At 47.8% G+C, this 280,000-nt stretch overlaps 2 protein-coding genes, 1 long non-coding RNA gene and 1 pseudogene across 3 annotated transcripts; 1 reads left to right on the top strand and 3 right to left on the bottom strand.

Moving 5' to 3' along the window:
- Positions 1-46,884: 46,884 nt before the first annotated feature.
- LOC144759581 (uncharacterized) lies at positions 46,885-103,972 on the bottom strand (annotated as a pseudogene).
- Positions 103,973-105,100: 1,128 nt separating this feature from the next.
- LOC144759565 (uncharacterized) lies at positions 105,101-106,610 on the bottom strand. The gene is made up of 2 exons (XM_078646490.1): positions 106,588-106,610; positions 105,101-106,143 (listed from the first exon to the last, which is right to left on the bottom strand). Exons 1-2 carry the CDS (start codon positions 106,608-106,610, stop codon positions 105,381-105,383), a joined length of 786 nt encoding a protein of 261 aa, XP_078502616.1. The 3' UTR covers positions 105,101-105,380.
- Positions 106,611-107,146: 536 nt separating this feature from the next.
- Positions 107,147-143,378, bottom strand: LOC144768132 (uncharacterized). Its single transcript, XR_013598480.1, has 3 exons — positions 143,254-143,378; positions 119,391-119,460; positions 107,147-107,449 (listed from the first exon to the last, which is right to left on the bottom strand). It is a non-coding gene; the product is annotated as an uncharacterized LOC144768132 (long non-coding RNA).
- An 832-nt stretch (positions 143,379-144,210) lies between these two features.
- LOC144759549 (uncharacterized) lies at positions 144,211-202,962 on the top strand. Its single transcript, XM_078646489.1, has 6 exons — positions 144,211-144,507; positions 149,444-149,492; positions 150,785-150,903; positions 164,278-164,448; positions 164,699-166,911; positions 202,550-202,962. The coding sequence occupies exons 5-6, from the start codon at positions 165,684-165,686 to the stop codon at positions 202,960-202,962; spliced, it is 1,641 nt and encodes a 546-aa protein (XP_078502615.1). The 5' UTR covers positions 144,211-144,507; positions 149,444-149,492; positions 150,785-150,903; positions 164,278-164,448; positions 164,699-165,683.
- Positions 202,963-280,000: the final 77,038 nt, after the last annotated feature.

Raw genomic sequence — 280,000 nt, 5'->3', positions numbered from 1 at the left:
GGCAATAGATAGACAGAGTGAGGGAGATAGATAGATAGAGTGATGGTGATAAATAGATAGAGTGAGGGCGATAGATAGATAGAGTCGGGGTGATAGATAGATAGATAGATAGATAGATAGATAGATAGATAGATAGATAGATAGATAGATAGATAGATAGATAGATAGATAGAGTGAGGGAGATAGATAGATAGATAGATAGATAGATAGATAGATAGATAGATAGATAGATAGATAGATAGATAGATAGATAGAGTGAGGACGATAGAGTGAGGGCAATAGATAGATAGAGTGAGGGCGATAGATAGATAGGGTGAGGGCGATAGATAGATAGAGTGAGGACGATAGATAGATAGATAGATAGATAGAGTGAGGGCAATAGATAGACAGAGTGAGGGAGATAGATAGATAGAGTGATGGTGATAAATAGATAGAGTGAGGGCGATAGATAGATAGAGTCGGGGTGATAGATAGATAGATAGATAGATAGATAGATAGATAGATAGATAGATAGATAGAGTGAGGGTGATAGATAAATAGATAGAGTGAGTGCGATAGCTAGATAGAGTGAGGGTGATAGATAGATAGATAGAGTGAGGGAGATAGATAGATAGATAGAGTGAGGGAGATAGATAGATAGATAGATAGATAGATAGATAGATAGATAGATAGATAGACAGAGTGAGGGCGATAGATAGAGTGAGGGTGATAGATAGAGTGAGGGCGGTAGATAGATAGATAGAGTGAGGGCGATAGATAGAGTGAGGGAGATAGATAGATAGATAGATAGATAGATAGATAGATAGATAGATAGAGTGAGGAGAGATCAGATAGTAAAAAAGCAAGACTTCTGGTGACCAAACAGGAGCTTGAATGTCATATTTCTGGCTGTAGCACTTAAATTAAAATGCAGGTCATTCAACTAAGATAACCCCTTACTAGAAGGTGAGTGCCCTGCTGTGGCGTTTTACTGGGTTCCAAATATAATGTAAGCATGCAAAAATATTGAAGAGGCCTTCAGCGTGGCAAATACTAATTGCAAAGCATGTGGTACTCCTTCAAAAACCATATGATTAATGTGGTTGTAGGTGGCCAAATTTCATCTTGTAAATTACTCTTATTTAAGAGTAGAGCAGTCTCTTTGGCACCAGAAGCAAGGTAGATAGATAGATAGATAGATAGATAGATAGATAGATAGATAGATAGATAGATAGATAGATAGATAGATAGATAGAGAGAGTGAGGGCGATAGATAGATAGATAGATAGATAGATAGATAGATAGATAGATAGATAGATAGATAGATAGATATATAGATAGATAGATAGATAGATAGATAGATAGATAGATAGAGTGAGGGCGATAGATAGAGTGAGGGCGATAGATAGACAGATAGAGTGAAGGCGATAGATAGATAGACAGATAGATAGAGTGAGGGCGATAGATAGATAGAGTGAGGGCGATAGATAGATAGATAGATAGATAGATAGATAGATAGATAGATAGATAGATAGATAGATAGATAGATAGATAGATAGCTAGAGTGAGGGCGATAGATAGAGTGAGGGAGATAGATAGATAGATAGATAGATAGATAGATAGATAGATAGATAGATAGATAGATAGATAGATAGATAGATAGATAGATAGATAGATAGATAGATAGATAGATAGATAGATAGATAGATAGATAGATAGATAGATAGATAGAGTGAGGGCGATAGATAGATACAGTGAGGTTTTACAGATAGCTACTCCTGAGGCGGAAGCCGGGAGCGACGATCCTCATTTTTTAACAATTTCCACTTTGCACGTTTGTTGATTTTAATAACATTCTGCGCTCACCTAGCTGCTTAGTTGATCCTTAGTTGTTTCAGGGTCTTGGGGGATACTCTCGCGCAGCGGATCCAGCGCTGTCGCGGGGAGGGCAAAAACATCGCCGCCATCGCCCACGAGACACCAGGCCACGCCCCTAAAACTAAGCCACGCCCCCTTTCCGAACTATAAATTGCCGCGCTGAAATACAAGCTGGCGTTTCCAGATAGCTACTCCTGAGGCGGAAGCCGGGAGCGACGATCCTCATTTTTTAACAATTTCCACTTTGCACGTTTGTTGATTTTAATAACATTCTGCGCTCACCTAGCTGCTTAGTTGATCCTTAGTTGTTTCAGGGTCTTGGGAGATACTCTCGCGCAGCGGATCCAGCGCTGTCGCGGGCAGGGCAAAAACATCGCCGCCATCGCCCACGAGACACTAGGCCACGTCCCCTAAAACTAAGCCACGCCCCTCCTCTCCCCATAATCAATGTTCATTTCTCGGAAGCGCAGCGGACGAGCGCAGCGGGCGTGCCTAAGGCAAGCCCGTCTGCGCCCGTCCGCGCCCAGGTCGCATCTAGCGCCGGCCACTCTGCTCAAAGTATTGCGTGCACGGTTGCAGCTCCTCCACTATACTCCCGGGAGACTCTGCTCAACTTGGGTGAGTACGCGCATGAGGGCCACCTCTCGTTCGCAGACACTGCTCTCCCTTTGAAAGACTTTGTGATTAGGGGTCTTCTATCGTGCGGACTTCTTAACGTCAGATCATTGCCCAAGCATGCCGAAGAAATCCAATTTCTGGTGGATACTTATCAGTTAGACGCCCTGTTCCTCACTGAGACTTGGACCCACCTCGATTGCGAAATCGAGCTGGGCTGGGCCTGCCCGCAGGAATATAAAATCCTGCACCTCCCCAGACCAAAAGGACAAGGTGGTGGGGTGGGAGTGATCTACAGAGCCTCTTGGCACATCAAGATTCTAGATATGGACTCAGTCGTTGGGACTGAGTTGCTTGGCCTCTCTATTAACAGTCACACTGGGGCTACTTTTACGGTGGTCATCTGTTATAGACCACCGGGGGCCTTCAGCACCCAGCAACAAAAATCACTACTCGATACCTTTTCCAACATGGCAACATCCCACAATAAACTGATTATCTTAGGCGATTTTAATCTATGGCCCAATGGCACCTTAGATACTGGGCTGCATAATCTCTTGCTTTCCTGTGAAAGTGTGGGTCTCCATCAATTAGTTAGGGAATCCACTCATAGAGCAGGGCATCAGCTTGACCTTATCTTCTCTGTCCCACAGCTAGTACACCTGGATGAAATCTTGCCCATGGGCTGGACTGATCATTCCCTTCTTAAATTCTATATTAACAGCAAGGGGGTTAGTACGCCGTCACATGGCACTTCCTCTGAATTTAAGTACAGAGACTGGAGAGCGCTCGAGAGGCTAAGAACTACGGATGCTGTGTTCAAGGTGGATGACAGCTTCTCCCCGAACCGTCTAGTCGATGAGAACTACGAGGCTCTATGTCTCAGGATTACCACGAGGGTTGACTCTATTGCTCCACTAAAAACACGCAAGCATAAGGGCAGAGTGTCGTCTCCGTGGTTTAATGACTCTCTAAAGGCTCTCAAGCTTGCCTGTAAACAAGCAGAAAGGAAATGGAGGCAGGGTTATTCCGATGCCAGCAGACTGCTCTGGAAAACTAAACTCTCCGAATATAAAGCCTTGATTCAGAAATCTAAATCTGATTATTTCTGTTCCACAATCTGTACTGCTGCAAATAGCTCCAAAAGCATTTTTCAGATTCTGAACAATCTTACTCACCCTGACTGCTCAAAAAAATCGACCCTTCCCACACAGGCCCTTTGCGATAATCTTGCTCTGTTTTTCAAAGAAAAAATAGAAGTCATCATTCGCAACTTGAGCACCACCCCTACTCTGTTCTGCCCCCCTTGTTCTGGGGAAGGAGATATAGACATCGGTGCGGGGAACACCGGATGGCAACCTGCGGACTGTCTGCTGGAGCTTCCCCCTATTAATGAGGCGGATTCGACAGAATGGCTCGCGGTATCTCATCTGGATCGCCTCTGGACCCTATCCCCCATAAAATCTGGAAAGCTTCCGGAGAGGAACTCTTCCCTACTCTACGCAGGATTTGTAATCAATCCCTGCTTAGTGGCACAGTTCCTGCTTCTTGGAAACAGGCTTTTGTTTCTCCACTGCTAAAAAAAACTTCCTTAAACCCAGAGTGCCTACAGAACTATAGACCCATCTCCTTGCTACCGTCCCCTGCAAAAATTGCGGAACGTTGGGTGAGCTCATGCCTCTCCAAACATTTGGAGCAGCATCGATTTCTGGATGAAATACAATTCGGCTTCCGCCCAGCCCACGGTACCGAAACTGCCCTACTTACTGCTATGGAGGACCTTCAAATGCGTGCAGACAGGGGTCAGGCAGTAGCTCTGATTCTGCTGGACCTGTCTGCCGCATTTGATACGGTAAATCATGGGATTCTATTGGAGAGACTGAGGGAGGCCGGGGTGGGGGGCACTGCCTAGCACTGGTTTTGCTCCTTCCTGCGGAATAGGAAGCAGGCTGTATCCCTTCCTCCGTTTCAATCTGCCTGCTCCCCGGTGTCTCATGGGGTGCCTCAAGGCTCGTCCATCAGCCCGATTTTATTTAACGTATATCTAAAACCATTGATCACGTTGATAAAGTCTCACAGGCTAAAGGCCATCAATTACGCAGACGACACTCAACTCATCCTATCCTGGGAGGGTGAGGAATCGATTCCTTTGGAATCCTTTCATGAGTGTCTACGAGACACGGCTGGCTGGTTTCATAACAACTCACTACAGTTTAACGCCTCCAAAACTGAGGTTATGTTCTGTGCCGGAAGTCGGATCCCTCGCCCTTTCCCAGTGGATTTTTGGCCCCCAGAATCCTCGGATAAATCTCAGCCGGTTATCACTGTTCGCAATCTGGGTGTTATGATGGACAACAAACTGAGCATGGAAGCCCAGGTTGCGAAAACAGTGTTCACCTGTTCGGCCCTCATTCGGTCCTTACGTAAGATCTTGCCACTACTTCCCTTACTGGCCCGGGCTTTAATAGTCAGGTGCTCTATTCTAAGTTGCCTCGACTACTGTAATGCGCTGCTACTCGAGTCCCCAGTCCTGCTGTTAGACAGACTCCAAAGAGTACAATCTGCCGCTGCTAAACTGGCGCTTGGCTGGCCTAGGAGATCTTCGGCCACAGCGGCGATGGCCGAACTCCATTGGTTCCCGTTGAAACAACGAGTGGCATTTAAATCCCTCTGCCTCATCTTCAAAGCTCTGCATGGATCTGGGCCCAGCTCTCTGCAAGCCATGTTTGACTGGTACACCCCAACCAGAGCACTTCGTTCTACAACGGCTTGTCTTGTAAGAGTGCCGAGATTTTAAAAAGTTAGGACCGGAGGCTGATCTTTCGGAGTTGCGACCGCTAAACTCTGGAACAGTATGCCCCTAGATATCCGTCAAACGAAAGAACTTCTTCCTTTTAGGAAACGGGTCAAAACTTGGCTGTTTCCAAAGTGTTAACTTGATGGTCAATGTACTGCTTGCTCTTCCCCGTGCTTCCCCCCCTCTGGTGATATCTCAGCGCCAGGATGCCTGTAAGGCGACAGCTGCGCTATACAAATGTTTTAAATAAATAATAAAAATAAATAAATAAAATAGAGTGATGGCGATAGATGGATAGAGTGAGGGAGATAGATAGATAGAGTGAGGGCAATAGATAGATAGAGTGAGTGTGATAGATAGATAGATAGATAGATAGATAGATAGATAGATAGATAGATAGATAGATAGATAGATAGATAGATAGATAGATAGATAGATAGATAGATAGATAGATAGATAGATAGATAGATAGATAGACAGATAGAGTGAGGGCGATAGATAGATAGATAGAGTGAGGGCGATAGATAGATAGAGTGAGGGAGATAGATAGATAGATAGATAGATAGATAGATAGATAGATAGATAGATAGATAGATAGATAGATAGAGTGAGGAGAGATCAGATAGTAAAAAAGCAAGACTTCTGGTGACCTAACAGGAGCTTGAATGTCATATTTCTGGCTGTAGCACTTAAATTAAAATGCAGTTCATTCAACTAAGATTACCCCTTACTAGAAGGTAAGTGCCCTGCTGTGGCGTTTTACTGGGTTCCAAATATAATGTAAGCATGCAAAAATATTGAAGAGGCCTTCAGTGTGGCAAATACTAATTGCAAAGCATGTGGTACTCCTTCAAAAACCATATGATTAATGTGGTTGTAGGTGGCCAAACTTCATCTTGTAAATTACTCTTCTTTTAGAATAGAGCAGTCTCTTTGGCACCATAAGCCTTTCAGACACCCCTATGGGGAACTGAACTATAATGTAAGAGAAGCACAAACTATTTCATGCATCACTGAGTGTGATCTCCTGTGTCCCTTCCATAACGTCTTGGGGTGTGCTGGAAGCGAACTCTGTGAATCCAACATGACAATCAACAGCCGCAATGGCTTTACAATAAGTACTTATTGTGAATTACGCTGTGGTTACTAAAGAGGTTTGGTAACTCCCTGCACCCGTGTGTGGCCACCTCATAAAAATATCACTGGAACACCTGATCCCACTACAGAGAGGGGAGGGGCAAAAGGAAGGACGGCTGCAAGATTGGCGGACAAGAAGCAGGCCTCCATGTGGCTGCAGAGGAGCATACTGAGGGGATGGAAGAAGTAACAAGCACTGTCAAAGTAAACACGAGCCAAAAGGGCACTCACCCAAGAATCCTCCCTGCTCCGTGCAGCTCTAGTCAGATCTCTTGGCTGTCAAATAAAGCGGCTGCATGGAAAGTGGGCAGAGTGCCAGGATCTAAACCCCGCAGGCACTTCTAGGAAGTACTCAGCTTGTGAGCATCTGCCGCAGCAACAGATCCACAATCCGGTCCCCTCTGGCTCACCCACCGGAGCGCAGGCAGTTTGCAGATGCACAGAAGATGTTTTCAGCAGACATCTTGACAAAGACACGTCCTCTCAAAAACCTGGATGATTTTAGATATCCCCGTCGTGAAACAAATGAGAGGCTTGTAGGCAGAAAGGGAGGTTTCAGTTTATTCAAGTTCAAAAAGAAGCTAAGTGACAAAATGCCAGTTTTATTGAAAACGTGTCAGTGTCTGAATGAGTAAATGCCACAGGACACTCGTCTACTCGTACGTGGAACGGTGGAGGGGAAATCGGAGAGAGGTGGAAGTGGAAGGAGAATGAGAAAGGTAAAACCCAGCAGGGCAAGTAATCTTGAGACATTATTAGGAAAGCAGAGAAAGCAGCACTAGCGCGAGTTGGCTAAGGAAAATGTAATTGCAATAATGCCGGAAAACCGCCCAAGTCCTAAACAAGCCCTGGCATTGAGCAGAGGGGGGCGTGGGAGCAGATTCCTTTGAAGTCTGAAGCTCACTGGCTGCAAAATAGTGTGCGATGTGCACGCGCCGAAACACATGCACTGTATAGATATCCCTGTCCTGAAACAAATGAGATGCACTTTTAAAAGTACCGCTTGTAGGCAAAAAGGGAGGTTTCAGTTATATTCAAGTTCAAAAAGAAGCTAAGTGACAAAATGCCAGTTTCAATGAAAACGTGTCAATGTCTGAATGTGGAAATGCAACAGGACACTCGTCTACTTGTACGTGGAGCTGTAGAGGGGAAATCGGAGAGAGGTGGAAGAGTAAGGAGAATGAGAAATGTAAAACCCAGCAGGGCAAGTAATCTTGAGACATTATTTGGAAAGCAGAGAAAGCAGCACTAGCGCGAGTCGGCTAAGGAAAATGTAATTGCAATAAGGCCGGAAACAGCCCAAGTCCTAAACAATCTCTGGCATTGCACGGAGGGGGCGGGGGAGCAGATTCCTTTGAAGTCTTTGAAGTCTGAAGCTCACAGGCTGCCAAATGGTGTGCGATGTGCACGCACCCAAACACATGCACTGTAGGCAATCTGCCTGGAAAAGCATTTGGGAGCATTTTTGAAAGTCCCTACTTTATATCTCGCCAAAGCATTGCTAACGCAATGGCTCAGGCGAGACCTAAAACATGGGTGGCACATCCTTCTCTGTTCAAGTAGCCAAACTATGGAACTCTTTTTCCCCCAACATAAGATCCACTGACAACCACCTTATCTTCAGAAAACTACTCAAGAATTGGCTCTTCCTCACAAAAGCAGCATACTGTATGTAAGCATTTATTTCACCATAGATATGTACCTATCTTTATGTATTGCTTTGTATAAACATGCACAATAATTATGTTGTTAATAATAAAAAAATAAATAAATCATCTTTGGCCTACATGTACTTGCTTCCATTGTGCATCTATGTATCTTCCATGTACTTGGATCTGTGTGTCAGTTACTTTTCTCCTGAAAAAGCATATCCAATGCACTACCCTATTTCTCATCCTGTACCTCTATCAATATCTTTAATCTACATATACTTACCTCCTTTATGCATTTATAAACTTTCAATGTACTTATGGATCTATACATTTATCACTTTCTTCTAATTTAGCATTTCCAATGTACTACCATATTTCTCAGCCTTTACCTCTCTCAATATATATTCTAGCCCAACTATCTGTCTCATCTCTACTACTCTTTCCAATGCACTACCCTATCTCTCACCCTATACAGCTATCAATATATGCTCTACGTCCACTCTCTCATTGATCCCAAACCCATACCACTACTATGATCCCCAAAATAACCCTTTCTAGACTCTCTCCTACTCTACCCCTCCTTGCATCATCTGACATATTTTACTATACCGATCCCCAAACCAAACCTTTCTAAACTCTTCTCTCTGACTCTTCCCCTCCAAAACCCCTTTTACTCATCCAAAAACCTCCTCCTACTGCTATAACCTCACAAAAAAAACCTCGACTATCCCACCACTATCCTTTTCAATCTAAATAACAGTCTAACATGTTCACTTCTCAAGTTATATATTCCACTATACTAATTTAACACTAATCCTTTATGGGTTCCAGAGTAGCGTACTACTTGCCAATGAAGCGTTTCAACACCCCATCAGGGTTAGAAGCGATATATAATTACAAACCTCTTTCCCACTTCTATCCTGCTGCCTACCCTTCTCTATCCAAATAAATGACTGACATATCCACTACTCAAAATAATGTCATGTTTCCCCATACTAATTCAATGCTAATCCTTATGAGTTCCACAGATGCGTGCTACTTGCCAAAAAAGCGATTTAAAACCCCATTAGGGATAGCAAGAGCTATATAAATACAAACCTCTTTCCCTCTTCTATCCCACCACCTACCCTCCTCTATCCAAATAACTGAATAACATATGCACCACTCAAATTACTTCATATTTCACTATACTAATTTTGAACACTAATGCTTCATGGGTTCCGGAGTAGCATGCTACACGCCAGAAAAGCACATCAACACCCATCAGGGGTAACAGGCGCTATTTGAATGCAAACCTTTCTTCCCCTTCTATCCCTCCACTATCCTTCTCACTCCAAATAACTGACTAATATCCACCACTCAAATTACTTTCATATTTCACCATACTAATTCACCACTAATCTTTTATGGGTTTCTGGAGAAGCGTGCTTCAACACCCCATCAGGGGTGACAAGCTCTATATAAATACAAACCTTTATTTCCCTCCTCTATTCTTCTACTATCCTTCCGAATCCAAATAACTGACTACCCTATCCACTACTTAAAATGTACTTGCATGTTTCACTATACTAATTCAACATTAATCCTCTATGGGTCCTGGAGTAGCGTGCTACTCGTCGAAAAAGCGATTTGACACCTCGTCGGGGTAGTAAGCGCTATATAAATGCAATTACAATGCAAAACAATGAAAGTGAACGGGGATCCCATTGTGGCTCTGTTGGACACCGACTGTCATCAGAGTGTCATCACTGGAGGGGCTCCTGAAGTGGAAGATGCCGCCTATATTGATGACACTGTTATATACAATCCCTCGTGGTACACACATCTACAACACGTATGCAATGGTAACTGCCTTAACATCGCGGTCTGAGACAGGCATGTCGTTTACCTGCAAGCGAAACCATGCTTACCTTAACCACGTATATGCATGTTTAAGGCAGTGCGCGGTCTGAATGTTGGATAGGCCGGGAGATGAACAGGAAGCGTTAAGAAAGAAAGGTCAACGCGGACATCATCTGACATCTTTTACTATACCGATCCCCAAAGCAAACCTTTCTAAACTCTTCTCTCTGACTCTTCCCCACCAAAACCCCTTTTACTCATCCAAAAGCCTCCTCCTACTGCTATAACCTCACAAAAAAAACCTTGACTATCCCACCACTATCCTTTCCAATCCAAATAACAGTCTAACATGTTCACTTCTCAAATTCCATATTCCACTATACTAATTCAACACTAATCCTTTATGGGTTCCAGAGTACACATCTACAACACGTATACAATGGTAACTGCCTTAACAACGCGGTCTGAGACAGGCATGTCGTTTACCTGCAAGCGGAACCATGCTTACCTTAACCACACATATGCATGTTTAAGGCAGTGCGCAGCCTGAATGTTGGATAGGCAGGGAGATGAACGGGAAGCTTTAAGAAAGAAAGGTCAACGCGGACAGGTAGAGGGGCTGAGGTCGGGTTTGGGGGTGGAGTAGTTGGTTTTGGGGGGGTGGTCAGGGTAGTTTTTAGGGCTTAAGGTTAGATTGGGTTAGGGCTCCTTGAGTTAGGACTCAGGGGCCATTTCAGTTTTGCACATATAGGAGTTAGCAAGGTTTAGCTGAAATTTGGTTTTTGACTTGTTTTGGCTGAATTTTGCATGTTTTTGAATGGGTGCAGGTGGTTTTTTTTAGGTCAAAAGTCATACCCATTCCTGTACATAGATCGGATGCAGCTTGGTAGGTATTTGAGGACATGTGGGACTTGTGTCCCTCCAAGTTTGCAAAGGATCGAACAAGTGGAACTAGTAGAAAAGCAATTATTTCTGAGATGCTGGTGTCCAATTTTACCCAATGGGCCCATTTTGGAGGTTCTTGAGAAATACTTTTGGGGTGGTTTCAGTTGCTCCAGGTGAATGCGGCTTCTGATGGTTGGGGATGCCTGCTGTGTGTATGTTTGGGGAAAATCGATCCACAGTAAGGGTGGTTTTGGACCTAGTTTAAAAATAGCAAATCGCCTGCATTGGGGCCTATGGGATTGCATCTTGTGTTTCTGAGTGGAGCTAGTTGGATTTGCTGGTTTTGAAATTACCACACATATTCATTTAGCAGTCAAACCTTTGCAACAAAAATCGTTGTAAAGTCATACATAGTAAACAAATTCATGGTTAAGTCGCATTTGAGGTTGGAACTGCGTTGTAGAGGCATGCGTGGTTCAGCCATGACTGCCTCTCTCATACAACCTTATGTAATGTTTTAGACTCATTAGGCTCGGTGGGTCTCAAGGTCAATCTCGTAAAAATCCACTTAGCCACTAGAAAATGCGTTGCAGGGATTCTGCTCCTACACAGAACTGTGCACAGAGACCAAGGACCTCAGTGAATTGTGGTGTACCAAAAAACTCACCTCAGTGCCTAGAAACCCTAACCAGCTAGCATCAGTGTCACATTAGCTCTTCATCCTATAGCAAAGGAACCAATGATTAGACAACCCAGAACATGCGACTTAGGTTAAACTCAGGAATGGTGGGAAGCAAGTTCACTCTTTCGTTATACTCTCATACTAGTCCAGAACATGAGTAAAAAGAGACAGGGGCAAAGTTAAAATATTTATTTTAACGACGTGCTCTAAGATGCAGTATTTTTGCTAACATAAGCAGACATAAAATCAGAAATAATATGGTCAGCATTGTTACAGTTCCATAAAACACAAAAGGAGAAATCATATTACAATGATGGTGAAAACTGGTCTTATAGTGCCTAGTATAACACCCTCCCTAGATAGGAACTATGTTTTATGAAATATAGAAGGTCTCTTAGGCTTCTGCGGGGGACCCCATACCTCTAGGATCAGCAGGAATGTATCACATCAGGATCTGCAAGAGCTCTCTGTCTCTCTGGAAAAACGGGAGTCTTCCAAGGGCCTGAAATCATGCATGAAGTGCATTATTAAAGGCACCAGAATCACATTGGCGGCAGCTGCATGTATGTTATGGCTAAAACATGAGCCGATCAGCCCGAAGAACAGCTTCTTTATTATGATAACCTTGGAAGCTTTAGAACACTATTTGCAGACTAAAGTCTCAATGTAAGTCTCAGGATGCTAAAAACAAGCCATTCTCATGTGAAGCATTTCACGCAGCCTAACTTACAACAACATTTATGTGTAGTGTCGTGTGCAAAAGCAGCGAAAAGGTAAAATGGCGTTTAAACTTCTAATAAGCCTATGCTAAAATAGCAATGCACGCAACAAGGCCCAGCCCTCACTACACCCTCCCTTGATCGGAGAACGCACAATAGCGGGGGCAATTTCTAGAACTCAGGGTTCAAGTTCGAATGAGAGAGAACCCAGTTCAAAATTTCCCCAACTGAATAATTTGGAGTAAAATCCGAATTAGTAACATGAAAAATTACAAAACCCATCAGGGGTGCATGTTGTTAACACACCTACAAAGAGTAAAGAAGAAAAAAAAATTAATGAAAAAATCACGAGTCCACTCAGGACAGTTAAATGGCTAAACATGTTGTGGTGATCTGGCTGCATTACATCATTACTCATGTCATGAGGATCTAGAATATATTATGCTTTCCCTGACTGAAGCATTCTATGTGAGACAGTCTCCCAGTCTCCTCGTCAGGCAACCCCCCAGGAGGTGCTATTCCCCCTCCCAGCAACGCAGGACTTAGATTCCCCTCATCCACTATCCCCAACCAGGGAATCACCTAGCAGGACCCCGTCTTCTTCACACCCTCCTTGGTCAGCTTGTTCAATACAAAGGACAAATGGCGTCCAGGCTTCCCCATCCGAACCAGGCATTGATTCAACTCCATCAGCCTGACAGCTATTGTTACAAACAATGGACACAATCGCCAAAGCAATGTCTTACCATGCTGACAAGCTGGATACCCAAGTGGATCTTCTAAACATCCTAGCAATTCATGTTCAGGGGGTAGAACAAAAACTGCAAAGTTTCAACAAGATGGTCTCGAGGGTACAGCGAGACCAGGAAACCACACATCAAACGTGTAACTGCCATTGCACCCAAATAATAGACAAACTAGCGGAGGTCCCCACCATCCTTTTAGATCTACTCGCCTCATCCAGGGAAGACACAGAAAAGGACGCCCCGCATACAGTGAAAGATAACAAAGCACCAAGGGAGACTGACCCCGAATCACCCAATCATGTGGGCAAACAGATACAAAGTGGCGCAGTTCCCTTTTCAAATCAATATCAGTCAGACCTTTCAGCACCTAGTTCAGCAACTCCTGTCACTAACCCAAATACCTCAGTCTTACAACCAACAGAAAAGGTGGAGCAACCACTATCTGGGCCAATCACACCAATCAAGTTACTAACTAAGCGTGAGAGAAAACGCCTAAGAAAAACAAGAAAAAAAAGGCAATCAAGACAGGCAATCAATCCATTTCCTGTGCAAACTAATCAGGATCTGAACCAGAGTGACAATGAAGAAGCCCCCACTCCTTCCGATACAACCCCACACAATAATCAATCGAATCACCGACCCATGCAACTTACCTACGCAAACCATCCAACTAACATTAAAAGGGAATTACTGCAGTCTGAGAAAGTATATAGCATTTTTAAGCCACCAACGAAAACTAAACACCTTAAATCCACCAAGGAAACTTATTCAGTGAACTCACTAAACAAACCAAAGAAATCCATGACAGATACAACCACACTAGGGGCCAGATGTAGGTAAATTTTATTTTACCACCTCTTAAATACCGCATCATACCGACTCGGTATTTAAGAAGTGGTAAAATAAAAGTACCGAGATGTAGGTAAATACAGATGTGCATTTACCGATTCGGAAACAATCGGTATTTACCGATGCGGTAAATACCGACCGGTAAATGCCCATTCATTCCTATGGGCTTTGAGCCCATATCAATGAATGGGCATTTACCGGTCGGTATTTACCGCATCGGTAAATACCGATTGACACAAGGGTGCAGGGGGTGTCACTTTGACACCCTCTGGCACCCCCAAAAGAGGCTCGGGTGCCATGTGGCAGGCATACCTGCCCTAAGGGCAGGTCTGCCTGTCATATGGCATAGGTGTGCATGCACACATGTGCAAGCACACCAGAATCGGTATTTTACCATCAAATAGTATTTGATGGTAAAATACCGATTTTTTAATGCTTGTGGGACTCAGAAGAGTCCCACCTACATATCAATTTTCCCGATTCCGTAAAAATACCGACTCGGTATTTTACATAATCGGTCTGTAAAATACAGGGCCCTACATCTCAAATTGCATTTACCGGTCGGTAACGGCCGAATTCGGCCGTTACCGACCGGTAAATGCCTACCTACATCTGGCCCTAAGTCCACGCAATGCACTCTTAGTTACAGCAAATCCAGGGGACCATATCTGTCAAACCGACACAGCTAATAATTCTAATGTGGGAAGCACTCAAGCAACCCGAACAATTGTCCATAAATATTCAACCGAAAACAACGCTGAGGCAACCTTGACCACTTCTCTGAGACAACTGCGCCACCACTGCCCGATAATGTCTCGGGAAGGGCAGTACACCCAGCATCGCAGCAGGCTTTCTCTTCAAATTCCACCAAACTAGACTTCATTCCCCACTACGTATCTAGGGGAAATCATGACTTTTTAAACAGAAGCATTTTACTTAAACTCTTTAAAGCACTGCCCTCCCTGAGCCACATAAATACCAGCGACATTTTTAGTATAGCATTCAAAGAGAATACGTTCTTCAAGGGACAGGAAATCACCACAGCCTCGTTCTCAGCCACCTCCTTCAGTGAACAAATTTGGCAGCAGAGGGAACAATTTGCAACATGGGGTATTGAGTTAAAAAAGTTTGATCCCCCCAGCTACCCCAACCTGCTCCTACCAGTCCACCCATCAGTGGGTCTGCTAAAAGGGGCAAAAGGCTCGGACCATCAAACTTTTCAAAAAAGAAACGAGTGCATGTCCAAGAACATTACCATCACTTTTGCTAACCCAGAATCCATTAAGCCCTTGGACCGAACCACAGCCGGACCATCTCAAGATATGGCATGAATCAACACTCATGCAGCTTCTAATCGTCTCCAAGGCTGCAACATCTGCTCCTGGAATGTGTTCGGGCTTAACGCAAAACTTGAAGATCCAGGCTTCATGGAATTTATTTCAAAGTATCAAATTCTTCTCTTCCAGGAAACTTGGATGATTAATCCCACTCCCATAACAGGATACAAGGAATTTCAGCGCCCCGCCGAAAAGGCAGGAAAACTAGGGAGAGCCAAAGGAGGGCTTTCAACGTTTGTCTCAACCGATATTCCATGGCAAGTATCAACAATAGAACTCGAGTTTTCTTGGCTGCAATGTGTCAAACTTGAAGCCCCGTCTCTAATCTGTTTGCTGATACTCAACATCTACACTCACCCATCGTTCAGTCGGAAAAAGATATGCGTAGACCATCTATTAGCAACAATGACAACCTTAAAACTTGCCTACCGGGAAGCTAATATCATCCTGTCTGGGGACTTTAATATGAACCTACTTAAAGCCATTGACGAGCGCTCACACGCACGGAAACAACGAGAGTCGCTCGGGAAGAGATCTGCGGCCAGCCTGTCGGACCTTTCAATGCGAATGCTAAATGGGAACAGCCGGACAGACTATCCAGCCGCACACACAAGGATTACCCATAAATCTGCCTCAACAATAGACTACACTTTCACGGATCAAGAGCTTTCCCCCTTCATCACAAATTTCCAAATATCGGATAGGACTGAAAGCGACCACCAACCGCAAACATTCACGTTACTAATTAATACAGACCATGCAGAGCCACCTAAAGTACTATCACACCAAACGCAATGCTTTAACCTAAAACGTCTGGTCTGGAAACCAGATTCGATAAATGACATCATGGGGACATGCACTAATCTCTTAGAAAGACTCCAAATTGAACCCATAAACATAAGGGAATGCTTTACCCTAGAACTAAATAAAAAAATTTGCAAGCAGGCCATAGGGAAAAAAGCCAAAAGTCATCAAGGGGCTGAATGGTTCACAAAATCCCTCAGGAAGCAAAAACAACAATTGAACAAACACCTCAGGAGATTACGCACCCAGTGCTCTGCCCCCTCCCAGGACCTCCTGCAACTCTCCAAAGCTAGAAAAGACCTAAAAAAAGACATCAAGGCAGCAAAAAAAGCATTCCAAGAACAACTATGGGCCAAACTCCACCATTCCACCAAACAAAGGGACTCAAGGCAGTTCTGGTCAATAATTAACCAGTTAGAAAATGGCAGGAACCGGCACCACAATTCTGACATCACGGAGGACTCCTGGAGTGCCCACATCGATTATCTATACAACGACACGTCAATGGTCTGCCCCGTAACTCACGGCCTGGATTTGGGGGAGAAGCTAACTGTTGTAGATCATACCAGAACCACCCCCAAATCCGAAGCACTTGAATACTCTCTGCAAATCCGAAAGGAGCAAGTATTAATAATCATAAAAAAACTAAGACCTGAGGGAGCCCCAGGACCCAACGGGTTGCCAAACGCCTTGTTTCGGCACAACCCTCTACTCTGGTCTGATGTCCTCACGCCACTTTTTTCTTCAATCATAGTTACTTCTACCATCCCAGACTCTTGGAGGGGCAGTATTTTAAATCCAATATACAAGTCGGGTCCTCGCTCCGACCCCTCCAACTACCGTTTGATAGCCTTAATTGATGTGGAGGCCAAAATGTACGCTTCAAACTTGCTGGCTGACCTGGAGGATTGGGTCGGAAGCAGTCACCTCATCCCCTATACCCAAACAGGATTCAGGGCAGGGATGGGTACACTACACTCACGAACATCTCTGCGGTTACCCTGCTAGCCAACCAAGCTCTCGCAAAATCTAGGCCTTTGTACGCTTGCTTCGTAGACCTGAAAGCAGCCTTCGACAAAGTCCCAAGAGCCAAGTTATGGGTAAAAATGCGCAACTGGGGTGTTCCAACCAAACTCCTGGATGCCATTATCAACTTGTATTCCCGGACATGGGTTCAGGTCAGGAAAGGCGACGGGCACAGCATCACCAAAAAGATTCAAACCCTAAACGGGCTAAAACAAGGGTGTGTGCTGGCACCCTGCCCCTTCAACATCTGTATCGCCGACCTAGATAACCAACTACGGTCACCTCCATCAGACCCTCCAAAACTGGGTAACGTCCCTATACCCAGTCTTCAATATGCGGACGACATCGTGCTCCTCGCTCTAACACCAGTAGGCCTGCAGCGACTCATCACCAAATTAGGAGCTTATACCATCAATGCCCAATTAACTATCAACCATCAAAAAACAAAAGTGATGTGTTTCGCCAGAAGAGTTAAATCTAAGGCTCATCGCAAATCTACCTGGCACCTAGACGGGCAACCCCTGTCCCCAGTAGACTCCTACAAATATCTAGGTTTCACTATTGACCGTAACCTCAACTTTAATTTACAACTGGGGCAAGGCCGTATCAGAGCCAAACAACTGCAGTTCGCCTTCAGTGTCCTAAAGAAAAAACTTACGGGGTGCTCTACAGGCCACTTGCTTAAAGCCATTTCAGCAAAATTTTTACCCTCAATTTCATACGGCTCGGATATTCTAAACACGAAAGACGTTATCTCCTTAAACTCTGCTCAATCAACTCTCTTCAAGGCCCTGTTCTCAATCCCCCGACACATTTCACCATCCCAAATTCGTCTTGAGTACGGCCTGAGAAACCAGACCCCCGACAGACAAGGGGCATTAGTAAAATACTACTGGAGAATGAGGGACGCAGAGGATAACACCTTAGCACACTACTGCTGGAAGGAAATTGAAACCCAATCCAGGCTAAGTAATTCAACGTTCAGCGTTCTGAAAGTCTCTCTCGCGGCACTGCAAGTCGAGGAGGCCTGGCTCACCCTCCCCACTTACTCCAGTTTCAAAATCGCAGTGAATAACGCAATTAAAAGGACCTCCCTATTAATGGACAAAACAACTGTCTCAAAAAAAAAACACGCTTGGACCGTGATTCAAGGCTATCAGCGGCTGAAACCTCAACCATACTTACTTGATCATTTCTCCCAGGAGAGAAAACAGTACTTAACGTTATTACGGCTGGGGTCATTTCCATCAAAAGATATGATACCAAAATGGAAACACCTCTGGCAATCCAAGGAATGTCGCTTATGCGGAGGTCGGGAAGAGTCCCTTTTACACCTGCTATGCATATGCCCCTCCCTAGCAGCCACCCGAAGAACGGTCCTTCGGGAAGCCTTAAGGAAGGAAGAAATACGGACATGTAGAGCAGCTGTCATCCAATGCCTTGGAGGGTCATCAATCCAACTGTCCTGTAGGGCAATAACATTCCTCAAAATGGCAGCAAGAGAGCTGGATAAAAAGGAAACCATTCACTAATTTAAATAGTTTCAGCATACCCATCAATGGCATAGCCTTAATGTTTTAAATTCCTCTGTTTTAAAATTTAAAATGTATTTTTATTTGAGGTGGTTTCCCACCCTTTTATGATTTTTTTATTGAAATCAAATAAAAGTATTCATGACTGACTTTGTGAGACAGTTACTATTTTTCTCGTTCACCAATAAGTTTTACAGATTTTCAAGAAAATGGTGATGAATATGATGAAGAATGTTTGCTTGCAAGTGTTGACATTTGTCATGACACTACTTTCAGTGAACAGGTGTGGTTTTCAGAATCCTTGAAAGATAAAGAATTGGAAAATGTAAGAGAGTATGTTATGACTGGTTGGTCAAAAGAAAGAACACTCCCACAAAATGTACAACCTTATTTCAAGATAGCTGATGAATTGTTTATTGAAGGTAAAGGGATGCCAGTTCGCGGAGATAAGTTAATTCCACCTGTTTCGTTGAGGGGAAAATTATCATGTATGGCCATGAAGGACATTTGGGTCAAACCATAACTAAGAGAAAAATCAGGGATAGTTATTGGTGGCCCAGAATGGATTCCGATATTGTTGCTTGTGTCCGTAGTTGTGTCGTTTGTGCAACAAGTGACAAAAGTTTAAAAACTGAAGCAATTCCTTTACAGCCCGTTGACCTACCAAGTACAGTTTGATCGAAGTTGGCTATAGATTTCATTGGGCCTTTTGGCACACTTCCAAGGAAATTGAGATTCGCTATAGTTGTGGTTGATTATTACAGCAAATGGTGGGAGGTAAAGTTTGTGGAAGAACCCAATACTCTCAACGTCATTAAGTTTTTGAAAAACCTATTCATAAGAGAAGGATTTCCTAAAGAGATTGTTTAGGACAATGGTGTCCAGTTTACTTCTAAAGAGATGAGAAGTTTTCTTGACAATAATGCGATCAAACATAGGTGTGTGGCTTTATATCACCCTCAGGCCAATGACCTGGTAGAAAAAATGAATCGCACATTAGTAGAATGTATTCAATGGGGAATCCAAAATAAGTTTGATATTTGCAAGGCTGTTGAAGAAATGTTGTGGTCTCATAGATGCTGTCCAAATGTTGTTTCTGGTATTTCACCATTCGAGGTCTTACGAGGACGGCCACCTGCCTCAAGACTATGTCCTGCTTGGTTGAGAGAATTTCAACACAAAAATGATCATAAGTTAAATATGGACAAAGTTGTGAGACCCAAGGTGGAAGAATATCAAAGCAAAATGAAAAATCATTATGATGCTATTCACAGGGTAAAACCTGTAGAAAACAAACTTAAGGTAGGTGACTGGGTCCGTATTAAGGATCCTAATCATGTTCCTAAAGGGTTGTCGAAATTCAAACCTCCGGTCAAGATTGAGGTGGTGACTAAAAATGCAGTGAGAACTAGTAGTAATGAATGGTGGAATAAGGGAAGAGTTGTCAAGGTGCATTTGCATGATGTTCTTTCTCAGGATCATAATATTCCTTCCAATGTTTCATCAAAGACATCTTTCCATACTGTTCCTTCTACAGTTTCCTCTCCTGATATCCATGTTGCTGAACCAAAGTGTAATTCCTATCCGTTATCTGTACGTAGGACCAGTAGGAGAAATATAGTCAAACCCTCAAGGTTTCGTGATTAATGTCTTACATTAACTACATGTTTTTAACTACAATTTCTTTCATGTTATGTAATATTTCATTGTCTTAATTACAATTTATTTTCTTTAGCTTTAGTTTTTTCATGTCATGTAATATGTCATGATTATTATGTTAATCTTCATTCTAATTATTTTGTTTAGGTTATTTACTTGTGTATAAAGAAGGGAGATGTTGTGGTGATCTGGCTGCATTACATCATTACTCATGTCATGAGGATCTAGAATGTATTATGCTTTGCCCGACTGAAGCATTCTATGTGAGACAGTTACTGGGGATCTGCAACAGCTGTGGCTAATAAACATTCATCTTGAAGTATCTATGTCTGCTGGCATTTCCTATGATATACTTCATTACCCATGTTTTGCTGATATTTCTTCCAACAAAGAACCCACCCCTTTCAGACCGTGGATGTTCACAACAACACAATCCCCTTTGCATGATTTTTTCATTCTACCCACCCAGCTCACTCTTCTTAACATAATTATTTCCTGGGAGAGAGTACTTGTACTACAATGAGAATTTGTGGAAAACCAATGTGCAACTCCATTCTTTAAAGACCCCTTAGATTCTATGGAATTGAGAATCAATTTCTGGACTTTTTTAGAACAACAAAATAGGGGGTCGGCTGGGGGGTAGATTGAGAGAAACCTCGCCAGGCCTCATGGACCGCTGAAGTCCTTCAGTTTCTGGATAATGTTTATTCTGTAAAGTATTTTGTGGGTTATTATCCCTTAGTTTTGCGACAGAATGTGCTCAGGGTGCTTCCTCTGTATGGCTCACCAGTGTTGGTTTATATTTCCGTAATGGGAATATGACCAATTTGTATTCTATCATCCGAGTTGCTACTAGGCATTACCTTGTGGGATGTCTTTGGTGACAGTAACTTTGTAACAAGTTTAGTTAGATCAGAAATGTCTTTTTGTACTAATTTGATTTCTGGCATGACTCGTCTTTCAGTTTATCAGTTTTTCCATGTAGTTTTTAAAACAAAGTATCAATGCCTTGCATATAGTTTGTCGATTCTCCTGCCCCCATTCCTTTTACATCCGGTTTAGCTTTTTTCCTTTTTTTGCTTAGTTTTCTGATTTGCATTTTGGGAGCTTACTTTCATATTTGCTGGGTGCTGTTTACTCTTTTTTGCTGGTGGAGAAATCAATTCAAAATTATCTGATAGAATTGATATGTCAAGCGGGAGTAATCATGCACCAGGGCCCAATCTTGTGGGGCAGGCTAAATTACTTATATTGGATCTGTTGGCCTCCTTACTTTTACTTTTGCTTTTACTTGTGTCCTGAACTCCAGATTGAGAGGCAGGTTCCGCAGGGTCTTCCAAGGCTGTCTTTGACTCCTTTTGGGCTGCATTCAGCGCCATTTTTGTAGCTGCCAATCACTCCTCCACTTGTACTATCTCATTATTAATAAGTCCCATGGCACTTCAAAAAAATTATAATTGGCACATTTTTGCCCACAGAATTCCCTTTACCTGGTGTCAGTTTTCTTTTGCCCCTTCTCTCAAGAATGCTTCAGTGATTGTTGTATAATAATATAACAGGTCCCTTAATGGTTATCCAGTTTCCGAATCATAGGACTAAGAGATGTGGCCCAGCCCGGCCACCTTTGGTTTCGTACGGGCACGGCCCGGTCACAACGGTTTGCGTCCCACGCTGTGGGAGTCCTGGCCGATATTTAGGCACCTCCGGGCGTGTAGGGTGACGTTGGCGGCGAGTGCACCGCTTGGCAGATTGAGAACTGTAGTCCCTGTGGTCCCTCTCCTTGTGGGACGAAACTGACAGAAGAACGGGCCGGCGGCAACAGGTAACAGTATGAGTTGAGCACCCGCGCTGCTGGAACCCTGGCCGGTATTTTGGCGCCTCCCAGCGCATAGGATGACTTTGGCGGCGAACGCGCCGCTTGGGAACTGTAGTCTCTGTGGTCCCTCTCCCCCGCTGGGAGAAACTGACAGGAGAACGGGCCAGCTCAACAGGTAACAGGCTCCCGCTCGTACTCAACTCATCCCTCACCATGAACTGACAGGTCTACGCCGTCACCTCCAGCTGCTTCAATACCCTCCGCATCCTACGCAAGACCTTCAAATGGATCCCCCCCGGACTCAAAAAAGCCAGTTACCAACACACTCATAACCAGCAGACTGGACTATGGAAATGCACTCTACTCTGGCATTGACAGGTCCCTACTCTGCAACCTCCAGACATTACAGAACACCGCTGCCAGACTTGTCCTCTGCATCCCTGGCACAAACACATGAGCCAACACTTACGAACACTCCACTGACTCCTCATGGAGAAAAGAGTCACCTTCTAAGTCCTCACTCATGCTGACAAATGCCTACACAACAACGGACCCAAATACCTCAACGACAGAATCAACTTCCATGTACGCAAAAGAATCCTCTGATCTTCCAAACTCGCACTGGCCGAAACCCTGCGCATCCACAGAGCTTGAGCAGGAGAAGATCCTTCTCCCACAATGCAGCCAAGACCTGGAACGAGCTACCAGCAGACATCAGATGTGCCCCCTCCCTGATACCTGCAGGAAGACACTCAAGACATGGCTCTTTGGCTAACAGATCTGCAGACTCCCCCCCCCCATTGCGCATTGAGACCCTCATGGGTGAGTAGCATGCTTACAATTCCGTGATTGATTGATTGAGTTATCTTCATGTGATGATTGTTACTCTTCTGCAATGCTTGAGGCTGTGGGGCAACGCTCTTCTGCCTCTACCATTAACAGCTCCAAGGGTCGCAAGGCGGTCTTCTCACACAGGTTAGCAACGTGTCTCCATGCAACCTGCCAGACTTCACCACCAGGTACGGGCGATCGTGGCGCCTCAATGTCTGCCGCCACAGCTCCTCCACATCCCACTTCAGGCTCCAGACGCAGGTCCAGCAAGGAAACCAGGCATCAGACGCAGGTCCAGCGAAGCATCCTGGCTCCAGGTGAAGGTCCAGCGAGGCATCCAGGCTCCAGATGCGGGTCCAGTGAGGCATCCAGGTGCAGGTCCAGCAAGGCATCCAGGCTTCAGATGCAGGTCCAGCGAGGCAGTCAGGCTTCAAACGCAGGTCCAGCGAGGCATGCAGGCTCCAGACGCAGGTCCAGCGAGGCACCCAGCCTCCAGATGCAGGTCCAGCGAGGCATCCTGGCTCTAGGCGCAGGTCAAGCGAGGCATTGATGCTCCAGACACAAGTCCAGCGATCCATCCAGGCTCCAGGCGCAGGTCCAGTGAGGCATTCTGGCTCCAGACGCAGGTCCAGCGAGGCATCCAGGCTTCAGATGCAGGTCCAGCGAGGCAACAAGGCTCTCATCCTGGTCATCCTGGATGCTGGCTGGCTTGCAGGGGTTGTTGATATGTGCTGCACTTGGCCCTGGCTGCGCTATTCTGTATTTTATTGGTTGTTATGCCTATTTAGGTCTCGCACTGCGAACCGATCGCGAAGTGATCGGCGCTGCCAGACTCTATTGCAATCGTTTCTGCTTTCAAGGAGTCAAGGGAGACAGGAGACAAGTGATGTGCATGCACAAAATAGGATCAGGTCGCGCGCGCGTTCACTATCGCCTGTCTCCTTAGCTCCTTGGAAGCAGACACACACACTGAGTCACACACACGAGCGCACATACACGCAAGTACACATAGAGACACCCCCCCACCCCCTGCCGGCGCGCGCACATACACACACAGACATACGTACGCACACACACACAGACGCACACATACACACACGCGCACAGCCCCACCCCCCCACACTCACCGTGCTCTTTTTGCGTGTTCCGTGTCCCTCTCTCCCTTGTCAGCCAGTGGGTCAGTCTCGAACTCTCTCCGCAGCGCTGTTCTTCACCCGGGCCCCCTCCTGACACCGGGACTTCAGCTGCCGGACTTCGTTCACCATAACAAGGAGCGGGCATGCGCGGCCAGCCCCCGCCCTCTCACTCTCAGCCCTGCCTGCTTTCGGTTTCGCTGTTTTGTTGAAGCGCTATAACGAGAGTGGCGGCAGTGAATCGCCAGAGAGTAGCGGCGTCGCCTCAGGGTAGATGAGAGTGTCCCAGAGAGCAGGCGCGCTGTCCAGGGAGCCGTTGCCTCCGAGGGAATCGGTGAGAGCTGTGCCGGCGCTTCCGGCGGCTGTAGAGGTAGAGTCCAGCGACGACAGTACCCAGTCTGTAGTGTTCTCAATAAAGAAATAATTAAATGATGAAGTATGATTGTCCAGTAAGCTTTATTCGCCTCATCCAGCAACAGTCCCCGGTCGTAACTGACCTAGAACTTCTTAGTATTTACATTCTAAGAACTAAGAACCCTCTTCTACATGAAGTATTCCAAGAAGGGAATGTCAGAGCCTTAAAGAGAAAGAGGCATTTAAAGCCAACATTACACATCTCCCTTCTTTACATAAACTTAAGAATAAAACTTTAGGTTAAATGAAAATGCAAAATCTAAACATAATAAAGAATATACAACTTACTTGTATTTTTTTTAAATATAAAGAAAAACAATATACATTGCTTACACATAATCCTTCATATACATTGGAGCACTACGTAATCTCTGACTTCTCCCGCGATTACTGGCAGAGAAATTAGAGCAGGACGGAGAAGGATTAATTGTACCTAAAAGATTAGAGTCAGAATCATAGTCAGAATGAGCAATGTTTTTTGACTTGACAACCACGACACGACTTTTGTTCCAAATTCTTCCATCTTGTGTTTTGATCGCATTACCAAAAACTTTAATTACGGGTCTGACATTGGTGTACTTTGACCAGGACCTTCTCCCCACAGGTGCCTTTATTTTTACAAGATCACCCACTTTTACTTCATGAAACTTAACACATTTAATTTTGTCAAAGTAAGTTTTTCTACAGGTTTGTTTTTCAATCTCTCTCTCTCTCCAAGCACCAACCTGATTATCAACAAACCCTTTTTTTAAATTCATCCATCCTGGACACCACATTGTGTTTGGAACCCTTCCCTTGAACAGTTCAAAAGGGGATTTTCCAGTGGTCAAGTGAGGAGAGCAACGGTAAGCATCAATTCTTTCCTTTAGCGCTTCCTTCCAACTTAACCCACTTGCTCTAGCTAACTGAATACATTCTTTTAATGTACGGTTGACCCTCTCAACAGCACCATTCGTTTCGGGATGATACAATGATGAACGTTTATGCACTATACCACATTTGCTGAGATAATCATTAAAGGTGGAAGAACAAAATTGCGGACCATTATCCGATAAGATGCTATTAGGAAAGCTCTCTCTCATAAATATATCAGATAAAAATTTTATGATTGAATTTGAGGTTATATCATTAACAGCACATACCTCTATCCAGCCTGAATATAAATCAATTAAAACTATAAGATAAGGTGTATCAGATACTCCTGTGAGAGGACCTAAAATGTCAATAGCTAACTCATCCCATGGATGATTGGGTAAATCTCTGCAAACCATTGGCATTTGTCTGACCTTTAAAATTTTATCACTTGCACAACACTCTACACAATCCCTGACCATGCGTTCTATTTCCAGATCCATACCAGGCCACCAGAATTGTGTACGTATCATTTCCTTGGTTTTTACAATGCCCAAATGACCAGAGTGAGCATGTAATAATAATCTTTTTCTCAAAGAGGTAGGAGGTACTAGCCTTAAACCACGAGTTAACATACCATCAGAAATGGATAACTCTTGGGAGACCAGAGACCATGGTTTGTCTAGACGTTTATTATCCTTTAACAAGGTTATCACCTTACACAACTCCTCCTCTTTGATAACTCTTCTTTCCACTCTTCTTTTCCTATGACTCCCTCTGTAACCTCACAAACATTGAGATAGTCATCATCATCTATATGTTCCTCACCACAACATATATTATCTCCTTTTACCAACCTTGAAAAACAATCTGCAGCCTTGTTTGACACACCAGGTAAGTATTGTACTTCAAAATCAAATTCCTGTAAAGATATTATCCACCTCCTAATCCTTGAAGAGATGGAATCTAAACCCTTCTTACAAAACACTTCCTTTAAAGGTTTGTGATCAGATTTGACAACAAATTTAGTTCCCCATATCAAATTCTTGAATTTCTTGAGTGCCCAGAATATTGCTAAGGATTCTTTTTCGATAACTGAATAGTTCAGTTCTGGACCACGAAGACACCTAGATGCACAGGCAATTAGCGAATCATGACCATGTTTGTTTTGAACCAGCACTGCACCTAAACCTTTATCACTTGCATCCGTGAATATATATGTAGGTAAACCCGGGACAAATGCTTGTAGACATGGAACTTTCTTTAATTCTCCTTTTATCCCCTCAAATTCTCTTTTACACTCCTCTGACCAGTCAAACACTACGCTTTTACCAGTGAGTCTCCTCATGTTCTTTGTCTTATCCGCAAAGTGTATTATGAATTTCCCATAAAATTCTACCATACCGAGAAACGATAATAATTCATCCCTACTGATGGGTTCAGCCATGTTATCAATAGAAGTAATCAAATCTAACTTAGGAAAAACTCCTTCACTCCTGATACAATGACCAAGATAATTCACCTCTTGTAATCCAAACTTGCATTTCTCCTTTTTAAGAGATAAACCAGAGTCAGACAACCTTTTTAACACATCACACACACGCTCATTGTGTTCTTTTATATTTGATCCAAATATCAAAAGATCATCTTGGTAACATTTTACCCCTTGAAGACCTTTAAGTATATGGGTCATGATTCTCTGAAATACAGAGGCTGCTGATATTAATCCAAAAGGCATTCTTTTAAATTTGAAAGTACCCATGGGTGTTATAAATGCAGTTAAATCTTGACAAGAAGTATCTAATTCTACCTGGTGGTAGGCAGATGCCAGATCTAGAGTGGTAAAGTACTTTGCACCCTCTAACGTACCTACAATCTCATCAATATTAGGTAGTGGGAATCTGTCTACCACTACCTCCTTATTTAAAGCTCTTAAGTCAATACATAAACGAATATCTCCAGTTGGCTTCTTAGCTACCACAATAGGTGCCAACCATTCTGTTGCCTCTACTGGTTCAATTATATTATTTGCTACTAACTTTTCAATTTCTTTTTGAACTTTTATCTGTTCAGCCAGTGGAATCCTTCTTACCTTTGCAACTATTGGAATCGCATTCTTTTTTAGTTTTATGCAATGTTTGTAGTTTTTTAAACAACCTAATTCCTCTTTAAATACTGCCGGAAACTTTTCCGCAAACATATCAGACAGGTTTTCTACCTCTAGTATTTGTACCTGAGGTGAGGCATTCGGATTCAATGTAACACCTAGATCACGTTGGTCTCTCCAGCTAATTAATGCATCCCCAAAATTGGTAACATAAATTTTCCCTGGAATAATTCTGCAACCCAATTCCATAGTGGCCATAAAATATCCCAATATCTTAATCGGTTTGTTGCCATACCCTAATGGTAAAATATCACTTTTGAATAATTTTATATCTTTACCAAAAGTTTTATGTAGGAGGTTTTCATCAATCATAGTGATTTGTGAACATGAATCAAACTTGAACTCGATCATAGCATCATCCACTTTAACTACATGTGTGGGATGCTCTAATGGCCCACTATTAATCTGGAAAGTCACAGTTTTCACTTGTGGTTGAGACCATCTCTTATTAGTATTATCTCTTTTGCCTCCCTTTGTTCTACAATATTTTGCAAAATGACCCCTTCTCCCACAGTCATTACAAGTTGATTTCAAAGCAGGACAGCTAGGTGAATTAGCTAAATGGCCACTGCTGCCACATCTGAAACAAGAAAATTTGTTCGACATATTATAATTCGAATTAAATCTACTCGTTCCATTGTCATTTTTCCCAGTGTCCACCTTATTTTCTTTCTTGACTTGACAAACTACTTCCTCAACCTTTGTTTAAATTTTTTTTCCGGTTCAACCAATTTCTCTTTTTCTCCTTTGAGCTCATCCACACACTTCGTCATGTGTTCTACTTGCTTTGCTATTACTAGTACTTCTTCTAAAGGCGGTTCATCCTTCAGCCAAAGTTCTTTTCGAATACTGTCATGAGCACATTTTAATACAAATTGATCCCTTATTCTTTCCTCCAAAGTTTGGCCAAACTTACATGAAGAGGCTAATTTTCTTAGTGCCGATACATAGTCTTCAACTGACTCATCCCTTTTTTGACCTCTCAGACCAAAATGGTATCTTTCCATTATTGTGCTCAATCTTGGAAGATAATGACGATCTAGTTGTTCTATGGCTACTTCGTATTCATTCAAGTTCCTTTGTTCCGAAGCTGTAAGTTCTGGCAAATGCTCTAGCACATCTTGACCTTCTCCACCTAAACAGTGCAACAATAATGAGTGTTTTCTTTCTGCACTTAAGTTGGTTCCACATACTCTAGCATAATTTGCAAATTTTTTTTTCCATTTTTGCCACTTTACATTTGGTTCTCCAGGACTTATAAAAAAAAACGCAGGTTGAGTTACGTTTTGCATATTTTCAACTATTACTTTTGAATTGTAATGTAGACTGTGTTCTTCTTTAACTGTGTTCTTTTTTTTTTTTTTTTAACTTGTACTTTCCAGAAATTTATTTATACCTTGTATTTCTTTTTTTTTTTTTTTTTTTTATTATCAAATTATTTCTCTTTCAAAATAAACTTTATTTATCAATGGTGACTTCTCTGCTTCAACTTTGCATGTGTTTATTCTGTAATAATGAAAATGTTCTTTCCTTACAATACCAAAGAACGTTCATATGATCTTTGCTTCTGTTTCTTTGAACAAAGCTTCATTCCTCTCCTGGAATTATCATGTAGAGTGTAATAATGGTCATTCTTTAGAGTGTTGGAATAATGGTCGTTCTATTCCTTTCCCGACCTCTTGTATTTTTCATTGAAGCGCACGTGTGCGCAGCGCGTCACTGACACGCAGAGAGGCTTCTCCTGGAACGCACCGCGTTTCCTGCTCGTGCTCAATCACGCGAGCAGCGCGAGCACCTTCAAGTTGAAACGCGAGCAGCGCGAGCCTTGTCAACCGACACTCTAACGCGGAGCGCGTTATTTTCCCATTTATTGCTAAGGACCCTTTTTTTTTAAATTTATTTATCCTCCCGCCGTGCTCCTCACCGTTTTATACAGTCGAGGCACGTCTCTTGTCACGATCAAACAGCCGCTGGGAAGACACCGCTTCCTTTGTTGATTTAAACAGCCGCTGGGGAGGAAATTCGATCCTTGAAGACTGCGTGTTGAGGCTTTCACGGAGGTAGGATCGTCGCCAATAAAATGTAGTGTTCTCAATAAAGAAATAATTAAATGATGAAGTATGATTGTCCAGTAAGCTTTATTCGCCTCATCCAGCAACAGTCCCCGGTCGTAACTGACCTAGAACTTCTTAGTATTTACATTCTAAGAACTAAGAACCCTCTTCTACATGAAGTATTCCAAGAAGGGAATGTCAGAGCCTTAAAGAGAAAGAGGCATTTAAAGCCAACATTACACAGTCCTCACTCACTGTGACAAGAACAGAGGCGTGGGCTTAGTGCGCGCAGTTCGCATTGGGATGTCCGAAAGCTGCACAGCGCTGACTAAATAAGGGGGCGGGCCTGCGAGAGGGGTGAGGGTCCTGCACTTTAAAATGTGAGACCCGGAACTGGCTTGAAACAAAACCTTTCATCTGCTCGTTGCTCCATCTCTCTCTCTTTTGCCAGTGTATGCTTCTCCCTCCCTCTGTTTTCGTGCCCTCCGCCTTCCCCCGCCCTCCCGCACCGTACCGCATGTGCGCGAGTCCCCTACTTTCTTTAACCTCTTGTTTGATGTGATACAGTGGGGGTCTTGTTCCCGGTAGGTAGAGGAGGTGGTGAGATATTATGCTAATGGCGCAGAGTCCGCCTCCCCTGCCCGGGGCAGCAGATGCACAGGGCAGGCAGCAGGCAGCGACGGGGACTGAGGTGCATAAGGAGCCGGGGCGGGCAGGCACAGAGCTCAGAGGAGCAGGGGGGCACGGGGAGGACAAGGGGTGCCCAGACAGACTCTGCCTGCACTGCTAATAGTAGAAACAGAGGACCAAGTATCCGCGTACCGGGCAGAGCTCCGCAGATCCCTCCAAGGCTCACTACACCCGACCCCCGACGCTCCACGGACTGCGCGTGATGTAACCTGGGAAAGGGACACTGGACCTGCAGAAAGAAAACACTGTGTGCACCGACTGCCTGCTTTTCATAGCTTCTCTCGTCAGCCTGTCTCCGCATTTGTCAGAACTAGAGGACTCTGGTATCCGAGGGGACCATAGCCAGAGGGGGCTGTTCCCGGACGCCCTCCGCCTCAGCAGGGGTAAAAGACCCCTAGCTAGGCTGCCTGATGGCGCCCCGGAGCCCGCGCAGGTTCACCCTGCTGCTACTGGCCGTCGCCTGGCTGGGAGACGCCAAGGGCACCTACTACCACCGCCCGCTGACCTACGGCAGCCGCTACAAGCTGTACACATCGGGCAGCAGCCCGCAGCACTACCCGGGCAGACCCATGGGCAAGCACAAGTAAGACGGCTCTTTACTCCTGCGCCTGCTACGCGTCCTTGCGCCGGTGCCTGCACCCCTGCGCGCGCACGGCTTCATGCCCAAAGAGCAGAGACACTGGAATTATGCTGCAGGGGGGAAATATCAAATTATGCGGCATGGCTGACTAATGAGATACATTTTGTGAAAGTTCTGCCTTGTTGAATTGTGTGTATACGTTAATACTGTCAGGGCAAATATTTCAGTTCATTAGTATTATTTAGACACCAAAATACATAGATAACCTACAGAAAGAGGACCAGACAGCCCTTTCAAAGGGGCCTCCACCGCTCAGCAACACGCGTCTCGGGGTTTGAGTAACTTTTCATCTGTTTGAGCTCGAAACCTTTTTTTATCTGTAGATTATGCAGGAGATTATCGACTATGCGGCAAATGGGGCGAATCCTTATGTATGCGGAAAACTCAGTGACCACAAAAACTCCAGCGGCCCTACTTAACAGTTAGGTATAGTTCTGGGTAAAATAGGTCTGTCATGGGTATTAGATCTTAACATGCATCGGGGGCAGTAGCACCGGGTCCAGAGGCTTCGGGGGCCCAATACGCCTGTTTACATCCCACACGGCAGGCAGAGGCAGCAGGGGCACATTATCTGTGCTTGCATTAGGACCCCTGGCACCCTTGCTCTCTGCTGAGGTCCCTGTGGGGACCATTGCCAACCAGTAACAACCACGAGGGACAGGATGGGGACTGAAGCAGGCACGTGCAAAAGAGTGTGATACACATTAAAAACTAGCATTTTGTCTCAGCTGGTTTTGGCCTCGACTGAAGAACAGTGGATTTGGAGGGCGACACAATTGAAATCAATTAACAGGACTATGTTATGGCGGGTGGGGAAGGATTTCACGGTGAGTGACCCCACTAAAGTTTAGGGAAGTGTCCCACTCATTTAAGAGAGTTAAAACGAGTATACGGTGAATGACACCTTTAAATTGAGGGAGAGTTGAGAGGGGCATGAAGTTGTATGAAAGAAACTGGACTGGAACCAGCTATAGCACATTGCACAAGATTGTGCCCGGCGCATCTGTGTAGCGTGCAGCCTCGCCGCGTGGCCGCCGGTAGGAGAGCGTGGGAATAGGATAGTGCGCTGGCTTCGGTCACTTGGGTAGATAGTGCCTAGAGGCCCGAATACGTGTTGCTGTAGGCGCTGAACTCGCACATGTGCAGAATGGTCCCTAATGGTGCAAGCAGAACCCAGTCAATAGTGATGTCTCGTGCGTCTTGTGCTGAGTTCTTGGAAGGCACATGTTCCCACTTCCAATCTGAGAGAATCGATTCATCAGCCTTCTAGGGTGGACGCAATAATTACCAAGTCTTGCGGGTCAAAACTTTTGCTTGGGGTTATCTTTGGGGGAAGCAAGTCTGAATAACGGGAGTCCACCCCTCCGAGTAGTTTCTACATACATGCACAGACCTGATGTACAGTGTACTGTAGAAAGAAACGCACAGGGACTACCGTAGCCAAGGCGCCAAGTGCATGGCTCTAGCTCCAGAGACCACGCTGCCGAAATGTTCCATAAAAAGGAAGCGTTTTTCTCAGAATAAAAAGCATCAAACGATTATTAACGCTCTCTGCACCCCACCCCCTAGCCCTGCTCCGGCCGAGGTGTCCTGGAGACCGGCGGCGTTAATATCTGGAGCGCGCGGCGCACTCGGCTGCTCTTCATTAATTAGCCTCCCTGCAGCCTGTCATTAATCATATTTCCATCCTCCGGTGTCACTAGGGGTCCCTGCAGTAACAACTTGCAGTAATTAATAACACACAAAGGCTCTTTTAACAAAGAAATGAGGTGTGAAAGGTGATTCCATGGAACACGCCCCCTGACGATCTTTTCGTGGACGTATGATTTAATCACACACCTCCCCATCCCGCTCACACAATGGGCGCAGTATCAGCAACGAAAACCAACTGTGTATGTTCTATTCTGAACCAGGATTTTTAGGTCTCGTGGCGATTACAGCGCAACCTGTAGACTAACGATTATGCTTTTTTAATTTTTTTTTAAGTTTCTCTGGTTTGTAACCGAGTCCAGTGGATCAAAAACGAATGAAAGTGGTACCCAGGGCAGCATAGTGGGGCCTGAGGCCCTGGATAATTAAACCAATTAAAACCACCTCCCTCTCTAGACAACCAAAAATAGCGCCTTTAATGTCGCAACACTAACCTTATCGAGAAATTTCTTTCGAGCAAAAGGCCAACACTGCTTTGTCGTGTTGTATTGCATGCGTGTGAATGAAATATGAAAAAGGTGGGAGCTGCTGCTGTACTGAGCTTTCGGAGTGCCCATCATCAACACTACCTGAGCTGTGGAAGTGTGCACCACCGCTTGCAGCTCTGGATTGCTCGAGGACCAGTCACAAAAGCAAGGTACACTTCGTTGTGTGCATGTGAAATTATTCTATTAGCTGTGCACGCATGTGGTTGGTTATTCAGAATATGCCTATACAAATAGGGTTGGAATTGTGGATGGACGGACTTGTATAGGGCAGTGAAGAGTGGTGTAGTGGTTGTGGTTGATTGTCAGCTGAACCCATTCACCGCAGTGATAGTTTGAAACATGGAGGTCAGTGGTTTTGTTTTGCTATTTTCTTGAATGTAAAAGAAGATTAACAGTGTGCGTTAGATCCAAAATATTTAATTCTAGCCCCTCATTCTCATGTGCGTATGGCAGGGGCAGCACATGGAATGATATGCAATATTATGTGCATATCCCTCACGTCAGCACATAGGTAGAGTTCACTGATACGATATGCACATGATAGGTAGACTGTGATCCTTCAAACGCCTTCATCTGGCCTGCATAAAGTCAGTCCATGGCAAGACGGGGATAATAGGGAAGGGTGTGAATTTGATAATTCTGTGTGCTCTGAAACAGCAGGACTAGCCAGTTGACTTTACAAAGCCATTAGATATGGGATAGGCTACCATCCTTGTGGCTTTGCCAATGCTTTTGTGTCGAGTTGGCAGACTCAGCTGAGAGGCCAACAACTGAATGGGTGCGTGCGAAGAGTCAGGTAGCCTGTACTTCTGCCACTACACCAATTCAAAGTTTAATTTTTTTCTGGGATGCAACGCATTGTCATATACAATGCCAAAAACTCAAAATGCTGCGAGACCTATTGCATTGTAAATGCTTGTTTATATTGGAGGTTGACTGATAGGCTATTTTTTGCATTAGAGGCAAAAAAACTCGCGTTGGGCTGACTAACGTGAGTGATTTTGCTGCTAATGGGCTATCGATGGTTATCGCCCGCTAACACCGGATTTCCTATCACCATCGTGATGATGTAAAAGGCAGTTTTTACCGCCGTTCCCTGTTACTATCGCCATGTAGCGACGGCTTGTTAATACACCGCTAACATGGCGATAGTTTTCATTGTTAGGCGGTGATAAAAAAACTGCCACAAACTGGCGTTTCCGATTTCAATCGCCGGTCCTTGAGAATATCCCCCTCAACGTGTAAACCAATGACACAATCTTTTTTAAGTTTCTAACAAGTATTTTTGTACGTTTCTGCTTTCTGTTACAATCTTTTTGTCTTTGAGTGTATTCATAACTCTTGAGGGTCGAGCAGAAAACAAGCATTTTTATCACAGCTTTTAATTTTGAGTAGCACACATCCTCTGTGGGTCAGCGGAGAGGGAGACTTCATTCTGACCTTATTTGTTTTGCATGTTTGGCGTTTCCCTGCTGTTGTCTGTTCTCTAAAGCATATCTCTACCTCAGTATATTTTTCTGCTATACAACTGGAATAAAGACTCATTCTCAATGTTTACATGCATGCTCAGATGGGAAAACTACTGCTAAAAGAAGCGATGATGCATTCAATGCCTATAGGCAGTTTACACGTATAATAATATTTATTTTTCTACAAGAAAAGATAATCCTTTGTTAAAAATGGTGCAAAATTGTTTGTCTTATTTAATCTGCTTACTTGATTGAAAAGAAAAATACTGATGCTTTCTCTCAATTTCTAATGCAGTAAATGCAGCAAAAATAGTTCAAAATCATTAGGCACCATTTATTTTTACTCTGATGCAGTCCTTTACTGCGAGGCAAATCCGGTTTGCCCCATTTCATATCACATAATTAGCAACAAGCATGTGCAATGCAATAGGTCTCGCATTAATTAGTTAATGGAGAGTTATTGGTTTTGTAAATGGAAAAGAAATGTGGTGTCTGCCTGTCTTTATTTTGTTATTTATTGACTTTTGTAGCAATGGTGGCATGCCGCGCGCTTTAGATTTAGACGTTTAAAGCTCAAGCGGGGCGTGCCGACACTCCAACAAACATCAATAAAAATGTTGTCTGCTGCTGTCTTTTTTCGTATTTATTTACTATTGTTCCAATCCCAGCAAACTACGCTCAGCTTAATATGTGTATAAGTAAAGTGTGGTGTACTGCGACTGCTAAAAAAGCAAAAAATGGAAAAGAAATAATTTCACATCAGCAAGTTAAGTGTCTCGACTTCTTCTGATCCTATTAAAATCTTTGCATCACTTCACATTTCCTAATCACAAACAATTGTGCTTCATTTGTACTTTCCTAACAGCTGATATAATTTGAAATATTTGTACATTTCATTTACAGGCATTTAAATGTTGTTAGTTTGAAAAAATGACATCCTACAGGCTATTTATGCACACTCCCTCCACATAAGGAAAATTGTCAGATATTTCACATCACAAATAGCCCCAAAAGAATGACCTCACTGTCAGTTTACTTCACCATTGAGCACTGACTGTGATGTCAGTTTAAGTTAGGCTCCAGGTGTGTCTGCCCGGGGGTGTGCCTCTACAACACTAGCCTCATCATAGCAGTGCGCGCAGATCTGCGAGCTCCTCTTAGCCTCTGGTTGCTGGGGGCAGCGTGCACTGCGCTCACAGCCACTGCATGCAGCTCGTGGATCATGTGCATTATAGCGGTGCTTCATGTGGCATCTGAGGAGGCGCTATAATGCGTGACTTTGCATTTCAGTGCAGTGATGCGCACCACCACACTGAAATGCGTTGGACAAATGAGTGCGAGCCACTGGGCAGAGCTCCAGGCTCTTATAATTTATTTAGGAAAATTAATGTTGTGCACACGTTTAAATAGTCTCCTCTCTAGTTACACTAATGAAAAACGTACCTCGCTTTGTGTACACAGGGGGGTCGAGTTATAAACCAGTGTAAACAACGAAGCCATAGTTGTTCTACATGTAGCAAACAACCACTGTCAAAGCCAATCGTCCTGGCTTGTTGTAGATGTAATGTCACTTGTTGTGTCATCTATCTGGATGCAATGACAAAGACAGCAAAATACCAGGCGGTCGGCACACTAGGCTAAGCACAGGTTTATAGCTTGGGTGCTTTTAAGCCACCACTTAATTACATCTGCCTTCTCGACATGCCAGCGTGCAGCGTTTTCATCGAAGGCATCTGAGCAGGGCAGGATTGGCCATAGCGGGCACCGGGCATTTCCCTGGTGGCCCGCCAGGGTGGGGGATGGTTTTTGGTCGCTGAGGGGCTGTTTTTGTTACCGGGGGTCGGCAATATCTGCCTCCTGTAACAAAATTGGCAAAAACCGGCCCTAGCAAACAGCACAGCCGCGCCCCCCTCCCCTCCCAGGAGGGCCGGTCCAAAAGTTTGCCAGTGCTGGTTTCTGTTCCCAGTCCTGGCTTACATATGGAACTAAAGTACATAGACCCCAATTAGACAATCCCAATATAAGCAGCCATTAATTGGTATGACATATAAGAGATTTAAAAATTAAAAAAAGCAAGGCCAGAGTGGAACAGAATACAATACATTCGTGGTGAGGATGCAAAGGGGGCGGACTCAGAGCTTGCTGGGTCTGGGCTCCAACGTTCTCAGACAGGCTTTATTCTGTAGCACTCTGATACGGATGAATGCTCCCTTTACACAGCTGATAGAGTGCTGCCGGAGCACTACTGGGGGAAGGTATGTGAACCTGGAAGTGGGATTGCCGGTGAAATCGGAAGTGGGATTAGGGAAAGGTTAAGGAAGCACGTCCAGGAAAAGCAATATTTACATAAGTGTACCAAACCACTACTTTGTGCGATTCATGCATACCCACAATCCTTTGTACTATACAGCATACTTGTTTTATGTTCCTGTGCGTCTATCGGTGACCCGCCACTCTGATAAATACAGCCTACAATTTTTTAAACAAGGAGTCCCTAAACATGACATACCAACAGCTCCAGAGGAATGAAACTGTAGTTGGTTGGTGCTGCTTCTGATAAAAACGGAAGTGATGCATTGGACCAGCAACCAATAGGGAGGCCGGAAATCGTAAATAAGCCAATTGCAATCAGCAGGCAATCAGCAGGCGAGATTACCCTCGCTATACAGATTACTAGATGTCTCGAAGAGACAGCACATGCGCCCTGCCTACATGAGACCTAAAAATGGACTAAATTGATTCAGTCCCCCATTTTGCCCTGTATAGAAGTTTTATTTAATTTAGCAAATAAGTTCTTATCTGCGGAACTGTGTATTTTAATCTGCTTCAATCATTTTACACCGTTGTGTGGTCCTTGTAGAATCACTTCCACTTTTTGTGCCTCTCCATTTTCCTAAATTAGTAGTGATAAATAAGATAAGCTACAACATGATGTAGTAAAATAAAAGAACATATTGTGACTGCAGGTAGTATAGTGAGGGCTGTGCATTATTTGCACACATTGCTATGTTAGCATAGGCTTATTAGAAGTTTAAACGCCATTTTACCTTTTGCTGCTTTTGCACACGACGCACCATATAGCTGTTGTTGTAAGTTAGGCTGCGTGAATTGATTCACATTAGAATGACTTGTTTTCTGCATCCCTAGACTTACATCGTGATCTTAGTCGGCACAGTGAGTGCTAAAGCCTCCAAGGTTATCATAACACTGTAGCTGTTGTTCGGGCTGATCTGCTCCCGTTTTAAACATAACATACAGGCAGCCGCAACCAACTGAGATTCCGGCGCCTTTAATATTACATTGTAGGCTGGATTTCCACCACTTGGAAGAAATCCGATTCCAAGAGAGAAAGAGCTGTTGCAGATCCTGATGTGATTCATTCCTGCTGATCTTGGAGGTATGGGGTCCCCTATTCAAGCCTAAGAGACCTTCCATAGTTTATAAAACATAGTTCCTAGCTAGGGAGGGTGGAATACTAGGCATTATAAAACCTGTTTCCATTATCATTATAATATGATTTCTCCTTTTGTGTTTTATGGAATTGAAACAATGCTGATCATATTATTTCTAATCATATGTTTGCTTGTGTTAGCAAAAATACTGCATCTTAGAGTACGTCGTTAAAATAAATATTTAAAACTTTCTCGTGTCTCTTTTTATTGTGGACTGGTATCAGAATAAAACGAAAGAGTGTTCTTGATTCCCACCATTCCTGAGAGTAACCTAAGTCGCATGTTCTGGGTTGTCTAATCATTGGTTCCTTTGCTATAGGACGAAGAGCTAATGTGACACTGATGCTAGTCGGTTAGGGGTTCTAGGTACTGAGGTGAGTTTTTTGGTACACCACAATTCACTGAGGTCTTGGGTCTCTGTGCACAGTTCTGTGTATGAGCAGAATCCCTGCAACAAGATCACGTTGATGGGACCAACTTATGAGCGAGTCACGCTTCATCGAGACATAGATTTTACCAGGGATGACTCTCCCTTTAAAGTCAATTGTGCCCCAGAAATAAGCCAGTAACTCAATAGTCACTCCACCATAACCTTTTGGTCTAATGTCTTGCTTCAACAGGGTGAGTTTGCCCAGTAGATTATGCTCATAAAATATTTGGGGGACTAGCGTTACCTTGGCCCCAGAGTAAAAGAGAATTGGGTGGTTGCATTGATCAAAACTAGCTCCTGAGGGCCATCACTAGCATTCTCCTTTTTATCACCTGAACTGTCTTGGCGTATAATATCAACACACGCTTTTGAATGCTCGTAACTTTTGGCTATGGTCGGCACTTCTTGAAGCGATGGCGTGTCTTTTTTTGCCACAGGGCGTCTCTCGTTTTGTCGAGGGTGCATCCCAACATTCAAACAATCAATCAATCAAGAAATTTGTAAAGCGCACTACTCACCCGTGAGGGTCTCAAGGCACTGGGGGGGAGGGGTGATGCTACTGCTCAAAAAGCCAGGTCTTGAGTAGCCTCCTGAAAGTTAGTAGGTCCTAGGTCTGCCGTAGGAGGATGGGGAGGGTGTTCCAGGTCTTGGCGGTGAGGTGGGAGAACAATCTGATGCAGGTGGTCACTCTTCGGATGCGAGGGATGGTGGCGAGGGCGGTGGAGCGGAGCTGGCGTTTCGGGGTGTAGAAGGTGAGTTGTCTGTTGAGGTATGCTAGTCCAGTTTTGCAGAGTGCGTGTGTGGGTGAGGACCTTGAAGGTGCTCCTCTTGTTGACAGGAAGCCAGTGCAAGTCTGTCAGGTAGGGTGTGATGTGGCTGCGGCAGGAGATGTCGAGGATCAGGCGTGCAGAGGCGTTCTGTATGCGTTGTAGACGTTTCAGGAGTATGACCGAGGATCCTGATTAGAGGGCGTTTCCGTAGTCCAGCATGCTGCTGACGAGGGCCTGGGTGACCGTTCTTCTTGTTTTGGTTGGGATTCACCTGTAGATCTTGCGGAGCATGCGGAGGGTGTTGAAGTAGGAAGATGAGACAGCGTTGACTTGCTTGGTCATGGAGAGTATTGAGTTGAGGATAAACCCTTGGCTGCGTGCGTGGTCAGTGGGTGTTGGTGCTGCTCCCAGTACGGTCAGCCACCAGGAGTCATCCCAGGCTGAGGTGGTGGGGCCGAGGATGAGGACCTCCGTTTTGTCCGAGTTCAGCTTCAGACGGCTGCTCTTTATCCACTCAGCGACGACTTTCATTCTTTCGTGGAGGTTAGTTTTGGTGGTGAGGGGTCCGCGGTGAGGGAGAGGATCAGCTGGGTGTCGACTTAGGAGATAATGTTGAGGTTGTGCAGTCGGGTGACGTGGACGAGCAGAGCCATGTAGACGTTAAACAATGTTGGGCTGAGGGATGAGCCTTGGGGTATGCCGCAGATGATCTCGGAGGCTTTGGAATGGAAAGGGGGAGACGGACGCCCTGGGTTCTGCTGGAGACGAAGGAGGTGGTTCATTCCAGAGCCTTGTATCGGATCCCTGCGTTGTGGAGGCGTGTGCGTAGGGTGCGGTGGTAGACAGTGTCGAAGGCGGCTGTTAGGTCCAGGAGGATGAGACGGATCCAAGATGTTGTTCTCCTTGAGGTAGTGGGTCAGCTGTCTGTTGACGGTTTTCTCGATGACCTTCGCCGGAAATGGAGCAGGGAGATGGGCCAGAAGTTCTTGAGGTCCCTCAGATCCGCCATGGGTTTCTTTAGTAAGGCATTTATCTCAGCGTGCTTCCAGCTCTCAGGGAAGGTTTCGGTTTCAAAGGAGATGTTGATGGCCTTGCGAAGATGGGGTGCGATGGTGGCGCTAGCTTGGTTGAAGATGTGGTGCAGGCATGGGTCTGACGGAGAGCCGGAGTGGATGGTGTTCATGATTTTGATGGTGTCGTCATTGTTTATGTCGGTCCAGGTGAGCAGGGTGTTGATGTGGGTGGTGGCTGTGGGGTCTGAGGTGTCGGGCGGTCATGTTGTTGAAGCTGTCATGGATGTCTGCGATCTTGCGATGGAAGAAGGTGGAAAGGGAGTCGCACAGGTCTTGCGATGGTGGGATGCCGTTGGTGTTGGAGCTGGGGTTGGAGAGTTCCTTCACGATGTTCAAGAGCTCTTTGCTGTTGTGTGCATTGTTGTCAAGGCGGGCCTTGAAGTAGGCCATTTCTTCTCTAGTTTCCGGCAGGTTTGCTTGGAGGCCTGGAGTTCCGCGGTGAACCAGCTGGCTTTCTTGTTAGTGCGTCTGTTGGAGTGTTTCTTGATCGGGGCGAGAGTGTTGGCGCAGTCATCGATCCAGCACCTGAGGTTCCAGATGTTGGTGTTGGTGGGGTCGGCGGGCAGGGCTTCAGGCGAGGGTGGTGTTTAGCTGGTCTTCGGTGATTTTGTTCCAGCTGCGAGGGGGGATCTGTTGAGTGCGGTGGTGCATGGTGGGTTCCTGGAAGGTGAAGTGGATGCATCAATGGTAGGCCCGGTGGAGTTCAGTGGTGTGGCTGAAGGAGACATGGAGGCTTGCAGAGAAGATGGAGTCAAGCGTGTGTCCGGCGGAGTGGGTGGGTGTTGTGAAGAGCTGTCTGAGACCGGAGTTGGCGAGGTTGTCAATCAGGGTGGTGGAGTTGGTGTCGTTATTCTCGAGGTGGAAGTTCAGATCTCCGAGGAGGATGTAGTCTGTGGAGCCGAGGGCATGCGGGCTGACGAAGTCGGCGATGGAGTTGCTGAACTGAGGCAGGGGTCTGGAGGGTCTGTAGACAAGAGTTCCTCTGAAGGTGGTGTTGGGATCAGTGTGGATCTGGAAGTGCAGGTGTTCGGCGGTACTGAGGGTGTCTTCGGTGCTGGTCGAGACCCTGAGGGAGTTCTTGTGGATGATGGCGATTCCACCTCCCACTCTGTTGGTGCGGTCCCTGTGGGTGATCTTGTAGCCGTCTGGGATGGCTACGGTGATGTCGGGTGCCAAGGAGGTGTTCATCCAGGTCAGGAAGGCGACATCCGGGGAGGATGTGTCGAACAGGTCCCAGAGTTTAACGGCGTGTTTATGTGCGGAGCGGGTGTTCAGTAGTATGCATCTGAGGTGGTTGCGTCCTGTCGCAGTGGGCGGTTTGGCGGCTCGGAGGCTGGTGAAGCTGCAGCTCCGGCAGGAGAAGGGTCCTTTGGTGTGCTTCAGGGAGGCCAGGAAGCAGGTGTGCTGTTGTCCGGTGTTGAGTGCGTGGAGGGTGCTGGCGGTGTGGTGGAGGCGTTCAGTGTGGCATCCACGGGTACCAGGGGGTCTGGCGCTGGGCGCAGTCCAGGCATGGATGGGTGCAGATGGGCTTGAGCGCCTTTAGCACGCCAGCTGCGGTACCACACAGCGGACGCCATATCAGGGGATATGGGAGGGAGGAGCAGCTGGGAGGCGGGAGCAGGGGGGAGAATGGGCGAGCAGGCGGCGGGGCCGCAGGGGATGCAGCAGCCGGAAAACGAGAGGGTAGAGCAGGTGGAGGATACAGAAGGCAAACAACGGGCACAATAACACTACAACAGTACAAAAAAGGAATAAGGTGAAATAAAATTAATTACACTAGGGGAGCAGAAAAACAATCACAACAGGGCCAACAACAATAAAGGGCAGAGCGAGCGCAAGAGCTTATGGCCTACCACTGGCCACCAGGGATGAGACACAGTGCCTGCGGGTGGAGGAGGGCCTTGAACTTCACCACTTCAGCAAGCTGCAGCAGCGGGGAACACGGTCACACGATGTGCAGCGTGGGGAGCGACCTGCTTAAAACAGGGTCAAGGGTCGCTCTCCTCACCGCGCAGCGGCCACCAACATGAACTGATCTCTTAAGCGCTCCTCTAAAGCTGCACCAAAATTGCACGTGGAAGCCAGTTTGCGCAAGGTAGTTATGTACTATTCGATCGACTCATCCTGCCTTTGCATCCACCTCCCAAAGTGACATTGTTCAAGGACAATACTCACTATGGGAAGGTAGTGCAAGTTCAACTTTTTGATGCGTATTTCGTATTCATTAAGAGTGGAAGAGTCACTATCAGAGAGTTCAGGAAGGTGTTCAAAGAATTCTTGTCCCTCAGAGCCCAAACAATGCATTAACAATGAGGCTTTCCTCTCTGTGCTTAAGGAAGTAACACAGACATGAGCATAATGTGGGAAAACCTTGTTCCACTTCAGCCACGAGAGAGGAGGTACTCCTGGAGATATAAAAGAAGGGAGGAGAAATTACATTTTGCATGATGTACCTACTATGTTTTGACCTAGTTACTACTTAACGGTGAACTTCAGTGATCTGCTTACCGTGTGCAATATCCACAAACCTTATAAGCTGTGCATATCGGCGAAACTGTGTGAAACTTCAGCAATTAAAATGTAGGCCAATGTGTGCAATCCCAGAATCTTTATTTGCTGTGCGCATCAGCAGAACCATCAGCCCGATTACTGATGGCACATATTTATATAGGGAGGAGTCACTTTAGTCTGGTGCTCAATTACATGTGTAGAAGTGAGTCTGGTGGTGCCTGATAACTGAAAGGCACATATTTGTTTAGATACAATTTCAAATATGTCTGATTTATTATTCCTATTACATTGCCTTCTACCTTGAGAAGGCCCACCCCAGACCAGTGCGTGAACAAAACACATGCCAACTAATCGAGGACAAAGGGATTGAGACATGGTCTAGGAACTCTAACAACAAATCCTACATCAAACCACACGTTTGACTGATGGAGTGCAAAGAGCGATATAAAGCGATATACTGAGAAAAAGTAACTTACAGAATTCATACAAATTAAAGTAAATTAAAGAAACTAATAAAGAACTACATAACCACAGCTGTGAGCTCTAGAAGCCGATTATTTCTCAATATAGCCCTTCTTTGCGATTACCTTACAGTGCTCACATTATCATCCGTGCTAGAAGAGATTGGAGCCTGGCGTGCCCGGTTACAGAAGCTCATTTACATAGAAAGGGGGTGACAGCCTGTTCATAACGCACAGCACAACTTGTTTACGTAAAATGTTTGTACACAGAACAGGATAAAGTCTTGTGTCTCTTTTTTTTCATTTTCTTTAATCTATCCTTAACCTCGCTCTCTTCTTCGCTTTCTCTCATTTCAATTCATCGTACATTACTCAAATTCACTATTGATTTATCAGCAAGGCACAAGTCGGGGGTCGACACAGTTTGATGGGGTCCCCCCACTATTATCTAGAAAAGGGACTCAGTTTCACCTTACTCTTTAGGCTGCTACTGGGAATTGTTACTTTGTGCTCCAGCACTGCAGTTTCTTGCATCTGCAGACACAGGCCTCAGAGTGTTTGTAACTATCTGTCCCACTAGCAGCGTTCCCTTTATTTATTTGTGTGATTGGCGCAAGCGCAGAACCGAGAACGAGACAAAATTAGCCCTTCTATTGCTTAATACACTGTAAATGTGAAACACTTTGGGGCGTAGGGTTTGGATAAAGAACAACGTTAGGAAACAAATGCTTATTAAAAGCACATTTTATATATTCGCTTAAAACAGTTTAAAAATGAAATCTCCAATTTCCACATATCTGTTTACACTTTCAGTAATTTCTGAGTTTAGTTACAAACTGATAGTGGAAAAAACACATGATGTATAAAAACTGATACCAAAAACTTCTTTTTACATTATTTTTTGTGTCTTGTTTTTAAAACAGGCCGTCAACATTTCATGTGAAAATTAATATAAGGGCCTGACATCACTTCTTGTGTAGTCGCTACATGTGACGTCATTGTGATTTGCATATGATAATGGGCTCCTTCACTATTTTCCTTACTTGTGCCCTGTTTATTGGCATAGTTATGGACAACAGGGGCAACCCTGACAAACCTGAACCAGGGGCAAATACTGAAATCCTAACAAAGTTTCAAGGTAACAATACATAAATCATAGAACAAAATATACATTAGACTACAAAAAATGTCAATTTAAAGGGTCAGTGAAGAGAAAAAGGAAGGGAAAAAAGGGAGAGAGAGAAGAAAAGGAGAAAACCTATGTACAACAAAATTAAATTCGTAGAAAATGTATTAGCAAACTTCTTAAAATACAAAAACATGTAAGACAATGGCGCTCAACACGGTACACAAACAATGAAAATATTCAACAATACAATGTGTAATTGAACAAGTGGCTGAGGGAAGGGATTATTCATGGATAGGGAGTTCAGGGCAAAGCTGCTACAACACAAAACATCAGATTGCGTCCCTCATTAATTGCGGCCACATAAATGCATCAACGACGTTTCGCCGTTGTAGACATTCACAGTCATCATCAGGACAGAAAAATAACTAAAGTTCCAATTCACATCCGATGATAGAAGAAGAAAAAAAAGAACTTCGGGATTTGAATTGGAATTGTAGAGCCCGGTGGACATGCAGGAATTTTTTGCATATGTCTAACACGACTTATCTTGACTGCGCCTAACGAATTGAATGCGCTACACAGACATAACTAAATGGTCACTAACTTTAAGACGATAACCACTTGCAGGATCAGCTCACTGCCAATTGTATTGGCTTTTTTCAATTCCTTGAATTTGTGGTTGGTCCCTTAAAACCCTCTCGTTTGGGCTTATTGATTTTATGTCCTATATATGACGATGGGATGATATCTTCGCTATTTGGCTTCTGAATAATTTTTTCTCCAGCCTATTTCTTGGTGTCTTTCAAATCATTGCCGAAATACCGGTTGGACCTTCTTCCCCGTTTGAATAGATGTCTTTTCTAACTGTTCTGGACGCTCAGATAGTTTTTTTTCTGTCCTGATGATGACCATGAATGTCTACAATGGTCAAAACGTCGTTGACGCATATATGTGGCTGCAATTAATGAAGGACGCGTTTTGTGTTGTTTCAGTTATGCCCTGAACTCCCTATCCATGTATAATCCCTTCCCTCAGCCACTTGTTCAATTACACATTGTTTTGTTGATTATTTTCATTGTTTGTGTACCGTGTTTAGCGCCATTGTCTTACATTTTTTAGTATTTTAAGAAGTTTGCTAATACATTTTCTATGAATTTAATTTTGTTGTACATAGGTTTCCTTCTTTTCTTCTCGATCTTGCTTTTTTCCCCTCATTTCTTCTACTCTTCACTGACCCATTAAATTGACATTTTTTGTAGTCTAATGTATATTTTGTTCTTTGATGTATGTATTGTTACCTTGAACCTTTGTTATGATTCCTGTTCATTGGCATGAGATGGGTCTATAGGTATTAAAAATATATAAATTCACAGACATTCAGCCCGTTTCTCTGGTGATGTCACACATTGACCTGTATTCGGCTGCTTCTTCTATTTTTAGGTGAATACAAATCACCTGCCGTTCCCCCTACTTCCATTTCTCTTTCTTTTTCTCCCCTTTTCTTTGTCTCTCTTTATCTCTCCCCCTCTCTATCTCCCATACACTCCTGTTAGCTTTAGCTTCATGAATGTCACTGCCACTTCTGGCATTCATACGACAAATCCTTCAGAACATTTGAGACCAAGGGACAATCAGTGTGGAAGACGAGTTGCTGGGAGTGCAACGGATTGTCCTGACACATATATGCTTTTGATGTGGGATTTCGCTATTTCACCACATTCTTCAAACAGAGTCTGCTGCTTACAGTGGCTCAATTCTGGTAAAAAGTAGAGTTTGGCAAGTAAAAAAATGAATAGGGAGAGGCAAGTCGGAGAGGAGCCACGGGTCACCCTTAGTTGTAAGGCCCGAGGCACAAGCTGATCCATCAACTGATAACAGTGTGTAAAAGGTGCAGCAAACATTACTTAAAAACAAGGTATATGCTCTTTTATGTCTAAAAATAAGTTATTTGTTGAACACCTGTGCTTCGCTTTAGTTCATTACATATGCTGCGTGGCATTTGTTAATAGTAATACATACATTTTGCCAATGAAGTTTCCCATCTCCAGAGCTCTGACAACATGTCCACTCTGGGTGTGTTTGGTTTGTAGGTTTTATCACTAATCCGACAAGTTAGCTGAAAATACCATTGTTAGTCCCAGGATTGCTCAGTGTTGCTTTTACAGGTAGCTTGAGCAGGCGCGATTGAATGTTTTTCTTTGTATCTCTTCTTCACCAAATTAAAATCAACAAAGTTTCTTTTCTTTTAGTCCACAATGTGCTCGCCTCCCACTGTGTATCCTGGTGCATCATGTCACCTTGCTATGTGTACGGAAGTGAACAATCACTGGAAACAAACAGCTTTATAATTCTGCAAATACTGTTATCTGTTTTTTTTCTTTACTGCTAGTCGGGTCTTCAATCATCTGGTATTTCAATGTCCCACATAATAAGAATTTTATCTTTTTCCATAATTCATTCCTCTCACAATAACTGCACTGTTCTGCTCTTGTCTATGTCCTCAAATGGGTCAATAATATTTTTGATGTTCTTAAGACCTTTCCGGAGTCTCTGCATCTCTAGGATTATTTCCATGTGAGTTAAATGAAGGAGTTTATTCACTGAGGGCTATGTGGGATCGAAAATTGACAAAAGCCCTTCACACTTTCGGTGCCCTTATATGTTTTCTCCCGTGTGTGTTCGCTGAGGACTTTGAAGGTCTGATAATCGACTAAAGCTTTTCCAACATTCATTACACTTAAATGACTTTTGTCCTGTGTGAGTTCGCTGATGACTTTGAAGGTTTGATAACTGACTAAAGCATTTTGCACATTCACTGCACTTGAATGGTTTTTCCCCCCGTGTGTGTTCGCTGATGACTTCGAAGGCTTGATAACTCACTAAAGCACTTTGCACATTCAGTGCACTTGAATGGCTTTTCTCCCGTGTGTGTTCGCTGATGACTTTGAAGTTGTGATAACTGACTAAAGCACTTTGCACATTCACAGCATTTGAATGGTTTTTCTCCCGTTTGTGCTCGCTGATGACTTCGAAGGCTTGATAACTCACTAAAGCACTTTGCACATTCAGTGCACTTGAATGGATTTTCTCCTGTGTGTGTTCGCTGATGACTTTTAAGGCGTGATAACTCACTAAAGCACTTTGCACATTCAGTGCACTTAAATGGCTTTTCTTTCGTGTGTGTTCGCTGATGACCTTGAAGGTGTGATAACTGACTAAAGCACTTTGCACATTCACAGCACTTGAATGGTTTTTCTCCTGTGTATGTTCGCTGATGTCTTTGTAGGCCTGATAACCGACTAAAGCTCTTCACACATTCACTGCAGTTGAATGGCTTTTCCCCTGGGTGTGTTTGATTATGACTTTGAAGACTTGATAACTGACTAAAGCACTTTGCACATTCACTGCACTTGAATGGTTTTTCTCCTGTGTGTATTCGCTGATGTGTTTGGAGGTTTGATAAGTGCCTAAAGCACTTTGCACATTCACTGCACTTGAATGGCTTTTCCCCTGTGTGTGTTCGGTGGTATCTTTGTAGATCAGATAACCTACTAAAGCTCTTTACACATTCACTGCACTTGAAAGGTTTTTGTCCTGTGTACGTGTGCTGATGAAGCATGAGTTGTGATGACAAACTAAAGCTCTTGCTGCATGTGTATGATTCTTCTTTCTTGGTCAGTGTCTGTGGGTTGGGTATATATTTGTCTACATCCCATGACTGTATTTCCTGATGGGCCAACATGGCTGATAAAGCAATTGTGTTTTTCTCACACACTTTATATTTGTGCTGTATTTTGCATGTATGATTTCTGTTTTAACAATAAAATGCAATAGCCACCAAGTATTTGCCACACTCCTAATACGTAGAAGGTGTCTTGGTAGATGATTGTGCCTTTAGATTGGATTATGGCTATGCACGCTTGCGGGTAAAGATGTATTTTCCTTCTGGCCGGTGCAAATTGGGACAGTCTGTTGTATTGCAGATAGAAGAACTCCTCTTTCCTTTACCCGTCAGTTGTCCGGCTCCGCTCTGTTGTGCTTTTCTCTGGTTACTGTGGTTTGGCCAGAAAGTGTTTACTATTCTCCTAGAGCACGGAATGATGGCTCGTAAGCATCTTAGAAAACAGAGCACTGCGGTAATCACATCATACCGATCCCATGATTAAAGTTGGTATTTGACACTTTTTTATACAGGAGGCGGTTTGTTATTGTTGTTGCCTTAATTTTCCTAAGGTCATTTATTCGTCTTTTGGCGTGGAGGTGCACAACTCAGACTCTTACAATCACTGAACTGCCCTTGATGCTTCATCCGGGATCTGTCAGTTTGTGTGCAGGTTCCTCTGTCGTCGACTGCGCTGATGTTTTCCTGAATACTGTAGCTCATTATTTCTGCTATTATTGAAGATTTACAGCATTCGCTTCATTATTGATGGTCATTTCATACATTCAAGGCTTGTTGTCTGTTGGATGTAAAGATATAGGGTTTATACAGGAAAGACACACTTCTTATACAAAATACCATGCCTAGACATGAGGGAAACCTTTTCCCACTTTGTATGCATGTTGCACAGTGCAGCACGCATGCAAAGTCAGAAAAGGAAGGAGAAATTAAAGAATTTCTCCTTCCTTGCGCCTAGTTTAGAAGGGTGCAGTTTTCTCATGCTAAACCCAATCTACTGTATTTGGTAAATTGGGCTTAGCGTGAGAAACCTTGGGTGGTTGCACGGGAACGCCCATGCACCACCCTTGGCAAGCCCCCATGGTGCAAGGTAATGCGAAGCAGTGCTATGCAATGCTTCATATTACTTTTACGTTATTTGCTGGAAAGAAAATTAGGAAAAAACAGATTTTGCACTGTTTTGTGCCACTTTTGTGACACAAACACGGTGCAAAATCTTAGTAAATCGCCCCTTCTTCTTTTCCGCCTTTGAAACTTAGCAAGGAATATTTCATCACACACAGATATTTAACTAAAAGTTCGGTTGATCAGGTGACATCTTATTACATTTACAGAGTAAGGGCGCTCACGGAGCACGCAAGTGCTTGAGGTTTTGCTTAAGATAGACGCATATGGTCAAGACTTCATTCAAATAACAACAGAAGGTAGAAAAAGAGATGGATCAGGCAGGGCTGCGAAATTTCCAGTAACTCTTTGCGAAGTATATAACAAAAGTAACTCCATTCACTCACTTCTTCTCGTTTCTTTCCTATTCACTTAAGATCATCTCAAATACCAACTCCTGTCTTTACTCACTTTTCATAAGTCACCTTTGACACTGTCAATAGATCCCTTGGTTTAAGCATTTCTGGTTTCTTCTAACCGGGAAGATTGGAACATTATTGTGGGTTGAGGGGGGTTTCCTATCGCCATACCATCTGTCCATCTCCCTGAAACTAGTGCAGCTTACTGCACCTGGTTCTGGCCCTGAAAGACAACTTTCAAAAGCAAGTCTTAAGTTTTTCCTACAGTAGATAAGGATAAGATGCAGCTCCTTCGGGGGCTTTTTGTAAAACAGAACGAGGGGTTCACTGTAAGGCCCGTCCTTTATTTTATACGCGCAGATAAGGCAAACAAACGTTGATTCATATCATTTAATATTCAACAATATCTGTCATTTAGTACTTATAGAGAATCCTTCACAACTAACCCTGGGCGAAGTATTACGCTACGCTCGTGTAGTTTGCGAAGTTTGCGGTACTTCGACCTACGCGAATTGCATGTAGAAAGTACAAACATGCATAGCGTAGTGCAGCAGTGATTTTTTGCTTGCTCGCAGTCCTCAACGTCAAGTTGGTGACTGCGCAAAAATGACATTCCGGCGAGACTTTTTCCTCGTTCGCGATCAGCAACATCAAGTTGCCGATCGCAAGCGTGGAAAATAAACCTCCAGGTGAGATTCTCAATGCGGGGAGGTGAGGTTTCTCATTGCGAGTGGGTGCATATGCTCGCGACCGCTCGCGATGCGAAACTACCAGTTTGCGTTGAGAAAGCTGCTGCTCGAGTAGAAATCGAGCGCCAGAAAACAACCGCTTGCACTGTGCAAGATGCGGTTTGCACTGATTGCACAGTGCCGGCAAGCATCCAGCACTGTGCAATAAGAGCGAACAGCATTTTGCACTACGCAGTTCACCAAGCTACGCATAGCTCGCGTAGTACAAAGTACACTTCGCGTAGCCACGCGTAGCACTACTGCGTGACCTACGCCCAGGGTTAATCACAACCAATAACTTACCTGACATATCCACGCAACAGATGTGTGCATATTACTCTTTTTCCCCTCTTTTCCACCATTACATGGTATCTGGCATGATGTTGTCCGTTTGGGGCCCAGGATGCCACTTAGTGACTGAATAGGCATTTGGCAGAGAGGGAGGAGGTGTCAGTTATCCACAGGTGATGTGGCATTTGTACCTTTCCATATTTCTCATTTTCAAGTTTACCTCATTTCCTGTCCTTTGGCCCCCCACTGCCCTCTGGCTGCGCACTCACTCTGTGGGTGTGACAAGGAGAGTCGGCTCGGAATAGAGAAAGGGAAAACGCTGACATTGGAACCTACCGGTAGATCTCTCTCGCCTCTCTTTCCCCAGCAGCCGGAGAACTGGATCAGGGCCATAACACCACTCTTGCCCCCCGGATGGGAACCCTGTTTCTTTAACTTGGCCGAGTTTTCAAGAAGCCCGGCCCCCTTTGATGACGCCATGGCAGCTGACCCGGTAAATCCAGGAAGCGAGGAAAGGGAGGTGTGTCTTACACCCGAAGGAGGCGAGTACGGAGCGTCGGCCGAGTCGAGTGAGCAGAGGAAGAAGGACGAAGACCTCAGAGAAGACCCAGCCCGAAGTCTACCGGAGCCAGGAGGCCAACGACACGGCGCACCGCCCAGCCACACTTCAGGAGAAGTGTGGCTATCTCAGGGACGTTCGCGTTTCGCGGGCTGGGCAGGGAGGAAGGGTTTTAAACCACCGTGACCACCCCAGAGAAAACCCACTCACTTCCCTTCCTGAGCACTAATGGCACCCCTCACAGCGTTACTGCACTGTGTGACTCCTCACCCCTTTCCCTGTGCACTGTATATATTGTGGCCACCCGACTGAAAACAGTCTGTTTATTTCTTTACATACTCCGATTGGCGACCGGGCTTGGGAGCACCCTGGACAGGCGACAGCGAGGAAAAGGAGGACTGAGAGGGAGCGTATCCCCAGAGAAAGAGCAGGAAGCGTCCCTTCCCTATTACAGACCTAGCCCACGAAGGAAAAAACTGTTAAAGCCAATAAAACCACACTTACCTCACCTAAACGTCTCCGCTATTTCCTCGGTCCCGCTTACAGTGGGGTTCATCAGAAGTCAGATAACGGCCTGATAGTCATAAGGTCATGGTTCTCACTTTTTCTACAACACTGATGGCAGACATGGGGCCTAGTTTAGAGTTTATCCAACAGATTATTGCCTCAAAACCAGGGGTGGGTGAAGAATTCAGCTGTGCCGGCGGAGCTTGCTTAAAAAAACGCCACGAAGTGATGCACAACTGAGTTTTTTTTCTCAAGCGGTTCACCAACTGTAAGGTGGCAAGCGCTTGTGAGAATAAAATAACGTGCCAGACCTCCTCCTGGTGAGATTTCTCATTGCGGGAGGTCGCGGCAGGTTGCGACCACTTAAGTGTAGAAATCTGCCATTCTCGTTGATGAAGCTGCCACTTGAGTAGAATGTCAATTTGAGTGGCAGAAAGCAGCATCGCCCTCTGTCGCGACGCGTAGTGCCATTCGTGCTGATTTTACAGTGTGGGACAAACTCCTGGAACAAAAAATCAATGCGAACAGCGCAACTTAACAAACTCTGCCACTTGCGGAAGTCAGCAGACTACTGCAGAGTTTTTCTGGCACTTTGTGGAGTTCCGCTGAGTAAAACTCTGCAAACTACACCAAGGCCTAATCAAAATGTGACAGATATCCTGTCTGCCTTATTTTAATTGCCACAGGATGTAATGCATTTTTAATGGGTCGGGCAAGACACCCGTCACATTCGTGATGGAATAAACCATTTGCTGAAAGCTAAATCAGTTGGTGTACATTGTGTTCAGTGTGGCTAGCTGGGCTTCAAGGATCTTGTGGTTTGTGGGGTCTCTCACTGCTTTGAGGTCACTGCCAGGCAGAACTTCTGTCAGCCGTGCCTTTTGCAGATCTTCCTTTCTAGGCAGGACTTCCGTCAGCTGTGCCTTGTGCAGATCTACCTTCCAGGCAGGACTTCTGTCCCTTGTGCAGAACTTCCTTCCAGGAAGGACTTCTGTCAGCTTTTGCTTGTGCAGATCTTCATTCCAGGCAGGACTTCTTGCAGCTTTTGCTTGTGCAGATCTTCATTCCAGGCAGGACTTCTGTCAGCTGCGCTTTGTACCGATCTTCCTTCCAGGCAGGACTTCTGTCAGCTGCGCTTTGTACCAATCTTCCTTCCAGGAAGGACTTCTGTCAGCTTTTGCTTGTGCAGATCTTCATTCCAGGCAGGACTTCTTGCAGCTTTTGCTTGTGTAGATCTTCATTCCAGGCAGGACTTCTGTCAGCTGCGCTTTGTACCGATCTTCCTTCCAGGCAGGACTTCTGTCAGCTCCGCTTTGTACCAATCTTCCTTCCAGGAAGGACTTCTGTCAGCTTTTGCTTGTGCAGATCTTCATTCCAGGCAGGACGTCTGTCAGCTGCGCCTTGTGCAGATCTTCCTTTCTAGGCAGCGCTTCTGTCAGCTGTGCTTTGTGCAGATCTTCCTTCCAAGGTGGACTTCTGTCAGCTGAGCCTTGTGCACATCTTCCTTCATGGGTGGACTTCAGTCAGCTGTATCTTGTGTAGATCTGCTTTCCAGACAAGGGCTTCTTTCCTCATTGATGAGTTCAAAAGTCGGGAGAGGTAGAACTGGTCTAGGTCATCTTTTCTATTGGAGTTTAACTGGTCAAGCGACAGAGCTCGAGCTCTGAGATGAAGGAGAGTCTGGATTTTCTGAGCTCCGTAGAGCATTGGGACAGTCCTACCGCATCCACCACACACTACAATACTCCAAGAGTCATCGCTACAAGTGCTGCTCCAAGGTTTATTTCAACGACTGTATCTGAACATCCCCTGGCAAATGCCAAATAGAGAATAAACATCCTGCCTGCACCAGCAGAGTGAAGAAAGCTTTTCAAAAACCTCGAGGTACATGGACTTTCTCTGTCTGTTGTAACTGAAGATGTTAAACCTTGGTAACATCAATTCCCTTTGGACAAGGTCCTCCATTTTGCTCTCAGAATGTAACTCATCCTGCGCAGACACAAACCCTCTAGTCCGTATTGCATGAAGCTGGGTGGTTCTCATTCAAAAGAAGGCCCTCCACAAATTGCTGACATTTTCTTACATCCCCTGGACAGCCGTGGCAACACACAGATCAACTACACCCCCTCAGGGATCACCCGTCCATCTGCCAGGATCAAGACTCAGATCTTTCAACCTTCTCTGTTACTGTCTTTGGAACGGCCCAACTCTGAGGTTCGAGGAAGCTCCACACTCAGTAAGCTCAGAGTTGCCTTGTAAAACCATCTCTTGAGAGTGGAAGAAAGGAACAATAAGTGACATGCACTGCGGAGAAGTGTAAATAAATCTACCAGTATGAATTTTGTACCATTGTCATACAGCTGTTCTTTCGATATGGATGTTTTGCCGTCTATTACAGCACCTTCTTCGTTTAAAATCGTACTCAACAGACTGTTTTCAATCATACCTACTTACCTATGTACTGTTTCTGACCCTACAACATCTGTGGCAGACATGTTGTGATGTATGTTGCTACATAAATGGGAAGTAGGCTGTTACTGCAGGATGAGTGCAGTGTCCTTGCAGTCAGATGCACTTGATTGAGGAAAAAGGTACCATCTTTGTTAGAAAAGCTGCAACTATTAGAATAATGACATACCAAAAGCCGCTCAAGCAATGCAATAACACAGACCAGGTACTAGAAAAACGTGATGCAAGCAATGCAATAAAACAGGCTGGACACTAGGAAAATGTGACGCAAACAATGTCATAACACAGGCCAGGCATTTGAAGAATCTGACAAAAACAATGCAATAACACAGGCCAGGCAAGAGGAGAATCTGACGTAAACAATACAATAACACAGACCAGGCACTTGAATTGAAGCAAATAATACAATAACGTAGGCCAGGTACCAGAAGAATCTGACGCAAACAATGCAATAACATGGGCCAGGCACTAGGAGAATCTGATGCAAACAATGCAATAACACAGGCCAGGCACTATGAGAATCTGATGCTTTTAATGCAATAACACAGGCCAGGCACTAGAAGAATCTAATGCAAATAATGTATTACCATAGGCCAGGCAAAAGAAGGATCTAATGCAAACAAGGCAATAACACGAGCCAGGCGCTAGGAGAATGTGACGCAAACAAGGTAATGGCACAGGCTAGGCACTAAGAGAATCTGATGCAAACAATGCAATAACACAGGCCAGGCACTAGGAGAATCCGACGCAAACAAGGCAATAACACAGGTCAGGCACTAGGTGAATCTGATGCAAACAATGCAACTACACAGGCCAGGCAATAGGAGAATCTGATGCAAACAAGGCAATAACACAGGCCAGGAACTAGGAGAATCTAATACAAACAAGGCAATAACACAGGCCAGGCAGTAGGAGTATCTGAGGCAAACAATGCAATAACACAGGCCAGGCACTAGGAGAATCCGACGCAAACAAGGCAATAACACAGGTCAGGCACTAGGAGAATCTGATACAAACAAGGCAATAACACAGGCCAGGCAGTAGAAGAATATGACGCAAACAATGCAATAACAGAGGTCAGGAACTAGGAGAATCTAATATAAACAAGGCAATAACACAGGCCAGGCACTAGGAGAATCCGACGCAAACAAGGCAATAACACAGGTCAGGCACTAGGAGAATCTGATACAAACAAGGCAATAACACAGGCCAGGCAGTAGAAGAATATGACGCAAACAATGCAATAACAGAGGTCAGGAACTAGGAGAATCTAATACAAACAAGGCAATAACACAGGCCAGGCAGTAGGAAAATCTGACCAAACAAGGCAATAACACTAGTCAGGCAATAGGAGTATCTGATGCAAACAAGGCAATAACACAGGCCAGGCACTAGGAGAATCTGATACAAACAAGGCAATAACACAGGCCAGGCAGTAGAAGAATATGACGCAAACAATGCAATAACAGAGGTCAGGCAGTAGGAAAATCTGATACAAACAATGCAATAACACAAGCCAGGCACTAGGAGAATCTGACGCAAACAATTCAATAACACAGGTTAGCCACTAACGTTGATGCAAACAATGCAATAACACAGGCCAGGCACTAGGAGAATCTGACTCAAAAAATGCAATTGGGGGTCGGTTGGCAGGCTTCCTCGACGCCTGGAGAGCCATCACAAACAATGCTTGGGTCCTGCAAACCGTTCAGGGTTTCCACATCGAATTTTATGATTCACCCCGTCAAGCAGGCTTCCCTCATCCTATCAGTTTTGCCGTGGCCGATGCGTGTCTCGTCGACGAGGATATTTCCGAGCTGCTCCGCCAAGGGGCGGTGTGTCGGTCGTCCCTGCATCTCCAGGGTTTTCTGAGCAATATCTTCCTGGTGGAGAAAACGGCCGGGAGGCGTCGGCCGGTCATCAACTTGAAGGAGTTCATTTCTGGCCGGCCGCCGACAAACGGTCTGGGCCTCACCCAGCTCCGCCGTGATGCCGCCTTTGGGAGTCGGAGTTCCGCAGGGCTCTGTGTTGAGCCCGACGCTTTTTAACATCTTTATGACCCCTCTGGCGGCATTGGCGGAGTCTTATGGGGCCCAGATCGTATCCTATGCCGACGATACCCAGCTCCTCTTTACGTGCAGGAAAGGAGAAGATTTTGATGGAGAGAGTATCCGTGAGTGCCTTGGGGCTGTTTTTAAATGGTTCCAGCTTAACAGCCTCAAGTGCAACTCAGATAAATCTGAGGTACTCTTCTTCGGCTGCCCACACGACCCAGTTTGGCAGGAATGGTGGCCTGTTAATATGTTTCCTCCAGCGCACTCGTCCCAGCTAGCTAAGAATCTGGGGATCAAGATGGATAATGGCCTGACGTTAAGATCTCAGATCCTTGGTCTTACGGGTACTTGTTTTGGCCTCCTCAGGATGCTGCGCAAGTTTCTTCCTTTGTTATCAGAAGATCATAGGAAGATGACGGTGCAGGCCTTAATTGGCTCAAGATTGGACTACTCCAACGTCCTGTATCTTGGCCTGCCGGATTATCTTCTGCAACGCCTGCAGGTGGTCCAGAACTCGGCCGCGCGGGCCATTTACGGCCTGTACAGGCGTGCCAGAGTTTCGGGACTCCTGCAGTCGCTCCATTGGCTGCCTATCCGGAAGCGGATAGTTTTCAAGGCCTTGACCTTGGCCCACAAGGCTCTCCATGCTTCGGGGGCAAAATATCTCCAAAGGTGGCTTGCCTTCTACCATCCGACCCGATCTTTGAGATCTGAATCATTGTTCCTTGCGGTGGTCCCTCGAGTAGAAAGGGCCCGTATTGGGGGCCGCTCTTTCGGGTTGCTGGCACCACAGATTTGGAACACGTTGCCTTTGGCACTATGCAGCACCTCTAATTTGCTGACTTTTAGGAAGGGCCTCAAAACTTGGCTTTTCGCCCAGTAGTTCGCTTCTTTTGATTGTTGCTGATCCATTTTGCTTCATTGTGTTGTGTTACTCTGCTATTGGTTTTGAACAAAAGCGCCGGGACACTCTATGGAGTAGCCGTGCGCTATAAAAGAAAAAACTAACATAACATAACATAACAATGGTTGGTTGATGTACTGTCATTTCAAAATGGAGAGGATACACCTCCTTCGGATGTTCTCCTCCCAAATGACTGGATTGTGCGGTTGGATCTCAAGGACGCATATTTGGGGGTCCCGATCCATCCTCCCCATTGCCATTTTTTGCAGTTCCATTGGAGGCAACAGGTGTACGAGTTTACTGTCCTTCTGTTGAGGTTATCCTCGGCTCCATGGTGTTTCATAAAGGTTCTACACCCGGCACTCCCATATGGACGCCTGGAATGACAGGGCCATTTTCGGGACCGCTCCCGACATTGTGATAGCGTCTGACGCCAGCAGGTCGGGGTGGGGTGCTCGCTGTGGCACTTTTTCTACCGGCAGCGCTTGGTCGTTAATCAAACAAGCACTTCAAATGAATTGTTTGGAGCTTCTTGCGGGGTCCTTCGCGGACCGGTGCTGGACCAGGGACAGAGTTCGCTACTGTGTCCTTTTGAAGATGTAGTACAAAAGGGGGTGGTGATGGACGGAGCATCTGAATCAATCAAACACTCACACCCAGTCAAAAGATCTGGGTTTAATCCATCACCGTTCTTTAGCCCACTCTGCCACCCCAGTTCAGACATGGCTATATGCAAATCAGTCTGACCCTGTGCCTCATGGGAACAGTCCAGCCCGAACTGCCAAGCCATGTCTTCCGTGGACCGGAAACAAGCTTCCGAGGAGCGGTTTCTGGCATTCCAGCCGTCTTCAGCCCGGCTTGCTTGAATCCAGTGGCAAAGTGAGCAAGGGACTCACGTCTGAGCATACCCTGCCACACTTATGGCGGCCAAAAGCGAAACAAAAGGGGGTGGTGATGGACGGAGCATCTGAATCAATCAAACTCTCACACCCAGTCAAAAGATCTGGGTTTAATCCATCACCGTTCTTTAGCTCACTCTGCCACCCCAGTTCAGACATGGCTATATGCAAATCAGTCTGACCCTGTGCCTCATGGGAACAGTCCAGCCCGAACTGCCAAGCCATGTCTTCCCTGGACCGGAAACAAGCTTCCGAGGACCGGTTTCTGGCATTCCAGCCGTCTTCAGCCCGGCTTGCTTGAATCCAGTGGCAAAGTGAGCAAGGGACTCACGTCTGAGCGTACCCTGCCACACTTATGGCGGCCAAAAGCGGTATAAAAGGGGGTGGTGATGGACGGAGCATCTGAATCAATCAAACACTCACACCCAGTCAAAAGATCTGGGTTTAATCCATCACCGTTCTTTAGCCCACTCTGCCCCCCCAGTTCAGACATGGCTATATGCAAATCAGTCTGACCCTGTGCCTCATGGGAACAGTCCAGCCCGAACTGCCAAGCCATGTCTTCCCTGGACCGGAAACAAGCTTCCGAGGACCGGTTTCTGGCATTCCAGCCGTCTTCAGCCCGGCTTGCTTTAATCCAGTGGCAAAGTGAGCAAGGGACCCACGTCTGAGCATACCCTGCCACACTTATGGCGGCCAAAAGCGGTACAAAAGGGGGTGGTGATGGACGGAGCATCTGAATCAATCAAACACTCACACCCAGTCAAAAGAACTGGGTTTAATCCATCACCGTTCTTTAGCCCACTCTGCCACCCCAGTTCAGACATGGCTATATGCAAATCAGTCTGACCCTGTGCCTCATGGGAACAGTCCACCCCGAACTGCCAAGCCTTTTGATGATGGACAATATCTAAGCGGTGCGTTACATCAACCACCAGGGAGGCCCTCGGTCTCAGACTCTAGCCAACTTGGCGAAGTAGTTTTGGGGGTTTTGCCTCGAACATCACATATCGGTGACAGCAGAGTATTTTCCGGTCCAGGCCAATCAAGTTGCAGATTGGCATTCCCTTTATTTGCGAGATTCCAGCCAATGGAAGTTAGACGTTCAGGTTTTTCAGAGGTTGGACCCCCTGTGGGGTCAGTTCTCGATGAATCTGTTTGCGTCCCGTTTGGACCACCAGCTCCCGAGGTTTTTCAGATGGAGGCCGGACCCTCTGGTGCAGGCTACGGATGCCTTTTTGCAAGAGTGGGGGAAGGAACGGAATTATGCGTTCCCTCCGTTCTCCATGATAGTGAGGTTGGCGGCCCAGGTTCGCCCTCAGAAGGCAGAGTTGGTAGTAGTGACGCCGGTTTGAAGGTACCATGTATAGTTTCCAGTTCTTCTGTAACTTTCTTGGGATTTTCCAATCCAACTACCCCGATTTCCTCATCTTCTTCTGAATCCGGACGGTGAGCAGCATCGCCTGATCGCCCAGGGCTCTCTCCATCTCATGGCTTGGCGGCTTTCTGGCGACGCTGGTCGCTCCCACGCCTTTTGGAATCAGCTGAATCCCTATCATCTAAGGCCTGGGCCTCAAGCACCTGCAAACGCTATTGATCCGCCTAGACGAAGTGGGTTTGTTGATGTCTTTGACGTGGCTTGGATCCCGTGGTCACAGGCGTCATTCCCATACCACATTTTTTGGTGGAACTGGCGACAGATGGACTAGCGTATCGAACCATTAATGCTATGCGTTCGGCTATCTCGGCGGCCCACTGTCCGGTGGATGGTTCCCCGGTTGGCGAGCATCCTTTCATTTGCCGGCTCTTGAGGGGTATTAGTTTGTCCTTGCCCCCGGAGCCCCGGTATTCGGTCTTGTGGGTCGTTAATGTGGTTCTCAATTTGTTCTTGTCCTGGCCACCGAATAAATATCTTTCCTTGAAGTTACTTTCGGCCAAGTTGGCCATGTTGCTATGTCTCGTTTCTTGTCGCAGGGTTTCGGAAGTGCGTGCACTGGACATTACTGCACAGGTATTTTCACCGGAGGGAGTGACATTTACGATTGGTCGCTGAACAAAATCGGCTTCGAGAACGATTTCCTACCCAGCTTTTGTGGATGTACCCAAACTATGTGTTATACAATGTCTGAAGGCTTACGAAGACTTAACCTCTGAGTCGCGCCCTCCGGGCAAGAGAAAATTTCTTATTGTATTACGGAAACCGCACAAAGCGGTCTCATCCCCCACCATTTCTAGGTGGGTGCGTTGGGTCATGCAGGAGGCGAGTATAGACACTAAACAGTTTGGTGCTCATTCCACTAGAGGAGCTATGGCCTCATAGGCATTTTCCCTGGGAGCTCGCTTGGAGGATCTGATGTGAGCCACAGACTGGTCTTCGGATTTCACCTTTAAGCGGTTTTACTTCAAACCAGTGGTGGATGTGGCGCGTTTAGTGGTAAGTAAGCTTTGAACTAGCATAATCGGAGCCTCCGGTACTGACATAGAATCAAAATTTGCCTAGGTTACTAACGGTAAGTTTCAATTCTGTTAAGGACACGGAGGCGAGGATTATCCCACCCTTTGCGCAGCTGGTGCAAACCCACCCGTATGTTAGCAAGTAAAGCGTTTGATTTTTTTTTTTACATGGCATCTGTATTGCTGCTTTTTGTCTCCTGTTTTGTACGTCTCTGATGGCACGGTGTGGAATTCTGATCGGATATGTTTTGTTTCAGGGAATGATGGTTCCAAATAAGACCAGTGATTTTTGAGGCGTACGCGCGAAGAAGGAGGAGGGACAACGGCTGCAAAGGACCTTATTGTAATGGACGGACGCTAAGGAAGGACTATGATCGAAGGGTCTCATTGACTTATGGCAGCTATAGTTTAATGCGATCTGTGGTTATTGTTTTTACTGGATTATCGTTTTTCCCTGTTCGGGATAAAGATGTTGTGTGACTTTTTTCTGATAGCAGCTGTGGAAAAATATTGTTATTAAAGAGAAGAAAGAAATAGCATAATCCTCGCCTCCGTGTCCTTAATAGAATTGAAAATTACCGTCAGTAACCTATGCATATTTCAATTCAACTGCGGTTGTCCGCTTTTCAAAGGACCTGAAAGTGTCCAGTCAGCTTGACATCAAGAGAGGGGTGCATTTTAGCAACCTTTCTTTTTAACCTATATATTAATTCCTTTGAGAAGGCCCTTATGGCCACAAATGTGGATTGTCCCCAGGTAGGCAAGCGTAGCCTGCCAGTCCTCCTATACGTGGACGACGCAGTCCTCTTGGAGAGGACAGATTCTTCTGAATTCTTTTGCCCTTTTTATGGAGGACTTAGACCTTTTGTTTAATCATGCCAAGTCGTTCATTATGCAGGTGGGACCTCGTACATCTAAGCAGTTCACTTTTAAACTCTGACTTTCATCAATACCGAAGACCAAAGTTTTCTCCTGTTTTGGAGTTGTGTTTGATGATTCCTTGAGTTGGTGCCCTTTGCTAACTTTGAAGAAAGGGGATCTAGTGAAAGCTTTTGCAGCTGATTTTAACTTTGCCAGCAGAGTGGGAGGGAAGCTAATAGGGGCTCTTTTGAAGACATATGAAGACAAATACATCTCAAAGGTTAGTTATGGGAGTGAGATTTTGGGCCACATTGGGGTAGGAGCAGTGCAAAGTGCTGAAAACTCTTTCCTGAGAAGAGCCCTTTCTGTCCCACAAAGCACTCCGTTTTATGTCGTGCACGAAGAGTTGGGAATAGCCTTCCTCTCAGATGTACTGGCATTCTGTCCCCTGGCTTTGTGGCTTAATATTTGGGCTAAGCAAGAAAATACACTCAGAAAAAGCTTCCTACAGGAATGCCTTTCACTTGACCGTGTCTCAAGCATCTGATGGCTCCAGTATATTAGAGTTGGCCTCTCCAGGGTAGGTAGGAATTATTCCCTAACCTTTTTTTTTTTTTTAAGTTGTTTATTGATTTTACCTAATACACAGTAATCAGCTTATTTCACATTGTAATTATACAGCATAGATCTATAGACAGCTGAATTGCGAAAGAAAGACAAACCAAACTTCCGGCACCGCCTCTAACTTCTCTGCATTATATCAATCTTCAGGGAGGGTATAGTAGCAATAAATCAGATTCATATGAAATAATCATTAAGAATTGAGGAATATAACATCAATACTCTTCATGCATAATGAATGACTCGGAATAGCAGGTTACAGACACATTACATAGACATTGGCATTGACACGACATCGTCACAGTTGGTACATGTCTTCAAAACCCCAGCCCCTAGCTCAGAAAGGAGAGGGGACAACCGACCAACCCTGTTATGCTATAGCTAGTCCGACCATCCAGCTGGTGCCGGATCCGTTGCAGTAGCCGGGGAGTGTGCCCTGCTGTTGGACCATTGTATAAAGAGCTCCCATATGTCTTTAGGTCGAGATGTTGGTGGCATGAGTTCCCAGTACACGCCTAGTTGGGTATGGCCGCATGTGACATCTGATATCCATTCAGTAAGGGTGGGTATTCTTTTCCTGCCCCACTTAAGTACAATCTGCCTACGCGCATATAGCAATAGGAGAGCAGGCAATTCGGGAGGTCGGGGTAATGTGTGCTGTACTAGACCTAGTAGACCCAGGTGTGGAGATGCCTCATCATTGCGCTCAACTATCTGGTTGACTGCCGTGAAAATGTCTGTCCAGTAATTTATTATCGACGGGCAGTCCCTTGCTATATGCAAGAAGGAAGCAGGTTCATGCCCGCATCTCCAACATCGTTCATCCTCGCGCAGCTTCATTCTGTAGAGACTAACAGGAGTTCTGTAATACTGATGTAAGAATTTGAAATGCATTAGTCGGTGTTTGTAATTGGGGGATAATTCTGACAATTGTTTGCAACAGTAATCCCATTGCTCCTCTGTCAGGTGAGGATCCGATTCAGCGTTCCAGAGCTGCAAGGATTTGGGATGTATAATGGGGGCCTGGTCCTGCATGGTGGTGTTTAACCTAGTAACTAGTTTACAAGGGGAAGCTTTGGCCAAGATGTTATCTAATGCGTTAAGTGTCAGAGGGCCTCTGGGAGTCCCTCCCACAGCGCGCGACAGGCAGCTTTCAATTTATGGTAGGTGAACCGTTCAGTGAAGGTCAATTCCTCATCAGCCGTGTCCATGGATAGGGGCCTGAAACTGCCTTCCGGATATAGATCTGCGAAGGTTAGCAGTTGCGTACCTCCTATCTCTACCACCTTCCCACCTTGTTCCAGACATGGTATTGTGGGGTTATCGCGCAGAGTCATGGAGGGCGCGTATAAAAGTGGGACATTAGCCCGCCTCTGAAGTTCCCTCCAAACCCACCTCAACATGTCAGCAATATAAATGTCCTGCCGGGGCCGTGGTGCTTTTTTTGTAGAGTGCTACTTTCAGAGGTGTGGGCGCAACTGCATCCATCTTGACCGCTACATGCGGTTGTTACGGAGTTGGATAGGCCCAGAAGTGAAGAAATTGTGCCTGTGCACAAAGCGCATATAGTGGCATGTCTGGAGCCCCAAGGCCACCCTGCTTAAAGGGAAGCGTCAGGGGATCCTATGATACTCGCCTGACCACTTGCCCACACCAATGATAGCAGCTGGGTTCAAAGGCTTTTATAAAACTGCTGCATAAGTGGGAGATGCAAACACAACAATGATGGACAGAATGTGGATCAATGTCACACATTCACCCCAGTCAAAAGATCTGGGCCCAAATCCATCGTTTTTCCACTCCACACCACCCTGGGTTAGACAATGGCGATATGCAAATCAGCGCTGACCCTGTTGCCCCATGGGAACAGTCCAGTCCGAACTACAAAAGCCATGTCCTTCCCAGAACGGAAACAAGCATCCGAGGACCGGCCCGGTTTCGAGGTAACACCTCTCATCAGCCCGGCTAGCTTGATTCCAGTGGTGTGGAGTGTCTGGGACTCACGTCTGAGCATCCCCAGTACACTTAGAGCGGTAACTGCAAACACAACAATGATGGACAGAATGTGGATCAATGTCACACATTCACCCCAGTCAAAAGATCTGGGCCCAAATCCATCGTTTTTCCACTCCACACCACCCTGGGTTAGACAATGGCGATATGCAAATCAGCGCTGACCCTGTTGCCCCATGGGAACAGTCCAGTCCGAACTACAAAAGCCATGTCCTTCCCAGAACGGAAACAAGCATCCGAGGACCGGCCCGGTTTCGAGGTAACACCTCTCATCAGCCCGGCTAGCTTGATTCCAGTGGTGTGGAGTGTCTGGGACTCACGTCTGAGCATCCCCAGTACACTTAGAGCGGTAACTGCAAACACAACAATGATGGACAGAATGTGGATCAATGTCACACATTCACCCCAGTCAAAAGATCTGGGCCCAAATCCATCGTTTTTCCACTCCACACCACCCTGGGTTAGACAATGGCGATATGCAAATCAGCGCTGACCCTGTTGCCCCATGGGAACAGTCCAGTCCGAACTACAAAAGCCATGTCCTTCCCAGAACGGAAACAAGCATCCGAGGACCGGCCCGGTTTCGAGGTAACACCTCTCATCAGCCCGGCTAGCTTGATTCCAGTGGTGTGGAGTGTCTGGGACTCACGTCTGAGCATCCCCAGTACACTTAGAGCGGTAACTGCAAACACAACAATGATGGACAGAATGTGGATCAATGTCACACATTCACCCCAGTCAAAAGATCTGGGCCCAAATCCATCGTTTTTCCACTCCACACCACCCTGGGTTAGACAATGGCGATATGCAAATCAGCGCTGACCCTGTTGCCCCATGGGAACAGTCCAGTCCGAACTACAAAAGCCATGTCCTTCCCAGAACGGAAACAAGCATCCGAGGACCGGCCCTGTTTCGAGGTAACACCTCTCATCAGCCCGGCTAGCTTGATTCCAGTGGTGTGGAGTGTCTGGGACTCACGTCTGAGCATCCCCAGTACACTTAGAGCGGTAACTGCAAACACAACAATGATGGACAGAATGTGGATCAATGTCACACATTCACCCCAGTCAAAAGATCTGGGCCCAAATCCATCGTTTTTCCACTCCACACCACCCTGGGTTAGACAATGGCGATATGCAAATCAGCGCTGACCCTGTTGCCCCATGGGAACAGTCCAGTCCGAACTACAAACGCCATGTCCTTCCCAGAACGGAAACAAGCATCCGAGGACCGGCCCGGTTTCGAGGTAACACCTCTCATCAGCCCGGCTAGCTTGATTCCAGTGGTGTGGAGTGTCTGGGACTCACGTCTGAGCATCCCCAGTACACTTAGAGCGGTAACTGCAAACACAACAATGATGGACAGAATGTGGATCAATGTCACACATTCACCCCAGTCAAAAGATCTGGGCCCAAATCCATCGTTTTTCCACTCCACACCACCCTGGGTTAGACAATGGCGATATGCAAATCAGCGCTGACCCTGTTGCCCCATGGGAACAGTCCAGTCCGAACTACAAAAGCCATGTCCTTCCCAGAACGGAAACAAGCATCCGAGGACCGGCCCGGTTTCGAGGTAACACCTCTCATCAGCCCGGCTAGCTTGATTCCAGTGGTGTGGAGTGTCTGGGACTCACGTCTGAGCATCCCCAGTACACTTAGAGCGGTAACTGCAAACACAACAATGATGGACAGAATGTGGATCAATGTCACACATTCACCCCAGTCAAAAGATCTGGGCCCAAATCCATCGTTTTTCCACTCCACACCACCCTGGGTTAGACAATGGCGATATGCAAATCAGCGCTGACCCTGTTGCCCCATGGGAACAGTCCAGTCCGAACTACAAAAGCCATGTCCTTCCCAGAACGGAAACAAGCATCCGAGGACCGGCCCGGTTTCGAGGTAACACCTCTCATCAGCCCGGCTAGCTTGATTCCAGTGGTGTGGAGTGTCTGGGACTCACGTCTGAGCATCCCCAGTACACTTAGAGCGGTAACTGCAAACACAACAATGATGGACAGAATGTGGATCAATGTCACACATTCACCCCAGTCAAAAGATCTGGGCCCAAATCCATCGTTTTTCCACTCCACACCACCCTGGGTTAGACAATGGCGATATGCAAATCAGCGCTGACCCTGTTGCCCCATGGGAACAGTCCAGTCCGAACTACAAAAGCCATGTCCTTCCCAGAACGGAAACAAGCATCCGAGGACCGGCCCGGTTTCGAGGTAACACCTCTCATCAGCCCGGCTAGCTTGATTCCAGTGGTGTGGAGTGTCTGGGACTCACGTCTGAGCATCCCCAGTACACTTAGAGCGGTAACTGCAAACACAACAATGATGGACAGAATGTGGATCAATGTCACACATTCACCCCAGTCAAAAGATCTGGGCCCAAATCCATCGTTTTTCCACTCCACACCACCCTGGGTTAGACAATGGCGATATGCAAATCAGCGCTGACCCTGTTGCCCCATGGGAACAGTCCAGTCCGAACTACAAAAGCCATGTCCTTCCCAGAACGGAAACAAGCATCCGAGGACCGGCCCGGTTTCGAGGTAACACCTCTCATCAGCCCGGCTAGCTTGATTCCAGTGGTGTGGAGTGTCTGGGACTCACGTCTGAGCATCCCCAGTACACTTAGAGCGGTAACTGCAAACACAACAATGATGGACAGAATGTGGATCAATGTCACACATTCACCCCAGTCAAAAGATCTGGGCCCAAATCCATCGTTTTTCCACTCCACACCACCCTGGGTTAGACAATGGCGATATGCAAATCAGCGCTGACCCTGTTGCCCCATGGGAACAGTCCAGTCCGAACTACAAAAGCCATGTCCTTCCCAGAACGGAAACAAGCATCCGAGGACCGGCCCGGTTTCGAGGTAACACCTCTCATCAGCCTGGCTAGCTTGATTCCAGTGGTGTGGAGTGTCTGGGACTCACGTCTGAGCATCCCCAGTACACTTAGAGCGGTAACTGCAAACACAACAATGATGGACAGAATGTGGATCAATGTCACACATTCACCCCAGTCAAAAGATCTGGGCCCAAATCCATCGTTTTTCCACTCCACACCACCCTGGGTTAGACAATGGCGATATGCAAATCAGCGCTGACCCTGTTGCCCCATGGGAACAGTCCAGTCCGAACTACAAAAGCCATGTCCTTCCCAGAACGGAAACAAGCATCCGAGGACCGGCCCGGTTTCGAGGTAACACCTCTCATCAGCCCGGCTAGCTTGATTCCAGTGGTGTGGAGTGTCTGGGACTCACGTCTGAGCATCCCCAGTACACTTAGAGCGGTAACTGCAAACACAACAATGATGGACAGAATGTGGATCAATGTCACACATTCACCCCAGTCAAAAGATCTGGGCCCAAATCCATCATTTTTCCACTCCACACCACCCTGGGTTAGACAATGGCGATATGCAAATCAGCGCTGACCCTGTTGCCCCATGGGAACAGTCCAGTCCGAACTACAAAAGCCATGTCCTTCCCAGAACGGAAACAAGCATCCGAGGACCGGCCCGGTTTCGAGGTAACACCTCTCATCAGCCCGGCTAGCTTGATTCCAGTGGTGTGGAGTGTCTGGGACTCACGTCTGAGCATCCCCAGTACACTTAGAGCGGTAACTGCAAACACAACAATGATGGACAGAATGTGGATCAATGTCACACATTCACCCCAGTCAAAAGATCTGGGCCCAAATCCATCGTTTTTCCACTCCACACCACCCTGGGTTAGACAATGGCGATATGCAAATCAGCGCTGACCCTGTTGCCCCATGGGAACAGTCCAGTCCGAACTACAAAAGCCATGTCCTTCCCAGAACGGAAACAAGCATCCGAGGACCGGCCCGGTTTCGAGGTAACACCTCTCATCAGCCCGGCTAGCTTGATTCCAGTCCACGTCTGAGCATCCCCAGTACACTTAGAGCGGTAATTGCAAACACAACAGTGATGGACAGAATGTGGATCAATGTCACACATTCACCCCAGTCCAAAGATCTGGGCCCAAATCCATCGTTTTTCCACTCCACACCACCCTGGGTTAGACAATGGCGATATGCAAATCAGCGCTGACCCTGTGCCCCATGGGAACAGTCCAGTCCGAACTACAAAAGCCATGTCCTTCCCAGAACGGAAACAAGCATCCGAGGACCGGCCCGGTTTCGAGGTAACACCTCTCATCAGCCCGGCTAGCTTGATTCCAGTGGTGTGGAGTGCCTGGGACTCACGTCTGAGCATCCCCAGTACACTTAGAGCGGTAATTGATCCACATTCTGTCCATCATTGTTGTGTTTGCAGTTACCGCTCTAAGTGTACTGGGGATGCTCAGACGTGAGTCCCAGGCACTCCACACCACTGGAATCAAGCTAGCCGGGCTGATGAGAGGTGTTACCTCGAAACCGGGCCGGTCCTCGGATGCTTGTTTCCGTTCTGGGAAGGACATGGCTTTTGTAGTTCGGACTGGACTGTTCCCATGGGGCACAGGGTCAGCGCTGATTTGCATATCGCCATTGTCTAACCCAGGGTGGTGTGGAGTGGAAAAACGATGGATTTGGGCCCAGATCTTTGGACTGGGGTGAATGTGTGACATTGATCCACATTCTGTCCATCACTGTTGTGTTTGCAATTACCGCTCTAAGTGTACTGGGGATGCTCAGACGTGAGTCCCAGGCACTCCACACCACTGGAATCAAGCTAGCCGGGCTGATGAGAGGTGTTACCTCGAAACCGGGCCGGTCCTCGGATGCTTGTTTCCGTTCTGGGAAGGACATGGCTTTTGTAGTTCGGACTGGACTGTTCCCATGGGGCACAGGGTCAGCGCTGATTTGCATATCGCCATTGTCTAACCCAGGGTGGTGTGGAGTGGAAAAACGATGGATTTGGGCCCAGATCTTTGGACTGGGGTGAATGTGTGACATTGATCCACATTCTGTCCATCACTGTTGTGTTTGCAATTACCGCTCTAAGTGTACTGGGGATGCTCAGACGTGAGTCCCAGGCACTCCACACCACTGGAATCAAGCTAGCCGGGCTGATGAGAGGTGTTACCTCGAAACCGGGCCGGTCCTCGGATGCTTGTTTCCGTTCTGGGAAGGACATGGCTTTTGTAGTTCGGACTGGACTGTTCCCATGGGGCACAGGGTCAGCGCTGATTTGCATATCGCCATTGTCTAACCCAGGGTGGTGTGGAGTGGAAAAACGATGGATTTGGGCCCAGATCTTTGGACTGGGGTGAATGTGTGACATTGATCCACATTCTGTCCATCACTGTTGTGTTTGCAATTACCGCTCTAAGTGTACTGGGGATGCTCAGACGTGAGTCCCAGGCACTCCACACCACTGGAATCAAGCTAGCCGGGCTGATGAGAGGTGTTACCTCGAAACCGGGCCGGTCCTCGGATGCTTGTTTCCGTTCTGGGAAGGACATGGCTTTTGTAGTTCGGACTGGACTGTTCCCATGGGGCACAGGGTCAGCGCTGATTTGCATATCGCCATTGTCTAACCCAGGGTGGTGTGGAGTGGAAAAACGATGGATTTGGGCCCAGATCTTTGGACTGGGGTGAATGTGTGACATTGATCCACATTCTGTCCATCACTGTTGTGTTTGCAATTACCGCTCTAAGTGTACTGGGGATGCTCAGACGTGAGTCCCAGGCACTCCACACCACTGGAATCAAGCTAGCCGGGCTGATGAGAGGTGTTACCTCGAAACCGGGCCGGTCCTCGGATGCTTGTTTCTGTTCTGGGAAGGACATGGCTTTTGTAGTTCGGACTGGACTGTTCCCATGGGGCACAGGGTCAGCGCTGATTTGCATATCGCCATTGTCTAACCCAGGGTGGTGTGGAGTGGAAAAACGATGGATTTGGGCCCAGATCTTTGGACTGGGGTGAATGTGTGACATTGATCCACATTCTGTCCATCACTGTTGTGTTTGCAATTACCGGCATAAGTGGGAGAGGCACATTTGTAAACAAATTTCGGCAGTATGACCATTTGATACTAGAGATACCGCCAAACTTAATGAATTCGCGGAGCACTGGATCTAGGTTTTCTGAGGAATTAAGGATGTACAAAGTAACATCATCTGCGTACATGGATATTAAGAGGCTTCTGGAGCTGAAGCCAATCCCCCGGGCCGTATGATGCTGCCGAATTCTGGCCGCAAGCGGTTCCATTGCGATAGCAAACAAGAGGGGCGAAAGGGGACAGCCTTGCCTCGTTCCCCTAGTGATGGCAAAGAAGTTAGATATCAATCCATTGACACGCACTGGAGCTTGGGGCTTTTCATAGAGTAACTTTATGCGGGCGATAAAAAGGGGGCTGAATCCTATGCGAACCAGAATTCTGAAGAGGTACGGCCATTCTAGCGAGTCAAACGCTTTTGTTGCGTCTAAAAAAATGGCAGCCGCCTTCGTGCTGGGTTGCAGATAATGTAGGACAAAGAAGAGCGTTCGCAAGTTGTGCGACGTTGCTCGCCCCGGAATAAACCCAACCTGGTCCGGGAGGGCCACCATCGGCAGGAGTGGCTGCAGACGATTGGCCAGGAGCTTGGCATAGATCGTCACATCTACATTTACTAATGATAGTGGGCGGTATGAATCAAGCTCTTTTTCATCTTTATCGGGTTTTAACAATGTCATTATTAGAGCCTCAAGCATGGAGGGAGGGAGAGTTCCAGATTCTAGCGCCTCGTTGTACACTGCCAGCAGTGTTGGAGCTAATTCTACACTATAGGCCATCGGGTCTGGGGGCTTTATTCAGTGGCAAGCTCTTGATCACCTGCTTGACTTCTTCTGCTGTTATAGGTAGGTCCATAAACCGTCTGTGCGTGTCATTAAACCAGACTAGTGCTATAGAGTCAAGGAATGCCTGCAAATTTTCTGATGGGGCCGATTGAGTAGCAGTGTATAGGGAAGAGTAGAATGCAGCAAATTCCTTCAAGACGTCCTCCAGCCCTGTGACCACATCCCCTTCAGGTGTGTTGATAGTGTGGATAAATGTAGTGGATTGGGATCGCCTGAGCATGCTTGCAAGCGTGCGGCCTGGTCTATCCACCTCCCCATAGCGCCTGGCCTCGATATGCTTCCTTAGAAACTTCAGCTCCCTTTGAGCCTCCTCAGCAAATTCCAAAAGTTTACTCTTCAATTCCGCTGCCAGTGCCGGGTTAGCCCCAGTGTAGAAACGGGACTCTAAGTCCCTTATCTGTTGTTCTATCCGTGCCAGTGTCCCCCGCAGTGCCCTCAGAACACCCGCCTGCCGGGCTATGCACTTCCCTCGGATTACCACCTTAAAGGCATCCCACAAAGGAGCCTCCGATGGGACCGTACCAGTATTAAGTTCAAAATATTCAATAACATATTTTCTGATTTCCTCCTTACATGTCTCGTCTAGCAATGCATGAGGTGGCAGCCGCCAACTAAAAGCATGTGGCGGGGCATCGGGAAGTGTCAGTGTAAGCAAGCAGGGTGCATGATCTGAGAGGGATCGTGCCAAATGTGAAGTGCCTACCACCCAGGATGCCACGTCCAAGGACACCAACCAGAAATCCAACCGTGACAACGCAGCATGCTGGGCCGATATACATGTCCCCTCCCATTGCAAGGGGTGTCTATCTCTCCAGATGTCCACTAATGCACCCTCAGAAATCAGGTCTCGTAACTCTGATCCCGCCTGCGGGTGTAGTGGGTGTGGCGAGCCCTGTCTGTCCAGGTGGTCATTTAGCACAGCGTTAAAATCACCTCCCCATATGATTGAGGTACATTGTGTAGCTACTATCCGGGACCAGACCTCCCTGAAGGACCCTGGGGAATCAACATTTGGCCCATACACGGCTGCCAATACCACCTGCTTGCCACCCAGGAAACCATGTAGGATAACATACCTCCCTTCCTGATCTATGTATATCGCAATTTCCTTCCAATCTAGAAAGATGGCAGAGTACATCGTCTTCCACCTTGTGTGCCTGAGTCTTGGGGATGCCGTAACATTCAGGTGGGTCTCTTGTAAAAAACATATGTCTATATTGTGCTGTGTCAGATATGCATGCATTAGTCTGGCTTTCCTGTTATCATTTAGACCTCTGAGTACCTCTTATTACACTAATCTTCACTTTCTGCATGTCAATAGTAACCCAGTTGTGACATCGCGTTCGCCCCACCACGAAACAGCACGGAGCTCCAAAGGTCACGTAAGAAACTACAGAGATCGTGCGGACCAGAACAACTGAACCAAACAAACCCACCCCACACCCCACCCACTCCAACCCCCCAATCAGGTTGTGTAAAATCCTCCCCCGATCCACTATAAACGTGGATGAACGTGAACAAAGGGAAACTACCCATGGGGGCGAGGACGCAAAGGCATACTCCCCCGTTTTCACTGGGTGGCTGAGAGCAAATGCAATCGCCCCCGCGGTAGTGCAGCCAAGCCACACTTGGCGCCCATCACCCACAGAAGCCCAAACCCTGGGCCCACAATTCCATAGATTATAGTGTAATGCAGAAAGTATACAGAATACTTGGCAGCAAAGTAGTAGTGGCAAACAGTGTTGACATCATGAGCAAGGTTAGCAAACCTACAGCACCAGCAAGACAACCAGAGGCAATAATACATACATCACGATGAGTGTCCCTCAGTCATTATCACTTAAGCGATCAGTTGCGAGATCCGTCCCTACACCATTCCTCTTCGATTTGGGTACACATATGTGTTTAGCAAATTTAAGTGCAGATTTAGCGTCAGTAAAGAAGTGGGATTTACCATCATGCGAGACCTTGAGCTTTGCTGGATAAAGTAAAGAGTACGGGATCTGTGCCTGCATCAGCAGCCGTATAGCTGGGAGAAATTCTCTGCTTGCAGCCTGCATCGCAGGGGTGAAGTCAGGATAGAATGATATAGTATTTCCTTTATGGGTGATTTGCCCCCGTTCTCTCGACAGCCGCAAAATAGTGTCTCTGTCTTGGTAGTTCAATATTTTGGCTAGGATGGGCCTTGGCGTGCCTCCAATCGGCGGTTTCTGGCCCAGCCCTCTATGTGCCCTTTCAACCGCGAACACCGGAGAGAGGTGAGGATCGAACAGCTCGTGGAGCAGGTCAGCCACGAAGACCTCCATCTTTGGCATAGCTGTGGTCTTCGGTATTCCGCTGACTCGAAGGTTATTTCTCCTCGAGCGCGCTTCAAGGTCATAATTTTTCGCCCTTATGACCATTAGAAGCTTATCCATATTCAAGAGTTGTTCCTTCGCTTCCTGTCAGAACTCGTGGAACTCAATTTACCTGTTTTCCAAGCTGTCCAGCCGTGTTTCATGCGTCGTTACTTGCGGGGTGTCTAGTTTTGCGTCTATGTTTCTCAGGCTGGATCGCATTTCTAGCATGAGCGACCTCAGATCCTCTCCGGGTTCCTCTGTTGTTACATCTCCACCCGCCGCACCCTTGGCATCATGGTCCTAGTCAGGTTGTTTGTTGCCTCTTTTGTTCTCAAAAGTTATTTTGGGCTGTTTTGCATCAGCCTTGCCTATGGTGAGCGTCCTGTGCCTCCTCGTCGACCACTACGTGAATGTCGCAACACCCTAGCTGGTACTTTCGCAGAGCTTAGGGGAACAGAGAAACCACCCCTGCGCACCAGGGAAGCGCTGAGAACAACAGTTCTTAGTGCGGCAGAGGTGCAAACAGCCAACTTTTTGTAATCTGGTGATCGCCTTCAAAACATGTGGATACCTTGGAACGGGCAAGGATCGCCAACTTGCCCCATGGTCTCGCCCCCTCGCCCCCAGTTGAGTCTTTCGCTGCTCCGGTGATCAGCACCGCTCAGCAGGGGTGTTGCAAGGCCCCCTTCCTAGTGTTGCAAGCAGCTCCATAGTCTCCGCGTGAAAGCTGATGTGTCACTGATAAGGGGCGCCACCCAGGTTTGTTTCAGTAGCTGCTCCGAGTACAAGATGGCAGCCACCCGCAGCACGGAAAGGTGCACGCAGAGTCACCACCACTGAGGATCTCAAGTGCCCAAGACTGTCTGCCACCTACATCGGACTCCACGAACTCTCAGCGCTGTGGCACCCACCCCGGCAAGCACTCCCGAACTGTACCAGCGTCCCAGCCACTTACCGCGTATGCCAGTAGGGAGCTCCGTTCACAGCTGCAGCACCGCAGTCGAGTGGATCACTTATAGTGCTTTAGCCCACACGTACACCAAATTGTCAGTAGTGGTGTATCTTAGGTGTTCGTGTACTAGGGGCGCAGTGTGCTGCACGCATCCCAAGGGTTGCAGCTCCGTTAGTAGCCGCGGTGTCCTGCTGCCTTAGCTCACTCCCATACAAAATGGCCACCAGCACGATCGCCACCTCTACCACTCTCACCTGTACCTGGGGGTCTGGACAGCACCGGAGCCACACACAGTCGTCCTCCGGCGCCTACACACCAGCCGCCATCCGCCTCAGCTCTCCTGTCAGGAAGCGCGCCGCGGCCTCCGGAGGTGTGCCGCCTCGGCCCTCCACAGCCTGCTCAGCACCGTGCTAAAGTTTGGCGCGACTCCGGGGTCCTGGTGCTCGCCTCTGGTTCGCTGCGAGGCCCTCGTACCGCTCCTTCTGTCCGCCTCTCCTGCCGATTTGCGGGATGAAAAGTAGATGGTTCTGTGTGCCAGGGTCACCCCGTGCAGCGCTGGTAGCCGCACCACCACAAGCGCGTTGTTTTCACAGGATTATGGAAGGATAAATATCTCAGCAGGCAGAGCTCGCTCAGGCAGCGGCCATTTCGCAGCCCTGCTAGTCACACCCCTCCATTATTCCCTAACCTTGAGCTCGTATGTAAGAGGGACCTTTCTCTGGTCAAAGAGTGTTTTTTAAGAATGAGCCACTGTGATAGAGAGGGAAATAAGATGTGTAAGCCTAGTGTGCGTAAGTACATCATGTTGAAAACTGTACCAACCACCGAACCTTATCTTCTAGGGCTTAAAAGCATCCATGATCATTTTCTATTGACCCGGTTTCGGCTCAACCTCTTCTATTCCCTCATGGCACACCCTTGCTGCTTCGACAGAGGCCAGTGCCTCATGCCCTGTGGCTGCAACAGTGAGTCTCCTCAGGACATGATGCACTTTTTAATGTTTTGTAGTTTTTATGCTGTCTCTAGAAAGTTATTTATTATTCCCATTCTCAAAAAAGCTGGTTTTAGGAGGGTGAGATCAGCTCTTATCTTTTTACAACTCCTCTCTAATGACACTGTTTTGCATACGCTTAACTTTTTACGGTTCAATGTTAGACTCAGGTCAAGCTGCGATTAACTTCTGTACTGTAATTCATGAATTTGTATCTTGTGTTTTGATTAACCTGGACATATTATATTTGTCAATCTGTAATTTGGAACAGGGGTGGGGGAATCATATCGCCCGACGCCCGAACCAAGTAGATTGTTATAATGGGCAAGAAGATTTATTGTCTAATTAGTCTGTTGGGCAAGTAGACATTAAATAACTATAAAAATACGAGCTGAGGCACTCTGGAGCTCACAGGCTGGAAGCCCGTGACTGGGCTCTAGCCAGTGATTGGTTGGGAGAGTCTTGAGCCAAACGTCAGTGATCTGCGTGAAAAGTGCGGGTTCCATACTGGTGCTGCCCACATGCTTAACACAGCTGCTGAAAATCCAAGGGTGGGCCAAGAGGTACGAAACACTTTTTCCGCTGCCTCTCTGCTGCCGAGTGACTTGATCCCCTGTTCAGTGCTATCCGTCCAAGGCAGGCCACTCTACTCATCTTTGGTGCACTTCCTGGAATCGGGAGCGGCAGTTTGCTGTCTCAGACACACTGTAATGGCCCCCCCACCCCCACCCCCACCCCACTGGTGTAACATTAGCCCCCACGGTGCGGGGGAGGGACTCTGGCAATTGTGAATGGGCAGTATGTCTTTTAATTACTTTTCACTACGCCACCGGATCCTTCGGCAGGTGAGTCATTCCGATAATGGTTTATGCAGCGGTCAAACCTTAAGAAAATGGTTTGAATTGTGATGCTGCATGTTATGGGCTTGGTTCAAGGAGCGTGGCGCAGGGTGAAAGGAATGTTTAACATAATTTACAATACGGTTGGTAGGAGCCTCTCCAGCAATGCCGGCAGATCAATGAGGCGCCTGTTGCAGTTTAACAATGGAATCAGTGCAGCGTTGATCATGAGTGAAACACGATGAAAGGAAGTTCGTCATAGAGAGATATTGACCTTAACTTTGTCTCTGCTTTTATGGACGAGGTCGCATTTGGGCCAAGAAGAAAACTGTCATACTTTAAACACCTGGGAGGATTTCAGAAAATGCCACCTTGCAAGATTATGCGTGCGCTGTAAATAGATTTCTTTTTTAATTGCATCTTTTTTCCTGGAGTTCTACTAATAACGTTATATTTGAATAAAAGAACAGCCACATAATGCAGCAGACAGAAAGTATCTTTGTGATCCAGGCAATGCTGTGTGTGCAGCATATTTCACACTGTTCACTCTTGGCATTGAAACGTTGCAACCCAAACGAGGCCTCCTTTACCAATACCCTCCCCCACAGTCTTGCCTTTTCCTTATTCCAATCCCCCACCTCTTCGCTCCACGTCTTCTCGCTTCATCAGTGCCCACACTTTACGTCCCAACCTTGCCTAATGTCCGTGTCAATTTTATAGGATTTAATCCTGTCAGAAACGGGTTATTGTCCACGTTTTGGGTTTGTTACTGTTATCGTGTACCTTTTATTTAGTTGCATTTTTAGTCTCCTATACCTATTGTAAAAAGCCCCCACCGTGCACAGCGCTCTGGCGGTTTGTGCTAAGTAAGCAGAGCCACTGTAATAAAGCGGCACGAAAGGTCTAATTATGCGGCAAAAACAAGTCCATATCAGATCCATGGAAAAGTGACTCTTCCACCTGTGTGAATTTTTGTCTTAAGTCGACATAACGGTTTGTTTTTCTATCCCTACATAATTTGCCACTGGATGTTTTTCCTGTGTTCCCGTCTTTGTGCCTTCTTTATGCATGTTCCCATTTTGAAATATCTAAGCACCACCCCTTAGAGTGACCATTGGAATGCTCAGCTTCTGAAATAAATAAACTGATTGAACAAGTTGCTGCAACATTAAAACTGTATATTTCACACGGCTTCCTACAACTCCCATGTTAACATCCAGCAACTGAATTGCACGATTTTCTTGAAGATAACAGACACACCTGGGTGGACAGTGGGGAGCTGGGGACATTGGAAAAAGAGCGACACGTGGCAGAGAACTCGGATTTTAAAGAAAAGAGTGACTACTTTGTAAAGCTCAGTGTGAGAAACTTGCACATCTATTGCTGAGCTGCACCTCTGTTAGGGAAGCGTAATCTGCTGGTGCCAAAACTATACCAGTACTTTGCACAAGAGAACCCTGTACTGCTACTGCCAGTGCTGCACATACTTCTTGTGTGAGAGAAGAATGTGGAGATCTAGCAGTGAATGCACAATAATATAATCGCACCACACCTGCCCAGCAGTGTAAAAGGAAAGATAGAGTTAATTGCCCATTACTTCCTCTTGTGTATTGTTTAGGTGTGGATACTGCCTCAGTGAATCACAGCACCTCTGCTATGTAATGTTTGCTCCATGAACAGTTCATAAGCTCTGCCAAGAAGCGCAGTTCTTTCCATCCACACGTTGATCAGACCACCACATGTGAGTATTTTTTAAACTAGAAATCTATGAGTTGGCACTAGTATGGAGAATACCCTTCTGTCCTATAGGTTCATATTTTAACACACACAGTCTGTGCCAAAGACTCATCAAGAAATGTAGTCAATTACCAGTCTGCACTCTGCCTTTAGGTACTATTTTTCTACATTTAAATATCTCACACATGCCAGTATGATAATTGGGGGCAGTGCACAATGATGCATCTACATGCATGCCGTACAACCAGCCCGTACAAAAGTTGCATTTAAGGGTGCATGACTGTGCACTGCATAATTGGACTTGCATTGGAAATATATATTGGACAGTATGTTGCACTGATTTCAGTGCTGGTTCTCTACATGCAAACCAACATTAGTGAGTTATGGAGTAGGTAGGGCAAGCAAATATCTTCCCAGGACAAGTAGATTTCTGTGACATTTTGTCCCTTGGCCAAGTAGATTTTTGAAAAATGTCCACACCCCTGAACTTGGAAGATTTTTTATCACTTTATGTATGACTTTTATGGTTTTCTTTTATAAAACCGAATAAAGTTTGTTGATAATAATCACTAGGGGATTCATTTACAGGGTAGCATAGTATCCCTCACAATAACTCCAGGAGTCTCAGTCCACACAATGTACATGTTTTGTTCCTCCTACTTCCAACCTTACATATACCCTTAATGACCTGCCCAAACCTCTCCCTGCTGATGCCAATGTGGTCCTCCGTCACCCCGCAGACCATATTTTTGGCCACTTTGAAACTACCCATACAATAAAAACGCTGCAGTTATTAATACATATCAACTACCATTTGTTGGTTTGAAACATTTTATTGAATAATAAAACCTAATAAACATAAGTTGATTATTAAAGCAAAACACAACATCAGTTGCTATACACATAAGAGACAAAAGTAGTACATAAAAATCAACATACTGTAACACAGCAAAGTTATGTAGAGCACAATTCCTAATTTCGGGCAATCTTTAAAGTTCAACAATAGAAACGTTCATAAAGGAAAGGAAAGAAAGAAGGTGAGATGCAGTGTAGTGCTTCCAACATATAGAAACACAAATCTAATTATTTTTCTTAAGCAATAAAGTCCGCATTCTAAAATACTACGAGAAATATATTGAACAATGAACATTTCATGTGTAATTAGAATTCAATTTGAATATTTTAACCTCCTCAGCATTATTTAACTCATGATTACAACCTGAATGCTTTCTGGAATGGAACCGCCTCATGGGGTTCAAAATCACATCTTTTCCATCAATAGGATTCAAATGATAAACTTGAATTTCAATTCAATGTATTTATTTAGGCCACTCTGGAGATCAACAATTTTAAATATATACAAAATCCATACACTTTTATACAATTGTCACCTAAACTTGAATTCAATCAAATTTTTGATTAAAAACTTCCCATTCCAGCAAGCATCACAAGACCACTTGTTACCTTACTTATTAGTGATAATGTTTCGGTTGGCAACAACAATAAATATGTTTAGAATTTTACCTCCGAAAGCAAAAACATTCCATTTCTGAATCATGGTGCCCAATAAAATGTAGGAACAGAAGGGCATCTTTTGGTGTAGCATTCATTTGGTTTGACAAGGTTTGAAACTAGAATTCCTGAACTTTTGGACATTTAAATGTCATATTTTCAAAGAGTTTCAATAGACCCAGCACGAGCTCCGTGAAAAATAGAAGATGACTGAAAATGTGCTGATAAGTAATCTATTGATGTAAAATACAGTGGTCAGGCAATGCTTGAGGATCTAATCTATTCAGATTTTAACTCCATAGTATGTTCAATAAATTGACTGAGCATGATACTTGAGGGTCCATCTCTCAGATCAGTTCTATTACAGTTTTAGTTGCGATAACACTAATACAGATCATTGATAAATAGATTTTAAAAGCCATGGGTGGAATTGATCCTTGGTCTAAATCTAGATTATTGTCTGCAATGGAAACCAGTACAAACAGATCAAATCTAAAATCATTGAATATGTTTATTATAGTGGTTTAGAGTAAACCCAGAAGACACACATTGTTCCTGAAACTCAGAAAATGTATCTAAAGATTATGATTACATCCTATTTTATGTCCAGAGACTGCTTTAGTAGCTTTCCTATTTAAGTGACAACATTTGCAAATATATTTAACAAAACATTAACGCTGGATGTCAGAAATTCTGTCTTTAAGTATTGTGTAAGAGTTATGTGTGATGGTTTTTATTTGATCTGAAGCAACACTAGCACTAAATAGGTACATGCACCGGTTATCATTCAACTAACAATATTAGCAAACTTAATTTGGAGGGAATTGAGAAAAATTGCCTCACGTTTTATTGTTAAAAAAATCTACTGGTTCAGTAATTCACAGAGTTTGCAAATGCTAAACCCCTTTTTGAAATGTACTAAGCCCATTTAACAATTCAGAGTTTGGAAGGGGAATGTTAATAGTTTCCCTTCTGAATATTTAATACATTGTTAAGGTATGTATTGAGCTTTGAAACCATATGTGGGCTGAAAAACAGTAACAGGAGGTTGTAACCCAAGGGGACATTTGTGAATCTGAAAGTAAAATGGGGTGCATTAAAAATGCCTTTATTTAAAAGCTATCACAGACAAAGTAGTGTGCTGACTCTACTTTTTACCAAATGGATTATTAGTACATGAGCCTCAGTATTTCCTATATTCCTGAAATTTAGTCTCTAATATTTTTGTAATGTTGTGTAAATATTTGTTACTGTTAGTTCAGAATTTCAATATTGTCATGAAATGTACCTATTCTTTTTGTCAAACATATTGAAATATCTTTATCACAATTTGTGGGGCATTCTAAAAAGTGTTTTCACTCTCTAGCTTGAAGCTTCCTAAGAAAAATACTGACGCCAGTTCCTGGTTTCTCCTAGATCATTTAGCTTTCTCACTAAAACAAGCACAATATTGATTTGAGAGAGGTGATTATTGTAGTCATACGCACTGGGGTTAGTTTAGAAAAGACCAATTCCTTAATCTTTCGAAATAATACTTGGAAAAGTTTATGTTCAATAATTTCAGATAACTTACTGATAAAGATATCAGATAAAGATCCCCAAATTTCTTATACCTTGTGGTATGAAAAATATGCTAGAATTAACATTCGAGTTATATTTGCTATGATCAACTTTCTGTTATTTTAACACATTTTGTCAGTGCACAGAGTATTTTCCCTACATAGATCACATTTCATGCAATGGTCTGTGCTTGAACGTACAATGAAGGGGTAAAAATGCATTTCTACCACAATCAAGAAACCCTTGGGTCTCTGAGGATTACTGTTGCAAATGAAGACATAGCTAAGATGAAATATCCCTTTAAAAGGACGATTTCCCTCGATGGGGCGTGGCCAAGCACGCGATGTAGAAAGACGTGCCCGGGCTGAGCTCTGAGCGAAGCTCCCCTGCCACGGGCTATTTATCCTGAATTCCTGGCGGAATCGAGCCCAAACTCGGACCGAGTGTGCCCGGACACCCGACCCACCTCCAGGGCGATTTTCGGGCGCATCGGAGCAACCGACCCTCAGACCGGCAGCGGCCCTGACGACTGGCCGCCTGGAGTGCACTTACGGCCGGCGGACCAACTACCTGAGACCGGGGATCCGGCCCTGCGGGGTAGGCCGCAAAACGAGTGCCCTGCAACACGCGGTCCGGCGGAGGAACAGGACCGCGTCCTACAAACCGGACACCCACCAGTGACCAGGCTCTGCAGGGGCCCCGGACACCAGCGGAAGATTCACCACCCAAGCCCACGGTAGGCCGCGAGACCAACGCGCCAACCCCGTCACCGCTGGGGGCATCCCGCCGAGCTCCGAGGCCACCAGGGGGTGAGTGCGCGAGCCTGGCTGGAAATTTACATTGGCGCCACTGCCCCAGGGCCCTGCCGGCCCACGACACACACAGGGAACCCGCGACGCGGTACCAGAAGTCCCCGGTGCCCCAGCCACTCGAGGGCCCTCGGCTCTCCGAACACCCACACAGAGCCGGCCCGTGGCGGTCTGTATCATCGCCCCTCCACACTCACTGGCGCTGGAGTCACCCGAACCGGCTGCACAGACACCAGTGAGCAGCCCAGCCGGGCCACCACGAGGCACACGCAGACACCGTCACCACCAAGCCCAGCGACCCACCGCCGGAGACTGCACGGCCCTATCCTGCCAGGCCTCTGCACCTGCCCATCACATAAAAGACGACACGGATCGGCACCGGACCCTCCTGGCGCCCAAACCCGCGCCACTCACGAACTGTGGCCACGTTGCACCGGCAATTGCAAAAACAACAAGTGATGGACTGAATGTGGATCAATGTCACACACTCCCCCAGTCAAAAGATCTGGGCCCAAATCCATCGTTTTTTTGCACTCCACACCACCCTGGGTTAGACAATGGCGATATGCAAATCAGCTCTGACCCTGTTGCCCCATGGGAACAGTCCAGTCCGAACTACAAAAGCCATGTCCTTCCCAGAACGGAACCAAGCATCCGAGGACCGGACCGGTTTCGAGGTAACACCTCTCTTCAGCCCGGCTAGCTTGATTCCAGTGGTGTGGAGTGCCTGGGACCCACGTCTGGGCATCCCCAGCGCACTTAGGGCGGCAATTGCAAAAACAACAAGTGATGGACTGAATGTGGATCAATGTCACACACTCCCCCAGTCAAAAGATCTGGGCCCAAATCCATCGTTTTTTTGCACTCCACACCACCCTGGGTTAGACAATGGCGATATGCAAATCAGCTCTGACCCTGTTGCCCCATGGGAACAGTCCAGTCCGAACTACAAAAGCCATGTCCTTCCCAGAACGGAACCAAGCATCCGAGGACCGGACCGGTTTCGAGGTAACACCTCTCTTCAGCCCGGCTAGCTTGATTCCAGTGGTGTGGAGTGCCTGGGACCCACGTCTGGGCATCCCCAGCGCACTTAGGGCGGCAATTGCAAAAACAACAAGTGATGGACTGAATGTGGATCAATGTCACACACTCCCCCAGTCAAAAGATCTGGGCCCAAATCCATCGTTTTTTTGCACTCCACACCACCCTGGGTTAGACAATGGCGATATGCAAATCAGCTCTGACCCTGTTGCCCCATGGGAACAGTCCAGTCCGAACTACAAAAGCCATGTCCTTCCCAGAACGGAACCAAGCATCCGAGGACCGGACCGGTTTCGAGGTAACACCTCTCTTCAGCCCGGCTAGCTTGATTCCAGTGGTGTGGAGTGCCTGGGACCCACGTCTGGGCATCCCCAGCGCACTTAGGGCGGCAATTGCAAAAACAACAAGTGATGGACTGAATGTGGATCAATGTCACACACTCCCCCAGTCACTTGTTGTTTTTGCACGTTGCACCGGCCCCGCTGATACCCAGCCCAACGCTGAGAGACTCTCCCGCCCTGGCGCCACGAAGCCTGCGCAGCTCGCACGCCCCACATCCACCGGATTTGTACCAGACGTGGTAAACCCACACGCGGCGCTTGGTGTCGCCTACCATCATCCGGCAGAGCGCGTCCTCCCAGGCTCAGCGGACGGACACATCGGGGGAGACCTACCACTCCGACCTGCCAGACCGCCGCGTGGCACGGACGGGAGGCGAACGGCATCCAGGACTTCCACGGTGCTGACCGCCACGATCGGAAGTCCTCACAACAGCCGCCATGCAAACACCCTGTCCTCCCTAGACGGCCACACAATACGGAACCCCGGAACCCAGCGGTGGGACGGTCCTCCCCCCCCGCCTGCGGCCGCGCGACATCCACAACAGGTAACACAGAGAACCTGACCGAGAGACTCACATGCTCTGGCCCCTCCGCCACGCATTGCGAGAATATACCCGCCCGCCTGACCGGCCGCGAAGGCCTCCCATATGTCAGGGGGGACCAGGGCAAAGACTGGCACAGGAGGAACCCTCGGCAAAGGGAAAATGGTGAAAAACGCAGAGGCTGACCAGACTGCCTCCAAGCTGGACACCATGCTGGCGGCCATGGAACGCCTGGAGGAATCCATGCAGCTGACCCGTACGTCGCTGGAGAACAGGATCGACAAGGTGGCCGTGGATCTGACACTCCTCCGGGCAGACCACAAGAAACTGTCTGACCGCACCACAACTCTGGAGCATACGATGGCGGAGGCCGCTCCTAAACTAACGCAGACGGACAAGCACGTCCAGGACCTGCTCAACCGGGTGGAGTTCCTTGAGGATAGGGCGGAGGACGCGGAGGGACGGGCCAGAAGGAACAACGTGCGCATAGTGGGCCTGCCGGAACGTTGGGAACGGAGAGAGACAGCGGAACACATGGAGACCTGGCTCAGAGAATTATTACCAGACGGCACACTGTCGCCACACTTTGTAGTGGAGCGGGCACACAGAGTACCAACCCGCCCGCCCCCGGAAGGTTTCAACCCAAGGCCGATGCTCATGCGGGTATTGAACTACCGCGACCGAGATGCCATCCTCCGCGAGACGCGGAAACTATCCAATATACAGATAAACAACGCCAAGGTGATGTTCTTCCCCGATTATACCATACAAGTTCAGCGAAGACGTCAATCCTTTCTCGAGGTGAAGCACCGACTCAGACGCTTGGCTCTCAAATTCTCGCTGTTGTTTCCGGCACGCCTCAGAGTGGTGGCATTAGACAAGACCCACTTCTTCTACACCCCAGAGGCGGCAATGGCCTGGTTGGATTCGGGAGTGGACACGAACCCCGAGCCCGCACCGAGAGAACAACGCCGGAACCGAGGCACTCGCAGACGGAGGCAGCGGCACGCCTCGAGGGCCGGGTGACCGACCGTGGAAACAGAAATCGGCCCCACCCCGGAGCAAATACAGAATGAACAATTGGAAGCCGTCCGCATAACAGCTGTGATCAGCGGGTCACAATCACCTCTACTGCTCTCCAATGCCAGCCCGCGTTCGCGCGGGAGCGAGGACGACGACTACATGTACGGTCTACCAGACGACTCGAACCCAGGGGGCCTGCCAGACGTCACCCCCCAAACATCGGATCTGATATCATAAGTGCTCCTCCCCAGCCCAGCCCTGGCTGGCCCAACGCGACTTGCACAGAGGAACAGTCAGCTCCTCCCCATCGATGGCCCGATCGGGGACTCACATGGATGCTCCTGGAGGCCCTGGCAGCCACGGGTGCCGCCTTCTCCGAGGCCTGTGCTTTGCTACCGAACCCCGCCTTCCGGATTGCCATGGAGCTACAGTGGCACCGGGTGAGGGGCCGGGGCTCTTCTGCAGGAACGTCACCAGGACCATGACTTTGGAGGGGTGGACGGACCCCTAGAGGTGAGTGCCCCTCCCCCGGGGGAATGAAAGATGGGGCCCCGCCGTGGGACCAATTGTCTGGGTCAAGTGACACTGGGAACCCTAATCTTGCCACAGACATTATCACTGACTCTTGGCGCTCTTCTGGCCCACTGCCCGTGGAGGGGAGCCGCTTCGGCTCTTTCGGCATAACGAACTACCTTGTTTCCTTTCAGTGCTGTACTTAGTCAACCCCCCATTGAACTCACGGATTGATTGAGCTCGATAGAGCGTTTGGGCGACGACTTGTTTTTGTTGTTGCCCTTTTGGCATTATGTTTATGTTCAAGTTCTTTCTCTTGAGACTAGTGTTGGTACTGACTTGCTATTGTGTGCATCCTTGGGTCTGTGGGGGGGACGTGAGGTAAAAATGTTCACTATTCGCCGCGGCTGTGTGGGTGTGGGCGGGGCGGGTGGGGGCCCGGGGGGGGGTGGTGGACACTTGGCCGCAATCAACACTGTGATGGCTACGTTTAAGTTTTGTACCTGGAATGTCAGGGGCATGCACACACCCTCACGTAGATACCAGGTATATTCCTATCTTAAAAGGCATCAGATCCAGATTGCACTACTACAGGAGACACACCTAGTTGCCACTGAGGTAGCCTCACTTCGACGTAAATGGAGGGGACAGATATTTGCCACAACCTTCTCAGCGTTTGCGAGGGGGACCCTGATCTGGGTCCGGCCCGGGGTCCCGTTTGCGCTAACACACAGCAATATTGACACTGAGGGACGCTACGTCTTCATACAGGGCAGACTTGACGGGCAGCAGATTGTCATAGCCTCCATATACGCACCTAATGTAGAACAGGGGAAATTCTTCACACGACTGTCGACAGCGATAGCGACATGGCCGGACGTACCCCTGATGGTGGGCGGGGATTATAATTGCGTGTTGAATGCCTCCCTTGACCGCTCGTCTCTCCCAGCGGCAATCGCCCCGGTACAGGCGACCTCCAAGGCCCTCCTTGATTGGGCAACGCAGTGGAACTTACAGGATGCCTGGCGCGTCAGAAACCCCACCGCCCGGGTGTATTCTTACTACTCGGGAGCCCACTCATTACATGTCAGGTTGGACAGATTCATGCTGTCCCGTGACCTGCTCCCCTCTGTGTCCGACACTGACTACCTGGGTCGGACCCACTCGGACCATAACCCGCACACACTGGTATATGGATGGAAGCGTCCACGCCCGCCCGTACCAACGTGGCGCCTGCAACCGGACCTCCTACTCGACACCCCATTCCGAGAGGAAATCTCCGGGAAGATTTTACAGTACTTCGAGGACAATGTAGACTCGACCTCCTCCCCGAGAATCGAGTGGGACGCCTTTAAGACGGCGACCCGGGGAAGTTGCCTCAGTGTACAAGCGGGCCTGCGTAGGCAAGTAGAGCGGGACCTGGTACGGGCGGAAAAGGCGCTGCTGGGTGGAGAGCGGGGGGCAATGGGGGGCGATGACTCCCAACTCATCTCGGCCAGGGCGGACCACGCTGCTTTGATGGAGCGCCTCAAGAATATCAACTTCGCTGCGCACTCCGCGCGCACCCATAGCACAGGAGATAGGCCTGGCAGGCTACTGTCATGGTTGGTGCGACAAGACACGCAATCCGCATCGGTCCTTTCCATCCGCACAGCCCAGGGCGTTGAGGTCTATACCCAGCAACAAATCCATGATGCGTTCACATCGCATTACAAATCCCTGTACAGCTCACGACTACGAGCCACGGTAGCGGAGATCACGGACTACCTGGCGGCACTACAGCTCCCGACCGCTACTGCTGCCCAACAAGCAGAGCTGGGAGCCACGCTCACTGGTGAGGAACTACGAGAGGTGATTTTCTCCCTCTCCAATTGCAAGGCGCCGGGCCCTGACGGGCTCCCGGCGGAGTTCTACAAGGCCTACTCTCTGGTGTTAATACCGGAACTGCTGAAAATGTACAAGGCAGCGCTGGAAGACACTGAACTCCCGGCGTCCCTGAACGAAGCCAACGTGGTCTCCCTGCTGAAACCAGGTAAAGAAGCGAACGAACTCGGCTCGTACCGGCCGTTAGCGCTCCTCAATACCGATTACAAGATACTTGCAGCAGCCCTGGCCCGGAGGCTTGCACCGCTGGTCCCCACTCTGGTGCACTCTGATCAGAAAGGCTTCGTACCCACACGGAGCACGTCCTACAACCTACGCCGGTTTTTCAGGGTCCAACGTTACGCGACCCCGACCTGGCCACGCTCGGGATGCATTGTACTTGACTTGGAAAAGGCATTCGACTCAGTGGAGTGGCCGTATCTCCTCCGGGTCCTTGAGAAGTACGAACTGGGAGACACCTACGTCCAGATGGTGGGGCTCCTCTATCAAGCACCCGAGGTCCGGGTCCGGACCGGGCGGTTGTTCTCGGACAGGATCCGTATTGGGAGAGGTGCCAGACAGGGCTGCCCCCTCTCCCCCATCTTATTCGCCTTGGCGATGGAGCCGTTGGCAGAGATGCTCCGCGCCTCCGGAGACACCTGGGGCATTCCGCTGGCGGACGGCATTCACTCGGTGTCTCTGTACGCCGACGATTTGTTATTATTTGTCAGAGACCTCACGCGCATACCAGCGGCGCTCTCGGACACCTTTCGGACGTTTGGAGACATGTCGGGGCTCCATGTCAACTGGGCCAAATCAGGGACCTACGCATTCGATGGCGAGTTGCCACAGTGCGATGTGCGTATGATGGGGGAGACACTCCGATGGCACCCGACGGTATTTAGGTACCTAGGGATCTTAATATGAGAGCCATCTCCTCGCTCACGGCCCAGGTCGCATTCTGGAACTCCCTCCCTTTAAATGTACCTGCCAGAGTGGCCCTGACCAAGATGATAATGCTACCCCGGCTTCTCTATTATTATACTAATTTGCCAGTGTATGTACCGGTGCGCATATTTAAGGAGCTGGACACCCTCACCAGACGCCTCATCTGGAATAAGGGGAGACCCCGGGTTGCGCTAAAGACCCTGTATGCACCCACAGACGCTGGAGGCCTAGCGGTTCCCAATCAGGAGCTTTATTACTTAGCAGCGCAGCTACAGTGGGTTGCTTATTGGCTGAGCGGTAAGAACCTAGCGGACACTGCCACGGCCGACACCATCCTATCCCCCGTACAGGCGCTCACACTCTTCCACCCACTGACGCTGGGCCGGCCCCCCACGCAGGTTCATGTAGCAGTGGCAAAGCGGTGCTTCACACGGAGCCTCCGGCTCACCAAACACACGGTGCCCTATGCTCCGAACCTACCCTTACTGGGGACACCTCTGGGCGCAGGCACACTGTCTACGGCCGAGCTGCGCAGCTGGACTGCAGCAGACCTGGATGATTTGGGCGGCCTGTACAGCAACGGTGAGCTGTTGCCCTTCGAGACCTTGGCCGCGGACACAGAGCTACCGGTGGGTCAATTCCTGACACACGCCAGACTCCTTCATGAGCTGGCGAGGGCGTGGGGTGACCTTAGCCACGAGCCGTCCACTCACCTACTCATCCAGTACCTACATGTGATGGGAGACGGGTCCCACATTGTGCACTGGCTCGCACAAGCCTTGCACAGCCATACGCAATCTTCTTCCCAGAAATTGAGGGAAAAATGGGCGACCGACCATGGCTCAGACTGGACGGACAAACAATGGAATGCTATTTTAGCTGGCGCGAGGGTCATTCCCCGTAACGCACGATTCAAGATTATCCAATACTACATCATCCACCGTGCATATCTGTCTCCGGACAAACTGAACCGCTACTTCGGGCTCACTTCATCGGCATGTCCCAGATGCGGCCTCCTGGACTCGGACTTCCTGCACGCACTCTGGAGCTGCGCTCATCTTACCTCGTACTGGTCTGCGATCACGGGGATGCTAACAGCGGCCACGGGCGGAACCCTCCCCACGACGTGGGAAGTATGCCTTTTGGGACTCTACCAGAGAACCAAGCAGACCAAGCTACGGGCACGCTTCTGGGACTTGGGCCTTATTACGGCCAAGCGTCTCATTACACGGCGATGGAAGAGTCCCACCCCGCCGCGCCCTGCAGACTGGCGTCGCTCTTTTGCCAACTGGGCCTGTGCGGAGAGTGTGTCGCTCCATAGAGAGGAAACCGCGGGCCTACGGAAATACCCGATCGCCCAAGACTGGGACGCTGCCCTGCTTACATATCACCGCGCGTGCACCCAGGCCGGCATAGAGTACCGACTTGACGCAGAACAGGGAGGGCCCACCTGATTGCTGTCCGCACCTGGCACAGACTCCACCATCCCTCTCCCCCCCCTTCCCCGCCCCTCCCGTCCTCCCCCCCGTCCCGCGCGCCTCCCTACCTCCCCTACCCCCCCCCGATGACAGGGGTCCTGCGCGATGGTGATGTCCCCTGCCGCTGTCGCCCCCCCCCGCCGCTCAGCCCCCCCCCTATTGCCTTACAGCCGCGGCGACGCCGCCTCCTCCATTGCCCCCCCCCTGCACGACCCACACAGGGTGCACCACACACAGTTAGAATCCCAGATGCACTACCACACACACGAATACTAGTCTAACGGTTATTGAAATGTTCCTTCCCCCCCCCCCCCTGTTTTCGACTACCCAGTTAATTCTTCTGGTTGCCACAGAGGCCGTTCATACTATGCTCTCGATAACACCCGACCGCCCTTCCTCGTCTACATCTCCTATAAAGCTGCTTAGATGAGCCCAGGGCTAGGAAGCGGGCACCCAGCGACCCACCAGACACCGGAGGGTATGATGCCGCCTCTATCCCCTGCTACATTGACCAGGGAACTCCATTTCAAACAATGACTGTTGGCTTTTCGTTTTGAACACGCTAGTTCCTTGTTGCAGTGCTATGGACCGTAGGCACTGCACCATGTGACATTTCCTGACACCGTCATTTATGGACTGATGCACTTTCACCAGCAACTGTTTGTTTTCGCTCATGTGTAACTGATGTGTAGACATGTACTATCTGCGGGGTTAATGTTTGTAGCAATAATCCGTTGTTCTGACACTGTATGTATAACTACTGGCTTATCTGTGAAACTGAATAAAGTTTGGGACCGTTGGTCTTAAAAAAAAAAAAAAAGGACGATTTCCCTCACCCACCATAGTTGGCATGCTTCCTTATTGGGAAACTCCTTGCATCGTGATACAACCCCCTCACTGAGAGGCAGGAGTTCAGGCATGTTTTGTTATAGAGAAAGGTATACTAAATACCACAATAATGAGCTCAGGGTAGTGGGGGCAGCCGAGTGAAAGTTAAAACTGGTATTTAGCCATGCAGATCCAGTAACAATGTGAAATCATTTCTATTTAAAAAAAGAAGACTATAAACTAACTAAGCTAGAAGTGACTTTATAACTGGTTAATCGAATGTTTCTGGAGGTTTATTATATATAAACAACTCCTTTTTTCTATGGTGTGTCATATAAAATTGATGCTCTAAATTTTGGTAAGAGTACACAATGTCAAAAAATTCAATACTGCCTTTATATCAATTTACTGAAGTGAAATATCATTTGTTTATGTGTAGGCGCTAATGACTATATCCGAATGACAATGTAATTAGCATTTTTTGTATAAGATGTGTTAGAAGTATGGGTAGGGAAATGGCTATTTTGGCCAAAGGCTCCCCTTTCTTTATGCATGCTAGTTTTAATGTGTACATAGAATCACAATTTGTTATGTGGTACATTGTAATGTTAGATGAATCGGTTTTACCCTGCTGATAAGCAAGGGATGACGATGAACCGTTTTTTTGTCCCTGGTGTTAAATGGATTAAGGTTGGAACAGTCAAGGTGTTTGTTGACTTTCCCTCACAAAATGATTGTTTCCCGCATGCAGCTTTCATGCGACTTAAATCCCTTCAGTGGAAGAGGCGGCTGCATGCCTGCAGATATGGCCACATCAGTACTTGGCTGTTTTGGTTCTCTAGCGGCGCTAGAATATAAGCTGTTAAGGGCAGGGGCTTAGCTTCCCATTTGTGCAGCAAAGGCAGTGGCACTAGGTCCCAGATGCCTTAAAGGCCCACTGAACCCTGATGACTGCTGTTTGTCACAGTTTAAACAGAGGCCTCAGGGGCCCACAAAACAATGATTATTGCTGTTTTCCACAGTCCAAACAGAGGGCAGGGGTCACATTTCCTTTCTTGCCTTGGGGCCCAGGGCACACTGGCTAGGCCACTGATTAAGGATGCAGCAGGGAAGAGGTGGCGAGACAGGTGAATTATATAAACAGCTTGACGATGACTTCATGCCTGGGTATTAAAGTAGTACAAAAGGGGGTGGTGATGGACGGAGCATCTGAATCAATCAAACACTCACACCCAGTCAAAAGATCTGGGTTTAATCCATCACCGTTCTTTAGCCCACTCTGCCACCCCAGTTCAGACATGGCTATATGCAAATCAGTCTGACTCTGTGCCTCATGGGAACAGTCCATCCCGAACTGCCCAGCCATGTCTTCCCTGGACCGGAAACAAGCTTCCGAGGACCGGTTTCTGGCATTCCAGCCGTCTTCAGTCCGGCTTGCTTGAATCCAGTGGCAAAGTGAAAAAGGGACTCACGTCTGAGCATACCCTGCCACACTTATGGCGGCCAAAAGCGGTACAAAAGGGGGTGGTGATGGACGGAGCATCTGAATCAATCAAACACTCACACCCAGTCAAAAGATCTGGGTTTAATCCATCACCGTTCTTTAGCCCACTCTGCCACCCCAGTTCAGACACGGCTATATGCAAATCAGTCTGACCCTGTGCCTCATGGGAACAGTCCAGCCCGAACTGCCAAGCCATGTCTTCCCTTGCTCACTCTGCTACTGGATTCAAGCAAGCCGGGCTGAAGACGGCTGGAATGCCAGAAACCGGTCCTCAGTAACTTGTTTCCGGTCCAGGGAAGGCATGGCTTACCTCAATTAAATAGGCACACAAAATAGTACCGTATTTAAAGGCCCAGTTCTGAATTACATGGAAGGTGCACTGTCCAGACTACATAATGGTGCAGTTTTCAGTGGGTGCTATCATCCCACACAGGGGGAGTACACCAGATTATGCTGGAAAAACATGTGGTGCCCCAACGTCTGCTTACATAGTAGTGGGTCTGGCAGCTATTAAATGAGGTGGCTCGTTTCCCCTGCAGGTGGTTGGGGTCTGTCACCATCCTGTCAGGTGGGGGGTATACAATCAGTGCACCTCCTGACCTCTTGTTTGCCTTTCCGCTTTTGTCAACACTACAGTGCAGTCCTTGGAGGAGTAGTCAATTTGTATTCATGAAAGACCCTTGTGATTCTCGGATGTGTAATCCCCAGATGATGCCTGAACTGTTCCCCAACGGGCTAGTTGTACATGGTATTGAATTGTATGGTATTATGAGCAATGCTAATAATAAAATAGTTCCACAAAAAAATAATACAGTGCAGTCCCAAGACAAAAGTTTTTCCCACATTTGAACGTGGCCATGCCCAATACAAAGGAAAGCATGCACGCTTAGAATCTCTCCTACGTGATCCACACTACATCAAGGGCTATGGAAGTGTCTGCAGCCTCTTCGTTAGAACAAAAGCCAAAATACCCATAGGACGCAAAAAGAGGGTGCACCCCGATGCCTCATTATGTACGAGGGCCTGTGGTGTTCGTCTGTACTAAGAGAGTGACAGAGTTAGTGGAGTGTTTATTGCTCTCTATGTCACTCTACTTCTGAGCACCTAATACAGCTTGTACAGTGGTTACTGTCATCTGCTCACCTACATTATGCTTAATATAAATAGTGCACAATTTAGGTGTTTGTGTCTGCCTACAACGTGGACCTGATACAAATAGCAGTACCTACAAGGTGGATGGTACAATTCAACAAGAGTCTAAGATACTTCAGCACAATTGACTTTGCATCAACATTACAGGGCATCAGTCTTGATGGAAAGCCAACTTAAAACTTATCAGTATTGTATACATTATTATCAGAGACTATACTTGCCTCTTGGATACAACTTTACAACGGAATTTTATTAATTTTCGTACGTTTGTGTGTGTATAATGAAACAACCTACCCACCATAAATGATCTATCTATTCATCTTTTTGGATTCTGGAGTAGCATGCTACACGCCAAAAGTGCTTCAACACTTCATCAGGGGTAGCAAGCGCTATATAAATGCAAAGCCTTCCCTCTTCTATCCCTCCACTATCTTTTTTAACCCAACTAACAGACCAACATGTCCAGCTCTCAAATTAATTTGATATTTCCTTATACTATTTCATCACTAACCATTTTTGGATCCTGGAGTAGCGTGCTACTTGCCGAAAAAGCGCCTCAATGTTCGTCAGGGGTAGCAAGCGTTATATAAATGCCAATACATTACAATTTCTGTTTACATTGGGCTGCACTAAAATGAGGATAGAAGTAGAGGGGCTTAGAGTTGATCTGCCCAGAAAGTAGCATACAACAGAAAATGTTGTGCGCCTGCCAGAGAAAAACACAGCATACAATATCTATCGAAGAGTCTATTGGCTCAGTCAAGGCTTGTATTTTTAATACAATTCATGTCCGCAAGCACAAGGACAGGAAAAAAGCTTTCTAAATATACAAAAGAAAATTGGATTATTTTTACACTCCGGGCCAAACCCATCTCCCATGTAGCAGGAAGGATACACTGTGAATGCGATATCCTTTGTGGAAATGTGCACCTCTACAGGAGTTACAGGTGAAAAACATACCTCCCCCCAAAAAGAACATGTTACTGGGCCAACTGGAAAGTAAATGTAAAGGAATTAATAGGCACTGTATCAATACTGAAGGCATTTAGGACAAACCATGGTTAAAAGTTTCAGAAGGCAACAATTCGATGAACCAGGCTACCAAAGCACAGGAATGCGGCGGGAGCCTCTAGCTCTGGGTCAGATTCCTGGAATGATGCATGCGCCACAGGGAACAGATTTAGGGGGCACACAGCTTTCTCTTAAACTATCTTGACTTATATGGTGCAAAAATCTAAGCGCTTTCATTATTTGGTATTACAACGCATAGATATAGAAAACAGATCCCACGCTCCGGACCTCAAAAGAATGGATTCTTAGGCATTCTGAATTTTTTTTGTAAGGAGGGATTTAAAATTAAATATGTCGCCTGCAAATGGTCAGAGGGCACGGCGTTCTCCGGAGTGTGCATGATTTGGTTCCCATAACTCCTTGCAAGAAGGTGCTCGTGAATTTGAGTCTCCACAGATCTGCTGTGGGATCTATGACGGGTCAGTTTATCTCTCCAAGCTATCACGCAATTCATTTCTTCTTGGTTACTGCTCAGAAACCGGCAGACGAGGTCCATTTTTCATGGGTTTTTCGTACTCCAATCTGCCATAGCTTCCAGGCACATGGAGATAAAACAAAACACCTTATTAAAAGAACAAAGATCGGTCAGCAGGTTTTACAGCTTTTTGTTAACCATTGAAAAGGTCCCAAATCAAGAGAGGGAAAGGCAGAAAAGGAGAAGGTGATAAAGAGAGACAGCAAGGATAAACAAGCACAAGCACAAGCGTGTGTTCAAGGCCCTTACTAAAAGCCTCGCAGAGCAGCGCATCCGGGCTGGCTCAAGCGAGACCTAAAAATGGTGTTCGAACCAATATAAGTATAAAGAAGGGTTTTAATATACAAAACCATCCAGTGATCATATTAATCTTCATAGAGTGGTGAATTCACTGGTGGTACCTAAATGGACACATACATAGGAAATATAAGAATGGTTTGAAAAAATCTAGGTCAGACATTTGAACAACTGTGCTAGCGTTCCATTTCAAAGCTATTCAGTCCAGGACATACAAACCTGTCCGAACGGGACACAGCCATATACTGTATAGTCAATGTCTCTTATTCTTAGTATAGGTGAAAAATAAAATTATTTTCAGACAACAAGATTCACTACAATAACAATATACTGTAGAAAGTGTTAATCCGCGGACGTGGGGAAATGTGCCCCATCTCACAGTGGCAGGCGGCTCATGGTGACTCTCCGCCCAGTAAAAGAATTATATGAAGTGGAGCATGGTAAGAAAATAAGTCTTAAATATTTGGAATGGCTTTTGGTTGAATTTTATAAAATGTGCAGCAGGTGTCTTCAACCAGTCGATCGCGGGCTACCAGTAGCTCCCAGACACCACTGGATTATGTCACAGCTTTGAGTTCATTTTTAAATAAGAACAAGGTCATATTTTCCTTTTAAAGTTAAGGGGAGGCTTTGTTTATTTTATATTATTATCATCAGGCTGCAGCTAGCAGAGTCTGATAATGTAAATGTAAATTTCTTTACCAAGTGCACGATTACCAAAAAGGCATCTTGGCACTAGCGCCATTTGAAACCTGACAGTACGGGATATAAAATATCTAAACATTTGCCTAGCAGTTAGATGAGAACATTAAACTATGGGCTGAAAAGAAAAGTCTTAAGTTCCTTCCTGAACTTCAATAGTTTAGGCTGACCTCAAATGATTGGATAGAGTTCCACCATTTGGAGGTGGAGTAGGAGACACGTCTTCCTCCCTAATTGACACTTTCTATTCTGGGTATACATACCTAGTATTGCTGGACCATAGAGTACGAGAAGGGGCATGTCACTTGAACATCTTGTAGGAAGCGAGAGCCAACCTGATGCAGTGCCTTGTGGGCACAGCATAAGGCTTTGAATTTAATTCTTTCCCTAATAGGCAGCCGATGGAGGTCTTAAATGGCTTCAAAGGCAGAGCAGAATTTGGGGAGGTTCTTCATCACTCTTGCTGCCACATTTTGGACTGTTTGCAACCTATTGTTTTTTTCCCCTTCCCTAATGCTCCGCCCTGGGTGTGGCTACACCAGGGCGTATTGCAAGCAGGCCCAATGATGGAAGAATGTCACATACCTCGGTATGTGAGTGAGGGCAACTTTTTCCAATGATTGGATTCCCCTATGTCTACGTTCCGTTGTGGTTTCTTTTTTTTGTGTGTACTCTACTACCCCCCTTGTGTGTTCACTAGAATTTTTGTGGGGGCCTGGGGTGGTAGAGTTAGGAGCCCTCACCCCTTTTTTGTGTTTGATATTGCAACCTATTGAGCCCATATAAAGATCAATAAAATAATCCATTTTAGATACGACAAGAGCCAGGATAACACTTTTCCTAAGCTTCATGGGAAGGAAGGGCAAGATTTTCTTTGAATGTTTTAACATAAGGAAACAGGAAGAGGTTACCTGATTGTAGTGGTCAATAAAAGTGAGGTTTGAGTCAAGACAACTACCCATATTTCTAGCCTTCTGGACTGGGAGTGGAAGGGAATCGAGACTGTGTGGCCACCAAAAGGTGTTCCAGAAGGAGGAATCCTTACCACATAGCATCCAATTAGCGATGCTGGTCATACTTGTTCTAAAATCTTTTGCCACTTTTTCAGGTTCTACAGTAACCAATACCACTATTTGGGTATCATTGGCATAAGAGAATGCAGAGAACCAGCCGGATCGAACTAGTTCAATTAATGGAGTGCTGTATGCATTAGGCAAAGTCAGACTTATTGAAGATCCCCGAAACCCCACAATGAAGTGAAAATGGGGCAGAGGTCAAATCTTCCAAAGATACCAATTGCCCTCTGTTTGACAAAAAGAACCTGGTCAGTTTGAGAGCAGTACCGTAGATGCTTACACTTTCTAAACGGCTTACCAAAGAGAAATGGTTAACTGTATTAAATGTGTCCGAAAGATCCAATAGGATCAAGGCTGCATTAATCTCCTCTATCCACAATGGATCTGATCTCTTCAGTTACTGCCGCTAAGGTTGGCTCTGTACAGTATTAGGGTCTAAACTCATGTTGAGTAGGATCCAGACAGTCAGTATTTTCAAAAAAGGTGGTGATCTCCTGATTCATGGCCTTTTCTAACATTTCATAAGGAAGTGGAAGGACCAATTTGGATCTGTAGTTCTTTACATCTGAGGGATCGAGGGAAAGAGTCTTTAGAAGTGGCAAAATCGATGCCTTTTTCTAAGCATCTGGAAAAAAGACGGACTTGAGCACCACTGTAATAACAAAGTGAGCTGAGCAGAAATGGTAGATGAAACCGGATGGAGGGCAAGAATCTGCAGGGGCTCCACATTTCATAGTGCTAATAAGATTAGATACTTTCTCTTCAGAAAGTGGGGTGAATGTACTCATTACCAGGAAATGGTAAGTTAGTTTATTCACCGTACGTTACTCCACTATATCTTTCCCTGAAGATTATCTGGTGTTATCTTAAAATCAGGAATATTTTATTTACTTTGGAAAAAAGAATTCGGCTAGTTCATCACAGCTTTTTGGCTGGGAGTTGCTAAATTTTTATAACCAAATGATGAAAGTGATTTAACTGTGTTGAACAATAGGCTGTTACTCTTCCTCCAAAATTGTTATTGGTGCCTACATTTTCTTTTACATTTCTTGAGATCATAGGAGTACCATGGCGCGGAAGGCGCAGACAGATGGTTAGTCTTCAATCTAAAAGGCCCTAATTGACAAACTGACTGGTAACAATGTGCAAGTTGAGGTCCTACTGTCTGGTGGGGGAGTCCGAAGCCCTCCAGATGAATGCAAAACAGCAGGCAGGCCGGTGAGGAGTAAATAAACAAAGAACACATCACTTGCCTGCTGCTGAGACTCCTCCTTTTATTGGCCCATTGGCGAGCACTGGATCAATGTAAGGACGAGGTTGCATTCACTGGCGATTTTTTTGACACATCGCTAAATCCTGGAGGGTCTCAATGACAATGCTCCCAAATATAATCATGCCCTGTGGGAAACAGTGGCCCAAATTCTGCAGGCGAACACAAGCTATTCAGGATAGATGTGTTGCAGCAAAGTTTGTACTATGTTGTGACTTGGACATAGCCTATTGCTTGGGTCAGGCGATTGGCATGAGTGTAGAACTACAGTGCATTGCCAAGATTAGGTATATATTGTTCTCTAAAGAAACCCGAGCATCGTTAATGGACAAGCTATTCGATGGGTCTCGCCTTTTAAGCAAGAAAGTGGACTAGGCCCCAGGCAGATTCCTTTGGTCTGTCTGCCTCCGCCACGCAATTTCATCACAAATCTCGTCCCCTTTTGGTTACTGTAGGGTTTTTCAATACTGCCAGCGCCAGACCCTGCTGCAAACCCAACAGGTCTCCCAGTTCTTTCAAAGCCATAGCACATAAAGGCAAAGTCCGGGACATCATGCCACCGAGGGACCTGCTGCTACAACTGATGCAGCTGCAAAACCTCTTTGTGTCCCTCCAGACACTTACTCACCCTATTGTAGGCCGTACCCAACATTTTCTCCGGTGAATTAGATTATGCCAGTGGCAGACCCCTCTCCCTATTCCACCCAGACTTAACAGTGGCGACGGATGTATTACTTCTGGGATGGGACGGCCATATGGGAGACAGAGACTAGGGAACCCTCGTCACCGGCAGAGACCCAACTCCACAACAAGCTGTTGGAGTTGCGAGCATTTCACTTGGCGGTGAATGTCTTCCTGCCCACCATCACAGGATGGCTGGTGCAACTTATCACAGACAAGACAGTCAATGACGATGGTCTCATCAGGAAGAGTCACACTTGAACTTGTTTGACAGCGAGCCGAGGATTCACTGGCTGCAGTTGTTTGGTCCGACGAACGGGCCCTGGAACTGCTTAGTTGAATTTGACTTCCTCCCAGGTACGCTGCCCCGAAATACAGAAGAATCCTTACTCAGTTGTATTGAATATAGTTGAGAATCATATTGGAGAAGCGGCGATATACCATCCTGATAAGACCATGGTAATTAACTGGAACGGTTGAAACATTGACTATACAGGGACTATTTCATATAAATGATATCTTCTAAGAATCGCCTTTGCATAACTTGTATTGTACAAAAGTATTTACACCCCTGTTTCTGTGTGCAAAATGTGGATCGGACTGTTTTATTATCATATCACTTTCAACTTTAGCACTTCGCAGTCATCACTCAACGATTTATACATACACTTGCTGCTGAGAACACAATTAGAATTTTTGGAATTGAAAAGGCCTCATCTGAATTCTAATCTTGATAAAAATGGTGAATTAATATCTGCCCAGGGCCTGCATATGTGATACAGACCAGTGAGATAATGAACTCATAGACCTCTGTAGTTATTCACAGTGCACATGGGAAGTGCTTCTGTGCGTCTACGCTTGTCACTTCTGGAGCAGAATGATGTGACACTGAGCTGCATGATGTTTCCTACTGCGTGCAGCAGGGCTACTTTAAAGTTTGAGGATCCAGTCTGGCGTGTGGGGAATATTCACACGGTAAGGAATCTGTAGGTAAAGCAGTATCCACCAGGAAGAGCGTTACCGAAGGCAAGTAACTGGTTTGTTATGTTTTCCTGCTGTTGTATATTATCTAATTCCGGGTGGTGAATTCCGCTTGCAGAGTTTCGCGTACTCCGCGGAGCTCGCGGAGTTCCTAAAAACTCTGCACCGTGGAGCGTAGCAAGGTTTTTTTTCACGCTCGCGCTCTTCAACGTCATGTACTGGAGCGAGGAAAATCCACCTCCTGATGAGATTTTCCTTGCTCGCGCTCGCCAAGGTCTAGTTGGTGAGCAAAATCCACTTCCTGGCGAGATTCGTTGTCAGATTTCTCAACGCAAAAGGTCGCGGCAGGTCACTAGCACTCGCGTTGAGAAACCTTCCTTCGCATTAACAAAGCTGCCGCTCGAGTAAAGCAGCTGCACCCTCTTGCGCTGCACATGATGCCATTCACGATTAATTTTACAGGGCATGACAAACAATCGGAGATCAAAATCACCACGAACGGCATGACCCTAAAACACTATGCTGCTCGTAGAACTCCACGTAGAGCGGCGGAGTGTTTTTTTACACTTCGCGGAGTTCTTCATTGAGGAACACCGCCTAGGTTTAATCTTATCATGAAAATATAGATTTCAGTCATATGTTAAGAAACAAGGGTGAGTAGAAACCTTTTGGGTGGAGAAAATTTAAGGCATTAATATTGTGAATTTTTTGGTAATTAGTTGATTTTTGCAAGTACTAACACTTCTCTGTGTGAAGTAAAGACCTTGAGAGTTTTGTAACTTTCAGATACTTAAATTGTGGATTCTGTTACAATTAAAACATTTTCAAGACCTGAAATTTCTTTGGAGGTTGCATGCGGGCAGCCTAAGTTATCCTGCAAGAGTTTCTTGATGAATCCTATTGCAACTACAACATGTGCTCTCTCATGTAAAGTAAGGTTGTTAGAAGCTTTTCTGCAACTCAAGATACGCCTCACTTTTCACCTCATGTGGATGCATTTCTCATGTTTAGTGAAATCTCCTTTCTGAGTATAACTCAGTATAACTCAGTATAGCAGCCCGGTGGCAGAGGGCTTGCGCGCGTCTGTTACTGCAATTTAATTTTAATACTCTTGTCTCACCCTGCTGACTGCGAGCAGTGTAATCTAGCTTCCTGACTCCTGTCCCGCTGATTACGAGCGGTTGACATTATTTTTAAAATCATTTCCAAATCTGCCCTGCTGACTACTAGCAGCGCCTCTCACCTTTCAATCGGCTTGCCACCTCTCTAGTTGCCAAGCCACCCGCCGTGGCCTCACCGCTTAACGGTGCTCCCCAGCGGCCGTGGGCGCCATCTTGGGTAGGGTTGGTCGGCGAGATCCATCTTCGCCACACCCCCCTCGTCATCAGCCTATTTAGGTTTTACTCCTTGTCTCCTCCAGTGACCGCTAGCAGCCCGGTGGCAGAGGGCTTGCGCGCGTCTGTTACTGCAATTTAATTTTAATACTCTTGTCTCACCCTGCTGACTGCGAGCAGTGTAATCTAGCTTCCTGACTCCTGTCCCGCTGATTACGAGCGGTTGACATTATTTTTAAAATCATTTCCAAATCTGCCCTGCTGACTACTAGCAGCGCCTCTCACCTTTCAATCTGCTTGCCACCTCTCTAGTTGTCAAGCCACCCGCCGTGGCCTCACCGCTTAACGGTGCTCCCCAGCGGCCGTGGGCGCCATCTTGGGTAGGGTTGGTCGGCGAGATCCATCTTCGCCACACCCCCCTCGTCATCAGCCTATTTAGGTTTTACTCCTTGTCTCCTCCAGTGACCGCTAGCAGCCCGGTGGCAGAGGGCTTGCGCGCGTCTGTTACTGCAATTTAATTTTAATACTCTTGTCTCACCCTGCTGACTGCGAGCAGTGTAATCTAGCTTCCTGACTCCTGTCCCGCTGATTACAAGCGGTTGACATTATTTTTAAAATCATTTCCAAATCTGCCCTGCTGACTACTAGCAGCGCCTCTCACCTTTCAATCGGCTTGCCACCTCTCTAGTTGCCAAGCCACCCGCCGTGGCCTCACCGCTTAACGGTGCTCCCCAGCGGCCGTGGGCGCCATCTTGGGTAGGGTTGGTCGGCGAGATCCATCTTCGCCACACCCCCCTCGTCATCAGCCTATTTAAACTTCCCTCATGCGTCAGCGCAGCGGACGAGCGCAGCGGGCGCGTCGTAGGCGGGCCGGAGTTGCGCCTGAGTCAAGCCCGTCTGCGCCCGTCCGCGGCCGGCCGGGCCCAGGGGCCAGGGACGCTGCAGCCGCGATCTTTTACACTCCTTCTGCTTTAAAGAGCCTACAATTCTATCCATGCCCCCTCTCGCCCGATGTTAAAGCTTGCATTTCCTCACTGGGAATCACGGGGAACATTTCTTCCCATTTGGGATCGGACGCGCTACACACTCCACCCACCCCTTGCGAATCTCACATACGAATACTATACCTTAATACTCGTTCCCTTGTAAGACACCAAACTGACATCTTCCTCCTACTCTCGGCTGAGAATCCCGATGTTCTTCTATTATCTGAAACATGGCTCACCGATGACTCCCTCCCGGATATCCTGGCGGCATTACCCCCTGATTATTATCTGCTGAATGCCAATCGCCCTGGGGGCCGCTCCGGTGGTGGGGTGGCAGCAGTTATACGCAAGAACTTAAAAATCATCGCTACCGCCTCTTTGATCCTCCCCGAAGTGGATAACCTGGTCCTCAGCCTAGGAACTGAGGTGGGTGCAGTCACTGTCATAATTCTCTACCGCCCCCCTCTCCCTATGCCCTCCTTCCCCTCATCCTTCACTGAGCAGTTGCCAATCTCATCACCTCCACTTCTCGTGTCGCCATTTTTGGCGACTTTAATTACTGGTTCCAACACAAGGATGCCGGGCCGCATGCCACTGAGCTATTTGAGACTCTCTCGAGCCTAAATTTTACACAACTTCTTAAGCTCCCCACACATAGCGGTGGCCATATCCTCGACCACATCTGGATTCATGGGGTGAAGTCCTCTTGCCCGCAGATCACTCCTTGTGTGTGGTCTGACCACTCCCTGATCGAGACTACAATCTCAGTCAATGATAACATCAGGGCCCCCCCTCTGGAGGGTGGTGTCGCCCGCAAGTGGAGGGCTGTCGACTCCTCTGAATTTCTCTCTCATCTGTCTCATTCCTGCCCCTCCCTTCCTAGCGATACCCGTACCGATGAGCTAGACGGTAACATCTCTCACTGGCTTACGTCAGCTAGCGATATCTTTGCTCCGCTTACCAAGTTTCCCCGTTCGCGGCACAGTAACTCCCATAAATGGTTTGACCTCCAACTAAAAACCCAACATCTGGAGCTACGCCAATTGGAGCGCAAGTGGAGAAGAACCTACTGCTCCACGAGCAGAGACACCTATGTGGCCGCTCGCAATAAATACAAAAAAGCCATCGCCGCGGCCAAAACAGCCTATGCCTCTAATAAAATGTTATCTGCCCCTTGTAAATCAAAGGAGATTTTCAGAGTCCTTGACGAATTTACCTCCGACTCCAGGACGCTCCCGACCCAGGCTCCTACACAGGAGTCATGCAATGCTCTCAGTACGTTTTTCTTAGAGAAAATTGTTATGATCAGGGACACTATTCCGGCCACCTCTCCTGGCACTGACTCTGTCTCTCCCCCTCCTAATGCCCTCTCCTTCACACATCTCCCCCCTCTAGATTCAAAATCTCTGGCCACACTGGCCGCTCGGGTTAAATCCAGCTCTCCGGACGACTGTTGTCCACCCTCCATACTACGGGACATATGTCTCTCTCTTCCTGACAATATTCTTTCTCTGTTGAACTCCTCTCTCTCCTCCGGCTCGGTGCCTAGCTCTTTCAAGGCAGCCATTCTGGTGCCTCTACTGAAGAAACCTGGAGCCGACCCCGCAGCCTTGGCGAATTACCGGCCTATCTCCCTTCTGCCCTACTTCGCCAAAATTCTGGAAGCCCACGTCACCGCCTGTCTCTCCCAGTTCATCGAGAGCTCCAACTTCCTCGAAGCCAACCAGGCCGGTTTTAGACCCGGCCACTCCACGGAGGTAGTAATCTTGGCCGTGTTGGATGCTCTTAGAGCCGGCGTGGACAGGGGCACCCCTCAGGCCCTGGTTCTTTTAGACCTGTCGGCCGCCTTCGACACGGTGGACCATAACATCCTTCTCCACCGTGTCGAGCAGGCCGGCATCCAGGGCCTGGCGCTGGCCTGGGTCAAATCCTTCCTGACTGGGAGGTCTCAGACAGTCAGCCTGGGTACTTTTAGGGCACCTAGGGAGCGTTCACTCTGCGGGGTCCCTCAGGGCTCCTCCTTATCTCCTCTTCTTTTCAACCTGTATCTTCAACCTCTTCTTTTTTCTCTGAGGCAGTGGGACGTCACCGTCTTCAACTACGCTGACGACCTGCAACTCATCTTTCCTCTTGATTCTCTTTCTGCTATCTCTAATTTCCAGGCGGTTATGGTCCACATTCTTCAGTGGATGAGCCAGAACCAACTTAAATTAAACCCCGGGAAGACGGAGCTCCTTCTCCCCGGCAAGAGCTCCACCCATTGGGGCCCGCATTTTTGGCCGGTAGACCTCGGCCCTTCCCCAACTCCCATGGCGTCAGTAAAGAGCCTCGGGGTCATCATTGACTCCGAGCTATCCCTTAAACCCCAAATAGGGATGGTGGTCTCTTCCTGCATGTATCAGCTGCGCAGGATCAGAAAGGTGGCCTACCTTTTGACTCCCGAAGCCCTGATTCAAGTCATTATGGCTCTTGTCCTCTCCCGCTTGGATTTCTCGAATTCTCTCTATCATGGTCTACCTAAGGCCCTTCTTTCTAGACTTCAGATCGTCCAGAACCAAGCGGCGAGACTGGCCTTCGGGACTCCGAAATGGCAATCCGACAAACCTCTTCTCACCAAACTACACTGGCTTTCTGTCTCTTCGAGGGCAGCCTTCAAGATCGGCTGCCTCACTTTTAAATCTCTAACCGGCCCCTGTCCTGACTTCTTGAAATCCCTTATCAGCCCTTATTGCCCCTCACGTAACCTCAGATCTTCTCACCTCCGTCTTCTGGTTGTTCCTTCTTCTAAACTCTGCAGAATCGGTGGCCGGAGATTTGCACTCCTAGCCCCCAAATTCTGGAATTCTCTTCCTCCCTCACTTAAATTTTCTAACTCGCTCATCCAATTCCGTAAATCTTTAAAAACGTGGCTTTTCCCACAATCTGGTTAATTCCTTTCCCCTTTTTCAGTATCAGACCAGCGCCAGGAAACCCACGGTGACAGAGCGCTTTATAAGCTCCCCCTTAACATAACATAACATATAACGTTTCTGGCTTTCCCCTCCTCTATAAGGCTTTAGTCCAGTGTGAATTCTCTCTTGTGAAATGACATTGTATTCAAGACTAAACCTTATCTGACATTCAGAACACACAAGGCTTTTTTCTCCCGTGTGAGTTTGCTCATGACAAGTGAGAAGTAATTTGTAACCAAAACTTTGCTTGCATTTCGAGCACTCATAAGGTTTTTCCCCAGAGTGGGATCTCTCATGAAGCGTAACACTATCTTTCAGATTCAAGCTTTTATGGCATAAGGATTTTCTCCAGTGTGGAGTTTCTCATGGTGAGATATCGTTTTTCTCTGCAGCTTTTCTGGCATTCAGAGCACTCATAAGGTTTTTCATCAGTATGGAGTCGCTTATGGTTAGTGAGGCTGTGCCTATTAAATAGGAATTTCTGGCATTCACAACATTGGTAATGTTTTTTCCCTGTGTGCGTCTGCTCATGTACTGTGAGATTGCGTTTAAAATGGATGCTTTTCTGGCATTCGTAGCACTGAATCATTTTTGATGGTGAGTTTTCTTATGGTGCATGTAACCATCTCTACCTCTGAATCTTTTCTGACATTTAGAGCACTGATAATGTTTTTCCCCAGTGTGGATTTTCACATGTGCAGTGAGACTAGATTTTTGGCTGAAACATTTTTGGCATTCGGAGCACTGATAAGGTTTTTCCCCAGTGTGGGTTCTTATATGCTGAATGAGACGTCTTTTTTCACTGAAACATATCTGGCATTCAGAGCACCTATAAGGTTTTTCCCCAGTGTGGGTTCTTATATGGTGAGTGAGATTGCGTTTGTCACTGAAACATTTGTCGCATTCAATGCACTGATAAGGGTTTTCCCCAGTGTGGGTCCTAGTATGTTTAGTGAGTTTTCTTTTGTCACAAACATTTCTGGCATTCACAGCACTGATAAGGTTCTTCCCCAGTGTGGGTTCTTATATGCCGAGTGAGACTGCGTTTGTCACTGAAACATTTGTCGCATTCAATGCACTGATAAGGTTTTTCCCCAGTGTGGGTCCTAGTATGTTTAGTGAGTCTTCCTTTGTCACAGAAACATTTCTGGCATTCAGAGCACTGATAAGGTTTTTCCCCAGTGTGGGTTCTTATATGCTGAGTGAGACTGGGTTTGTCTCTGAAACATTTGTCGCATTCAATGCAGTGATAAGGTTTTTCCCCAGTGTGGGTTCTTATATGCTGAGTGAGATGGCATTTTGCATTGTAATATTTCTGGCATTCAGAGCACTGATAAGGTTTTTCCCCAGTGTGGGTTTTTGTATGCCGTTTGAGGCTGTTTTTGTCAATGAAACATTTCTGGCATTCAGAGCACTGATAAGGTTTTTCCCCAGTGTGGAATCTCAAATGTGCAGTTAGAAATGATTTAAGTTTGAAATGTTTTGGGCATTCAGAGCACTGATAAGGGTTTTCCACAGAGTGGGTTAATGCATGTCGATATAGACTCCGTTTAATACTAAACCTTTTCTGGCATTCAGAGCACTGATAAGGTTTTTCCCCAGTGTGGATTCTCATATGCTCAGTGAGATATGATTTACTGCTGAAACTTTTTTGGCACTCTGAGCACTGAGAGAGGTTTTTCCCAGTGTGCATTCTCTCAAATTCAGTGAGATGAGATTGATGGCTGAATCTTTTTTGGCACAGGTAACTTATTTCCCCAACTTGGGTTATTTTGCTTTGATTGAGGTGGGTTTGAACACTGAATTTGTTCTCACAGCACGTGTTTTTATAAGGTGTATTACTAGCGTTACATTTAGTTTTCTCTTGCTTATATGCCACGGTACGAGTGAACCCGATTTTAGAGTCGGGCTTGTTTAGATAATGTTCAGTATTTATCTCTAAAAGAAATTGTGTGTAATCTTCTTAACACTTTAATTGAGCAAAATATGTCTAGAAGCAGCCCTGTAACACCTGTCGAAATGTTTCTAGCAGATAATAGTCTTTTGGTTATAGCCTCTCTGGCAGCAACTTATTTTGTGACTGAAGTTTTTCTCAAAACTATTCTTATAGTGCAGTGATAAGGTGTTAGTCTGATATTTAATGATTAAACTGAGAAGTACCTTTTTACACTGACCTAATGGCAGTAAGTGAGAACATTAGATCATGCACAGTACTATTGTGGCTCACCAGTCGCAGAACATCAGTTAATTTTACCCTTTCTATGTTTGGTGTAAGGTGTAGTTCTGAAGACGAGGATTTATTTACATTAGCTATAGCGCAACGATGCTCATTTAATCAGTTTTTACAAATCACTCCTGCACAACACATAATGTTGAGGCGATTTACATAGCATTACAGAACAGTACACATTAAAAAAGAAACAATCTGAGATAGTCATGAAAACAATAAAGTGGTGGATTTTTAAGGTCTTCGCCAGAGCAGAGTGGGTCGAGGTGTTATATCCCGAGGCAGATAGTCTCAAACTTGTGTAACTGGTTAAAAATGGTTGTTGAACAGAGGCGATTTTCCAATCTTTTGGTTGTTAACGTGTCAGCTTAGTATTCTTCATTAAGAGTCATTTCTTTGATGGTTTACAGAAGAAACCTTTTGTTATATCTTTCTTTTATGCAGTGTGTGCTTCCTCTCTGAAATTACATGATGCTTTAGATGAAAGTTATTCTGTCATGCTGAGGTAGTTTGTCTTTCTGATAATATTTCAGATGAGGATGCTGTGATTGGTCTTTCTGGGATTATTTCTGATGCTGTGTGCACAGATATGGCTTTGCTCTGTGTTAATGAAATGCTAAATTAGAGACTTCACTTACAGATATAGTACTTTCCTCAGCTCCCACTTTCTCGCCACACCTAGATTCTGGAAATTGTTTAAACTTAGAATGCTGGATGTCCTTCAGCTTTTCAAAATAATCCTTCTTATGGCACTAACATTCAGTTGCCTGGTGCTAAATCTTGCTTTCTTCGTCCGTAATTTCAATCACCTATAGTATTAAAATTAAATAGTTAATGCATAATACATGTAAATTTCCACAAAAATAATTTACAAGCAGAGTGTAGAATGGTAGCCTGAGAGTACTTGGATGTAGGAGTGACGATTTGTAGAATTTCCAATATTTTATTAAGCTCACAAAGGATACATGTACCCTATGGACTTGTAACATAGAACCCCAAAGGCAGATATTAAAGTCATATGGACTGGCACCAAACAGATATTTAAAAAAGAATACTATTAATTTATTTTTAATGTAGATTTTTGAGATGGGAATTTCCCTCCCACGGAAAACAGGTGTTTTCCCCTGCCCTGAGTTACCACCTACTTGTATCTGGTACCGTGACTTTTGAGTTCTGGCCTCTGCCGCACGCAAATCTATAGTGTGTTGCAAGGACTATGCCTAGACCTATCCCTCAAGTCCAGAGTATGAATCAAGGGCAATGAAATTAAGGCATACTTTCATGTGTCAGATAGTTACTAACTGGTACTATACGCCGGAGCGCGTGAATCGCTTTGACCCTCGATGTAGCGATCTGTTGTTGGAAGGAGTGCGGGGAGAAAGGAACATTGGAACACATCCTCTGGAGTTGCACCCACATACAGCCATACTGGTCCCAAGTACTGGATGAAATAGATCTTCACTTAGAAACTCGGCTCCCTCGTTTTCCCTCTTATATCCTCCTGGGCCTGCCTAACCCATTGATGAATCCACTTAAATCCCGAAGGGGACGACTAATAGTGATTGCCATAGGGGAGGCCTGGCAGAACATCTTGATCCCCTGGCGCACCGCCCAAATCCCTACACTCTCCGGCTGGCTTCAACGGCTTTGGATGATACTGGGTATGGAGAAATTCACACTCACACTGGCTGGTAGGGGGTCGGAGTTCCCTGAGTTGTGGTGACCCTTCTTGACCCTCCTGGTATCCGAATTTCGAGAGTTGACATGCCCCAGATATCTTCGACTACTGCGTCTCCCAGACACGCAGACTCCTAGTGACAGTTCCATGAAAATTTATACAAGACGACGCTGATCAGGGCGTAGCCTTCCCCTTTATCCCTTCCAATTTTACGTTTTTCGGTGGACAAGGGGCGGGTGGGGCGGGTGGGGGGTTAGTTTGGGAAATTCTTTATTTGTTCTTCTCTTGTTGATTCTGTCGACCCGCTCCATGCTTCTTGCCTGTGGTAATGTTAAAAATTGCGACCTTGTGGTCTCCTTTGCATTCTGTCGTGGGACTGGGGGTCCTGTTTTTCTTCTGTCTAAAAATTAATAAAGATTTAAACCATAAATATTTGGGCGTGTTTATTACAAGGGAGCCACAGACAGGAACATACTCCAGAAATTAGACTGGCTTCGCTGGGATGCCCCACACTTGCAGGCGCTCCCGCTCTCCTTACTGGGCCGAGTTGCCCTATTTAAAGTGAATACCCTCCAGGGTCTCCTGTACATCGTGCAAAAAACGTCCTTTAAGATCCCACCAGATATTTACTTTCAAAAGGTAAACTGAGAACTTTGGCTCCTGTTGTGGGATGGTTGCACTTCGTGCTTAGTAAGGTATAGAGGGGAGATTAAGGTGGACTGGCGGTCCGGAGCATTCTCAAGTATAACTGGGTCACGCAGTTGGTGGCAGTCAACAACTGGGTTTTTGCGGACCGCGAGGATCCTGCTTACCGGGTAGATCAATTGGCCATGGGCAAGAGAGGTTACCTCACCCCGGTGCTGTATTGAAGAAAGTATGAGTGCACCATATCTACTCATACCCAAACAGTGGTAAGGGTGTGGAGAGAGGCTACCAAGTGTTTAGGCTGAGAAGGTAAGCTGACTGAAATTACTCCACTGTATGATGGTGATCTCTTAAGTGCAGTGGGAGAATTGCAGGGCTTCAGAAAATGGGGATTGGTTAGCTTAGAGCGGCCGGACGATGTGTGGAGGGGACAGGCACTTGTGTCCTTCACGATCCTACAACAAAAGTATAAATTAGGTGACTAAAAACGGTTCTTACATTTGCAGGTGGGTCACGCTATGCAAGGTCACATCTGGGAAGGGGGGAAGTTGCCTGATGCATCCCTACTGGAGGACCAGCTGCTAACTAATCCACTGACGAAAAAGCAATCTCAACCATCTATAGGAAGTTGATCTACAATTCTCTGGATCCCTTGGGGATGTTTCAGGCAGCCATTCACCAACTTTTGTGTTTTTCAACAACAAGCTTCCAAAGCTGGAGTTTGTTTTTAAAAACCAATAACTAATCACTCTCACACCCTTGGAATTTTCTCCCTGATTAATTTTCTCCCAGGAAGTGGGATTCATTTAAAAAGAAATTCTCACCACGACTGCCAGGTATTCCCTGTTGGTCCTGAATAAGAGAAAAATACATTAGACAGCCTGATCTAGAGAGGAAGGGCTGTCCGATCTATTTACAGGCAGACCATCCGTTTGTTGGACGGGATACTCCACCACGCTTGTGAAGGAGTACCCTGCTCACCAAACTCTAAATCAAGACCTTTATCTTGTCTGTGCTATGCATGTATCTCTAGGTCTGCTTCATTATGTCCATCAGTCTTTGTATTAGTTACCTGTTATTGAGGCTTGTGTGTTTAGTACAGGTTTAATCTTACGGTGTGTGTGTGTGGTTTATTTGAACCCTGCGGTTTAATTTGCACTTGTTGTTTATGCGGTGTTATGTGGTGTTGTCACACCCTTGTAATTATAAAAAGTATGTGACAGGCGACCAGGAGCCTCTTGCCCGTGACTTCTGAGGAAGTAATGGTGCACAGTTAACAGCAGCAACATTGCAAAATGTTAAGAGCCTGATTTAGAGTTCGCTGAACGGGTTACTCAGACACAAACGTGACGGATATCCTGGCCACCGTATTACAAGCACCACTGAATATAATATATGGGAGCCTCATTTCTTTCTTTCGAACTTTCTATTCCCTTGTTTTTATTATCTTTATTTTACTCTTTTTTTTTCTTTCTTATTTCTTTGTCTGTTTCTCTCTATTCCTGGTTTATCTTTCATTCATTTCTTAATTTAAGAATGCTTAGCCTCCTAAAGCATTTTTTTCATTTGCATTTCTTCTTTCCTGTCATGGGGATGACTGCACAGATATCCTCAGAAGTAGGATCTTTTGAATTCTGCAAGAACCTATTTACTAATGGTCCTAATTGAAGGTGTCATTTAGAAGTTAAATATATGTTTCTTATGTGAGGTACGGTGGGTATGTGTGAGAATGTGTGTCAGAGAGAGAGAGAGAGTGTGTGTGTGTGTGTGTGTGTCTATCTGTCTATGTTTGAGTGTGTGTGAGTACTTGAGCGTGGGGAGCCGGCTCTCACTGTACTATACCAAAAAGAGGTAGAGTGTGCAGAGAGTCCAGTGGATCCCCAGAGGTTTTACAGAGGCTAAAGCAGATAATAATAATGCTCTTTTGTGGTAGTGTGGGGGAGCAGTTAGACATATGTGAGGGTAGTTTTAAGCATTTGTTGTACACACAGGTGCAATAAATGACACACACTGTTGTACACACAGTGGCAATAAATGACACACACTCATTGAATAAATCTGAGACCAATTTAAGAATGATACTTGGTTACATTTATTTTGCGGAACCACAGAATTTCATCTTGAGTAAATACGTTTTGCAATAGAAATACTGTTCAATATAAAAAGTGGACAATTAGTGCAATTTTCAGACTTTGCAATGTTAACCTATGGGGTGAAGAAAACATTCAACATACGTATAGCCAACATCTACTTAAAAGACCATTCTTCAGAAGTTAAGGTTCGTATTGTACACGGTTCAGTTCAGAACCAACAGTGCACCACCAGCGGCACGTGGGCGCCCAGGTGCAAGTACAAGTTCAAGGTTGGAAACCCAATACAAATGAAGAGGGACTGGGGCAATCGGACAGAGGCTGTTTACAGGTAAGTAACAGCGGCTTGGGGGAACTAGGTGGTCAGGAACTGAAGTTCATGGACTGGGGATGCCACCTAAAAACTAGATTTAAGGGCGTTACAAGGAAGTGACAGGTAGTGTCCAATGGGCCCTTTGCCGGGCTGTCTAGGTCCTCTAACATGCCCACCTTCTGTGAGAGGAGGACACAGTCCTAGCCCAAACTGAACAAGTCCCACCATCTTCAAGATGGTGGGCACTGAAAAGTGTACTTGACCTAGCCTCCAGCACCCGTGGGGAGGAGTTGTCAGAGGGGGGCACATCTCCTATTCTATCTAAGGTTTCCGGCCTGTCCTGCCGCCAAAAAGGGGGTGAGGACAGGATGGAGGCCAGCTCCTTCGAACAGGAGAGGCTGGGGTCGCATTACAAAGGAGGCAAGACCTTTGAAGCTCCCCACCACGGATGACTCTTCCTGTCCAGGGGAGACGTGAACACCTCCACCCAGGAAAGGCATTGTTCTCAGCCTCAGAGTGCGCAGGCACTCTCCCTGAGGTCAGAACACACTCTGGTGGTAGCAGGTTTGCTCAGGCCAGTCAATGACCACACTAAGGATTGGTAGGTTTCAGGGGACCCATCTAAGGGGCCCTCTGTGTGCAATTTTAATATAATCGATACTGGAATCAGCACAAGTTTATTATGTTGAGATGCTTGGTGCCAAACATCACATATTTCAGTGAGGCCATCATGGAGCTGGTGAACTCATAATGACTAGTGTCCAGCCTAGGTACTTACTATGACTTCCCTGGTCACTTACAATATCCAGGAATCGACTAGGATATTGCAGGGGCATCAGGGGCATTTCATGCAGATATGCCCTCACAGGAGGGGGGGGTGTGGTGCAGCAGCCAGAGCTGCCGACTCAGGAACTGGGGATCAGGGTTCCAGTCTCTGCTTCAGCGCAACATCCTGTGATTCTGGCCAAATCACTTTATCACCCCGTGACCATAGACAGCGTCTGGAAACCATCACGGGTGATGAGTCGCACTATATACATCTGTGAACTTTAACTCACTGCCTGAGATATGGGTAAGACACCCTTCTAGCAGTGTTCATGGGTATGGCACACAGGTTGGCTCTTCAGTTTTGTCTGCACCAAGACACTCAGGATGCTGTTGCAGTGTGCATGTGCTAGGTGAGGGACCCCTTAGGGTGGTATAATTTGTGCTGCAGCCCTTAGGGACCCTCTTTAACCACAAGGCACTTAGTACCAGGGGTACCTTTTACTAGGAAATTATATGTGAGCTAAAGGGGTGCCAATGTGGAAATGACGGGAACAGTTTAGGGAATGAGATCTGGCACAGGAGGCCTGATTGGAAGGGACTCTGTGCACTTCCAGTCGAACCCACAATATTTTCCAGGCAACAAGTGGGGGCTAACAATGTCCAAAAGAGGCACGTGTATTCATGACACCCTCCCCCCACAAATGAAAGAGATGAGACTAACCTTCCTCTACAGAGTCTTCATCGTCCTCTTGGTGGACAATGTAAGTAATGCAGGGATACAGGGCCTTAAGTGGCTTACGTCTTTCCAAGAGGATCGCACTCAAGCTGTTCACTGTGCCCAATTCTCTACCTCTAAAGTCAAATTGACTTGTGGGGTGCCGCAGGGCTCCTCCCTGTCACCGCACCTTTTCAATCTGTATCCTCTAATTCAAACCTTAGGCTAAAGAAAGGTATGCACTTTCAACTACGCTGACGATCGTCAACTGATCTTGTAAATCGACAAGTCTGCAGCCTCCGTTAGTAACTTTCAAACTACCATGTGAGATATTGGTAGCTGGATGAACAGTAACCACCTGCATTTAAACCCAGACAACACTGAAATGATCCTAATTGGTGGGCCCTGGAACTCAAATTTGTGGCCGACTGAGTTGGAAAACCCACCCCTACCATCTAGATCAACTAAAAGACTTGGCATCACAATCGCTGCGATCTGTCTATGAAATCCCAGATTGTGACGGTGGTCTCTAACTGCTTTTATCCGCTCCGGAAGATCAGGAAGATGAACATAAGTTACTTACCTGTAAACCTTGGTTCTCCAGTATTGGTATCATTTATAGATTCACATGCTTGAATCTCCGTCGCCGAAGTGGGAGTCCCACGGTACATAGAATAAATAGCAATATAGCAAAAGCATAGCTAAAAGAGCAATAGGAAGTATTGTAACATAGAAGTTAACAGGAAAAAACTTGTCACTTTAATAACTTGTCCAAGTCCTTAGATATGGTCCAAACTCCAGCCAATCAGGGGACAGCACCCTCTGGAACCTTCTCATCAGAGGCTCAGGCTCTCCGATTTTTGAGCACAAGTGTGGCATAAGAGCCAAGGAGAAGAGGGGAGCCTCTGAGGGGAGGTGGGTGGGTCGCATGTGAATCTATGAAAGATACCAACACTGGGGAACCACAGTTTTCAGGTAAGTAACTTATGTTCTTCTCCAGTATTGGGGTATCTTTCATAGATTCACATGCTTGAATCAGAGTAGATAGCAGTAATTTGAGAATTGTGCATGGTAAACCAAAAGTAAATCGTAAACGGAGTACGAGAGAATACATATACGTATATTACAGTATAGCAGTAAACATGGGCGCATCTGCAAAAGCAGAAATATATACATACATACAATGTGTGCAGGAGGAGGTAAGAAACAGAGGCTCACCTTACTTAAAAAGATTACGTAGCACCGCTTGCCCCACAGCAGTGTCAGCATTGTTGGCAGCTGCCAGACAGCAGTGCTTGGTCGCAGCTCTGCAAATCTGATGAAGAGGCACACCAGCAAAGAGAGAAGTAGAAGAGGAGACTGCTCTAGTATGGAGCGCTTTAATCGTTGCAGGAAGTGTCTTGCCTGCTTGCTGATGGCAAAAGGAAATTGCTCTAGATATCCAACGTGCAAGAGTCTGTTTAGCAACTGGAGGTTCATTACGCATCCTGCCGTAGGCTATGAAGAGCTGATCAGTTTTACGAATACTGGTTGTTCTTTGCAAATAAAATGTCAAACATCTCTTAACATCTAGAGAATGTAAAGTCTTTTCTGCTGGCAACTGTGGATTAGGGGAAAAGTCTTTAAGATGACAGGCTCATTCAGGTAGAAATCAGATGGAACTTTAGGAATTAAGGCCGGATTAATGCGGAGCGCCACAGCGTCTTTGGTGAATTAAAGAAAAGGTGGTTTGATAGTAAAAGCTTGTATCTCGCTGACTCGAAGTAAGAGCTAAAAGCAGTGATGTCTTCCAGGAGATGAATTTAAGATCAGCCCTACGAATGGGTTCAAATGGGGACTTCATGAGTTGTGCCAACACAATGTTCAGATGCCAAGGAGGAGGCGGGCGTCGAATTGGAGGGAACTTCTGAAATAAGCCTTTGAAAAAATGTTAAATAATTCTTGAAGAATAAAGAGAATTGGAGCCATCCTGCCGGAATCTGGAAATTGCAGCCAGAAAAACCTTCAGGGTAGAGTGAGAGAGGCCTGATATTGCTAATTGTAAGAAAAAAGGCAGAAGTTGCTCTGGCGTAGAGTGAACAGGGTGAACATTTATTTTTTCATAATTTGTAAAGCGCAACTGACCCCCTACGGGTAACCAGGTGCTGTGATACAGGCGACTAGCTTAGGGCCCGAGAGACTGTGTCCCCTGCCAGGAAGGAGTTAGCAGGATGCCAAGGAGCATACTCGAGGGTAGAGCCAGGTTTTTAACCTTTTTCTAAACTGCAGGATGTTGTCCATTTGTCTCGTATCAAACGGAAGAGTATTCCAAAGGCGGGACGTTGCCGCACTGAAGGCCCTACATCTTGATTTGACTTTACTAACTCTAGGCACCCTCACCAGATTAGCCGATGAGGAGCGCAGTGCTCGTGGAGGGACATACCATGTCAGTTTCTCCTGCAGAGATTTGGGCCCGTGACCATGTGGAGCCTTAAATACTATACATAGTGCCTTAAATCGTATCCTCTGCGAGACTGGCAGCCAGTGTAAATCTGAGAGTGCCCGGGAGGCGGAGGAGCGGCGTGGTTGCACTAGTACCAGTTTGGCCGCCATGGTCTGTACTCCCTGCAATCTCTCAATCAGATATTGCGGGGATTCTAGTAACGGGGCATTACAATAGTCCGGCTTACTGAGGATGGTGCTCCGGACTATCAGTGCTCTGTTCTGTTAAAAGAACATCGGAAGGATTTTTCGAAATGCTCACTTCCACCTGTTTTGTTGACAGTTTTCTAATGTCAATTTGTTGTCAACCATGACTCCCAGATTTCGTACCATGCTCCTGGGAGCCAATGGAGTAGCAGGGGATGTTTGCCAAAACTCAAGCGGAAGTTTAGGAGAGATTCTACCTACTGCACAGTGTAGAATCTCTGTCTTCTAAGAGTTAAACTGAAGAATTTGGATTTGAAGCTTCACACCAAAGATTGAACCATTTCCACTTGAAGTTGTAAGTTTTGATAGTGGAGGGTGCTCTAGCGTTAGTGAGGACCTCCCTGCAGTCCAGAGGAATAATCAAATTAGCAAACTCATAGTGCTCAGGCGCCAGTTGGATTCAGGTGGCAGATCAGGCCGTGGTTTATAGTAAGAAGATTCGAAATTGGGCGCAGCCAAATTGGATTGCACTCCGACAGAAGGAGGATCTCCGTAAACCAGAACTGGCGAGGCCATCTGGAGGCTATGAGAAGAATGCGGCAGGGTTATTTCCGCATTTATCAAAATACCCTTGGGACTTGAGGAATCGGTGGAAAAGCGTAAGCATATATTTTTGACCAGTTCATCAAAAACGCATTCTCGCACGATTATGAGTGAGGAAGCCAACTTGCATAGAATGGGCCTTTGCGGTTCAGGTTGGTTGCGAATAAATCCAGATTGGGGTGTCCACATAGCTGAAAGATGCGGTCTAGCGTCGGCTGATGAAGTTCCCACTTGTGGTTTGACGAGACCGACCTGCTCAGGGAATCCACTAGAAGGTTGGACACCCCCGGAACATGGACTGCTGTTAAAGTGATCTGATGTTGAATCACCCAATCCCAAATTTGCTGAACTTGTAGGGATAGCAAAGTGAATCTCGTGCCCCCTTGTTTGGTCACATAATGCATGCTTGTTGTGTTGTCCATTCGGATCAACACTGAAGCTCCTTGAATGAGGGTGCAAAAGGACTTCAGAGCCGGGAATATCGCCAGTAATTCCAAAAGGTTTATATGCCAAGTTCATAGGTGGGTGTCCCATTTCCCCTTGACTGTGAGGGCTTGAAGATGCGCTACCCACCATTCGAGGGAGGCATCTGTCGTGAGGATGAAACTTGGAGTGTCCACTACAAATGAACTGCTGAGATGTTTGGTATGCAAGTCCACCATATCAATGCTCTTCGTATCTGAGACGTGATGTTGATGACATCGTCAAAGGACCCTGAGACTTGTTGCAATTGGTTGTCAAGTTCCTCCAGTCAGGGTCCCATTTTGAGGCGACAGTTGGGGATTAGGGGAATACAGGAAGACAGCATCCCCAGAAGCAATTTGAACTGTCGAACAGAAACATACTTTTATGTGCGCATGAGAGTTGCCAGTTTGGAAATCCGCTGTTGTCTTTCGTTTGAGACAAAAGCCCTTGTTTGCTGTGTGTCTATGATGATCCCCAAGAAGGTCCTCACTTGAGAGGGGGTAAATTGAGACTTCTCCAGATTGATGGAAAGACACAGAGACCGGCATGATTGAGTGTGTCTGGTTGCGACTGCGAACGACTGTGCCTTTATAAGGCATTCGTCGAGGTAGCGAAGTATTTGGACACCAACTTGACCAAGATATGCTGCCACCGGTGCCAAGACCTTAGTGAACATTCGGGTGCAGAGCGAAGGCCAGTTGGAAGGACTTGGAATTGGAAATCTCTGCCAGTCACTCTGAAGCGCAGGAATATTCTGTGTCTGGGTAGGCTAGGGACATTAAAATAGGCATCTTGAAGGTCAAGTGTTGGCTTGTAATACCCTTGAGACAGTAATTGAAGCACTTCTTGGAGAGACAACATCCGGAAAGTTTGCTTCTTGAGAATCTTTTTGAGGGAACGAAGGTCCAGAATGGGGTGCCACTCCCCCGATTTTTCCTTGATTTGGAAGAATCTGGAATAGAAGCCTGCATCCCCTTGAAGATTCGGTACACTTTGATCGCTCCTTTCCTTAACATGAGATTGATTTGGCATAAAAGTTCCTTCAGACGGGCAGGAGGGGGACCTCTTGGGGAGAATTTGGAGGGAATTTCACAAATTGCACTGTAGTCTCTGGACACTATGTTCAAAACCCATCGATCTGTAGTTATTGCGGACCAATTGGAGAAGAAATGGGAGATCCGCCCTCCAACTTTGGTCGGACTGATGGGAAGAGCGGTTGACAGTTGGCAGTTGTCACTGCTTTTTTGAGGAATCTCTGCCTCAGCAGGAGGATTTCCCTCTGTACTGCTCGTAAGAGGCAGCCTGCGCCTGTCGAAAAGACTGATCTTGCAGGGAGGAGGAGTAACGCGGTTTTCCCTGATAGGGATGGTACTGCTGGTATTGGTTGTAACCTCCCCGAAAGGAAGAGGAGGAGCCACGACCCCACGCACCCCCAAAGGGCTGCATTTTAAACTGTACAGTAGACACTACACACTACACACGGACCCGAGAGGCCTGGAATTTAGATTTTGACATTCCAATGGAAGATCAAGACTGGCAGCGGTCCTGTGAACTAACATGCATCGTTTCTAGTAATGCCCATTTTCGAATGATACATTATAATTTTCTGGGAAGAACCTACTTAACGCCACAAGACCTTTATCGAATGGTCGTGTCTTGCCCAGATATATGCCTGCGCTGCAACACTGTGGGGGCTGATTTCTTACATTAACGATGGCCCTGTGATGCAATACACTCCTTCTGGCAACAAGCTGTCGAAGAAATGGTACATGCCACACAACTAAGTATTGATCCGACACCGAAATGCTGATTATTAAGCCTCATTAGATGCCAGAAGGGCGCAAGATAACCTTTCAATTTGGTCAATCGCCTATGGTACTGGCATGACGTAGAATTGCAATCACATGGCTGTCCCAGCATGCCCCAACGATTGTGCTCTGGCATAGAGATGCGCTCGACTGGGCCTAGCTGAGGAGACACATATGCGCCTTAGCAGAAAGTATGACATATTTGAGGATACACTAAACACTTGCCGTGCTCATACAGATAACTCCTAGCTCCTGCTTCCCGAGTGACAACCGACACAGACACAGACTCTGGCTCTGTAACTGATAAAGCAGAACACTACGACACTGGGGATGAGCAGGGAGGTGTCTCCACATGATAACTGTAAGGTACATTCCCAATTAGGGGAATGGGACACTTATTGATCACCTGGAGAATGGGAAAGCAGATTAGTGCATGTGTAATTATTGACTGCTTCTTGATTAACCTACTGACGTAGAACATATTGGTATTATATGTCGCTGTATACTCTGACTGCCAGGTTGTATGTTTGTATGTTGACAAAATTAAAGTAAAGTTCTAAAAAAACAAAATAAATTAAAGCCACAGACATGAAGTTGGTACCTCTGTATCACTCCTTAGGGAAGCCCACCCTGGTAAATATGCTAATGAGGGCCCTAGCCACTGCAGGGGCAGTGGTAGTCCTGAGGGGAATAGCCTCAGAATACCTGGAGGCATGATCTACTACCAGACCTCACTGAAGGACGTGGAGTCACCACGCCACGGCCGGAGTGACGTGGCTCTTCCAGGTGCGTGGGGGTCTACGGGGCTTTTGGAAAGGGGCTGAGTCAGAGAGGGACGGGAGGGGAGGCTGAGGGGTGAAAGGGACCCAGGGAAAAGGAAATAAGTGAGACGGAAAAGAAAGACAAGAGCAGAAATCATCGGCTACTCTTTTTCTTTTGGTTACTCCAACCTCTACACCCTCCCTTCATATTTATGCATAGCTATTATTTATCCCTCACATCCTCCCTTGACTAAACCATAAAGCAAAAACACTTACCTGAGTCTTTTCCTTCTGTCCGAGGGACGACGGCGGCCGAGGCTCACCTAAGGGACTGAAGTGGAAGACCCTGTGGGAAAGAAGAATACAAAAGAGATAATCAATCATTGTGATTTACTATAATACTAATAAAAAGTGCATACCAAGAAATTATTCAATGCAGTGGGCTCCTTCTTGACCGACTCTTCTAGAACGGGGAGCTACATAGTTTCCCTACAGGGAATGGGAGACAGAAACACAGAGACCAACAGACACATACAGACACACACACACACACACACAGGAAAGCATAGTAGGAAAATGATATATACAGTTTTTATATGCTTGCATATGTACATTGTTTTAGAAAGATGGTGGAACTATTTATTCTGTTCAATGTGCTTATTTTGCTAATTACTTTGATCTGCTTCTATTATCATTGCAGTTGGGGCTGGACTGTTCCCATGAGGCACAGGGTCAAGACTGATTTGCATATGGCCATGTCTGAACTGGGGTGGCATGGTGAGCAAAATAATGATGGATTTACCCAGATCTCTTGACTGAGGATGAATGTTTTTATTTGTTCTGCATTCCGTCCATCAATTGTGTGTCTTTTGCTCTATTATCATTGCAGCACATAAATTCTATACAAGAATTACGATGGTTCAATAAATAATGAAAATGCTAATGTTATGTTATTTTAATTTGATATCGCACACGAATTACCCCTAAGCAGAAACTACTTTAAGGAGAAATTTTGGATTGGTACGTAGAACCCCTCAATCTTTGTGAAGTTGAAAGAAAGGCTCTTTTATAGTTAATGTCTGAAGTTCATCAACTCTCCTTAGTGAGGTTATCGTTATGAGGAACTTTCCATGACAGGAATTGTAACAGACATTTGTGCATTGATCAAAAGGCGGGCCCATTAGCCTTGTAAGGACTATGTTTAAGTTCCACTCTGGAGCAGGGGGAATACTTGGTGGTATAACCCTATTTAATCCTTCCATGAAGGCTTTAATCACTGGTACTCTGATGAGAGATAGGTGTTGTCTATTTTGCAAGTATGCAGCTACGACTCCCAGGTGTAAACAAATGGATGTGTAAGTTAATCCACATTACTGTAAATACAACAGTTAACAAATGATGTTCTGCACAAACGCATCAAGATGATTGATATTGTTGTTACAATAGGCAACAAAAAGTTTCCATTTGCTGCATACATGCTCTAGTAGTAGGCTTACTAGCTTCCTTGAGAATATTCATACAGTCTGGTTGTAGTTGTAAATAACCAAACTCTATGACTTCAGGAGCCAAAACGCTAGGTTGAGTTCTCTCGGAATTGGATGTCTGATTTCTCAATGGCTCTGAGTGAGGAGACAAGGTGGGAGATGTAGCTTTTGATGTGGAATCACTGAGAGTTCTAAGGATGAGAGTACCAAGGTTGACAAGAACATGCGGGGGCAAATAAGATCAGTGAGGGATATTTGTCTGAGCTTCCGAACTAGTAATGGAATTAGCAGGAGAGGCGGAAAAGCGTAAGCAAATATCCCTGACCAAATCATCCATAGGGCATTGCCTTGAGGTGCTGGGTGTGTGAATCTGGATGCATAGTTTGGGCATTTTGCGTTGTGCACTGTGGCAAACAGATCTATCTGTGGAAAACCTCCGCTTTGAACGTAGGGAAGAAGAACTTGGGGATGAAGTTGCCACTCGTGTACTTCCTACCTGTGTCGGCTGAGCAGGTCTGTAATCTGATGGTCTACTCCTGGGCGGTGTTCTGCTGGAGATAGATTTTCTGGCGAATCGCCCAATCCCAAATGCGTTGCGCAAGGACCGACAGTTGGAGAGAGTGAGTCCCTCCCTATTCCGGCAGGTAGTACATTGCTGTCATGTTGTCCGTGCAAACTAAGTCAGTCTTGCCTACAAGTTGGGTGAGAAAAGCTGAGTGCTAGGAACACTGCTAGAAGTTCCAGGTAGTTGATGTGGAGACGTTTGTGTTTGTCTGACCGCAGCCCCTGGACTTTGTAATGTTGAAGATGGGAACCCCAACCGGTTACTGTGGAATCGGGTCTATGAAAGGCCGCCCTTTTGCTAAGTTTTGAGGGTTCCATCACTGCAGCGAGCGATGGTTGCCACTGTCTACCAACACTAGGTCAGGGTCGCAAATTGCGAAGCTCCTTAATATTAAGGAGCTTCCCGCAATTTGCGAGCCCATTGGGAATGCCACCCCTACCAGGGATGGTGGCCTGCTGGGCTCAGCAGACCACCATGTCTGGGACTGCTTTTTAATAAAGCAGCTATTTTTTTCCTTTCTTTTTTTTTAAATGCAGCCCGTTTTTCTTAAAGGCCCTTAAAAAATATTTTTAGACACGGTCACAAAGTGGAAGGGGTACCCTGGGGACCCCTTCGAAATTGAGACTGCATTACCACCCTCTTGAAGAGGGTGGTAATTTGCAAGTGGTTTGCGACCGCAATTGTGGTCACAACACATTCACACATAGCATTGCGGACGCAATTAGGGAGGGAATGCCCCTTTCTAAATGCGACTCGCAATTCCTAAATAGCGAGTCGCAAATAAACTGTGACTCGCTATTTTGGAATTGTACATGGCCAACAGTGATTTTGCATGTGCAAACGGGTTCGCAAACCCGTTTGCACATGCAAAATCACGTCGTACATCTGGCCCCCTGTGATTGATTCCACTGACTCTCGACATTGTTGCAGGGGACGCATGTGAAGCCTTGCATGAGGTACGATTGCAACGCAGGATGCCATCATTCCCAGCAGATGCATGAAGGCTTTGGCTGGTAATGATTGGTTGAGTTGAAATTGTAATAGTGTGGCCTGGATATTGTGAATCCTGGCTATATTGGGAGTGGCTAGAGCATTGAGAGTGTTTATGGAAGCTCCCAGATAAGATTGCACTTGTGCCGGACACAGGTGAGATTTTTGTGCAATTATTGTAAAACCCAACTGGTGAAGTAGATGTACTGTTGTCTGATTGTGTAGTGTCCTTGGTGAGAGAGAGGATAACCTGGGTGTCGTGGGCGAAGGATACTATACTGAGTCTGTGCTGTTTGACGATGGTGACAAGGAGGGCCATGTAGATGTTGCAGAGCGTGTGGCAGAGCGGCGATCCTTGTGGTACTCCGCAGTTGATTTCTGTGGGTTTGGAGAGGAAGGGTGGCAGTCTGATTCTTTGGGTTCTGCCGGTGAGGAAGGAGAGGATCCAGTCAAGGACGGTTCCCTGTATGCCGGCATCGTGGAGTCAGCCGGTGAGAGTGCAGTGGGAATTGGAGACACTCGCTGGATTTGTTGTTGTGAACCTTGCGGTGCGAGTGGCGGGTATGAATTGCTATATTCTGCTATTTGCACACAGGTTATCACGCCGAACCTTTTTAAAGTACTGTGGAATCTATTTTAAGTAGCGTTGCTCCCTAACTGCTTTTAATTGCCTTTTTATAATTTTAAAAGCTCACTTACTGCCTAGTTGCACCCGCTGTCCTGTCCGCCGGCTCCCCGGTCCACCACAGGTTTTCCCGCTTGATGTGGAGGGAGTGAAGGCGGGACAGGGACTGAGTCACGGGTTAGAGGTCGGGGGGCGGGACCAACACTGCTGGAGCTCTATTTAGTGTCCGAATTGGAGACACTCGCTGGATTTGTTGTTGTGAACCTTGCGCTGCGAGTGGCGGGTATGAATTGCTATATTCTGCTATTTGCACACAGGTTATCACGCCAAACCTTTTTAAAGTACTGTGGAATCTATTTTAAGTAGCGTTGCTCCCTAACCGCTTTTAATTGCCTTTTTATCATTTTAAAAGCTCACTTACTGCCACTTACTGCCTAGTTGCACCCGCTCTCCTGTCCGCCGGCTCCCCGGTCCACCACGGGTTTTCCCGCTTGATGTGGAGGGAGTGAAGGCGGGACAGGGACTGAGTCACGGGTTAGAGGTCGGGGGGCGGGACCAACACTGCTGGAGCTCTATTTAGGCGGTCATGGGCACATCACGCAGCGGACGTGCCAGCGGCGCGCCAAAGGCAAGCCTGTCTGCGCGCTTCCGCCACCCGCAGGGACCAGGGGCCACCCACTCTGCCCAAATCCCTAAAGTTCAGACCTACTCCCGCGACTGTCTGCTCAACATCAGGGCAAATTGTTACACAAACTGTAAGTTCTTGTCATTAGAGGACCCTGCTTCCCTCTGCCACTGCCCCAAATGCAACTTCTCCTTTTCACACCTCCAGTTAGGAAGAACAGGGGAAATAGGATCCTGCATGCATGAAAAACTGGAGACAAAAAGAGCGAATGTCAGGAACTATAATTTTATTAGCACCAACTGTAGATCTCTCCCTAAACATAAAGAGGATATTTTTAATTTGTTAAATGACCAGAAGCATGATGCGATATTCCTGACAGAAACCTGGCTAAATGCCAGCTCAGACCTTGCTACGGCCCATCCCCCAAATTACACGTTGGTGAGGAAAGATCGGCCGAACAAAGGTGGGGGTGGAATTGGAATTATTTTCAAGAAAAATCTTAAATGCACTTGGGAAGATCTCAATATGGCCAACTGTGAAGCTGGTCTTTTTAAACTTACCCTCACACCCCAAATCAAATTTACCGGAATCCTGATATATCGACCACCAGGGGCGGCAGGGGATTGTGTGGCGGCTCTTTCAAATTGTATCCCGCCATTCTTGATGGAAGTATCCATGTTCTCCATTCTGGGTGACCTTAACCTGCATCTGGAGGAACGTAATTGCCCCATGATCCTCAACCTTCTTTCAGACTTAGAAGCACTTAATATCCAGTTATTGAACGAAGGCCCCACACATGTAGCAGGTCACCTACTGGATCCGATCTTTGCAAATTTTAACAACTTAAGATGTGAGCCCGCATCTCCCATTCCCTGGTCTGACCACTATCTAATTTATTTCAAAATCTGGGTGCCTACTTCAAAAGACCATGTGAATAGAACTGAGGCCTGGTTCAGGAATTGGAAAAAACTGAACATAACTGAGCTCAATTCGCTACTAATACAGTCAAAACCTGATATTAATCTCAGTGAGCTCAAAATCAGTGACCACAAAGAGATCAATAACTGGCTATCGACAGCCGTTCAAACGATTATTCCGCTCACCTTGAGTCTACGGAAATCTTGTAATCCCCCGGTCCAGTGGTTTACGGAGAAATTGAAGGAAGAGAAAAGCAATTGTAAGAAGCTAGAGAGGCATCGGAGGAGAAAGTATGATACAGCCAGCAAGGAAGTCTATAAGTTGGCGCTCAATGCCTACCACTTGTCTTGCAAAAGAGCTAAGGGAGAACACACTAAAAACACCATTTTAGAAGCCCAATGTAATCCCAGCACTCTTTTTAAAGTCCTAAAGGACCTGGCAGGACTGCACTCCAACCAGAACCCCCGACATTGTCTACCACACAATGCAATCTTGTTGCTAACTTTTTTAATGAGAAAATAGACAAGATCTATTCTAATTTCAATGAAGGTTGCGATGCTACAGCCTTCCCACGGGCGACCCCCACTCTTAAGGAGTCTGACAAAAGGGACAATACCCCTGAGTATCTACTCACTGCCTGGCCACCACTAGACACCACTACTTTTAAGGAAATACTAAACAGCATCACCTCAGGTTCACCTCTGGACCCAATGCCAGCACGTATCTTGAAACAGCTAGATCCATACATTTTGGATATAATTAGAACTCTGTTAAATACTTCCCTAACGGAAGCAGTTGTGCCCGTGGACTGGAAGCATGCTATGGTGGTACCTCTGCTGAAAAAGGCTAATTCAGACCTGGAGGTCTTTTCTAACTTTCGCCCAATATCGCTTCTGCTTATTTTTTCTAAAATCCTGGAAAAACATGTGAACAAACTACTAGCGGATTTTGTTAACAGCAACAAGCTACTACACCCCTCCCAATCGGGGTTTAGAAGGGGCCACTCTACTGAGTCTACCCTATTAGGGGTAACTGAAGCGATTCGTAAGGAATTGGACAGTGGTGGCACGGTGGCACTTATTCTTTTAGATTTGAGTGCTGCATTCAACACCATCTCACATAAAGCCCTGTTTCAGGCCCTGGAGGACATAGGGGTAAGAGGCATAGCATTGGAATGGCTGAAACAATTTCTTTCTCACCGGACTTTCCAGGTCTTTTCCAAAAACAATGCCTCCGATGTTTTGAACTCCCCTTACGGGGTCCCCCAGGGCTCCATACTGAGCCCGCTGCTCTTGAATATTTATGTGACCCCGCTGGCCAAAATAGCAGAGGAAATGGGTCTCACAATATATTCCTATGCGGATGACACACAATTAGTGTTCTCTCTATCAACCACCGACAAGTCCAACACCTTCCCCCATCGCAGCGGGCTTCTGAGAATGGCAGATTGGCTGCATACCAAGAAATTAAAACTTAATGGGGACAAAACTGAGCTGGTCATTTTCGGGGAACACAAAGAACTCTGGGGTCTTACTCATTGGCCGACGGAAATGGGCCCTACCCCGGTAGCGGTCCAATCCCCACGTAACCTGGGGGTGATAATTGATGAGAAACTGTCTATGTGTCCCCAAACAGCTAAAACGACCTCAACTTGTTTCGCCATCCTTAGATGGCTGAGGAAAATCCTATGGCAACTTCCAGAAGGGGCGCAGAGAACAGTTTTACAGGCCCTCATTGGCTCCAGACTTGACTATGGGAATATCCTATATGTAGGAGCCAATAAAGCTATCATCAATCGACTTCAGGTTGTTCAAAATGCGGACGCAAGGCTGCTTCTCCATCTTCCGGGGCGAACAAGTGTTGCGGAACATCTTAAGAAATTGCATTGGCTGTAGATAGCCAATAGAGTTAAATTCAAAGCCCTGTGCTATATGTTCAGAATTGGCACAGGGGAAGCTCCTGCCTATCTATGTAAGCTGGCGCATGAATATCTACCCTCTAGAAACCTTCGGTCAATGCATCAGGCCATATTTTCTGTCCCTAGATTCGAACGAGCACGATTGGGCGGGCGCTCATTTGCCTACTTGGCCCCGGTTTTGTGGAACTCACTGCCACTCGAATTGCGTCTTGAATCAAGGTACCTTCAATTCCGAAAGGGCATCAAAACTTGCCTATTTAATCAATAGACTCCACAACTCCTATTTGTAACTTTCCATCTTATCAAGCCTAAATCAGATCCAAGGCGCCGGGAAACCCTCAGGGTAGCTGTTGTGCCATATAAATGTAATAAATAAATAAATAAAAATGTGTCAAAGGGAAATGCATTAGTTGATGGAGAAGCAAAGAGGATAGCACTGACAGGCTGTCAGCTAGCTATGGTACAGATGATAAGCAACAGCAAAAGCACAGAGGCTACCAATGATTCCCTACACTTTGACCCAATACACATTCAGAGCAATGTTGGCAGGGATGGGATGATCAGGTTATTTTCCCAACGCTGGTACAGCTGCAAGTTTCGCCAAATAGCAGAAAGACTTTGCAGGCAGTGCACCGTTTGCGCACAATACAATACTGGGAAAGGTACACAGACTGCACCTGGCCACTTCCCTCCGCCCCACGGTCCATTTGAGAGGCTCCAGCTGGACTTCATTGACATGCCTTCCACCCACAAGTACAAACGTGTGTTGGTAATTGTGTGCATGTTCAGTAAGTGGACCGAAGCATACCCAACAAAGAACTGTGATGCACATACGGTTGCTAAATGCCTCCTACAGGAGGAGGAGCATCGCGCGCGTCCAAGATGGCCGCGTGAGCTTAGGGCTCCCGTGAACCCTGCTGGCCCGAGAGATATCCTGTCCTAAATCCTGATGCAAGTGGTGGGGACGAGTGGCGGAAGCAGGGAGGACACAAACGCTGTTTTCCGTGTTCTTTTTGACCCCCAACGACCCGAGGAACGAGGAAGGTTTGCGGCCTGCAGGCTTGGAAGCCGTGACCTCGAGTGGATGGGCGATCCCAGTTCGAGTGCAACAACAGCGGTGTCTGTCACCGGAAGTTGCCGGTCCGTCTCCAAGTTTTATCCGGACAAGTCTTGAGCACCTGCCTCATCCGGTGGGGGCACGTGTTCGCACGTTTGTGAACATCGCCGTTTAGAACCACACCACGGATCCGGCGTATTTCTCGAGCGACCGACGGAGATATCGGGCTTCGATGGCGTCTGAGCGACTTGGGATCGGATTTACTTTGCAATATCACCGCCGGGGGTATGGAGAGAGATCGCAGGCGTCATAGCCCTGCTTGGAACACGAAGAGAAACTGTGCAACTGTGGTTGGGTGAATCCCCCCCGTGTCCGAGATGTGATGGCGACTAAACCAGAGGCGGACAAGCAGCAGTCGAAGAACACCAGGGGCTCCCGGCTTATCCAGTCGAACAGGTTTGACCGGTACACGCAGCCTAGGAGCTCCCCTGTAGGTCTCGGAAAGTTGCAAGACGACGAAGTGTGGCCCGAGCCAAAAACACTGAGCCTACGTTAACAGACGTGATGGTGGCCATGCAAGGGGTCCATACCTTCCTGGGAAAGCAAATGGAGGTCCATGGAGCACAAACTAGACACCGTGACCATCAAGGTGAATCTTATCCGGGCTGATCTCGCCAAAACTAGTGAGAAAGTGAAGTCGCTAGACATTAAAACAGCGAGCCTGACCAACGATGTGGTGGAGCTCCAGCAGGAAGTGAGGAACCTTAAGGCTTCCAGCGAGATGGCGGCCCGTAAGCTGGATGAGTATGAAGTAAGGGCCCGGCGGAACAATGTACGCGTTTTTGGTGTCCCGGAGCGGGCCGAGGGTCCAGCTCCGGATTTATTCATGGAGGACTTCATTCTCAACCATCTGAAGCCGAAGGGGCTTAGCAACCTTTTCACGGTGGAACAGGCACATAGGATTTCGTGTGGAAGGCCGCGACCGGGGGACCCGCCTCGACCGATGATTGCGAGGGTGCTCAACTTCAGAGACATAGACGCTATCCTGCAAGCATCCAGAACTGATGGGCCTTTGAAGTTTGAGAACTTCAACATTAACTTTTTTCCAGACTTCATTCAGGCGGTTCAATGGCAGCACCAAAGTTTCGCTGGGGTCAAGAGGCGACTCCGTGACATTGGCCTTAAATACGCCATGATGTTTCCGGCCAAGCTTCGGGTTGAAGCAGAGGATAAGGTCTGGTTCTTCGACAACCCTGAAATCGCTTCGGACTGGGTGGAGGGGCTGGCCTCCCAGAGAGTTCCCCAGAAGCAGAGCGGCGAAGAAGACGAAGGCTCACAAGAACAGTGACATTGAGTTCCATCGAACAATAGGCAGTCACGGTGCTAAAGGGGGGGGGGGGTCAGAGGCAGGAAGCTCCCGTTGATATGGTTGAAATTAAAAAAAGGGACAGCTACTCAGAAGTAGGAAACAAGAACGTTTTGATGGCGCGCCTGAAGGTGAGCAGATCATTCAAAGCTCGGATGTGCACCGGGAGCGAATTCCACAGCCCCGCAGCAAGCACCCGGTAAGAGCGGCCACACATTCGGCAAAGTTTAAAGCGAGGGCAAACTGCCAGATGAAGAGCCTCTGATCTTAAGGATCTCAAAGGGATGTAGGGAATAAGCAAGTTAGTCAGAGCCGGCGGCGACGAAAGTTTCATGATTTTAAAGGCCAGACAGAGCGCTTTAAACTTGATCCTCTGCCTGACCGGTAGCCAATGTAGGGCCGAGATGGTGCCCGAGGCGGAACAGTGTCTGGGAAGACCAACAATGGCCCGCGCCGCGGCATTTTGTACCCTTTGAAGTCTGGATGCCTCAGCTTGATTCACCCCTAGCATCAGCGCACTTCCGTAGTCCAGCCGGGATAAAACTGAAGCTTGGACCACGAGCTGCCGAGTGGGAGGATCGAAGTATTTCAGGACTGGCCTTATGCCACGCAAGATACCATAACAGGTGGCTGCAACCTTCTTCGTGTGGCCTATGAAGGTGAGCACGGGGTCCAGCCAAATTCCTAGATTTTTCCCTTCTAAGGCTGGGATAGGAGTGATGCCCAGCTCTGGAGGCCACCACTGGTCTCCCCATAACTCAGCATGTTTCCCCAAGACCAGCACTTCAGTTTTGGTGGCATTCAACTGTAAGCAATTGGTACGAAGCCAACTCGCTACTGCCACAAGTCCAGCTCGGAATCTGGGGGCCTCCACTTCAGGGTCTCCACTTAGTGTCACCGCCAGCTGCGTATCGTCAGCGTATGAGGTCATCGTCAAACCCCACTGTTTGACGACTGCAGCTAGCAGGTTGAACAAGGTAGGGCTCAACGAGGAGCCCTGTGGGACCCCCAGGCCCAGGGGATGGATGGTAGATTGACAGGGTGGTATTGCCACTTTGAAGGTTCGAACTGAAAGGAAAGGGGTGCAGATTTGGGGGAGGGAAGGGCGGTGTGAAGTTATGTTGGTTTATGTTTTTTTGTGTTTTTGTTAGTTATTGTTATTCTGGCTCAGGTTAAGCGACTATATTGATGCATGGTGTACATGGGTTCTACGGCACGTGATAATAGAGGATCGGGGATGAGAGTGTTGAGTTGGAACGTTAATGGATTGGGTGATAAGATCAAGAGGGGGATGGTCAGTCAACTCTTCAAGCGACATTCCCCAGATGTTGTTTGTCTCCAGGAGACGCATTTAGTTGGCAATAAATGTATGGCCCTCCACAAAGGGGGGTATAAACTGGCGGTGCACGCAGGCTTCACATCCGGCTCCAGAGGAGTGGGTATACTTGTTAAAAACTCCTTCCCACTATCCATACAGGCGACCTGGATAGACCTGAGAGGTATATATGCTGGAGTCTCAGGACAGGTGGGGGGCCGAACAGTCACTCTTTTGTCGATATATGTCCCAGCTGGCCTCCAGGCTGAAACGTTTTGAGATCTAAGTACCATCTTTCTCGCACTTCCTCTTGGAGGCCTGACTGATGACAATTCGTCAGGTTAAGTACAGCAAGGCCACAGGCCCCAACGGCATACCTGTCGAACTGTATAAACTCAACGCCAACAAACTCGCCCCCTACATTCGTGCCATGTTCTTTGAAAGTAGGGAGAGGGGAGAGCTTCAATACGATCAGAGGGTGGCCAACATTGTGGTTATTAACAAAGCAGGCACGCCGGCGGAGAGGTGCTCCTCCTATAGGCCTATATCACTTCTCAATGCCGAACCCAAGATATTGGCTAAGCTACTGGCTACTAGGTTGGTGAAAGTGATTACAACCCTGATTCACCCGGATCAATCCGGGTTTATGCCGCGTCGTAGCACAGCATTAAACTTGCGTAGGCTGCACAGTATTATCGGAGTCTCTAGTAGACTGCAGGAACAGGCGGGGTTAGTATCCTTGGATGCAACTATGGCTTTTGATCGAGTGGAATGGCCTTATTTATTCGCAGTGTTGGTGAAATTGGGTTTCGGGAGTGAATTCATTGATTGGGTGCGCTTGCTCTATGCTGACCCTCTCGCGAGAGTGGTGGTTAACAACTGCAAATCGGAGGATTTCACGCTGGGGAGGGGCACCAGACAGGGATGCCCACTGTCCCCATTGCTCTTTGCGTTAGCTATGGAACCACTGGTGGCTTGGGTGACATGGGACATAACAATAAGCGGACTGCGCTGGACGCCTGACTGGGAGGACAAGATTTCGCTATATGCGGATGACGTCCTGCTCTACCGCACGAACCCCAAGGCCTCCTTCCGGTATTTTCTTGACGTACTTGCGACCTTTGGAAGGTACTCAGGCTTAGCTATCAACTGGAATAAATCGGTGATTTTTGTTTTGGCCGGAGATCCCCCCCCGATACCCCACGGTCCTGTCCTATACATATAGAGACTGTAGGGTTTAAATACCTGGGTAAGTTCATTACGCTTGACCCAAAGCTGCGCTATGAAAATAACCTGGCCTCCCCATTGGCGCGGTGTAGACGAGATGTGGAGCGCTGGAGGGCCCTCCCGCTCTCCCTGCTTGGCAGAGCCACTCTCTTGAAAATGATGGCCCTGCCCTTGCCTGGTACGACGGGGGAATAGGAATCCCTGACTTGCTTAAGTACTATTGGGCCTCACATCTAGCCGCTGTGAATCAGGTTGTCTAAGGCCAACCCGGCGATCCGGGATATGCCATGAACCGGAGTCAGGCCCCTGGTGGGATGATAGAGCGCTATATTCGAGGCCAGGTAGATACCCTCTGACAGGCCCGACGGCTCACACGGTAAGAGTATGGCATGCGGCCACCAAATGTCTAGGGTGGGAGGGGAAACTCATGCTCGCCACCCCCTTGCTAAACTCGGAGAAGTTAGGGAGCTTGTGCAAAGACGAAAGGGTTTGACAAGTGGGACCTCATAGGAATCACTCAGATTAAGGATGTAAATGTAAATGTATTTGAGCTTGTAAAGCGCACTGCTACCCGTCAGTAGGTTTCCTGGCGCTGTATAACTCTGGGGAACCCGTCCTGGCTTTCCTTGTGGGATGGTCCCTGCTGGGAGTCCCTAAGGTGGAGCCAGGCATCCCCGGAATTGATGGGGCCGTTGTGGAGATTAGGCAAGCTAATGCCCAGAGTTGCAGAGTGGAACCCCTGATTAGAGTAAGCACCGAAGCGAGAATTATCAAGTCCACTGACCCAAGTCCACGACCCTGCCGCGTCGGGAATTGAACCCTGGTCCCGGACCGACTTCTGCTCCGGGGTCTGCCGCCTCTAACCAGTAAGCCACACTGTATGGGGGAAGGATTCTGTCCAACCATTTGACTCCCTAGCGAAGTACTTTCGGTATCTGCAGGTGAGACACGCCCTCGCTGCCCACGTCCCCAAAAGTCTAGAGCTCCCGGAGGCATCCCCTCTCGAGGACCGTGTCTGAGATGGGCATTTACCTGAGAAGACCATCTCCCTCATTTACCGAAAGTTGATTAACAACACAGATGACCCGTTAAGGAAGCTTAGAGCGCAGTGGAGTGCGGATGGGTTGGAGTTGGATGACACAGATTAGACCGAGGCGGTGTCTTCCCCTAAGGTAGTTGGTATCTAGATGAGGCTCCGCTTGGTTCAGCTGAAAATACTACACAGATCCTACATAACGGGACCGCCCTTAGTGCGAATGGGGCGGGCTGACAGCAGGGCTTGTAGGAGAGACTGTGGAGAGGAGGGCACCTTTATACATATCCTCTGGCACTGCACTGTGATATGGGATTATTGGATGAAGATCCATGACATGTTGAGAACGGTGTTGGGGCAAGAGGTGGGATTGGGGGCCCAGAGATGTCTGCTGAATGTATGGGAGCCGACTGACCTGGATGCCTATCAGAAACAGTGGGTCACATTAGCGTGTATGGTGGCCAAGCGTAATATTGCACAACTGTGGGGAGCTCGACAACAGCCCCAAGTCAATAAATGGGCAGATGACCTTGATTGGTGCATGTTCAGAGAGCGGGCGGTATATCTGGCCAGGGGTTGCCCACGTAAATGGGGGAAAATATGGGGAGCGTGGAATACCCACCGTGGAGGACTTTGCGAGCCACCGATACAGGGACCAGACAAGGAAACACAGGAATCCCCTTGATCATGGAGCTAATCCTTAATTGTTTTATCCTGTACTGTGCCACATGGACCTAATGCAATGTTATTGATGGCTTTCACCTGAGAGTTTCTTTTCTTTATGTTGTTTTATTAATAAAAAGAGTTTAAAAAGAAAATGCCTCCTACAGGAACTTATCCCACGCTTTGGGATACCAGCCCTTCTGTGCTCCGACAATGGGCCAGCGTTCATTTCCCATGTCATAGGGGGAATATGTAAAGGACTTGGGGCCACACAGAAGCTACACTGTGCCTATTACCCACCTGCAGCGGGCGCGGTGGAAAGAAAGAATGGGGTGTTAAAGAATAAGGTTAGAAAAATGTGTGCATCAACTGAACTTTCATGGGTAAATGCACTACCACTAGCCCTGCTGGCAATGAGGAGCACACCAGACAGGGTAACAAAGCTCAGCCCCCACGAGATAGTATTTGGCCGACCCATGAACATTGCAGGCCATATGTCCACAGCCCCACTATCAGTAACAGACGATCTGCTTTTATGTTATTGTAAGAAATTAACAGAGACTTTACGTTATCTTCACCGCCAGGTCCTGCAGGCTCTTCCACAAGCAACAACTCAAACGCCACATGACCTGCAGCCTGGTGACTGGATCTGGGTAAAGGCCCACGCCCGATGTCACTGCCACCAGCCAAGGTGGAAGGGACCGCACCTGGTGATTCTCAGCACAGCAACAGCAGTTAAGTGCCAAGGGCCAACATCCTGGATCCACAACTCCCACACCAAGAAAGCAGAAGGACCAGACAGTAAAGAACCAGCTCCACCAGCACCACCAGAGACATCTGAAGCACCACAAAGGTACAACCTCCGATCCACCACGCAGGACAAGACCCATGGGAAGTAAGAGGCAGATACCTGCTCGGGGCAGGCTAGGTCATGTTGTGTTTCTGTTGGTGTGGAAAGAGGAAAGTCCCAGAGGCTGCCCACTTGGGGCCACGTGGTTGGCAACAGTATAGTTCGGACCTTACATGGTATATGACTACTCAAACTCTTGTTAATTGGTCAAATGAACGATGCTTAATTTCTGCTACGTATGTTATGATGCTATATCCTTTGTGGTTTTGGCCTATATAAACTGTCAGACCAGTCACCTCTTTGGACATTCAGTGGCTTTGCTGATGTCTCCGTGCTGCACTTTAATTTGCCGTTTGTTGGTTTCCAATAAACTTTGCTATCTTATGTGCTAACAGAGAGTCGTTGGTGTGGAATCGTTTATCATTTCTATTTTCAGCTTCTACAGAGCGAGGCGCGCTGCATTAAAGAGGCGGAGCTAGGTGCGCGCGCTTGTGCGCGCAATCGTAAGCTGGTGGCCAAGCCTTTGGTAGCAGCACATTTAAAACCTGCTTACAAATTGTCTCACAGAGTCAGGAAATGTCTCGCAGAGCAGCGCATGCTCTGACTCAGCGAGAGGTAAAAAGGGATCTTTCTGAACAAAGGGCTACCTTTTTGCCAAATTTGGTGTAATTCCGTTCAGCAGTTCGGGCTGTAGCCGTGTCTAAAGTTTCCTATGGAAAATTGCATGGGGAACACATGTTTTGGGACCCCCCATTTTTCTCGGCCCCGCTTTCCGAAACTCCCCGAAACTTTCAAGATAGGAGCGGGCCATGAGTTTTGCAAACTTCGCGAAGATTCATCAATCGGCGCCAAAGACATTGGGAATAGAATGTAGCGAATTTCCTATGGATAACAGGTCCCAACTATAACTACCTACATATATATACATATTATATAATATTAGCTATAGAAATGGCACTATTACGTTTCTGATAATATGAACTTACTTTACAGAGAAATATAAACATATTGCGTGTGTTTCTTTCAAAAGGGCTGTCAAACTGTCAGCTGTCTTTACTCATCACGCAAGACTTTCTCTAAAACATAAAATTAAATGGCAACATAATGGGTGGGTGTTAGAAGGGGCGATCTCAGAGGGTCAGGTTGTGCTCACCCGACCACCCCAGGACCCACTTCTCCCACAGATCTTGCCGAGTCTTATCGTGAGGTCCTCACCGGGGAGGACTTCGGGTCTAGGATCGTACACACTGAGCTCACACCACACTTACGAACGGACACCACACCGATGGATTTCAGTAACAAGTTCTTTATAAGCAGCAAAAGGAAAGTAGCACTCTTATGTACAAATGATCGAGGGATCACAAAATTCTTGGAGGGTTCGGGAAGAGGGAAGCGGGACAGTCTTTAGCCTTTGGGCCAGTACGAAGCGTACCTGCGCACAGCTCTCAATCCTCGAGCCGGGGGATACGGAAGATGATGGTGTACTGCCTGCTTCACTCACGTCGAGTCGGCTCGGTCGTGATGGTGGTCTCGATGGTCCAGCCGGACCAGAGTACTCCTCGAGCCGCGACGAGGTCAGCAGGGCTCGATCCGGAGAAGTTCTTGAGGAGCCGCGTCAGCAGGGCTCAGGTGGTCACAAGTTCAAGCTCAAGCCGCGACAGCGTCAGCAGGGCTCCGATGGTTACGAGTTCAGCTCGAGCCGCGACAGCATCAGCAGGGCTCAGGTGGTTCGGTTCCTTGTTGCGAAGAGGGAGCCGCGACAGCGTCAGCAGGGCTCAGCAATGCGAGGTTGAGTTCTTCTCAGGGTCAGCCACGATCAGATCAGCAGGCTTCAGGTCCAAGATACAACTGCCCGCTAGTTGTCGGGCGGGCCCTGATATAGTCCATTGGCCCTTTGATGTCCGGACCCTCGCAGGCGGAGGTCTCATGCCTTGGGGGCTGGTCGTCGGCGAGGTCCGGTTGTTGGCTCTTTAATCTCTTTGAAAGATGCGTCCAGGGATTCCCAGACGCCCAGCAGGTCTGGAGCCAGCACCCGGGGAGGCCAGAGGAGTGACAGAAACCAGTCTCTCAGGGGAGGCCCGAGGTGCCATCGAAACTCCCGGGCTTATCTCACTCGGGGAGCCCTTTACCCCCCAGCCGGGACTGGCGCGCCTTTGGAGTCTGGGTTTCGCTGGGGCTGGGGTCACGCTAGGCCCAGGGAGACAGGGATCTCGGGAAGGTAAAATGGCTGCCGGGCCTTGTGGGGCATGCAAGGTTAGGCGCTCGGAGCCGGGAGTGGAACGGGATAGGCAGGCCTGGTCGTTGGTTACGGGGGTCTGGGCTCATCGGGGGTAGGACGACCAGGCTCGGGGTGCAGGCTACACTAACGGGGAGGCTGCGCAGGGGACTCAGGGTGCAGGCCTACGCTCCCAGGGTGCGGAGGGACAGGTGCGAACCACGCCACGAGGCCGGGTCCAACAGTGGGAAATTAGCAAGAAAAACCTGGTGTTATTAAGCACTCAGTTTGTTGCCTGCCTTGCAAGTAAGGGCTCTATGTCCCCACGAACACCTCACGCAACTCTGGACAAGGCACTGTCAAACTCAAACTCACAACATGTGATCATTGGCAGTGGTCGGCATTTTCTGAGACTCTGGCTTTACTGCCTCACTGATGAGTGATCCTATCCACTTTCCATTACTCACTGACACCAAATATGCTCCTCGGCCCTTCCCTCTACACTCAAAGATATCAATTTATAATAGGATCTTCCAGTTAAGCCATAGGCTAGTTAGTCAATTCTCTCTCTCTCTCTCAATCTTTGCAACCTCCATTTGTAGCTGCTTTGACTGCCTACTCCTTGGAGCGCAGCAAGTTGGCAATCAAAGTCTTGTATCGATCATGATTACTGGACTATTTATACTTCACAGATGTGCATGCGTTTACTCTGTGGCATACTTTTCCCCTAAAACAGCAGTCTACAGAAAGTATTTCCTTGTGAGAACTAGTTGGCATTGAAAGTCGATGTATCATTCTATTGTGAGATAACTTCAAACTGTTTATCCTGAATTTTTTTAATGGATCAATATTGCTGATTTTTCTTTATTTCCACAACCTATAAGTGGTGTAATTGTTTCGATTTTCATTAGTAACTCTCCATGCAAAAGACATTGCTACCTGCTCCAGGTTATAGTATTCATGAATATGTCATGCGTGGGTGACGTAGTTGCCCATAGTAACCTGGTGTTGCGGAGGAGAGGATGGCGAGTTCTGTCGGTTGGTGCTGCTCCAGGGGTTCTTCTGGGGAGGGTGGGGGTTGCGTTGGGCAGTTCAAGTCACTGGCTCGGGATACGTGGCATCACCGATACGTGTGCTCGGAGCGGGGGCAGATTTGAGAGCCAGCGCACAACACCCTGCTGTGTTACTTTTCCAGTTACGTTAAGGATAACATGGGATGGGATGGGATTCAGGGATGCAGCGGGCTGTCATGATGTCTAGCACGCTGTGGGCTATAGACCTTTTAAGAGCTTCTTAGCAAGGCCGTCGTCAAAAAACATCAGCTGTCAGTTTTTAAATGGGATGAAGTAACAAATGCCATGTAGAGTGTTGTATGTTTGTCCGACTTTGCTAACTTGAAAACCAACATGCGCGTCTTCTGTGTATACCGTTGGTATTGTGTGGCTCTCTATTTACTAGAATGCTCTTTTGGAATTCCTGGAGTCTTCCAAGTTTCGCAGAACTGACAGGGAATATTAGGAGCCAGAGATTTAGGTTTAGTGGGCACGACTAGCTAGCTACTGATGTGTTTATATGCTATCAATAATTTGTTTTCTTTCATTATTGGAGTAATTTAATCTCCGACATTACTCCGCCGTGTCACGATATGGGACTAGACACCAGAAGTGGGCTGTCCTTTGTAGAGGTTAGGAGCTGTGTTCGTGGTTGCCTCATGTATTCCTCATGTACATACCCACCACTTACATAGATCTTATATCTCTGAAGAGACCTGAGTAGGACCGAAATGATAACTCTTATCAGCCCTGCGACATCTCTATGTGCCTGCATCTAACAAATGAAATAGGACGTACTTACTATGTGTGCTTTGTGTTGACTGCAGGTACTAAGGCTCTTTTTGCACGTGGCGTTTGCAGACTATGAGGCGAGTGTTCATGACTTTTTAAAGAAACTGTGCTCCATGAGAGAATATTCGTTTGGGGCACAACTTTAGAAGACTTTTCGTATTTTTCTCCAGTAATCGGGACTTTGAATGTTATGTCTTGCACAATGAGGCATGCATTTAAGTTGTTGCGATGCATAGGCTGCTGTCTATACCCCACTAACCCATTGTTTCCCAAACTGTTGGTCGGGGCTGATTTTTGCTGGGTCATGCAAATCCAAGCATTTCTGTGTTGATATGGTCTCATTTGCTGTGCTTCAAAGACGGAGGTAAAATGTCAGGCTATGTCTTCAAGGCCTCGAAAAATGACAGGAGACCTTTAGGTCTAGGGACTTACTTGAATAGTCCTCTCGACCTAACTGTAAGGCTTGACCCATTAACTCATCTCAAGTTATTTGATCCTAATCAAATATTTTATTTTACAGAGTCGTCTATTTCTTGATTATGTCCTTTGTCTCGCCTCCTGCCAAGTGCCACATATGCACATGCTAAATTCTTCGGCTGTCCTTGCTTCATCACTTCTCTCCATTTCCTTTCAATCCCCAACTAACCCACCGTGTACCCCATTTGCTCTTCCTTTGCTCGTCCTTTGTCCAGCCACGTTTTTCATGCATGTTGGGTACCTCAGGCCCAAAATTTCATTTTTTAAGTTCACCATTAATTTGTCCAACTTAATTAGCCTTCTTTCCCTCTCCCTACACCTTCTCCTTGCTTTCTTTGCCTGCCTGCCCATGTCCCATCTTACTCATTTTCCCCTTAGCTTGGCCATGTTTTTCACCTCCTGCCTTTGCCATTGTACAACTGTTTGCTGTGCATTATAGCCATGCACTATTCACTCTATCCATGCACTGTGCACTCTAGCCATGCACTATTCACTCTATCCATGCACTGTGCACTCTAGCCATGCATTGTGCACTCTAGCCATGCACTGTGCGCTCTAGCCATGCACTGTGCACTCTAGCCATGCACTGTGCAATCTAGCCATGCACTGTGCACTCTAGCCATGCACGGTGCACTCTAGCCATGCACTGTGCACTCTAGCCATGCACTGTATGCTCTAGCCATGCACTGTGCACTCTAGCCATGCACTGTGCACTCTAGCCATGCACTGTGCGCTCTAGCCGTGCTCTCTAGCCATGCACTGTGCGCTCTAGCCATGCACTGTGCACTCTAGCCATGCACTGTGCACTCTAGCCATGCACTGTGGACTCTAGCCATGCACTGTGCACTCTAACCATGCACTGTGCGCTCTAGCCATGCACTGTGCACTCTAGCCATGCACTGTGCAATCTAGCCATGCATTGTGCACTCTAGCCATGCACGGTGCACTCTATCCATGCACTGTGCACTCTATCCATGCACTGTGCACTCTAGCCATGCACTGTGCACTCTAGCCATGCACTGTACGCTCTAGCCATGCACTGTGCACTCTAGCCATGCACTGTGCACTCTAGCCATGCACTGTGCGCTCTAGCCGTGCTCTCTAGCCATGCACTGTGCGCTCTAGCCATGCACTGTGCACTCTAGCCATGCACTGTACACTCTAGCCATGCACTGTGCACTCTAGCCATGCACTGTGCGCTCTAGTCATGCACTGTGCAATCTAGCCATGCACTGTGCACTCTAGCCATGCACGGTGCACTCTAGCCATGCACTGTGCACTCTAGCCATGCACTGTGCACTCTAGCCATGCACTGTGCGCTCTAGCCATGCACTGTGCACTCTAGCCATGCACTGTGCGCTCTAGCCGTGCTCTCTAGCCATGCACTGTGCGCTCTAGCCATGCACTGTGCACTCTAGCCATGCACTGTGCGCTCTAGCCGTGCTCTCTAGCCATGCACTGTGCACTCTAGCCATGCACTGTGCACTCTAGCCATGCACTGTGCGCTCTAGCCATGCACTGTGCACTCAAGCCATGCACTGTGCACTCTAGCCATGCACTGTGCACTCTAGCCATAAACTGTGCACTCTAGCCATGCACTGTGCACTCAAGCCATGCACTGTGCACTCTAGCCATGCACTGTGCACTCTAGCCATAAACTGTGCACTCTAGCCATGCACTGTGCACTCAAGCCATGCACTGTGCACTCTAGCCATGCACTGTGCACTCTAGCCATGCACTGTGCAATCTAGCCATGCACTGTGCACTCTAGCCATGCACGGTGCACTCTAGCCATGCACTGTGCACTCTAGCCATGCACTGTGCACTCTAGCCATGCACTGTATGCTCTAGCCATGCACTGTGCACTCTAGCCATGCACTGTGCGCTCTAGCCGTGCTCTCTAGCCATGCACTGTGCGCTCTAGCCATGCACTGTGCACTCTAGCCATGCACTGTGCACTCTAGCCATGCACTGTGGACTCTAGCCATGCACTGTGCACTCTAACCATGCACTGTGCGCTCTAGCCATGCACTGTGCACTCTAGCCATGCACTGTGCAATCTAGCCATGCATTGTGCACTCTAGCCATGCACGGTGCACTCTATCCATGCACTGTGCACTCTATCCATGCACTGTGCACTCTAGCCATGCACTGTGCACTCTAGCCATGCACTGTACGCTCTAGCCATGCACTGTGCACTCTAGCCATGCACTGTGCACTCTAGCCATGCACTGTGCGCTCTAGCCGTGCTCTCTAGCCATGCACTGTGCGCTCTAGCCATGCACTGTGCACTCTAGCCATGCACTGTGCACTCTAGCCATGCACTGTGCGCTCTAGCCATGCACTGTGCACTCTAGCCATGCACGGTGCACTCTAGCCATGCACTGTGCACTCTAGCCATGCACTGTATGCTCTAGCCATGCACTGTGCACTCTAGCCATGCACTGTGCACTCTAGCCATGCACTGTGCGCTCTAGCCGTGCTCTCTAGCCATGCACTGTGCGCTCTAGCCATGCACTGTGCACTCTAGCCATGCACTGTGCACTCTAGCCATGCACTGTGGACTCTAGCCATGCACTGTGCACTCTAACCATGCACTGTGCGCTCTAGCCATGCACTGTGCACTCTAGCCATGCACTGTGCAATCTAGCCATGCATTGTGCACTCTAGCCATGCACGGTGCACTCTATCCATGCACTGTGCACTCTATCCATGCACTGTGCACTCTAGCCATGCACTGTGCACTCTAGCCATGCACTGTACGCTCTAGCCATGCACTGTGCACTCTAGCCATGCACTGTGCACTCTAGCCATGCACTGTGCGCTCTAGCCGTGCTCTCTAGCCATGCACTGTGCGCTCTAGCCATGCACTGTGCACTCTAGCCATGCACTGTACACTCTAGCCATGCACTGTGCACTCTAGCCATGCACTGTGCGCTCTAGTCATGCACTGTGCAATCTAGCCATGCACTGTGCACTCTAGCCATGCACGGTGCACTCTAGCCATGCACTGTGCACTCTAGCCATGCACTGTGCACTCTAGCCATGCACTGTGCGCTCTAGCCATGCACTGTGCACTCTAGCCATGCACTGTGCGCTCTAGCCGTGCTCTCTAGCCATGCACTGTGCGCTCTAGCCATGCACTGTGCACTCTAGCCATGCACTGTGCGCTCTAGCCGTGCTCTCTAGCCATGCACTGTGCACTCTAGCCATGCACTGTGCACTCTAGCCATGCACTGTGCGCTCTAGCCATGCACTGTGCACTCAAGCCATGCACTGTGCACTCTAGCCATGCACTGTGCACTCTAGCCATAAACTGTGCACTCTAGCCATGCACTGTGCACTCAAGCCATGCACTGTGCACTCTAGCCATGCACTGTGCACTCTAGCCATAAACTGTGCACTCTAGCCATGCACTGTGCACTCAAGCCATGCACTGTGCACTCTAGCCATGCACTGTGCACTCTAGCCATGCACTGTGCAATCTAGCCATGCACTGTGCACTCTAGCCATGCACGGTGCACTCTAGCCATGCACTGTGCACTCTAGCCATGCACTGTGCACTCTAGCCATGCACTGTATGCTCTAGCCATGCACTGTGCACTCTAGCCATGCACTGTGCGCTCTAGCCGTGCTCTCTAGCCATGCACTGTGCGCTCTAGCCATGCACTGTGCACTCTAGCCATGCACTGTGCACTCTAGCCATGCACTGTGGACTCTAGCCATGCACTGTGCACTCTAACCATGCACTGTGCGCTCTAGCCATGCACTGTGCACTCTAGCCATGCACTGTGCAATCTAGCCATGCATTGTGCACTCTAGCCATGCACGGTGCACTCTATCCATGCACTGTGCACTCTATCCATGCACTGTGCACTCTAGCCATGCACTGTGCACTCTAGCCATGCACTGTACGCTCTAGCCATGCACTGTGCACTCTAGCCATGCACTGTGCACTCTAGCCATGCACTGTGCGCTCTAGCCGTGCTCTCTAGCCATGCACTGTGCGCTCTAGCCATGCACTGTGCACTCTAGCCATGCACTGTGCACTCTAGCCATGCACTGTGCGCTCGAGCCATGCACTGTGCGCTCTAGTCATGCACTGTGCAATCTAGCCATGCACTGTGCACTCTAGCCATGCACGGTGCACTCTAGCCATGCACTGTGCACTCTAGCCATGCACTGTGCACTCTAGCCATGCACTGTGCGCTCTAGCCATGCACTGTGCACTCTAGCCATGCACTGTGCGCTCTAGCCGTGCTCTCTAGCCATGCACTGTGCGCTCTAGCCATGCACTGTGCACTCTAGCCATGCACTGTGCGCTCTAGCCGTGCTCTCTAGCCATGCACTGTGCACTCTAGCCATGCACTGTGCACTCTAGCCATGCACTGTGCACTCTAGCCATGCACTGTGCACTCTAGCCATAAACTGTGCACTCTAGCCATGCACTGTGCACTTAAGCCATGCACTGTGCACTCTAGCCATGCACTGTGCACTCTAGCCATGCACTGTGCACTCTAGCCATGCACTGTGCACTCTAGCCATAAACTGTGCACTCTAGCCATGCACTGTGCACTTAAGCCATGCACTGTGCACTCTAGCCATGCACTGTGCACTCTAGCCATAAACTGTGCACTCTAGCCATGCACTTGTACTCCAGCCATGCTCTCTAGCCGTGCAGGCATCCAGGCCTGGTTTGAGCAGAGGTCATCATATGCAAATGGTCCAACCTCCAGCCCTCACCTTGGTAAGTCAGCACCGAGTGGTGTCTCAAGAGAGCCTTAGACTCAGCCCTTGGGCTGCGCTTTGGCAGTGTGCAGGTGTTGTATTGGTCGTATTTAATGTATGCAAAGCTTGATGAGATGTAAGATTGTTTAGCGCCTTAGAATCATTAATATTTCATGCAGAGCTATATTAAAGGTGACAGATAAAGCATTCGCAGGAGTGGAAGCTTCTGGAAGGCTCACCCAGCACAACGGAACGGATGGCACTCGCATTGAAGGATCACCTTGCGAATATTGAGAGCGGCGACACAAAGAAGCACAACAATGACGGTGGCCGCGCGGGGACACAATGAAGCACAACAATGACGGGGACACAAAGTAGCACAACAATGACGGGGGCCGCGCGGGGACACAAAGAAGCACAACAATGACGGGGACCGCGCGGGGACACAAAGTAGCACAACAATGACGGTGTCCGCGCGGGGATGAGTGAGAAGCAGCAGCTGCCTCCCGCCGCGGAGCACGAGGCGCCTCGCGCCACAGCACCGGGTGAAATGGATTGAAGTGCAAAGCTCCTTGGTTCGGCTCTTCTATGGGTAGTGTCTTTGCTTTACGCAGGCGCAGTGAAGCTGAGTGTCTTTACTCTGCGCATGCGCAATGAGGCCGCGCGCCCTCCGTCCAGGGCTGTTCACAATCTGCACTCCGTGCAAGGTCCGACCTCGGCGATGGAAAGTAGTCTCTTCGCTCCGCACATGCGCAGCTTTGACGCGCCGTCCTGCGCGTGCGTAGCCGTTAGATACTATCTTTTTTTTCGTGCGCGATGGTGGCTCGTGCAGCGGCGTGAGCGCGCGCGTCACTCCGGGGGGAATAACACACTGGCATACATGCCAACCCTCCCGATTCAGGCGTGAGACTACCGATTTGAAGGCTAGTCTCCCGCCTCCCGATTCCTGCAAGCAAAAACCCGATTCCTCGGGGTTTGTTGACAGGGCGTTTGTGTGAAGTGCTAATTTTTCCAGCAATAGTCAAAGTGGCCATGCAGGGGCTCTCGATGGGGTGAAAAAACAACAAAGGGTCATTAACAAGGCAATAGTCTTTTGAAGACCTGTGAAGTAGGGGGGGGGGGGCGTGTGTGTGCACAGGAAGCTGTTTTCGGCTGGGGTGTCACACAGGGGCGGGGGGGGGGGGGGGGGACAACACTTGCATCACCCTCTCAGCCTGCCATTGCGCTCCATGCTTGTAAAAGGTAAGAAAAAAAACGTACATTTGTGTTTCAAATGTCCAATCCTGCAGCAGCACACTTCCAAAGCCCATACACGCCAGTAACCCGATTTGAAGCCCCATTCTCCCGATTTTTTAAAAAAAATCTCCCTCTTTGCTCTTCTGAAATGTTGGCATGTATGCACTGGGCCCCACTCCTCACTGGCAGCTGGGCCCCCGGCGTGACCCCACCTCTCCCCATGCCCTGGAGCTCCCACTGACCGGTGCTGAGCAGAGGTGAGGAGACCTCAAAGCGTCCAGCCGTGTGTGTGTGTGTGTGTGTGAGGTTTAAATAATATTTTTATTGGCTTTTATGTTTTAAAAAAAAAATGTTTGTTATTTATGAACAACAAAACAGAGACACTGACATCGCCATAGTCAAACCATTCCATATGACCCCGTTCCCCGTGTGTTTGTTTGTGGGATCCCAGGTGATCCTGGTGTCTGATTCCTGGTGTTTGTTTGGGCCTCACGCACTCCGGCCGTTCTGCCACATCCAGCCCGTGAGAGCCACAAACAAGGCTCAGCTGCACGGCGCGTGAGCCTGGCCGCAGCAATCCCCGTTTCTCAGCTCCATTGGCGTGATATTTACCTCCTGCTATGTATGCAGTGAACTTTACAAATGATTGATTGATTGATTGATTGATTGATTAGGTGGGTCAAGAGAAGTAAAGAGAGGTCAACAATGTGTATTGTCACAAAGAGAAATGGCAGTCCTAAAATAATCGGCGGGAGGAGAATTCCTCCTTTTGGAACTAGGGCCCTCACACCCCCAGCCAGCTAGGTGCCATGCTTCATCATTTGGGCCTGTTCCTCGTTGAGTCGGCGCTGCAAGACCTGACAGGCACCCAAAGAGGGCCTCTAAGGTGGAGATCTTTTGTTCTTTGCCGTTTGGTGCAGTGGAGGTAAGAAACGTATAAAGTGTAGATGTGGTGTAATGGAAAGTGATTAATTATGTGTGTAACAACCTAGGCACAGGATGTTACACACATAATTAAATTCCCTGCCCTAGGATTTGAACTAATCTTTGCTCAGGGGGCCCTTGTTTTGCTCATATTAAGGAAAGTGATAAAAACAGGTTGGGTAGTCCAAAGAATGACTTTTATTCAGGTTGGCTCCCCGCCTGGTTAAAAGGAAGAGTGGTGACTCTCTGAACTAATGGTTCAGGATAACTGCGCTCTACTCTTAAGGGGTTGACAGGTTTGATGCCTCATAGTCTGGAGGATCAGTGGCAATTCACCAGGACCTAGTGAAAAACTATCAGTACGAATGTTACTGCATATTGTGCTGTGTGTTATGTAGTCGGCTCCTCATATGCAATGCATTATTTCGCTCTTCTCGTTGAGTCCATTGTCGGTTGTGCCCAGACGTAGGATAGTTTTTCCTTCGAAGCGCGATAGTATAGAATCAGTGCAACATTCTTTTGTTTTAGGACTGTCCATTTTATGGCTTGTGCCTCATGTCTTTTTTTCTTCGCAATGTTGTACCATGGGTGCATTCTGGACTTTGCATTTAATTCTTGATCTGTGTTGAGTGATCCTCTTTTTTACTGCCTGAGTTGTTTTACCTACGTATGCAAGCAGGCATGGGCATATTACATAATATATTACGTTGGTACTATTGTAATTTGTGAATTCTTCATGTATGATACTTTTGCCTCTGTATTCAAATTTATCTCCTTCGATGGTACTCAAGCATGGGATGCAATTTCCACATTGATGGTGTCCTTTAATGTGAGGTAGTGCTAGCATGGTCTGTATGGAAACCTTTGGTCTTGTCACCTATGTATTGGCACGTACCTGTTTGTCTTTGATGTTTTTGTCAGCTGACAGCTGTCAGGGGCCTCTGTTGGTTGCTGTCTAAATTCACAGAGTTTACCTTGGGTTGGGAACAAAAGTCTGATCCGAGGGATGTAATGAGCCAGACCACTTTTGTTTGCCATGGTGGTACTGTCTGCCACCTGGGATGTATCTGTGAACAAGTTACGGTTAGGTGCTGCACAGATGAGGAGAAGAGTTCCCCGTAGGTCAGTTCAGTGTCTCAGGAGAGTGTAGATAGAGGTATCCAACTGAGTTCAAAGGGACATAGAACTGATGAGTGCCTCTGAAGTAGAGGGCCACTGTCCATGTTCTTCACCTAAGCATGTAATCAGATGTAGTATTGATATATAGGCAATCAACGTAGCATCAGTTTGGTACATTCATGATTGATTTAATGCCTTCGATCCATATTGAAATAGCCTCATTGAAGAACACCAAGTCGCTTATTCTTATTAAGAGATGCAATATTAATAAGCTGGTAATCACCATCGCATCCAGTCAGATAAAATCTTGAAAGGATTATTGCCTTTGATAAGTACTAGCGTGTAGTCTCGTCGGGTATGCCGGGTGATTGCCTATATATCTATCCTACATCTGATTACGGAAATAGCACCTTGGTGAGCTTCCCTGCACCTGCTTCACTAATGATTGCTGCTCCTGTGTGGGCATAGGGTAGGCTTCAGTGAGCTCTTACCCCTTTTTCAGCCCTGGTGCCACTGTGCCTGCTGCACTAACAATAGATGTGCCCATGTGCTGTGTAGTGTTCAACCTACAAGGATACAGAACACTAAAAAGGCCTTTGCTGCAACTGTCCAGCTGACCAGTGGCATGGACTGGACTGGTCTCGGCTGTTGGTCCTTGACTGAGCCCATATGAGGCTCTAAGTGCTTCCCCTGAGGTCCTGGGGGGCTATAGAAGTGCACTCCTATTATGGAAGAAGACTTAAAGGACTAAAGTCAAAAGGTAAAATCTTTGACCAGCATGAACCTGGTTGGTGTATCCGACCTGACTTCCATCGTGGTCACCATCAATTTATGCCTAGGTCTTCCGCAACAATGCAGTATCATTTGCACCTTGTGATTCTTGGCACTATCGCTACTTGAAGCGTTACATTTCATATCTCAGATTCCGCTTATTGGGTTTTGTCATTTTAGTGTTATTTTGTTCATTACGTTTTACATTATGTTTCTATTTCGTGTTTTTATTTTTATTGTTTTGCATTTTGACTTTTACTGTTTTGGTTTCTGCATACATATTTTACATATTGTCTTATGTTAAGCCTGCCTGTTCCGTGCCTTAGGTACCAGGGGGTTGACTCCAGGTTACTTTTAATGGCGTTGAGAATTCACTCTGACAGGGGTTGTGATTTTCCTCTTTCACCACAAATAATAATTCAGTTTCTTGCAGAAACTAGCAGAGAGTTTTTAGAAATTATCTGCAAATAGGCAGTTGATAACCTACCAGGGTTGAAGCACTTGGAATATGGGACGAGTATCGTGCGGGAACAGAACCTCTACAAATTCAGTTTAGAGATAAACCAAGCTTCACGCTTGAACGTCACAACTTTTTAAAACAAATATATTGCAGCTCTTTGCATTTTGACAGCCCCAAGCAAATTTGAGAACAGAGTGGATGTATGTAGCAGAGACGAGTTTGTGTTTAACTGTTTATCTAAGAATTTGCAGGAGAGATTACTGAGCTGCAGGAACCCAACTCTCCCCGAGAGGTGAACATTCCTAAAAGCATACAGCGCTACACGCTTTCATCTAAGACGCTGACCTCTGAGGAGGGCGCATCACCAGTGAGTCGCATTCTTGGGACTGCTCTGGATTGTTCCGTGAACTCCAGAGACCGAACAAAAAGGAATTTGGCTGAGAAAGCTCATTATGGCAGTTGTTACAGGTGTGGATTTAAGGCACACGTGGGAAGTAATGGGAAATGCCAGGATCAAGGACAGTGTTGCAGTGTTGGGGCATTTTCAAGCAGTATGAGTGTATGCACTACTGTAAAAGTCTGCACAATTGATGTTAATGAGGAAGAATGTCCCCAGAGGGAATAATATAGTTTTAGCAATTGATTCCATAGTTCGTTCCACCTTCATGCGACAAGTAATGTGTCCCTTGTGTATCGTTCATGCTGGTGCGGTGCTGTTAAATGGAATGGCGGATTCAGGACTACCCATCAAGATTTTAGTGTGATGTAGCCTTTGATAAAACTAGAGCTGTGAGAAACAGCTGACAAGCTCCAGTATAAATCCCCACACCTTAATTGAGCAGGATTTCGATATATACTGGATTACTTTGTTAGTCTGCTGGAATGATTGGGTAAAAAGATTCACACAAAAATGTATGTATCTATCAATGGAAGGTAAGGGATGGAATGGCAGATTCAGACTAAGTTGGTTTCGCTATGAGGCCGGTTCCTGATAATCCAGCGGTGTTGAGTGACATGCCTGTATTGAATGTAGATTTTGATGCCAATGACATTAAGAATACTTTACTACATTCTCCTGATGTTTCCCGAGTGGGTGCAGTGAATGGGTTGAGCATTGTATCAAACTTAAAGCTCAGGCAGTACCTCTCATTCATAGAGTGCGCTCTGTTTTTCTGAGGGTACGGAGTGAGCTTACTGCCCTCTTACATGATTTATGATGTCACCAATTCCTCTGAATGGTTGTGCCAGTTTTTATTGTCCAGAAGAGGTCTGGGGGCAAGCATCTTTTAAAGTTCGCAGACCACAGCCCTTTGCTTTGAACCCTTAATGGTGTCAGTCAGGCCCCTGTAATGTAACTAAGGTTGTTTTTAAAATTACATCTTTGGCATCAAATAAGTACACAGAGACAGAAACTACAGGGCTGGCTGCTTATCTAGAAAGCCATTTTTGGATAGTTTGGGTGACGAGGATTTGGATGTTCATGAATGTTTGTGGCAGCGGTGTTAGACGCTGTCCATGATGCTGCTTGTGCTGACCCTGGAGTGGTGCCAGTTAACAAGGACTTCACAGATGGTCTCTCCTGGGACTGGTGCTTAAGTGCTGAGGTGTTTGGGTATGCTCAAGTGGCGGCAGAGCTACCTGTGGCTCTGGGTATGGTTATGAGACCCGATTCTTTAGTTCTGCTTGGTAAGCCGAGACCATGCTTGTTGAATATTCACCCAGTGTGAGTGGTGAGATCCACATTGCAGGTCTGCCTGACGTTGTGATGCTGCCGACTGTAGCGTGTCTGCTAAAAGCAATGGCGTGACTGGTGGAATTATAAAGCCAAATAAGAGAAAGTTATTTTCCGACACCACAGTCTTCGTGACCAGTAATACTGAAGACTCTGAGACTCACAGCAGTAATTTCTCCTTTTACAGCGTTATTGCTGCAGATGGAGTGAAGCCCAGAAGTAAGCATATTACTAAGGTACCAACAAAGTTTAATATTTTTCAATTGTATTAACTGTTTCTCTTTTGCAGCATTTAGAAATGCATTTTCTAGTTTTGTTGCTTTTTGTTTCGCTTTTTCTTGTAGGCTGTTAACTTTTGTTTAAATGGAATGATGTTGTAGTGTGTGACCTTAATGCTGCAGTTTGGATTTCATTACCATCATTTGCTTACCCTGGAGAATCTCCAGGGTGTAGGAGGTTTGCTGTTTCAGAGTTCTTTCTTCAGCTTCTTGGCAGTTGTCACTCTGTGGCGATCTGTGGCCCTGTTTCTCTGCTCTTCTTGTAATAGCTCTTATCAGAGCTTCATCCTCCCGCCAACGATAATAAGATGCCAGGCATCACCCAGCACAAAACACAGCCTATGATGGGCTACGTCTATCTGCTCGGCGCAGTTAGAGCGAGGATAAAGTGCTCCGGACCCATCAGGCTGTGAATGTAACCTAAGGGCTTAAGATGAAATGAAGAGCTAACCTCCTTCCTGAGTGGCTCAAGACTGCTGTGTGCAGACCCGATAGCTGGCAGCACCCTGGAGTATGTATGTATAAATCAGATTATGTTGGAAGTAACCTGCAATATAGTGGCAGGCAACACCCTGCCATAGAGTAGGATTTGCTGGGTGTGAAGGGCGGCTGATTCTGATTGGGTGCTTGATAGTTTTCCAGAAACTCATGTTCTTGCTTGTTCATGTTTGTCATTAGTTAATGAAACACACCCAGGCGTATTATCTCTTCAGTTGACAGAAGCTGTAATAAAAGTTTCTTTGTCGTTGCAAAAAAATATGAATGGCCAACGAGCCTCTGTAGGTCAAAGAATGGAAGGGCTGGGGAACTGTCATTCATCTCACTGCTAAGCAGAGCAGTGTCATTCTTCATCCTGCGTCAGGCCTTTGATTTTAACCAACATCGCTTAGAACACTGGGACTTTAGAGCCCATCCTTTTAACGCTATCAATGCTAAAGCAATTCCCGCTTGGTGCTGAAAGTGCTTAAAATCCATTGTTCATGACAAGCTCAGCTTGTCATGAGCACACAAGCAGTGGACTGCATGACGAGCTGAGCTCGTCATGAGCGTGGAAGGGGTTAATGAGAAAAACAAAACTCAAAGTCCCATAAGCAATAGTGGTGGAAGGTGTCACTCATGACCTGGGACAACATTCAATTCAGCACATCCAGTTCCATTTTTTAAGTTTTTGACACAATATTGAATTTATAACATTTGTTTTTTATGGTCATGAGTCACCAGAATACTAAAACGTGTCTTTTATTTTCAAGGTCAATTAAGTAATGGTCACCAGCTTGGAAGCTCTGTTCATTCTTCAGTATTTGTCATTGATCTCCATGTGTGGCTGGTTTGGGTCTGCCTCCTGCATCGTTCCCGATAACTCGCACAGGTAAGGAGCTTGTAACAGCAACATGATAACCCAATACTCGTCTGTAAGAAGTGCGCTCTGAGGCAGGTATCCGATCATTTTTGTGAAACAAGGAAGGGCCAATATCTGCTATGTACAATATTTAAAATATAACAGTCAAATCACAGTATACTGTTCCGGAGGTTCAGTCCCAGCGACATTATCTGTAACTGAACGCAGACACCCTAGGAAGCATGTGCTTTCTAAGTCAAGTTACGTTCACTCACCTGAAGGTGACATGCTTCATCATTGGGCTATACTCGTCACCAGGCCGGCGCTAAAATACCTGGCGGGCACCACAAGAGGGCACTTTGTTGCAGATCTTTTATTAGGTACGCCGGATGAGCATAGTAGGACAGAGGATGTTGTGTCATAAGATGTGAGATTATTGAAAGTCTGAATATAAGATCAACTATCAACCAGTTGCCACAATATAGTTAATGTTATCTTCCTGGTTCATGTTGAGATTAAAAACAGTGGCAGAGAAATTGAGGAACTAATGGCCCCTATCACTGTGTGAAAGTGTCGATCACCTATGGACCTGCTGGTAAGATGGGGTCTATACTTCAGGTCAACTTTTTTCATGCCTTGTGTAGTCATGGAGCAATCTGTTGGCATTTCATCAAGAGCAAATATGGAAAAATGGGTAAATGTGACCTAATCTTCTCCACTGCGTGAGGAGCTCTGTAACTCAAAGCCCTGCACCGTGCATAGGTGATAAGGCGCCTATTAACTTCTTACAACCACAGGTGAGCACTCTCTAACAGAGTGCACTAGATACGGTAAGTCTCCTAAAATACAGGACATATTGACTTATCCAATAGCGAGGACGCCGCATCAGAGGGCAACTGGTTTGAAAAGCACATGCTTCCTAGGGTGTCTGCGTTCAGTTAGAGATAATGTCTGTGGGACTGAACCTCCAGAACAGTATACTGTAAGTTGATTTATAAGAAGAATGTGTATACTGGACTGTCATTTTCCTCGTCATCTCTTATGATATGTAAAATAAAACACAACACATCTGGAGGCCAACAAATCTATCATAAATTGAATCCAAAAATAGCAAAAGGCCAAGCAAGCTAACAAGTGAGAATTGTCTTTGCAATGGACGAAAGCATCCACTCCAAAGCAAGTTGGAGTATATAATGCTAATGCTCCCGATGTATTTTTATACACTTTTCTCCTAATACAAGTCAATGAAACATGAACACGTGATAGAAACAGTTACTAAAACTACACTAATGAGTAGGAGGCAGGATATTCTCTCGAGAGGAATGTGAGGAGTCCGTGAGGTGCAGATCAAAGATACTCAGACAAGCTGCAGAATTCACTGTTTCTGGAAATAACACTTCTGTTTGTCAATGTTCAAGTTACTACAAGATGCAGGAAAGTGTGCAGATGGACATCACTAAATAAAAGGGTTCTGGGCCCTAATAGAATCATGTAACTTTGCAGGCATATTAAGGCGAACAGTCACGTCAAATTAATATAAGAAAATTGTAATTTGGTAATATAATATATCAATGCACGTTGTGGCATTCATGTGTAACCAATTATCGGTATTAAAGAAACCAGTATATCCAGTTATGCTTTCTCAATTCCTTCTTCCTAGAGGCCGCTGCTATCCAGCTGTATTCAGCAATGCCTCCTGTGACCTATAATCCTGCACTTAATCAATACCAAAGGTCGTCAATGCTTCTAGCCAACTCTGGTCACTGGTGCCACTCGCACCCCCACCAACCTTGGGCCTGTTATTGTTTTAGCCAGCTCCAGTCAGTAGTGGCCCCTTGGACCTGTATGTAAGCATACTAGTCAGCTCCTGTTAGTACTGGCCCCTGGGACCTGTTATCATTCTAGCCAACTTGAGTCATTAGTAGTACCTTGGGACTAGTGATCATACTAACCAGCTTCAGTCAGTATTGGCTTCCTGAGACCTATTATCCTGCTAAGTAACTCCAGTCAGTAGTGACCCCTGTACCTTAAATCCTGCAAATATTTACAACCAGAGGTTAACTCTACTGCCAACCAGTTCCAGTCAATATTGACATGTATTGTTACCCTGCTTGTAATGAATAACAGGCGAGCGTTGTTGCTAGCCAGCTCCAGTCACCAGTGCCCATCACATATTATCCTCAATAGGATCAATGCCCAAGACCTGTGCAGCTGCTAACCTGCTCTAGTCAATAGTGACCTCCCAGACCTGTTATTCTGCATATAATCAGCAAGGCTTAGGCCCTAATAACACTCACCCCACGTCCTTATGGTATATTAGCAATGTAATTAATTTACATCATACGGTAGGTACCGCACTATTTCACACAATCCCAAAAACAAAGAAAATCAAAATTTGCCTGACCGTTCAGCACTCCAACTTGTCAAAAATAACCAAATCACACCAAGTACTATAGCCTGCCACATCACATGACACACTCAGCCACAACATGACCAGATACCACGGCAGGGATTTGGGGTCATTAATCTTATGTTCAAGGCATGTGTGCTGTAGATGCACATGCTTTCCATACTCTTGCCATCTTGTGTTGGGTCCGGATGTTTGCATGTTTTTTTTCTTTGAAGAAGTCTTTCCAATCACGAGGAAAGGTGACTCCACCTTTCGGTGATAGTGCACATGGGCATTGACTCCATTGTTAGATTGTTTTTTACCCCTAACGGGTTCGGATGTGTATTGCTGCACTCTGAAACCGCTCTTTGGGTTCCCCGCAGTCCACTCTACCCTCAACGGTATTGTTTCAGTACCCGTTTCCCTGTTCTCCGCGTTTCAAATAGATTAACAAACTCTCCATTTTCAATAGAAAACCTCATGCGCAACCGTTGGGCCTTGCTGCGTAGGGCCAGCCAACTGCAAATGGAACGGTCTCCATTCCATTTCTGTCCTGGGTGCCACGCCAAGTACCCTCGCAAAACATACATCAAGTTTGTAACTTGTGCCTCTCTCCAGCGCACAAGGAGGAAGACTGCGACGCTTGTAAGTCGTTTCGGTCCAAGAGGACTCTACCCGATCATCAGGCTCGACGGCGAGAGAGTCAGCATCAGAGCATTCAACACACTCTGGATATCTTCTGGGAAGAATCTGACCAAGAGGTCGAATCATTCCTCGTCGTTGAAGTGGGATTCCCACGGTACATAGAATAGCAATATAGCAATAGCATACTGAAAGCATAGCTAAAAGAGCAGTATTGTAACATGGACGTTAATAGGAAAAAACATGTCACTTTAATAACTTGTCCAAGTTACTAGATATGTTACAAACTCCAGCCAATCAGGCAACAGCACCCTCTGGAACCTTCTCCTCAGAGGCTCAGGCTCTCAGATTTTCTACTGCATGTCATGTGAAGGGAGTCTGCCTGAGCTCTGCTCAGTACCTCTACCTTTTCCCTTCAGAAACTCTTCAGAATATCTTCACTGCTTTGTCTACTACAAAAAGGTCACTCATCAGACACTGTGAGTCTTGTGGGAAATTCTGGCTTCATTCCGAAGACCCCCACAAAAAGTGTATCTACTGCCTCCACCCTGAACATCAGGTGAGAGATTGTAAAATCTGCAGGACTTTTCCTCAAAAGACTTTAAGAGACAGAGAGGGAGGTCAACTCAAGACTAAGGATATCAGATGTTGAGAGTGATTCCTCTCTCAGGACTGTCATCTCTAAGAAGAGGGCTTGTGAGGCGGAGATGGTATCTGCTAAGGCTAAGGTGCTCAAGAAAGACCACACCTCTACTCATGAAAGCCAGACTTCTTCCTCAAAAAGGGCTCCTGTTCCTTCTAAGGGGGTACTCATGCCCTCTACGCCTCCGAGATCTAAGTCTCAGGCATCTAAGTCTCTTCCTGAGACAAATTTGCCTAAAAAAAAATGGGTTCCTCGTCGACGATGACTTCCGTCGCCACTGCTACAACGACGACTTCCACCTTCTCTTCTCCTCAACCTACAATGATTATGTTGTCAGCGGCCTCTCCGTCGACGTTTGTCATGGTGTCGGTGAAGCCTCGCTCGTCTGCCACTCCCTCACTTCGTCGTGGACAAAAAAGAGGTCTGTTTCCGGTCAGTCGTCGACGGATGCCTTATCGCCGACGAGACGGTCGATGGCTCTCAAGGCTCCACCTGCTTAGTCGACGGTTGCCTCTTTGACGGTTGCCTTGTCGACAGCACAGAAGCCTTTCCTTACGGAACTTCAACCACACTCTTCGTCGTCGACCGCTGAGTCGGCGGTGGCATCCTTGGTTCCAACTTCAGCATTGATGTCTCTAGTCCTCTTGAAATCTTCAGCAACACTTTTGCCGCCTTCAGGAACGATGGATGTTTCCCTACTTCAACGTAGGAACTCTTCTTTGGATCTATTGCCGATTCAGCCATCTCCAAATCTTTCTGTGGAGCTTTTTGACTACGGGGCTAATGAGGAGGTTTCGGAAGAGGATGACCGGTTCCGTGTTGCTTGTACTCCTTCTGAGCTTCTCATCAAATGACAAGATATTGATGATGACCAAGGATATGATTATTACCCTGAGCCTAATACTCAACCACCACTTGTGATCCAACTGTGCAGATGCCCATGTCTCTCATCTCTAATTTGCAACATGTGCTTGATGACTACTACCGCCGATTTCCTCCCTCGGAGTCGGCCTCATCTGTCCCACTGATGCCTCTTCCTCTGCCTTCATCGATCATCAGGCCGCCTCCTCCGGTGGCATCGATGTCTCATCTCCCGGAGGACGCACACACAACTGACGATGACAGCGAATAAGGGGAGTGGGTGATAGAGCCCTCCTTACTGAGTGGGACAATTATTAAATTCCGACTGCGTCATCTACTGACAAAACTGAAGAGCCGACCTGGCACACATCCCTGTGTGCCATTCCCATGAATACTGCTAGAGGGATGTCTTACACATATCTCGGGCAGTGAGTTAAAATTCACAGATTTATATAGTGCGTCTCATCACCCGTGATTGTTTCCAGATGCTGTCTATGGTCACGTGGTGATAAAGTGATTTGCCCAGAATCACAGGATGTTGCGCTGAAGCAGAGACTCAAACCCGGATCCCCAGTTCCCAAGTCGGCAGGTCTGGCTGTTGCACCACATCCTCTCCCCCCTGTGAGGGCATATCTGCATGAAATGCCCCTGATGCCCCTGCAATATCCTAGTCGATTCCTGGATATTGTAAGTGACCAGGGAAGTCATAGTAAGTACATAGGCTGGACACTCGTCATTATGAGTTCGCCAGCTCCATGATGGCTTCACTGAAATATGCGATGTTTGCACCAAGCATCTCAACATAATAAACTTGCACTGATTCCAGTGTAGATTTTATTAAAAATTGCACACATAGGGCCCCTTAGAGGGGTCCCATGAAACCTACCAATCCTTAGTGTGGTCATTGACTGGCCTGAGCCAGCCTGTTACCACCAGAGTGTGTTCTGACCTCAGGGGAGAGTGCCTGCGCACTCTGTGGCTGAGAACAATGCCTTTCCTGGGTGGAGGTGTTCACGTCTCACCTGGACAGGAAGAGCCATCCGTGGTGGGGAGCTTCAAAGGTCTTGCCCCCTTTGTAATGCAACCCCAGCCTCTTCTGTTCGAAGGAGTGGGCCTCCGTCGCGTCCTCACTCCCTTTTTGGCGGCAGGACGGGTGGGAAACCTTTGATAGAATAGGAGATGTGCCCCCCCTCTGTCAACTCCAGCCCTCGGGTGCTGGAGGCTAGGTCAAGTACACTTTTCAGTGCCCACCATCTTGAAGATGGTGGGACTTGTTCAGTTATGGCTAGGACTGTGTCCTCCTCTCACAGAAGGTGGGCATGTTAGAAGACCTAGACACCCAGGCAAAGGGTCCATTGGACACTACCTGTCACTTTCTTGTATCGCCCTTAAATAAAGTTTTTAGGTGGCATCCCCAGTCCCTGAACTTCAGTTCCTGACCACCTAGTTCCCCAAAGCCGCTGTTACCTACCTGTAAGCAGCCTCTGCCCGATTGCCCCAGTCCCCCTTAATTAGTATTGGGTTTCCAACCTTGAACTTGCACCTGCACCCGGGCGCCCACGTGCCGCTGGTGGTGCACTGTTGGTTCTGAAGTGAACCTTGTCCAATACTGACCTTAACTTCTGAAGAATGGTCTTGTAAGTAGATGTTGGCTATACGTTTGTTGAATGTTTTCTTCACCCCACAGGTTAACATTGCAAAGTCTGAAAATTGCACTAATTGTCCACTTTTATATTGACCAGAACTTCTATTGCATATTTACTCAAGATGAAATTCTGTGGTTCCGCAAAATAAATCTAACCAAGTGTCATTTTATAAATTGGTCTCAGATTTATTCATTGATTGTGTGTCATTTATTACCACCCTGTGTACAACAGTGGGTGTCATTTATTGCCACTGTGTGTACAACAAATGCTTAAAACTACCCTCGTATACGTCTAACTGCTCCCCCACACTACCACAAAAAAGCATTAGTATTATCTACTTTAGCCTCTGTAAAATCTCTGGGGATCCACTGTACTCTCTGCACACTATACCTCTTTTTGGTATAGTATAGTGAGAGCCGACTCCCCACGCTCAAGTACTCACACACACTCAGACATAGACAGATAGACACACACACACACACACACACACATACTCTCTCTCTCTCTCTGACACACATTCTCACACATACCCACCCTACCTCACATCAGAAACATATATTTAACTTCTAAATGACATCTTCAACTAGGACCATTAGTAAATAGGTTCATGCCGAATTCAAAAGATCCTACTTGTAAGGATATCTGTGCAGTCATCCCTATGACAGGAAAGAAGAAATACAAATGAAGGAATAAAATGCTTTAGGAAGCTAAGCCTTCTTAAATTAAGAAATGAATGAATGATAAGCCAGGAATAGAGAGAAACAGAAAAAGAAGAGAGAAAAAAAAGAGTAAAATAAAGATAATAAAAACAAGGGACATAGAAAGTACGAAAGAAAGAAATAAGCTCCCACATATTATATTCAGTGGTGCTTGTAATACGGCGGCCTGGATATCCGTCACGTTTCTGTCTGTGTAACGCGGCCAGTAACCCGCCCAGCGAACTCTAAATCAGGCGCTTGACACTTTGCAATGTTGCTGCTGTTAACTGTGCACCATTACTTCCTCAGAAGTCACAGGCAAGAGACACCAGGTCGCCTGTAACATAATTTTGTATAATTAAAAGGGGCACCAAATAACACCGCATAAACAACAAGTGCAGATTAAACCGCAGGGTTCAAATAAACCCACACACACACAGACCGTAAGATTAAGCCTGTGCTAAACACACAAGCCTCAATAACAGGTAGATAATACAAAGACTGATGGACATAATGAAGCAGACCTAGAGATACATGCATAGCACAGTCAAGATAAAGGTCTTGATTTAGAGTTTGGTGAGCAGGGTACTCCTTCACAAGCGTGGTGGAGTATCCTGTCCAACAAACGATGGTCTGCCAGTAAATACATCGGACGGCCCTTCCTCTCTAGATCAGGCTGTCTGATGTTTTTTTCTCTTATTCAGGACCACCAGGGAATACCTGGCAGCCGTGATGAGAATTTGTTTTAAATGAATCCCACTTCCTGGGAGTAAATTAATTAGGGAGAAAGTTCCAGGGGTGTGAGGGTCATTAGTTATTGCTTTTTAAAAACAAACTCCAGCTTTGGAAGCTTGTTCTTGAAAATAACAAAAGTTGGTGAATGGCCGCCTGCAACATCCCCAAGGGATCCAGAGAATTATAGATCAACTTCCTATAGATGGTTGAGATTGTTTTTTCGGTCAGGGGATTAGTTAGCAGCTGGTCCTCCAGTGGGGATGCATCAGGCAACTTCCCCCCTTCCCAGATGTGACCTTGCAGAGCGTGACCCACCTGCAAATGTCAGAACCGTTTTTAGTCACCTAATTCATACTTTTGTTGTAGGCTCGTGAAGGGCTCAAGCGCCTGTCTCCTCCACACATCGCCCGGCTGCTCTAAGCTAATCAATCCCCATTTTGTGAAGCCCTGCAATCCTCCCACTGCACTTAAGAGATCACCACCATACAGTGGAATAATTTCAGTCAGCTTACCTTTTCAGCCTAAACACTTGGTAGCCTCTCTCCACACCCTTACCACTGTTTAGGTATGAGTAGGTAGGGCGCACTCATACTTTCTTCGATACAGCACCAGGGTGGGGTAACCTCTCTTGCCCATGGTCAATCTATCTACCCGGTAAGCAGGATCCTCACGGTCCACAAAAACCGAGTTGTTGACTGCCACCAGCTGCGTGGCCCAGTAATACTTGAGAATGCTCCGGACTGCCAGTCCACCTTAATAAATTCCCCTCTGCACCTTACTCAGCGCGAAGTGCCACCATCCCACAACAGGAGCCAAAGTTCTCGGTCTACCCTTTGAAAGAAAATGTTTATTGGGATCTTAAAGGACGTTTTTTTCACGATGTACAGGAGACCCTGGAGGGTCATCACTTTAAATAGGACCACCCGGCCTAGTAGGGAAAGCGGGAGCGCCCGCAAGTGTGGGGCATCCCAGCAAAGCTAGTCTAATTTCGGAAGTATGATCCTGCCTGTGGCTCTCTTGTAATAAACACGCCCAAATATTTAAAGCCATGTAGTGTCACCCGAACTGTGCACCTAGAATGCAGCCGCAGGGTCCCTGCCACCAGCAGGAATGTTAAGGACTTCTTCCAGTTGATCTTATATCCTGAATAATCTCTAAATATGTGAAAAATGTGTAGGATTCGTTCACTCGAGAAGGCTGATTATGTGTCCTACAGCAAAACGTCAGCGTAGAGGGAGATTCTCTCGACCCACTCCTGATCAACTGGAATACCCCATATGAGAGATCCTGGCGAACCTACGCACGTGAGAAGAACATAAGAGACAAGGAACATCCCTGTCGGATGGCAAAGACTCGGAGACTATTTTATTGGCACGCATGCGCGCTAGAGGTGCCACATACAAGAGCTTTACAGCAGCGCCACTGGTTCAGCAAAGGAATCCCCTGTTGCATGTGGTATGCCATTAAGGTGTCGGAGATATAAGCGCGTTCCCTGGTGTGGCATAAAGCCCGATTGATCAGGATGAGCCACTGTTGTAATTACTGTCTGCAAGCAGATCGCCAGGGCCTACGCAAGGACCTTAGTCTCAAAATTAAGCAGGGAGAGAGATCTATAAGACCCACACTCAGTTGCTGCTTCATCGTTTTTTGGGATGACCACCACCTCAGACATTCTTTGGTCCTCTGGGAGACACCCTTATTTTCAGGCAGTCTGAAACCTCCTCTGGAGGCACTCCCTGATTTTATCCTTCATGCTTTTATTTAATTCTATGGGGAGCTCATTAGGCCCCGTCGCGTGCCCTGTTTGCAAGGTTCCTATTGTCTTATTTATTTAGTCTACTGTCAGGTCTTGGTCTAGTGCGTCTCAGTCCTCATTCGTTAGCATTGGCAGGGTCAGGTCTTTCAGGATGTCTCTCCCAGTATTTCCGTCCCCTTGTTGTCAGTGTCCTCGAGGATCACTGGCTTGAATTCATCCTATAGCACACAAGCTGATTCAACAGGCTGCAAGTTCTCCTTAAAATAGAAGTCTGCTCCATCTCTCATACGAGCTTTGAACGTCTTGTCTTTTAAATATCATGGATCAACCCTTGGGGGTAGCATGAAGTCCACAATCGGACAAACGAGTTGTATCTCAACCAGCGAATGGTCTGAGATTCCCCCTGCTATGCGCGTAGCGGCTCTAAAATCATCTTTATGGACAGTCTGGGTGAAAAGATAGTTTAGGCATGCCAGACTACCATGTGCTGCAGACAGGTGCGTCCGGTTCTGATCTTCTCTTCCCCACTAAGGGCATTTAGGAGTATCATGAATATAGTATAGTGTCAGTTCTGTCACTCCCGTCACCCCAATGCGTGTATGCTGTCGTAAGTGTCTTACCCTTTCACAGGATGAGTCAGTCTTGTCTGGGTCTCTTTCCTGTTTCCCGACACTTGAATGGCACGCCCGAAGACTCGAGAGAGCAATGACCCACCAGCAGGCTTTTGTGGAGCGCTTTTGTCCTGGATATAGTGCTGCATTGTTGTAAACGTATCTAGGACCCTATTTAAATATTCCCGATTCATGCCCTTATGTGGTTATAACAAATCATATCCTTATAAAGGCATAAGAATCATATCCATATTTAGTCAAAGCCAATGCAGTCCAAATACGGGAAGGCTACTCCCATAGACTCCTAGAAAGTACAACGCGTTCTTTAAACAAACCAAGCCTCCAGCAGCCCGGGAATTCCTCCTTCTTTTGTTTTGATATGTCCAAGAACTCCTGGAGTCCAGAAAGAACTGTAAGTTCTTAGTGACGTCCTATGTCCAACCTTACGTCAAACTCGGCACCTTCCAGGTATAAATATACCAATGTTTGCCTTAAGCAAACACACGGTGGTTTGGAGCAGATCGGCTATCTACTTACCCGAAGCCCAGCTGTAACGAGAGCCGAAGGAAGCCGACCCTCCCATTGACGTACTGAGAGAGACGCTGTCTTTTCTCCTGCCGAGAAATCCAGCTCCAGTGTTTCCAGTCACACTTGCGGGTTGCTGGGAGATCGAGTCCTGAGAAAGAGATACAAGACCTCCTTCATTCTATAACCAAGTTACGGAGCTGATTAGATCTTTAGAGAATTCTTGATTCAGATTCAGGGCAAAAACTAACTTAACTTAAACTGCAGCTCACTTACTCCTTCCCACGTATTAGGCTTGGGTCAGGTACACCGGGGTAGGCGTATCTTAGAAGCACCAGTTGAGTACGTTTAGTCAATGATTTTATGTATGTATATATTTTATCAGTTTTAAGTATCATATGGCTCAGAAACCATATAAATGCTTTTACAGTATTATTTCATAATACACCTTTTAATGTACGCACTTTACTTCATGACAAGTATTGCAATTGTGGCAATTCACTTCTCTTGCATGAGAAAGAGGACTGCTCAATAAATGACAACTTTTATTGAAAACGCCCGTCTCTCTATTTCTCTGCACTCCTGGTGAAACTAAGCATGCACGATTGACTGAGTGAAATAGCAGTCTATTGTTTTCCCCGACTCTGGAGATATACTCCTTATTCTGGGGGGAGCAAAGTTGTCATGTTTATGCAGTCGTAATCCCTTCTTGTCTATTCAGGAAAGTTAACACCTTCTTGTTTACTCGAGAAAGTTTCTAGTGACCTCTGAGCTAGCTGGCAAACCTAATTAAGTCTAACATATTCAATAGAGACCTAGATGACCTCAGTCCTATGTCTAAACTATTGTTTATGTTATTCCAATGCACAGAGCCTATTGGGAATATAGGAACAACACTACAGCATTCTGTAGGGCACCCACTCTGTCTTTTCTTTGCAGTTGCCTGAAGATCAGCAGTCCCAAGATAGCAGTCACACCTGGCCTGTCGGTAAGTGCAGCCCCTCTGGAGGCCTGACCATCAGCAATTGAGCCCACATTGTGGCTGGCTGGAACACAGGTGTAAGCTCAGACAGGGTGTTCGACACTGGAGTAGTTGTAGTCCCTCATGGGCCTCTGACACAGAGTAGTCAGAAATTCAGCAGCTAAAAGCCCAACACAGGCTCTCCAAGAAGCCAGTAGATTCAGACTCTGTTGTGTTAGGAATTTGTCAAATGCAACCTTGAACGGGACGGTTGGCAGCACACAATCGTCCTACTGGGCCTAAACAATCATGTCATAGAGTTTTATTTTCTGCCTTCAACTGTTGGGACAGTCTTGGCGGGGCGCTGTCCCTCAGACTAGCTGGTCCTGCTGGATGGCTTTCCAGCCCGCCCTACAGATAACGGGGATGTGTTGGACCTTGCTTCTTTCAGGACAGCATTGTCCTCCTGCTGGATAGTCAAACTCCCTTCCCTGCAGATTATGTCCCCTCAACTTAGATAAACTGTCAGGCTGACACCATCCCTGGTGCCACAGCAGGCACCTGAGTACATTGTAGAGCACATTCTTCCTTGCTAACAGAGGACTTTGAACTAGGGTATAAAAGAGGGATATATGGTCCCACTTGTTTACACAACTGGCAGGCAGGTGATGCAGTTTACTCTGTCGCACCCTCACATTGCATTTATGCTATGCACACCAACACCCTAAACATGCACTGGATGTTATTGCAAAGTCTGGACACAGGCATAGAAATGGAGCATTACATGGGTGTGTCAGTAGGATGCCACTACACTGACCATGATGCAAAGATCTCATCAGGCTATTGATCCTTACAACAGGATGCATTGCCATCACCGCTCTAGCTGTTAAACCCATGACAGTCCTCTGCCTTAAATGAGGGCACACTTGGTGTGACCCTCCAGGTCACAGGACCGGTCCAAAATCTCTCATAGTCCCTTGTTAGAAGTTGCACAGTACTGGAGTGGCAGAAAAATCTCATGTAACATGCAGGTACAAGTTTGACGCCATGGACTGGGGAGTTGCCACGAGGAACAGATTCTTCTCCCTGTCAAACCACATGCCATTCACTATTACATAGTGTTTTTATTTACCACTTGTTTTAAGCAGGTGGCAGATATATGCATGTGGTTGGTTGGGGGGAGATGGGTGAAGCAGGGGAGGGAAGAGGAAAGCATTTTCTAACAGAGGGAAGAATTGTGTGTTTCCCCCAGTTAATAAAAAAACAGCATAAGTCTTGGCTGCTTCTGCTGCACCCAGAGTCTTGTGGGTCTTTTCAGTCTAATTTTTCTGTCTGGTAAAAAATTGTGTCCTGTTTTTCTGCACCCTGTAAAGCCTAACAACTGATAATCAGTTGGAATAAAATGAACACATGAAAGTACGCCTTAATTTCATTTCCCTTGATTCATACTGTGGACCATAGTTGAGGGATAGGTCTAGGCATAGTCCTCGCAACACACAATAGATTTGCGTGCGGCAGAGGCCAGAGCTCAAAAGTCAGGATACCAGATACAAGTAGGTGGTAACTCAGGGCGGGGGAAACGCCTGTTGTCCATGGAGGGGAAATTCCCATCCTAGAAATCTACATCAGAATTAATTAATAGTATTCTATTTTAAATATCGTTTTGGTGCCAGTCCATATGACTTTAATGTCTGATTTTGGGATTCTATGTTACAAGTCCATAGGGTACATGTATCCTTTCTGAGCGTAATAAAATGTTGGAAATTCTACAAATCCTCACTCACTGATCCAAGTACTCTCAGGCTACCATTCTACACTCTGCTCTGGCTGAAGAACAGCTCAACACTTTCAAAATTCTGCAATTCTGCATTGATTTGGCTTGTAAATTATTTTTGGGGATATTTACATGTATTAACTATTTAATTTTAATACTATAGGTGATTGAAATTACGGACGAAGAAAGCAAGATTTAGCACCAGCCAACTGAATGTTAGTGCCATAAGAAGGTTTATTTTGAAAAACTGATTGACATCCAGCGTTCTAAGTTTAAACAATTTCCAAAATCTAGGTGTGGCGAGGAAGTGGGAGCTGAGGAATGTACTATACATGTAAGTGAAGTCTCTAATTTTACATTTCATTAACCCAGAACAAAGTCATATCTGTTCACATAGCATCAGAGATAATGCCAGAAAGACCAATCACAACATCCTCATCTGAAATATTATCAGAAAGACAAATTGCCTCAGCATGACAGAATAACGTTCATCTAAAGCACGCATTATCTAAAGCATCATGTAATTCCAGAGTGGAAGCACACACTGCATAAAAGAAAGATATAACAAAAGGTTTCTTCTGCAGACCATCAAAGAAAAGACACTGAAAGAAGACTCCGAAGCTGACACGCTAACAACCAAAAGATTGGAAAATCACCTTCGTTCAACAACCGTTTTTAACCAGTTACGCAAGTTTGAGACTATCTGCCTCGGGATACAACACTGCGACCCACTCTGCTCACTCTGGTGAAAACCTTAAAAATTCACCCCTTTATTGTGTTCATGACCATCTCAGATTGTTTCCTTTTTATTGTGTACTGTTCTGTAATTCTATGTATATCACCTCAACATTATCTGTTGTGAAGGAGTGATATGTAAAACTGTTAAATATAAAAATGGATTAAATGAGCACCTTTGCGCTATAGCTAATGTAAATAAATCCTCAACTTCAGAACTACAAACCTTAACCTTACAACAAACATAGAAAGGGTAAAAGGAACTGATGTTCTGCGACTGGTGAGCCACAATATTACTGTGCATGTTCTAATATTCTCAGTTACTGCTATTACGTCAGTGCAAAAAGGTACTTATCAGTTTAATCATTAAATATCAGACTAACACCTTATCACTGTATTGCTAAGAACCTATACAAATAGATTTGAGAAAAACTTCAGTCACAAAATAAGTTGCTGCCGGAGAGGCTATCACCAAAAGACTGTTATTTGCTAGAAACATTTCAACAGGTTTTAAAGGGCTGCATCCAGACATATTTTGCTCAATTTAAGTGTTAAGAAGATTACACGCAATTTCGTTTAAAGATAAATGCTGAACATTATCTAAACAAGCCCGACTCTAAAATCGGAGTCACTCTTACCGTGGCATATAAGCAAGATAAAACTAAATGTAGAGATATTAACTCAAGGAATACACCTTATAAAAACACGGGCTGTGAGAAGAAATTCAGTGTTAAAACTCGCCTTAATCAAAGCAAAGTAACCCAAGTTGGGGAAAAAAGTTACCTGTGCCAAAAAAGATTCGGCCATAAATCTCATCTCACTGAATTTGAGAGAATGCACACTGGGAAAACCCCCTCTCAGTGCTCTGAATGCCAAAAAAGTTTCAGCTTTACATCTTATCTCACTGAACATATGAGAATCCACACTGGGGACAAACCTTATCAGTGCTCTGAATGCCAGAAATGGTTTTGTAACAGGCAATGTCTTTCTCGACATGTATTAACCCACTCTGTGGAAAATCCTTACCAGTGCTCTGAATGCCAGAAATATTTCAGTAAAAAAAGAGACCTTATTGTACATATAAGGACCCACACTGGGGAAAAACCCTATCAGTGCCCTGAATGCCAGAAAAGGTTTTGTACAAAACAAAGTCTTTCTCAACATGTATTAACCCACACTGGGGAAAAACCTTATCAGTGCTCTGAATGCCAGAAAAGGTTTTGTAAAAAACAAAGTCTTTTTCAACATGTATTAACCCACACTGGGGAAAAACCTTATCAGTGCACAGATTGCCAGAAATGTTTCAATGCCATAACCCATCTCAGTCGGCATAGAAGAACTCACACAGGAGAGAAACCTTATCAGTGCTCGGAATGCCAGAAATGTTTCATTGACAAAAACAGTCTCACTCATCATATAAGAACCCACACTGGGGAGAAACCTTTTCAGTGCTCTGAATGCCAGAAATGTTTCAGGGTAAAAAAAAGACTCACTGAACATACAAGAATCCACACTGGGGAAAAACCTTATCAGTGCTCGGAATGCCAGAAAAGTTTTTGTAAAAAACAAAGTCTTTCTCTACATGCAATGAACCACACTGGGGAAAAACCTTATCAGTGCTCTGAATGCCAGAAATGTTTCAGTTTAAAAAGTAGTCTCACACGGCACATAAGAATCCACACTGGGGAAAAACCTTATCAGTGCATTGAATGCCAGGAATGTTTCAGTTTAAAAAGTAGACTCACACAGCACATCAGAATCCACACTGGGGAAAACCCTTATCAGTGCTCTGAATGCCCAAAACATTTCATCCGTAAATCACTTCTAACTGCACATGTGAGAATCCACACTGGAGAAAAACCTTATCAGTGCTCTGAATGCCAGAAATGTTTCAAACACAAACTCAGTCTCACTCAGCATACACAGACCCACACTGGGAAAAAACCTTATCAGTGCTCGAAATGCCAGAAATGTTTCAAAAACAAACTCAGTCTCACTCAGCATATACAGACCCACACTGGGGAAAAACCTTATCAGTGCTCTGAAAGCCAGGAAAGGTTTTGTAACCAACAAAGTCTTTCTCAACTTTCAATAACCCATTCTGTGGACCATCCTTATCAGTGCTCTGAATGCCAGAAATGTTTCAGTATAAAAAGTAGTCTCACACGGCACATAAGAATCCACACTGGGGAAAAACCTTATCAGTGCATTGAATGTCAGAAATGTTTCAGTGAAAAAAGAATACTCACTACACATACAAGAACCCACACTGGGGAAAAACCTTATCAGTGCATTGAATGTCAGAAATGTTTCAGTGAAAAAAGAATACTCACTCGGCATACAAAAACCCACACTGGGGAAAAACCTTATCAGTGCATTGAATGCTACAAATGTTTCAGTGAAAAAATCAATCTCACTCACCATATAAGAACCCACACTGGGGAAAAACCTTATCAGTGCTCCGAATGCCAAAAATGTTTCAGCTGTAAATCTGATCTCACTGCACATGTGAGAATCCACACTGGGGGAAAAATATTATCAGTGCTCTAAATGTCAGAAAAGATTCAGAGGTAGTGATGGTTACATGCACCATATGAAAACACACCATCAAAAATACTTCAGTGCTCCAAGTGCCAGAAAAGCATAAATTTTAAATGCAATCTCACTCTGCATGAGCAGACGCACACAGGGAAAAAACATTACCAATGCTGTGAATGCCAGAAATTCCTATTTTTTGATAGGCACAGCCTCACTAACCATAATCAACTCCATACTGATGAAAACCTTATGGGTGCTCTGAATGCCAGAAAAGCTGCAGAGAAAAACGCTATCTCACCATGAGAAACTCCACACTGGAGAAAATCCTTATGCCATAAAAGCTTGAATCTGAAAGACATAGTTATGCTTCATGAGAGATCCCACTCTGGGGAAAAACCTTATGAGTGCTCGAAATGCAAGAAGTTTTGGTCACAGATTACTTCTCACGTGTCAGGAGCAAACTCACAAGGGAGAAAAAAACCTTATGTGTGTTCGGAATGTCAGATAAGGTTTATTCACGAATACAATGTCATTTCACATGAGAGAATTCACACTGGACTAAAGCCTTATACAGGAGGGGAAAGCCAGAAACGTTATACTCAGAAAGGAGATCTCACTTAACATGAGAAATGCACCCACACCAGGTGAAAAGTAAGGCGAATCTTGAGTTGCAGAAAAGCTTCTAACAACCTGACTTTACATGAGAGAGCACATATTGTAGTTGCAATAGGATTCATCAAGAAATTCTTGCAGGATAACTTAGGCTGCCCGCATGGAAACTGCAAAGAAATTTCAGGCCTTGAAAATGTTTTAATTGCAACAAAATCCACAATTTGAGTATCTGAAAGTTACAAAACTCTCAAGGTCTTTACTTGACACAGAGAAGTGTTTGTACTTGCAAACATCAACTAATTAACAAAAAATTCACAATATTAATGTCTTAAATTTTCTCCACCCGAAAGGTTTCTACTCACACTTGTTTCTTTACATATGACTGAAATCTAGATTTTCATGATAAGATTAGGCCTAGGCGGTGTTCCGCAATGAAGAACTCCTCAAAGTGTCAAAAAAACTCAACCGCTCAACGCAGAGTTCTGCGAGCAGTGGAGTGCGTTAGGGTAAATTTGAATTGCTTTTTCGGCGAGTAGCACACTACTCCAGGATCCAAAAATGATTAGTGGTGAATTAGTGTAGGGAAATATAAAATGTATTTGAGAGCTGGACATGTTGGTCTGTTAGTTGGGTTGAAAAAGAGATTGGAGGGATAGAAGAGGGAAGGTTTTGCATGTTTTGCATTTACATAGCGCTTTCTACCCCGTATGAAGTGTTGAAGTGCTTTTCAGCAAGTAGCATGCTACTCCAGAACCCAAAAAGATGAATAGATAGATCACTTATGGTGGGTAGGTTGTTTTATTATATAAATACAACTGTATGAAAATTCATAAAATTCTGTTGTAAAGTTGTATCCAAGAGGCAAGTATAGTCTCTGATAATAATGTATACAAAGTTGGCTTGCCATCAAGACTGATGCCCCGTAATGTTGATGCAAAATCATCTGTGCTGGAGTATCCTAGACTCTTGTTGAATTGTACCATCCACCTTGTAGGTACTGCTATTTGTATCAGGTCCACGTTGTAGGCAGACAAAAACACCTAAATTGTGCACTATTTATATTAAGTATAATGTAGGTGAACAGATGACAGTAACCACTGTACAAGCTGTATTAGGTGCTTAGAAGTAGAGTGACATAGAGGACAATAAACACTCCACTAACTCTGTCACTAGCTTAGTACAGACGAACGCCAAAGGTCCTCGTACATAATGAAGCATCAGAGTGCACCCTCTTTCTGCGTCCCATGGGCATTTTGGCTTTTGTTCTACAGAAGAGGCTGCAGACCCTTCCATAGCCCTTTATGTAGCGTGGATCACGTAGGAGAGATTCTAAGCGGGCATGTTTTCCTTTGAATTGGGCATGGCCACTGTTGGAATTGGGGGTTGCCCAAGTCTCAAAGGGGGTAGCATGGCATCAAGCGGGCAGGCCAAACTTGGAGGACATGTGAAGCACTCACGCAGTACCCTCAGTCAACACACCAGGCACAGCACAAAAGAGGCAGGACACCAATCTGAGTTGGAAAATTAAGCAGTTTAGTATCTCCAACCTGCAAGGCAAAAATGCATTAACAGTGTCATCATAACATGGCGCCAACTGGCACCAGAGCCAAGTATTTCAGTGGGGGATTATTTACATGGGACAAAAAGGGTTTAGTCCAAAGTCCATGCTGAAATAAGAATGGTTGGTTAAATTAACATTAGAGCTGGGGCCAATCCGGCGGGGCCAACTCAGGCTTTCATCCTCGGGGGGTTGGCTGAAATTGTAAGTTGCAACATTAGCGTAAGTACACCTCATGTGTGACAACACCAACCCAACCCCTGTAAGGGAATATCATCCTATAATACCAGACAGGAACATGAATCCTCAGCCCCCCCCTGCAACCTGCAACACAACCATTAAGCAGTGCGTTGGCATCAACAACATATGAACCAGGCCTGTATCACATTTTTCGTGGGCCCCATCCGGCCCCTACACCATGAGTAAAACCAGGGGGGGGGGCATAGGCATCAATCACCTTAGCTTAGGCATAACACTAAACATGTCACCACTATGCAGCTCAGTTTAAGAATCATTTCACTGCAGGAGTAAAGGGGGGTAACGCAATATTCTACATAGCATATCCCCTTAAACATTTCATCAAAGGAGCAACCCAGGGGATAACTGGGCCTTGTAGGAATCAGGCAACTTCTCCTTATATAAGAACAACCCTCTCATTAGGGCTAGTAACCACCTCTCTGAGCAAGAGCAAACATTTCATACAGTTAAGCCATGCACAGGGCCTAGGCTGAGTAGGTTACTAGACGAAGTAGGGTTAATCCCTGGGTCTAGGCCCAGCACTTCCTGAAAAATCTCTCCACCCCAGGGAGGGGCGAACTCCCTCTGCGGTAGTTCGTTAAGGCCAATGGGGCCCAACCACAACTTTCCCCTTTTCGGGGGTTTACCTGTCTCTTCGGGCTCACTAGGCCCCTTGCGGAGGTTGGAATGCAGAGGAGGGCCCCGGCCCTCCGGTAGACTCTACTCAGCCCCTGCGCTGTTAGGGGGATCGGTCCTGGGCCCCCGTCAGGCTCCTCCGGCCTCGGGACCAGTCAGGGCAGAGCGGTGGCGTCTTGTGAAGGAGGGAGGGCTCGTGCTCCTCTCGGAGCCCTCCGGTGGTTCCGCCGGCTGTTCCCGGGCCTTCTGTAGCTCCCACGGCCCGAGAAACAATCAGGACGCGGCTTATGAGGGGCTCAGCCACGCGGCCAATCACTGCGCGGCAGGGGCGTGGCCTAGTGACGCGGCCGTCGGCCCCTGTCCCACGATGGTGGTTCCCGGCCTCGTCGGCCTAGTGACGCCTACTCTCCACATTGGCGGCCCCCTCCTGACATCGGGGCTGCCGCGACAATGCTGGCGATGGCAGAACGGCCTTCCAGGGATCCGGGCCCACGGCGGTGAATACCCAGCCAGCGCTTCGTAGACAGGTTAGTCAGCGCCCTCAGGGGCAGCAGCCTCAGGCAGTCGCAGAGCTCTGAGGAAAAGGACAGCGCTCCTCAGGGCACGTCAGTCTCACGGCTCACAGCGCGCTCCGGGGCACGACAGGTCTGAGGAGTGGGGCGCTTGGCAGAAGGAGCGCTTGGGGGAACTCCAGCAATGGCACTTCAGGCGGCAATCCTCTCCCGAATCCCAGCGCTAATCAAGGGGCAATGACAGCAGCCTCAGCAGGAGCGCTTTGTGGCAATCAAGTCAGTTCAGAGGGCTAGCGCTAGGGCAATGCTAGCGCTTAGCCAGCAGTTGAGACCAGGCAGAACTGCAAAGGGGACCAGGCAGTTCACAGCGCTTCACAGTAGGCTTCTCGCAGCCCAGCGCTTCTACAAGGCCACAGCGTCCAGGGCCCTGGGACCTCAAAGGGGCACAGCTCTTTCAGCACACGCAGCTCCTCATAGTCCAGCGCTTCCCCAGGGGCCACAACTTCCCAAGGGGGCGGACAGTTCAGGTCAGGGCAGCAACAGTCTTTAGACATCCAGCGCTTATGGGGTGATACGGCAGTTTACGCCTGTCAGCTGTCCACAGCCCTTCACCATAGGCACCTCACAGCCCAGCGCTTCCAAATTATAGCGCTTCTCACGGAGGGGGGCGAACAGTTCCACAGCCAGCCCCAGGGGCACACTCCTCACCTCCTGGGGGGTTCAAGCCCACAGCATTCCTCCCACTTCTGGGTACCTTTTTCCCTCAGCGCTGGCGTAGTCCAAGGTCCCACAGCGTCAGGGACCTATGAAGAGTCCTCCCTTGTCAGGGGCCCATGGGGACAGCAGCGGGGGGGTTTATAGGGGTGCAGGGCCCAGCTCACAGGTCCATGTGGCGGTAGCACCTCACAGCAGGTCCCCCTCCCTTCCTTGTCCCAGCGCTGACTGACTCTCTGGTGACACTTCACCCTATTTATACCCTCCTCCCAGGCAGTGCCAGGACCTTCTAGAATGTTGGCACATCTAGCCTAAACTGGTTCTAGGGGAGGGGGTGAGCACCCTGGGTGCCAGGCTTTCCCTCCAAAACTAGGGGTAGCTGGGTAATATTATCTAGACCGCTGACCTATGTCAGTCCAGTGGCAAAACCCATGGCCATGGCATCCATTTTAAAAACAATACATTTCAGTCAGGTACATTTCCAAAATGGGGGTGCAGTTTTAAAATGGGGGATTTTACAAGTGCTCACATTATGTCAGGTAATTACATTTTCACAAGGTGTCTCACTCCACTCATGGCCTATACAGGTTTAATCCCACGGGGGAGACATTCAAATTAGGGGGTCAAAAGCGAAAAATTTTGGGGGGAAAAGGCCAAGTCCAACACGACTCCCCCCCAGCCAAAAGCCAGGGTAGACATATCAATGCCTTGATGGGCTTCCCTGCTTGGGGCGGAAAAAGGTGGACGCAGGCCTGCAACTACAGGAGCACCTGCAGTCTCTCCTCCACTCTGGAACCCAATGGTTCTCTTTCGCAACCCTCCCTTCACCAACAAAACCACCCCACTGGTGTTCCCTAGTGGGATGTTTCTCCTTCCTAGAGTGGGAGGCTCTAGCCTCAGGCTTGTAATTCCCTTGGACCACTCTCCTCTCTCCAAACTGCCACTGGTCCACCCATCTGGGGTCTACACCCTCAGACTGACCAGCCCTTAGGGGCGAGGCTCTCCTCCCCCTACTTCTCCTCCTAGGGTTCCTCCATCTCCTACGCTGGGGGACACCCTCACACAACTCTCTCCCCAACCTGGAGCCGAAACCCACAGGCTGAACCGGTGACAGGGGCGAGTCCTCCCTCTCCCTGCACCCCCTCCCAGAGTCCCGCACCCTCCTAACTGGAGTAGTACCCCTGGGAGTCACTTCCGGGGGGACCCTGGTTACAGAGGTCCCTCCCACCAGGGCAGGCAAACCCTGTCCCTGGCCACCCAACCCAGGATCTGCGCCCTGTGGCTGAGCTGGTGACAGAGAAGAGACCTTCCTCCCTCTGCACCCCCTCCCAGAGTTCCGCACCCTCCCACTGGGAGTAGTACCCCTAGGAGTCAAATTGGTAGGGACCTGAATTACAGGTACCCCACCCTCCAGGTCAGGCAACCCCTTAACCTGGAACCCCAGTCCAGGATCTAAACCCTGTGACTGGTCAAACCCCCGAACCACTGGAGCTCCAATTAATGATGCTCCGGGTCCTCCTGACATAAGGGGATCCTTTCCACGAGAAGGCACACCGGGACAGCCTAGACTCCCAACCTGGGGTTCCCTAAAAGAACTCTCCAGTCCCTGTGACTGCAGTTGGGGCATCTCGGGACACCTCCCCGTCTCACTCCCTCCTTTAGATGGGATGTGAGGCCCTACAACCCGCCCACTATCCTGGGACCTAGCTGGGCTTCTCACCTCTCCCGCCACGCTGGGTCGGAAGATCCCTGCACCTCTCCTTTCTGGATCACTCCCCAATGTCTTCCCAGACGCTCTGGCACTTACCCAGAGGTCTGCCTCCCGTGCAAGTTCCCTGGGGTCTGAGAACCCGCACCGCAACAGATGGTGACGCAGTCTTGGGACACAACTCCTTAGCATGTGCTCCCGGATAACGGCATGGCACAGCCCTTCCCAATCCTCCACTGCTCTCCTCACCACCCAGTCCTCCAGTACAGTCCAACACTCCTCCTCGAACTCTCCCCAGGACTGATGGAACAGCTTACCCCTGCCCCTAAACACTAACCCGTCCTCCTCTTCCGGGGAATCAGGCACAGTCTCTTGGGCTTCGGGAGTGGGACTCCTTGCACTGGACCTACACTCGCTGCCACCACTGGATCCCACCCTCTTCGGTGAATCCAGACTCCTAAAACCACTCTCAGGGGACAACCTACCCACCTGAGCTGATCTCTCTCTGGCGAAGGCCCTCTCCGCCTCCGCCATCCTCTCCTGCGCTAGGACTTTTTCAGTCTCTAGTCGCTGCTCTTCTACCCTCAGCTGCGCTAAGCCCTCGGCATGCCTGAGCTTTGCCAGCGACAGCTGATACTCCCTTTCCTCCCTCCTATCTACCCACTCTTCTGGGGACAGGGAAAGGGATGGGGCAGTGCCCCCGGGACTGGACCCAGTGCGAGACTCCCTATCTCCGGTGTCCTCCACAGCTACTGGCGTCTCTGCCCTGCTAGACTCTTCCTCCTCCTCATCGGAGCAACTACCTCCCTGGGTTCTGGATGGGGAGCCCTCACTCTGGTCTCTAACCCACTGACCCTTCAACACTTCGGGGGGGTAGTCAGACAAGTCCCCATTAACCTCTAAGGCCTCTCCCCTCTTGAGGGCCTCATAGAGAAACAAATTCCTCCTAATGTTCCCTACTGGGGGTATCCCTCTCTCCAGGAGGAAGTCTATCACCTCCTGTTCGGTGTACTCCATCAGTTCCACTTCCTGGTAAATCAACCCCATCGTGGCGAGGTACACCCGGGACACACCCTCCCAGTGGAACAAGGGGACAATTCAGAATACTCTTCAGGAGGAAGCAATAAAAAAAATATTCAGCCAAACAGCAATAATCCCCACCACAAGGCTCTACCTGTGGTGTAACCTGTGGCCGCTGTGGTACTGCGCAAACACAAGTCCTATCCCACCGCTCTGCCACCAAATGTTGGAATTGGGGGTTGCCCAAGTCTCAAAGGGGGTAGCATGGCATCAAGCGGGCAGGCCAAACTTGGAGGACATGTGAAGCACTCACGCAGTACCCTCAGTCAACACACCAGGCACAGCACAAAAGAGGCAGGACACCAATCTGAGTTGGAAAATTAAGCAGTTTAGTATCTCCAACCTGCAAGGCAAAAATGCATTAACAGTGTCATCATAACATGGCGCCAACTGGCACCAGAGCCAAGTATTTCAGTGGGGGATTATTTACATGGGACAAAAAGGGTTTAGTCCAAAGTCCATGCTGAAATAAGAATGGTTGGTTAAATTAACATTAGAGCTGGGGCCAATCCGGCGGGGCCAACTCAGGCTTTCATCCTCGGGGGGTTGGCTGAAATTGTAAGTTGCAACATTAGCGTAAGTACACCTCATGTGTGACAACACCAACCCAACCCCTGTAAGGGAATATCATCCTATAATACCAGACAGGAACATGAATCCTCAGCCCCCCCCTGCAACCTGCAACACAACCATTAAGCAGTGCGTTGGCATCAACAACATATGAACCAGGCCTGTATCACATTTTTCGTGGGCCCCATCCGGCCCCTACACCATGAGTAAAACCAGGGGGGGGGGCATAGGCATCAATCACCTTAGCTTAGGCATAACACTAAACATGTCACCACTATGCAGCTCAGTTTAAGAATCATTTCACTGCAGGAGTAAAGGGGGGTAACGCAATATTCTACATAGCATATCCCCTTAAACATTTCATCAAAGGAGCAACCCAGGGGATAACTGGGCCTTGTAGGAATCAGGCAACTTCTCCTTATATAAGAACAACCCTCTCATTAGGGCTAGTAACCACCTCTCTGAGCAAGAGCAAACATTTCATACAGTTAAGCCATGCACAGGGCCTAGGCTGAGTAGGTTACTAGACGAAGTAGGGTTAATCCCTGGGTCTAGGCCCAGCACTTCCTGAAAAATCTCTCCACCCCAGGGAGGGGCGAACTCCCTCTGCGGTAGTTCGTTAAGGCCAATGGGGCCCAACCACAACTTTCCCCTTTTCGGGGGTTTACCTGTCTCTTCGGGCTCACTAGGCCCCTTGCGGAGGTTGGAATGCAGAGGAGGGCCCCGGCCCTCCGGTAGACTCTACTCAGCCCCTGCGCTGTTAGGGGGATCGGTCCTGGGCCCCCGTCAGGCTCCTCCGGCCTCGGGACCAGTCAGGGCAGAGCGGTGGCGTCTTGTGAAGGAGGGAGGGCTCGTGCTCCTCTCGGAGCCCTCCGGTGGTTCCGCCGGCTGTTCCCGGGCCTTCTGTAGCTCCCACGGCCCGAGAAACAATCAGGACGCGGCTTATGAGGGGCTCAGCCACGCGGCCAATCACTGCGCGGCAGGGGCGTGGCCTAGTGACGCGGCCGTCGGCCCCTGTCCCACGATGGTGGTTCCCGGCCTCGTCGGCCTAGTGACGCCTACTCTCCACATTGGCGGCCCCCTCCTGACATCGGGGCTGCCGCGACAATGCTGGCGATGGCAGAACGGCCTTCCAGGGATCCGGGCCCACGGCGGTGAATACCCAGCCAGCGCTTCGTAGACAGGTTAGTCAGCGCCCTCAGGGGCAGCAGCCTCAGGCAGTCGCAGAGCTCTGAGGAAAAGGACAGCGCTCCTCAGGGCACGTCAGTCTCACGGCTCACAGCGCGCTCCGGGGCACGACAGGTCTGAGGAGTGGGGCGCTTGGCAGAAGGAGCGCTTGGGGGAACTCCAGCAATGGCACTTCAGGCGGCAATCCTCTCCCGAATCCCAGCGCTAATCAAGGGGCAATGACAGCAGCCTCAGCAGGAGCGCTTTGTGGCAATCAAGTCAGTTCAGAGGGCTAGCGCTAGGGCAATGCTAGCGCTTAGCCAGCAGTTGAGACCAGGCAGAACTGCAAAGGGGACCAGGCAGTTCACAGCGCTTCACAGTAGGCTTCTCGCAGCCCAGCGCTTCTACAAGGCCACAGCGTCCAGGGCCCTGGGACCTCAAAGGGGCACAGCTCTTTCAGCACACGCAGCTCCTCATAGTCCAGCGCTTCCCCAGGGGCCACAACTTCCCAAGGGGGCGGACAGTTCAGGTCAGGGCAGCAACAGTCTTTAGACATCCAGCGCTTATGGGGTGATACGGCAGTTTACGCCTGTCAGCTGTCCACAGCCCTTCACCATAGGCACCTCACAGCCCAGCGCTTCCAAATTATAGCGCTTCTCACGGAGGGGGGCGAACAGTTCCACAGCCAGCCCCAGGGGCACACTCCTCACCTCCTGGGGGGTTCAAGCCCACAGCATTCCTCCCACTTCTGGGTACCTTTTTCCCTCAGCGCTGGCGTAGTCCAAGGTCCCACAGCGTCAGGGACCTATGAAGAGTCCTCCCTTGTCAGGGGCCCATGGGGACAGCAGCGGGGGGGTTTATAGGGGTGCAGGGCCCAGCTCACAGGTCCATGTGGCGGTAGCACCTCACAGCAGGTCCCCCTCCCTTCCTTGTCCCAGCGCTGACTGACTCTCTGGTGACACTTCACCCTATTTATACCCTCCTCCCAGGCAGTGCCAGGACCTTCTAGAATGTTGGCACATCTAGCCTAAACTGGTTCTAGGGGAGGGGGTGAGCACCCTGGGTGCCAGGCTTTCCCTCCAAAACTAGGGGTAGCTGGGTAATATTATCTAGACCGCTGACCTATGTCAGTCCAGTGGCAAAACCCATGGCCATGGCATCCATTTTAAAAACAATACATTTCAGTCAGGTACATTTCCAAAATGGGGGTGCAGTTTTAAAATGGGGGATTTTACAAGTGCTCACATTATGTCAGGTAATTACATTTTCACAAGGTGTCTCACTCCACTCATGGCCTATACAGGTTTAATCCCACGGGGGAGACATTCAAATTAGGGGGTCAAAAGCGAAAAATTTTGGGGGGAAAAGGCCAAGTCCAACAGCCACGTTCAAATGTGGGAAAACCTTTTGTCTTGTGACTGCACTGTATTACTGACACGGGTGAAAGGGCAAACAAGCAGTTAGGAGGCGCACTGATTGTATACCCCCACCTGACAGGATGGTGACAACCCCAACCACCTGCAGGGGAAACAGGCCACCTCGTTTAATAGCTCCCAGACACTTTACTTTGTAAGCAGACTGGTGGTTTACAACTGTACCTACGTTGGGGCACCACATGCTTTTTCCAGCATAATCTGGTGTACTCCCCCTGTGTGGGATGATAGTACCCACTAAAGACTGCATTGTTGTGTAATCTTGAATAGTGCACCTTCCATGTAATTCTGAACTGGGCCTTTAAATACGGTATTATTTTGTGTTTTAATTCAGGTATACAAAGAATGTGGTACTACTTGTATACTAGGGTAGGACAAGGAAGATTGAATTTCTACGGTGGCAGCAATGTTTTTGTCAAAGTGCTTTATGCCCTAAACACTCTCCCATACCCTGAACATAATGAGATTACGTAGAATACACCTCTGCGTGCCTAATGCTGCAATTTGCATTTCAAGACCAGTGATTAATGTGGCTTTATCAAGTTCGAAGCCATTAGGCGTTCCTGACTTGTCTGATACTTGCATATGGAAAAGATGGGTCATTTGGAACCTAAAGATAGATAAATCTATTCATAGGTCACAATTTAAGTCTGCATCTAAAATAAAACTGTAAATTAGGAGAGGTGAGAAGTGAGAAGTAAAAAGGCAGCCGTTAATCGAGCTGCATTTGTACATAGGCCTTCCTATATTATGAGATCTATTCCTGCTTCAGTCTTTAATTGCAATGAATACTTTAATACCCAGGCATGAAGTCATCATCAAGCTGTTTAAATAATCCACCTGTCTCGCCACCTTTTCCCTGCTGCATTCTTAACCAGTGGCCTAGCCAGTGTGCCCTGGGCCCCAAGGCAAGAAAGGAAATGTGACCCCTGCCCTCTGTTTGGACTGTGGAAAACAGCAATAATCATTGTTCTGTGGGCCCCTCAGGCCACTGTTTGAACTGTGACAAACAGCAGTTATCAGAGTTCAGTGGGCCTTTAAGGCATCTGGGAGCTGGTGCCACTGTACTTGGTGCACCAATGGGAAGCCCTTAACAGCTTCTATTCTAGCCCCACTGTAGAACCGAAACAGCCAAGTACTGATCTGGCCATATATGCAGGCATGCAGCCGCCTCTCCCTCTGAAGGGATTTAAGTCGCATGAAAGCAGCATGCGGGAAACAAACATTTTCTGAGGTAAAGTCAACCAACACCTCGTCTGTTCCAACCTGAATCCATTTAAAACCAGGGACGAAAAAACGGTTCATCGTCATCCCTTGCTTATCAGAAGGGTAAAACAGATTCATCTAACATTACAGTGTACCACATAACAAATTGTGATTCTGTGTACAAATTAAAACTAGCATGCATATAGAAAGGGCAGCCTTTGGCCAAAATAGCCATTTTCCCTACCCATACTTTTAAAACATCTTATCCAAAAAATGCTAATTACATTGTCATCTGGAAATAGTCATTAGCGCCTACTCATAACCAAGTGCCACTTGATATAAAAGCAGTATTGAATTTTTTGACGTGTACTCTTACCAAAATTTAGAGCATCAATTTTATGACACACCATAGAAAAAAGGAGTTGGTTATATATACTAAACCTCCAGAAACGTTTGATTAACCAGTTATAAAGTCACGTCTAGCTCAGTTAGTTTATAGTCTTCTTTTTTTTAATAGTAATTATTTTACATTGTTACTAAATCTGCATGGCTAAACACTTATAAGGTCCCAAAGGTGAGACCTATTGGCTATGACAATACTTGTTATTGATTGAGTACATTGAGCGGCAGAACTTTTGATTAAGTCCTGAAGAATGCCGCAAACACCTCTTTGGAAGGATAATAGGCTGAAACATGTTGACCTCTTATTGACTCTAACAGTGCATATATATTTCTCCCACAGTGTCCTGTTTTTAATTCTGGCCCAGGGGCGTACAAATAATGGAAACCACATACCCTTTAGCAAGTTTTAACTTTCACTCCGCTGCCCCCACTACCCTGAGCTCATTATTGTAGTATTTAGTATACCTTTCTCTGTGACAAAATATGTCTGAACTTCTCCCTCTCAGTGAGGGGGTTGTTTCATGGTGCAAGGAGATTCCCAATAAGGAAGCATGCCAACTATGGTCGGTGAGGGAAATCGTCCTTTTACAGGGATATTTCATCTTAGCTAGGTCTTCATTTGCAACAGTAATCCGCAGAGACCCAAGGGTTTCTTGATTGTGGTAGAAATGCATTTTTACCCCTTCATTGTACGCTCAAGAACAGACCATTGCATGAAATGTGATCTATGTAGGGAAAATACTCGGTGCACTGACAAAATGTGTTAAAATAACAGAAAGTTGATAATCGCATTTAATAACTTCTCATACCTGGATTTATCTAGAAGAGAAGTATGTTAATTCTAGCATATTTTTGATACCACAAGGTATAAGAAATTTGGGGATCTTTTTCTGATATCTTTATCAGTAAGTTATCTAAAATTATTGAACATAAACTTTTCCAAGTATTATTTCGAAAGATAAAGGAATTGATCTTTTCTAAACTAACCCCAGTGCGTATGACTACAATAACCGCCTCTCTCAAATCAATATTGTGTTTGTTTTAGTGAGAAAGCTAAATGATCTAGGAGAAACCAGGAACTCGCATCAGTATTTTTCTTAGGAAGCTTCAAGTTAGAAAGTGAAAACACTTTTTAGAATGCCCCAAAAATTGTGATAAAGATATTTCAATATGTTTGACAAAAAGAATAGGTACATTTCATTACAATATTGAAATGGGAACTAACAGGAACAAATATTTACACGACATTACAGAAATATTAGAGACCAAGGGGCAGATGTATCAAGATTCCATTTTGCGATTCCTAAATAGCGATTTTTAAGGAATCGCTATTTAGAAATCGCAAAATGGAATGTATGTAAAAAATCGAAATTTTTTTGCGGTTCCTTAATCTTCCTTATTTGCCAATTCGAATAATTTCCCATGCATTCCTATGGGCCAGGAGGCCCATAGGAATGATTGTGAAGTAATTCTCAATTTGCAAATTCGCAATTTGCTAATCGCAATTTGAGAATTATTTCAAGGGTGCAGGGGTGTCTCAAAGACACCCTGCTGCACCCCTGAAATGTAGATGTGTGTGCATATGGCGCACACACATGCCTTATGGGCATGTGTGTGCGTCTCATGCCACCTTCAAAAATGCCAAATTGCGCATTTTTTAAAGACATCGCAAATTACCATCAACTACAAGTTGGTGGTAATTTGCGATTTCTTAACCAAAAATCGCAATTCAAAAATGCTACATACATAGCATTTAAGGAATCGCAAAATTGCGATTCCTTAAATGCTATGGCAAAATAAGGAATCGCAAATGTTTGCTATTTCTTTTTTTGCGAATTTTTGATGCATGCCAAAACATGCAAAAAGACCGTTTGCGATTCGCAAAAGGCTTGATACATCTGCCCCCAAATTTCAGCAATATAGGAAATACTGAGGTTCATGTACTAATAATCCATTTGGTAAAAAGTGGTTGCTTGTAGAGTCAGCACACTACTTTGTCATTGATAGCTTTTTAATAAAGGCATTTTTAATGCACCCCGTTTTACTTTCAGATTCACAAATGTCCCCTTGGGTTACTACATCCGGTTACTGTTTTTCAGTCCACATATGGTTTCAAAGCTCAATACATACCTTAAGGATGTATTAAATATTCGGAAGGGAAACTATTAACATTCCCCTTCCAAATTCTGAATTGTTAAATGGGCTTAGTACATTTCAAAAAGGGGTTTAGCTTTTGCAAACTCTGTGAACTACTGAACCAGTAGATTTTTTTAACAATTAAACATGAGGCAATTTTTCTCAATTCCCTCCAAATTAAGTTTGCTAATATTGTTAGTTGATTTATAACCGGTGCATGTACCTATTTAGTGTTAGTGTTGCTTCAGATCAAATAAAAACCATCACACATAACTCTTACACAATACTTAAAGACAGAATTTCTGGCATCCAGCGTTAATGTTTTGTTAAATATAGTTGCAAATGTTGTCACTTAAACAGGAAAGCAGCTAAAGCAGTCTCTGGACATAAAATAGGATGTAATCATGATCTTTAGATACATTTTCTGAGTTTCAGGAACAATGTGTGTCTCTGGGTTTACTCTAAACCACTGTAATAAACATATTCAATGATTTTAGATTTGATCTGTTTGTACTGGTTTCTATTGCAGACATTAATCTAGATTTACACCAAGGATCAATTCCACCCATGGCTTTTAAAATCTATTTATCAATGATCTCTATTAGTGTTATCGCAACTAAAACTGTAATAGAACTGATCTGAGAGATGGACCTTCAAGTATTATGCTCAGTCAATTTATAGAACAAACTATGGAGTTAAAATCTGAATAGATTAGATACACAAGCATTGTCTGACCACTGTATTTTACATCAATAGATTACTTAACAGCACATTTTCTCTAAGTACAATTCAGTCATCTTCTATTTTTCGCGGAGCTCTTGCTGGTCTGTTAGAACTCTTTCAAAAATATGACATTTAAATGTCCAAAAAATCAGGAATTCTAGTTTCAAGCCTGGTCAAACCTTAATGAATGCTACACCAAAAGATGCCCTTCTGTTCCTACATTTGATTGTGTACCATGATTCAGAAATGGCATGTTTTTGCTTTCGGAAGGTAAAATTCTAAACATATTTATTGTTGTTGCCAGCCGAAACATTATCACTAATTGGGACGATAACATCTTGTGATGCTTGCTGGAATGGGAAGTGTTTATTCAAAAAGTGGATGGAATTCAAGTTTAGGAGACAATTTTACAAAAGTGTATGGATTTTGTATATATTTCAAATTGTTGATCTCCAAAATGGCCTCAATCAATAAATTGAATTGAAATTCAAGTTTATCATTTGAATCCTATTGTTGGAAAAGATGTGATTTTGAACCCCATGAGGCGGTTCCTTTCCAGAAAGCATTCAGGTTGTAATCATGAGTCAAATAATGCTGAGGAGGTTAAAATATTCAAATTGAATTCTAATTACATATGAAATGTTCAATGTTCAATATATTTCTCTTAGTATTTTAATGTGAGGACTTTATAATAATTAGTATTTGTTTTTCTATATGTAGGAAGCATTACATTAATGAAATCACTGTATCCCACCTTCTTTGTTTCCTTTCCTGTTCTTTATGAACGTTTCTATTGTTGAACTTTAAAGATTGCCCGAAATTAGGCATTGTGCTCTACATAACTTTGCTATGTTACAGTATGTTGATTTTTATGTACTACTTTTGTCTCTTTTCTGTATGACAACTGATGTTTTGTTTTGCTTTAATAATCAGCTTATGTTTATTAGGTTTTATTATTCAATAAAATGTTTCAAACACAACAAATGGTAGTTGATATGTATTTGCAACTGCAGCATTTTTATAGTATGGGTCAGTTTCAAAGGTGCCAAAAATATGGTCTGTGAGATGACAGAGGACCACATTGGCATCAGCAGGGAGAGGTTTGGGCAGGTGACTAGGGGTACATGTAAGGTTGGAAGTAGGGGAAACAAAGCATGTACATTATGTGGACTGTGACTCCTGGAGTTATTGTGAGGGATGCCATGCTACCCTGTAAATGAATCCCCTGGTGATTATTATCAACAAACTTTATTCGGTTTTATAAAAGAAAAATATCTTCCAAGTTACAGATTGACAAATATATGTCCAAGTTAATCAGAACACAAGATATAAATTCATGAATTACAGCAGTAGTACTTGCGTCTTTGAGATCTCAATGAATGCCGTCATCAGAATGTGACAGTACATGGGCCTTTACTGGTTCAAGCAAAGTATCAACATCCGTTGGCATGACTGATGGGAGTGTGTTGTTCTATTGTAACATTGCTAGGATACACAAAGAATTATGGCTCAAGGATGACCCTCCCCCCCTTTAATGGAGTGTTAATTGTTTCAAAGCAAGTAGAATATAGGTTGTCCAGTGTAAAAGCAAAAGTTGAGAACAAAAGCAGTTCACTTGAAAATAAGAGGGAGGCAACTGTTGTGAAAGAGAAGAAGGAAATAAATAAAACAAATGACCAGAGCTTCAAAGGGCAGTGCTTCAGGTGTGGTATAACAGGCCATTTGGCTAACTGGAGAGAATGCCCAGAATGGAAGGCTGTGTCTGAGGGTTGTGTCAGGAAGGGGCATTTTGTTCCATGTTGAAGGTACCAGAAAAACGAGAAAAGGTATAAAAGCCCCAACGTATCTGAAATATGTGATGAAATAGTCTTGCAAATGAATGAGTCAGGTGAAGGTAGTCCCAAGGATATTGTAGATACAATGTTTGATTCTTGCTCCAGACTAACCATTATTTCTGACCAGTATTCAGATACAAGTTCAAAGATAGAGCCCAGTTCAATAACATGGACATACAACCTAGTGGGTGTGGGGGCCAACACATCATGAAAGGCTACTGTTTGGGGAATATTCAGGACTGTGGAAAAAAAAACCCTAAGCAAAGTGTACTTGTCTGAGAAAGGTGACAACATTTTAGGATGGCCAGTCCAGAAAATCTTTGGTGTAGTTCTTGACCCTAATGCCTCACTACAAATCCAAGTTCAAGCGATCAAGGACAACTGTTTTGTACACGTGTCCAGAAGTATTTAGCAGAAAATTAGGATGCCTCAAATCATACATCCACAACAGTAAGTTAAAACCTAATGCAACCCCTGTTGTATCCAAGGTCTGTAGACTGCCAGTGAACATAAAATGATGTGGTGAGACCCGAATTGGAGAGATTATGTGAACAGAATGTCATTGAGCCAGTCGAAGCCACAGAGTGCTTAGCTCCCATTCTGGGAGCACGAAAGCTGACAGCAAGGTGCGATTGTGCGTATATTTAAAGGCACTGAACAAGGAAGTAGTGTTAGAAAGATTTCCCCTTCCCACGATTTATGAAATGTTCACAGCCTTAATGGGAGCAAACGGTTTTCAACCCTCGATTTGGCATCACCCTATTACCAAATAAGGTTGCATACTGAGTCACAACACCTCACTGCCTTAATCACACCCATGGGCGCTTACAGGTTCAAACGTATGCCTTTTGGGCTGGTATGTGCAGCATCAGTGTTCCAGAGAGCAATGCCATCAATGCTCAAAGACATTACAGAAGTATCTATTACGAGGAAGATGTATAAGTATGTGGGACAACCAAAACAGAACACAACGAGAGGACTGTGAAAATACTAGAGAAATTTGAAAGTTTTAGACTCACAGTAAAAGCAGCCAAGTTGAAATTTGCATGTGAATAAATAACTCATGTGGGGCACAAGATCTCCAGGAAAGGCACTTAACGAAAGGATGACCTGGTGAACTCTAGCATAAACCTAGCCGTTCCAACCAACAAAGATGAACTACGGCCATTCCTTGGCATGGTAGGTTTTACAATAAATTCCTAACAAATTTCACAAACAGAACATTCCAAATGAGGTAGCTAATTAAATCAAATCACCTTGCCCAACAATTACCAAATCCACTCTGTCTCTCATGTTTACAGTGTTTCTTTATTATGGATTTCAGTGGCGTTTCTCAGGGTTTTTCCAAAACGATGTTTTTCCAGTCTTTACAAAAAATATTTTTATGTAGTGATTGCTATAAAGTACGTATTTGATTTAACGGAAAAATAATGCAGGGTATGTAGAGACTTTCCATTGGCAGTGTATTCAATGGATCTATGTATGACTCTTAAGGATAGAAAGTCTGTGTATTGCACGGTTACTCACAGGCACATGTCATTACCTCTCACACGCACTCAGGGCCTGATTACGATCTTGGCAGATGGGCTACTCCGTCACAAACAAGAAGGATATCCCGTTCGCCAAATTACAATTCCATTATATCCTATGGAATTGTAATTTTGCGGACTGAATATCTGTCACGGTTGTGACAGAGTAACCTTGTCTGCCAATTTAGTAATACGGCCATCAGTCTGGTTTATAGGACTGGTTATGGATTAAGAAAGAAAGAGTGCTATATTCAAATGTTTTGATAAACAACTTCATGGACACAGTTAAGGGGCCACTCACCTAATCCTTACAATTATGACACTTCAGGAGTGGAACGTTGGCAGAGAACTGCACGGTACCACCTGCAGGCACGCAGGGGTACTGCTGAAGATTTTCCAGATCTACTCTGATGCTAGGGAATATTCAAATGGTCAGAAACCTGCAGCTAAAAGTGTCAGAATTTCAACCTTTGAGGGTTCACTAATAGATTCTCAGAAATTTCAACCTTCAGGGGCGTGGCCAAGATGGCGGCAGAGTAGGAAGTGCTTTCCTGTCCCTCCGGCACCGCCTGACAATTAGCCTTGAATATCACCCTCCCTGGTGCCCATCCACACCGGCCGTGGAGCGCTGCTGTACCTGTGTGCTGTCCTGAATCCAGCGGTGCCTCTATTTTCGGGCTGCAGGTGGGGGATGCTGTTTTGGGCGGTCCGGCCCTGACACTGCCTGCATCCATCGTGGCGGGGGAGTGGGGACCGGCTTTCTGCGGTGCAACGCCCTGCCTGCTAAGTGTGCCGCTCCCATATAGGTGTTGCTCTGCCCGTCGCCGTTCTCCTGCAACGGAGGAGGCGGATGGACGACACTGAGCCCAGCGGCATGGCAGCCATTGTACCAGGCTGCGGCCTGCCCACGAGTGCCGGGCCTGTGGAGGAGCTCGGACCGGGGCGGTGAGGAGCTGCTCGGGCACCCACCTTGCCGCGGATGCGGCCGTCGAGACCCCCGCTGGGCGGGTGTGCGCTCCCGCGCCGGGGTGGAGCACTCAGGTATTGCCTGGGCCCAGCTGGCTGCAGAGGAGCGAGGTGAGGAGTGGAGGGGCGGCTGACCTGGGGCCCGGAACTCGGTCAGCGAGCTGGCGGATGGTGGGACGCCCCCGCGGGTGGCATCGGCGGTGGGTCTTGTCTCCTGAATTGTGCGTGGAGTGCTTTGTGGCCCCCCCGGTCTCTGCTGTTCTTCTGCCCGGAGGTGTGGCGGTCCTGCAGGGGGGCGTGGGTATCCCTCGGGTAGCAGCCTCATTGAATTGTGTGGCTGCGGACCTTGCTGGCTGGCTATGGCCCGCTGCTTTTGAAGTCTTTGAGGAGCCTTATATCGGCCCCTATATCGGCGGGCGGCACTTTGGCGGTCCGCTTCTCCCCCGCTATATTGGGTGCTCCCTGGGGCCAGTGACTATGAGAGTGCTGCCTGCTTGAGGCCTTGTGCGCTTTGGGACATAGCGGGGCCTTACATCAGCCTGTATATCGGCGGGCGGCACCTTGGAGATCAGCTTTCCCCCGCTTTATTGGGAGCTCCCTGAGGCCTGTGATTGCGAGTGTGCGTCGCTGGTGTTGTGGGTATGACGGAGGGGGAGAGTATGGGAAGGCCCTCGGAGTGGCCTGAGAGGAGGTCTGTGGCTGTGGAGGAGGAGAGTCCTGGCATATCCCTGCCTTGGTATTTGTAGTTGCCCGACTGTGCTGCAGCCTCTGTGGGGTGCGTGGGACCGGGGGTCGAACTGAGACCCAGAGTGAAGGGCTCCCCCACCTCGATTGACTGATTGCTGCAGCGAGGTGCTCATAGATATCTTGAGCAGAGTGTTGGAACTGACAACTAGGAGGAGGGGTCGTGGACAGAGTGTGGACTGCGCTAGCCCTTGCGCTGAGGCGGCCTTGTGGGGTTGGTGGTCCTGGGGGCCTTCTGGTGCTGCTCCTCAGCGATGCTGCTGTGGTTAGTGGATTCCGGGACGGTGGGAGGTGCACCATCGGCGTGAATACGTCGGTGCGCTGTTCCAGCAGATTCTTGATGAAGGGTGTTAGACCTGTCTGGATTTTTTGCGCAGTCCCTCCTCATTATTCTTTATTTTGTCCCCTTTTTGCCCCTCATACCCTTGATAATTTTCTGTCTACTGACTTTTTGTAGGTGTTGGCCAGGGGGATAGGTGTTCTTTCTCCCCCTCATAATCCTTTACCTCAGGCCCAGAGGCCTGTTCTGACAGGAAAGTTGGCACCACCTAAAATGGTGGCCACCAACTGCCCTAACTGTCACACACAGAACTTGGCCATAGCCTAGCATAGGGCATTCTAGAACCTTCTGGTCCATTCTGGACCACTGAAGGGCAGCCTATATAAGGCGGAATGCGGGGCAGCCATTTGGTGCTGACCAGAGAGTGGAGGAGTGAGGCAGTGGTGAGAGGAGGAGGACGCACTGGGAGCAGTTAGTTTGTCCTTGTGACAGACAGCCACTACAGGAAGACGTTCCCCCTTCAACCCCTGACCAATCCCTCCCAATCACCTTCTTCTACTGAGGAGTATAGTCCTCTGCCCAGCATAGGATCCTAAAGTGACTGTTCCAGTTTAAGGATCCCAGTGAGGTTGTTGCAGCAAGGGTTCCAAACGAAGTGAGGCTAATCCTGGTGCCCCTTCCCCTTACCCGGTTCATTCATTGGTCGCAGGCCGACTGCTGGAAACCCCCTCTCCCCTAGCGCCACATCGCCATCGTGTCCCTCTTCCTACCTGTGGTGAAGGAGACAGTGAAGTGACAGGCTGTATTGCCCCTAACCGGCGCGAGTCAAGCGGCGCCGTGCGGAGCATTGGCTGGATCAGGAGGTGAGGAGCCGGCCTGTGGTGGTTTCCCCGGTCCCCGGAGTTGAGGAGAGTGAGGGGAGGCGCTGACGCGAGTGCGCGATCTCCAGGAAGGAGACGCTGCTCCCTCGCGCATGCCCCAGCGCTGTAGTGTCCCGGGCGCAGGAGGGGCCTATGATCGAGCAGGCCCGGGTGGACGCCTCCTTCTTGGCAGCGTAGGCGGAGTATAGCATCATCAGGGCGAGCGCTACTGCGCAGGTCGGAGAGGGAAGCGGCCCCGCCGAGCATCGGAAGGAGCGCCGGCCGCCTCAGGGAACCCAGGGAGAGTCCCGCCTTCTCCCTCTGCTCGCGTGCCACGCAGAGGAGCTGGCCGAGCCGAGAGGGGGAAACGGAGAGGCCCGATAGTGGCCTCTGGGCAGTTGAAAATAGGCATAACCTTCCCCTCGAGCGCCACGCAGAGGAGCTGGCCCGAGTGGGGAGGAAGGAGTGGGAGAGTGAGCATTGTGGAGCGTTGTGAGGCGTGAGGGCCTCCCCAGCCTCAGCTCCTCGACCCCCTTCATTGCTGTTCTTCTATCAGCCTGGCGCAGGACGACCCCAACTCTTTGAATCAAAAGTAAGGAGAGTGGGGGTGTGGGAAAACGGATGCCAGGGAGCCTTTTCAGGCAGAGAGAATTACTCTTACCAGAGGTGATTCCCAACACCCTCACAGTTAACGACAAGGGTTCTAGGTTGACAGAAATCAGAGGAGCCTTATATCAAGGTGTTGGAGGAGTGAATCCAGCTATTCTTCTTGGTGATAACCTTGGAACTGGCTACCGGGAGGAGGCCTACTTTGTCTATAATCTGGCCAGGGTGATCTAGGTTAACTGAGATCATAAACCTGTTCCCCTTTAGTCAATTGCTCAGTAGTTGAATCCTCTTAGTTTGACTGTAATGTACTGAATTGTGATTCCTTTTGAAACTGACAGGTATTGAATTGTGATTCCTTTTGAAACTGACAGGTATTGAACTGTGATTCCAACTGAAGCTGAATTGTTGCACTTAATCAATTGTTTGACAGAAGAAAGGAGTTACTTGCTAAAGGTGACTGAATATTAAGATTAAGAGTACTGAAGAGAATAATTTAGTAATTTACTTAACAGTCTTAGAAATGTGATTGCCGATATTAAGATAACCTAAAATATCTTACACTGTATAATTTGAAACTGAAGAGTATCTTATTTTTATAAAGCAGCACTTATTTTTCCACATTTTTGGTGTAGCGTTTTCTTTTTGAGTGTTATTGCGTGGTTTTACTGTTGGGTGGTCTGCAACCTTTACACTGTGCCTCTGAATGTTAGTCTTGCCCTAGGCCAGGCTACCCCAGGTTCTAACATTTGGTGCCTAGTGGTGGGATTACTGACTTGGTTGCAGCTACTCACTAGTAATTCAACGCAATACACTAACCTACACCAGGAGTTTTCTCCCTGCGGCCCTCCTAATTTAAATTTTGTTTTTTCTAAATTTATTTCTGGTGGTGGGTGGAGGTTAACCTCAGGTCACTTCGTGGTTTTCTCCTGTGAGTAATTTCATTCCATGGCAAAGATGGAGTTGAATTTTAAAGAGCTGGAAGCCAATACTGTGGCCCAACTTAGAGATTGGTGTCAGCATCAAGGGGTATTTTTTAATAAAGGTGCCAAGAAAGGAGAGTTGCTGACAAGCATAAGGGCATGGGTGGAAGCTCATTTAAGGGAGGAACCAGAAACTGAAGAGGGTGACGGGGACACTGTTACTGAGGCTGCATTGTTAAACCAAGTGGGAGGTGGGAATCTTCTGACAGGTCCCAGGATACCTTCAAGGGCAAGCAGCAGCGTCTCAGACAGGGGTTTAACTGAAGCCGAGCTGGAAGATAGGAGGGAGGAGAGGAGAATGAAGCTGGAATTAGCTAGGATGGATATGGAAAGGGAGGAAAGGAGGTTAGCTCATGAGCGAACCATCAAGGAGATGGACCTCCAAGCCGTCCTAAGAAGGTCTCCCAATCCTGATAATGGTGGCAGCGAAAAGAAAGTGGACACCAGGGAATCCAGACCCTATTTACCCAAAGATGTCATCGCTAGTTACACCCCAGGTGATGACATTGCCAAATGGTTGGCCGCCTACGAGGTTTCTTTAAGGGCTCACGGGATCCTAGAAACTCACTGGGGAGGTGGGCTGTATAAATACATGCCACCTGCTGGCAGAGACACCTTGTTGGCTCTGGAGCAGGATGAGCAAACCCACTACCCTGCCATGAAGGTGGCACTGGTGAAAAAGTTTGGACTTACCCCTGAAAGGTACAGACAAAAATTCAGGGGAAGTCACAAAATGAGTACCCAGAATTGGGTAGACTTTTTAGACTACGCCAAGAAAGCTTTGGAGGGTTGGGTCAAGGGCAGCGAGGTAAAAGACTATGAGGGGCTGTACAATCTATTTTTGAAAGAACACCTCCTCGAGAAATGTTTTCCCGAGTTGCGCCAACACCTGGTGGACAGCAAGCTGACCGATCCCCGGAAGCTTGCAGAGGAGGCGGACACTTGGGCAAGTACCCGGGTGTCCTCCAAGGGGACTGGAGGGGATTCTCAAAAAGCCGGACAGGGCGCCCCCCAGAAGAAAGAGGGAGGAGATAAAAAGAAGGAGTTCTCCAAAGGTCCCCAAAATAATTTCCAAGGTAAGGGAGCAGGTTTCACCCCTAGGGCAAACCCGCCCAGAAACCCTAATCCTGGCCAAAGCCAGCAGCCAAGGGTTCTCCACTGTTTTGAATGCGGTGGTGTTGGACATTATAAGGGAGATGTCAGATGCCCAAAAAGACCACCCCCTCCCACCGGAGGAAAGTCACCGGGAGTAGCTAGTGTAGCGCTCGGGGAGGAGTTGCCCTTAGATAAGGGGGGTGAGTGGGCGGGTGTCACCTTAGTGTCCCTGGGAGAGCGGGAGATGGTACCAAAGATCCAGGTACCCCCAAATACTACAAAGTATGGGCAATGGGTTACCATCAATGGCCAAAGAGGGGAGGCTCTGAGAGATACAGGAGCCAGTATGACTACGGTGAGAAGTCAACTGGTGTCTCCAGAGCAGGTTGTTCCTAATGTACTCCACCCCGCTGCGATGGCTGACGGCAGAATGGGCCACTATCCAGTGGCTGAGGTTCCCTTTGAGTGGGAAGGGGTTGCAGGTTCACTTCGAGTTGCCGTAAGCCCTGCCGTGCCAGTTGATTGTCTGTTGGGAAATGACATGGAGCACAACACTTGGAGAGAGGTGGAATACCGGACGCATTCTGCGATGCTGGGTACACCTGACTGGGCCTGTGTAAGCACACGGTCTGCGACTGCCCGGAGAGGGAGTTCGCCTGGGTTGGAGCCTGGAACAACGGCCCAACCCGCTGCCAAAAAGGGTCAGAAACGGAGACAGGGACAGCCTGCTTCGGCTTCCACGCCCCATGTGACAGATCGGCCACCTGCGGTGGTAGGCCAGGAGTCCATGGAGGGGGGAGTAGACTCTCTGGAGGATTTACCCATCCCTGCTGAATGGCATGTGGAGGGAGGTCCTACCAGAGAGGAATTCTGTAAGGGGCAGAGGGAGTGCCCTACCCTTGAGGGACTGAGGCGTCAGGCTGAAGCCCAGGCAGCAGGTGATGCTACGGGACACCACCATATTTACTGGGAGGATGGCCTCCTCTACAGTGAACCCAAGGTACCTCTACCTGGCTCATCAAGGGCCTTGGTGGTCCCGCAGCAATACCGAGCCTTTCTGCTGGAATTGGCTCATGCGATACCACTGGCAGGACACTTAGGCCAGGACAAGACCTTTGCACGGCTTGTCCTCCACTTCTACTGGCCTCGGATGAAAGTGGCGTCCAACACATACTGTAGGACATGTGTATCCTGCCAGGCTAGTGGGAAAACAGGGGTGAAGCTAAAGGCTCCCCTGGAACCACTTCCTGTCGTTAGCACCCCCTTTGAAAGGGTGGGCATCGACATTGTAGGGCCATTGGATCCACCAACAACAGCTGGACACAGGCCAGAGGTCATCCTGATGTTGGTGACTGATGGTGCTGAGGAAGCAGAAAGCGAGCCTCTCCCAGACCTCTTTTCATGTCAAGGGAAGGATGGGTCGGTGGAGGGAGTGATTCTCTCCCCGTCTCTCACTCCTGAGCAACGAGAGGATTGCCGCCAGGTATTGGGGCAGTACTCTTCGCTGTTCTCCCTTGTCCCGGGAAGAACCCACCTGTGTACCCATGATGTGGACACAGGAGACAGCCCCCCAGTGAAATCCAAGACCTATAGGCTGTCGGACAAGGTGAAGGCTAGCATCCATGGCGAAGTTGCCAAGATGTTGGAGCTAGGAGTGATAGAACCGTCCAGCAGCCCTTGGTCCAGTCCGGTGGTGCTAGTCCCAAAAGCCGCCCCACCGGGCACCACACCAGAACTGAGGTTCTGTGTGGATTACCGAGGACTGAATTCAGTTACCAAGACTGATGCTCATCCAATCCCCAGGGCGGATGAGTTAATTGACCGGCTAGGAGCTGCCCAATACCTAAGTACCTTTGACCTCACTTCAGGGTACTGGCAGATCTCCTTGACAGATGGAGCAAAGGAAAGGTCAGCCTTCTCCACGCCTGAGGGACACTTCCAGTTCTGTGTAATGCCCTTTGGGCTCAAGAACGCCCCTGCCACATTTCAGCGACTGGTGAACCAGGTCCTCTCTGGAATGGAGGGTTTCTCGGCTGCTTACCTGGATGACATTGCTGTCTTCAGTAGCAGTTGGGAGGACCACTTGCAACATTTGCAAGCAGTTCTCCAGGCGCTGAAAGAAGCTGGATTGACCATCAAAGCCAGCAAATGCCAGATTGGGCAGGGGTCGGTTGTGTACCTTGGACACTTGGTGGGTAGGGGGTCAGTGCAGCCCCTGCAGGCGAAGATTGAGGCAATCATGGCCTGGGAACCCCCCAAGACACAGACTGAGGTCCGAGCTTTCCTGGGCCTCACAGGTTACTACCGTCGCTTTGTGAAGGGGTATGGCACTATTGTAGCGCCCCTCACAGAGCTCACCTCCAGGAAACAACCTCGACGGGTAGTTTGGACGAAGGCTTGTCAGCAAGCCTTTGAAAAGTTGAAGCAGGCCATGTGTGAAGCACCGGTCCTGAAGGCTCCCGATTTCTCCAAGGAGTTCATTGTTCAAACAGATGCATCCGAACATGGCATTGGGGCAGTGTTATCGCAACTAAATGAAGAGGGCCTGGATCAGCCTGTAGTCTTCTTATCCAGGAGACTACTTCCCCGGGAACAGAAGTGGAGTGCAATTGAGAGGGAAGCTTTTGCGGTGGTGTGGGCTCTGAAGAAGCTGCGGCCATACCTCTTTGGCTCGCACTTCCTGGTTCAGACTGACCACCGCCCCCTTCGTTGGCTGATGCAAATGAAGGGGGAAAATCCCAAGCTGTTGAGGTGGTCCATCTCCCTACAGGGAATGGACTTCCGGGTGGAACATCGGCCTGGAGTGGACCACGCCAATGCAGACGGTCTCTCCAGGTATTTCCGCCTTAGTGAAGAGGACTCCCAAGGGGTTGGGTAGTTCTCCCCACTTTCAGCTGGAGGGGACGCGTGTTAGACCTGTCTGGATTTTTTGCGCAGTCCCTCCTCATTATTCTTTATTTTGTCCCCTTTTTGCCCCTCATACCCTTGATAATTTTCTGTCTACTGACTTTTTGTAGGTGTTGGCCAGGGGGATAGGTGTTCTTCCCCCCCCTCATAATCCTTTACCTCAGGCCCAGAGGCCTGTTCTGACAGGAAAGTTGGCACCACCTAAAATGGTGGCCACCAACTGCCCTAACTGTCACACACAGAACTTGGCCATAGCCTAGCATAGGGCATTCTAGAACCTTCTGGTCCATTCTGGACCACTGAAGGGCAGCCTATATAAGGCGGAATGCGGGGCAGCCATTTGGTGCTGACCAGAGAGTGGAGGAGTGAGGCAGTGGTGAGAGGAGGAGGACGCACTGGGAGCAGTTAGTTTGTCCTTGTGACAGACAGCCACTACAGGAAGACGTTCCCCCTTCAACCCCTGACCAATCCCTCCCAATCACCTTCTTCTACTGAGGAGTATAGTCCTCTGCCCAGCATAGGATCCTAAAGTGACTGTTCCAGTTTAAGGATCCCAGTGAGGTTGTTGCAGCAAGGGTTCCAAACGAAGTGAGGCTAATCCTGGTGCCCCTTCCCCTTACCCGGTTCATTCATTGGTCGCAGGCCGACTGCTGGAAACCCCCTCTCCCCTAGCGCCACATCGCCATCGTGTCCATCTTCCTACCTGTGGTGAAGGAGACAGTGAAGTGACAGGCTGTATTGCCCCTAACCGGCGCGAGTCAAGCGGCGCCGTGCGGAGCATTGGCTGGATCAGGAGGTGAGGAGCCGGCCTGTGGTGGTTTCCCCGGTCCCCGGAGTTGAGGAGAGTGAGGGGAGGCGCTGACGCGAGTGCGCGATCTCCAGGAAGGAGACGCTGCTCCCTCGCGCATGCCCCAGCGCTGTAGTGTCCCGGGCGCAGGAGGGGCCTATGATCGAGCAGGCCCGGGTGGACGCCTCCTTCTTGGCAGCGTAGGCGGAGTATAGCATCATCAGGGCGAGCGCTACTGCGCAGGTCGGAGAGGGAAGCGGCCCCGCCGAGCATCGGAAGGAGCGCCGGCCGCCTCAGGGAACCCAGGGAGAGTCCCGCCTTCTCCCTCTGCTCGCGTGCCACGCAGAGGAGCTGGCCGAGCCGAGAGGGGGAAACGGAGAGGCCCGATAGTGGCCTGTGGGCAGTTGAAAATAGGCATAACCTTCCCCTCGAGCGCCACGCAGAGGAGCTGGCCCGAGTGGGGAGGAAGGAGCGGGAGAGTGAGCATTGTGGAGCGTTGTGAGGCGTGAGGGCCTCCCCAGCCTCAGCTCCTCGACCCCCTTCATTGCTGTTCTTCTATCAGCCTGGCGCAGGACGACCCCAACTCTTTGAATCAAAAGTAAGGAGAGTGGGGGTGTGGGAAAACGGATGCCAGGGAGCCTTTTTCAGGCAGAGAGAATTACTGTTACCAGAGGTGATTCCCAACACCCTCACAGTTAACGACAAGGGTTCTAGGTTGACAGAAATCTGAGGAGCCTTATATCAAGGTGTTGGAGGAGTGAATCCAGCTATTCTTCTTGGTGATAACCTTGGAACTGGCTACCGGGAGGAGGCCTACTTTGTCTATAATCTGGCCAGGGTGATCTAGGTTAACTGAGATCATAAACCTGTTCCCCTTTAGTCAATTGCTCAGTAGTTGAATCCTCTTAGTTTGACTGTAATGTACTGAATTGTGATTCCTTTTGAAACTGACAGGTATTGAATTGTGATTCCTTTTGAAACTGACAGGTATTGAACTGTGATTCCAACTGAAGCTGAATTGTTGCACTTAATCAATTGTTTGACAGAAGAAAGGAGTTACTTGCTAAAGGTGACTGAATATTAAGATTAAGAGTACTGAAGAGAATAATTTAGTAATTTACTTAACAGTCTTAGAAATGTGATTGCCGATATTAAGATAACCTAAAATATTTTACACTGTATAATTTGAAACTGAAGAGTATCTTATTTTTATAAAGCAGCACTTATTTTTCCACATTTTTGGTGTAGCGTTTTCTTTTTGAGTGTTATTGCGTGGTTTTACTGTTGGGTGGTCTGCAACCTTTACACTGTGCCTCTGAATGTTAGTCTTGCCCTAGGCCAGGCTACCCCAGGTTCTAACATTTGGTGCCTAGTGGTGGGATTACTGACTTGGTTGCAGCTACTCACTAGTAATTCAACGCAATACACTAACCTACACCAGGAGTTTTCTCCCTGCGGCCCTCCTAATTTAAATTTTGTTTTTTCTAAATTTATTTCTGGTGGTGGGTGGAGGTTAACCTCAGGTCACTTCGTGGTTTTCTCCTGTGAGTAATTTCATTCCATGGCAAAGATGGAGTTGAATTTTAAAGAGCTGGAAGCCAATACTGTGGCCCAACTTAGAGATTGGTGTCAGCATCAAGGGGTATTTTTTAATAAAGGTGCCAAGAAAGGAGAGTTGCTGACAAGCATAAGGGCATGGGTGGAAGCTCATTTAAGGGAGGAACCAGAAACTGAAGAGGGTGACGGGGACACTGTTACTGAGGCTGCATTGTTAAACCAAGTGGGAGGTGGGAATCTTCTGACAGGTCCCAGGATACCTTCAAGGGCAAGCAGCAGCGTCTCAGACAGGGGTTTAACTGAAGCCGAGCTGGAAGATAGGAGGGAGGAGAGGAGAATGAAGCTGGAATTAGCTAGGATGGATATGGAAAGGGAGGAAAGGAGGTTAGCTCATGAGCGAACCATCAAGGAGATGGACCTCCAAGCCGTCCTAAGAAGGTCTCCCAATCCTGATAATGGTGGCAGCGAAAAGAAAGTGGACACCAGGGAATCCAGACCCTATTTACCCAAAGATGTCATCGCTAGTTACACCCCAGGTGATGACATTGCCAAATGGTTGGCCGCCTACGAGGTTTCTTTAAGGGCTCACGGGATCCTAGAAACTCACGGGGAGGTGGGCTGTATAAATACATGCCACCTGCTGGCAGAGACACCTTGTTGGCTCTGGAGCAGGATGAGCAAACCCACTACCCTGCCATGAAGGTGGCACTGGTGAAAAAGTTTGGACTTACCCCTGAAAGGTACAGACAAAAATTCAGGGGAAGTCACAAAATGAGTACCCAGAATTGGGTAGACTTTTTAGACTACGCCAAGAAAGCTTTAGAGGGTTGGGTCAAGGGCAGCGAGGTAAAAGACTATGAGGGGCTGTACAATCTATTTTTGAAAGAACACCTCCTCGAGAAATGTTTTCCCGAGTTGCGCCAACACCTGGTGGACAGCAAGCTGACCGATCCCCGGAAGCTTGCAGAGGAGGCGGACACTTGGGCAAGTACCCGGGTGTCCTCCAAGGGGACTGGAGGGGATTCTCAAAAAGCCGGATAGGGCGCCCCCCAGAAGAAAGAGGGAGGAGATAAAAAGAAGGAGTTCTCCAAAGGTCCCCAAAATAATTTCCAAGGTAAGGGAGCAGGTTTCACCCCTAGGGCAAACCCGCCCAGAAACCCTAATCCTGGCCAAAGCCAGCAGCCAAGGGTTCTCCACTGTTTTGAATGCGGTGGTGTTGGACATTATAAGGGAGATGTCAGATGCCCAAAAAGACCACCCCCTCCCACCGGAGGAAAGTCACCGGGAGTAGCTAGTGTAGCGCTCGGGGAGGAGTTGCCCTTAGATAAGGGGGGTGAGTGGGCGGGTGTCACCTTAGTGTCCCTGGGAGAGCGGGTGATGGTACCAAAGATCCAGGTACCCCCAAATACTACAAAGTATGGGCAATGGGTTACCATCAATGGCCAAAGAGGGGAGGCTCTGAGAGATACAGGAGCCAGTATGACAACGGTGAGAAGTGAACTGGTGTCTCCAGAGCAGGTTGTTCCTAATGTACTCCACCCCGCTGCGATGGCTGACGGCAGAATGGGCCACTATCCAGTGGCTGAGGTTCCCTTTGAGTGGGAAGGGGTTGCAGGTTCACTTCGAGTTGCCGTAAGCCCTGCCGTGCCAGTTGATTGTCTGTTGGGAAATGACATGGAGCACAACACTTGGAGAGAGGTGGAATACCGGACGCATTCTGCGATGCTGGGTACACCTGACTGGGCCTGTGTAAGCACACGGTCTGCGACTGCCCGGAGAGGGAGTTCGCCTGGGTTGGAGCCTGGAACAATGGCCCAACCCGCTGCCAAAAAGGGTCAGAAACGGAGACAGGGACAGCCTGCTTCGGCTTCCACGCCCCATGTGACAGATCGGCCACCTGCGGTGGTAGGCCAGGAGTCCGTGGAGGGGGAGTAGACTCTCTGGAGGATTTACCCATCCCTGCTGAATGGCATGTGGAGGGAGGTCCTACCAGAGAGGAATTCTGTAAGGGGCAGAGGGAGTGCCCTACCCTTGAGGGACTGAGGCGTCAGGCTGAAGCCCAGGCAGCAGGTGATGCTACGGGACACCGCCATATTTACTGGGAGGATGGCCTCCTCTACAGTGAACCCAAGGTACCTCTACCTGGCTCATCAAGGGCCTTGGTGGTCCCGCAGCAATACCGAGCCTTTCTGCTGGAATTGGCTCATGCGATACCACTGGCAGGACACTTAGGCCAGGACAAGACCTTTGCACGGCTTGTCCTCCACTTCTACTGGCCTCGGATGAAAGTGGCGTCCAACACATACTGTAGGACATGTGTATCCTGCCAGGCTAGTGGGAAAACAGGGGTGAAGCTAAAGGCTCCCCTGGAACCACTTCCTGTCGTTAGCACCCCCTTTGAAAGGGTGGGCATCGACATTGTAGGGCCATTGGATCCACCAACAACAGCTGGACACAGGCCAGAGGTCATCCTGATGTTGGTGACTGATGGTGCTGAGGAAGCAGAAAGCGAGCCTCTCCCAGACCTCTTTTCATGTCAAGAGAAGGATGGGTCGGTGGAGGGAGTGATTCTCTCCCCGTCTCTCACTCCTGAGCAACGAGAGGATTGCCGCCAGGTATTGGGGCAGTACTCTTCGCTGTTCTCCCTTGTCCCGGGAAGAACCCACCTGTGTACCCATGATGTGGACACAGGAGACAGCCCCCCAGTGAAATCCAAGACCTATAGGCTGTCGGACAAGGTGAAGGCTAGCATCCATGGCGAAGTTGCCAAGATGTTGGAGCTAGGAGTGATAGAACCGTCCAGCAGCCCTTGGTCCAGTCCGGTGGTGCTAGTCCCAAAAGCCGCCCCACCGGGCACCACACCAGAACTGAGGTTCTGTGTGGATTACCGAGGACTGAATTCAGTTACCAAGACTGATGCTCATCCAATCCCCAGGGCGGATGAGTTAATTGACCGGCTAGGAGCTGCCCAATACCTAAGTACCTTTGACCTCACTTCAGGGTACTGGCAGATCTCCTTGACAGATGGAGCAAAGGAAAGGTCAGCCTTCTCCACGCCTGAGGGACACTTCCAGTTCTGTGTAATGCCCTTTGGGCTCAAGAACGCCCCTGCCACATTTCAGCGACTGGTGAACCAGGTCCTCTCTGGAATGGAGGGTTTCTCGGCTGCTTACCTGGATGACATTGCTGTCTTCAGTAGCAGTTGGGAGGACCACTTGCAACATTTGCAAGCAGTTCTCCAGGCGCTGAAAGAAGCTGGATTGACCATCAAAGCCAGCAAATGCCAGATTGGGCAGGGGTCGGTTGTGTACCTTGGACACTTGGTGGGTAGGGGGTCAGTGCAGCCCCTGCAGGCGAAGATTGAGGCAATCATGGCCTGGGAACCCCCCAAGACACAGACTGAGGTCCGAGCTTTCCTGGGCCTCACAGGTTACTACCGTCGCTTTGTGAAGGGGTATGGCACTATTGTAGCGCCCCTCACAGAGCTCACCTCCAGGAAACAACCTCGACGGGTAGTTTGGACGAAGGCTTGTCAGCAAGCCTTTGAAAAGTTGAAGCAGGCCATGTGTGAAGCACCGGTCCTGAAGGCTCCCGATTTCTCCAAGGAGTTCATTGTTCAAACAGATGCATCCGAACATGGCATTGGGGCAGTGTTATTGCAACTAAATGAAGAGGGCCTGGATCAGCCTGTAGTCTTCTTATCCAGGAGACTACTTCCCCGGGAACAGAAGTGGAGTGCAATTGAGAGGGAAGCTTTTGCGGTGGTGTGGGCTCTGAAGAAGCTGCGGCCATACCTCTTTGGCTCGCACTTCCTGGTTCAGACTGACCACCGCCCCCTTCGTTGGCTGATGCAAATGAAGGGGGAAAATCCCAAGCTGTTGAGGTGGTCCATCTCCCTACAGGGAATGGACTTCCGGGTGGAACATCGGCCTGGAGTGGACCACGCCAATGCAGACGGTCTCTCCAGGTATTTCCGCCTTAGTGAAGAGGACTCCCAAGGGGTTGGGTAGTTCTCCCCACTTTCAGCTGGAGGGGACGCGTGTTAGACCTGTCTGGATTTTTTGCGCAGTCCCTCCTCATTATTCTTTATTTTGTCCCCTTTTTGCCCCTCATACCCTTGATAATTTTCTGTCTACTGACTTTTTGTAGGTGTTGGCCAGGGGGATAGGTGTTCTTCCCCCCCCTCATAATCCTTTACCTCAGGCCCAGAGGCCTGTTCTGACAGGAAAGTTGGCACCACCTAAAATGGTGGCCACCAACTGCCCTAACTGTCACACACAGAACTTGGCCATAGCCTAGCATAGGGCATTCTAGAACCTTCTGGTCCATTCTGGACCACTGAAGGGCAGCCTATATAAGGCGGAATGCGGGGCAGCCATTTGGTGCTGACCAGAGAGTGGAGGAGTGAGGCAGTGGTGAGAGGAGGAGGACGCACTGGGAGCAGTTAGTTTGTCCTTGTGACAGACAGCCACTACAGGAAGACGTTCCCCCTTCAACCCCTGACCAATCCCTCCCAATCACCTTCTTCTACTGAGGAGTATAGTCCTCTGCCCAGCATAGGATCCTAAAGTGACTGTTCCAGTTTAAGGATCCCAGTGAGGTTGTTGCAGCAAGGGTTCCAAACGAAGTGAGGCTAATCCTGGTGCCCCTTCCCCTTACCCGGTTCATTCATTGGTCGCAGGCCGACTGCTGGAAACCCCCTCTCCCCTAGCGCCACATCGCCATCGTGTCCATCTTCCTACCTGTGGTGAAGGAGACAGTGAAGTGACAGGCTGTATTGCCCCTAACCGGCGCGAGTCAAGCGGCGCCGTGCGGAGCATTGGCTGGATCAGGAGGTGAGGAGCCGGCCTGTGGTGGTTTCTCCGGTCCCCGGAGTTGAGGAGAGTGAGGGGAGGCGCTGACGCGAGTGCGCGATCTCCATTAAGGAGACGCTGCTCCCTCGCGCATGCCCCAGCGCTGTAGTGTCCCGGGCGCAGGAGGGGCCTATGATCGAGCAGGCCCGGGTGGACGCCTCCTTCTTGGCAGCGTAGGCGGAGTATAGCATCATCAGGGCGAGCGCTACTGCGCAGGTCGGAGAGGGAAGCGGCCCCGCCGAGCATCGGAAGGAGCGCCGGCCGCCTCAGGGAACCCAGGGAGAGTCCCGCCTTCTCCCTCTGCTCGCGTGCCACGCAGAGGAGCTGGCCGAGCCGAGAGGGGGAAACGGAGAGGCCCGATAGTGGCCTGTGGGCAGTTGAAAATAGGCATAACCTTCCCCTCGAGCGCCACGCAGAGGAGCTGGCCCGAGTGGGGAGGAAGGAGCGGGAGAGTGAGCATTGTGGAGCGTTGTGAGGCGTGAGGGCCTCCCCAGCCTCAGCTCCTCGACCCCCTTCATTGCTGTTCTTCTATCAGCCTGGCGCAGGACGACCCCAACTCTTTGAATCAAAAGTAAGGAGAGTGGGGGTGTGGGAAAACGGATGCCAGGGAGCCTTTTTCAGGCAGAGAGAATTACTGTTACCAGAGGTGATTCCCAACACCCTCACAGTTAACGACAAGGGTTCTAGGTTGACAGAAATCTGAGGAGCCTTATATCAAGGTGTTGGAGGAGTGAATCCAGCTATTCTTCTTGGTGATAACCTTGGAACTGGCTACCGGGAGGAGGCCTACTTTGTCTATAATCTGGCCAGGGTGATCTAGGTTAACTGAGATCATAAACCTGTTCCCCTTTAGTCAATTGCTCAGTGGTTGAATCCTCTTAGTTTGACTGTAATGTACTGAATTGTGATTCCTTTTGAAACTGACAGGTATTGAATTGTGATTCCTTTTGAAACTGACAGGTATTGAACTGTGATTCCAACTGAAGCTGAATTGTTGCACTTAATCAATTGTTTGACAGAAGAAAGGAGTTACTTGCTAAAGGTGACTGAATATTAAGATTAAGAGTACTGAAGAGAATAATTTAGTAATTTACTTAACAGTCTTAGAAATGTGATTGCCGATATTAAGATAACCTAAAATATCTTACACTGTATAATTTGAAACTGAAGAGTATCTTATTTTTATAAAGCAGCACTTATTTTTCCACATTTTTGGTGTAGCGTTTTCTTTTTGAGTGTTATTGCGTGGTTTTACTGTTGGGTGGTCTGCAACCTTTACACTGTGCCTCTGAATGTTAGTCTTGCCCTAGGCCAGGCTACCCCAGGTTCTAACAAAGGGGATGAGCAGGACATTCAGCTGAATCGTGTCCATCACTTTGGCTTGCCGAGGGGTGCCAAGGCCCCACCACCAGACATCCTGGTGTGTGTGCATGACTTTCAGATTAAAGAACGAATTCTTCGCAAAGCTCGAGATCTTAATCCTGTGCAGTTTTGGGTCCCTCAACCTGCACTCTTTCAAGACCTGGCGGCCTATACTCTTGTCAAGCGCAGAAGCTTCAAGCCTTTCACTGCTTATCTGCGGGAGGAGGTCATCACCTATTCGTGGGGACACCCATTTCAAATTATTTTTAAATGCAAGGGCAAACTTCTGCAGATCCGCTTGCTAGATGCAGCCTTCAAGGCGCTGGGACTGGAGCGGCCCCCACCTCGGGCCGAGTCTGCCGGATCACCTCCTCGGCAGTGCAGACGCTCCACCGAATGGCAGCGAGTTGGGAGATCGCCTCCGCCGGTGAAGCCCGACCTCTCTGCAAGCCTCTTGGAGAGGGAAGCAGCTGTTTCTTCTGTGGTGCTGGAGACTGATAACAGGGGGGTTCCTTGAGGGACGCAAGCATGGTGTGTAGTAAAGAGTGTGTAGTAGAGAGTGGTAGAGTGAGTAGTAGAGAGTCAGTAGTACAGTAGTTGAGAGTGTGTAGTAGTGTGTAGTAGAGAGTGAGTAGTAGAGAGTGTGTAGTAGAGAGTGTGTAGTAGAGAGTGGTAGAGTGAGTAGTAGAGAGTGAGTAGTAGAGAGTGAGTAGGAGAGTAGTAGAGTGTAGTGGAGAGTGTTTAGTAGAGTGGTAGAGTAAGTAGTAGAGAGTGAGTAGTAGAGTAGTAGAGAGTGTGTAGTAGAGAGTGGTAGAGTGAGTAGTAGAGAGTGAGTAGGAGAGTAGTAGAGAGTGTGTAGTGGAGAGTGTTTAGTAGAGCGTGGTAGAGTAAGTAGTAGAGAGTAAGTAGTAGAGTAGTAGATAGTGTGTAGTAGAGAGTGTGTAGTATAGAGTGAGTAGTAGAGTAGTAGAGAGTGTGTAGTAGAGAGTGAGTAGTGGAGAATGAGTAGTAGAGAGTGAGTAGTAGAGAGTGTGTAGTAGAAAGTGTGTAGTAGAGAGTGGTAGAGTGAGTAGTAGAGAGTGAGTAGGAGAGTAGTAGAGAGTGTGTAGTGGAGAGTGTTTAGTAGAGAGTGGTAGAGTAAGTAGTAGAGAGTGAGTAGTAGATTAGTAGAGAGTGTGTAGTAGAGAGTGAGTAGTAGAGTAGTAGAGAGTGTGTAGTAGAGAGTGAGTAGGGAGGAGACACTTCACCTGCTGTGAAGGAGGTACACCTTAACCTCTGTTGCGGGATGACGTCACTTTCAAAGTGGCCACTGGAAAGAACGGAGGTGCTCTGCTAAAGTGTTATGACAGCTAGCACTGGCCACATAATGGCGCTTTGTTTTTATTATTGTTAGCCATCTCTAAAAACAATTAAGAAAGCCACACAGCTCGCGCAGAGCTATTCGGCTCTGTTAATGTGTTTTTTTTAAAGATGTTGCACAGCAGATCGGGCTGCTATGCAGCATGGCTTCAAGTAAATAAAGATAAAGCGATACGGCGTGGTCAGCGCTGGCCGTGCAATAGCGCTTTGTTTTTATTTACTTTGAGCCATGTTGCGCAGCAGCCAGCGCTGCTGTGCAACATCTTTAAAACATGGATACCGCCAATATGTCTCCAATAGGCGAAACCGAGTGGCTTTGCCTTTGCCAGTAAGTATTTCGATTTCTGTAGCACTTCACACCTCCGATGTGGCATCGACATGCATGAGCGGATGGATAGCACGCTTGCCCGACCTATTGGAATACGCCCCTGTGGGCACTGAAGACCCTTAATGCTCTTGGTGAGCCAAGTGCCTGCTATATAAAACTGCAAATAAAAAAAATAGTACTTCACAGATATTTTAGGTTTAAAATATTTTTATTCAGTACAACATACATGGACAAACATCTAAAGCATTAGGCATCGTATCAATGCAGACAAAGCCGCGCCCACAGCGCGTAGATATCAAATTTGGGTCGTCCATGGGCCAGTCCGCTACGGCATTGAATGGTAAGCATTGTTGTGGCATGAAATAACATTCCCAATTCAAACTCCCACCCGAAACCCCAACATCCCAACCCCCCAGTTCCCCGTCCCACCCCCTCCCCTTGTCCAGTGCACAGGTCCGCTCAGAAACATCCACCTCAGTCGTCCTTTGCGAGAGATGTAGGTCCCCAACCTAGTCAGGGCCAGAGGTCGGTGCTGCCGGGCCCGTGAGCCGCAGAAGGCGGAGATACTTGGGACATGTGAGTTCTCTGAATTCTGTGAGCAGTAGGGAATGGAATGGTTGCCAGATGTCAGTAAATTGCTCTATATCCCCCGCTACTGTGAGTGACAATTTCTCCATGCCGAGCACGTGCCACAATCTATGGAGCCAACCCGTGATAGAGGGTATCGTGGCCGTGCGCCAGTGTATCAGGATATTCTGAACCGCTGATCCCAGGGCAATGGCTATTTGTCTACCCCTGCGTGACCTGAGTGGGTACATCAATCTATTCGGGAGCCCTAACAGGGTGTACGCGGGAAAACGTGGCAGTTCTATGCAAAAATGGGAGTCAATTTCATCCAGTACCTCTTTCTAGTACGGTTCTAAAAGTGGACAGTCCCATAGAATGTGCGTCCGTGTGCCATTCTGCCCGCACCCCCCCCCAACAAGTATCCTCCTTGCTACGGTCCAGTTCGTGAACCCGCTCCGGTGTGTAGTACCAGTAGGTAGAGACCTTAGTCAGCGTCTCAGTGAGGCCCATGTGGTATGCCGAGTGTCGTGCCCTATAGGAGATCTGCTCCCACTCCTTATGGCTCAGTGACCTACCCAGCTCCCATTCCCAACGTTCTCTCCCCGGGTTATAGAAGTGTGAAGATGGTGGCTGTAGCAACTTATAGAGGTCTGTGATCAACTTCGAGTCTGATGTTCGCGTCATAAGCCATTTCTCGAATGGGAGAAATTGTCTATCGGCCGTCTCCCGCACCTATGGTTGCAGTGCCCAGTGACAAGCCTGCAAATAGCAGTGTCTCTCAGCCTCGGGCAGTGAGTATTCCTGCCGAAATTGCTGGAAGGGGATGACCCCTTCTGGGCCATACAAGTGACACAGGGCACGACACCCCGCCGGTCTCCAGTGTGTGAAAGCTCCTTTCTCCAGCCCCGGGGTAAAGTCCGGGTTGTCCATCAACGGTGTGAGCGGTGACGGGAACGAGGTGAGATTGTATGCAAGGTTGGTGGTGTCCCAGCCCCGCAGGGGCACTCTCGTGACAAAGGAAGCATACAGATTCCTGGGCCGGTGAGACCGACGCAGAAATGGGATTTCCTGTAGGGGCCGGCCCGCCACTGCCTGGTCCTGGAAGAGCCAGTGTTTATCTGACTCCCATCTGCTCCATTCCACCAAATAGCGTAACTGTGCCGCTGTGAAGTACTTACGGAGATCTGGTATTCCCAGTCCTCCCGCCTCTGGGGCCAACATAGAGAGAGCCCTGCGCATTCTGGGCTTTTTGCCGTGCCAGATAAAGCGCGAGAGGTCCGCCTGTAGGCGCGGGATCCACCCGACTGGTGGCTGAAGCGGTAGGGCCCGGAACAGGTAAAGCACCCGGGGTAGGACCGTCATTTTGACAGCAGCTATCCTGCCTAGCCAGGAGAGAGTGCCGCGATTCCAGCGCCCCAGCTCCTCTCGGATCTTTGCACCAAGCGCCATGTAGTTAGCCGACACCATGGCCGGTAAGGTGGGGGCCAGCTGAATCCCCAGGTAGGGCACCGCCTCTGACGACCAAAGCATGGGGAATTGGTCTTGTAAATGAGCCCTGGTGGTCGGTGTAAGGGAGATGTCCAGAGCCACCGATTTCCCCATATTCATTTTAAAATCCGCAACCGCACCAAAGGAGGCCAGCTCCTCGATGCAGGCCGGCAGGGCCGTCCGGGGTTCGGCAAGCGACAGTATGACATCATCCGCGTATAAGCTTATAGCGTGCGTGAAGCCTCCAAACCGCACCCCTGTCAGCGCCGGGTTGTCACGGACCCGTTGGGCAAATGGCTCCATATATAGGGCAAAGAGCAGGGGTGAGAGTGGGCATCCCTGCCTGGTGCCTCTCTTGATGTTGAAGCTCCTCGAGTTATAACCGTTCACGCGAACCACCGCAGACGGCAGCCTGTAGCAGTTAAGAATCATGGATCGGAACTTGTCTCCTATGCCCGCCTTCATCAGGACCCGTTCAAGATAGGGCCAGTGTACCCGGTCGAACGACTTCTCGGCGTCCACTGCTAGCATCATTCTCTCCCCAGGGATCCGGGACGCCTTTTCCAGGAGGTGGCCAATTTTCTTGGTGTTGTCCACTGTCTGCCTCCCCGGGACAAAACCTGCCTGATCTGGGTCTATGAGACTGGGCAGGTAGGGGGCTAGGCGGGCCGCCAGAATCCCTGTGTACAGTTTTAAATCCAAATTCAAAAGGGATATCAGCCTGTACGATCCGCAATGCTTCCGGTCCTTCCCCGGTTTGGGTATAACTGTAAGCGAGGCCCGCAGGAGGTCAGGTGGAATGGACCCGGGAGCAGCAAATGAGTTAAAAAGGCGAGTGAGAATCGGGGCCAGTGTCGTGCAAAACGTTTTGTAGAAAAGCGAGGTATAACCGTCCGGGCCTGGCGCTTTGCCGTGCTTAAGCCTGGCGATGGCCGAAATTACCTCCTCTATTCGGATATCCCGATCCAAGTGCTCCGCTTGTGAGGGTGCCAGGGAGGGAAGTGAGACCGATGCCAGGTATGCGGACGTTGCTGTGTCATCCGGAGGGTCACCAGCGTAGAGGTCCGCGTAGTACCTGCGGAGTTCAGCCGCTATGTGGGCGTCTTCCGTCACCACTGCACCGGAGGGGTCAGAGATCTCCTTCACCAGTTGACTTTGGTGTGCTTCTCTGAGCCTGTTGGCCAGCAATCTGCCGCAACGGTCCCCGCCAGTATAATAGGTATGGCGCGTGCGGAGGGCCGCATATTCTGCGCGATCTAGATCCAGGGCCACCAGGAGTTTCCTCGCTTCCTTGAGTTGCCGCCAGATTCTGGGGGCCCCTGTCCTGCGGTGCATCTGCTCAAGCTCGCGGACCCGCTGGGTGAGCTCCTCCCTCTTGGCCTGCCGTTCTTTGTTTTCGGCCGAGGAGATTGCCAAGAATTCCCCCCTAAGGACTGCCTTTAAGGCTGCCCACTGCGTCGCGCGGGTGGTGTCGGCGTTATCGTTGTGGGTCAAATACTCCCGGATCGCACCCTCAACGCGGTCCACCACCACCTTTCTGTGAAGCAGGGTGTCACGGAGGCACCAAGTTCTGGGAGGCTTAGCCGCCGGGGGCAGGTGCAGAGTGGCTGAGACCGGGGCATGGTCCGATAAGGACAGCACACCCATGTCTGACCCCGAGACCAATGCCCGCACTGGGGATGTGACCAGGAGGTGATCCAACCTCGCATACGTTTTGTGCGCGTGGGAATAATAAAAATATTCCCTGCCTGTGGGGTGCATGTGTTGCCAGAGATCAAGTAAGTCCACCTCCGACAGCTGTGCTTTGCATCCAGCGGAGAGCTCCCCGACTTGCAGAGAACGCTGCGCCGACCTGTCCATGGCCGAGTCAAAAACCATGTTAAAGTCCCCACCGAGGATAAGGTGTCTATCTTGCGAGGCGGTAACCTCCACGAGTGCCGATTGCAGGAAGCGTTCTTGCTGTTCGTTAGGGCTGTACAGGGACCCAATCGTGAAAGTAATACCTCCGATCCTAAACCGATATGCTAACAGTCGACCTTTGTGTTCTGTGAGTTTGTGAAGGATGTCCCCCTTGAAGTGCCTAGCTACCAGGATCGCCAACCCCGCCGTCTTAGTGGAACAGGAAGAGAAGAACTGCATCGGGAATTTATTTGAGCATAGCCTATGTATGTCTTGCGTTAGCAGGTGTGTCTCCTGGAGGAGACATAGGTCCGCATTCGTGTTCTCCAGGAGGGACAGCACTGCTCGCCTTTTGACCGGATTGTTCAGGCCCTGACATTCAGGGTCACCACCTTAAAGGTGTCAGGAGGCATAGGAGAAGGAATAGATGAAAGCTGTAAGTCCCCGCTCGAGTGAGGCAAGGTGCGTGAGCGCCAATGAAGCTACTAGAACCTGCACAGTGCACTGAACAATCCCCCCCCAACCCAACTCCTCAACTCCCACCCGGATTCCCACGACCCCCCCTCCAACTACCCCCCCCACACCCAACCCACAACTCCCCCAGTCACCCTCCTCCCCTCCACCCCCCTTTGCCAACAGTTTCAAGACCCCCAGTGTTCCAGTCTAGTCCTCAGCGGACAGGTCTTTGGAGAGTTTACTTTAGTGGACGTCCAGCCACCACACACCCCCCCGCCATCCCCCCTCCCCCGAACCCCCAAACCTGCAATTCCGTGTAGGCTGTGTCGATCTCCCCCCGGAGTTCCGTCTGAGTTAGGTGCAATATCTCTGTGTTACGTGCAACTGGCCCACACTCTCGCTTTATGCTCAAGGGCTTCTCAGGCCGCCAGGGCAACCTCAGTCAGGGCCGTGTCTCCAGCCGCCTCCCGCAGTGCACCCTCCATGCCGGCCCGGATAGTGGGTGAGTCCGGTCTAACAGAGGCAGTCGAGGATCGTCGGTCAGGGATTCTCTACCAGCCCTCTCTGGTGATTCGCCTATGTCGAGGAGTGTGGGCCTCATCGTCCGTCGCGGTAATCCCCAACACTTCACAAGTGTCCTGAAGGGATCGAAGTTGATGCAAGACGCTGTTCCACCGAAAGATGAGCCGAAAAGGATGACCCCACGAATATTGTGTCCCATGGGTCCTCAAAAAGTCCGTCGCTATTTTGAAAGTTGTTCGTTTCTGAAGCGTAATCGTGGATAAGTCCTGGTAGAGTGCAACCGGGTGTCCTCGGAACTGCAGTTGTTGCTGTTTCCGTGCCTCATGGAGGATCCTCTCTTTAAGCGGAAAGTCCGGTAGGAAGGCCAATATATCCGGCGGGGGTGCTGAGGATCGGCGCGCCAGTCCCACTCTGTGTGCTCTATCGATTCTTATGGGGAAGTCCTCCGATTCACCTAGCACAGCCCTAAACATGCCTTGCAAGTATCCAGCCACGTCTTCCCCTTCTTCCTGCAACGGCACTCCCCGGACACGGATATTGTTCCGGCGGGACCGGTTTTCAAGGTCCTCAGAGTGTGCCTGGAGGTCCAACTGCTGATCTCGTAGGGACAGCACTTCCTGCTGTAGATGTGCGATCTCTTCATCTCTGGCATGCCCCGTTTCCTCCACCGTGGCCACCCTCTCACCTAGGCTCTCAACCTCTCGCCGCACCTCTCGGACCTCCCCGGCGACCTCCTGTTTCAGCGACTGAAAGTTGTCCCTTAGGGAGCTGAAGAGAGACTCCAGAAAGGATCTAGTGACCGGGGGCTCGCAATCACCTGCTCCCACCAAGGTTCGGGAAGGGCCCGTGGAATGTTGCCCCTTGTCCTGCTTCATCGTCCCCTTGTTCATCATCTCTGGAAGTGTTTGAGCGCCCTTCTTAGGCCCCCTGTTGCTAGCCTTCGCTGAGGCAGGTCCCACCCGTGCGAGCCCTAGCCGCTCTCCGGGTCCCGGCGGTAGGCAAAAAAAAATCAGAGGCACTGCTCACTGGGAGATCCCTTTCTCCAACCCCGTCGTCCGTTCGCTCCAGCGGGCGCAGCAGAAGATGAGCCACGCTCCCCGCTCTCCGGTGCACGTTCCAGAGGCAATCACCGCAAGGTGGGCCCCTCCATGCACAAGCCCTCCACGTGGCGGGACAGTCAGTCGGACGTGGCTCGATCTCGTGGGTCCTCCGGGTCTGTGCCGCCGCTACGGCCTCCCAGGTCCTTCGACTCCGGCTGCTGTTCGAACAGGGACGTCTCAAGCTCCCCACGAGGCACCAGCTTACCCGGGAGCCGCTGTCAGTCGTCCACGCTGCAGACGTCGTGCAATCCCCACCTTCAGACCTCCTGCACCTGAATCAGCCCGGGGGCCCCGGAGGTGCTCCGGGCCACAGACCCCGTTCGATCGCCGCTGCGCTCCACCACCGCCTTCACCAGCCGTCGGTGGCGACTCCCTCCAGTTGGTCTCTGTAGCTCTCCGCCCCTCTCCGCGGTGCCAGGTCTCGTACCTGTGTGAGCCCGTGGGGCTCTCCTGCGAAACTCGGGAGCGCCGTCCTCCAGGCCCGGGAGCAGGTCGTCCTCCACGTGATCCAGCTAGTGGTGACTGGGAGGCCGGTTTGCATGCCCACAATCCGTCGTCCGGGGGATGGAGGACGGAGGTGTCAGCCACACCCTGTCGGGCCCTCTGCTCACAACCCAGTGCGATTCCGGGCCTCCCTCAAACCGGTGGCGCGGGCAAGCCGCCTACGCAATGTAGTCCTCACGTGCTTCGGGTCTCTCCGTAGGCCTGATCTCTGGGCTTCCGCTCTCCCCATGTGCAGTGCGTCCGTGGCCCTCGGCTTACTTCCTTTGCTGCACCCGGTGCCGCAGGCGGTCGTTCACACGCTGTCTTCCGTCAATCAAGGATCTCCTGGGCCGAGATCCGGGCGCTCCGGTCGCAGGCCGCGTCCCTGGCCTCGCGTAGCAGCCGAGGCCGGTCGCGCTTCCCCGGCTCCGCCGTTGAGCTGGCTCAGCCGCCTCCTGGCTCAGGGGCTCGACCGAGGCTCCACTGGTGTCCTGCTTGGCTTACTGGCGTCGGAGCTTCAGTCCGGGTAGCTGCAACTAGGGTCCAGGTCCCCTCTGCTCACCCGGAGGCGTTCTCCATGGGCCACGCCACCGCTCAGCTTCGCCCCTCGCTCGATCACCGGCGCTTCTCCACTTCACTTCCGGCGGCTGACTGGATCCCGGGCAAGTCGGGGTTGCGCCTACGTGCCCACCGTAGTGTGAACAGCAGATCGGGGGGAGATCCGTGCTATTTAGCGGCGTAGGGGCTCAAGGTCGGGGGAGCTCGCGAAGAGTGCGACTACTCACTCCGCCATCTTGGCCACGCCCCTTCACAGATATTTTAAAAGCTCATTTCAAGGGTATTTTCAAGAAAGGACCCATTGATATTGAAGTGAGAAACTGTGTGCCTCTCTCTAACAAACAGCCACAATTCTACAAAAAATGCAAGTAAATCTGCCTTTTTTTCTGTCAATTACATTATCCTGTACCCCGATCCCACCCCCTTCCCAGCAGTGAAAGTAGAAGGCTAGCTACCTGCCAGTTCAGAATCCGTGTGACGAGCATGGCCACGCCCTCTCATGACACTGACAGCTGAATTTTGTAAGTGCTTCATCCAAGCCGGGCCCAATTATACTTTCTTGTTTCTGCCTTCCTCTATTGATGCTACAATATGTTTACAATTTGTAAAGCGTTTTAGCTACCGATCAGAGCTACATCTAAGCCTCATAAAACTCATAAATACACCAATAAAAAAACGAGGGGGTGGGGGGAGATTGGGCCAATCAAATTCCCCTACGCATTTGTCATGTTATGTAGAATATATGTATATCAAAGTGGTAAAAACGCCTCTTTTTTTGCCCATGACCCCCCCCCAAAAAAAGAGGAATGTGCTGTTCATCCATGAAAATAGGGTTGCGACGTGGGTCAATGTCAGCAACGTGCAGATATGTGAACGGAAGACTACATGTCCCAGAATGCATCAGTTTAAAAACAAACGCCAATGATAGCTGCATGGTTCCACCAGGTACATGACAACTACAATGAGAAGACAGTGTGGCACTCAAACAAAGATCGGGTAGACATTTAAATGCAGAAATGAAAAAAAGGTGGGTTGAAAAAAACAGCTTTTCTTTTCAACATATATTTGCATTTAAAGTATAGAAAATGGATCTAATAGGCTAGTCATATACCTATGGACGACCGACCGAAGGCTGCTACCCATCCACCATATGAAGGATGTGCAGCTCGAGAGCAGACCCCGCCCACAATATGGCTCCTCCCTCTGACCCCTACCACAGCATCTCAGAGTGCAGCCTGGCAGCATGAAGGTTATGCAAACACCATGCAAATCTTACCTTACCTTCGTTTATACAGCCCACAATCACAGAGGGCTCTCAGCGCTGAACGAACAATCACAGCATGAAACGATGCCAAGGTTTCGATTTCTTTCAGAAACTCGATCCGTGTGGGAGGACAGTCCGCACTTAGACAGCGGCCACTGAGGAGGCCTGACGCCTATTTTCGCCAAGCAGACTTTAAAAAAAAAAATCTTTTCATTAAACGAACAGGCTCCACAAACAATGGCATACTATAAAGCATCAAATAGTATGGGGGCGTACAGAAGGCAAGGTCATACATAATACAGTTTTGAACTGCTTACCAATACAAAGATACAGACATATCATGAGCAAGTTTTGGAGACAGACTGGGTGTCCATTAATTCCCCCCATACATTCTCCATGCTGCCCATATTTTCTCTCACTTCTTGGGACACCCTCTACTTTTATAAATCACTTTCTCAGCCCTCTGGCACCAATCTAGGTCATCTTCCACTGTTGGTACCACATTACTACCCCATAGCCTCCCTATATCCTCTTGGCCACCATGCTTGCTAATGCCGGGCCAGATCTTCTCCCACTTAGGCCATGTAATGTCAGACGTAACACCTAGGATGTGCCATCAGGCCTCCAGTGGGACCTCAGAGCCAACCACTTCCGACATTATGCTTGCCAGTCTGCACCGAATCCCAGTGCAGTCTCACAAGATATGGAAGAACCCGTATCCCCTCATACAGAACTCCGTGTCAAAATATCCTATTCGGTATTGTGTCATGCACGGGGTGTAGGAGTGGTCTAAGATGCGCAGCTGGACAAGCCGAAAGCGGGCACGGATTGCCACTTACCGGGGACTCTGTAGGGCCTCCCTCCAATCGTCTTCCTCCAACAACCCAACCTCGGACTCCCATTTTTCACGCAAAGGCCCAGTGGATCGCTGATGTTATTGATTAGCTTTTAATACGTAAGGGAGATGGCCTTATCTATCATGGGATCGAGCAATAACCTATCTTCTAGCGGGGAAGTTGTTCCCCGTGGTGCAGATGATAGTATATGGCATGTCGGAGTTGCTGGTAATGGAGGAACTCCCCCTTTCCCATTTGGAATTCTGCCTGCAGGGCAGTGAACTCTAGCATGGCCCCTCTTTTCCAGATATCACCTAACACATCAATGCCAATAAGGCTCCATTTGGCGAAGGCCCTTCAATTTGGCTACCTCAGGTAGATAATTCCCAGCCCATAGTGGGGTTTATGCCGTTAGCTTTGCTCCCCCCCCAACAGTTTAGTCGCCCATTTCCACGTCTCCACAACTGCGGCAGTTTGAGGTGGCAAGGGCGGACCACGCCTACCTCTGCGGTAAAGAGCCGCCAAGTAGGTATCTCCCCCAAAGACCATGCGGTCCACACTGTAAGCCAGCTCATCCAACGGCATGAACACCCACCCATTGATGTTGACTAATTGTGCCGCCCTGTAGTAGAGCCTGATGTCTCGAACAGCGAGCCCCTCTCTCGTATGCCCCCCGCTGGAGTTTCTTCAGTGCAATTCTAGGGCACCCCCCTCCCCAAAGAAGTGTGCGCTGCTCCGACTCAATCGCCCGGAAGATCTTCTCCGGAACTGGAAAGGGAGCACTTTGCAAAGCAAAGAGCAAGCGAGGAAGGGCCATCATTTTGAAGAGGACGTCACGTCCCATCAGGGAGATCGAGAGGGTTCTCCAATGCTCGACGTCCCCTCTTAACCTCTCCAATTGCTCGTATATATTGAGACGCAGAAACTCCGCCTCCGAGTTCGTGATCCAAATACCTAGATAGCGGAAAGTCTCCTTCCACACCAGCCCTCAACAGTCCTCTGATAAGTTAGGCGTAGGACCTGCCATCAGATGACCCAGGGACTTGTCCCAATTAATGCGGTAGCCGGAGTACTCGCCAAACTTGCGCTGGATCTGCATGAGTCTGTGGATTGAGTCAGCCGGACTCTGTACGTAGAGTAGAACATTGTCAGCGTATAAGGATATACGCTCTTCCCAGCCACCCCCTAGGTCGATACCCCGCACCGCAGGATCCGTTTGTACCCAGGCTGCCAACCTCTCCAGGGCCAAGGTGAACAACGTCGGGGAGAGCGGACAGCCCTGCCTCGTGCCCCGCCCCAATTGAAACTCCCTAGAGAGGGCTCCGTTGACACGAACCCTTGCAAGCGGCGCGGTGTACAGCAACCTCACCCATGCTCTAAAGTTATCACCAAATCCCAGTCTGGCCAAGACTGCATACATATATTGCCATTCAATATTGTCAAAGGCCATATGGGCATTCAGTGACAATAGGGCCGCTGGGACGTTCGTGCGGTCGTACACCACTTGGAGCACCCCAAACAAGCGACGTAAATTAAGCCTAGTGTTTCTGTGCGGCATAAAGCCCGATTGATCCAGATGGATCAGGGATTGAATGACCGCCCCCAGTCTAGTGGCTAGGATTTTGCCTAGAACCTTGGTTTCGTAATTAAGGAGTGAGATGGGCCTGTAGGAACTGCATAACTCCTGTGGCTTGCCGGGCTAATGTATCACCACAATCGTTGCAGATCTAAGATCCTTCGGGAGTAGCCCGCCCTGTTTGGCCTCATTAAACATTTTTAGCATGTGGGGTGCTACCCTCCCCACCACACACCCGAACGCTTCAGCTGGAAACCCTTTGGGGCCCGGTGCTTTCCCTGCTTGCAAATCCCCCATAGCATCCTCTACCTCCTCCACAGTAATGTCACAATCTAGGGTATTCCTATCGTCAGGGTCCAGTGTGGGCAGTTGGATGTCCTGCAGGAATTCCTCACACTCCCTTTCCCGCCTCTCTGTGTGAGTCTGATAAATAGCCTCGTAGTATTGCGCAAATGCCTCCGCTATGCCTATCCCTGTATCTCGTGTAGCCCCGTCTCCCAATGGCTGGCCACCGTTTAGTATAAACGTTGACACCAGCCAATGGGAATAATAATCCACATTTGTAAAGCGCGAACAATCACACGTAAGGGTCTCCAGGCGCTGGGGGCCGTCGGGAAGATTAAGCAAGCTATTGCCCAGAGTCACATGGTGCTGGGCTAACCTGCCACCGTTGCCGGGGATCGAACTGTGATCCCCAGATTCCAGCATCAGTCGCCCTGGCCGCGGCGCCACACCTCTCCCTGGAAAGAGGTGCGGGGCTTAAAGCCTGCTAGTGAAAGCTTGCCTAAGTCATTAAATCTCGCCCGTGAGACTGCATGCGCAACTACGCCAGGCCGAGACCTAAAAAGGGGTAGAATCTCTTACCTGTTGATCCACCTATCACACGGGGTCAAGGATGCTACTCAGCTGTCCTAGCCAGTCAGAGGCTCCCAGGGGCCAAGATTCAACAAGGCAGAATCAAGTGACCGTTTGACACGTATGGGTAGTGATAAAATATCACAACCCTACCGAGCGCACAGCAAAATTGGCTTTTGACCCCTAGTCTTAATTTGAAGAATTTTTTCTACAAACTGATAATATGTTATCACATGATTTTCATGTTTATTTAACTGATTTAATTCCCATTATTTGATTTGTATACAATATCGAGCATCGATAATCATCATCGTTTTTTCACTTCAAAAACATTTTCCTAGTGCATTGTATTATAATTCATACAAACATCATTCAAGTTATTCGACGATTGTTGAGCTGGTTGGCCCGATGCATTTCGGAACCGTTGTAAAAAACGGTGAACATAAATATGTTTAAACAAAACATCACTTTAGATTTTATGTTTCTAATTTTCATTACAACAGCCACTTTAAAGTTTTGAGTACCCCACCGTAGTGGTATCAAAGTTATGATCTCAAACTTTCTTCAATTCGCTATTAAATAAATCTCTGCGTGCATGGCAACTTGATTCTTGGATATTTAATGTTATGAGTTTAGGGCTAACATGTGGAACTTATGCGTTTGAAAACTTGATATCAGTCTCATTTCATTGGTTTAAACTCAGATCATGGACGATGCTGGTAAGTGCATCATTGTACTGCCCAAACTGTGAGACATTGTAACGTGCATGTAACCTCTTTTTACGTAGCTGAGAGCAATGTTTAAAAAATAAATAAAGACTCACATGATTATTTATCGTGAATTCTTTCGCTCAAAATCGACACTATGACTGTACACCTTATTCGTGTCTATAAATGGGAGGCCAAGGATTATTATAGCCACGCTTACATCTAAACGCTCTAATTAATGAATGTGTTTCACAGGTAAAGGTAAAGAAAATGACCATTGGATACCTTAACAAATGGAGATCGGTCATGATCTGTAACGACAATAAAATAGAACGTCCAGTGTTAGTTGCTAAATTTGCGGTTCACGTTAACATTGAACTGCATTTATAGACAACCAAATTTAATCGGTGAATTCGCTTGCCTACGGGGGTTCTTGGGTGTGAGTTTACCCGTCGCGTTTGACCATCGGTACACTTCCAGGTTTCTGAAGTATAGACCCCGGGTTCTCGCGTGTTTGTTTTATGTAAACCGGAAATAGAAGCGCCTAAGTGTAGGTTGTAGGGAGCGGCCGAATACTACGTCGGCCATATTGGACTGTCGCATACGCTGCGGTTGTTCAAACAGATATATGGAACAAATGATGGTTTATAGTGATAAATGTTCGCTAAAAGTGAACATTAAATGTACATTGTGCATTTGACATACCGGTAGTTAACTGCACTAATGATTTTCAAAGACCTTCTATTAAAAATGTATTTCGTATAGTAAAAAGATATGTTGGTAAACTATATCGATTGAATGTAACATTCATAACCTGGAGAACTGATTAACACGTCAATGCTTATAGCTATAAGTTTAAAGTATTTACATGTTCCCCGTGTATCCTAGATGTGATGGTGCCTAATTTCTTGCTGTTGATATATAATTGATAAGTATAATCAATTGCATACATCCTGGCCATTTAAGACATAAACAGTTTTCAATTTTATATCGAGTGTGTTCCCTTATGGTATTAAACATGCTCTCTAAATAGCTATCGATATTTACATCATAAATATTCAATGACATACATTGAAACAGAAACATAAATTCAGTCCTACTTTTTCGAGTTTTACATGTATTACAAAAAACATCCTAGATCTAACTTATCGTTTAAACCCAGAGGTTCCATTGTTTGGAATTTTTTAATCAACATCGCTTCCCTTTGGGATAAGATTTTGCGACTGTCTGTCCCTTCTCTGATTTCAATTTTTTCAATAACCATAAACCGTACTTGGGATATATTGTGTTTATGTGTAATCCAATGTGCCGCCAAGTTGGATTTGGTGTTCTGATTGCGTATCATGCTTTTGTGTTCCCCAATTCTTACTTTGAGTTTCCTTTCTGTTTTCCCTATGTACATGAGTCCGCAGGGACATTTTATGCAGTAAATTACAAAGTTCGAATTGCAGTCAGCTGTGAATTTCAAACTTGTCTTTTCTCCCGTCCTTGGAAGGGTTACGAAATTTTGTTGCAATGAATGCAATTGTTGCATTTCCTCATTCCCTTGTAATTGAAACTTTCCAATGCTGTTCTTGGTTTAAGTTGTTCTTGTAAATTGCGACTTCTGGTATAAGCAAAGATCGGTTTAGTCTGGAAGATATTATTAAAGTCTTCATCATTTTGAAGTAGTTCCCATCATTTTAAGATTATTTTCCTGATGTTAATTGCTCTCGTTGAGTACTTCGATACGAATACATTACGTGTAGTTGTTGTTAGTTTCTTTTTGCTTTTCAATAACGTCTCCCAGTTGATTGTTTTAACACGTACTTCTGCTTTTTCAATACACTTAGGGGGATATCCCCTCTCTTTGAACTTTTTCCTTAACCGGTGAAGGTCTTTTTCCTGTGTCTCAACTGTGGAACAAATCCTTTTGCTTCTCAGCATCTGTGAAAAAGGAAGATTTTCAATCAATTGTGGAGAGAGAAAAACTCTGGTATAATACTGTGTTGTTGCGATATGTAGTTTTCACAAATGTTTGAGTTTGAATTTCTGATTCTCTTTTGGTTATCTTTACGTCCAGAAATGATATTTCATCATTGCTGATTAGGTGCGTGAATTTTATTTGGGGATTTTTTCATTTAACTCCTTGATGTTCTGTTCCAAAGTATTGCGGGTACCCTTCCAAATTAGGAAGATATCATCTATGAATCTCCGGTACATTAAAAGATCCTCATGTTATGTTATGTTATGTTATGTTATGTTATACTGAACTTTCTAAGCGCACGGGCACCCAGGGGTTTCAGGGCGCTGGCAGTGAGGAAAGATGGAAAGCAGTTAACCTATCCCGAAGCTTGCTTGAATAGCCAGGTCTTCAAGGCTCCCCGAAACTCCATGAGATTAGTACATTTCCTGAGCGACAGGGGGAAAGAGTTCCACACCTTTGGGGCATGAAAAGCAAATCGACACCCACCTTGACGCTTCCGTTTGAAGGAGGGTAGGGTAAGAAGGGACAGATGGGCGGAACGAAGATTGCGGGTAGGTTCATGCTTGATGATTAGGTAATTGATGAAAATGGGACTTTTCCCGTGAAGAGCCTTGAAGGACATCCTACTTTAAATATTACCCGTTGGGCCATGGGTAGCCAGTGGAGAGTGGCCAGCAATGGTTTCGCCGAGCTCCCACCGCGATTCTTGAAGATCAATCTGGCCGCTTGGTTTTGCACTATTTGCAAGCGTTTAGACAAGAACAGGGGGAGGCCTAAGTAAATAGAATTAGAAAAGTCTATCCGAGACAGGACCAGGGCGAGTACCACTTGAATGAGCGCTGAGTGAGTAAGTAGATGGGCAATTTTTCTGATTTTGCGCAATTGATGGAAGCTGGAAGAGATCACAGCTCCCACCTGGCCTTTCAAAGAGAGATCAGAGTTAATGGTGATCCCGCGGCTTTTCACCGAGAGAGAGGGGGAGGGAGGAGATCCCATTGTTGACAGCCAGTAGTGGGGACCCCAGCTGATCGAGCTATTGCCTGGGAGTACCAGCTCGGTCTTCCCAGGATTGAGTTTTAGGTGGTTAAACTCCATCCACCGTTGAATGAGCAGCATGGTCGCCTGGAATTCCACGGCGGAGTCAGTAGAGTCTAATGGGAAAATTAGCTGCAGGTCGTCAGCATAGTTGTAGATCGTTACCCTCCTGTTCTTTAGAGAATGTAGAAGGGGTTTGAGATATAGATTGAACAGGAGGGGGGACAATGACGATCCTTGCGGGACACCACAGGTGGTAGATAATTTAGGCGCGGTAAAGTTCCCAAGTGGGTCCGATTGCTCAGGAATGGTTTCACCCAACCGAGAGCCGAGCCTCGCAGACCAGCCTGTTCTACATGGTGTAATAAGATGGTATGATCCACCGTGTCGAACGCTGCCGACAGGTCCAGAAGCACCAAGGCCTGATGTATACCCCTGTCGGCATTGGACCTCATACTGTCCAGAACTGCGAGGATCACGGCTTCGGTTGAGTGTGCCTGGCGGAAGCCGGCTTGGTTGGGCTCCAGATAATACGAGGTTTCGATAAAATTGGAGATGCAGCTAGCCACATGGGCTTCCAAGATCTTTACTCCAAAAGGAAGAAGGGATATGGGCCGGTAATTAGAGAGATTAGCCGGTTCGGCACCCGGTTTTTTAATTGACGGGACCAACGTTGCATTTTTGAACGAGATGGGGACCCTTCCCTGTGCTAGGGACTCGTTCAAGAGGGGGAGTATGCCTAGCGGGAGTGCTGAGAAAACATCCCTTAGGACATGAGGGGGGCAGCAATCGTTAGGTGAACCGGACTTCACACGATTCATCAGTTCCACCAACCGAGGCTGATCAATCGGGGGAAAAACCACGAATTCAGGTGGGTTTCTACAGATGTCCTCGATAGCTACCGTGCTAAGCCTTTCCGGGATGCTTTCTTTTATGGTGGATATCTTATCCATGAAGAAATTATTGAGCTGATTGCACAGCTCTTGCGTAGGAGCTTGGGGGGGGGGGGAGTTCTTACATCGCTGCCTTAGTAGTTAAAATGGAGTTCTTATAGTTCCTACGGGCAGTCGTGTATGACACTTTGTCCACATCTGAGTACCCATGTCTCCATTTCCTCTCAAATTGACGCAGTTCCAATTTTTGTTTCTTTAAATCTGCCGTAAACCACCTATGAGCATCCATGCGACGGACAAGGGAGAATTTGGGGAGCGGTACATGCTCATTACAGGCTGCCAGGACCCAGTCAGAGAGATTTTTTTCCATGAGATTAATATCGTGGGTAGGCGCTGGGATTGAGTTTGACAGGGAAGACAAGAAATCTTGATTGTTTAGTGATCTCCATTTCCTTACTACTCCTCCCACTGGGATAGAGGCCTTCGATTGGCCGTGTAGAGTGCAGGAGAATTGGAATAAATAGTGATCAGACCAAATGCAGGGGGTTGCCGTCGGGATAGACATAGGAACATTATGGGACCAGATTTGGTCCAGGATGTGTCCTTTTTCGTGGGTGGGGGTCAGGACTGATTGAGATAAATCAAAATGGAGGAAGAGCTCAGAGAGTTCGATGGCCTGGGGCCCTGCCGCAGGGTCCTTAAACCAGTAGTTTAACTCCCGATCAGCATTACCTTCTCATAGTTAACAACTAAGCCAGCCATTTGCTCGCTAAGGGAGACCGGGAAGGAGGGCATGACCTTGGGGGGGCGATAGATCAATACCAGTACCATAGTTCCCTTGTCTGTATCAGTTTTAATTAAGAGGTTTTCTGTATCCTGTTAGTCAAGGGAAAATAATGTAGTAAACTTATGATCTTTGTGGATAATGGCAGCAATGCCACCCCCTTGCTTTCCCGATTCTCTATTCGCTGACAGTATGTAATAATCTTCCGGGAGAGCAGCTAGGACATCCGGTAGGGGATCTTGGGTAAGCCAAGTTTCGGTGATGAGTAATATTGTAAATGTATTACTTATTTCTCCCAAATCTATGATCTTCATTTCCTATGCTCTTTGCCTGTATTTTAGAATTTAGGTGGCTCTGACTCATATGGAATCCTACTCGAGTCAGTTTGTGCCTGGCCAGCAAGCGTTTGGTAGACTGCTGTTTGTGCTCTATTAAATTACAGCTTCTAACATAAATAAGTTGTTCTATACTTATTTACAACAATTTGGTGACGATACCTGCTGGTCAGAAGGTGTAAGAAGGTCAAGCTGTGTCCAGAGAGTGGAAGAGGATCTTTTAAGGAGATTCCGTTGTGACAAGCAGCAGCTGCCATCGCGAGGAAACCCACTACGTGCAAGAGAGCATCGGATGTCAAAGAAGGTGAAGAAATGATGTTTCTTCAAAGCGGAGGGAATTGCCTGGCATTTGTGTTACATTGCCGTGCATACAACGGACTGTGAGTCGCCCGCGTCGTTTGAATTCAGTCTCGCACTCTGTGCGCGCTCATCCCTGCGCTTTGTGTTCTTGCGCGAGAGGCTCGGATTCAACGTTGCGTATCCAGGGAGGCTGCGCGTCACAGTTACGCGACCTGTTGTGCTTCAAGCCTCGCTTTAAAACAAGACAAGCCTCTGTTTGGATCGAGGCCATTTTAAGTAGTTGAAAAAGTCCGTTTTTGACTGCATTTCCTCAAAGCTTCGTTCTTTTAAATCGAAATTAAAACAATTACGAAGCAAATCCTGAGACTCCGATTCAGAAATATATTAAAAGGTATGTCATTTTAGAAATATAAAGGAACATTAAAGTCTACTGTTTAAAAGGAAAAGAAGAAAGTTACTGAAGGAGATTCTGTTTAGAGTCATTTATTATATATTGTATTTTCAAAAGAACTGATATATTCACAATTTAAGTTTGTGTCCACACATTATGGCTCAACAGGTGAATGTTCCTGTAAATGTCATTTTACCACCTCCATTTTTAACCGATGTTGGAAATCCACAAATTCCATGGGAGGATTGGTTTATTATATTTGACAATTACCTGGAAGCATTAGACGGGCAAGAATTTTCTGCAAAGCGCAAAAAGGCTATTCTTCTCAGCTCACTTGGCAAAGAAGGTCAGAGAGTCTTTCGGTTCTTGCCTATAGCTCTACAAGCGAATGGGCAAGCTATGCCGGATGAGTATAAAGAAGCCATTGCTAGGCTTGAGGTAAGATTTTCAAAGGAAGAGAATCTTGTAATGAACCGCTACAAGTTTTATACGCAACATCAAAGAGAAGCTGAATCTGTAGATGATTTTGTAGCACGTCTAAGAGAGTTATCTATTAAATGTACATTTGGAGCCATGAACGATGAGCTCATGAGGGATCAGCTTATGGTTCAGTGTGCTAATAAAAAAATACAAGAGAGACTATGGGCGGCCAAGAATCCTTCTTTGAAAGCAGCTATCGACTTGGCGAAAGTCATTGAGGAATCAGAGAACTGTATGAGGGTTATTGACTCCCATAAGAAAAGCACATCACAACAAGATGTCTCTGAAGTTTCTGTTAAAAAGAGTAATCCGGAGTGTGAGCATTGTGAGGAAGAATCCATTGCTGTTGTTAAAAATAAAAATAAATATTTCCAGAGAAGGAACATCCCCAGCAATAAACAATGCTCAAGGTGTGGTAGTTATAGTCACTCCTCTGAAGCAAGATTCTGTTTTGCTACGGAACAAAGAGTGCCTCAAGTGTGGCCGTGTTGGACATTTCTCTAAATGTGCAGAGCTAAGATCAAACAAAGAGTGGCTGTTGTGGAAGACTATATACGTGAAAATGGTAATGAAAGAGACAAACTTCTTGTTGTCAATGATGTTGTCATTGTCAGTGAAGAGAGACGTCAGAACAGACCCAAGGCGCTTTTCCTTATTGATAAACACGAAGTGTACTTGATGGTAGACACCGGATCTCGTTATACAATCACACCACAAGATTTGTTTACAAGCATATGGAAGAACAAAGATCTTGTTCAAAGTGACATTAATCCTACTGGTTTCCAAGGAGACAAAATTGACATTATTGGTTATTTTGACTCTGATATTGTTTTTGAGAAAAGGTCTACCTTTGGTCGAGTTTATGTTTCTGTGGATGGCCCACCCATTTTGGGATGGGTACATCAATATGATCTTTATATCATTATTAATCCCAGAGCGAAAAACCAAGTTATGGTAATTGAGGATGAGAGTGTTGACAGTATTCTGGAGGAATTTAAAACTGTTTTCAATAATGAATTGGGTGAACTTAAGGGGTATTCTCACTTCATTAAACTGAAGAAAAACAGTATTCCCGTTCAACACAAATTAAGGAGGATACCTTTGTCCATATGGGATGAAGTAAAAATACTGATTGATGAAATGTTGCAGAGTGGTGTGATTGAGCCGGTGAAAGCCTCTGCGTGGGTTTCTCCGGTAGTGATTTGTAAAAAATCAGATGGCAAACTGAGGTTTTGTGTTGACCTCAGGTCTTTGAACAATTGTGTGGTTGCAGACACTTTCCCCTTGCCCAACATTGGTGAAATGGTATCTACTCTTCAGGGGGCTAAGTTTTTTTCTAAGCTTGACCTGAAGAGTGCATATCACCAGGTAAGACTACATGAGTCTTTCAAGGAACTCACTGCTTTTGTGACTACTGAGGGTATTTTCCAATTCACACGGCTTCCTTTTGGTTTAATATCAGCAGCCAGTGTGTTTCAAAGGATGGTTAGTGAGATTTTCAGAGGAATACATAACGTTATCTTCTTTCAAGACAATATTCTGCTTTTTGGTGACACTGTAGCTGGTCACAATCGTGTACTCAAGGATGTTTTGCACAGGGTTAGGGACACTGGTCTCACATTACGAAAGGAAAAGTGTTCTTTTCTTGTGCAAAATATAGATTACTTGGGTAATGAAATATCAGCCGATGGTGTCAAACCTAAAAGAGATCTTTTGGAAGCTATACGTTTGGCTCCTAGTCCTGCAGACAAAGATCAGTTGCGCTCTTTCATGGGTTTGATTGAATACTATTCGCGATTTGTAGAGAAATTTTCAGAAAAAACCATACCCATGAGAGAGTTACTGAAAAAAGGGTGTAAATTCAATTGGTGTGTTGAGCATGAGAATTGTTTTAACAACATAAAAAAAGACATTTGTAATGCAAATATTCTCTCACCTTTTGATACTAAGAAAATTTCGACACTGTTGGTTGATGCTAGTGCCACTGGCATCGGTGCTGTGCTTCTTCAGAAGCACAAGGAGGGTGATCGTCCCATTGCATTTGCCTCACGCACCTTGTCAGCTTCTGAAAGAAACTATTCGGTCATCGAAAAAGAGGCCTTAGCAGCGGCATGGGGTACGCAATATTTCCGTTCTTATCTTTGGGGTGCTAAATTCAATTTAAAGACTGATCACAAACCACTTGTCCATATTTTCTCACCTGGTGGTGCCACTTGTGGTTCTCCTAGGCTTGCTAGATTAGCTGCGAAATTGCAGGAGTATCAATTTGAGAGATCGCATTTACAAGGATGGAGAAATTTCCAGGCAGACTGTTTGTCAAGGCTGTCCGTTGACACTCAGGAAACTAATAATACAGATTTTTGTTTAGAGAATTTTAACGGCAACATTGCTTGGATTGATGACATTCTTCATTTGGGTGAAGGGTCTTTTTCAAAGGATGATTGGATGAATGCCATGTCAAAGGACAGTGTCTTAAGAGAGGTTGTTGAGTTATTAAGAGTTGGTCCCAGGCGTGAAAGTTGTGTTAGCGTTAGTGTGAGACCATTTTTAAAGGTCATTGATGAACTTTCTTTATATAAAGACAATGTTTTGATGAGTGGAGAAAAATTTATTCCGCCCTCTACTCTGAGATCTAGGTTAATAGCCTTGGCACATGAGGGCCATTTGGGACAGACGTTGACGCAACAAAGATTAAGGGTCAACTTCTGGTGGCCTGGTTTGGACTCTCAAGTTTCTTCTTGGGTTGAAGCATGTACATATTGTAAGGAGAGCGAGAAAAGGTTGAAAGTTGCTGTTGGATCAAATGTGGGGAAATTGCTTCATCCTGACTTACCTTGGCATACCTTATGTTTTGATTTCATTGGCCCCATGGAGGAGTTACCTCTGTCTCAGCGATTTGCCATAGTCTCTATTGATGTTTTTAGCAAATGGCTTTCAGTTCAATTTTTAAGAGACATTACAACAGAAACAACTATTAGAAATTTAAAGTCCTTGTTCCAACAAGAAGGTTCTCCTAGCGTTGTTGTCACTGACAATGGGACACAGTTAGTTTCTCATTCCATGTGTTCTTTTTTGAATAACTTTGGCATTAAACACCATAGAACCTCTCTCTATAACCCGCAGGGAAATGGCTTGTGTGAGCGCTTGAACAGACTTGTGAAAGGCACTATTCAAATGGCCATCACTCAAGGTGTTCCAGTTAATGATTTAGTACAAAAAATGGTTAATGCATATCGCACTTCCACTCATGGTTCAAAGAACAAATCTCCTTTTGAAATCATGCGTGGCAGAGTTCCCAGTACTAAATTAACACCCTCGTGGCTGAAAAGTTTGTTATTTGATGATGTGCATTGTGATAGTATTACCAGTCCACAGTCTTATTCTTCACCAATTGAAGAGGGTGACTTAGTGAAGGTGAGACCAGGTAGATTCACTAAAAGTTTGTCAAAATTTAGAGGTCCTTTCACTGTAAAAAATGTTTTTCCTCATTATCTTACTCTAACTAATGGTGAAAAATGGAATTTGAGGAGAGTAGCTTTGTATCAGAAAAAAATAAATAGAGAGACTGTGTCTTTTGGGAATAATGTTATCAATGGTGAGAATAGTGGTTATATGTTTGCTTCAACGGAAGATTCTACTGTTTCTCATTCATTTCCAGTCCAAAGGCAGTGTAATGGTGGTGGTGATGCTACTGACTCGCAATGTAGTAGTTCTTCTAACACTACTTCCAATCCTTCAATTTCTGGTTCCGTGACCAATCCTGGGGATGTCAGACATTTAAGGTACCGTAGACCACCTTTGTACTTGAATGATTATTGTTGTGATTAACTTGCTGATTTCTGCTTAATAACTTTGTTTTTTATTAATCTTGTGTTTTCTTTTCTGTATTGATGAGGGAGGATGTCTTGTAAATGTATTACTTATTTCTCCCAACTCTATGATCTTCATTTCCTATGCTCTTTGCCTGTATTCTAGAATTTAGGTGGCTCTGACTCATATGGAATCCTACTCGAGTCAGTTTGTGCCTGGCCAGCAAGCGTTTGGTAGACTGCTGTTTGTGCTCTTTTAAATTACAGCTTCTAACATAAATAAGTTGTTCTATACTTATTTACAACAAGTAACATATCCGGTCTGTCTGCTTTGAGAAGTAGAAAAATATCCAGTTGGTGTTTTACCATGGACCGCGTGTTCAAATATAGACAGCGGAGCGTAAGAGCCAGGGGATGTTTTGTCAGGGCATTTGATATCAGACAGAATGTGTTGTTCTTCGAACTGCGCCATAAAAATTTTGGCGTAGGTTGGAGCTCCCCCAAAACCCATACTGGTTCCGCTGATTTGCAGGTAAAACTCTTCTTTGAATTTGAAGTAGCTGTGTTGTAGGCAAAATGTTAGAAGTTCTAGTATCAGGATTTTGTTGGCACCCAGGTTTTCTAGTTGTAATAGGGCCCACTCTGTTGCTTCGATACCTTCCTTCAGTGGAATAGACGTGTATAGGGCGGTGACGTCAATGGTGCACATCATCCATTGTTAACTTTGGTTCATGTGAAGTCTGTTCATGGGGTTCAAAAATCTGTAGTATCTTTAATGTTGGTTTTCCACTGGTTTACACATTTTTGTAAAAACAGATCTATATATTTTCCCAGGGGTTCAAATAACGATCCTACCCCCGAGACTATGGGTCTGAAGGGTGGATCATACAGATTTAGGTAAAATATATATGTGTGGCCGTTTAGGGTTCTGTTTGGTTAAAAAAAATTCAGTTTTGCTAGATATCCAATCCATTGTTCGTGCATGCTGTAAGATGTTTTCGAGAGTATTTCTTGTATCCTTTTCCAGAAGTAGGTAGGTAGTTTCATCAGCTAGATGTTCTTTTACTTTTTTAGTGTAGTGATCAGTATCCATAATGATGAGGGCTCCCCCTTTATCAGCTCGTTGAAAAGTTAATTCCTTCTTGTTAACAAGTTGTTGTAATGTTTTTCTCTCTTGTTTGGAGAAATTAGGTTTCTTTTTCATTGAAAAATCCAATTTTTGTATGTCAAGTAAACTAGTTTTTCGAATAGATAAATAGTTTTGTGTGATATCGGGGCAATGAATGTGCTCTTGGGTTTCAATTCCACGTATTCTTTAGGTTCTGGTTGATTGGTGTCAGGAATCACATTGGTAAAGAAGTGTCTCAATCTGATATTTCTCATGAATTTATAAATCGCAATTTCTGTTTCTGCCAAACTGGAATGATATGTTGGAACAAATGATGTTCCTTTGTTGAGCACTTTCATTTGTTGGTTGGTAAGTTGTGTGGATGAAAGTTGATCACTATGTTCTCGTGCTCCGTAGATTGGGTTTGGTCTTTTCTTTTTGCTTTTCCTCTCCTGGTTTTTGTTGTTGTTGGTTTCCACTTGGTTTTGTTGTTGGATCCGGTGGTCGTGCTGATTGTTGACCCTGCTCCAAAAAAGATTCTGTTGATGTTGTGGCTCGTTGTTTTGTTGTTGTTGTTACGTCCTTGGATACCTCAGATGTTCCCTTGCTTTGAATGGGTGCTCTTGATGTTGATATATCTCAATCTGAGACTACACTTTCTTCGGATGAAGCAAATTGTTTTTTGGTTGTGGGGCGGCGTTGCGCATACATCTCCGCCCACGTGTATACTTCATTTAAACGGTAGTCTATAGTGTCACATTTAAATTTTCTTAGCTTTCTCTCTTGCAGATCATTTTCGTAGCTTGCTAGTTTATTGTTGATTGTTTCAAGATTGTTTGCCCACTCTTCTGCTTCCATTCTACTGGATAACTCTCTTTGAATATTGAAAATCTCTTCTTCTAATTCCTTTATGGTTTTTGATAATTCTTCTACAATAAGTAGGATGAGGTCTAGAGAGCATTCATTTAACACCGCATACCATTTATCCATGAATTTTTTATTATGATGTAGACAGCAGCAAGAAATTAGGCACCATCACATCTAGGATATACAGGGAACATGTAAATACTTTAAACTTATAGCTATAAGCATTGACGTGTTAATCAGTTCTCCAGGTTATGAATGTTACATTCAATCGATATAGTTTACCAACATATCTATTTACTATACGAAATACATTTTTCATAGAAGGTCTTTGAAAATCATTAGTGCAGTTAACTACCGGTATGTCAAATGCGCAATGTACATTTAATGTTCACTTTTAGCGAACATTTATCACTATAAACCATCATTTGTCCCATATATCTGTTTGAACAACCGCAGCGTACGCGACAGTTCAATATGGCCGACGTAGTATTCGGCCGCTCCCTACAGCCTACACTTAGGCGCTTCTATTTCCGGTTTACATAAAACAAAAACGCGAGAACCCGGGGTCTATACTTCAGAAACCTGGAAGTGTACCGATGGTCAAACACGACGCGTAAACTCACACCCAAGAACCCCCGTAGGTAAGCGAATTCACTGATTAAATTCGGTTGTCTATAAATGCAGTTCAATGTTAACGTGAACCGCAAACTTAGCAACTAACACTGGACGTTCTATTTTATTGTCGTTACAGATCATGACCGATCTCCATGTCTTAAGGTATCCAATGGCCATTTTCTTTACCTTTACCTGTGAAACACATTCATTAATTAGAGCGTTTAGATGTAAGCGTGGCTATAATAATCCTTTTCCTCCCATTTATAGACACAAATAAGGTGTACAGTCATAGCGTCGATTTTGAGCGAAAGAATTCACGATAAATAATCATGTGAGTCTTTATTTATTTTTTAAACATGGCTCTCAGCTACGTAAAAATAGGTTACATGCACGTTACAATGTCTCACAGTTTGGGCAGTACAATGATGCACTTACCAGCATCGTCCATGATCTGAGTTTAAACCAATGAAATGAGACTGATATCGAGTTTTCAAACGCATAGGTTCCACATGTTAGCCATAAACTCATAACATTAAATATCCAAGAATCAAGTTGCCATGCATGCAGAGATTTATTTAATAGCGAATTTAAGAAAGTTTGAGATCATAAATTTGATACCACTACGGTGGGGTACTCAAAACTTTAAAGTGGCTGTTGTAATGAAAATTAGATGCATAAAATCTAAAGTGATGTATTGTTTAAACATATTTATGTTCACCGTTTTTTACAGCGGCCCATTAAGAAGGGACAACGGTCCCGAAATGCATCGGGCCAACCAGCTCAACAATCGTCGAATAACTTTAATGATGTTTGTATGAATTATAATACAATGCACTAGGAAAATGTTTTTGAAGTGAAAAAACGATGATGATTATCGATGCTCGATATTGTATACAAATCAAATAACGAGAATAAAATCAGTTAAATAAACTTGAAAATCATGTGATAACATATTATCAGTTTGTAGAAAAAATTCTTCAAAATAAGACTCGGGGTCAAAAAGCCAATTTTGCTGTGCGCTCGGTAGGGTTGTGATATTTTATCACTAACCATACGTGTCAAAAAATCATTATTAACTTAGGGATAGGCAGCCCTATTTCACCGAACAGCACGCCTAAGGAGAGAACTTGAAACTAAGCAACATTAAAGCAGAGGACTATTGATTAGATAGGAGTGCCAGTGGCAACCATTGATCTTTTTATCAGGATCAAGTGACCACCTGGAGGAGCTCTGGGCCCCTTTCTAGGGAGGACCTGGACAATGGGGGGTGGACAATTCCCTGTCTTTTGTGTAGTTTCACGCCAGAGCAGCATCCAAGGGCTCCTGAACTTTGCAAAATGGGTTTATGCATCGAAGGCACGAAATGTGCCCTTTAGTGCACTCTGGTGGTGCTAGGAAGCTCTCGGGTGGTTTGCCTGCCGTGCAGTAAACCTGAGGTAATTAGGCAAGGGAAAAAGCAATCGATATAATAGAGCACTCAAGGCAATGAAGCAAGCCACAATATAAAAACAAAGCATGAGACAAAGTCCCACTCTCCTACTAACGGTGTCAAGATGGAAAAGTAAGGCGACTTAACTGATGGCGTAGCAGTAAAGAAAGAGGATGGACTACGTTTCATTGTGGGTTTTATAGACTGTCGGACTGTGAATGGATTGGCCTATTGGTTACTATGGTTACTCCCTAAGGTTCATGAGAGATGAAGTTTGTGAAGTTGTTGTTTTATTTTACCTTTGAACCTGCTATGATAATAAAGGTGAAGAAAGATATGCATAATCCTCGTCCCTGGTCCTGACATACAATTGGGGTCATTTTGGTCGGGCAAAGACACACTGAGCGGGTGTTTTGCAAGGTATGGGAGACTTTGCGTGTTTGTGCTTGCTGCAGGCAATGTTTGTGGTCAGGTGAGCAGTCCCCATTAGGGTAAAAGAGCTTCAACCCCCCCCCTCAGAGAGGCGTTTTAGCCAGGGATGCGGCAGCTTCCAAAGTCAATGGCTCTGGCCCTAATGCCACATCCTCTCCCATCAGTTACGAGAGTGACACCTCAACTTAACTTACTGACTGGCCTTCATCCAGTGAAGGATGGGCCCGCAGCCACACCGCCCATGAGGAAATGCCCTGCTTGAGGCAACAGCAGAACAATCTTAATTCCTCCCACCACTCCAATAACTGGAATCGCCGGGTCTTGACAAACAGCAAGGGTCAGGGGATGGAAATTAGCTACTGTAAAAGCATTGATGGACATGAGCTCCTGTAAAAGCTTTAATCGCTTTGAGGCTTGGAGAGCAAACCATGACTGAGGGAGGTCCACTCGATCACACATCTGTCTTCAAATTGGAGGGGTGCGCAATCATTAAGGCATGCTGGGAGTACTGAAACACCCCCAATGGATACAGTTAATGCGTCGGGGATCAGACTTTTGGTTGCTATACAAATTACAGTCTACTTGATAATAAATGTCACGAAAACCTACAGTAAAATAAATGGCCCATCAGTCCATGAAACAGCTCCACAGGCAGCCAACACCATGGCTCCCATACTGACCTGTGGGACCAGTCCTGGCACAGTCATACTGTTCTATAGGCCGGTCCATCCCTGGACAGGGAGGTGTGAACAGAGCAGCTGCTCAGGGTCAGAAACGCTTTCATTACTGTTTCCGGGCATGTGCACCAGAAACATTGCACATTATTGTAATAAGCTGGGCCCAGAAGACGTTTCCATGTCAACCCAGTCACCTCTCTTGGTGCAGCCAAGACTGCAGTAAGATTAAACAAATACACACTGGCTGCACTCAAGCCTCAATGAAAGCAAAATGCCTCAAGAAAAACTAAAAAGGTGTGACAAATGTACTTTAGTGCAGGAATGTGGTGAGATGCACTACAATGTGTTACACTAAACCCTGATGCGTGGCAATTGGCACGGCTGATACCTGAAAATGCCTCCTCTTGGGTGGAACATCATGAAAACTCTTGCACTAAATTCAAAACGAAAGTGAAAAACAGAATAAACAAAGAACAGCTTTTACCTAGTTTAAATACAGAAAGGCAGACTCCGTGATCCCTAGAAGATAAGTGGAAGAAGCCATCAGCACCCACTCCCTATAAATACAACAGCTTTGGAAAAAAGAAAGACCAGTAACATTAAATACAGAAGCTGTTTCCATCAAGATTAAATAAAAGCACCTAAAAGTGACTGAATTCAGCAAACTCCTCCTTTACTCAAGCATGTCCCTAAATTGCAGATTTGTAAAGTGCGATTCATCACCCCTAAGAGTATCCAGGCGCAGGGGCCATCGGGGAGATTAAGTGAGCTGTTGCCCAGAGTCACATGATGCTGAGCTGCGGCCAATGCTGGGGTTCGAGCAGTGAGACCCGTGCTTCGGAGTCAGCTGCTCTGGCCACTGCGCCACACCTGCCTCTAAAGAAGAAAACTGCCAACCTGATACTCAATGCTAAGGAAGACTTGGGAAACTGACAGGTTTATTAAGTGTGATGGAAAGTTGGATACCTTCCTTACAACTTTGGCTGTAACTCCATATATTTACATTTATAAATGGAACTGTCACTCTTTACTTTCTCTTGTTCTTTTTCTTGTATTGGGAGAAATGTTTAAACATTTAATACAAAGGTACATTTAAAAAGGTATGCTTTTGAGTCAGTGGAGGAGGGGCCTGGCCAGGACTCACTGCTGGTGCTGACTCTGCCACAAATGACCCAGAGACTATAACACTCATAGGAAGAGAAGAACTCCGCAGCCTCCGCTGCTTGTGCTGTCGCTGCCGCCGCTGACCCGGACGTTATTACCTGCAAAGGCCGGTGTACTATCGATAGACCCACCCCATCTGTCTTTACACCCCCCGCGTTTCCACGCATGCGCATAATTATACGCATGCGTGGAAACCCCATGTCTTGGCTGCATGTATTTTTAAGCTCCCGCTCTTCTGGCCGTTTAGTGCGCATGCGTGTGATTGCACGCATGCGCTTTCAAGATCCAGCGGCGAACACTACTCCTGCTTGAGCAGCGTTAACAGCTGCCAAGGTTTCAAATTGCTGTGCCTGACATTTTTATAATTTAAGTGTCATTATGAGAGCAAAGTCACGTAATGAAGGCGAGGGAAACACAAGATTACATTCATTTGCGCAACTAGAAACTGTACAAAGTCACTGAACTTAAGTAGATTAATGGCACGGAGTCAGACGGCGAGGGGCAGAGGGCACCGGCGGCTCAGAGAGATGGAAGCATTCATTGTATGTATTAATAGCAGCCACAGCAGGTCAGCTGCACTACTCTATACCGGCGCCGCGGGTTCAGGGAGGTACACTGGCAGGGAGAGCTCTGTAAATATCATACTACACTATATCAATATCATACTACACTATATCAATATCATACTACACTATATCAATATCATACTATACTATATCAATATCATACTACACTATATCAATATCATACTATACTATATCAATATCATACTATACTGCTGACTTTCAAAGGATCTGCTTCCATTAGGACCGGAGTATCACAGGGTCAACTGGTGGCAATGGAATATTGATATAGCTTATATAGCTGCCACCGACCACTCACCTCTGAACTACAACTTACTGTAGAGAATGAGTGAACTGGCTCTGGCTGGTGATTCCGTTTCTGGGGGCCGCAGTGAGAGACACAGCAGAGCAACCACAGGGCTCTCTCTGGCGCGCTCCACACTGTGTCCTCCTGCAATGCAGTCATTGATGTGGTGAAAAGGACAAGCTCAGTGTGAACTAGTCCCGATCGTCTATGCAAATTAGATGCGGTAAACAGCATGTACCCGGCACTGAAGTTGGGCCAGATAGCTTGACAGGCAGATGAGGTACACACTTGGAAGTCACAGCTGCCCGCCAACACTAGCATCAGTGACAAGGTGAAAACTAGAAAACGAAGAGTCTGGCACTGTCTGTGATACTTACAAACTTGCGCCAGCCACCCGGCCATCAAACCGGAACATTCCTTGTATGGTCAGTTGATCCTCCGACCAGCTGGGAAGTGTCTGTTTTACATGCTTCTCCGTCAAATAAAGAAAGTGTTCCTTACCTGCTCAGCGTGGTCTTCATCCTTCTTTACCACAAATGCATTTATATAGCAGTTTAACCTGTAAATAAAATATCCATTCAACCACTTCTAATGCAAATTCAGGAGTCTAAAGACCTAGAATGCCGAGCAAGAAACGTCAACTAAATTCTGGTGTTGATGGGTCTCAGTAAGGAGGTTAGGGTGACCAACTGGCATGGGTACAAATTCAGGACAGTGAGGGTCAAAATTCAGGACAAAAATTCAGGACAGGAGGTCAATATTCAGGACAAAACTTCAGTACAAAAGGTACGTTTCACAGACACAAGGAGGTTGCGTAATAGTATATAAGTAATCCCATCTACATCCAAACATATTCATACATTTGCAACCCTATCCATCATGTATCCTTCCGCCCATCATTTCACTCATCCATCCATCCACCCTTTCACCCTATACATCCGTATACTCATCCATTCACTCTTCCACCCAATCATCCACTTATCCATCCAGCCACGTATCCACTCATCCATCCAGCCATTTACCCTTTCACCCATCCTTTCACTTACTCATTCATTCATCCTTCCACCCATTCACCTTTTCAGTCATCCATCCATCCTCCCTTTCTCTCTCCATTGACCCTTTCACTTAGCCATCCTTCCTTCCATCCATCCACCCATCCTTCTACTCATCCACTCATGAATCCATCCATTGACTCTATCACTCATCCATCATTTCACTCATCCATCCACCCATTCACTCACCCATCATCCACCCTTTAACTCATCTATCCATCCTTTCACTCATCCATCCACCCTTTTACCCATCCATGTACCCTTCCACCCAAACATCCATCTATTTACCTTTTCTCTCACATCCACCCATTCACTCGCCCATCATCCACTCTTTCCCTCATCTATCATCTTTTCACCTATCCATGCACCATTTTACCTTTTCTCTCATCCATCAACCCATTCACTCACCAATCATCCACACTTTCACTCATCAATCCATCCTTTCGCTCATTATCCATCTATTCACCCTTTCATTCATCCATTTACCCATTCACTAATCCATCCAGCCATCCACCCATCCCTCCACTTACTCACTCGCCCAACTTTTTATATTAATTATGAGCTGAGCCTTTGGCTGCAGAGTTGCAGACAGAAGAGGCTCATCAAGAATTTCACCCTTGTGTTAGTTCATAAAGCAAAGAGTGGGGTGGGGGGGGATTCACTACACCCCTGCACATAGGCAATCTGAAAAAGTAGAAGGCATGAGTCATGCATGATGCACAGTGCCATGCGATGAGGTGACTGTGACATGGTGTTGTTCCCAGGGCTTTAAGCAGGATAAACGGGGGGGCTCTCAAATGGGGGTGTTTGATGTAATTAAAAGTGTGGCTTACAACACCTAAGCTAAAAATCTCTGCTTAGCATAGTGTACCGCCCTACTGTTATTTTGCCTCTTCTGTCAATGTATCCAGATATATAATACAAGTAACGTTACGCCTACAACAAGCCAGAACTCTTGACTTTGTCAATGGTTGGTAGTTGCATAAAATAAAAATGCAGCAACCATGGCTTCGTTGAATATAAGATTGAAATTGCACTTTTCTAAAGTGATGAGACTGAAAGAACTCTAGCCCCTTCTTTTCAACTTGTTTCACTAGTTTTTTTTCATGAACTGGAATAGTAGCAGCATTGGTGCGTTTGCATATTCCTTCTATCTCCCCCAGCCCATGGCAGGAGGAGGCCACCTCATGTAGTAAGTAACACTCCAAACTGGCCAATTGTCATTCTGTATGTGGCAATCAGCCGCATACAGAATGACAATGGGCGGGTGGGGGCTACTTGTGCTTCGAGGAGGAGTGCGAGGCTGCCCTATCAGGGGTTGAGGCTTCATACAGGGAACAGTGCTGTTCCCTGCAATACCCAAAATTACTGACAAAAGGCGTCCGTAAAAAGGATCCTCAAGGACCACGGACGTGAGGTCCATATTACGAACGGTCCATGAAATTTACGGACAGTTGGTCACCCTAAAGGAGGTCTCAGGAGTGCAGCTATTAACAGATACTCACGAAGGTAGCTGGGAAAAGTAAGTGCGCTGCCACTTTTTGAGTTCAATGAGTTATATTAGCAAACGTGTCACCCCATTTTATTAGTGGTGGAGAAACCCTTTGCAAGTTGTGTGGGCCATACTGGGTCCTAGAGAGACACTTGATCCAAGTCCCTATACGTCATACATATGGATTTTCATATCAGCCGTCCACCCGCAAAGCTCACCTGGATGCTCACTGCGGCCATGGCAGACATAGAAACTGCAGTTCCAGAGGGTAGGAGGTTCAGGCACCTCTGTTGGGCAGGTTGGTTCCACACATGGGTTTCCTTGTTTTCACTGCACCAAAATTTAGGGTGGAGGGCAGACGGTGACAGGATGCTTACTTGTTTGGTGTCCAAAGCTTAGACAGATGACTGTTTTTTTTTTAAACAGATTTTTATTGATTTTCGTGTAACATCTTACAATCATGCATCAAATAGAAATCCCCAACTCCATGGTCCAGGTCAGGATAACCTCTTCATTGGTCCACAACAGCCATGCCTTATCAACCCCCCCATCCCCTCTACCCCCACCCCCCCTTGTCAGTGTACCCTCCACAGTCTCTCCCACAGTGCAGCATAAACCTTCGTGTGATAGCGCACGACTCCTCCTTGAGCTCTCCTATTCCCTGCCCCCCAGCCATTTAAGGACCCAGATTTGCACAAGGCCTCGCATGGTGCCCAGGCCACCCCTCGCACCCCCTCAGCATAGGCAATCTAACCCACGCATGCTGTAGGTTGCACAGGCCTAGCGGTCCTCATCCCCGGCCAGTATCCCAGCAGTCTCCGCCATAATCTCCCCTGCTTGGCCCGCCGGCACTTCCATCTCCTCTCCCTCAGTAACTTCCGACAATGAATGAAGGTCCGCCACCAGCGCACCCCACGCCCTGGCCGCATCCAGCGCTTTATCATTAGCAGTGCGTCTGGCTAGTTGCAATCGAAGAGACCCTTCACTAGTCGCCCATTGCAGGAAACACCCCCGCCATCTCAGGAAGCTGCCCCCCCCATAGATTTCCAGTGTAGCGTGAGATCCCTCTTGGCCAGGATTAACCCTAAGTCAAAGAATTTACTTGTAATTTTTGTGTCTGGAGTGTGTGGGAACCAGAGTAAAAGGCAAGCCCCCATATTCGCGTCAACTTGGCGGCCCGTAACCTCATTTAAGCAAGACATAACATCAGTCCAGTATGTACCAAGCCCCGCGCAGGACCAGAACATATGACCAAAGTCAGCGCCCTCTGCGTTACACCGAGGACATACCGAATGCGCTCCTCCAAAGACCCGCTGGATCTTGGCCGGCGTCCAATACGCCCTGTGCAGGGTAAAGTATTGGACCATCTGAAACCGAACATTACGCGTGCCCTTCCAGGCCCTATGCACAAGCTGAGACCACGTCGTCTCCGATATCCGCTGGTCGAGATCTCCCTCCCAGCGCTCCGGCAACCTATCCAGGGGGGGGGGGGCGGTCCATCCAACGCCAGTCTCCTGTACAGGCAGGTGACAGCTTTGAAGGTGCCAGCGGCCATCGTGATGTACTGGCAGCCCAGCGACACGGGAGGTTCCGCCAGTCCCATCCTCCAGTGTTTCTGAATCCCGGACACCAGGGCTGCATGGAGCAAAAAGTCACCCCTCGGCAGGTCGAAGGCCTCTTGTAAGTCGTGAAACGGTAGCAAAGCGCCAACCCTGTATAGGTCCCCTATCATGTGGACCCCGCGGTCCTCCCAAGCGGCCAGTGCTGACCAGTCCCCTCCATGCGGGAGGGCAGTGCACATGCCCAGAGGAATCTCCGGGGCATATGGGGTAGGAAAGCCCGGACGCCTCTGGCTGCGTAGCCAGCATTGGCGAAGGGTACGCTCCTCCAGAGTCAACCGGTCCAGCCGGAGCCCCTGCTGGAGCACAATGAAGGACAGGACATGTCGCTGAATAACCCTGCCCTGCGAACCGTCGGGGCCCCTGAACTCTCGCGCCACCGCCTGCGTGAGCCATTGTAGCTGTGCCGCCAAATAGTACCATTCAAAATCTGGCACCGCCAAGCCTCCTTCCTCCCGCGATCTTTGCAGAGTGTTCAAAGCCACACGCCTTCTGCCTGAACCCCAAATGAACCCTATTACCATCGACCTCAGCATCCGGAAGAAGGAAAGCGGAATCCACACCGGCAATGTACGAAAAAAATAAAGCAGACGCGGAAGGACCACCATCTTCAGCAGCGCTATCCGTCCGGCCACAGACAGCGGAAGAGTACGCCAAAACCCCAGATTGCCTCTAATGCCTCTCAACGCTCTGCCCACATTCCCTTCATACAAGAGTGAGTGGGTGTGGTAGATGTAGACCCCGAGGTATGGTAGACACTCCGATTCCCAGCGCAGTCCCTCAAGCTCCACAGGTGGAGCACAACGAGGGGTCAAGGGGAACAAGCAGGTCTTGGACCAGTTTACACGTAACCCCGACAAGTCGCCAAACTCACGGAGCATGGTCCGCGCACCCTGCACCAAGGTATCCGTGTCAGCCATGTACAGCAGAAGGTCGTCGGCATACAAGGAAATATAGTGCGAAACGCCGCGCAGGAGCACTCCCTCATAGAATCGTCCCTGCCGAGCTCTCGCTGCCAAAGGCTCAATCGCCAAAGCAAAGAGGAGCGGGGACAATGAGCAACCCTGTCGGGTGCCTCTTTCCACTGAGCATGCCGCAGATATTGAGCATCCCGTACGGACCCTGGCGGTAGCGGAATCATACAGCAGCTGCGTCCAGCGGACGAAACCGTCCCCTAGCCCGAACCGACGAAGCACGCAAAACAGGTACGACCACTCCACGCTATCGAACGCCTTTTCGATATCCACCGATAACACGGCCGCGCCCGAGGGGCCTTCCCCTTCAACTTCCATGACCTGTATCAGTCGCCTTATACACGTCGAGGTGTTCCATGTAGGGATGAAGCCCGACTGATCTGGGTGTACCAGAGTGCACATATGCATAGACAGCCGCGTGGCCAGGATCCTGCTCAGCACCTTATAGTCCACAGTGAGCATCGAGAGCGGGCGATAAGCCGCTCTCGTGGTGGGAAGCCCGCCCTTCTTTAGCAACGGCACTATGATCGCCTCCCTTGCCGACGACGGCAACCTGCCCGTTCCCACGCTTCTCCATACACCTGATGTAATTGAGGCGCCAGGAGGTCAACGTACGAGGTGTAGAACTCCACCGGCAGTCCGTCACCACCTGGCGACTTCTTCCTGGCCATGTGTTTAATCGCCGCTCTAATCTCCCCCAGGGATACAGCAGCCCCTAGCGCATTCCCCTGCTCTGAATCCAACTGCGCTAACTGCGCCTCATCTAAGAAGGCATCCAACTCGGCCGGACTGACCGACAGTCTGCTCCGATAGAGCTCCGAGTAGTAAGCCAGGAACTGATCATTAATCTCCTTTTGTGAATAAACTAAGTTCCTAGCAGGCGTGGCCAGCGACAGTATCGGCGTACCCCTAGATTGGGGGTTGGCCAGCCATGCTAGCATCGAGCCGACCCGGTCCCTCTCAGCATGCACCCGCACCATGTACTCTCGATAATCATGGCAGCGAAGCCTCTCAACTTGGGTGGCTACCCGCTTGTGAGCTGCCAGCACCTCCTCCCTATCACTCCCATCCACATGACTAGCCTTCTCCGCCTGCCGCAGTGAGGCCTCTTCCCGCTCTATATCAGCTAGCAGTGTCTTACGTATACCCGCTGAGGACGAAAGACACGCGCCTCGCACCACCACCTTAAAGGCGTCCCACTCGGTCGCCCTGGTAGTCGCGGACCCTGCATTCTCCTGAAAATAACGCTCAATGCACTCCCGCACCTCGGCGGTAAACACCGGGTCTTCCAGCGCCAACGGGTTCAACCGCCACGTGGGGACCGGCTGCCGCTGCCTGCATTCTCCTGAAAATAACGCTCAATGCACTCCCGCACCTCGGCGGTAAACACCGGGTCTTCCAGCGCCAACGGGTTCAACCGCCACGTGGGGACCGGCTGCCGCTGCCTGGACCAAAGGACCGTGAGCAAGCAAGGGTTGTGATCCGAGATGGTTCTCGCCAGGTATTCGCTGCCGCACGTGAGTTCCTGGGCCCCAGGCGTACAGAGAACAGTGTCAAGGCGCACGTGAAGGTCATGAGGGGTGGAGTAAAATGAGTAGTCCCTGTCGGCCGGGTGATGCGTCCGCCAGGCGTCTAATAGACCCCACCGTTCTTGCCAGTTCTTCCGCGTCTTGGCCACCCTGCGCACTACTGAGTGCTCCAGCGGAGGATGAGAACGATCCATCTCCACGTCCACCATCGAGTTAAAGTCCCCCCCCATAAACAACGTGCCCACCAGCAGGGTCGCTAACCTCCTCGACAACGCCGAGAAGAACGCAGCCTGATCAAAGTTTGGTACATAAACACTGAAAAGCGTAACGTCCCGGCCATCCAGGCGCCCCAGTACCGCCACAAACCTCCCATCTGAATCCACCACCGTAGTCATGGGCTGGAAGGGGACACCTGCGCGCACCCAGATCAATGCTCCTCGTGCATGAGCGGAATAGGTAGTATAGAAGAGTTGCCCCCTCCATCGCCGCTGCAGCGCTTGCCCCTCTGCTTGAGTTAAGTGCGTTTCCTGCAAAAAAGCCACCTGGACCCCCCTGCGGAGCAAATATGCATGCACCTTATATCGCTTCCTCATGGAGTTGAGCCCCCGCACATTCCAGGTAATACATTTAAGTTCAAGTCAAGCCGCCATCTATAGGCCTGTAGCCGAGTCCAATCCCACACAACCCTAGCGGTACACTGACAATCCCCTGCAACATGTAACAGCCCCAACCAACCCCCAACCCACCCACCCCCAGAACAGGCACCAAACAGTTGTTACCCATCCAAACCATACCCCCGTCAACGAGGGAAACTCTGGAGATTACCAGAGACTCACAAGTTATGTGAGACAGAGGGGTGACACCAGACCAGCCAGGCCGGACAGCAAGAGACCCACCACACCATGATAGGCCGATCCCGACTAAAGAAGGCTCACCCTTCCAGCAGCGCTTCAGCCCAATTAAGTCCACAGTTCACTAGGGCCCTCTTGCACCCCGGCAATACCCCGGCAGGATAGAAGAAATCGTCCCACCCAGCGCCCCAGGAATAGTTCCCCATCGTCCCTCACAACGCCAACCCCGCAGGCTGAGCATGCCCCCTTACTGTACTGCGCTTAGCTTCCTGAATGTCATTCGTCCATTAGCCCATCGGCCGTCTGTGGGGTAACCAGAGGTAGCTCCCCAGAGTCCTTCTCCGAGCCCCCATCTGAACCTCCCGTGTCTGCTTCATCCGAGCCCAGCCGGGAGCCCGAGTCCACCAATGGGGCCTCCGTCGCCGCTCCGGATATGACCGATACCGCCTGCAGGGCGGCCTGCCTCTCCAAGTCCGTTAGTGACGCCGACGGGGACCTCCTGTTCTGCATGCGTCTCCGGTTGCGCCTACTCCTGCGTGGCTTTGGTCGGTCCTCCGTCGCCACTGCCCAGGTACCAGCGCCATCCTTGCCCGCTCGGTACCGTTCCAGCCATTGCCAAGCGTCTTCCGGTGTGTCGCAGAACGTCGACACTCCATCCACCAGCATCTTCAGGCGCGCCGGGAACAGTAAAGAGTACTGCACTCCCTCCTCGCGGAAGGCCTTCTAGACTGCTGAGAAGGAGAAACGACACAGTTGGACCTCCTGGGGGTAGTCGGGGAAAAGAGACACAGACGCGTTGTCCACCCTATAGGGGCCAGCCGATCGAGCCTGCCGCAGGATAATGTCCCGGTCCCTGAAATGCAGCAGTCGAGCTATCACCGGCCGGGGAGGGCGGCCGGGGGCAGGAGGTCGGGCCGGCACCCTGTGCGCCCTCTCCAGTGTGTAAAAGTGCGTCAGGCCCTCGGGGACCACTACATCCCGCAACCAGCTTTCCAGATAGGAGACCATGTCGCTCCCCTCAACAGTTTCAGGCAAACCCACCACTCGGATGTTATTGCGCCTATTGCGCCCTTCTGCATCAGCCGCTCTCCTTTCCAAGTGCTGCACCCTGCGCATTAAGTCCTCCATTGTGGCGTCCGTCGCTTTCTGGGCCGGTTCTAGCGTCTCCAGCGCCAGCTCCGCAGATTTGACTCGATCAGCGAGCTTATCGTGGCCCGCCTTCAGGAGGCCTAGGCCTGTGGAGACCTGCGCAATGTCCTGACGCAACGCTTCTCTAGTGTCCCCTATGGCTTTGAGGATCTGATCCATTTGCTGCTGTTGTAGCCCCGCCGTCTGGTTGTCCGTCGGGTGCTGTCCGTGAGCTTCAGGGGAGTCCTCCGTCGGGTCAGCCGGTACTGCGCCCGCTCCCTTCCGCGGCTTCCCCATGGTGCAACACTGGGTCTCGTCAGCTGGGCCTGGCGCCAAAAGTCAGTCCCGCGGCGCGCCCCTGGCGATAATGGGAACCGCGTCCCCGTGGATCCGGCCAAACAAGGAGCGTACGAGAAAGGGTCTGGGTGGCGCTGCAGGTCCACAGGCATTCGTCGTGTGAAAGGGGCACCGCCCGCCAAGTCCAACGGCCGTCGGCGAGACCCACCAGCGGGGTGTAGCCGCCACGGTTCCCTGACAGGCTCAGGGAGATCAGGCCAGCAGAATCTGCACCTGGGGGGGGCCCAGGGCGACCCCAGGTCCCTCACCCGTGCATTCAGGGGCCGCTGTGGCAAATTTGTGTCCGCGGGCCAGTCCCGCTACTATGGGGCGCCCAGAAGCCCTCCTGAATCCAAGGCCCGTGGCGTAGGCCCCGAGTTCGCACCGGGCCAGAAATGGGCCCCCTCGGCCCGGTCACATTCAAACTGCGGGCCCGCCAGCCAGTAGTCCCGCAAATCGGCGACGGTGTCCCCAGCAGGTCGAGCGCCTCCCATTACTCCCGACTCCACAGCGGCTCTGCTTCCCGGTCGGGACTCGTGGCTCCGATGACCCCGCCAGTCGGCCGCGAGGGAGAGCCACTCCTCTCGGCAACGGCGTCCGCCGGGACCGTGTCAGGCAACGTCCCCCTCCGGTATCAGGCCGCGTCGCCGCCTGGGCACAAGGACCCCACCACTCCTTTCCGCCGGTTCCAGCGCTCCCGGACAGGACAAGGGGGGGACCCGATTTTCTCCACACCTTTGGAGGCATGGGAATGGTTGGACACTCGACGACCAAAAGAGCATTGCCACTTGTTTCCAGCGCCACTCAACAGAGTCCTCATAGCAGCAAAGCTGGGTCCAGCGCTCCGTCAGTCAAGATTGAGAAAAACAACTGCAGGCAGTTGCGAGACATAGCCAGAAGGCAACCAGCCCCATCTCGAGTAAAAGTGGAACGGGCGCTGAAAGGTCAGTGCACAAAACAAATTACAGACCCGGAAGTGAGTTATATTGTAGTAGTTGGGAGACTAGATGGCAGGGATATAGTGCTGGGGAGCCTATATACCCCTAACCCGGGCCAGCCAGCCTTTTTTTCACTGCTCTCTGGGAAACTACCTTCACCGTTAACGGAGTCTGTACTATTAGGAGGCGACTTCAATTGTATATGAGATGTTGATTTGGATTTTTTTTGTTTTACATTGCGCTAACTAGACCCGGAGGTATCAGAGCGCTTTACATGAGCACCAGTTACGTTACATACGGATGCACATTCATTTTTATTAGGCACAGGGAGATTAAGTGATTTGCCCAGAATCACAGAATGCTGAGCGTCCCTGCAGAGACTTGAACCTGGTTCCCCAGCTTCGAGGTCGACCGCCCTAGCCGTGTGGTCACATTCTCTCCTGGATAGTTATCATCCTCTACTGCCTATAGCATCCATACATAAAGTGGCGGAGTCCAGGCGCAATTGGCAACGGCAATGGGGGTAGTGGACTCCTGGAGAGCCCAACATCCTAGAGTAAAGGATTACTCCTTTTTCTCTGCATTGCATGACTTTCATGTATGACTAGATGCCATACTAAGTTCCCCTGAAGTGCACGAGGGGGTGCAAAGCAGTGAATATCTTACCAGAGTAATTTCCAGTACTGGTAAGGATGCAGGGGTCTCGCGTGAGGCCTAAAATACCAACCTGGCGTCTACGGCCTGACGCCCTAGATGACCAGGGTTTGCGTGAAATGGTAGGCACTGCAATTGACCAATTCCTCCAAGATAATACTGACAGCAACAAATTCACTCATAGAACGGGAGGCTTTTAAACAATCGTCAGGTAGCGTTGTATTTCAGAGATGGTAGGAACGCTCCTGGTGCTGCAGCGGGATATACAGGTGGAGGATCAACGTCTACGACAACCAGAACAGGAACGCCCCGAGAGTGCTGACAAGCAGGGGGATTTCTTAGAAGCTAGGGAAGCAGTGTCAGTTCAGGTGGAACACCATCGTTGCTTTGATTACAAAAAATACATAACCTGAGCACACTCCGAGAGAGATAAATCTGGAGCCCTTCTGACTTGGTTGGCTAACCCAGCCAGGAGAGGTACGGTATTTTTAGAGCATCAGGGACAATATGGAGATATTCGTTATGATCAGCAAGGCATCAATGATTTGTTCCTTGAATATTATACCGAACTCCACAAGAGTAGACTGATTGCAGACGAAGAATTGTTAGATAGGTTCATAGGGGTTGTGGAGCTGCCAGTGCTGGAGGAGGGATTAGCAGATACCCTAGGATGGGTTATAGAAATTGGAGAAGTAAGAGGGGCCATTAAAAACATGGCAAGGAACAAGACACCAGGAACGGATGGTTTACCAATTGAATTTTATTTAGTTTATATTGAATTATTAGCCCCCAGGCTCGTAAAGCCATACAACGATGCAAAGCGAGTGGGTCACCTGCCAGTGTCAACCCGACAAGCGATCACTATACCATTGCTCAAACCGGGTAAACCGCCCTGGGATAGGATGGCGTACCACCCATTATCCATGCCTAACTCGACTACAAGATCCTAAGTCGCATCCTAGCCACTCGTCTTCTCCCTTACATGACAACACTAATACACGAAGACCAATCGAGGTTCATTCCCACCAGAAACACAGCTTCCAACATTTGGAGCCTTTTGCAGGTATTAGAAGCAGTTTCCTATAGGAAAGATGTAGCAGCAGTCTTTGTGGTGGACATAGAAAAGGTATTTAATAGCCTCGAGTGGCCTTATTTGTTCCACGTGATGCAGAGGTTTGGATTGGGAGACAAATTTGTAGGCTGGACAGTGCTCCTATATATAAATTCCACTGCTAGAGTTAGAACAGGGGGGCTTAATATATGACACCTGCAGTGTAGGTCGAGGGACAAGACAGAGGTGTCCGCTCTCCCCCTCTTGTTCACCTTGGCCGACGAACCGCTTGCGGCTAGAGCCAGAACGGGGCAAGACTATAGGGGCCTCAATGTCCATGGGCATATACACCACATTGTACTCAATGCGGACGACTTACTGATGTTCCTGACAGACTCGGGGGAAGCACTTAGCGGGGCTAAAGAACTACTATACGATTTGGGCAGAGTAGCAGGGCTCAAGGTAAATTGGATGAAGTCTTGCCTTTTCCCAATGAAGAAGAATAGAATTGGTCCACAAAAGACAGAAGGAGTGATATGGGAAGACAGGTGCCTGACAAAAATACCACACTCAAGGGGACCTGTTGGACGGTAATGTAGGAAGAGCCATTAGAGGAGCGAAAAGCAACTTTGATTGCTGGGGTTCGTTACTATTGTCAGTAGCGGGTCAGGTAGCCTTACATAAAATGGTGACTCTCCCGAGATAGTTTAAATTTTTTTTTTATTGTTTTGCAGCAAGAAAAAAACACATAACAAGCATGTCAGTATCAAGCAGCATTCCCACATCCCCAACCCCTTACCCCTCCCACCTCCCTCCTGGTTTAGGATCACAACTCCATCATCCAAATGTTCAGCCAATGCAACCCTCCAAGTCTTTTCCAACAGGTTTTTCCAGCCCCAAACGCTCCCCCCCTCCATGGTAGCCGTATAGCGTAATGATCGTGTCCCTTTAGAGTCCCCCATCTAGGCCATAATAGTGTCGCCATTTACCCCACACTCTACGGAACTTCTTAGGGCACCGTCGAGCTTTGTATGTAACCCTCGGCCACCATGTAAAGGTCCATTCCCCTTCTCCATTCCCCTAGCTGTGGACTATCTGGTGCTCCCCGTTTCCTGGCTATGTCCCTTTTGGCCATCACTAGAGCTAATACTAGGAAGATCAGCAGCGGGCGGGCCAAGTCCACATCATTAGTCATTCCCAAGAGTATGAGCTTCTGGTCCGCTGGGATGTCTACCCCTAGCACCTCTCCTAATTCCGCAAGGACCCCTCCCCAGTAAATTTGAATGCGTGGGCAGGACCAAATAGTGTGTAAGAAGTCTCCTCTATCATGGCCGCAACGTAGGCAGCGGGGATCGGCTATCCTCCCCATTCTATACAGCCGTACTCTATCGAAATAGGTCCTATGCAGGATCTTGAATTGGATCAGACAGAGACGCAACTTAATAGCCACCTCCCTGGGGTGCATCAGTACCATACCCCAATCTACGTTGTCCATGTTCCCCACTTCCTGTTCCCAAGTGGTCCAGAGACCCTCCAGTTTAGTAGGTCTATTGTTCATAATAGTTTTGTATGTGAGGGATACAGCCTTTTCGGGGATCCTCCCCTGCAGCAGGCGGCCCTCCAAAGGCGCATATTCAGGGAGAGCCTCTAGTACCGCCCCCTCCGCCCTCCACGCATGTCTCAGTTGCATATATTTAAAGAACTGGGAGCGGTGGAGCCCAAAGTCCTTTTGCAGTGATGGGAAAGATTGCAGTGTCCCACGTTTGGTTACGTCCCCTATGGTGGAGAAGCCTATGGCGTCCCAGCCCCGAAACCCTTTTAACTTGCTGAGTTCCTTCAGCCAGGCACAGTCCCACAACGGCGTCTGCTCCGTTGGCCTATGTTCCCAATTAATGGCTTTCGTCGCCCTTTTCCATGCCCCCAGCGTGATTCTAGTAGCCGGCAATAGTCTGGTCTGTCCCTTTCCTCCATAAAGATAGTGTAAACATGTGTGAGTACCCATAGTGTACCTTTCCAATGCGTAGGTGGTGTGTGGCCGGTGCGTGTATCCACTCATTTATGGGGGCCAGGTGTTCCGCCCAATAGTAGGCTTCCAGATCTGGAAGCGAAATCCCTCCGTCATATTGGTGTCTTTGTAGGGTCCCCAACGCTATTCTAGGGTGCTTTCCCAACCAGAGGTACGACCACAACTCTGCATGTATCTCTCGAAAGACCTTACTGTTCATGGGGAAGTATTCATTCTGAAATGCGTATAAAAATCTTGGTAGCGAGATCATTTTAAACATGGCTGCCCGGCCAAGGACCATTAGGGGGAGTGATTGCCATTTGTTTGCGTCCGCCTTAAAATTACGTATGACCCGGTTAATGTTTAGTTCGTAGGAAAGGTCACCATCTGTCGTGATAAATATCCCCAGGTACATAAATCCTTCACCAGTTGTCTGCAGTCTCCCAGGCAGTTCGGGCCACCGGTCTCGTCCCCGAGGGTCATAGAGTGTTGACTTGTGCCAATTTATATGGTACCCCGACCTGGAGCCATAGCGGTCTAGGTCCGCGAACAAAGCCGGTATCGTGAGCTCCGGTTGCGTAATATAAAGCAGAAAATCGTCTGCGTACAGGGACAGTTTTTCTTCTTGTGTCTCTGCTTGCCCCATCCGGAATCCCATGATCCCTACATTCTGCCTCACTGCGCAGGCCATCACCTCGATAGAGAGGTCGAACAGCAGGGGAGACAAGGGGCATCCCTGTCTGGTTCCCTGCTGTATAGGGAAGGCCCTTGACATTTCCCCGTTAACCCTGACTCTAGCACTCGGACTGGTATATAGTAGCCTAATTTTTCATCTATACCTGGGACCAAATCCCATGCGTACCAACACTCCCTCTAAAAAGGGCCAGTGGACAGCATCAAACGCCTTTTCTGCGTCTAAGGACTAGAACCAGTGGGGCTCCGTCCTGTTTCCCACCTCCCGGAGCCAATTATGGGTCCTACTTATGTTATATCTAGTCACTCTTTCCGGGATGAACCCCGTTTGGTCAAGATGGACCAGCCCCGGTATGACCCGTCTCAGGCGTAAAGCCAGAATTGTTGCGTAAAGTTTTGCTTCCACATTTAGGAGCGATATGGGGCGATAGGACGAGAACTCCCCCGCTGGCTTCCCCTGTTTGTAAATTGGGACAATCGTGGCCTGTCTGAGGTCGAGTGGGAACTGGCCCTCCTCCTCAGCGTCCTGGAAAAGGCCCAGCAAGTGGCGTGTCAGGAGATCCGCCATTTTTTTAAGAACTCCGCGGGGAACCCATTTGGCCCGGTGCCTTTCCTGCCCGAAGTTTGGTTAGTGCGACCCGACTCTCCCGAGATTGTTGTACTACATTGGGTCATTACCAGTCTGAATACCAGCAAAATACTTTGCCCGGCTTAGGACTATGAATTTGGGTTTTCTGTAGGGCACTGGCAGACGTAGAGTAGTGCTTGGGATATTCATGAGACCGAAGGCAGAGGGGGGACTAGCGGTGCCTGACTTTCAGGCCTACTATTTGGCGGCGCAGTTGCAATGGCTTATGAAGTATGTGGCGGTTCGACTCAGGGGGACGGGCGAGATAAGAAGTGATTTCCCGACCTTAAGATTACTATCTATACTACTATTATAAAGAGAGAACACAACCCTTTGATCCTGGTAAACTAAGGAACCACAGCGCCAATCCACACACCCGATACATCCTTGAAATTGTCAGGGTGTGTAGATGGACATAGGCTACATAAAATAAAATAAAAACGTAAATTAAAAAAATTAACTTAAAAACAAAGTAGTCCCCTGAACGAAGCGCCGGCCGCGACGTCTGCGTCATGACATCGGGAGCGCGGGGAGGAGCGGCTAGCAGGAGCAACAGGAAGAGCGGAGGACATGATCGCGGGGAGGAGCTGCGGACAGGCGGGGAGGAGCGGCGAGCGGCAGACAAGCGGTAATGACCAGCGAGAAGCGGAGGAGCAGTGGGGCGGTAAAATCAGCAGCGCGAGGAGGAGCGGCAAGTAAGGTAAGTGAACCATCCAAGGGTGCCCAACAAGGGACGGGCGGAGGAACGGGCGGGAACCATGGGTGCACGCAAGCCTGAAATGCTGCCCCCAGCTCCCTTCTGCCCCGGGCAACGCTGCTGCAAGCCTGAAATGCTGCCCCCAGCCCCCTTCTGCCCCGGGCAACGCTGGGGTGGGCTGCTAGTCTCAAATAATTCTATGCCTTCCCGTTCGAACCCATACAATTCCTTTTGAGTTAAATATGGCATGGAAGTGCTGGAATAGGAGCATGAGATGGGCAAAGATTAAAAACCCTTATGCCGAGCGACTGTGAAAAATGGCCGACACAACCCCTGAGAATCCTGGCATAAATCCTGACCTCAAAGCAACTGCCGCAACACTGTCCCCAGTACTGGTACCGATTAACGAAAACAGAAAGTCGGCGTGTCCCGCAGGAGCCGATCTAGACCAGGAAGCGGAGTCGCGGCCTAGCTCCAGCGGAGGAGCCGGGAGCCACAGTAGGCGCCAGGGCTGCACGTAGCGGCGACGCAGGGGGCATTAAATCGAAGATGACGCCGGGTCGGATTAACGGCTCATTGCAGCGGATTTACGGCGAATTTGAAAGGCGATCGAGAAGCGCCCCAAATGCGACGATTGGCGCGATTTTTAAAAAAAGGCTGGGAGCTGCCACGGATCCCTGTCTATGCCCCGACAAAGCGGTCCGATCATACGGAGTGAAGGTAGGAGAGCCGCGATAGCCTGAGACCCCTGGGGCCTTAAGAAATCCGAAGACAGAGCGGTGCAGCAGTGAGCGCGGACAAAAGTGGTGCTGACCCCCAACAGAGAGGCCCTGACGATCCACAGTGAAGGCAGAAGGGGGATGGTGACCCCGGGGGTGGAGAGAGGGCCCGAGACACAGACCAAGAGGCAAGGCAATGTGGCAGAAAGAAGCCCCCAGGCCATACGTGGAGGACAAAGGGCTCTAGAAGCAATTCAATCAATCAATCAGGGTATTTGTAAAGCGTGCTACTCACCCGGAGGGTCTCAAGGCGCTGGGGGGAGGGGGGAGGGGGGATCAGCTACTGTTCGAACAGCCAGGTCTTGAGTTGCTTCCTGAAGGAGAGGTGGTCTTGGGTCAGACGGAGGTGAATTGAAGGTGGCATACAGTAAAGAAGCTCCTGACATCAAAATAAGGAAACGCACAGCGGCAAGTTTTAGCGCCCAGAGACTGGACTGAAGTGTCTTGGGTGAGATAGACTCCGCGACCAGACTATTATTCACAAGGCAGGTGTGCTCTATGTCACACAGCGCCATGAGTGCCAGGGGATCAAGAATGGTACAAAGTCACTGCATTGAAAAATATACTGTTACAAAGGACCAACAAGGGGGAACCTAAGATGATGGACAATGCCGCAAAAGGTCAGCGGCAAGAGTCACCGCAGGAGGTTACTCTCAAAGACGTAATGGCTACCCTGCTACAAATGCAGACCTCTGTAGGATCAATCTCCAGTGAGGTAACTCTACTTAGAGCAGATTTTTTCACGATTGGCTCAAGAGTAACGGAAGTCGAAGCTACGACGAAGACCCTATCAACAGACACTGCTACTCTGCAGAAGCAAGTGCGCCAACTGGAGTTTGCACAAAAACAGCTAACTCGATGATCAAGAAGGGCGCCCTAGACCTGTTTGTTGAGGAGCTGGTACAGGCACAACTCTGTCCTCGCAGACTCTCTAAATTCTTCTCGGTGGAAAGGGCGTATAGAGTTCCAGGCGGACGTCCCAAGCCGGGAGCCCCCCTCGGCCTATCCTGGCAAGAATATTCAATTGTAGAGACAGGGATGCAATCCTACAACCGGCCAGGACTGGGCCACCTCTTCAAATCGACAATAGCGTAGTATCCCTATACCCAGACTACACGGCAGCCGTATCTGCCCAACGGCGCTCTTTCGTGGAGGTCAAGCGAGAGCTCCGAAACAGAGAACTCAAATATGCAATGCTTTATCCTGCCAAGCTCAGAGTAGAGGCAGAAGGAAAAACCTAGTTCTTTGAATCACCCAGTGAGGCACAGATATGGCTGGAGGGATGGAGACCGGTGAAGGGGAGCCACAGACAAAGAATAAGACAATCCTCGCAAGAAGCTACTGGCGGACAAGAGGGCGAAACATCAGATCATCATGACGAGACAAGAAACGGAAGTGATGTGGAGTGCAATTGAGGTCAGAAGCGCAATTGGAATATCATTGATGCACAGGTTCACCCCCCTATACAGAGAGAGAGAGAGAGAGAGAGAGAGAGAGAGGTGTGTGTTTGTGGTTGGGTGTGATTGTGTGTGCGATTGTGTGTGTGGTGTGGTTGTGTGTGTTCGTGTGGTTGTGTGTGTGTGGTTGTATGTGTGTGTGTGCGCGTGGTTATATCTATGTGTGTGTGCGGTTAGAGAAGGATGCATGTGGAAGAGAGCAGCAGATCAGCACAGCAGAAGAGAACAGTGAGTTAAAGAAGGAGGCGAGAGAGAGAGAGAGAGAAAGAGAGAGAGAGAGGTGTGTGTTTGTGTATATGTGGTTGTGTGTGTGGTTGGGTGTGATTGTGTGTGTGGTTGTGTGTGCGATTGTGTGTGTGGTGTGGTTGTGTGTGTTCGTGTGGTTGTGTGTGTGTGGTTGTATGTGTGTGTGTGCGCGTTGTTATATGTATGTGTGTGTGCGGTTAGAGAAGGATGCATGTCGAAGAGAGCAGCAGATCAGCACAGCAGAAGAGAACAGGGAGTTAGAGAAAGAGGTGGGTGGAAGAGAGCAGCCGATCAACACGGGAGAAGAAAATAGGGAGTTAGAGAAGGAGGCGGTGGAAGGGAACAGCAGATCAGCACGGGAGAAGAGAACAGGGAGGCAGAGAAGGAGGTGGGATGGAAGAGAACAGCAGATCAGCACGAGAGAAGAGAGCAGGTAGTTAAAGAAGGAGGTGGGTGGATGAGAGCAGCAGATCAGCACAGGAGAAGAGAACAGGTAGTTAAAGAAGGAGGCGGAGTGGAAGAGAACAGCAGATCGTCACAGGAGAAGAGAACCGGGAGTCACAGAAGGAGGCGGTGGAAATGAACAGCAGATCAGTACAGGCGAAGAGAATAGGGAGTTAGAGAAGGAGGCAGGGTGGAGGAGAGCAGCAGATCAGCACGAGAGAAGAGAACAGGGAGTTAAAAAGGAGGCGGGTGAAAGAGAACAGCAGATCGGCACAGGAGAAGAGAACAGGGAGTTAGAGAAAGAGGCGAGTAGAAGAGAACTGCAGATTAGCACAGGAGAAGAAAGCAGGCAGTTCAAGAAGGAGGTGGGGTGGAAGAGAGCAGCAGATCAGCACAGGAGAAGAGAAGAGAACAGGGAGTTAGAGAAGGAGGCAGAGTGGAAGAGAGCAGCAGATCAGCACGGGAGAAGAGAAGAGAACAGGGAGTTAAAGAAGGAGGTGGGGTGGAAGAGAGCAGCAGAACAGCACGGGAGAAGAGAACAGGGAGGTAGAGAAGAAGGTGGGATGGAAGAGAACAGCAGATCAGCACGAGAGAAGAGAACAGGTAGGTAAAGAAGGAGGTGGGTGAATGAGAGCAGCAGATCAGCACATGAGAAGAGAACAGGGAGTTAAAGAAGGAGGCGGGTGGAAGAGAACAGCATATCGGCACAGGAGAAGAGAACAGGGAGTTAGAGAAGGAGGCAGGGTGGAAATTCTGGCAAGTATGCTATGATAAAGGCGCCAGAATCCTTCTCGGCTTGCAGCTTCTAAATCGTTGTTTCTAGAATGTGTTACACGGACAAGCCAATAAACAGGCTCGTGTTATGATAACCTTGGCGCCTTAGCACTCACTGTACAGACTGGGGATACGATGTATGTCTAGAGATGTCGAAAAACAACCCCTTTCCCATGTACAGACCTTCATCCAAACTAAGTCATCAAAAGCAGCTAAGCAGTGTCGTGGGCAAAAGCAGCAAAAGGGAAAAATGCCATTTAAACTTCGAATAAGCCATGCTAACTTAACATGCACGCAAAAAGAGCCCCATAAACCATACGACAATGTTTATAGGGCGGGGGCCAGGGTTCTAGGGTTCAGGGCAGGAAGGGATCAGGTTAATTTTAGGTTTTAGGGGCGCAGTTGTTTTTAGGGCTCAGGGGGGGGTCATGTTTTTTATAGGGCAGGGGCCAGGGTTTTATGGCTCAGGACAGAGGGGCTGGGGTGTGAGCTTTAACACACATCCCTTTACCAATCATGCCTTTACCACGAGATTGTGAGGTAAAAAAGGCATGTGTGATAAAAGAATGCATTGCTCAGATGCATTCATTGTTTGGGCTGCGTTGTAGAGGCGCGCACAGTTTAGCCATGAGTGCCTCTGCCATGCAATGCCAATGATCATTGCTTAGGCCTGGTTTGTTTCTTAAGAAATGTTCCAAAACAGGCAGTATATGTTAAAGTCAATAGGCATTTAAGGGTAGATTCTTATTATACTAAAGCCTTCAGATAGGTATTTTGGTACACTGAATCTCACAGATTACCAAAGTAGGCACAGGTTTTGGTGTTGGTTACCCCTTGTGACAAACCATGGATGTAGAAGATTTGCTCTATGAGAATCCTTTTTCAGGTCCACTTAGGAGAGATTATATTGTGATTAGCCAACTGTAATTGTGTATACTTTTCTAATTTTATGACTGTGTGCCTCATGGTTGCTTGTGGAAAAGTGTATGCTTAAATCAGTAGAACTCAGTTGTTTATGGTGATAAACTATAGCCCTGATTGCTGCACTGGGAAAAATGATGTCCGATACATTAGATCTGATCAACCTATTATGAAAAGTTATGACAAAGGCAGTAGGCCTCACTTATTCATTGTGAAAAATATTTGTTAAGTCAATTTAACAACTGGTCATTATTGCAGTGTGTTAAAGGCGATAGACAGATATTTTGCTACATGTAATCTCAGATTAACATAGCAGGTCAGAGTTTTTGCGTTAATCACCCACTTTGACAAACCTTGAGGGTTTTTTACTGTAATCCTTCTTGTTCTTGTTAAGCAAAATTAGGAGTGGTTATATAGTTGTTTGCACACTGTATTTTTCTATTTTCTACATGTTCGCAGATTTATAACTGTATGCATGATGTTTGCCAATTCATGTGCAGTTGAATAAGCTTGTGTTCGTTAAGGTATAAAGGCTATATCTTCAGTAAAAGCCATGCCATTTCCCATAGGTTGTATCTATTTATTATAAAACATTATGAAAAAAGCCAGTAGTCTGACCTAGTTATCATGAAAAGCATATGTTGTAAGGCAATATGCTTTTATGGGTGTATTGGTATTTAACTGCGCTAAAGCCTGTAGGTAGGTATTTTATTACATGGAATCTCACGCATTACCACAGTGGGCAAGGGTTTTGGTTTTGGGAACTCAACTAAACAAACCATTAGCATAGAGGATAGGCACTAAAATCATCTTTATTAGGTTCTCTTAGGAGAGATAGGAGATAGTATTTAACTTTATACACATTTGTAATGTCATGACTATGCCTTGTGTAAAAGTTTACTTACAGTGCAGTAGGCCTGAGTTGGTCATTGTAACAAGCCACTGAGAACACATATATGCCTTATTGGTGGGCAAGGAAAAGTTATGCCAGATGCCGTAGATATGGTCTGTTTATTTCAAAACTAGTGGCATAGGCAGTAGACTTGGCTTATTTGGCATGAAAAGCATTTGTTATAGCCAATAGGCCTCCTACAATGGGTTGTTATAACACTATATTACAAGCTGTAAACAGGTATTTGGTTACATGTACTCTCATACATTACCCTAGTAGGCAAGTGCTTTGGTGATGAAACCCAGTCTGATAACTCCTGAGAGTAGAGAATTTTCACTGTGCTGATTCTTGTTAGCCCTAATGAAGGATTGTATATTGTTTTGCCAACTGTAATATTTGTAATTTTAAAACTGTTTGCATAATGGTTGCCGGTTTATGCACACATCAGTAGGCCTGTGTTGGCTATAGTGTCAGACCAACTGTACAGGCTATAGGCCTTATCAATTCACTGGGAAAAGTCATGTTGGAATCTTTAGGAGCGATCTATTTATAATAAAAAATGATGACAAAGCAAATAGGCCTTCCTTAATTATTGTGAAAGGCATGTGTTGAGGGCAATAGGATTTAGGTGGGGATTGTTATGACACTGTGCCTGTAGGCAGGTATTTTGTTACACTGATTTTCTCGGATTAATACAGTAGGTGAGGGTTTTGGTGACCCACGTGAACAAATAGTGGAGATATAAGATTTACGTTATGCTAATTGTGGTAACTATGCTGGAATTAGAATGTTTCTCCTAACATTCAAGCCTGGTTATGATCTGGCTGACTATTCTGTTTCTGTGTCAGTTGAGCCTGGCTTGTGAAGCTGTATGTGTGTGGGTGAGATGCTGTTGAACAATCAATCTTCTATTGTTACCTTCTGTGGCAATGAATGGGAGAGCATCGGAACACAGCTTCTTGGATCCACTCCCTAGACCGGTGAGTGGCATTAGGGCTCTGTGTATTTGAGTGTCAATCTTATGCTGAAAGTGGTGCTGCAGTAGTTACAAGACTTGTCTGGTACTTTGGCTTGTTTTTTTTTTTTTAAGGCATTCCTCCGCACTTCTTTCCATCACTGTTACCGCCTGTGTGATCTTCATAATGTTGGGGTGCCTGCTACCATTCCATGAAGTTGCTTGCACCGAAGTTGTTGTTGACGGTTCTGCCTGGCGCGGGCTGTCTGCTCAATCTCATGTTTACTCATTCTCATGTTCGCAAGCATTTGACACTTTGTATTGGGGTTTTTAAAGTCCAGCTCCTGCAATCTGGAAACTCGAGTGTATATTTGAAACAACGCTCTACCTTTGCTACCCGTTCACTGCCTGGATGCATGAATTGTACCGCAGCTTGATGTTGCTACCCCCAATGTCTAGTGAGTCATCAAGTGATCAGCAATGTAAAGGAAAACACTAGGGGCCTCATTTATGAAAAGTGACGCATCGCTGCGTGAAAACAGCGATGCATCACTTTTCATTGCGCCCTCCTTGCGACACCAATGATGCGCCATATTTACAGTATGACGCATCATGTCGCAAGGAGTTACAGATACGTCAGTATTTCTGAAGTATCTGTAGGCGCAAAAGTGACGCATTGGTGGAGTGTGTCATAAAAGTGACGCAACTCCAGCAATGAGTCCTTCCAGTTCTTGAGTGGAGAAGTGTGGCTCACTGGTTAGAGGAGGCCGACCTGGAAGCAGAGGTCAGCCCGGGACCAGGGTTCAATTCCCGGCTTGGCGGGGTCTTGAGTCCTAAAATGTCCATGGACTCGACAATTCTCGCTCCGGTGCCTACTCGATTCACGGGTTCACACTCTGCGACTCTGGGCAATAGCTTGCTTAATCTCCACAACGGCCCCTCGCGGCGGGATGCCTGGCTTTCACCTTGCGGATACCCTGTCGGGGTTATCTCACAGGGGAATACCAGGACGGGTTCCCTAAGCAAGCGCTTAGAAACCGCTTGGTGATTTCCGCTATATAAATTCCTGTACATTTACATTTACATTCCACATGGGCAAGCCCCATGTGAAAGGGCCTGCGTCAGTCTTACACCTGCTGTGAGGCAGGCGTAAGATTTTGACACATTTGAGTCCTAGAAGTGGCGCAGTGAAATCTTATAGATTTCACTGCGTCACTTCCATGACCCTTTCTTGCGTCAGAACGCCCCCCCCCCCTGCATACATTATACCTGGCGCAGGTATAATGTGGCGCAGGGGTTTGTAAATGTGGCGCGAAAAAGGCACATTTTTTACGCCGCTGGTGCGTCACAAAAAGTGACGCACCGGCGGCATAAAAGTGGCGCACGGCCTCATAAATGAGGCTCTAGATCAGCAACTGTTTTTCCCTCAGCTGAGGTTACTGGCAGTCAGACAGATCCTGTTTCTCATCTATTACTGCAGCAATCAGGATTCTTTCACCAATTTCCTCATTGATTATTTACGTGGAAATATGAAACATTTGAACAGTTAATTAAATCCTTTCTGTAACTACATTTTTACATAAACAACTCATATTTCCAATCTTTTCTAGTTTGGTTTTGCGTTTAATCATTATTTTCCTTTTCAACACTTAACATGCAGAACACAGTAGCCCCACCATTTTTTCTAACTTTACCAGGAGAACCTCCTATGAAATGGGAAAGTGAGGTAAATATATTTGGCGACTATGCCCTTCTGACGCATTGTTTGGGGCTTGAGGGTCAGGAAGTATTTGAGAATTTGCCTATTTGGAGAAGGAAGAAAAAGACTTAAAATATTTTGAAATGTGAAATGTGTAATTGTTTTACATCTTTACTTGATGCACACAAACTTGTATCGTATTCCAATACTACCATACTGCAGAGTGCTCTGTTGATCCACATTTAGGCTTGCGCTATATACATACACATACCTACAAAGATATCAACTGAAGAGATTGATAGAAATTGATTTTGCACAAAAGAGTGTATATGCAGAGCTAATTGTTTCTGTACTGCTCACACAGATATACCTCATTCCAGTGTCAGGGTATGATAGAGTCCATTACTCTCCTGCTTGACCCTGGCTCCCCCAATCTCTTATGCCCTTGATGAGCGGGAGACTTAAAAAAAATCTTTGTTGCTCACCAATTAGGGACATTGCACATTTTCTGAGTAGGGTTTCTTAGCCTTGGGTTCTGAATAGGTACTTTGCCACACCTCGGATACTTTTAAATGTGCAGGAACTTTCACAGATAAGACACACGTGCCACCCAGCCCAGGCCAAGGGTGCCTTGCCTTTTGCGCATCTATTAATCGTTCCACTGGCGATCAGGGCTGCTTTCCATACTTTAGACTCCCCCACGTAATTTTAATTTCTTCCCTGCAGTCAGTGGTCCCGTCCATATTAGAAGGGACATCTGGGAAAAGGGGTGGATTAAAGCGGAACTCTCTATTGTCCTAAAAACATTATTAATAGCTGCCAAGTGCCCCCACGTGACATGTGACACGTTCCACTACTTCTGTTGTAAACGTCCTTAGTATCCCTCTCGTGAAGTCAATGGAGCTTTCAGTGCATTAGTGCGAAGGAAGTTACAACATGCTGATTAGAAGTGAATACGTGCCTGGTATTGCAACAAAAACCACGGTGGAGCAGAAAAGTACCTTGCCACTCTAGGGTGAGGCTCATATGCTAGTATTCCAACAATACCTATGAGAATCTGAATAGAAAATCTGAAATAAATATCAGAGATGTAACAATCTGGATAGAACTAAGTGCTGGATAAGACTCAGCTGTCAGGTAGGACGATCGAGAACAGAAAACCAAGAGAGTTCAAAGAAATGCCCCCTCTCTATATGAAACAAGGCAATAACAATGTGTGACAATTACGTACTAAAAAAAGAATGGCGGGTGATGCACTAATGAGTCTGTGCGAGCTGGTTCAAACCTATGATCAAACGGATGGAAAAGTCCTCAAATCTCCCTTTCTGATGCTAGATGCGCTAACCGGCTTCTGAGATAGTCGCTCCTTGCCCAAACACCACACTGAACTAGCGCTACTGATTGAGGAGCTTAACCCTGAGGCCCTTTTCTTAACTGAGACATGGCTCCAGTTACAAAATGATCCAGCATCAGTATGGGCCACTCCTCAAGGCTACACCCTTAAGCGACTGGACCGCCAGTCAGGTAGAGGTGGTGGACTGGCCATCATCTATAGAGATATTTACAGATGTCGTATCACCTCCTCTACCACACCAGCCTGTGAGAGCCTATATTTTGCTCTGGAACTTTCCCCCACTATCACCTTCTCAGGTATTTTAGTCTATCGACCACCTGGTTTCCCCGGCGACTTCATTACTGACATGACGGATACAGCTGCTAACCTGGTGCTCACCGCAGCAAATCCTACTTTGCTAGGTGACCTAAATTTGCACTTAGATGATCCGCTCGATATCGCCGCTAATAGCCTCCGTTCAAATCTCCAGGCTATTGGCCTGTCCCAAAAGGGTTTTCATGCAACACATAATAAGGGACATCTCGTAGATCATGTTTACAGTAATCTAGACACCCTTTCGGTTGAAGTACCGATACCACTACCCTGGACCGACCATTTTTTAATCCCCCTTACATGGTCCATAAGTACTCCCCCTACTTTACAAACCCATAAAAAACATTGGGGCAGGAAATGGAGCTCTCTACCGCTTCTTAAATGGGAACAAGCTCTCTCAGAGCATCCACCCTGGAAAATGAGTAATTCCAACACGGCAGCTCTTAATTTTGATAATTGGATTTTTAACACTCTCGACCAAGTTCTTCCGAAGGGCTCCCTGCAAGCAATAAAAAGATCTAAAGTTGCCCCTTGGTATTCTCCTGCCCTCAGAACTCTGAAACAAGGCTGCCGTAAATCGGAGAGAGCCTGGAGGAAAGATCGCTCCCAGCTGAAGGAATCAGAGTATAGAACTGCAATTAGGCACTATAAAAATGAAATAAAACTTGCCCAAGCTGAGTTCTATGGAACCAAAATTAACTTGGCAGCGAATTCTCCTAGAGAAATTTTTAAAATTGCTAAATCTTTAATTTCCCCTCCTTCTGAGCTCCTGGCATCGAATGGTGCACAGGCCCGTTGTGACAACCTTGCCACTTTCTTCTTTCAGAAGATTCAGGCCATCTATTCCCTACTCTCGACAGGTAGGGAGGATACGGGTTTCACCCCTACCTCAGATTTTGATTTGCCCACGTCCTGCTCATTGGTTACTTTTCCACTTCTGGATCCCAGTACACTAGATAAAATGGTCCACAAAGTCACCTCGGGATCTCCCAATGATCCGGCACCCCCGCAGACCCTAGTTACGGTGATTGACACTATCCGCCCGCTCATCCTGGATGTCCTCAACACCTCCATCACCTCTAACTCCGTTCCAGCCCCATGGAAGTGCGCGATGGTCAGGGCTCTGCTGAAAAAGCCGAACTTGGATCAGAACAATCTGTCCAATTTTCGCCCCATCTCGCTGCTTCCGTGGATGAGTAAACTGCTGGAGAGACATGTTAATAAGATCTTAGTGGATTATTTAGAGTCCAATAATCTACTACGTGTCTCCCAGACGGGGTTTCGCCCTCAGCACGGCACTGAAACTGCCCTTTTGGCAGTGACGGAGGCAGCTAGAGCCATAATGGACCAGGGAGGAAAAACAGCCATCATACTCCTCGATCTCAATGCCGCGTTCGACACAGTTAACCATGCCACATTATTACATCGTTTGAAGGGCATGGGTGTGTCGGGCGCGGCCCTTGCCTGGCTGACTTCCTTCCTGGATGAGCGATTCTTCCAGGTGTTTGAGGGCGAGGCGGTATCATTTAAGCATCCGCTCAGCTGTGGGGTGCCCCAGGGCTCCTCTCTAAGCCCCACCCTTTTTAACGTTTATATGCAACCTCTAGAGAAGATAGTCCACAATTTTGGTGTGCGAATTGTCACCTACGCAGACGACACCCAACTGGTGGTCTCTCTGGACCACGCCGAAGGTTCGTCCAACACCTTGGGCCCTTGTCTAGAGGCTGTTGCTGAGTGGATGCAATCCTCCCACCTCAAACTCAATGGGGAGAAGACCGAGATCATGTTATTGGGCAACCCCTCCTTGACCACCTTGGCGTCCATCTGGCCCTCATGTCTCGGTGCCCCCCCCCTCCCAAACCCCAGATAAAGAGCCTGGGAATTTGGCTTGACAAAGCACTGGATTTTTCAGTTCAAGCCAGCAAAACTGCCTCCACATGCGTCGGGCTAATGAAAATGCTCCGCAAAGTGCTCCCTCGGCTTCCATTCCAGGTGAGAAGGGTCATGGTGCAGGCCCTGATACTTTCTCGCCTGGACTATGGAAATGTCCTATATCTAGGAGCCCCGGCGGCAGTAACCGATAGGGTTCAGGTCACTCAAAACTGCGCCGCCCGACTATTATTTAACATCCCTCGCTGGCAATCAGCTAAGAAGGCTCTAAAAGAACTCCACTGGCTCCCTGTGGCTGCCAGAACGCAGTTTAAGGCCATGTGCATTCTGCACAAATTTTTCCATTGAACAGGCCCTGCCATTCTGTACCCCTTAGTGTTACCCTATACACCATCCAGAGCCCTCCGCTCTGGTACACTGCATCTGGCAACCACGTCTAAAATCAATAAAGCCCGATGGGGCGGTCGCTCTTTCACTCACACAGCGGCGAGGCTTTGGAACTCTCTGCCTCTAACTCTGAGAGAGAATAACAACCGACTGTCATTCAGGAAAGCTCTGAAGACTCACTTATTTGCAAAAGCATTTTAAGTACCCGTTGGCCCGACACAGTAATCAGTCTAAAGCGCTGTGAGGCCTCCGGGTAGTTATGCGCTATACAAGTGTAATTTTTCATTTCATTTCATGCCGTGGAGAGAGGGTGAGCAGGCCGTGGAGAGAGGGTGGGCAGGCCGTGGAGAGAGGGTGAACAGGCTGCCGAAGAGAGAGGGTGGGCAGGCCGTGGAGAGAGGGTGAGCAGGCCGCCTAGGAGAGAGCGTGGGCAGGCCGTGGAGAGAGGGTGAGCAGGCCGAGGAGAGAGGGTGGGCAGGCCGAGGAGAGAGCGTGAGCAGGCTGTGGAGAGAGGGTGGGCAGGCCGAGGAGAGAGCGTGAGCAGGCCGAGGAGAGAGGGTGTGCAGGAGAAGGCGAGAGGGTGTGCAGGCTGAGGAGAGAGGGTGAGCAGACCGTGGAGAGAGGGTGAGCAGGACAAGGAGAGAGAGTGAGCAGGCCATGGAGAGAGGGTGAGCAGGCCAGGGAGCGAGGGTGAGCAGGACGAGGAGAGAAGGTAGGCCGTGGAGAGAGGGTGAGCAGGCCGAGGAGAGAGGGTGAGAAGGCTGAGGAGACAGGGTGAGCAGGACAAGGAGAGAGGGTGTGCAGGCTGAGGAGAGAGGGTGAGCAGGCGGTGGCGAGAGGGTGGGCAGGCCGAGGAGAGAGGGTGAGCAGGCCGTGGAGAGAGGGTGAGCAGGCTGTGGAGAGAGGGTGAACAGGCCGTGGAGAGAGGGTGAGCAGGACGCCAAGGAGAGAGGGTGGGCATGCCATGGAGAGAGGGTAAACAGGCTGTGGAGAGAGGGTGAGTAGGCCGTGGAGAGAGGGTGGGTAGGCCATGGAGAGAGGGTGAGCAGGCCATCAAGGAGAGAGAGTGGGCAGGCCGTGGAGAGAGGGTGAGCAGGCCGAGGAGAGAGGGTGAGCAGGCCGTGGAGAGAGGGTGAGCAGGCTGAGGAGAGGTGGAGGGTGAGCAGGCCGTGGAGAGAGGGTGAGCAGGCCGAGGAGAGAGTGTGAGCAGGCCGTGGAGAGAGGGTGAGCAGGCCATGGAGAGAGGGTGGGCAGGCAGAGGAGAGAGGGTGAGCAGGCCGAAGAGAGAGGGTGAGCAGGCTGTGGAGAGAGGGTGAGCAGGCCGAAGAGAGAGGGTGAGCAGGCTGTGGAGAGAGGGTGAACAGGTCGTGGACAGAGGGTGAGCAAGCCGAGGAGAGAGAGTGAGCAGGCCGAGGAGAGAGGGTGAGCAGGACGAGGAAAGAGGGTGAGCAGGACAAGGAGAGAGGGTGAGCAGGCCGAGGTGAGCAGGCCGAGGAGAGAGGGTGAGCAGGACAAGGAGAGAGGGTGTGCAGGCCGAGGAGCGAGGGTGAGCAGGATGAGGAGAGAAGGTAGGCCGTGGAGAGAGGGTGAGCAGGCCGAGGACAGAGGGTGAGAAGGACGAGGAGAGAAGGTAGGCCGTGGAGAGAGGGTGAGCAGGCCGAGGAGAGAGGGTGAGCAGGCCATGGAGAGAGGGTGAGCAGGCCAAGGAGAGAGGGTGAGCAGGCCGAGGAGAGAGGGTGGGCAGGCCGAAGAAAGAAGGTGAGCAGGACGAGGAGAGACGGAGGACAGGCCGTGGAGATAGGGTGAGCAGGCCGAGGAGAGAGGGTAGGCTGAGGAGAGAGGGTGAGCAGGACAAGGAGAGAGGGTGAGCAGGCCGCCGAGGAGAGAGGGTGGGCAGGCCGCCATGGAGAGAGGGTGAGCAGGCCGTGGAGAGAGGGTGAGCAGGCCGCCGAGGAGAGAGGGTGGGCAGGCCGTGGAGAGAGGGTGAGCAGGCCGCCATGGAGAGAGGGTGAGCAGGCCGTGGAGAGAGGGTGAGCAGGCCGCCATGGAGAGAGGGTGAGCAGGACGAGGAGAGAGGGTGAGCAGGACGTGGAGAGAGGGTGAGCAGGACGTGGAGAGAGGGTGAGCAGGCCGTGGAGAGAGGGTGAGCAGGCTGAGGAGAGATGGATGGCAGGCCGTGGAGAGAGGGTGAGCCGGCCGAGGAGCGAGTGTGAGCAGGACGAGGAGAGAGGGTGAGCAGGCCGCCGAGGAGAGAGGGTGGGCAGGCCGTGGAGAGAGGTTGTGCTGGCCGCCGAGGAGAGAGGGTGGGCAGGCCGCCATGGAGAGAGGGTGAGCAGGCCGCCATGGAGAGAGGGTGAGCAGGACGAGGAGAGAGGGTGAGCAGGCCGAGGAGCGAGGGTGAGCAGGACGAGGAGAGAGGGTGAGCAGGCTGAGGAGAGACGGAGGGCAGGCCGTGGAGAAAGGGTGAGCAGGCCGAGGAGCGAGGGTGAGCAGGACGAGGAGAGAGGGTGAGCAGGCCGCAGAGGAGAGAGGGTGGCCAGGCCGCCATGGAGAGAGGGTGAGCAGGACGAGGAGAGAGGGTGAGCAGGCAGAGGAGCGAGGGTGAGCAGGACGAGGAGAGAGGGTGAGCAGACCTAGGAGCGAGGGTGAGCAGGCCGTGGAGAGAGGGTGAGCCGGCCGAGGAGAGAGGGTGAGCAGGCCGAGGAGCGAGGGTGAGCAGGCCGTGGAGAAAGGGTGGGCAGGCCGCAAAGGAGGGAGGGTGGGCAGGCCTCCATGGAGAGAGGGTGAGCAGGCCGTGGAGAGAGGGTGAGCAGGCCGCCATGGAGAGAGGGTGAGCAGGCCGAGGAGAGAGGGTGAGCAGGCCATGGAGAAAGGGTGGGCTGGCCGAGGAGAGAGGGTGAGCAGGCCATGGAGAGAGGGTGAGCAGGCCGCCATGGAGAGAGGGTGAGCAGGCCGTGGAGAGAGGGTGAGCAGGCCGCCATGGAGAGAGGGTGAGCAGGACGAGGAGAGAGGGTGAGCAGGACGTGGAGAGAGGGTGAGCAGGCCGTGGAGAGAGGGTGAGCAGGCTGTGGAGAGAGGGTGAGCAGGCTGAGGAGAGACGGAGGGCAGGCCGTGGAGAGAGGGTGAGCAGGCCATGGAGAGAGGGTGGGCAGGCCGAGGAGAGAGGGTGAGCAGGCCGTGGAGAGAGGGTGAGCAGGCCGCCATGGAGAGAGGGTGAGCAGGCAGTGGAGAGAGGGTGAGCAGGCCGCCATGGGGAGAGGGTGAGCAGGCCGTAGAGAGAGGGTGAGCAGGCCGCCATGGAGAGAGGGTGAGCAGGCCAAGGAGAGAGGGTGAGCAGGCCATGGAGAGAGGGTGAGCAGGCTGTGGAGAGAGGGTGAGCAGGCCGTTCAGAAACAGAGAGAGGAAATGAAAGACACGAGAAAACAACGGTGTAAACAATGCGGCCTATTTACAACGTGACGCATCTAAGGAGATGAGTAATGTTTTAAAACCCGGCATCACATTATACCTGTGTTAGGAAGCCGCTTGGCCGCAGTGCGCTTAATCAAGTTCTTTTTCAAATTCAAATTCAAATTACTTCCTCAAATGTCATTGGGCATCATATACTACTGTTTTGGTATTAGATGAAACATGTCCCCTTCTACCTCATCCTCAGAGGATGAAAATGTAAGTCATTGGGCATCAAATATGAGCAGTTGGTGTTCCTTAAAAATATCGTATAACCCGCCCATAACATCAAGGTAGAAGGGGACATGTTTCATCTAATACCAAAACAGTAGTATATGATGCCCAATGACATTTGAGGAAGTAATGACATTAACCATATTAACCGTGGTGACATATCGATCAAAGACTGTGAATATTTGCAAATGTCAATATATGTGGTAAAGATGCGTCAATAACATCATTTATAGCACAGTCCGTTTAGTTATAAACAGGAAGCTTATGTACCCAACACATGTGACAGAGACAAGAAATAGAACCGGTTTGTTGAGTAAATATATATGTTGATAATGTCCCAATTTGGCAGATACATGTAAACGCTGTCTGAAAACAGCAACTGAGACACCCGGGTACATCCTGTTATATAGAACAAACGGGAGGACGACAATTAAGAAAAATAATTTTGAACTAAAACAGCGTAACATAAAAACTACTAAAATGGCGGCGAACTAAATCGATCGCGCTTAAAGTATAATTGCACCATCAGGAATATTTCCCGAGGTTTGCAACTTCATAAACAACGCTGTCATAACATCTACTATTAGCTAAATTGTTTTCTCCGAGTTACAGGATGTGTTTAATAATATCGTTCATGAGCATAGACTGCACCACAGATTGTCGAAATGTAACTATGCCCTTATATTGAAGGGCACTAGGGCATTCTGATTAATAGTGTCGTAATCGTTCATATGGGTGGCCTGTAATAATAATAATGTTGTTTCCGTGTCCGAACTCTGAGATCTATAAACTACTAAAATGGCGGTCAAATACACCTTCAAGGATAATGTTAAGTATCGCCTCGACACAGGCATAATTATAGCTATAAGCTTTGCACTGAAAGTTAAGAATAAATATTGCTTTAAATGGGTAAACGTATTGTACGAAATGTTGAGTTATCCAAGTGCAGTAGTTCCGACGATATGGAAATACTATAGAAGGACTACTAAACAGACAGTTAGAAAAACTACTAAAATGGCGGACTTGATTCAATCCAATGTCCTAATGAGGGAGAAAATTGACAATAATTCAATTAAGTTAAGCGGGAGTCTTGTATATAAAGCCGGACTCTGGATACTCTCATTCGCAGTAGATCGAACAACGAGTGGAGGAGATAAGGCTACGAACGCGTCTGTTGAGGTAAGAGGCCATACCATGCACCTCGTCCCTAAACTTTTGGCTAAGACCGGACATTTAGATAACGGGGCCGGATTTTGTTAGAAAGGCTTTTGCACATAATCCTGGTAAAGACCGGCTAACTAGATATCTGCACCGGATATTTTGTAGTAATTTTTACAAACTCTAAATATTAATAGAGAAAATGACAGACATAAACTTGTGTAGTACAAATAATCTCAGGGCAGCATCGACGCTCAAACAGGACTCTAGAGCATCGCTAAAGAGTCAAGCAAAGTGAATGGTTTTCAGAGTATCAATTGTAATTAATGTGAATACTAAGAAAACCTCCTTCTCTTTGCACCAACAGGTTGGTCTCCAACAAAACCTGTAACAAGAACGACTTGGGTCACGAGGGAGATGAACAAAAAGTCCCCGTAGACTTTTTAAGAAATATAAGAAAAGTCGGGAGGTTGTGAGCGCGAAACGAAGGGAAGGTTTCTACGTAAGTTGAGAATAAAAAACTCATGGAATTATTCAGTGTTTTGCCTATAGAGCACCTAGGGTTTTCACACAATGTGACTTCAATTTAAATCCCTAGAGCTCAGATGTGACGCTATGTGGACAAATTTGCTTCATTTCAACTAATCCTACACTACTACGGTCAAGTAATCTGCAAAAGATATGAATGTAGCACCCATTGGAAAGTAAGTTCATGAATTCTAGCTCTGAACATTATTAGATAAATAACCCTTTGGGTATCCCTCAAAACAAAGTGATTGATTAAATTAATTTACTTAAACTAGGTTAAACGATTGAGTCATAAGCTTGACGTACTCACAAAGGGACTAGAAAAGTAAAGCAGATGGTCCAGTATTCTGAAAAGATAATGAAGAATACGCAATACCAAGCAACAAGTAAGCTCTCAATATTATTAGTTGGATAACTCTTTGGGTATACCCCAAAACAAAGTGATTGATTAAATTCATCTACTTAAAACAGGTTAAACGATTGAGTCACAAGATTTATGCACTCACAAAGGGACTAGAAAAGTAAAGCAGATGGTCCAGTATTCTGAAAAGATAATGAAGAATACGCAATAACAAGTAACAAGCAAGCTAGAGATTTTGGTAAGAGTATAATCTCAAATGTTTTTGGTAAATACACGACATGTTAGAGTAGGAAACTTATCTCACTTGAAATCAGAGTCTAATTGTATGTATTCTTTTCTAGAAAAGAAAATACCTGGTTTTAAACAAAAAGTTCAGTCCTGAGGAAGGTGTTTTCAATCCAAACTCAAAGCACCGAAACGCGTCGACAGAAGGACTCCAAATGTTTTATTTTAATTTTATTTTATGAAATTTAATTGATTGTAATGTGATTGATGCATGTAATATTTGTCAACTCATAGATTAGTCTGTAATTTGTATAGAATAGGTACGTACATCTAACCTGAGTAACTGTATACATCCTGTTTTTAAATTGTTTTTTAACTTGTGTATTGAAATGTTATTCTGAATTTCAAAAAATAAATCAGTGAGAAATGAGGAATTTGTAGAATTCTCAGTAATTTATACTTTTTTACCATGTCGTGTTTAGAACAATAGAGTGCTTTTGCTATTTGCCAAATGGTTTAGTTTAAACGGAAGAACACAGAAAGGAAATCTCTTTTTGCATACTACATTTACCCAGTCCTTTCTGGTTTATCTGGGAAACTCTCTTCTTTTGGAGGGAGTTTACGAACAGGGCCATTCGCAGCCCACTTACACCACGGTCAGGCGACAGGGGGGGCCAGGCCAGGCCTACGGTCATCCCCCCTCCCAAGCACACTAACTCCTCACCTACCCCAACCACTTCACCTTTACCTTCAACTAGTCAGAAGGTAAGGCATTCTCTGTGCAACCTCACATCCTGCAGTGGTAAGGACTCTAACCAATGGCAAGAAGACCTAAGCAGCCTTAACCCAAACAACACATCAAAGACGGCTAATATCCTCTCGCACCAACTGGACGTCTCAAAATTGTGCCAACAACCCAATGAAGAAAATGCAGAAGAGCAGATTTCCGATAAACACCGGAAGGAGGCCGTGGAAAACAAACCAAACTCTGGGGGTGACGGCCCGTCAACCTAACTTATCTGGGATCACAGGAGTGGGCTGATCTAGTTGCTTCCTACATTCCAGCTACACCGGTTAAACTATCTCTGCCCACAGATGAACTAAACAACAAAACCCAGTCGACCAAGCGGGCTCCCGACCAGGAGGCTATACTCTCGAATTCAATAATTTCACAAAGTTTTTCTTTTTCCTCAACACCCAATAAATCTTCAACCCAAAAAAGGTCCAAACCTAGGACTCAAGCACCAAAAGTGTCGAACACCTGGGACATTCTTTTAAACACTATGCAACGACCTGTAGACACTCTCCACTTTCAATCTGACAAAATGGACTTACAGTTGGCTCTACTTGACACCTTGGCTGTCTATGTGGGGCGGATTGACGAGAAACTCGGCCAACTAAATTCTTTAATCGGCAGAGCCCAGCAGGAAGCAAAGTTGGCGTGCAGCTGCGGCCCGATCATCGACAAATTAGCAGCACTCCCAGATATAAGATCTACTCTGCTAGAAGGCCTGCCAAAAGGGCCTCACGTAAGGGACCAGTACATCAATCCCCGTGAAACACCCATTCTCGAACCCTCAATAGAAGAGTCCATTGCTGCTAGCATTATAGACAAGGCTGTACTGGCACCACAAGCGAGCTACTTGTCAGCACGCTCCTCTTCACCTCCCAAGGGCCACGTGCCAATTCAGAACACCAAGGGTCGGCGTCAGTAAAGAAGGAAAGGTCGTACCAAACTAACAATCTCAAGTACGGCAGAAGTTTACCCACTCTTTAGGTCTGAAACCAGACAGGAGCCGCAAAATCAGGGCCTAATCACAGTAAACAACGCAAGTACAGAACAAACTTCCACGGCGCTCAGCGTTTCTTCAAAAGGTGAACACTTGGCAGCAATCATAGAGGCACCTACACAGGGGGCCGGCAGGGCCCTGCCCACCTGCGAAACCGGCAATTCAAATATTACGGTAAATCGTGGCCCTGGAAAAGGGAAGGACGTTAGCCCCTCCATATCGCTATCAACATTCGAACCAAGGGGGGCCCCTCCAAAGCACAGTCCGGATTCGGCACGGGAAGCTATGACCACCGCTCACTGTGAAAGATCACGGGCTCAAGAACCCATGCAACCAGGGCCTTCGTGCACCCAAACCTAGTCATACTCCTCTATAGTGGGGGGCCTCACAGCTCCCTCTGCCTCTGAATCCCGTAAATTCTCCTCTGGTGACACCCTCATAGAAATCTTAACGCAGTCCGACACTAACAACAGAGGGATTCAAGCGCGTAGCAACCGCCCAACAGCTCAGACGGAGGATCAAAACAGGAATTCTAATATTATCCCAGCAGCTCAGACGGATGATCAAAATAGGAATTCTACTATTATCCTCTATACCCCAGAGTACGAATCAAAGGGTGCATTCAATATTCTGAATAGAGGTAATCTACTTCGTCTCCTTAGCACCATACCATCTCTAAATGGTTTATTCTCAGCTGACCTTCTATCTGTAGAATTCATAAAAACTGGCAAAACACAGGATAAGGAAGCGACAAAAGCGACCTGGATTTCGTCCGAAATTGTAAATAAAATCCTAGACGAGCAAAACATTCTCAAAGCCTGGGGGATTAAACCTGCCCTACATCATACCATAGGATATCCGCTTCCCCTGCTCGAGAGACCCCGTTACAGACCAGTTACAAAAAGCTTGATGACAACGTCAGTGCTTAGGGGCCCATTGGGTCGATCTCCTACAAAAATACAGACAACATTCACCCAAAAGAGCTCGACCGTCTCTTACTTGGACAATCCAGATGATCATCGGCTATTTAGAATAAGGAACACACCAAGTCACCCACAATGACAAGGGAACCCAACAGAGCCAGGCTTGCATTTGGCCACTTCACTTCTGAAACTATGCTTGTGGAATCTACTTGGGCTCAACGACATGGTAACAGACACTGAATTCCTACAATATGTGAAATTATTTGATATTATCCTCCTTCAGGAAAGATGGCTGGAGGATCCAGCACACATAGAAGGCTACACCTGCTATCACTCCCCAGCCACAAGAAAAAGTAAATTCGGCCGGCTGGTGGGTGGCTTAGCAACTTACATCAAAATCTCATACGTCGGCAGTGCGCAGGAATTTACCACCAACTCTCCTGCCATAAATACAGTTCGGATTACATTAAATCTTAGGGGAAAAAAAGAAGAGGTGCTGCTGATTAACACCTACATCAACCCAAAAAAGAAGAAACAAGAGTCAAAACTTCTAATGGACCACTTATACCACTTAATGACTTCGCAAACTACACCCAATTTAATTCTTTCTGGAGACTTCAACCAATGCATTTTAGGCTCATCCTCAAATAGTGACGTTCAGGCCCAGTCCTACTACTGGAATATTCCAACTCAGTCCTTTAGCAGCCAAGGTAAAACCTCCAAGCCAGCGAAGGAGCTGCTGTAAGACCTGGAGCACATTGGCCTGAGGGTCCTAAATGGAAGATTCCCTGAGGACTCTCCATCTGTGGCCTCGTTCAACTCAGGCAACGCGACCTCTACAATAGACTACACGCTAGTCTCCCTCCCACTTTTTCATCATATACTGGGCTTCAACCTACGAGACAAGGGAGATAGCGATCACCGCCCCCAGGAAGTCTCTTTTCGTGCCTTTCCAGACTCAATTCTCCCCAATCCAACAGGACCACACGCCTGTCACACCATAAATCTAAAACAAATTAAAACCTCAGTCACAAACACGATGGAGGCACTTCAAGCAGCAAAACTACAATTAACCAGCTTAAATTATCCTGTGGGTAACCCAGTAACCGTATGGGAAATCTTTACGGCTGGATTTGCAAACACATACTCAACAACAGTACGGCACGTCCCAACTTTTGGCTCTAAGGTCACAGGGAAGACTTCAAGCCCCCAGAAACTAGCCTTAAAAGACCACATAAAAGCGGTTAAAAAATCCCTAAGATTATTGAGAAAAAGCCCGGGCGAAAGGGATCTTCTCGAACAGCTTCGCAAACACCGGGCAGACCTTAACAAACTGAATGGTTGGTCAAAAGATCTAATGAAGAAGATTTCTGGGCTAAACTTCACTATGACTCTAAGGGAAATAACAGCGCCCGATTTTGGTCCACGCTAAACAAACTTTTAAATCCTAAACATGGTGGAATAACATTGTATATAACCAAAAGCTCCTGGGAATCCTTCTTGGACACTCACTTCAATCAACATGCCGCGGTGACAAACAAACCTAAGGTTGCCCGGGAAGACCATCCCCGACAAATAATAAAACTACAAAGAAAAAGTTAAAATCGAATTTAGTACTGCTACACTTAGGAAATTAATCTCCAAAGGAAGGAAGGATGGTGCACCGGGGCCAAACGGAATTCCTCCAGCCCTCTTCAAACTTGATTCGGAATACTGGGCAAAATCCTTGACCCCCCTCTTCATGTCTGATCAGCCATTCTGGGTGTCTTCCTGCATCATGGAAGGGTTCAGTTATTTCACCGATTTATAAGGCGGGGGACAGAACGTTACCAAAGAACTACCGCCTGATAGCCCTTCTGAACATTGAGGCAAAATACTTCGCAGGGCTTTTATTGCCTCAGCTGTGCAAATGGGCAACTAAGTGTAATATAATTCCATCTAGTCAAACTGGATTTTGTAGAGACACGGGAACTACAACAAACCTCCTGGCACTATCGTTAATTATTGACAAAGCAAAACTGACTAAACAAACTCTTCACTTTTGCTTTGTGGACTTCAAGGCAGCTTTTGACAATGTCAATCGAGCCAACCTTTGGAGAAAACTAGCCTCCTGGGGGATCCCGGCCCCTCTACTAAACCTGTTGATCGAATTGCACTCTAACACGTGGGTGCAGGTAAAGCTTGGGAATGGCACGCACCTTTCTAGGCGTATTCCGACTACAAAAGGCCTTAAGCAAGGGTGCGTCTTAGTGCCTACCCTTAATAATTTATTTACAGACGACCTCCCACCTGCCCTAGAAGCCTGCAATGTGCACGCACCCCAACTGGGGGGTAAAGCCCTGCCCAGCATATCCTATGCAGATGATGTGGTCCTGGTTAGTCACACCAAAGTAGGACAACAGAATCTTATCAACACGCTGCATGGATACGCCAAAGAGAATTTACTTGAAGTAAATATTGACAAAACCAAAGTACTGTCAATAACTGGGAATAAAAAGACGCACACTTGGGTCCTTGGAACACAGGTAGTTGTAAACTGCTCTGAATATAAATACCTTTGAATCTTAGTTGACGAAGGAGGTCGCTTCTCAAACCATCTTGAGGCCACAAAGAGAAAAGGTATGCTGATTGTGACAACACTCAAACAGCTAGAAACTAAGCTGACCAGCCCCACTCTTTTACCACTGCTCCGCGTTGCCCAAGTAAAAATACAGTCATCTATCACCTGCGGCAGCGAGGCATTAAGAGGCACAGACGCGAAACTGCTGGACACAATCATTTCAAAAGCATACAGACTTCTCTTAAATTTGCCATCTTATACCTCACAAGCCCAGATCCGGTTAGAATTTGGACTAATCAGCCAAATGCTTGCAAGGAGAGGATCATATATCAAGTGCTGGCACAAAATGAAGAATTCACCAGAGAATACACTGAACCATCAGCTCTGGCAAGATCTGTCCAGCTGTTCCAAAACGCCCGCGAAAAAATACTTGGAGGAGTCCTTGATTGTTACAGGACTGGAACAACTATGGGAAACCCCACTACCGCATGCGAAATTCAAACGTGCAGTAAATAAGAGCATAAAGAGACTCTTGCACGTAGAGGACAAAGCTACTTTTTCCAACCGGCGTCACGCCTGGATGACTCTGTGTACATACAAATCACCTGGGTTACAAGCGTATTTTGGACTGGGGTATTGCAGGAAAACAAAAGAAGCCATTTTAAAACATAGGCTAGGAATCCTACCAGCGATACCACATTTACAACCATGGTTGAGAAGAAACTGTGGGACAAAATGTAGGCTAATATGTAGGCGCAGGGAATGAAGATATCGAACATTTGTTATGTACTTGCGTGAGGCTGTAAGAGGAAAGAGCAGCCCTGCTAAAAATGTCTTTTAACAAACACATAATACGCACACGCAGACAAGCAGTTCTTGCTTGTTTGTTTTCACAACAAAATTTTATTTTATTGACCAGGTAAGGCATATATGCAGTCCTCCACAGTCAGGAGAGCCCTGCCAAGCATCAAAACATGTATGAGCATTTCACAGACCCAATCAAAGACAACCCCACCTATCCCCCCCACCACCCACGTCCACCCAGTGACCCACCTACCCACCCCTTATCCCTCCCTAACCCAGTGCACGTAATCACAGTAAGCCTCTAGTACATGTTTGTATCGAGCCAGGAAACATGTGCCTCCTCAGGCCTGGGGCCCATCCCCCGAATCCACACCATCGTCAGGTTCCACTGGAGGGACTAGAGTTAAACCCCTATATTCCGCCCACCTCTTCCATATCCTGTAATGTTTTCGGGGGCATCCTCTAGCCTCAAACACTGGGCGCTCCAGCCCCATACAATAATCCATCCCTGCCTTCCACACGTTCAGCGGGGGGGCTCGATCACTCTTCCATGCTTGCGCCAAGTCCCGTTTGGCCACAAAAAGACCCATCAGTAAAAGGTGGCGTTTGTAGGTATTCCCCCCAACACCTTCCAACACATGAAGAAGGCCCAGTCGATGAGTACGGGGAAGGTCCCATCCCAACACCTCCGACAGGCAGCTCCATACACCCCTACAGAACCGGGTCAGGCCAGTGCAAGACCACACAGTATGCAGTAGAGTACCCATCTCAGCTCCACATCGCAAACACTCTGGGGACCCAATCAAACCCGCTTTCCACAGTCGCTCTCGTGTATAGTAGGCCCTATGCAGATATTTAAATTGGACTAGCCTGAGGCGCACCGCAATAGCAGTCCCTTGTGGGGACTCCAAAGCCTCCCTCCAATCATCTTCATCTAGGGGTCCAACATCCCTTTCCCAGGCTTCCTTCAATGCAAGTAGGGAGGAGGAACAATGAATGACTAGGGTTTGATAAATACGTGACACCTTCTTGTCTCCAAGGTCTCCCATGAAAACCTTAGCTTCCAGGGGGCTGAACTCCGGCAGCAACTCCAAACCCACCAGACTGGGCTCAAGCGCGTGGCGGAACTGCAGGTATTTGAAAAATTGAGTGTTAGGCATATGGAACTCGTCTCTAAGCTCCTGAAACGATTTGAGGGCTACTCCGGACACAACATCTCCCAGCAAAGAGATCCCTATAGAATCCCATCCGCCAAACCCCGCCAGCGAGGCCAATGCGGGGAGTCGCCCATTATTCCACAGAGGAGTCTCCGCTGTCAATCTGCCCCACCAGCCCATGCGACGCAGCGCCTGTCGCCATATCACAAACACCAGTTGCGTGGCACGTGGCAACCGCCTCCGTAGTCATGCCGAATACAAGATCATGTGCAGTGTGTGAACACCCATCAATGAGCGCTCTAAGGCGTACGCTGGGTCTCCCCTATCTCCGTACCACCATTCATTCAATACTAACAAGTGGGAGGCCTGATAGTATGACAACACATCAGACGTCGCAAGACCACCACAGTATGTGGACAGGAAACAGGTACGCAGCGCCACTCTGGCAGAACCCCCAGCCCACAAGAAGCGTCCCAGTACGGAATTAACCTGCCGGAACCACTGGGGTGCGATCGGGTGCGGATGGTTCTGCAACTGATACAAAAGGTGTGGGAGTGCAACCATTTTAAAAATCGCAGACCTACCATATATAGTAAGAGGCATCCGGGACCACGTTCTAATGTCCGATTGAACCCTTTCCCAAACAGGTATCACATTGCGCTCCCAAGAGATCGCTGCAGACTTGGACAGGAACACGCCGAGGTATAACAAGCCTCCGACCGCCACCTGTAAGGCTGATGCCCAGGCTCCATCCCCCAGTACCCACAAGGTGGATTTACGCGGGTCAAGATAAAGTCCCGAAACCTCGCCAAATATGCGCATAATTTCCAGTACCCGTGGGCCCGATCTATCCAAAACCGTAAGGAAGAAAAGGACGTCGTCCGCATAGAGTGCGATCCTGTCAGTGAGTCCCCCGTCCCACTTGAAGCCCCGAAGCTGCGCATCGATTGGCACCCAAGAGGCCAGGGGCTCCATGGCGAGTGCAAATAAGTACGGAGACAATGGGCAACCCTGGCGGTTTCCCCGACCAATTGGAAACCTCTCGGAGACCGCCCCGGAGACTCGCTCGGACGCTGTAATGTCAGTGTACAACAGTTTGAAATACGAAATAAAAACAGGGCCCAGGTTGAGATGGGGCAGAAGCGCAAACAAGTAGGTCCAGCTCACGGAGTCGAACGCCCTATCAATATCCGCCAACAGCAGGGCGGCCTGCTCCCCCGTGGCCCCCATCGCATCTACTGCCGTCTGCGCCCGTCTGATGTTGTGTCGCGTCGCCCTGTGCGGCATGAAGCCCGCCTGGTCCGGGTGGACCAGATCAGCCACGTAGGGGAGAAGACGGTTCGCCAACGCTTTCGCCAGCAGCTTAGCCTCGATGTTAAGCAAAGATATAGGGCGATATGAGTCATGTCGGTCAGGCGGCCTACCCGGTTTCTGGAACACCACCACCTCAGCGTGGCGCCAGTCAGCTCCAGCTCCCGCGCTGCCTCCAACGCAGCCCTGTAGTGGGACCCCAATTGGAGCTGGAATTTCTTGTAGAATTCACACGGGAAGCCACTCGGCCCGGGCGCCTTCCCGGTGTTGAGCTGTGCCAACGCATCACCCAGCTCCTCCGCCGTGAGAGGGAGGTCCAACGCCGGTCGCGTCTCGTCAGAGGCGGCCCTCGGGGGTAGGTCAGTAATAAATTTATCGACCGCATCAACCGGGGGGCAATCCTGCGGCGCGTACTGCTCCGCGTAATATCGATCAAAACTAGCCGCCAACTCCACCGGGTCCGTCACTGTGACTCCATCTCCATCCGTGAGTCCCGGCAGTGTAATCGGCTGTAGGGCACTCTGACACAACCTATGGAGCATAGTACAGGACTTGTCACCCCACTGGTAAATCCTACTTGGCGTGGCTAGCCATGCCTGTCAGGCCTCATCTAACAACACGGACGCATAGGACTGTTGCGCCTGCAGGAGTAGCCGCACCGCCACATCGTCCCCCTCCCTCTGACACCGCCGCTCAAGAACCTCCACGTGCGCCGCTGCTGCAACTATGGCCTCCCTGCGTCGGCGACAGGCCGCCGCACACCACGCTATGTCTATTCCCCGCAATGTGGGCTTCATGGTCTCCCAGACTACCATCACATCTACGTCTGCACCCAGGTTCTCCTGCCAATAATGGGCTATCGCCCCCCGCATATGATGTACATAATCAGCCTGCTGAAGATGCCATGGGGACATCCGCCATCGAAACGGTTGCCTCCTCCTGTGCAGTTCAACATCTACGGCCACTGGGGAATGGTCAGACAACCCCCTAGGCAGGATATCCGCCCCTCGCACTCTACTCAAATACGCACAGGGCACAAACACACAGTCTAGTCACGAGAAGGAGCCATGCACAGCTGAAACATAGGTATACTCTCGAGCCTTAGCATGCAAGTGTCGCCAAACATCAACCCAGCCCAACCCTTCCACCATCGCACTCAACCGGGTGGGGGCAACAACAGGCAGTGTCTCCTGCAGTCTCCGACGATCTATACTCGCATCCATCACATCATTCCAATCTCCTCCCAGTACTGCCAGGGACTCCGGGATTTCCGCCCATACCACAAACAACCTGTCAGCCAGGGACCACTGCAATGGGGGGGGCGAATATACTCCCAAACACAACAGATTCCGTACCCACCATTCCCTTCACAAAGACATATCAACCCTGCGGGTCTAGCCACCGCCGCTCATGAACGTAAGCCAACCGGCGATGGACCAAGATGGCGACCCCCCTGGAGCCCCTAGAAAAGCCAGCATGGAAAACCTGTTGGTAGCCAAATCGTTGCAGACTAAGTATTTTTGTCCCCATCATATGCGTTTCTTGTAGCAGCAGTACATCTGCCGCTTCCCTCTTCCCCCATCGCAGAATCGCACCCCTCTTGATTTTATCCAACATCCCCCTAACATTCCAACTCAATATGCGCATGCACACCCTAGGGGGCCCCGGAGTCGATGCGTCAGCCATGATCCCAGGGAACACAGAACAAGAGCACCCAGCAGCAGGCCCGAGTAGACAGCACAAGTATTAGCAAGGCATTAGAAATCACGTGCACCCCCCACCAACCCCCCCCGACCCTTCCACCCGCACACCCTCAGAACACCCCCCTCAACTCCCTGTCCCCCGTCCCCCACCCCCCACCCCTATACCTCATAGAACACTGAAGTATCTGTCGCGGCATGGGCAATCTCGGGCCCAAAACAGAGCGCCCAAGGCCAACCATACCAATGGATCCCAACTACCCACTCAACCAAGAAGAACCCCCCCGCCAACTCCCACCCATGTAGGAGGCAAATAGCCCCTGTAGACAAGCTCCCCGAACCCCACCCGCAGTCCCACATAGTCTCAAATGTGCGGAGCGAACAGTTTCAACATACTCAGTCCTCAGCTGTCTGATCAGCAGAGCACAGCCATCCGACCACTCCCAGCCGGAGCCCACAATACCAGCAGATCAAATCACACCCCGATGTCCTTCAAGTGTCCTTTCCGGAGTGGTCAGAGTCAGCAGACGCCCGTCTGTGCTCCACTGCGAGAGGAGGAGCGCTTCCGTGATCTAGATCGCCTGTGTCTCTTACTCCGGACACTTTGGTCACCCCGCTCCTGTGATGAACCCTTGACGGACCCGGATTCAAGCCCGGTTGGGCATGCGGCCGAACCCTCACCGTCTCCATCCACCTGAAGACCTCTTCTGGGGTATCAAAGAAGTGTGTCCGCGACTGGAATACCACCCGTAGGCGGGCCGGAAAAGTAGGGAATACTGGAGCTTCAGGCCTCGCAGTTTCGCCTTGGCCGCTATGAAAGAGTGTTTTTGTTGTTGTACCATCTTAGGATAATCCGGAAAAATCATGATCTTCTGGTTCTCGAACGTAAGAGAGTCCTTTGCCCTCGCCTCTCGTAAGATAGTGTCTCTGTCGTGGAAGTTCAAAATCTTAGCGATCACTGGCGGGCCGCTCCCCGGCCCGGCGGCTTCTGCGTCAGGGCTCTATGTGCACGCTCTATCACAAAACAGCGTGAAAGAACGTCTGGGGGAGCCAGCTCTCCAACCACTGGGACAAGAAGTGTTCCATATTCCCCTTCTCGCATCCTTCGGGAAAACCCACAAAACGAAGGTTATTCCTGCGCGCCCGCCCTTCGGCATCTTCCCCCCGGATCGCAAGGCCTTTTTGAATTTTTTCCACGTGGCCACTTTCTGCTTTAAGGTCCCCACATCATCCTCCACACTCGAGAATCTGTATTCCGCCTCCGCGATGCGAGTCACTGCATTGCGAAGGTCCTGACGCAGCAGGGTCACATCGGCCCCAACCGCTCCTATCTTGGCATCCAGCATGTCCCTGGATTGGGTTATCGCCGCCATGAGCACTGCATTGTCCGGTCCCGCGCCCTGGCCGCCTCCAGATGCTCCGGACCCCACACTCGGCCCGGTGTATTTGTCGATGGGCCCCTGCTTGGCGGGTCCACTGCCCCCTCCGCCTCTGGTCATGTCTGAGATACTGCGTGTGTGGTCGTGTTAGGCCCTGTCAGGGCCTCGGGGCTCCACTCCAGACCATCTCGTGGCCGGCCGCAGGCTTCGAATCGCAGGGGCTCCCTCACTCCACTGGCCAAACTTCTGGGGTAGTCTTCGGGCACACCAGCTGCGGGCCGCGGCCCCAACCCTCGTCCACACACGCGCGGGCCTCCGGAGCACTCACGTCTGTCTCCTCACCACTGCTGCCACTGCTCTCGGACGCTCTCGGATCGCGGGCGCCACACCTGCGGGAGCCTCAAGCCCTCCACAGGTCATGGATCCCAATGAGTATGACAGCACTATGCCAGGCACGCTGGGCAGGGCCGCCCGCTTCGCACCCAGGCCGCCTCAGGACACCACCACCAGGGACCTCCAAACTCGAGGCCCCGGTTTCCGGATCTCAGCACAGGCCGCAGCTCTCCACCGATGTCCCCACAGCTCGGGCAGCCACACCGATGTTAGAAGGCACTGCCGGGCTTCCACTCTCTGCTCCACCGGCAATCCAAGGCCCAGGGCCAGAACCAAAGGTCGCGGCGGCGGACCAGCGCCAGGATCTCCCGTCCGGGAGTCGCCAAAATCGAGGCCCCGGCTGCGCACGCCGGGACTAGGCCTCAGGCCGCCGCTATCGCTACTCCAGGGGGCCCGGGAGCGCCACACCGGAAGACGCCCCACGCTGTTCGCCACCGTGTCCACGCTCGTGGGTTGCAGATCAGGTCGGGAGCCAGGATAAATGAGCGAATTAATGTCGGGCCGGTGGGAGCTCTAGAAGGCTGCGTCCACCATCTTCGCCTGCTAAGCCACGCCCCCAGTTCTTGCTTGTTTTGATCCAGGACTTCCGTCACTAAATGGGAAGTTGGTGAAATTCCTGAAATTAGTGGAGCTGAAATTAACAATCCAGAAGGCGACCCAGACAAGACTTAATGG

This window comes from Lissotriton helveticus, chromosome 1_1, assembly GCF_964261635.1.
Source record: "Lissotriton helveticus chromosome 1_1, aLisHel1.1, whole genome shotgun sequence".
Taxonomy (NCBI): Eukaryota; Metazoa; Chordata; class Amphibia; order Caudata; family Salamandridae; genus Lissotriton; species Lissotriton helveticus.
Note: the sequence above shows the minus strand (reverse complement) of the source record. Positions and strands in the feature narration are given on the sequence as shown.

Coding starts and splice junctions, on each gene's coding strand:
- LOC144759565 (XM_078646490.1), bottom strand. CDS start 106,610: ATGTTCTCACTTACTGCCATTAG. Junction 106,144..106,587: donor TTCTCACTTACTGCCATTAG/GTCAGTGTAAAA, acceptor GTGCCAAAAAAG/ATTCAGCCATCAATCTCATC.
- LOC144759549 (XM_078646489.1), top strand. CDS start 165,684: ATGCACACTGGGAAAACCCCCTCTCAGTGCTCTGAATGCCAAAAAAGT. Junction 166,912..202,549: donor TGAAAGCCAGGAAAGGTTTT/GTAACCAACAAA, acceptor TTCTTCGCAAAG/CTCGAGATCTTAATCCTGTG.